The sequence below is a fragment of the Gouania willdenowi genome, chromosome 15, assembly GCF_900634775.1.
Source record: "Gouania willdenowi chromosome 15, fGouWil2.1, whole genome shotgun sequence".
NCBI classification, from domain to species: domain Eukaryota; kingdom Metazoa; phylum Chordata; class Actinopteri; order Blenniiformes; family Gobiesocidae; genus Gouania; species Gouania willdenowi.
Window position 1 is genome coordinate 14,996,091 of NC_041058.1, and position 263,112 is coordinate 15,259,202.

The 263,112-nt window shown below is 38.1% G+C and overlaps 10 protein-coding genes and 2 pseudogenes across 21 annotated transcripts; 5 read left to right on the plus strand and 7 right to left on the minus strand.

Annotated features, from left to right (window-relative positions):
- Positions 1–3,715, plus strand: part of LOC114476934 (arachidonate 5-lipoxygenase-like) — a 13,237-nt pseudogene extending 9,522 nt beyond the window's left edge.
- A 3,462-nt stretch (positions 3,716–7,177) lies between these two features.
- On the plus strand, positions 7,178–7,696 carry LOC114476460 (arachidonate 5-lipoxygenase-like; annotated as a pseudogene).
- A 9,218-nt stretch (positions 7,697–16,914) lies between these two features.
- LOC114477157 (arachidonate 5-lipoxygenase-like) lies at positions 16,915–38,449 on the plus strand. Its single transcript, XM_028469284.1, has 14 exons — positions 16,915–17,093; positions 19,011–19,209; positions 19,345–19,426; positions 19,498–19,620; positions 22,132–22,238; positions 22,317–22,489; positions 22,583–22,729; positions 22,822–23,025; positions 25,725–25,811; positions 25,925–26,103; positions 26,256–26,377; positions 30,116–30,216; positions 37,582–37,752; positions 37,870–38,449. The coding sequence occupies exons 1-14, from the start codon at positions 16,944–16,946 to the stop codon at positions 38,047–38,049; spliced, it is 2,025 nt and encodes a 674-aa protein (XP_028325085.1). The 5' UTR covers positions 16,915–16,943; the 3' UTR covers positions 38,050–38,449.
- Positions 33,754–36,944, plus strand: LOC114477156 (zinc finger BED domain-containing protein 1-like). The gene is made up of 3 exons (XM_028469283.1): positions 33,754–34,776; positions 35,685–36,295; positions 36,489–36,944. Exons 1-3 carry the CDS (start codon positions 33,942–33,944, stop codon positions 36,906–36,908), a joined length of 1,866 nt encoding a protein of 621 aa, XP_028325084.1. The 5' UTR covers positions 33,754–33,941; the 3' UTR covers positions 36,909–36,944.
- Positions 38,450–38,576: 127 nt separating the features above from the next.
- Positions 38,577–134,302, minus strand: LOC114476833 (E3 ubiquitin-protein ligase MARCH8-like). Of its 6 annotated transcripts, XM_028468795.1 has the most exons (9): positions 133,918–134,173; positions 122,322–122,426; positions 103,707–103,904; positions 64,256–64,306; positions 53,639–53,718; positions 47,920–48,100; positions 46,459–46,594; positions 44,558–44,572; positions 38,577–41,502 (listed from the first exon to the last, which is right to left on the minus strand). In XM_028468795.1, exons 3-9 carry the CDS (start codon positions 103,800–103,802, stop codon positions 41,198–41,200), a joined length of 864 nt encoding a protein of 287 aa, XP_028324596.1. In that variant the 5' UTR covers positions 103,803–103,904; positions 122,322–122,426; positions 133,918–134,173; the 3' UTR covers positions 38,577–41,197. The 6 variants fall into 6 exon arrangements, with proteins under 6 accessions (XP_028324596.1, XP_028324594.1, XP_028324595.1 ...); XM_028468793.1 differs by lacking the exons at positions 122,322–122,426; positions 133,918–134,173 and adding an exon at positions 134,184–134,302; XM_028468794.1 differs by lacking the exon at positions 122,322–122,426.
- LOC114476832 (uncharacterized) lies at positions 52,073–53,628 on the minus strand. Its single transcript, XM_028468792.1, has one exon. The coding sequence runs from the start codon at positions 53,259–53,261 to the stop codon at positions 52,287–52,289; it is 975 nt and encodes a 324-aa protein (XP_028324593.1). The 5' UTR covers positions 53,262–53,628; the 3' UTR covers positions 52,073–52,286.
- Positions 134,303–139,443: 5,141 nt separating the features above from the next.
- Positions 139,444–152,747, minus strand: zfand4 (zinc finger, AN1-type domain 4). 2 transcript variants are annotated; one of them, XM_028469560.1, is made up of 11 exons: positions 152,433–152,747; positions 150,800–151,918; positions 150,024–150,331; positions 148,337–148,412; positions 147,178–147,245; positions 146,899–147,085; positions 146,646–146,781; positions 144,710–145,921; positions 144,107–144,161; positions 141,458–141,575; positions 139,444–140,502 (listed from the first exon to the last, which is right to left on the minus strand). In XM_028469560.1, the coding sequence occupies exons 3-11, from the start codon at positions 150,205–150,207 to the stop codon at positions 140,367–140,369; spliced, it is 2,172 nt and encodes a 723-aa protein (XP_028325361.1). In that variant the 5' UTR covers positions 150,208–150,331; positions 150,800–151,918; positions 152,433–152,747; the 3' UTR covers positions 139,444–140,366. The 2 variants fall into 2 exon arrangements, with proteins under 2 accessions (XP_028325361.1, XP_028325360.1); XM_028469559.1 differs by lacking the exon at positions 150,800–151,918.
- Positions 152,748–154,633: 1,886 nt separating this feature from the next.
- Positions 154,634–168,575, minus strand: washc2c (WASH complex subunit 2C). Of its 6 annotated transcripts, none has more exons than XM_028469219.1 (31): positions 168,425–168,575; positions 166,235–166,378; positions 165,458–165,622; positions 165,292–165,360; positions 164,976–165,149; positions 163,672–163,765; positions 163,529–163,590; positions 163,388–163,441; positions 162,748–162,843; positions 162,583–162,667; positions 162,343–162,402; positions 162,123–162,247; positions 161,947–162,037; positions 161,808–161,861; positions 161,515–161,718; positions 161,279–161,421; positions 161,076–161,186; positions 160,832–160,927; positions 160,443–160,544; positions 160,254–160,361; positions 160,016–160,185; positions 158,797–158,911; positions 158,295–158,705; positions 158,081–158,209; positions 157,878–157,982; positions 157,698–157,757; positions 157,567–157,626; positions 156,333–156,560; positions 155,311–156,003; positions 155,048–155,219; positions 154,634–154,948 (listed from the first exon to the last, which is right to left on the minus strand). In XM_028469219.1, exons 2-31 carry the CDS (start codon positions 166,376–166,378, stop codon positions 154,803–154,805), a joined length of 4,326 nt encoding a protein of 1,441 aa, XP_028325020.1. In that variant the 5' UTR covers positions 168,425–168,575; the 3' UTR covers positions 154,634–154,802. The 6 variants fall into 6 exon arrangements, with proteins under 6 accessions (XP_028325020.1, XP_028325023.1, XP_028325021.1 ...); XM_028469222.1 differs by having other exon boundaries at positions 158,295–158,690; positions 160,832–160,924; positions 161,279–161,424; XM_028469220.1 differs by having other exon boundaries at positions 160,832–160,924; positions 161,279–161,424.
- A 1,486-nt stretch (positions 168,576–170,061) lies between these two features.
- slf2 (SMC5-SMC6 complex localization factor 2) lies at positions 170,062–186,969 on the minus strand. The gene is made up of 19 exons (XM_028469595.1): positions 186,533–186,969; positions 185,862–185,896; positions 182,761–183,359; positions 181,096–181,135; positions 178,515–179,865; positions 178,315–178,431; positions 178,052–178,219; positions 175,487–175,592; positions 175,306–175,393; positions 175,059–175,200; positions 174,889–174,973; positions 173,658–173,831; positions 172,867–172,961; positions 172,654–172,741; positions 172,446–172,559; positions 171,578–171,655; positions 171,380–171,466; positions 170,718–170,786; positions 170,062–170,630 (listed from the first exon to the last, which is right to left on the minus strand). The coding sequence occupies exons 1-19, from the start codon at positions 186,574–186,576 to the stop codon at positions 170,427–170,429; spliced, it is 3,684 nt and encodes a 1,227-aa protein (XP_028325396.1). The 5' UTR covers positions 186,577–186,969; the 3' UTR covers positions 170,062–170,426.
- A 369-nt stretch (positions 186,970–187,338) lies between these two features.
- Positions 187,339–191,958, minus strand: LOC114476637 (phosphoglycerate mutase 1-like). Its single transcript, XM_028468437.1, has 4 exons — positions 191,652–191,958; positions 190,270–190,544; positions 188,708–188,888; positions 187,339–188,460 (listed from the first exon to the last, which is right to left on the minus strand). The coding sequence occupies exons 1-4, from the start codon at positions 191,788–191,790 to the stop codon at positions 188,291–188,293; spliced, it is 765 nt and encodes a 254-aa protein (XP_028324238.1). The 5' UTR covers positions 191,791–191,958; the 3' UTR covers positions 187,339–188,290.
- A 5,086-nt stretch (positions 191,959–197,044) lies between these two features.
- Positions 197,045–200,203, minus strand: marveld1 (MARVEL domain containing 1). Its single transcript, XM_028468982.1, has one exon. The coding sequence runs from the start codon at positions 199,946–199,948 to the stop codon at positions 199,445–199,447; it is 504 nt and encodes a 167-aa protein (XP_028324783.1). The 5' UTR covers positions 199,949–200,203; the 3' UTR covers positions 197,045–199,444.
- Positions 200,204–201,834: 1,631 nt separating this feature from the next.
- Positions 201,835–206,299, plus strand: avpi1 (arginine vasopressin induced 1). The gene is made up of 3 exons (XM_028469008.1): positions 201,835–202,006; positions 203,977–204,323; positions 204,401–206,299. Exons 2-3 carry the CDS (start codon positions 204,001–204,003, stop codon positions 204,648–204,650), a joined length of 573 nt encoding a protein of 190 aa, XP_028324809.1. The 5' UTR covers positions 201,835–202,006; positions 203,977–204,000; the 3' UTR covers positions 204,651–206,299.
- Positions 206,300–263,112: the final 56,813 nt, after the last annotated feature.

Here is a 263,112-nt window from a genome sequence, read left to right on the forward strand (position 1 = left end):
AGTTGTTTCAGTTTCATTCAGAAGAATAAAAAATGCAGTCATTTAATTTTGCTTTCCAGTTATGTTCTGCAAGACGAGCAATAGTGCTGCAGAACAAACTACCCGACAGTGTTTCTAGAAAAAATTTAATGGGGTGGCAAGAGGGGGGCATGAATTTTTTTAGAGGTGGCAACATATGGCAGACGTACATAAAGCATACTGAATTGTAGTGCTGGGCATCGCCAGGTACCTCGCGATGCTATATATTGCAATATCTTTTGCCCGCGATAAGGATAGTATTGCAATAATTCAATTCAACTTTATTTGTATTGCGCAATTTACAACAAAGTCATCTCAATGTGCTTATCAAAATATAAAATTCATAATAAGAAAGAGAAAACCCAACAAGATTCACATGAACAAGCATAGCGACAGTGGAAAGAAACGACTCCCTTTAACAGGAAGAAATCTCCAGCAGAACCAGGTTCAGAGGTGGAAGCCATCTGCTTTGACTGGTTGGGGTTAGTGGACAGGAGGACCCACAGAACAGGATAGAGAGCTAGAACATCAGAGTGTCTCAGACTAGTTGAGCCATGAACCACAGATCAGGAACTGCCATCATCAGCTTCACGACACCTGAAACAGAGCAGAGAGAGAAGGACGAGGAGAAGACACTGACTGCAGAAAAACATGATACACTTTTATCAAGTCAACCTGCCTTGACCTTGGGCCTCACCCCAGTGACCTAGTCAACACTTATTATAAAGGTGGCGAATCTCTTCCCGTTTATTGGTAAGCTAACAGCGACTCCAATGTCTGTAAATGCGACCGTTTACAGATAATAATTATATTGCAGGAAAATTAATCCACGATACATCACGACAACTGTTTTCGACTGCACTGAATCCATTTCACAAGAATTACAAAACGTTGTCAATCAATTTCACATGAATTACAGCCAAGTGTATACTGCACAGTGGCTCTTCTAAACACACACTGACCACAACTAGTCACATGTCCTTGTGTTATGTTTAAGTCTTTAAGAGAAGACTGATACAAAATATTGCTTCACGAAAATATTGGTAATGTTTGTGCAAATTAACTTTAAATCATTAAAACAAAATGAATGCAGAAAATACTCATTTCAGTGCTAGTATTATCAACTTCTCTGTAAACATGGACACATCAGTGATGCTTAACAAGCAGAATGATTATATCCTCTTCATTTCTGTAAGATTCACAAAGTAGCTTCACCATGTTTTCTTTGACAGATGTTGATTTATAGATGCACAGAAGTGAATGGACATGAACCTCCTAGCCAGGGGCGGATCTACCGGGGTGGCATAGGGTGGCAGATGCCACCCCACAACAAAGCCTTGCCCCCTGCTGCCACCCTAATTTGTACACATGGGCACAGACTATGCGGCAGCGGTCCGCCGACCGGTAATGCCCCGCTGTTGCTTCATGACTGCGGAGCCAACGTTCTAAAACACCAACGAAGAATACGCGGAAGTATCGCGAGAGCTGCACGGAAGTGCGTTGTTTACATTGACGCAAGAGAGGAAAGAGGCAAAAACATAGCCGCCAACACTTACACATTTGCCGTGAGCAGCGGGCACACATTTGTATCAGTAACAGTCGTTCCAAAACGGAGTAACGGCCCCGGACTCTCCCTCCCCTCCCTCCCTATGTATTTGACTGTTGGAATCAAACCCACGTTAGCGGTGAGTGCGGTGCCTTAGACCACTAGACTTCCTTTATTTTAGCCCTTTTTTAGTCCCGAGAGCTTTGGCTACGTTAAAGTACCTTCAGACACTTTCTAATTAACAACATGCCAGTGATACTTTTTCCCCATCTACTTACAGTTTGTTACAGTGAAAACAACTGATTTAAAGCCACATTTTTGTAATATTAAAAACATATTGTGTGACTGGCATGTTATTATTTTAACATTGACATGTTAATGATGCCACACTGTAACATAACTAAGTATAAAAACTTATTTTAAGGGGCATATGATGAATTTGTGTAAAACAAAAACAGCCACACCGTTTATTTGTTTTGATTTTAAAACTGAATAACCAAAGAACGAAGGGTACACGGATTATGATGCTACATATATGTTTTGATACAATTACTTTCTTATTTATATTAATATCTCTATAATCAGACATTTGTTATTCAGTAGTCCTGTTTCTTCACACGAAAAGACATTGTTGTGTGGCGTTTGTATAAATCATCCCATTTACGAGCATGGACCGGCTAAACCCCTTCTTCAATTCCATTCTTATCATCTTAAAATCAGCATCACTACTATAGCGCTGCGCTTTCATTATTATTTCATTTCCTGATATATAGTTAATCATTTTTACCCAGAGCTACCAACTTTAATAAAACCTTGGCGTGAGATTCAGTGGGATTGACCACATTATTGTCATTTAGGACTACACATAAAAATGTTCTGGTCAACTGATTTGGTGAATACTAATCTGATCTCCTGTAGTGCTGCAGTAATCATTTAGCTACTCACGTAAAGTACTGATCTAGTAGCATTTTAGACATTTACAAAGCATCCAATGCCTTTACACGCTTTAACAACATAGTAAGGTGACCAGATTTCTGAAAAAAATTATGGGACATTTCCCGCTTGGAGATTAAAATGAAATAAATAAAGTCTCCCTTGGGAAATTTTGATATTTTAAAAGCTATTTGCTCCAATCTAGAACAGTGTAGGCCTACCTGTACTTCTAGGGGTACTTAAACACCTTGCAGGAAGACCTTGAAAATATTTATGAATCCCAGACAGTGCTCACCAAATATGTATGCAAATAAATTCACTAATTGACATTATTATGCACACCCTAAATGAGTTCTTTCCTTACTTTCACCAGTAAATATTAAGTTTCATGAGCCTAAATATGATTCATAATTTGCCATAAAAAGTTATGAAATGCTAGAAGGCTGCTCAACTACAGTATAAGAGATCTAAATGAAACTTTACTATTCTTTAAAGTTTCACAAGCACTTAATTTAATTATGTTTCAGGGGATGTATTCCTAAAGATTCTAAGTGCAAAGAGTGTGCTCCTAGTGGCCAGATTCTAAGAACATTCTGAGAATCATGATGTTTCTTAGAACTTCCCCTAAAAGTGAAGAGTAGATCTAGTAAACTACCTAACTAGTAAAGTTAAAAGGTAATTCCTAAATAATTTTAGCTCTTAAGAGAGCTCCTAAGGAGAGATCTGTTAAGAGCAGGGAAGAGGACTTTTTAAGCGGCCGCATAGTTCAATGCCCGTGTGTATAAATTAGGGTGGCAGCAGGGTGGCAAGGCTTTGTTGTCGGATGGCATTTGCCACCCTGGTAGAGCGCCCTGAGTGTTTCAGAAAACAATGTTATGAATCCCATTAAATTTGGTGTTGTGCTTCAGTGTTGAATGCGTCGTGGTTCGGTAGCACAAACCGGAAGGCCAACAGGACTGAGAGTGTCTATTTGAGCTTCTTAATATATTGTAACTTAATCATTATTGGAAAAAAAACTAGAGTGAAAAAGATGAAGAATGTGGAGGGAACTATCAAAATAAAAATAAATAAACAACACTGGTCTCTTCTTTTCAAGGATTTCCTAAGTGTCTGAACTCTCGTGAGGAGCTGATCGAGTACCTGACTGTCATCGTGTTCACAGCTTCAGCACAACACGCAGCCATCAACTTTGGACAGGTAAGGAAAAGGGTGGTCTAGTAGAAATCTTGTCAAAAAAGGTTTTTAGGCCATCATATTCTGTATGACACGGCCTTTATAACCAGGGCCGGACTAGGAAGGATTAGGCATGAGCTAGGATAGCATTAGCTGCTAATCACACCGGCTTTTTTCACTGGTGGTTTATGTTTATGAGAGAAAAAGGAACGCAGCTCCTCGCTTCAGCAGGCAGTGAAACTCACCGACTTGGATGTGTCGCTGGTGGGCGGGGCTTCGCTTTAGACGTGCGTATGATGCGAATGGGGACAACAGCTGAAACGTGCACTGCACAATACACATGGGAAAAGGACTGAAACCAAAAGAGCTACTGGTGAGCTCATAAGGACGGGACTGTTAAAATGTGATCTCATCATTGTATAATATTTTGCTCAATTCTTTTGCTGAGTTAATTAAGTTGTTTATATGAGAAGAGGAAAATAGTTTGAAAATTGCTTAAAACTTTGTTCATGTACTGTATTTAAGGGCTAAAATAAGTTTAAATTTTTTAATTTTCAGAAAATTTCTGGGAGTGTCTCGAAAAGCATGTCTGTAATACGGGAGCTACGTACCCAACAGTGAGACCTCAAACATAACATTATGAAGGAGAACTTTAGGTTATTCACATAACCCTGGTTCTCTGAGTAATTTTAGTGAGATATCTCGCCAGACAATCCTTCTTGCTTGAGCAAGAGAAGAAGAGGTGCTTATTTTGAATGACGTAGTGCCTTCCGCCTCCACTACTTGTGGGACTACCTGTGGCAGACGGACATGTTTCATCAGCAAATTAGGATTGGCGTAATGAGATCGTTGCTTCTGAGGTCTGCAGGAGAGCGTGCATCCCATAGTGAGACATCTGACTCATATTACTCAGAGAACCGGGGTTACATAAATAACGCGAAATAAACTAATGTAGGAGTTTGTTTTATTAAGATCCCCATTAGCTGTAGTAACACTCATAGCTTTAGGAGGATACGAACAATATAATACAAAACTTACTCAGCAGTGGAGTAGCATGACTGGTCCGGTATGCTTTCACTTCGATAGTGTAATGTCCCCTTCGTTGTTGAATATATACCTCCAAAGCATATTGTAGCCCCTTTTGCCTGGATCTGGAGGATATCGCACAGGTATTGCTCCAAAAAGAGTCACTAACACGTACCAGGAGACTTCTCCCAGCCATTACAGACAAGACGAACTTAGGAACATGAGGGTAAAAGTAAATAAGGGGGGTGGAGGTTTTGCAAAAGGTCAATCACGTCTTAAATTCTTCATGTTCGATTACGATGACCGGCATTTTTTCGAATTTCAATTCAAATTAAGTCAACTACAATTATGTTCTTAATTACTAAAGTTCAAATTCAATTAATCATCACTATGGAGTCTGAAATAAATAACCCAATAGAACATACAGTCCCGGCAAAAGTATTGGAATGGCAAGCTCAATTCCATTGTTTTTGTTGAAGACATTTGGGTTTCAGATCAAAACATGAATATGAGACAAAGTTCAGAATTCCAGCTTTTATTTTATGGTATTTATATCTAGATGTGTTAAACAACTCAGGACAGAGCACCTTTTGTCTGAACCCACCCGAGATTTTCTAATTTTTAAATGATAAAATGATCCTCAAGATTCACTGACAGGTAGTGGGAAAAGTAGATATGAAACCGAATTGTAACATTGTTCCACAGGTTTGCCTTTAAATTGTAAATGAGTTTTTATAGAATTTTCAAGCCAATTACAATTAAAAAGTCAATTATCTGACCTTAATTACAACTCAGATAAGATTACAACAGATTTTCCCAATTACAATTACGTCATAATTGTCATTAAAGGGGACATATCGTGCTAAATCCACTTTTTTAGCCCTTAAATGCATTTTGTTGTATATTAGAGTGCTTAGAAGTACAGAAAAAAATCAAATTAGTCTCTTCAGGTGCTCCGTAGATATCTTTATATTCTGTTTTGCTCTATTTTTCAATCGGTTTCGATTTTTCTATTCTCTATTGCGTTTTTGAGCTATTACATCACAGTATTTGCAGCAGAACTGCCAAATTAGTACATCAACTCCAGGTTCAACACTTCGAGCAATCCACCATTTTTATTTCTCGCTTTTATTTGTAGTCCAAGCTCAAGGATGCCGAAGTCACGAGAGGATAAGTCAAACTGTTCGGTTGTTGGATGTAGTAACCCACACGCTTCATTACACCGTCTCCCAGCATCAGAACCTTTTCAAAGTGCCTGGTTGAGTTTTATTTTTCACGAAAATGTACCCACATCTGTGGGTAAGGTCATTTTTGTGTGCGCGAAGTACTTCAAGGTTGACTGCTTCTGCAACCTCCGCCAGTATAAAGAAGGATTTGCCGAAATACTTCGTCTGATTGAGGGTTCAATTCCTTCTATCTTTGGAGACGACGAACAGAGCACTTCGGTAAGCTGTAAATAACGCTAAAAAGTGTGATAAGACGTCCCTGTCATTGTTTTGTTAGCATTAGCAGTTGCACCGTCTTCAGACTTCATATGTTAGCGCTGTGTGTTCGTTTTAGATCCTTGATGATATGGCCTACATGATTTACTTTAAGTCTAAAGTTTTCATTAGTCATTTCATTTTGCCGTTTTTGTCTCAGAAAAGATTGTATTAAAATACATTTCGTGATGTTAGCTTGGTGCTAGCGTTAGCTCGGTGCTTGTGTTAGCTCACTTGTTAGGGTTCTGCAGGTTCATCATCTTCATCTCGCTCCGCCGGGTCCGACTCTGGTTGGAACATGTAAGGCTGGATGGACAAGTCTTCTGTCGTTGACATTTTGTAAATAGCGTGTGAATAAAAAGTTTATGCGCCGCTACATAGTCATATCTCTTCTATAAAACTACAAAAATGGCCGAGCAGGATGGAGTTGAACCGAGTGTCACCTGAAGAGGGGGCGGGGTATGGAGTGTCTCATTTGCATTTAAAGAGACCGCACCAAAACGAGTTGCTCTCAGAAGCACATCAGAAAAGGGGTAGAAAAGGGGCCTGTGGAGCTATAATAATGAGGAATTCAGACCCAAGCATTGCAGTTCCGCTTTATATAGACCACAACTGTATGATTCATATGTAAAAAGAAATGATTTAAAACCATGATATGTCCCCTTTAATGTACAATTACACGATTACAATCATAATTGACCCAAACACTGCTTTAGTGGAATGTGTTGGTCATCTTTGCAAGACGTAATGTATTACATCTTGCAAATGACGCCAACTAGTAGCACTGGTGTCATTGTGAACCTGAAGCTGGTCCATGTGCTTTAGATGTGAGACCAGTAGTTTAATCACGGTTTGATCACCAATCAGTTACCATGTGATCAATAAGAATGTAACCTTGTTAGCTTTGCATGGAAGTTCATCTTCAAACACGTTTTGTCAGTCATCGCAGAATCCTCTTGCCTTGAGCTTGGATTAATGTACTTTTAGGCTGCACGGTACATTAATAAATTTACTACTTGCACAAATTAAATCTTTCTGTATTCGATGCAGTTTGACTGGTTCTCCTGGATCCCGAACGCTCCATCCACCATGAGAAAGCCCCCACCCAACCAGAAGGGCTTAGCAACGCTGAGTTTGATCATGGAGAGTCTCCCAGATCGAGGACGTTCCTGCTGGCATCTGGGAGCTGTGTGGGCACTGAGCCAGTACCAGGAGAATGAAGTGAGCACAGGGCAGCATCTCTTGCTTTCACCCACCACGGTTCAATAAAGAAAAACTGAATATTTCAGAAAAAATCTTGAGGGTTGAAAGTTCTGTTTCCATCCCCTTTTTCTCTGCAGCTGTTTCCTGGGCATGTATCCTGATTTGCACTTCACGAGGGACGAGTGAAAGCAGCCATGGAGAAGTTCAGGAAGGAGCTGGCAGGAATTCTGCAAGCATCAAGATAGAGACGAGAAAAAAAAGGATGCCATACTACTACCTGCGTCCAGACAAAATCCCCAACAGTGTCGCTATTTGAGGAGCAAAAATCTGCGTTTGGTGCTTTTCCATTTCACACAAAAAAAACAAATCAATGCTTTAAAGGTCCAGTATTATGCTATTTTTCACCCCAGTTCCATTTATTCTAAGAACCCCAACAACATATGTATTTGAGGCTTATTTTCTCTGAAAATCACTTAAGACCACTCCTCAAAACAGGCTGTTTTTGGGCCTTCATGCATATGCCTGACTGGGTGTAAACAACAATGCTGGTTTATCACAGCAACAGTAAATCATTAACAGTCTTTCTTCTCTCCTCCTCACATCTACTGACCATATAAATAACCCACAATAGTGATATACTCTGTTTTTTCTGTCTCTTTTATATTTTCATGGACCGTTTTTTTTTGTGTCTGCAATAAAGATTGATTGATTAAAGGTTGATTGATAGTCCATTATTTTGTCTGACCTCTGCACCGCATTGGTTCACAAACATGTCAGCCATTGTAATTTTGATCAACCTCAAATGTTTTTTGGACATTTACATGATTAAAGACAAAAAAAAATATGTTAAAAATCAACTTATTTTTTATTTGGTTCTTTTTTCTACACATTTTTTTTCAAACATTGGAAAATAACAGAAACACAGTCAATTTTACTCTTTAACAAACATACGTACTTTGTTTTACCAAATTATTGACAGTTTACTACTGCGTTCAAAGTAATTTCACAGAGAAACCCGTGGAATGATATCAGACATGGAACAGTCAAATATTTCAAGTCCAGTCAGTAGTAAACTAATGCAGCTCATAAGCAAGTTACACTATTCCCAGCCATGACAGAAATATAAGTGACAGTGTAATGACAGAGATAAATCAAAGTATTCAGGACTGGGGCTGATCGAGTGACTGGATCTCAGTTATTGTCCTTCAAAAGTATGACGAGAAGAAGAAAAAAAAAATCACTTCAAGAAAGACAGACGCTTGAAAAAAATGGCTGAGCTCAATGAAGACGTGTCCTTAAATGGCCTCAGTCTCATTCACAACATTTAAACATCCATCAGGCTTAATGACAGGAGCCAGCTCCTATGAGCAGATAATAAAAACAAAAAGGAAAATACCCCAACAGAGCCCTTCCTTCTCCATCTCAATGGATTCAAATCTGACAATGAGGTTGAATTAGGACTCTGGATTTTTCTTTTAAATGTATAAAGTTGCAACCAGCGATTTGAAAGTGGGAAGGTTAGAAAGAAAGTGCAAAATAAAGAGAGGAAGTGCTTTGGACTCATTAGTGCCTGGGGGTACAACGGCGTGTAAGCTGCAAAAAATAATAATTATATTCTGTACTCTTCTATAATGTTACATATAGAGATGTAACGATTAATCGTAAGGCAGTTAAAAATCGATTCATAGGTATCACGGTTGATATCGATTTTCTGAAAATTGAATCGCAGTACTTTTTTAACCACAAGTGTAGGCGGGCGAGCGGAGTCTGCTAATACTTTCTTTCTGGCCGCCTTCTACTCTTAAATATGTTAATAAATGATTCATTACCCCTTTAGCACCGAAATAATATCTGTAATATTACTTGAATATCTGTAAAAGTCACGTTTTTCTATTAGCTCTGTCTGCTAGCATAGCTTCTCTTCTTCACTGCAAGATATCTGCATGCCAACCGACCACTGTGTTACCAGCGCCCTCTGCTGGTCCAAACAAATATGACGTAATTTTTTTTTTAAAAGTCCAATTGTTAAGGCACAAAATACATTTTCAGTTGCACTTTTAAAAAGAAAAAGAACTATTATGCAGTTTTGCATTGTTTATTATAGAACCAGAATTTAAATTAATAGGCTTCATTTTCATTTGTATTATTCCTTTATTTATTTTATTCAAGATTTATTTTTAGTTAAATTGCATTGTTTTGAATAGTTTATCAAGGAATTCTCTTCACAATGAAAAACAAAAGAAAAATAGTACCGTATTTCTAGTTCATTTTCCCAGAAAAAAAATTTGTCTACTGTCCCATTTTGTAAAATAAATTGTGAGAGAATCGTATCGTGAACCCAGTATCGTGAATCGAATCGTATCGGGAGTTGAGTGAATCGTTACATCCCTAGTTACATATAATAGAAGACTGTTATGTCTTCCAGTAGAAATAAATACAACACAAAATAAAGTGAATAATTTCATATCCAGAGGACTACCCTGGACATCAAAAACCAGTACACAACTGCAGAATAGAACAACAAAAACTAACAAAAGTGGTAATTGCACTTTGTAATCCGTCTCATTGCACTGAGCCTCCTGGGTACCAACATTAAAGACAACTTTGTCCACATCAGGTCGACACAAAACAACTTCCTCAGCTCACAAAAAGACAATAATCCTCAGACCACATACATAAATCAGGTGTGCATTCCTGCACTAACACAAAGCACTGGTTTACTTTATTGCTGCTGCTGAGCAGTCGTCATCAGATGTTTTGGAGCGTCAATCACACACACATTGTGTGTGTGTGTGTGTGTGTGTGTTACTGTGCCTACATGCCTTACATAAGCCTGGCATTGCAAACTAACATACAAACAGGCTGCTTCAGGAAACCCACAGTTGTTCATCTCAGGATGCACATTCAGCTCCACGCCAGCAGGTGGCAACCTTGAATCACCTGAATAACTCAGATTTAACCATGGGAGAGACTGATTTTTTGTATTTAATATAAACGGTGACAAAAATCAGTAAACACATGACTTAAATGTGAGCCTAAATGTGAAGAATTTAAAAAAAAAATGTCTAAAACAGCACAAATTTAACTTCTCAAACTAAAATGTAACCATTAGCAACAATGTTAAAATACATTTACATCTGCTTAATGAAGAGATTCAGAATTTAATACCAAATCCAAAAGATCTGACCTGCAAAGTAAATAATAATAGGCTGATTTATGTGTGTTGGGATCAAACGAACCACTGTGAGATTTACTAAGGCAGATCTCATGACTAAGCAAACATATCAACATAAAGCCTGCACATAACACATCACAAGTTCAGTACCGTGTCATTCAGGTTTTAAAAGTGTATTATTATGAAGAAGAAGAAGAAGAAGAAGAAGAAGAAGTAGAAGAAGAAGAAGAAGAAGAAGAAGAAGACATCAATTTTAGATAGCGCTTTTTTGGACACTCAAAGTCACTTTACAGAATTAAGAGATTATTCTTACACTCCACACTTAGTGGTGGTAAACAACTATTGTAGCCACAGCTGCCCTGGGGCAGAAACAAGGCTGCCATAGTGCGCCATCGGCTCCTCCGACTACCACCAGCACTCACTCACACACTACATTCATACGAGACAATGTGGGTGAAGTGTCTTGTCCAAGGACACAATGACAGATACCACTGGGGTTACTGCCACCCCACGTATACATTCTCAAAGCTTCCAGAAAGTTATTATTGGGTAAAAGTCAAGTGGCTGAATTTCCCATGAGCTGCTTCAGAGCCACAAGAGACCGTTTCTGAAACGCCCCCCCCCCCCCGAAATGTGAAATTGTATGTATACAAAAAATAAATACATCTCTCTGGTCATCCGCTTCGCTGCTTTTGGCACAAGCAGAGGCCAGAGCGCACACAAGCGTTCTGTTATGTCACCTGTCCGACTTGGGCTTTGTGATAAACACAGCAAACAGCAAATTGTTTTCCTGGGGGCTGCCCCTGCACTCCATGCCTTTCATGGCACTGGTGTGATGTGACATTATGATTACCATGTAACAACATGTAACCATTAGTTAGTAAAGATGTGACCCATTCTTTACTGTAAACTGATCATAAAACTTGTGGCTGCTGCCCAAAAAATAAACAAAAAAAACTTGCAAACTAATAACCAAAGCAATTGCTATTGGTTCCTGTATCTTTTGGAAAAGTGTCAATACCTTAAAGTTTGTCAAATATTATTTTGTAATTTTTAAGTACTTTTATTATTCTTTCTTTTGGGGATCAAACAAGACGAACTCGTGAGGTGGAATTTTAGCTAACACAAATGTTTTTTTCATTTATTACCTTAATAATTCACAATAGAAAAAGCCCAAAACACACTTCCACTACCTTAAATATTCATATTTGAGGTTTATACAGACCACATGCATATGTACAACATGCAGGGTCTTTCAGATTCGACTGAATGAACAGAATAAAGCAGGCGGCCTATTAATGATGAATAATTGTTTGAGTCAACATTCCATGGAAATGCTGTAAAAGCAGAGAGGTCAAACATTAACTTACTGTTAGCACTGGGTGCATTTTATGTTTCCATGTTAACCAACGCAATGTCTGTTACAAGCCAATTCTTGTGATGACTGATCTTTAAAAAAATATCCATTCTTTTTTTTTTTTAAATTGTTATTATTTTTGTCTTAAAGCCAGAAGCATTTTTTTTGCTAGACTTCTACACTGACACATTTACCTCAGAAAGACAAAATAGTGCCGAAAGAATCTGTTTCATACATTTAGATGGACAATAAACGTTCCCTGAATTTAATCTCTTCAACAGAAATTAGTTTCAAGTTTTACACATAGGCATCTGTGCTAATGTTTATGATACTGTACTTGTAAAAATACAGACAAGCTGAGGATCATTTGTCTTTACTTCACTAAAAGTGGAACACACTACCTGTCATTATAAATAGACTAGTACAGTGCCCGTCAAAAGTATGTATTCATGTGGGAGCTTAAGTAGAGTTGTCAATTATGGCCAAATGAGTATGTGTTTGAAGGTTAGATGTACAAAGAGGTGTACATATGCTGTAGTGTTATAAAGAGGTATATTTGCGGGTGCAAAGTAAAATAGCGTGTTTTTTACTAATTTTTATATATTTTTTGGTGGATTTTTCTGTAATGTATGTTTTTGGAATCATGTGTATTTTTATATCTTTTTTAGTGTAGTTTTGTGCATTTCTGTTGTCATTTTGTGTATTTTTTGTATAAATATCTAGTCTTGTGTATTTTGAGTCATTTTCATATTTTTACTATCGTTTGGTGTGTTTTCCTGTAATGTATTTTTTTTTAGTCATTTTGTGTACCTTTTGTATAAATAGTTTAGTTTTTTGTATAAATATTGTTTAGTTTTTTTGTATAAATATTGTTTCATTTTTTGTTTCATTTTACTCATTTAGTATATTTTTATTATAAATACTTTATGTGTGGTGAGGGTGTGTTTTGAGATGTGTGTGTGTGCCTGCGTGTGTGTGTGTGCGCGTGTCTGTATGTGTGACTCGCTACCTGTCCTCCTGGTTGCCGTGTGGGACTCTCTCCATCTCCTCCGTGGGTTCTCTCACACACACCCGCACGCATCAGCTGCGCACATCAACCACGCGCATGCACATACTCCGTCACAGGTTGTTGAAACTTGAGAGAAAAAGCTTCCATGCGCGACACCACAGGCAATCCGCAGTTTTCCAGATGAAACTTGTCGGCAAAAGACTCACCAGTGGCTTCAAATGATCTGTTCAGAGAGCTCTAGTGAAATGTTTGACACGCTGATGACCAAACTCCACAGCCATTGTAGCGCCAATCAGAAAAGTTGCTAAAATCAAAAAGTAAAGCTCCATACTACATGAGTGAGTCATTTAATCATTTTAAATAACCATGGAATATTAACTTAAATAACTTTTAGCAGTACAAAAACATTTTTAATATTTGTTTTTAATATTGACTTTCTTTTTTAATCATAAACAAACTGCGACACAGTGACGTCACGAACCGATGAACCACAACTGGAATTACCGCGCTCAATACCGCACACTCAATACCGAGAGGGAGGGTGTGTGGAAGCCGTTGACAAAGTTTCAGGTCAAACAGACACTGCGTCGGGGAGATATTCGCTCCACAAACACACACACCCACAGGACCTCTCAAGGTAAATGGTTGAATGCCTTCTCCAAGTCCACAAAGCCCAAATGGACTGATTGGGAAAACTCCCATGCCCCCTCAAGGACCATACATAGGATGCAGAGCTGGTCTACAGTCTTATGCCCAGGACGAAAACCACCTGAGCGTGGGCTTAGTCTAAACTTTGCTAATGACTGTAAGAATTTACTACATTGAAATTATACTACTTTTGTCATTTGTCCTCGGAGCCAGTAAATTAAAATATCCAGAAAGAAGATAGAGAAAAACCTTACAAATTTTGTGCCACGAAGGCTCGAAATGACGACTGCTCCATATTGGTGGCATCCCTCACCACCAGTGTCCACCAATGGGTTTGAGTATCGCCGCCACGACAATCACCGGCTACCTTTACGGCCACACAGCATCGATCGGCCGCCTCAACAACAGAGGTAAATTCCACTCAGACTCACCGGCGGTGGGAGGGAGAGGCAGGCAGGGTCTTAAGACCCTCCTGTAAACGTATGGGACCCCCCTCATGCCTCACCTTACCTCGAAATGTGAATTTATATGTATACAAAAAATAAATACATGGTCATCCGCTTGGCCACATATCTGGAAGATTGGCTGCTTTTGGCACAAATGGAGGCCAGAGCGCACACACGCCTTTTGTTATGTCACCTGTCCGACCTGGGCTTGGTGATAAACACGGAAAACAAGAAGGTGTTTTTCCCCAGCACAGCAAATTGTTTTCCTGGGGGCAGCCCCTGCGCTCAATGCTTTTCACGGCACGCCTCAGGGTGCAACGGTTGAAAGCTTTCAGGGCCTCGTGCTTTTCCAACATGAAAAACCTGTGTGTGTGTGTCAGTCAGTTTCAGTGGAGCCTTAAAGTTATGCAGCCTGTAACAGTTTATTTTGTTATATTTAACTATATACTGTGCTACATTTGATGCTGCTCACATTTGCACTATTTTTCTTAATCTACAGATGTTCTCTGTGGTGCTTGTGAAAATAATTCACAGTGCTTATGATGTTACAAAAGTCGGACAAGATCTGGAACCTTTTCTATTTAGTTTTGGAGTGATGGTGATCAGCTGCTGTTTGTTTTTGTTTTGTGCTGTCATGTTAATTGGTTAGGGGACATAAAAACTGTGTTGACTGTATGACAAAACCCTTTTGTACAGTATATTAGCCTGGGATCAATAAATCTTATAATCTATTGGTATTATTTGTTGGTGTTTGTTGTGTCAGAATTCACTAGCACCTCCTATAAACAATCCGCCCCCCCGCGTGGACCCCCCACTAATTAATCTCTGGAGCCGCCACTGCTTGGACTCAATATCCTCCACCTCCCCTGACACATGGTCAAAGCTCTCTCGGAGACGGAACTTGAAGCTCCTGCTGATGGGAGACTCTGCCAGACGTTCCCATCAGACCGTCACAATATGACAATATGGGTCTGTCAGATCTGACTGGCATCCTCACCCGCTTTTGGAGCCAACTCACCACCAAGTGGTGATCGGTTAACATCTCTGCCACTCGATCTCTGGACCATCTATGATGACCACAGAAGTCCAATAACGAAGCACCACTCAGGTTCAGATTGCGGGGGCCATTGCTCTCAGTCATGCTGCTTCAGGTCTCACTGTCGTCGCCAATATGAGCGTTGAAATCCCCCAGAAGAAGCACTCTCCAGTACTCCACCAAAGGAGTGGAAAGGTGGATTCTCTGAGCTGTTGTTCGGGCCATAGGCACAAACAACATTTAGGATTCGTCCCCCCACCTGAAGGCAGAGGGAGGCTACCCTCTTGTTTACTGGAGTTAACTCCAACGTACAGGCACTGAGCCATGGGGGCAGTACGATATGCTATACAACAGGTATTTTAATGTCAGTCTGGGTTTTACAAAATTGGACACTAAAAAGTAGTGATGCATGTGGTTTGTTTGTGTGGATGATGGAACACTTTTGATAAAATGAGTTTAAACAATGTTTTTATTTATGTTTAAGGAAAATGTTTGACATATTTTTGTACAAGAAATAAATAACGTTTTGGGTGACAAATAATTGTTTGAATAATCATGATTTCAATTATGACTACATTTATTGTGATTTTAATTTTTTCAATAATCGACCAGCCCTATTGTGCACTGCACACTTGTGCAAGTGCTTCCTTACTGAGTTAAGTGGTTTCAAGTTCATTTTCACTGACATCCAGTTGTTGTTCCAGATTTATTGGGTTCTGGCCATATCCAGTGTTAGAAAGCACATTCCCCGCTGTTGGTGTAGGTTGACCATTTTCCTGTTAATATTTGTTAAAATCTTCCTAGCAAGTGCAATATTTCTGTACATAGATGGCGAAATGCCAGCATATTCTTCTGGTTCCTAGATTTTTCTCTTCTGATAGCTTCATACCATTTAGCCCTTTGTTCTGGCATGTTTTGAGTCTATGGTGAAACAGGTTTTTTCATCCCTGTGACGATTTGTGAGGCCAAACATGATACTAACATTTCACTGACACGAGTAAAACAAAACTTGTATTTCTCGGACAGCACACAGGAAAACAACACTGGAGCCTTTGGAGGTCTTATGGCGGATTCCACAACCTCTCCCAAAGGCACACGGCTGCTCTGCCTCTGGCCCTCATAGCCAGTGTATATATGTGCTTGCACATGCCCAGTCAGTTCCTCAATATGAAAACCATTTACGTAAAAAGGAAGCTCGCTATGCTGCCTTTGGATGTAACCGTGCTTTGCTAAATGCTATACGTACGTTCAGTGCATTAGTGAGTTGATACAACGTGGCCACTGCGACATTCTCTAGGTAAAAGCGGTATAACACTACAGGCAGGATGGCAGCGCTAGAGACGATAAAGAAACTTTCTTTTGAGGAAAAACGACAGCTTTTAAAAGATGAGAGACCAACACCTGAGCTACCAGACCTTCAGCAAAGGAAAGTCAGAAAATTGTAATTTCCACTGTGAATGGTACAAAAGGAAGGATTGACTTTGTGGTTGCGCCTCATTGAGGCTGTTCTGAGTTGTCATTTTCTCCGTGTTTCTGCGTTTCCAACACAAACAACTTGATGCGCTGCCGTGTCATGAGATATATCTGGGTGGGAGAGTATGGAGGCTGCTATTTATTATGAAAATTATATGAAATTGTCATTGGTGTTGACATTTCTGGTCTCAATTTGCAACGCCCCGCCTACCTAACCCTAGTTCTCACAGCACATCCCTGGATCTCAGCCATGTGTGATCACATTTACTTTTCTGTCTTCAGAAAAAGGGAGGAGTGAATATCAGAGAACTCAGTCAAGGAACAGTCTTTGAGCATATATATTTGGTTAGATCTTTTTGGGCTGCATTGTTCTTTTCCAGAAGTGTTTTGTTTTGGAGCTGTTTCAAGCTGTGATCAACATGAATTCTTACACAGTGAATGTCGCCACAGGACATCAGATGTTTTCAGGCACGGATAATTACATCTACATCACGCTAATAGGCACAGAGCAATGCAGCGACAAAGTACTGCTGGACAAGAGTCTTTACAACGACTTTGAGAGCGGGGAGGTGAGTGATGCTCTCTGCAAAGTTTGTGTTGCAACAGGAGAACACGTGACTGCAAGAGTTTGTTTATCTGCTTTTGATAGAAAACACAACTTTTGAAGTCATGATATACAGTATATTTCATATGACAAGATAAAGTCCTGATGAGGAAAATGTATACATGTTGGACGTTATCTTGCATGACTTTGTTGTTAATGTTTAGTGAACTTAGTGAACTATGCCAACAAGTGAAAGCCAGCAGCTGTGAAATTTTCTCAAAAAAAAAAAACTCTTTAAGAAACAGTATTATGGTTGCACATGTGCAAAACCTCACATACATACTGACACATATTATACAAATACTGGCACGGATAATAATGACTTTCAAATACCAGGGGTAGGTACAAGGGTTAGTAACATATAATCCAACTGTTCACACAATATGAAGACAATCAAACCTCATTATCTTTGTATTGTGACCAGACATTTTGTTTGTAAAGACCTTTGAAATGGAGAATGCTTCGACATTGCTTTAGTTCGAGCTCCAGACTGTTCCACAACTTAACACCACACACAGACATAGAAAAACTTCTCCTGGTGGATCCCACCATTGGAACCACAAAGTTCCCAAATCATCTCAATCCATTCGACTGATACTGTATTTATGAGAAAAAATATTTTGAATATAAACAGGTAATAAATAATCAGAAGCTTTGAGTATGAACTGTGCATTAAATCATTTTACAATATCATACATTTTTAATAACTTTGATTTGAGAATGAGAGGATTTGTGTGTTCAAGATACGCAGCCTTGTGTATAATTCCAACAGCAGAAGTTCAATTCTGTAGCAATTTCAATTTGCACTCCATCTATCTCAACCAGTATTTGGGAGATGGGTTTATAATTTACTTTTGTTTTATTTAAGTTTAAGGATAATTTATTACTTTCCATCCGTTATTTAAATGTACTTAGTTATGTGTTCACAGTGCTAATAAGTCTTTCAAAGCTTTTGTGGTTATAGAAAATATTTGTATCGTCAGCAAACAATACACATTTAACCAACTGAGAGACACTAAACACGTCATTATACAAGTTAAATAATGTAGGGCCCAATACTGACCCCTGGAGGACACAACAAGTAATGTCAAGACATCTGAATTGAGATATCAAGAAGAAAACTCCCATTTCTCCATTTGGACACACTGTATTCTGTCGCTCAAACAACTTTTTACCCATTTCCTAGCCACTCCTTGTACAGATTGCCATTGAAATAGGGATTAGAGGTGGTTAAATTCAATCGTTGCCTGAGGTCAAACTAACATAATTGATAATTCCAAGTGGGGCAGGTACTGGCATTTGTGTGTGGATCTGCAAGGTGAAAAATTAGTACCACAAATTTTGCCACAGTTTTTCTTTGTTGTGTTTCTTTGTTTGTTTGTGAATCATTGGGTGTGAGTAAAACATGTTTTGTGTGCTTGTTTTTTTATTTATTTATTTATTAGGAGCATATATTTCTATTGATAAAACAACTGGTTATTTAAAAAAAAATCACAATAAACTAGGCAAGACCTGTATTCGCAAGGCAAATACGTACAAGTTCTTGCGATTTTTCGGCAACAAAATTATAGGCGCGGTGCCTGTATGTATGCATACAGGCACCGCGGGCTTGGCCCCAATAAACACTCCTACAATATATTGCAATATATTTGGCAATTTTCAATTGCCAATCTGAATTTTTAATTGCCAAATACAATAAGAACTCTTACGAACAATTCGTAGGAGTTGTTCTTCTCCTTTGTCCTCTATAGAACTCCTCCTAGGCTATTAATGCAGCACTAATGACACATATGTAATCTCATAGGGGCAATGTCAAGGTTGTGCAGTCCTACGAGAACTAATAAGAACTCACGCAGTTTTCATAGTTCTTACTTCATTTCAGGTGGACTCCTATGAGGTGAAAGTGGGGCAAGACCTGGGTCAGCTTGTGTTGGTAAAGATTGAGAAGCAGAAATACTTGATGCAAGATAGCTGGTACTGCCGGTACATCACAGTCAAAACACCATCCGGAGAGCATGTGGAGTTCCCCTGTTACCGCTGGCTGGTGGATGATAAGAATGTGGTGCTGCGGGATGGAAAAGGTTCTACTCGTCTCATTTGTCTACACAAAGAAAAGCCGTACTGTAGTGTCTACTTTGTTCTGTTTACTCTGTTTTACACACAGACTAATGCTCCAAGTACTCTCCATTTCTCCCTTTAACCTTTGTCTCCTGCAGCACGTCTGCCCCAGGATGATGAGAACATTCTATTCAAGCAGCAGAGACAGAAAGAGCTGGAGATAAGGAGGATGACTTACAGGCAAGACTTTAACACAAACAATCAGTGATAGAAGTAGAGATGCTAACTGATGATTCTGCTGATGTCTGTAGGTGGAAGGAGTGGCAGCCAGGCTTTCCAATGAGCATCGACGCTAACAAAGAAACAGAGCTTCCCTGGGACATACAGTTTACTACTAAAAAAGGAATAAGCTTCGTACTGAATTACACCAAGGCGTATGTTTGCTTTGTTATTTATATTATTAAGGAAAGCAATTATTCATCAGTTTGCTACCCCCTCCCCTGTTTCTAAAGGATAGCTTGTTATCTGGCTTTGTCTAGAACTGCAAAGCTTATGCAACCCTGGTCTTAACCCTCCGATTATCCTCAAATATTGACCCCAAGGGTAAACACATCAATCTGACCCCAGGGATATTTGCTTCCAGAAAATGATTTTCAGAAAATTGTTGACCAAGTTTTTTTTGTCAAGTACTGTATTTGTTTAATACAAAAATGATGAAAACTTGACCTGTGCTCTAGCACCACCATCAGGCCAAACTTTTAAATTAGAATTTATTTATCATTAATAGTTTTCTTCTAAATCTTCTCAAATTTACTGACAATATTAATGAACCCTATTGGTTGGTGATGATATGACTTTTTCTGCAGCGCTACCATCAGGTCAAACTTTCAGTTTTGGAGTTAGTGTAATAATTCATCGAAATCTTTTCTACTTTAAATATTAGTTCTACTTTGGCAGATGTAAGTAGTATGTCACACATACACACACATCCATGCCCATGGTGTGGGAAAGTTCTAATGAGAATATTGTCCTCCCCACCACCACCCACATCATGTATCAACTCAGTAGTACCAACTCTGCACCTGGTGGTGTGGGTATGTAAGGTCACCCATGGGTGGGTCACACAGACAAGTTTTACACAGCTAAAACAGCTTGGGGTTAAACTGACCACAGGGGAAAACCAATGCGTGCTGTATGCGTTCAACACGCTGAATAAAATAGCATCATGATAATTTCATGCTTAATCAAATGTACCCATCACATTAGGAAATGTAATAAATAATAAATAAATACTAAATATTCAGTAAAAAAGTCCAATATTAATATTTGAATGATAAACATATAAATGGGGTCAAATTGACCCCAAGGATAATAGGAGGGTTAAACATTAGCAAAATGATGTTTGCATATATTAAGGGGACAGGAACCTAGAGGTGTCACTGTTTTTGTATCACCAGGGAAACATAACAGATACAAGTCCTTCAGTTTGCATTGAGACGATAAGAATGCTGATTTGAAATGCAAATGTTTGTGCTGCACTTTGAAACAGTTAAATGTAACTTAGCATGTTGCTATTTCAAAGAAGGATGAAGTGCTGCGTTCTGTGTTGAATAAAACATTCAATGATTTGCATTTTGGCAAAGATGATGATCATTTAAAATATTGGGTAACACTTTAAGTTTTATACATAAAGGCCGACATTACGCTGTTATTATTATGATATGAAACCTGTCATTAGCATGAGTAAGTTGTCATGAAGGCTGTCCTTAAAGCTGCTATCCTCTACGTTTGTGCATGCGCCTTGTAAAACATAAAGTCGCATAGCTACAAGAACTATACATTCATGGTTATAGTGCCATAACTTTTGACCATAAGTTGGTAGGTAATGGCGCGTGCATGAGCTTTGAATGAAAGATGAATTTCAAGCCAAACACTAAGGCATTTACATTTCTCAGTTTGCTCCAGAGTAGAAGAATCCAGAAAATGCATATTAAGATTATTGCTATCTTTTTTCTGTAAAAGCATTAAGATTTTTATTTATTAAGCAGGAGTTTATTAAATGACAGCCACTGCTGTACTGAATCAAAGTCATAATGTAGAGTCATTTATGTCAGAAATATCTGGTTTAGAGCAATATATAATTGCATCATCCGCATAAAGATGAATATCTCATTTTGAGCAGCAGAGTGGAATAATAAAGGCCCAAGTGAAAAACCTTGGCGTATGCCTTTATCGATGCCTTTAAAATTCGACCGACTGTACCTGAAGGACACACACTGGCGGCAGTGATGGAGATGAGAGTTCAACCAAAGAAGATATGAATGGGAAAGGCCAATTGAATGTAATTTATCCAGGAGCAGGTAGTGATCAACAAACTCAAATGCTTTTGTTAGATCTATGAAGATGACACCAGTACACATATCAAAACTAGAAAAAATATAATTTGTAAATTTCAAAAGAGCAGTGGGAGTTGAAAAGTATTTCCTGAAACCTGACTGGCATTGAGATAGTAAATGGTTATTAGAAAGATAGCAAGATAACTGATCAAAGATCATTTTCTCAAAGTTTTTCACGATACTATAGGATAGGTATGTAGTTGTTCATGTTTTGGGTATCTCCTCCTATATGCGATGGAATGACTTTGGTACACTTCCATAACAGAGGCACTTCACAGGTTAAAAAAGGCAGATTAAAGAGCTCAGACAATGGGGAGGATAGGACAGAGCTAGCACAGGGCTGAGCATTTACAGATAACTCCTCTGACTAACCCCACAGATCCTACCACCTAATCCAAAAATACCAACATAGCTCCAAATGTGTCATAAATTAGCAAATGACACTTAATGACTGCCTTCATGACACCTTCATGCTAATGACAGAGAAGGCCAGACTTATGTATACTTGAAGTAAAGTGTTACCAAATATTGTTTGTATTTTGTTTGCAGAATAGGAAACCTGCGTTTAAACACGTTCATGAACATGTTCCAGTCCTCCTGGAATGACTTAGCTGATTTTGAGTCCATCTTCCGCACAATCAAAAACTCAAACAATGGTCAGCTTCACAATCTTTTAATATTTCTGTTTAAATTCAGTGCCTTTATTTAAATGATACGTTATCAATGTCATTCAGAGTATGTGATGCAACACTGGGAAGAAGACTCCATGTTTGGGTACCAGTTTTTGAATGGCTGCAATCCTGTTCTGATCGAGAAGTGCTTTAAACTTCCTGACAAACTTCCTGTTACACATGAGATGGTTTCCTCGAGCCTTGACAGGAATTTGACGTTGGAGCAGGAGTTAGAGGTAGACTTTGTCATGTTGTTTCTGTTCATTTATTGTTATGGCTTCACTTTGACAAGGATCAACATTAAAACGTGTTTATTCTTCTGGTTCCAGGCTGGTAACATCTTCATATGTGATTATGAATTGTTAGAAGGCATCAGTGCAAACTCCACAGACCCCAATACACAGCAGTATCTCATTGCTCCCATCTGTCTGCTGTACAAAAACACTCAGAACAAGATTGTGCCCATCGCCATACAGGTGAAGTGTTGTTATACTGTATAAAAGGAGTTTCAGGGATTTTTTCAGACCATGTGAAAACATTGTTTTTGCTTCTTTTATTTATTTTATAGCTCAGCCAGACTCGTGGTAAAGACGCTCCCATCTTTCTGCCCTCTGATGCTCACTATGACTGGCTGCTGGCAAAGATCTGGGTGCGTTCATCTGATTTTCAAATCCACCAGACTGTCACACACATGCTCAGGACGCATTTGATTTCTGAGATGTTTGCCATCGCCATGTTCAGGCAACTTCCTGCTGTTCATCCTGTCTTTAAGGTACAATTCAACATTACATTACATTATTACCCTTTTTTGTTTACAAACTGTGACATAGCGATTACTCAAGGAAGAGTTCCACTTATGTTACTCTAACTGGTTTTATGAGGTTATATAGGCTGCTAAAGGTAGTTTCTTCATGTGTAGATTTGTAGTAAAATGGCTGATAGTGAAATCCAAATGCGGCACTGACCAGCATTTTTAAAGTCCTTTGTTTACTGGTTAGTGCAAATTCAAAATCCTTCTACTTTGATGTTCCTGGTCTTCTTAGCAATAACATTACAACATCCAAGGAACTGGATGACATCAAACTAAGCACTAAAACTACAGATTAAAATGCTATCTCTGCATAGACTCTCTATGGGAACAGAGATACAAAAGTAATCATGACGTGGTATGTGAACGCATGGTATGGGAATGCTGATTGGCTGAAATCTACAAAATGACGACGCTCACATAAAAGGGAACATTATGTGTTTGAAGGCTAAAAGTTGATATAGATCAGTATTTCTTAAATGGGGGTATGCAATGGCACAACAGGGGGCAGTAGCCCCGGGGGCGGGGCAAATGACCGGGCCCTTTAAACCCAAATAATAAAGCTCATAATAACATCATTTTACAACATACACATGGCCCCAACCGCGCGGCTTACAAACTTTGACAACCCAGATGGTCACTAACAAATTCAAAGCATCTCAGCACCACGGATAGCGAGCGCTTTATTTTGACACCCACTTTAACCATTTCAACTCAGAGCCTGTATCAGTAGCTATAATGTTTAGTAAAATTGGCACAGCGGTCCACATGTTCACAAACACTATTTCAGTATGAAGTACTATAGGCCTAATCACCACTATTTGAAGGGCATACGATGAACATTGCGCTCTGTGAACTTGTCCACGATGCTCTGTATGTCTGTTTCCTTTGCTCTCTCATTCTCTATGGACATCATGGCAAGTCCACTCAGTCTCTCCTGTCCCACTGTGCTCCTCAACTGGTTTTTAAGTTTTAACTTGGAGAATGAGCGGGACACTTGACTGACGTGCGCGCGCATACTCTGTGCAGAAACCATGTTGTTTACATATGTGACACTTGAAAAATTGAAACATGGCAACGAATGAACCACTGTTAAGGGTCGTAAATAGTTCGTAGTATGTAGAAAGCTCGTCACCCGAGGATGCAGCTGCTTATTTAAGGAAATTCACTTTTAGTACAGGTGAACGATTGTGGGACCCATGCAGCATTCCTGAAAACAAGTGGTCATCTGATGTGGCTCCTGGCCCAATGTTCAATAACCAGATATTTATACATATCTGATAGAAAAACCTAAACCTAAAAGCATTAATTCTGTTTAACTGTTATGAACGGGCAGATAGGCGAGCTGCTGTACTCCTGTTACCGAGGGTTTCCGTGTATTTCCGCGTATTCTGATCAGTTTCAACGGATGAGTTTCCATCTCTACATTAAGTCTCATCCTCACTGTCCAACGTCTGCATATCAGTCCATTTACAGCTTTTTATGGTCACATCTTACTGGATCCAGACTGAGATAACGCTCGGTCCGCTCCCGTGCACCATCACCTTAGCAGTCCTCTGGTTGTTTTGCACCAAGCCTGTGCACCAAGCACATCATTTAGTATGCATACGTCACACAAAATGGGTCTATATAACCCCTTTATAAATCTGCACGATGGGTGACTGTTCATACTCTGGCCGCCTCTGGGCACAAGTCATGGAGGGCCCGCCTTCTCCAGCCCCCATGAACGTTGGTAGAGGCCCGTCTCCCTTAAGTCCTACCTCCTATCCGGGGGCGTGCAGGCCCCGGATAGGATTTATAATGTGGATTTATAATGTTCACTTTTTAGTTGGAAATGATGAAACTGATCTTTTGATTAGAACATGAACTGAAAATAGGCAGGAGATGACCAGAATCAATAAAAATTATAGAAACAAATCTATTCAGGAGGAACTAAATACTGTTTCATTCCACTTATTTAGAATGGGATTATTTAATATGTGTGTTATCACCAAATTTATTCCATTATTATGCTCTATAGTTGTTTTTTCATAGTATTCTGAGCAAAATGTTGTCTAACAAAGGGGGTACTTGGGCCAAAAAAGTTTGAGAATCACTGATGTACATCACTGAAAAAGATTTCTGACACAAAATATCAACAAAGTTCAGCTTTAGACCCATCGTCTTAAGTGCATTCATGTGATGAGTTGCATATTGCTTCAAGAGGCAGCAAAAGTAATATTGATGCTATAAAACACACTGTAAAAATATTTATTTAATCGAAGAGAAAAAGGCCATTACAGAGACAGTAAATGTAAAGGTTGTTTTTAGAGATATTAACCACACACACTGACCAAATATAACAGCTGATCAGCTAACTTAACATGTAGCTAACAACCTACAAGGAGTGAGGCAACATAAATGGCGTCGCTAATGTTGTTGAAGTGAAGAGTTGTGGTATTGTCAGTGGGGCCCTGTGACCACTTTGAGTCCCCATTTAATCCTAACTTCCTACCTAATCTGGGTAATGACAACGATGGCCATGTCTGACAATTGTCAAGATGACTATTGTTGTAATTAGCTCTATATAAATAAAGTTTATTCATTTATTATTGCGTGCCACATTTTCGTCCCCAAATAAAAAAATTGTATTTTAATTCAATGATTGTTCCTCCAATTCCCAGCTACTCATCCCACATGTTCGTTTCACCATCGCCATCAACACCAAAGCTAGAGAGGAACTCATCTGTGAGGGTGGACTCTTTGATAAGGTGAGATCACATCCATCCAAACAGAAAACTCTGCCCAGGAAAAAGAAAACTAAAGAAAGCTTGTGCAACATGCATTTACTTTTATGGAAGTTTTCATTTTTTTTCTCATCCAGGCCAATGCAATAGGTGGGGGAGGTCATGTGCAGATAATTCAGAAAGTCATGAAGACCCTGACCTTCAGGTCGTTGTGCTTCCCTGACATGATCAGGATGCGCGGCATGGACAACAATGAAGAAATGCCCAAATACTTCTACAGGGATGATGGATACAGGGTGTGGGAGGCCACCAAAAGGTGTGGACCAAGTTATTTGGTACTTTAACAAACATGTAAATCTGTCTGAGAGAGATTTGAAAGCATGTTCTCCTTTATGTTTGCAAGAATATTTAAAGTCATAGGATTTCTTCATTTTCCCCTCCATTGTTCTTCTGTTTTCTTTCTGGCAGCTTCGTGTCTGATGTGATGTGTATATACTACAGCAATGATGAGAGGGTGCAGGGAGATGGAGAGATTCAGGCTTTTGTCAAGGATGTGAGCGACTTTGGTATGCAGGACTCTGATTCCTGCGGTAGGTGCACAAAACAGATCTTTTGGAAATTCCTTATGTTGATGGCTCTACCTGAACTAGTAGCTTGGTTTTTTTTTTCTTCTTAATTAAAGTAAAACACACAAAAAAAGTTGTTTCAGTTTCATTCAGAAGAATAAAAATGCAGTCATTTAATTTTGCTTTCCAGTTATGTTCTGCAAGACGAGCAATAGTGCTGCAGAACAAACTACCCGACAGTGTTTCTAGAAAAAATTTAATGGGGTGGCAAGAGGGGGGCATGAATTTTTTTAGAGGTGGCAACATATGGCAGACGTACATAAAGCATACTGAATTGTAGTGCTGGGCATCGCCAGGTACCTCGCGATGCTATATATTGCAATATCTTTTGCCCGCGATAAGGATAGTATTGCAATAATTCAATTCAACTTTATTTGTATTGCGCAATTTACAACAAAGTCATCTCAATGTGCTTATCAAAATATAAAATTCATAATAAGAAAGAGAAAACCCAACAAGATTCACATGAACAAGCATCAGCGACAGTGGAAAGAAACGACTCCCTTTAACAGGAAGAAATCTCCAGCAGAACCAGGTTCAGAGGTGGAAGCCATCTGCTTTGACTGGTTGGGGTTAGTGGACAGGAGGACCCACAGAACAGGATAGAGAGATAGAACATCAGAGTGTCTCAGACTAGTTGAGCCATGAACCACAGATCAGGAACTGCCATCATCAGCTTCACGACACCTGAAACAGAGCAGAGAGAGAAGGACGAGGAGAAGACACTGACTGCAGAAAAACATGATACACTTTTATCAAGTCAACCTGCCTTGACCTTGGGCCTCACTCCCAGTGACCTAGTCAACACTTATTATAAAGGTGGCGAATCTCTTCCCGTTTATTGGTAAGCTAACAGCGACTCCAATGTCTGTAAATGCGACCGTTTACAGATAATAATCAATATATCGCAGGAAAATTAATCCACGATACATCACGACAACTGTCTTTTCGACTGCACTGAATCCATTTCACAAGAATTACAAAACGTTGTCAATCAATTTCACATGAATTACAGCCAAGTGTGTACTGCACAGTGGCTCTTCTAAACACACACTGACCACAACTAGTCACATGTCCTTGTGTTATGTTTAAGTCTTTAAGGGAAGACTGATACAAAATATTGCTTCACTAAAATATTGGTAATGTTTGTGCAAATTAACTTTAAATCATTAAAACAAAATGAATGCAGAAAATACTCATTTCAGTGCTAGTATTATCAACTTCTCTGTAAACATGGACACATCAGTGATGCTTAACAAGCAGAATGATTATATCCTCTTCATTTCTGTAAGATTCACAAAGTAGCTTCACCATGTTTTCTTTGACAGATGTTGATTTATAGATGCACAGAAGTGAATGGACATGAACCTCCTAGCCAGGGGCGGATCTACCGGGGTGGCATAGGGTGGCAGATGCCACCCCACAACAAAGCCTTGCCCCCCTGCTGCCACCCTAATTTGTACACACGGGCACAGATCTATGCGGCAGCGGTCCGCCGACCGGTAATGCCCCGCTGCTGCTTCATGACTGCGGAGCCAACGTTCTAAAACACCAACGAAGAATACGCGGAAGTATCGCGAGAGCTGCACGGAAGTGCGTTGTTTACATTGACGCAAGAGAGGAAAGAGGCAAAAACATAGCCGCCAACACTTACACATTTGCCGTGAGCAGCGGGCACACATTTGTATCAGTAACAGTCGTTCCAAAACGGAGTAACGGCCCCGGACTCTCCCTCCCCTCCCTCCCTATGTATTTGACAAATGTTGGAATCAAACCCACGTTAGCGGTGAGTGCGGTGCCTTAGACCACTAGACTTCCTTTATTTTAGCCCTTTTTTAGTCCCGAGAGCTTTGGCTACGTTTAAAGTACCTTCAGACACTTTCTAATAATAACAACATGCCAGTGATACTTTTTCCCCATCTACTTACAGTTTGTTACAGTGAAAACAACTGATTTAAAGCCACATTTTTGTAATATTAAAAACATATTGTGTGACTGGCATGTTATTATTTTAACATTGACATGTTAATGATGCCACACTGTAACATAACTAAGTATAAAAACTTATTTTAAGGGGCATATGATGAATTTGTGTAAAACAAAAACAGCCACACCGTTTATTTGTTTTGATTTTAAAACTGAATAACCAAAGAACGAAGGGTACACGGATTATGATGCTACATATATGGTTTTGATACAATTACTTTCTTATTTAATATTAAATATCTCTATAATCAGACATTTGTTATTCAGTAGTCCTGTTTCTTCACACGAAAAGACATTGTTGTGTGGCGTTTGTATAAATCATCCCATTTACGAGCATGGACCGGCTAAACCCCTTCTTCAATTCAATTCTTATCATCTTAAAATCAGCATCACTACTATAGCGCTGCGCTTTCATTATTATTTCATTTCCTGATATATAGTTAATCATTTTTACCCAGAGCTACCAACTTTTAATAAAACCTTGGCGTGAGATTCAGCGGGATTGACCACATTATTGTCATTTAGGACTACACATAAAAATGTTCTGGTCAACTGATTTGGTGAATACTAATCTGATCTCCTGTAGTGCTGCAGTAATCATTTAGCTACTCACGTAAAGTACTGATCTAGTAGTATTTTAGACATTTACAAAGCATCCAATGCCTTTACACGCTTTAACAACACATAGTAAGGTGACCAGATTTCTGAAAAAAATTATGGGACATTTCCCGCTTGGAGATTAAAATGAAATAAATAAAGTCTCCCTTGGGAAATTTTGATATTTTAAAAGCTATTTGCTCCAATCTAGAACAGTGTAGGCCTACCTGTACTTCTAGGGGTACTTAAACACCTTGCAGGAAGACCTTGAAAATATTTATGAATCCCAGACAGTGCTCACCAAATATGTATGCAAATAAATTCACTAATTGACATTATTAATGCACACCCTAAATGAGTTCTTTCCTTACTTTCACCAGTAAATATTAAGTTTCATGAGCCTAAATATGATTCATAATTTGCCATAAAAAGTTATGAAATGCTAGAAGGCTGCTCAACTACAGTATAAGAGATCTAAATGAAACTTTACTATTCTTTAAAGTTTCACAAGCACTTAATTTAATTATGTTTCAGGGGATGTATTCCTAAAGATTCTAAGTGCAAAGAGTTGCTCCTAGTGGCCAGATTCTAAGAACATTCTGAGAATCATGATGTTTTCTTAGAACTTCCCCTAAAAGTGAAGAGTAGATCTAGTAAACTACTAACTAGTAAAGTTAAAAGGTATTCCTAAATAATTTTAGCTCTTAAGAGAGCTCCTATAAGGAGAGATCTGTTAAGAGCAGGGAAGAGGACTTTTAAGCGGCCGCATAGTTCAATGCCCGTGTGTATAAATTAGGGTGGCAGCAGGGGTGGCAAGGCTTTGTTGTCGGATGGCATTTGCCACCCTATGCCACCCTGGTAGAACCGCCCCTGAGTGTTTCAGAAAACAATGTTATGAATCCCATTAAATTTGGTGTTGTGCTTCAGTGTTGAATGCGTCGTGGTTCGGTAGCACAAACCGGAAGGCCAACAGGACTGAGAGTGTCTATTTGAGCTTCTTAATATAATTGTAACTTAATCATTATTGGAAAAAAAAACTAGAGTGAAAAAGATGAAGAATGTGGAGGGAACTATCAAAATAAAAATAAATAAACAAACACTGGTCTCTTCTTTTTCAAGGATTTCCTAAGTGTCTGAACTCTCGTGAGGAGCTGATCGAGTACCTGACTGTCATCGTGTTCACAGCTTCAGCACAACACGCAGCCATCAACTTTGGACAGGTAGGAAAAGGGTGGTCTAAGTAGAAATCTTGTCAAAAAAGGTTTTTAGGCCATCATATTCTGTATGACACGGCCTTTATAACCAGGGCCGGACTAGGAAGGATTAGGCATGAGCTAGGATAGCATTAGCTGCTAATCACACCGGCTTTTTTCACTGGTGGTTTATGTTTATGAGAGGAGAAAAAGGAACGCAGCTCCTCGCTTCAGCAGGCAGTGAAACTCACCGACTTGGATGTGTCGCTGGTGGGCGGGGCTTCGCTTTAGACGTGCGTATGATGCGAATGGGGACAACAGCTGAAACGTGCACTGCACAATACACATGGGAAAAGGACTGAAACCAAAAGAGCTACTGGTGAGCTCATAAGGACGGGACTGTTAAAATGTGATCTCATCATTGTATAATATATTTGCTCAATTCTTTTGCTGAGTTAATTAAGTTGTTTATATGAGAAGAGGAAAATAGTTTGAAAATTGCTTAAAACTTTGTTCATGTACTGTATTTAAGGGCTAAAATAAGTTTAAATTTTAATTAATTAATTTAAAATACAGAACATTTCTGGGAGTGTCTCGAAAAGCATGTCTGTAATACGGGAGCTACGTACCCAACAGTGAGACCTCAAACATAACATTATGAAGGAGAACTTTAGGTTATTCACATAACCCTGGTTCTCTGAGTAATTTTAGTGAGATATCTCGCCAGACAATCCTTCTTGCTTGAGCAAGAGAGAAGAGGTGCTTATTTTGAATGACGTAGTGCCTTCCGCCTCCACTACTTGTGGGACTACCTGTGGCAGACGGACATGTTTCATCAGCAAATTAGGATTGGCGTAATGAGATCGTTGCTTCTGAGGTCTGCAGGAGAGCGTGCATCCCATAGTGAGACATCTGACTCATATTACTCAGAGAACCGGGGTTACATAAATAACGCGAAATAAAGCTAATGTAGGAGTTTGTTTTATTAAGATCCCCATTAGCTGTAGTAACACTCATAGCTTTAGGAGGATACGAACAATATAATATAACAAAACTTACTCAGCAGTGGAGTAGCATGACTGGTCCGGTATGCTTTCACTTCGATAGTTGTAATGTCCCCTTCGTTGTTGAATATATACCTCCAAAGCATATTGTAGCCCCTTTTGCCTGGATCTGGAGGATATCGCACAGGTATTGCTCCAAAAAGAGTCACTAACACGTACCAGGAGACTTCTCCCAGCCATTACAGACAAGACGAACTTAGGAACATGAGGGTAAAAGTAAATAAGGGGGGTGGAGGTTTTGCAAAAGGTCAATCACGTCTTAAATTCTTCATGTTCGATTACGATGACCGGCATTTTTTCGAATTTCAATTCAAATTAAGTCAACTACAATTATGTTCTTAATTACTAAAGTTCAAATTCAATTAATCATCACTATGGAGTCTGAAATAAATAACCCAATAGAACATACAGTCCCTGGCAAAAGTATTGGAATGGCAAGCTCAATTCCATTGTTTTTGTTGAAGACATTTGGGTTTCAGATCAAAACATGAATACGAGACAAAAGTTCAGAATTCCAGCTTTTATTTTATGGTATTTATATCTAGATGTGTTAAACAACTCAGGACAGAGCACCTTTTGTCTGAACCCACCCACGAGATTTCTAATTTTTTAAATGATAAAATGATCCTCAAGATTCACTGACAGGTAGTGGGAAAAGTAGATATGAAACCGAATTGTAACATTGTTCCACAGGTTTGCCTTTAAATTGTAAATGAGTTTTTATAGAATTTTCAAGCCAATTACAATTAAAAAGTCAATTATCTGACCTTAATTACAACTCAGATAAGATTACAACAGATTTTCCCAATTACAATTACGTCATAATTGTCATTAAAGGGGACATATCGTGCTAAATCCACTTTTTTAAGCCCTTAAATGCATTTTGTTGTATATTTAGAGTGCTTAGAAGTACAGAAAAAATCAAATTAGTCTCTTCAGGTGCTCCGTAGATATCTTTATATTCTGTTTTGCTCATATTTTTCAATCTGTTTCGATTTTTCTATTCTCTATTGCGTTTTTTGAGCTATTACATCACAGTATTTGCAGCGGAACTGCCAAATTAGTACATCAACTCCAGGTTCAACACTTCGAGCAATCCACCATTTTTATTTCTCGCTTTTATTTTGTAGTCCAAGCTCAAGGATGCCGAAGTTACGAGAGGATAAGTCAAACTGTTCGGTTGTTGGATGTAGTAACCCACACGCTTCATTACAACGTCTCCCAGCATCAGAACCTTTTCAAAGTGCCTGGTTGAGTTTTATTTTTCACGGAAATGTAACCACATCTGTGGGTAAGATCATTTTTGTGCGCGAAGCACTTCAAGGTTGACTGCTTCTGCAACCTCCGTCAGTATAAAGAAGGATTTGCCGAAAGACTTTGTCTGATTGAGGGTTCAATTCCTTCTATCTTTGGAGACGACGAACAGAGCACTTCGGTAAGCTGTAAATAACGCTAAAAACTGTGATAAGACGTCCCTGTCATTGTTTTGTTAGCATTAGCAGTTGCACCGTCTTCAGACTTCATATGTTAGCGCTGTGTGTTCGTTTTAGATCCTTGATGATATGGCCTACATGATTTACTTTAAGTCTAAAGTTTTCATTAGTCATTTCATTTTGCCGTTTTTGTCTCAGAAAAGACTGTATTAAAATACATTTCGTGATGTTAGCTTGGCGCTAGCGTTAGCTCGGTGCTTGTGTTAGCTCACTTGTTAGGGTTCTGCAGGTTCATCATCTTCATCTCGCTCCGCCGGGTCCGACTCTGGTTGGAACATGTAAGGCTGGATGGACAAGTCTTCTGTTGTTGACATTTTGTAAATAGCGTGTGAATAAAAAGTTTATGCGCCGCTACATAGCCGTATCTCTTCTATAAAACTACAAAAATGGCCGAGCAGGATGGAGTTGAACCGAGTGTCTCCTGAGGAGGGGGCGGGGTATGGAGTGTCTCATTTGCATTTAAAGAGACCGCACCAAAACGAGTTGCTCTCAGAAGCACATCAGAAAAGGGGTAGAAAAGGGGCCTGTGGAGCTATAATAATGAGGAATTCAGACCCAAGCATTGCAGTTCCGCTTTATATAGACCACAACTGTATGATTTATATGTAAAAAGAAATGATTTAAAACCATGATATGTCCCCTTTAATGTACAATTACACGATTACAATCATAATTGACCCAAACACTGCTTTAGTGGAATGTGTTGGTCATCTTTGCAAGACGTAATGTATTACATCTTGCAAATGACGCCAACTAGTAGCACTGGTGTCATTGTGAACCTGAAGCTGGTCCATGTGCTTTAGATGTGAGACCAGTAGAGTTTAATCACGGTTTGATCACCAATCAGTTACCATGTGATCAATAAGAATGTAACCTTGTTAGCTTTGCATGGAAGTTCATCTTCAAACACGTTTTGTCCGTCATCGCAGAGAATCCTCTTGCCTTGAGCTTGGATTAATGTACTTTTAGGCTGCACGGTATGGCTGGGCGATTAATTGAATTTCGATTTCGATTTCGGCTGCCCTCGATTACAAAAACAAGATAATCGTTATAAAACGATCATTCTGCCGCCCGCGCGGCGCGTCTTGTGTGATAAATGCAGCGACCCTTCCAACTGTGCACTCCGCCCCGCCCCTTCCCAGTCCCCGGTGCAAGTGAGTGTTTAGAAAAATCTTGTGGAAGGAGACGGTAGAAGATGGCAGAAAGGGAGCCTTTGGTCGTGAAGAAAGGAAAGGTGAATTCTGTGGTGTGGAAACACTTCGGTTTTGAGGAGTCTGACTCGGAACAAACTAAGATATTGTGCAAGATATGTCACGCGACCGTGTCTGCACCTCAAGGAAACACAACCAATTTATTTAACCATTTAAAGTCCACACACAGAATAATATATGACCAAGCAGTGAAGGAACAAAACTCAAAAATGAAAAGCTCCTCGACTCCTGCCACCGCCACGCAGTCCTCAATTAAGGACACGCTTTATAATGCCACCGCATATCCACCCAGCTCCCGCAGGCATAAAGAAATAACTGATGCAGTCACATACATGATTGCCAAAGACATGAGCCCTATCAACACCGTTAGCGACCCGGGGTTCATTAAACTGATGAACACAATGGACAAGCGGTATGTGTTACCATCACGTCACCATTTTAGCAGAATTGCGCTGCCTGCACTTTATGACGAATGTCGTGGAAAAGTTGCAAAAGAAGTGTCAACAGCAGTATATTTTGCCACCACAACGGACCTATGGTCGAGCCGCACCATGGAGCCATATATTAGCCTCACACTTCATTACATCGACGCGGATTTCACCATAAAGACGAATTGTCTCCAAACGGCTTTTTTCCCCGAAGACCACACAGGGCAAAATATAGCCGATGGCCTGAGGCAAGCGATGGCTGCATGGGACTTGAACGAAGAGAAACTCGTCTGTATCACAACAGACAATGCCTCAAATATGAAGCTGGCAGCTGAACTCAATGGCTGGATGAGGCTGCAGTGCTTCGGGCACAGACTCCACTTGGCCATAGGTGAGTAGTAGGTTTCCTTCTCCTGATTGTGTGATGCAATTTATTAATAACTAAACAAATCATGTACAACAGTGGTTCTCAAACTTTTCACAGTCCCGTACCCCTTCAGACATGTAATCTTAAGCCATGTAGCCCCTACTTCTGCACACTTAAAAATTATAATAATGAAATGCAGTTTTTTTCCAACTTTGGGGTCAGGACCCCATGTGGGGTCGCCTGGAATTCAAATGGGGTCCCCTGAAAAGTCTAATAGTTTATAATGATAAAAAAAAAAAAAACAAAGCTGAATATCAATGTATTTTTAAAAATGTTGTAATTATTATTTTTCAAATTTTAACATCACACAACAATCTTAAACTGTATTGTATACTTTCACTTTCTCAAATATAAATCTAGTTCAAAATAAATTGCAGAATAAAAAACAAACAATAAACATTATCAAAAGCTAATTCTAGAAAGAAAGAAAAAAGTCTCTGGAGATTAAAATGGGGTCACAACCCAAAAAAGTTGGGAACCACTGATAAACAATGTAGCCCTACAGTGAAATATATAATAATAATAATAATAAATTAAATAATAATAATATTCTGTAACCATGGGTTGTCTTACATCAGCTAATGTGTAATTTGTGGCAAAGCATGGAGGCTCCTGACTGCTGGTCGATTTATATTCTAGTTTCCATTTTTTATTTTTTTTATTCACATACCCTCTATGACAATTTGCGTTCCCCACTTTGGGAATCTAGGATGTAGAATATATCATGTTAGCTATCTATCTATCCATCTATCACACACACGATAATGTATTTAATTCCTAATAATAATTCATATTTCCCAGCCTATTGATACATTGATGAAGATTATGATGATGGTAATGATGATAAATGTTTATATTTATTGTACTTTTAGAGAATGCAATGAAGGACCACAGGATTGGCCGTGCAATGGGGGTCTGCAAAAAACTGGTCAGTGCCTTCTCCTACAGTTGGAAAAAAAAAAGGGAGCTGACAGATGTACAGAAGAGGCTGAATTTGCCTGAACACTCTCTTACGACGGAGTGTCCAACGAGGTGGGGGTCTCGGCAGGCTATGATTGGCAGGGTCCTAGAGCAGCAGAAGGCCATTGCAGAGGTCCTCTACAATGACACAAGAAACAGACACCTCACCCCCTCATGGCAGGACATCGATGTACTGGAGGCCATCAACAAGTCACTAAGCCCTCTCGTTGAATTTACCGATGCACTTTCTGGGGAGCAATATGTGAGTGTGTCTTTTGTCAAGCCAACTCTCCACCTTTTCAACACATCCATATTGGCTGTGCAGGAGGACGACACAGACCTTGCAAAGTGTATCAAGAAGAAGATCGTGGGCTATCTCAATGAGAAATATGATGATGCACCAACACAAGAGCTGTTGGACATGGCTTCAGCCCTGGACCCAAGGTTCAAGCTCACATATGTGAGTGAAGACAAGCATGGGTCAATTGAAGAAAGACTGTCATCTGAGATGAAGGCTGTCATGGTAATTATAATTGTAATAATAATAACAATGCTATGGTACTAATAACAACCAGTAAATACAATGTAATTTAATGTAAACAAAAGTCGTTTAAGTTATACTTTAATATTTCTAGTTGTGAATAGACATAACCATTTAGTCAGATTAAACATTTTAATCATTTCTCTTCACAATATTCTCCTCCTCCTTTTCCCAGGAGAAGGCCCCTGAGAGAGCAGTGACTCCTGCTGATGACACTGACGCCACCGCTGCTGGTGGTGCACGAAAGAAGAAAGCCCTGGGCAGCTTCTTCAAGCCGGTCATTGAAGGCACAGCTCCAAGATCCGCTGCTTTGCAACCGGACCAGGACCAGGACAAGGCCATAGCTTTTGAGCTACAGTCCTACCTTCAGGCAGGGACACTGGACACTGAGGCGGACCCACTAGAGTGGTGGAAGGTATCCCAGAAGTTCTACCCACGGCTCTCCAACCTGGCAAGGAAATATCTTTGTATTCCAGCCACAAGTGCCTCGTCAGAGAGGGTTTTCAGTACAGGTGGTAATGTCGTCACCTGCCTGCGCTCATCCCTGAAACCAGACCAAGTTAACAGACTGGTGTTTCTGGCTAAAAACCTTTAAGAGGTGTCAGAGGTGTCAGATTGCATGGAGCCTGGATGAGGGAGTATGGGACTAGGTGTCAACTACTGTTGTTTTGTTTTTAAAAAGAGTTTAAAAATAAGTTTTGGCAGCTGATTTTGTTTGTGAGTACGATTCAGTCCGTTTATTCTTGTTAAGACTAATTTTGGCCAAAAGGGTGTGCCTTTACCTCAAATATAGTTTTAATTTGTTAACTGTTATATCGTTAATATACTGATTAATACGACAGTGTTTTTTTTTGCAGTACTAGGTAAGGTTGTTGTAGCAAGTGCATTACACCAGAGTTGGAGTTGGAATTTTTTTTATGGTAAAGTAATTTTGTTTCAGTGTATAATACTTTAAGTCTGGGATAGTGTTTATTTTTTTATTTTTTACATATTATTTAATTCATTTTATCAATATATTTTTTATCTTAATTATTTGCATTTTTCTTGTTTTTCACTTCAAGCTTATGGTGTTAAAAGAAATACCAGAGTTAAAAGATCAATAAATGCTTTTTGTCAAATCAATGAATAATCGTCTTTAATAATCGTGATTACAATATCAATCAAAATAATCGTGATTATGATTTTTGCCATAATCGAGCAGCCCTACTGCACGGTACATTAATAAATTTACTACTTGCACAAATTAAATCTTTCTGTATTCGATGCAGTATGACTGGTGCTCCTGGATCCCGAATGCTCCAGCCACCATGAGAAAGCCCCCACCCAACCAGAAGGGCTTAGCAACGCTGAGTTTGATCATGGAGAGTCTCCCAGATCGAGGACGTTCTAGCTGGCATCTGGGAGCTGTGTGGGCACTGAGCCAGTACCAGGAGAATGAAGTGAGCACAGGGCAGCATCTCTGCTTTTCACCCACCACGGTTCAATAAAGAAAAACTGAATATTTCAGAAAAATCTTGAGGGTTGAAAGTTCTGTTCCATCCCCTTTTTCTCTGCAGCTGTTCCTGGGCATGTATCCTGATGAGCACTTCACAGAGGGACGAGTGAAAGCAGCCATGGAGAAGTTCAGGAAGGAGCTGGCAGGAATATCTGAAAGCATCAAGATAAGAGACGAGAAAAAGAGGATGCCATACTACTACCTGCGTCCAGACAAAATCCCCAACAGTGTCGCTATTTGAGGAGCAAAAATCTGCATTTGGTGCTTTTCCATTTCACACAAAAAACAAATCAAATGCTTTAAAGGTCCAGTATTATGCTATTTTTCACCCATTTCCATTTATTCTAAGAACCCCAACAACATATGTATTTGAGGCTTATTTTCTTTGAAAAATCACTTTAAGACCACTCCTCAAAACAGGCTGTTTTTTGGGCCTTCATGCATATGCCTGACTGGGTGTAAACAACAATGCTGGTTTATCACAGCAGCAGTAAATCATTAACAGTCTTTCTTCTCCTCCTCACATCTACTGACCATATAAATAAACCACAATAGTGATATACTCTGTTTTTTCTGTCTCTTTTATATTTTCATGGACCGTTTTTTTTGTGTCTGCAATAAAGATTGATTGATTAAAGGTTGATTGATAGTCCATTATTTTGTCTGACCTCTGCACCGCATTGGTTCACAAACATGTCAGCCATTGTAATTTTGATCAACCTCAAATGTTTTTTGGACATTTACATGATTAAAGACAAAAAAAATATGTTAAAATCAACTTATTTTTTATTTGGTTCTTTTTTCTACACATTTTTTTTCAAACATTGGAAAATAACAGAAAACACATCAATTTTACTCTTTAAAAACATACGTACTTTGTTTTACCAAATTATTGACAGTTACTGCGTTTCAAAGTAATTTCACAGAGAAACCCGTGGAATGATATCAGACATGGGAACAGTCAAATATTCAAGTCCAGTCAGTAGTAAACTAATTCAGCTCATAAGCAAGTTACACTATTCCCAGCCATGACAGAAATATAAGTGACAGTGTAATGACAGAGATAAATCAAAGTATTCAGGACTGGGGCTGATCGAGTGACTGGATCTCAGTTATTGTCCTTCAAAAGTATGACGAGAAGAAAAAAAAAAAAAATCCCTTCAGAAAGACAGACGCTGAAAAAAATGGCTGAGTTCAATGAAGACGTGTCCTTAAATGGCCTCAGTCTCATTCACAACATTTAAACATCCATCAGGCTTAATGACAGGAGCCAGCTCCTATGAGCAGACAATAAAAACAAAAAGGAAAATACCCCAACAGAGCCCTTCCTTCTCCATCTCAATGGATTCAAATCTGACATTGAGGTTGATTTAGGACTCTGGATTTTTCTTTTGAATGTATAAAGTTGCAACCAGCGATTTGAAAGTGGGAAGGTTAGAAAGAAAGTGCAAAATAAAGAGAGGAAGTGCTTTGACTCATTAGTGCCTGGGGTACAACGGCGTGTAAGCTGCAAAAAAATAATAATTATATTCTGTAATCTTCTATAATGTTACATATTATAGAAGACTGTTATGTCTTCCAGTAGAAATAAATACAACACAAAATAAAGTGAATAATTTCATATCCAGAGGACTACCCTGGACATCAAAAACCAGTACACAACTGCAGAATAGAACAACAAAAACTAACAAAAGGGGTAATTGCACTTTGTAATCTGTCTCATTGCACTGAGCCTCCTGGGTACCAACATTAAAGACAACTTTGTCCACATCAGGTCGACACAAAACAACTTCCTCAGCTCACAAAAAGACAATAATCCTCAGACCACATACATAAATCAGGTGTGCATTCCTGCACTAACACAAAGCACTGGTTTACTTTATTGCTGCTGCTGAGCAGTCGTCATCAGATGTTTTGGAGCGTCAATCACACACATTGTGTGTGTGTGTGTGTGTTACTGTGCCTACATGCCTTACATAAGCCTGGCATTGCAAACTAACATACAAACAGGCTGCTTCAGGAAACCCACAGTTGTTCATCTCAGGATGCACATTCAGCTCCACGCCAGCAGGTGGCAACCTTGAATCACCTGAATAACTCAGATTTAACCATGGGAGAGACTGATTTTTTGTATTTAATATAAACAGTGACAAAAATCAGTAAACACATGACTTAAATGTGAGCCTAAATGTGAAGAATTTAAAAAAAAATGTCTAAAACAGCACAAATTTAACTTCTCAAACTAAAATGTAACCATTAGCAACAATGTTAAAATACATTTACATCTGCTTAATGAAGAGATTCAGAATTTAATACCAAATCCAAAAGATCTGACCTGCAAAGTAAATAATAATAGGCTGATTTATGTGTGTTGGGATCAAACGAACCACTGTGAGATTTACTAAGGCAGATCCCATGACTAAGCAAACATATCAACATAAAGCCTGCACATAACACATCACAAGTTCAGTACCGTGTCATTCAAATTGGCAGAAAACAACAGCGCGACACTGGTTTTGCTCCAAGAACTGCATGGAAATTATCTATTACTTTTCTGTGTGCAATTTAAAAAAAGGATAAAAAAAAAAAAAAAAAAGATTATTTTCATTTATTTTTTCAAATCTAGGTTTAAAAAGTTTACATTCTCAAAGCTTTCAGAAAGTTATTATTGGGTAAAAGTCAAGTGACTGAATTTCCCATGAGCTGCTTCAGAGCCACGAGAGACGTTTCCGTGACGCTCCATTTTTTTAACCCCCAGTTTTTTTTTAATCTAAAAGCATGTGTGCATTGGATGAGAAACATGTTAAAGTGTGACCTCTCTGTGAGTACAACAAACAGTTTAGAGGAAAACAGGAGGCCTGTGGTAAAGGATAAGAATGTGATGTGGAGAAATGAGAAATCAAAGTGCTTTGATGCGTGTCCAGATGAAAACATCAGATCGAACCCAGCAGCAGAGATGGCAGTAACTGGGATGCTCCGGAGATCATTACATTACTCACTGATCCACGGATCCAGGTTGACCTGAAGATGGCAGGAGGTAAAAACACACAAAACTGACAGACTCACAGGCAAAACCAAGAAAAACACACACTTAGAAAAACGTATCAGCCTTCAGAGCCATTAAAGAGTCTGTTGTCTCTCAGGTGTGTGTGTGTGTGTGTGTGTGTGTGGTATATGCTCACGATCCCCCCTGACATTTAGAAAAGTCAGAATAACCAAGCCAACCCCTGGATAGGAAAAGATTTCACAATAGCGGAGGGTAGAGTCATGGCCTCTCCGTCTTTGTGGGCGGAGTTTAGAGATCAAAAGACAACAGGTGCACCTTTGATGTAGAACAGGAAAGTTTAGTTGCTCCATCACTGTGGTACTGAGCAGCATGAACTCTAGTGTCAGACATGAAGTACCTCCACACTGTAATCCTCTGTTTCCGTGTACTGGGAGGAGTTCGTCTCCGATTGGGTGGGAGCCAGAACCTCCTTGTTCTCCGGGTTAGGCTCCATGAGAGGTGGCTTCTCCAGAGCCAGCTTTTTACACGTGTCCGGCCGGTTCTGCACATATATGACCCGGTTGTATGCCTTCAGTCTCCTCCATAGGTGGATGTAGACTTTACACTGGACGTACATGAAAACCAGTCCACCAGTGAAACCGATGGCCACCACCACCAGCTTGGTCCAGAAGGGCCATTCCAGGATCCCTGAGGAACAGAGAGCAGAGGAAAAAACAAGGAACTTACAAAAGTCAAACAACTAAACAGCATCAAGATTAAATAGGAAAAAATGCCTAGCACAATTAATAAAAACAGGACACGAGTGGGAAAACAAAAGCTAAGGATGATGGCTCGATAAGCTGCTTTAACAATAACAGACTGCTGTAAATAATGGTGGATCAACTACTTTAGACAAACAGTACAATGACAGGGAGTGTGTGCTTGTGGAAAACCTGTGGTGCACTTACTGTTGAGATGTCTGCATTTTATTGTTGTAGTTTCTAAAGAGTTTAATTTAACGAAGATAGGGACACTTTGACAAACCAGGATCAATATTAAGAGCTTTCATTTCATTGATTCTAGATCTGCCTATGGAAATTAGAAAATTCAGATTAAAAGGAATTAGTCAACATTGGATTTATAACCTAGATTTGAGTGAAGTTGTTCCAGACAACACTGCTTAGATTCTGCGATATTTTGAGTTATAACTAATTTACATAATTATTTCAAATTTAGCACTAAAAACACCCAGAAAACGTTTAGTTTTTTTCTTCAAACTCGACCTAGTTGCAGTTCATTGCGATATTGTGTGTGTTGAGCATTCGTTTGAAATACTTCCTCCTGGAAACATGTCAGGAGATCAAAGTAAATTTCCTGAAAAAAGGCTGAATAAATGAAACCTTAAAATATTACTGCAGTATTCTATGATGTGTTAGAAGGTTTTGTTGGTTCCAAGTTTCTCTTTGTTCCATCGTGTTGCCACTGGTCTATTGAGATGCTATTGGATGAACATGGTCCAATATAGCACTGAGTGGTCACCAATGTGTCATTTTCAAACAAATGTTTTTACATCCATTCCATTTTTTTTTTTTTTTTTATCACATTCAATCTCCCAGTCTTTTGTGCTGAAACTTTCAGCTTTGGGGATAAGCAGCTCAACTGGAGCATAAGATAAAAGCATCTGCTTGATGAGTCAGTCCTCCACAGACAAATTCACTACCACAGATCAATAGTGTGACACAGAATTGTCTTTTTTTTTTTTTTACCCAGAGCTCATCCCTGAGGCAGAGAAGGCTATTCAAATCACCCAACACTTATCTTTAAACCTGCATAACAAACCTTAATAACAGTCACATTGTTCACTCTGTAGGTTTGAGCCGTCGCTGTTTTAATGAAATCAAAATGTATTTCTTGTTGCGTGAGATTTCTGAAGCTTCATTTCGCCTCATTTTTCCAACAGTGCACTTCATTAAAAGAAACACAAAAAAGAGAACAGCAGGCTTTGCAAAATAGTAAGTAATTGCTCAAACCTTGATTGGTCACAGCAGCAATTACTACATTTGTGCAGAAAGCAAAACACCCTACTCCTCCATAATTCAAACACTGGTTAAAAAAAAAAAAAAAAAAATAGAGAGATGAAAGTCTTTTAAAAGCAGGACATCAGACAGAGCGTCAGTCTTCCTGTTAGCTGACTCTTCTATATAGTGCGTTACTAAATCTTCCCCATGACAATAAACTAGATTATTGGATTAAAACCTCAAAGTGACTCTAAATCAGGGGTTTTCAACTGATCTCACCCTAGGACCCATATTTTGTCAAAACAAATTTAGTTTTCCCAAAATAGCTGTTGAAAACACATATATAATCTTTTTTTTAAAACATCAATCTATATATTTTCCTGTGGAACATGCATTTCACAGCATGTCTGTCAAAAGAAAAGCTTATTTCAAAATAAGAGTATACATTAAGTATTTATTTGTTACCTTTTTGTTAAGAATTGCTGCTCGAGAAGCTTCCAAACAAGAGAAAGATTCATAACTAAACCCCTGTTTTCTCCTGACCTGCCACTCGGATGTAAATGAAAAAAGGCCTTGATTATGGGCTGGGTTGCTGGAGCACTTAAGACACGCCCAGTCTATACTATAATCTCCAACGAACAATCTCTGCTATGCTAACTAGCAACTCAAACAATCAAAAACAACCCCCTACCCCAGACTTTCGAAGCTGTGAACTTTACCTCCTTTTTGTTTTGTTTTTTTCCCTCAGCCTGCTCCGTAGCCCCCAAATGCTTTTTTAAATTATGTTTATATTGGTCTTCATGCACTACCTCACTTTAATCTGTTTGATATCAGTTCTCATATCTTATCCATCATTGCATTACGGCTACTTTATTCTTTCAGTATTCATCTTGTTTATATACAGTAGCTCTAGTATATATTTAGTGTTGTTCTATTATCTGCCATGTACCACTATCACTATTATTTACTATCTGCCTACTTGCACATAGCTATAGATGTCTATATATATTTATATTTATTTCCTATTTACTGCACTGTAGTTCTGTTTACATCTGTTCACCACTGTCTGTTTAGTCCGATCGCTGTCCACTTATACCTTCATTTTTGTATTTAACTTTGTACTTAAATCTTGACACTACATTCTTTTGTTGACACTTTATATTAGGTTAATTTAGGTGCCTTTGAATTGCCCCACGGGGACAAATAAAGTTTTTTTTTAAATTGAATTGAACTGAAATAGAGGGCAGTCTGACAATTTAAAACAAAACATGCCAAATTGAAATACTTTGACTAAAATGTTGGGGGTTGGACCAGGATCAATCAACAGCACTACTTCATATTAAAATACATCAGTATTCAGCAAAAAAAAAAAAGTGGCTTTGCAGTTTATTTACTCTAACAATGCAGGATAGCAATGTCAGGTGTTTTATGTATGACTTTAAAAAATAGGTTAAGGTGTTTTTTATTGAGAAAAACGTGTCAGTAGTGTTGAGTAGATTCAAAATCTTCAGTATTAAAATTGAACATAAGAAATGTGTGCCAGCAGTTTCCTACAGTCTTTGTATTTGTGCATTTATTAAACAGAAAAAATTCTTATTCCTGACCTAAAATCGAGCAGAAAGGGGAGAAGGACGGGGTGCGTTTAGGTGCAGTTGGAAAAAAAGACGGCAGACACAAAGGCTGAGGGGGGCGGAGGTTGGGTGGGGGGGGACAACAACTTGTAAATAAAAAGTGGAAAAGTTTACCTGGGATTCTTCCGGCTGCATGAGTGAAGAGAGTGTAAGTATCATGTGTTACCAAAGACACACAAACAGGTTCACAAAAAAGGTAAAGCTCAGAAACTATGGAGGAAGTCACATGTCACAGTGGCATGGCGACGGTTTGTAACCCATTCAAACTGGTTTCAACAAATCAGAACCAATCACTTTACAAGCCGACGACAGCACACTTGTGTCTGATTTGTGAGCAAACACAGGAGAGCATTGCTGTGGTTCAGAGACTTGGCAGGAGATGAGCTGGACTGGTGAGGATCGGTTGGGTGTCACCATGGCGACTGAATCTGACAGGCATCAGGTCCCCAACAGGTCTGAATCATCAGGTTGGGCTAAGCAGGGACAGCCTGCTACTCCATCTGTACACTGTCTCAGAGGCGCCAAACATGTCGGGGAGGGCGGAGCGGACGCTGCTACAACAACAACTCATGGCTGGTGCAACGTCTCCAATTTCTGGCCCTTTTAAAGGAAGGAAGTGGGCTTTAAGCAGCTAAGAGCTCCCATCTTTTTACTTCAGTGGAGACGGCAACATGATGCTGTTCAGGTCAAAATGTGGTGACTTTACCATCTTTATGAAAGACAGGAAGCATAGAAACATAGTAATAAGATAAGTGCACCATGTGCATTAACTTGATTTAAAATGACTTGAATTGAGTGAACAGCAGTGACCACAAAAAGAATCACTGGTCTTCTAGCTCTAATGTTAAACACTAGTTCAGGGGCCAAATACGAAAGTTGATTTTAGGTAGGCTGCAGATTTTAGGCAGGAAAATTAGGAATTTGAACATTACTGTACTCTAGTTTGCACTTCAATGTATAAATTAATTATAAAATATGTACGGCACTGATAGTATCAAAGCATTAAGTGACACATATCACAGATCTCCACTTTATATTTTTTTAGATTTTGTGGCTAAATTTTACGTAATTTTAAATTAGAACAATTTGAGATTAAAAATGACGGCCATCATGTGATATAAGCCTAAGGAAAATGTGAACCCTGATAATAATGTCGAGTTTCATTGAATTTATGTATTATTTTGGTGATGCCTTGCTGAAATATCAACAACTGAATTAGTTGGTCATTTACACAAAGATTCATGGTTTCTCAAATTTTTTTTTTTTACTTTCTCATGTGGGCCAAATTGGATGCTCTAAAGCAGCGATTCTCAACTGGTGGGTCGAGACCCAAAAGTGGGTCGCGGACCTGTACTGGGTGGGTCGTGGACAGCTGGTCAAAAATAAATAAATACTTAATGTCTCTGATGTTGGACTTGTCCTTTATTTTGAAAGAAACATTTCCTTTTACAGGCATGCTGTAAAATGCATGTTTCACAGGGAAATATATAGATTTCTGTTTTAAAAAAAGATTATATATATATATGTGTGTTTTCAACAACTATTTTGCTTGGTTGAATTCTAAAAAAAAAAAAAAGTGGGTCACGATTTATTGACTGTGGCAAAATGTGGGTCCCAGGGTGAGACCAGTTGAGAACCCCTGCTCTAAAGGACCCCCTGATATGGCCCCTGGGTCTTGAGTTTGACGTGTGTGCTAAGATGATGTCCACTCCACCAGTCTTTAATAAACAACTTCAGTTTAAAAGGACTGGATGTATTATGGATGTGATTTGTTTTCAGATATTACAGATCTAAACCCCTAACAAAGCCAAGTCTCCAGCACGTGCTCGACTCCACTACACATTTGCTCACTCTCAGCCTTGCCTTTGATGCCATCTCAGCTTCAGCATCTTAATTACACCCACACATGTCAGCTTTTTACATTTCAAACTAGGTACTCCGCTCACAACACTGACAGGAACCTTCAGCTGCGCAGTGGAAGGCGGTGAATGAATGAAGTCTGAGAGAGCGCTGACCTTGTCTGATTTCCTCTGCCGTCCTGTCGATGAGGACGTAGAGCGACCACACCACGCAGGTTATGGCGATGACGTGGAAGGTGACGGAACACATGATCTTCCTTCTTTCACTCGCAGTCATCTGTAATTTTTCCCACTACAGAAAGACAAACAAAAGGAGGGAGAAAAAAAAAGCAACGTTATTAAAAGGCAGCACAGATAAATCTAGCCTCCAGTGTTGTGCTCAAGACTACATTATCGAAAACCAGAATGGAACAAGATCAAGACTTTTGGGAGTCGAGACCGAGTCAAGAACGAGACAAGACCGGGGCAATAAAAATCAATTTCAAAAACCATGACAAGGTGGTAGAGGGGTTGTCCTCTGACCAAGAGGTTCGGGGTTTGATCCCAGTCTTTACCAGTCTATGTGTCAAAGTGTCCTTGGGCAAGACATGGAACCCCAAGTTGCTCCCAGTGGTTGACAAGCGCCTTGCATGGCAGCTCTGTCCCATTGGTGTGTGAATGTGAGTCTGAGTAAGCTGATATGTAAAGCACTTTGTGACCTCTGTCTGAGAAAGGTGCTATATAAATAAACATGACTTATTTAACAGACAAATAAAAAACGTAACTCATGAATCAAAGATATTTATCATTTTACCAAGTTCTTCTCCTCATTATCACATTAGTAAAGTTGAAGGATAGCAGAAATCAGTGCTGGTCTTGACAAAAAAGTTTGGACACAGACCTAGACAAGACCAAGTAAAAATGCTTTCAAGTCTGAGACAAGACCAAGACCTTTAAATTTTGGTCTTGAGACCAAGTGCTACAACACTAACACTCTCACACTCACACAAACACCTAAAGCAATTAAACTTCTTTATCCCCCGCTGACTATTTTCTGAAGCAGACTGACGGTCAAGCTGAATATTTGATGGTGACATTTAAGCGATGGTGTTTGCCATTTAGTGCTACAAAACATATCTTGGCAGTGTGAATGAGATGGAGATAAAATGAAGCACTCGGCACAATGAGGAGAGTTCACACCCGCAACATGTGATTAGTTAGAAACTAAACAACAAAGTACCACAACTGGATGTGGAGTGGGATTTTCTTTTAATAAACGCTTATCACAGAGTGTATTGATCTGCCTCCCATCTTGAATGTTCACTCACAAATGAACAACCTCCACATTCTGTTGCATGACAGGGAAGAAAATAATGACAGAGCGTTTATTTAAGGTCTTCTGTGCAGCTAATGAAGGGTGGAAAAATTCTAATTAGAGTGTCTCACTATCTCAAGGCTGCAATGATTGATAAGGACCCGAGGAGAAGCGTGCTGCTATAAATGAAATAAATCTCACCAACCTGATTGGCTCCAATGGTTAAAAAAAAAAAAAAAAAAAATGTCTTCAAAGCCGACAAATGCGACAAGCTCTTGGGTTCTGCTTTACCTCAGATGAATTAGACACGTGAGGTGTCATACCTTGCGCAGCGGCTTCAGCTTGGTCTCCATGATGAACTCGTATTTACAGAGTTCACAACAGCGAGTGTCAGAGCTTTTGATCCACTGCTGCAAACAGGCCTGGTGGACAAAGCGCAGGCTCCCTGTGCAGTGACACGGTGTGATCAAAGGACTCTCATCATCGCCTTCACAGTGACAAATCCTACAGGAAGAAAAACAATGCAGTCACAACATAATATTAGAATTTTTTTCAATGAATTTCCTGATCCTAAAACAATGTTTAGGATTCAAATATATCATATAACCTGTTAACCTAATAATTATAGAATATAACGCATGATGCAATGCCATTTTTTAAAACCATCTTTACTGACCCAATACATGTTAAATGTTATCTGAGAGGAGTGTTAGAGCTCAATATGTAACAACGACCTGAAATATAACAAGAACCGAATTATTATTAATTAAAAAGTAAAAAAATGTAATACCTGGTCAATAATGTCACAAAATGTAACAAAAGGTTTTGCCGTCGTCACTATATTGTGGGGAGAAAATATTTTTGCCTTAATAGTAAGAATTTTGTTACATCATAGTGAGTCAATGATTTATAGATTAAAGGGCTTATTGTTTCAAAGTAGAGAGTAATATCATACACAAATGCTTATGTGGAAATAATATATGTATATATATATATATATATATATATATATATATCATTAAAGCCTTTTGGAGAATCTTGACATTTTTGGTAACTTATTTTTCTTACTTTATTCATATAGGCCAATAACACAGTTTATATATATATATATAAAAACGGTGAAACATTTTTGCATTTAAGGCTCAGCATCTTGTTACATTATTGACCAGTTATTACATTTCGGGTTGTATTTTAAAAAAAAAATTATAACAATGTGGGTCGTTGTTACATATCGGGCTCTAACAAGGCACCTTGTTAGACTTTAAAGAATATTTTTGTCAAAGTTATTTTAATCAAGTTATTTATTTCTGTTGCTCATTTGAGGACAGAGACTTTGGTCTGCATCCTGCTGTCTTTAGATATGTATGTGTGATTTAATATTTCGTGGACAGTGTGGTAAGTCCCTTTCTCTGTCCATGATGACTGGGCACACTTTTATTGGAGAGGAATAAATCTTCATACTGTAGCAGAGGACAGCTCCATTAAAAGGTCACACATAACGGACACTGTCTAATCAGTGGGAGGACACCAGTGGCAGCTATTAGTCATCCCCAATTGTATGTGTGTGTCTGTTTCTACACAATTTGTATTATAAAATGCACTGACACTTTCACAAGGAAGCCAAAGTGCACCAGTACTTCAAGAGATGCTTTTTAATAATAATAATAAAAACATGTATTACATGGATGCAAAGGCAAATAAACATTGTTCTGGTAATGCAGAGCAAGTCCTTTGAACACCCAATGAGTTTCAAAATCAGGTACTGCTTTGAACTCACTGCAAGGCGAATTAGAGCTAAGCAGTAAATGAGGTGCACACAGTATCTGTTGCTGCAAAGGCATCACAGCTCAATGAATGCAAAATCCTCAAGTACGTAAATGCACAGTAGGTGAGATCCATAAAGCTGAAGAAACTCTCACGATGTGTTGAGACGGGATAGTCTTTAAGCCGTACATGTGAGGAGACACATGCACGCCCACATGTGTCCACACGTTAGAGAGCAAGAGAGCCTGATCAGTCTATTTACAGAGCTCACTGATCTGGACAAAGGGTTAAAGGAGATTAAAACAATGGTGTGAACAAAGGTTGAACTAACTCCAAAAGCTGGTTTTTTTTCTCATTGTTAGTTATGGACAGGCTGCTTTGATGGTGTTTGCTTCCCTGTTTAATAAGATGATGAATTGCAGATTCTCAGCCCACACACACTAATCATATTTCAATTACAGAGAAGAAACGCTCGGGGGACTCGGCTGTCTTTAATGAAGGATTACATTGAAAAGATGTTGAATGATGGTGATTTTTATCATAGGAAGGGATCAAAACATTTTAACTTTGGCTGAAGGCAAAATAAAGTGATCAGAAAAGAATAAGGTGAAAGACAATGAAAACGTCTCTTGACCCAACATTGTTTCTATTACTTGTGTGTATAGTTTGTGTAACAAACACCTAGGTGAATATATAAACCTAATTGGTAAAACAGAAAGAAGTTGTATAATCAAAGTTTTCTTACACATCAAAAAGTAGTGATTCGAGAACTATTCCAAACCTTTTTAAGGCATAAATGACTCAAAATGAAGTTGTATCATTAAAGCAGCCTAAACCAGTCATATAAAGATGACAAAGGATGATGATCAAAATAGAGAAGAAGCAAAATAGGGTCGTAAATGGCAGGAGGGGCAGGAAACACGCACTGCAGCACACTGCCGCGCTGAGGCGTTCCTGCTCCCTTTTCCTCTCTCTCCTCAGATGGCATTCAGCCAATTTTTGCAACACACATTTAGTGTCTCGTTTGAAGATACTGCACGACTCTCACTAATTCCTCATGTTTATGGATTTTCTTAAAAAAAATGAAAAAAATAAAAAATCTGTAATTAGTTTTTGATCCCTTTAAAAAAAAAAAAAATACTCAAATCTGAAGCATTGCCACAGTGCAGTGGCTGTTTGAACAATTGTTTAAGCACTTAACAGCTTGAAACATTGTGATCAGCAAAAATAAAATTCAATTAGTGGGAACTTCATCTGCTCCCTTAACACAGGAAAACACATTCAATGCAAAGCTACATTTACAAGAATCACCACAAACATGAGATACAAAGGGACAAAAAGATCTGAGGATGGTGAAAAGGTGGTCAAAGAAAAAGAACTAGAGCAATGGAAGCACTTGGTGTGGAAATTTAATGCAAAAAAATCTGCTGAGGATGTCATATCAAAGTTTTAAATATGTCTTTTGTGATCTTTGGGCAGCAGTTGTGTTCAATTTGTGACTTTAATAAAAGTGAAATGACAATCCCAATGGCAACAGGTTCTGATTTTCTTTTTCGTGGGAAAAAAAATCTGTGTTTCTGTAGACAGACAATAAATTATATGTTTTCAAGTGTAATGTGTCAGTCTGTTTTGATGTAGAAAAGGAGAATTATTTTCTAAAAGAGACATATACTTTAGTAACATACATCACATTGAGAGAGTGCAGAACCTAAAAAAACTTGGATAATGGCCTCAATTCTCTCTTCACAAACTAAATATCTGTAGAGTAATGTTTAATAATAAAACAAGCTACACTCTCATGAAGTGTTTAATGAAAGGCGCTGGAACTAAAATGAATCTCTGATGAGGTGGCAGTCGGCCAAAGCACCCCTTGTTATAATTCTAGGTATTTCTCATTCAAATGTTTTCTGCGTCAAATGATGATTTCTCTATGTTTGGATGAGGGCGATCCTGGCCTTGAGCCTCACGCTTCCAGCCACATGACGGATGAGCTGGCACCATGCGTTTGTGCCTGTGTGTTTGTGCATACAGTCTATGCAGGCTATTTGGAGGTGCTAATCTGGCTCTTGATCTCTGGACTTCACCTTGCCAAGTCTAAGCTTGTGTTTCTCACAGCTTGCGTCGAACGAGTAAACTTATTAATCCAGAAAGCAACACGTGTTGACCATAAAACGAGGGCACAGATGTATATGAGAGACATTTTCTTGAGTCCATTCAAGTCTGCTTCAGTGTGGCATTGAGACATACACTGTAGCTCAGAGCAGCCTTTACCGGGTCCATAAATAATTCACACAACCTTTCTGGTCCATCTCAGCCTGCCTCTAGCAATCAGACTACTTATAGTGAGTCATGTGACAAAGGGTAACGATGGGTCTGTTGACCCAGTCAGACACCAGTTGATCACATTTGTTGTTCAATCCCTCTAACCATTTTGCCATTTCCCCGGCACTCACTCTTACACATTGATCATCTCCTCTGTATTATTACATTTTCTACCCTAACCTGTGCTCCTTCATCTATTTGTTACCTCTCCTGCAAAGATAAAACTTATGAACAGAATCAATCACATTTTTGTTCAGTGTGTGCAAGACACTTTACTGGCTCACCAATTCAGTAAACATAGAACCATTGAAAAAACAAAACAAAAAAAAAAACAACACAATTTGACAGCATGGAAAACATGCAGAGCACCCACATGGGAGTGAAGGGAAATCAGACTGTGTGAAATTATATTAAAAACACAGATCAGCCATAAACACACGCTGAGGGTGAATCGGGACAACTGAGGAGGAGGGGAAGGATTAGGAGGAGGAGAAATGATAGTGGGTGGTTGTAGATTGAAGCATTTTAGTGTGAGGGACCAAGTATGAATTGTACTCTTAGCAGGACAGATACGGCTGTGAACTACAGGATGAAAGGTTCTCCACTACTCCACAGGTCTCTGGGGTTCACTGGAGTGACTGAGCTTTACTGACTCACAGGAAAGGTGGGGAATTACACTCCAGACAGTCACCCACCTGCAGCAGTCCCCAGAGAGCGAATAGGGTGACAGAGGCCCTGTTTTGTCAGACAAGGGGGTCTGACAGCCATCTAAGTCACTGTCCTCGTCCATGTAGCACAGAGGTGCCAAGAAACTGCCTGTCCCAGGTGCTGCGGCCTTTCCTGTGGTTACTTGTGGTCCCACTGTCTTTGGAGCCAGACTGGACTGGTCCACCTCAAACACGTCATCTCCCATCAGACTCTCAGGGGTACACCCTTGCTCACTGCCCTCCAGCAGGGTACTGGAGGATTTGGTGATTTGGAGGTGCGAAGCATAGCTGCCCATCTCTGAGCACTGGAGGCTCACAGACGTGGGTGATCGAGAAAAGGGAAGGAGGATGCGAAGGAAGTTAGTGTTGGGTTGGTGAGGAGTAGGAAGGGGATGAATGACCGCAGATTCAAAGGGGAGGCAGGTTGAGGGTGAGGTGCCTAACGTGTACTTGTAGTTGTTGCCAAAAGCAGGGACGAGGTGAGGCTGGTTACGTGTTGAAAAGGCCTGATTTCGACTTGCTACCATCTTGCTGTTAAGAGTTTGTGCCCTTCGATCCGAGTCGGGAAGCGGAGCGTGCTCAGGCTTTAGCTCCAGCTCTCCCTCAGAGCACGTGCGATCTATGAAGTGCAGGCCACGGCACAGGCTGTCCATACGCTGACCCACATCATTCAGAGAGGCTGAAAACCTGAGTGAGCTGTTAGGTTTGATGTTGACGGAGGGGGGCTGCAGCAGAGAGAGCCAGTCACGTTGTTTGCTGTGTTTGGAGGCTGGAAGTGCATCTACACAGAGGGTCGCCACTGAAACACCTCCTGATCTTTGAAAGGTTTTACTGTTTGAGTTCAACAGGACCACTGCAGTCTGCTTCTGCATGTCATTATCCTGACTACTGCCGACAGTTTGTGTGTTTATGAGAGAAGAGCGTGTGATAGACCACAGTGGTGAGGACGAGCAGGAGAATGTGAGGGAGAAGACAAAAAGAGAAATGGAAAAACATCATGCACTTGAATTAATTTTGTGAAAAGGAGACAAATTTTCAGGGGGATTTGATTGCACAAAAACATCCCAGAGTGGAACATCCATGTCTCATTTAAAGCAGCAGTTTACACAAAACAAAGCTCACTTCTAGTGATCTGTCAAACTCTCAATAAAGTATTTTAACTGTTGTGACAAAAAAATCTCTTCTTTGTCCCCGGGTGGATACAAAGCACTGACTTATTGGCCATACCTTGGGTTAAAGTGTTTTGTACCTGCAGATATCCTGGCTGGAGGGAGAAACTGATGTCCTTGAAAAGCTGCATGGAGCGTTGACTGAAGTCGGGCTCCCCGCCTAGGGACAGTTCAGAGAGTGTTAGTTTTTTCCATTATACTGTATATCCACCCAAATACCCCGTTAAGTGAAAATGCAGAAATAAAATCTAATCTCTTATATCAGCAGAGCTAATCTTGGGTGATGAAAGTTATCACACAGTTTGTTCCTGAACCTAAACTCTACAGAAAGCACAATAAATGCTAATCACACAGAGCAACAAACAGGAAAAACACAATAGTGGCAGTTAATCTATCTGAATCAAGAAGAAGAAAAATCATCTTAGTGTGTAATTTCATTGAGCTGGCAAAACACTGGGCAATCCACGGGACAGAAGGTGAGTTAAAAAGCCTGAGTAGAGGAGAAAAACAGAACTGGAAGATGCAGGTATGAAGACTAGATTAAGGACCTTCTGTTGTGTCCATAGCACTGTTTATTGAAAGTGATTCATGTTTGTCAGGATATTAGTTTACCAACAGCAAGAAGTCAAACACGATTCTGATCATCTAGAAATGATTTGTGCAATGTAAATCATCTTTATACATGAATGTACTAAACAGACCAACTGGCCACTTAAAGCCGACAAGTACCATTTGTTCTCAGTTGATCACTTTGTTCCCAGAGTGCATGGTTACCAAGTGGTAAAACTCAGACCCGTCAGGCTCCTATATTCCAAAAACAGTTCCCAGATAAGGACCTGCATGTCATCAGGATCCCTTCTTTTAAGAGCAAAACTGGAACTTATATTTTCTGGTGAAGTCACTCTTTGTATTCCATCTGTGCATGTCTTTATACTGTAGTTTCTATAGACTGATGTATTCATTGTGTCCTCAGAAGATTAGTGTTGAGCTGTTTAAAGACTAAACCTAAATCAAAGTTCAGTTATGTTTTAATTAATACACAAATTAAAAAAGAATGCTAAACTATTGATATACAACTCCAGAGATGACAGAGAAGATATATCAGGATCAGAGAGTGTGTGGGTGCCTAACAAAGTCATGGTAGAGCTGGTCATTTTAAACAGGAGACTAATTACCTATTGATTACATTTCCAACTAAGGGAATATTTATAGTTCATGTCCTGACATCAATCAATAGGAAATTCAATGTTTAGTTTGTCCTTCAGCCTGAACATGAACATAATAGCTTTCACAGCCTTTCCCTTCACACGCACACACACACTTTTCTGATCTATTTTTCAGTGTTAATTAAGTTTTTTTCCCCTCTTGCATTTCTTTTATAATATATTTATATGATTTTTTTAGCAGATTTGCATTTTCTGAAGGTCATATCTGAACAAAAAATGTCAAATTAGTACTACATTAGCGAAGAAAAAAGCAGGAGTCGCTTCTAAAACACCACACAAACAAAGACCATTGTCAACCATTAAACATTAAATGATGAGAAAGCAGGCTGTGGTTGAGAAAAAAAGATGACTAGCTCAGCAGATTTTTTACATGACAATAAAAATGCTCCATGATGGATAAAGTTCAGGGTGATCTGAATGTGTCCACCATTCCTAATTTAAACAATTTACAAAAGTGTTTAAACTAAAATGTGTATTGCATTTGTTAAAATACCACAACTTGATAGTTGGTTAAAATGTACAACACAAAACAAAACTTGTAGTTGCAGGATGTTTCCCCAATTTCCCAAAGAGATGCTGAAGCTCTAGCTGAACCATGGATTTGGTTTTACATCACACAATCAATGGAGTGCAACAATTACTCATGCTTAATAGCATGGCAAGTCATACACATGCATACCTGTAAAGTTTTGGGGAGTAAGGGAAATTTTCAGGCGCCCGCAACAAGCCGAGGGCTAAATTAAAACATAAATGGGTATATGCAGCATGAATGTTTATTTAATATACTTACAGTTCATATACAAGTTAACACATTGCATATTTTATTTTCATTACATATTTTCTTTTGATTTCTCATGCTCACTAATGTGGTTCTCTGGTATTCACGAATGACTTATTAGACACGTTTGTTGCAGACTACATTCTTTAACACTTTTTTAAAGCAGTGTATATTTGTGGCGCTTGTGATTGGCTGATTTTTCGTGGTGACTTCCGCTGTGGTAAGAACGACGTACGAACTTCCGCTAAAATCTCAGTTATTAATCTTACAGAACGTGTAACTGTGTCCCATCCTGCTGCTCTTTATAAAGGTAAACTGTCTGTCACATTTTACAACATATTTACACGAATTCTTTGTTTTTTTCACAGAAACGTCTTCTTACAATCATCCATCCCTCTTCTGAGTTGTTGCCGCTGTCAGTACTGCCACCTGAAATGGCCTGAGTGGCAGTTCTCGCGAGGCGAGTGGCGGCGTTCAGTTTAGAGAGGCATCTTTTCATTATGATCACATTAAAAAACTGGATATTTACAGGACGATGATATGTACACATCTGATCATTTACATGTTGAAAAGAAAGTGAATAAATACCACTAGACTTCACAAGGATATTTGTGAATTTTTGGAATAGTGAGTTACAGTTATCTGAGAGTCCCTGGTGTGTGTTTTCCACTGGTTGTGGCCAAAGGATTACACGGGGCTGGTCCAGGCCAAAAAAACGCAACAGCCAAGTTTTGGTCCCTGTCCAACCCTGTGCAGGAATAACACACAAAGCCCATCACAGGCACACACAGTATATGGGCAAGCGGAAACTGCAATAGCCATAATGTTTCCTATATCAGACAACACAGTCAAAAATAATAACAGTAAAAGGGGTTAAAAGTCTGACTGTCAGTCTTGGATCAAAATAAACTGTAAATGTGTACACACAAATGGAAGAAATACATTTATCAGAAAGATGCACGACTGAAACATATAGTGTGGGAGCATAATAAAGAGACATTAGGCCCCTGCAGTACTAGCGCTCGTACAGTTGTGGTTGTAAATTCGCTCATTTAATTGAGCCAATAAAGCAGGCATTATTTTCCTCAGTTTCTCTTGCCTTCTGTTTCTCCAAGCACATAAATACTGTGAAGACACGGCCTACAGTTATGGCTCTGTAGTTAGCCACTGATTATCATTTAAACTCTACCCTGTTTGAAACACCTAATTATGGTATTTGTGCAGTGTTTTGACTTTAACATCTTCTGCTCTTAGGCACTTAAACACTCTCCGACACTTACATCCACTGAGATGGCATTTAGTCATTCAGTCTGAACCTGCAGAAATTGAATAGAGGTCTTTACGGACTCTTATACAATTGAAGAGGGTTTAACACACGTGTTTACTTTGTGGAGGAGAACTAGAGTACCCATAGTATGAACACAAATCCTAAGGGAGAACAAGACAAATCGACAAATCCTGAGGCTTGAACTCAGGACCTTCTTCCTGTTATTGAGCCAATCCACCCTATTATAAACTGACTAATAGGTAACAAGCTTGTCTCTGTGCTGATGGAAGCCATGGCTGCTAGAACTTAGTCTCAACACAGTAATGATTAAATTTATTTTAACAGCATGGAAGACTTCTCTCCCTCCCCCTCTCTCCTGATTCTGGGTTTAATGTATAACTCAAACACTGCTGCTGGAAATCAGATATTCTATGACAGGAGGAAAAAAATTATCAGATTGACTTGATAAATTTTGCACTTTGACTTTGAAACTCTCCATTTTAGGGAACAAATGCAAATTTGTGAATATATTTAGCATTTTGTTGATAATTTGTTGCTTTGATGTGTTAGTTCAGCATAGAGTCGCATCATAGTCACTCTCAGTAAAAGCCATTAATTGAGGGTGATGCTTAACCTTGAAAGACAAACAAGCTTCTACCCACACAGACTTCACATTATCCATCATTAAAGTTTGGCTATTCCTCAGACTAACATCCTACATCTGTTAATAATACTTGATAGCCCTGAGTCACTCTTTACCTTTGAGAGAGCACACATGTTTTACTTTACTTATAGTGGGGTCAAGCCTTGGTCAGGCATAATTTAATACAATGCGGAAGAATCACAAAGAAGTACAAAAGAGGAAGTGAGCTTTAAATAGGAGCAAATTAAAGTTTTGTGTCACGTCACAAATGAAGATCATTGTTACATTTCTAATTTAGCTTAATGTACATTAACTTCACTAAACATTTTCAATCAGAAATAAACTTGTTGTGAGCAGTTGTGAGGGTCCAATGCAAGATGCTGTTTGACGCCCCCAGATTGGTACTACATTTAATCTCTACATGTAGAGATCAAATCCATTAAATGGTCCCTAAACTGCTGAATAATCAGAAGCTGTCAATTATTCCTATAGAACATGTCGACTGATGTCACACACTGCAGAACTAAACGGACCTTTTAATGCTAAGCACATATAGCCATTTGTTTTATTCTTATATCCTACATTTATATCACGCATATTAGGGATGAGGACGGGCCAATTTCATTCTCTTCAGAAGAGGCAGTTGATTCAGCTTTGTGGCCCCCTAGTGGCTCATTGGGCCCTTTACAATTACCTAGTCCGCATATAGCCAGAAACGTGTGTAAGTGTGAGGTCTGTTAGATCATTACATCATTTCAAAGTAAAAAACAAGCTTTGAAATAAGTTTTACATTATGAATACCTAACAATAATGTCTTTATTTCATAAGCTTCAAAGGCTATAAATCATACATCGAGCTACAGTTCTTAGCCGATTAACTCTAGGATAGCATCGGCATTTTTTACATTGGTTAAACATAGTTAAAAAACACTTTAAATATACACTTTAAATGTATCCCAAGCAGCCATACTTGGATACAGTATGTGACATGATTTATTTATTTATTATATGTATTTTGATAATAACTTTTCTTACTATTCATTTTTCTTTCCTCTACAAATCCTGACAGTCTTTCCTAAGGAGGTATGAGTTTATCTACCTTACTCTAAGTTTCCTTAAGTCCTGGTGCTAATACAGTGTAAGACTTGATTTATTTTACTCTGATAATGTCCAATGTTTGACAAATAAAAGAGCGAGGAATGTCATACTTTCATAAAAATAACAGCTGCCACTACTTTAATTTTTAGTAAAATAACATCAACTAAGGGGAGTAAGAATGTGTATGGAAATCAAATTCTAACATGAATTGCATCAGCTAAAACAAAGTGTGTGTTTTAGGCCCAAGCAATACACAGGAAATACCTGTAGCTTGAAATTGTGCAATTTCATTATTATTTTTTATTATTATTTCATTTCTTTTTGAATATTTGCACTGGAGCAGCCCCATAGTCTGTGAACTCTTTGTGCAGGAAACTGTTGGAAGGCAGGCTGAAATGATTGAGCAATCACTTCTCTGGCACTTCAGCCCATCTTAAATCATGTCCATCCAACTGCGTCAATGGGACTGTAACGGCTGGCTTGCACAAACTGGCAAATTTGAGGAACTGACTCAATACTTGGAATTGTTTCAAAGCAGTGATACCAAGCAGTCGGTATAAGAGACTTTCACTTTTAGTTAAGTTTTTTCATTATATTTAAATCCACAACAAATACACAAGGAATAATAAACACGTCTGAAAGAACAACCTCTCTTGTGGGTGTATGCCGTTTAAACAACTGTATTATCACTATATTCAAGATGCCTGTAAATTTAGAGATAAATGTTTAGCATTATTTAGTTTTCACGGTGACTCATTTATAATTTCATTTTTGTTTTTCCACAAAGATTTTAAAGTTTTATGCTTTGTCAGATTTTGGCATTACTGTGAGTTTTGGCAAACTAAATACATTGAGGTTTAAAATATGCTGGAAAATACACAAACATTTTTATCAGGTTATAAACATGTTGCCTCAGAGATAAATATTGTTTAGAATTGTTGCTTCATCACCATCTAATTTACTTACAGCATCACTAAAAAGCAGAACTTGGTCATGGCCTGCATCAGCCCAAACACTCTAGCTGCCAGATTGAGGAAGAATCAAGGCAACAAATGTTCCGCTGCAAAAATAATGGATTTCACTATCATAAAAGAGCAGCTTTGCTTACCGCATGTTTTAGCACCAGTGGCCAGTGAAACTAAATGGGACAGAAGAGGCTGATCACGCAGATATCCAGCTGATAGACCAAGTCATGCAAAGCAGCAATGGAGCCGTGAACAGATGTTTGGCTGCCTTTAGGTGAAGACTCACAGCTTTTAACACCACCGTTTACAGCAAAAAACCACCTTTTATTTATGCAGTCACAATGCCAACCACTGCAACTTGATACGTAGACGTGACCATGGTTTTCCTACAAATTCCCTTCCTGCCTAAACCGAGGAATTAAACATTAAAAAGGACTTCAGAAACATTATTCTGAGTCACTTTATTAAATTAAGATTATTACCCTTCCTTGGGACTCTTCATATTATCCATTTCCCAGAGCTCTTGCTTTTATTTAACAATAAGTGAGACACGTGCAATTAACTGTGGCAACAAAAACGTTCAGTTGAAAAATCCCAAGGAAATTTTTCACCTACAAACACCATGGAAACAAAACTGACAGGCTATTGATTCCAACCACCCATCCCTAGCCGATTAAAGTCCTGAGGAAAGGGGGACAGTCTGAAAAGCTTGCCACACAATCTTAAAGCCAACACATTGAATCAAGCATACAAATTCGAAAATGCTCAATTTGAATCTAAAGCTAATGTGTCCTTATTTTGAGGCCTCTATAAAGCAGATATATAGGCTACATGATTTTTGTTGGGAAAACAGAAAATCAGAAGTTGATGCAACACTTGGCATTAGGAGAAAATTATTAATCTACACAGAAAGTTCATAGGTCTGCTCTTGGAATGAAACGTTTGGCATTCTTGCTGGAAAGCCGAAGTGCTAACAACTTATTACAATTGACTAACTGATGAACTATTACCTGCATGATCAGCTCCTTAATTCGTTCTATTCAAAAATAAGGAAACAGTTTTTAAATAAACCCAAATAATGCACAGTGTCAGAGTAAATTCAGCATTTCACACAGCGTGCGTGCGTTTTCACGCAGGAAGTGAAAGCACCACAGTCAGATAGTTACCTAGAAATTAGATGCCTTACTGAGTCACCTGGTGAAAGCTGAGCTCTGTCTGGTTAAGAACTAAAAACACTAACAGCGTGTTAACCGTCTGCCCCAAAGTCGCTGCGACAGCCTAACAGAGCACAGGGACACAGGCCGGTTATCATCGTCAAACGGGAGCTGATGCTTTGACAGAGCCAAACATTTTGTCATTATCTAAGCCATACCCTCACACTAAATGTGCAATATGAAATCCCACCCTTAGGTTGATTCTGTAGTTATTTAAACACAGATACATCTTAAGTAGGTCAGCGGCTGATCGCAGCACATTCATTCTTGATTTAATCTGGCATGAGCCGATGAGATTTATGCACCATGTTGACCAAAGCAGCAGCATTTGTTTGGGTGTCCCTATTTCTTATATAGCCTGAGTCCATATAACTTAATCTACCAAAAAAACTTAATTAGCAGCTAAAAAATATGTGTGTAAATTAAATGAACACTTTGTATGTTTTACTGGCATTCAGAACTGCAATTTATTTCCCCCTATTTCACATTTCTGTAGGAAAAAAAAAAGGAAAATCTAGAATTATGGAAATCTTTTATCAGACCTCTAATATCTCAGAGAACAGGGTAAAATGATAATGTGCACAAAATAATCAGATCATCTTATTCAAGCAGCTCCCAAAAAGTAATTTAGAAAAAAGTGACATGTTCAAAGTGCTGCCGTTGAGTAGCTCAATCTCACAGTATCCGTCGGGAGTTTTCTGACTTGAATTGAAAGAAAGAATGAAATATCATAATCCTTTGAGTTACAGGCCAACTCTGTCTCAATGCGACTCCCTGCAGATGTGTCCATCCAAAGAGCATTTAATAGGAAATGAAAAGGTGCCACTCAGCTGGACCATTATTTAAACAGCAGCTGTCTAACACCCCATGGACAATTAATTAAAAATTAAAAATCCTTTCTTTTCCTGTGTCAAATATTACATAATGACGACCAGCTCACTGGATGCTTGCAGATTACATTTTAAAATCTTCATGTTTATGCAAGCATTTTATTACCGGTAGCTTTGTTTGCCTCAAATTATGCTTGCTCTGTATTCATACAAACATTTAAAGTTAGTTTATATCAAATTTTCTATTTCTTCAATTAATCTACCATAAGCAGAGAGATTCCAAGTACGATCCATCCATCCAGTTTAAAATGGTCCAAAACCGATCAGTTGCATTTTTCATCTGCTTAAACCATTTAAACGTAAGTCGAGAGCAAGAGCTAGCTGCTGCTGCTACAAATGTATCAAGCGGACATATGAATTATATCATCCAGGTTTCTTTCAGTGTTTAAGGTGTCATGAAGTCTGACATTAAGTGTTGTTCCTTAAATTATTACACCTTTGGAGCTATGTTGGCAATTTTTTGGGTCAGGGTATCATGCTATTATAATGACATGCGTAATGTCAGCCTTACGTATACCCCTTCAAATAAAGTGGGAGTGAATTGACAGTGATTAAAAGTTGAAAATCATGACTTAGGCAGACCACTAGAAGAATTCTGCAAACTCAGGGCCTGTAGAAGTTCTCACCCATCAACTTTGTCCAGATTGTGGAGGCTGTGTAATTATAGAGCTTCAGCAGAAACATGAAAGATTGTGTAATTGGATGGTCACAGCAAGAGAGCCCTCGAGAATGTTGAGGAGACAATTTGATTATCATTGGACACTTTCTAAATGTTTCCTGATAAGACAACAGCATGTGTCTCATGAAGTAAACACTACACACGCTGTTCAAAATAGTCAAATATCATAATAAAAAAAATTATGCTGTATCTCTGATAATCCTTAAATTTTGAGGAAAAAAATGTATTTGTAAAAGAGTTTATTAGTATTTTCTCTCTTAGGTGTAATACATCAGAAACTGCAACATTAAGCCAAGCTAAGACTATATGTGCACGAAACATTGATCTGTCTCTACTTTAAAAAGTACAGATGGGTAGAACAACAATAGGTTTTTGTATGATATTGTGCTTTTTAGGGCCAAGAGTTTAATATAGATGTTAATTACAACTTAAGAAGAAAATGACTGTTTGTCAAAGGCCAAATAAATGTGAGCAAACACAGCAAACAATTGGATTCATGCAAATTTTGCTTCTGCTAATAAAAATTACTTCCACACCCACATGTGACACATTATCATGAATTAAATAAAATACTTTTAAAAACAAGAAAATATATCATATTTCATCCATCCATTTCCCAACCCACTTGTTCCTTTAAGGTGTCAGTTATTTCATATCATCAAATTCATATATAAATATAGAAATGGACTGGACTGAAGCCATGTGCATAAAGTCTAAAGCATTATCTGTGTAAATTTAAAGTAAGCTATATTCAAAAAAGGAATAATATTTCTATGTATTCATGTATGCAAAACCAATGCAACCTATATCTACAATTTGATTCCTGTGAATAAATGGACAGGCCAAACAGTGTAAACTGCATGAAGTTTTATAAAGCATCCCCTAGAGCAGTGTTTCCCAACCAGGGGTATGTGTACCCCTAGAGGTACGTGAGCACATTGCAGGGGGTATGTGGAAAAATAAGAATTTATTTCCAAGAAAATGAAAAATATTCTCAGTCATTTAATAAGTCCGTCAAAAAAAAGGTAAGATTAAAGTTTAAATGCTTGTTTAAAGGGGATCTATTCAAAGAAGCTCCTTTTGTGGTAAATAATAAAGTTATAATAAAAAGTTATATATAACACAGGCAGGTTCATTATTTGTTTTGTATGTATTTATTTATATGACTTATTTTTATTTTTTCTAATTTCAACTTTATTATTTTTCTTTATTAACAATATAATCATAATATATTAGTATTAATAATACAGTATTAATAATACAGTATTAATAATACAGTATTAATAATACAAACGTTTACTATAAATATTATTTCTTATATTTATATTTTATTGCCTTGAAGGCAACATCATTTTATGTTTAATTTGAGTTAAATAAGAAGATAATGCCTGAAAATGAATTGTTCAATTTAAGATGAAATAAAATGACTTGTATTCATTTTACTTTTGGAGAATCATGAACACGTATGAGTGAGGGAGTGCTCATGGTATGACAAAAAGGCTCAAGGGGGACACAAGACAAGAAAGGTTTGGAACCACTGCCCTAGAGTGCTGGAGGAAGGGGTTTAGATGAAAGTATTAACATATATCTGTCACTGTGGTGAAATAACCCCTCACCTTGCTCACATTTTAACAGCGACTGACCCTCAGCGACATGCAAAACACTTTCACTGGCACTGCTCGGCTTTGATGAAACGATCCTGACATCTATTAGCACAAGTAAGGAGTTTATCCTGTAAGAGGCTCAGAAGGACAAGGGTTGAAAGCGGACCATCACATTCAGTGCTGGCAGTAGCTTTTCCAGTAGGAATGACGGAGAGGAAAGGACAAAGAGCCTTCCTCAGGTTCATCACAGAGGCAGATTGGAGTGTGTGTGTGTGTGTGTGTGTGTGTGTGTGTGTGTGTGTGTGTGTGTGTGTGTGTGTGTGTGTGCTCTCACCTTGGATATATTGCTAGACCTGCTTGCTGAATGACCCAGAGGCTTTTCATTCTGTGGATAAAAACAAAAGAAAAACAGCAGCAGTGAGTGAATCATAAATGCAAATGCAGGTTTTACGAAATGGACTGAAGCACAAGTTAATAAAGCTATTGAAAACACACTCTCTACAATGTATAATGTATAAACAACAACAAGAACACCAGGCCAACCTCTAACAAATAATCAAAAGCAGCAGGATATTTTCCTTTGACACTGTGATAACCACACAAGCTTCCAAAACACCAAAAAAAAAAATCTCTCCCAAACAGGAATTCAGAGCCAAAATAAATTCTGAAGGTAGGACACAATGTTTGGGAGAAGTCTCTATAATATCCACCAGACCACAACTGTAAACCATTGACGTAGAGTTAGCAACAGAGGAAAACAAACAGGAGAGGATCAGGTTGGGCTTAATCCTGATTTTCACTTCAGCAGCCCAGAAAGGCCCGTGAGCCAAAAGTGAGACTGTAAATTAAACGTATGTCAACATGACATTCAAATCAAACTGTGGCACAAATTGTGGGTGATATTTCAGAAAACACAGCCGACGGCTCATAATTTTTAAGATGTAATGAAATTGTTTTCCAATCTGTGCACTGGACTTGAATCAGTGACTCAGAGAAAATGGCTGCTGGGATGCTGTGCCACACGGGCTTTGAGGCACTGAAAAAAAGATACAAAGCTACGTCATGCTAAGTTTACACCTGGTCAGACGTGCAGTTTGTTTGTTCATTTCATCAGCTTTATGATGACAAAAAAGTATGACATGGGAATATTGCTTAGGGGTAAATCTTGCCCGTGTGAGACAGCAGAGGATGGTTTAATTGTGTGAATAAACTCAGAAACCAGTCAATACTTCTACTAATGAATCAACACTTCCAACATGAACATAGCAAGCCTGATCTTGCATGGCTGGGTTACGGTTATCTTCAGGGAAATCTCCCCTTCTGTCACAATGTCCCCACGTTAGTTTTCCCATGAAATAATGTATAGATGTTTGATCAGTCAGGAGGTTATTTTTAACAAACCTGTGTATCATGAATCCAAAATCTATTTTTTTCCTGTTTTTATATATACAATAAATGTAGCAGTAAGATGTTAAAGTTCTAAGTAAATGTATTCCTCATTCATTCATTCAGTCACTCTGCTTTTTCAGACCACATCAGACAACTCAGCACATACATCTCCTTTTCTCAGCAGCTAAAAATATGGCTTCTTGACCACCAATTACGTTCACACAATGACAAATTTGTATTTTATTTTATTTCGATTTTTGTACATTGTTATATGATGTAACTATTCTGTTTAAACTGTATTCCAGTTGTAATTTCCAATGTGGCAATTCGGAGAGTTTTAGTCCAGGCTTGGTGCTTTGTTATATCACTAATTATTTTGTCATTTGTCATACCTGTTCTCTTTTGTTATCTTGTATTCTCCTTCTGTATTTTAAGGCCTTTTACATTTTAGGTTGCCTTTCAAATCTAGCCAGGGCTCATTTACAGCATGTCTGTCTATTAATGTGCATGGTCCCTAAATGAAATGTATAAACTGCATTCCAGATCTCTGTCATTCTTTCATTTATCTTCTATACACACTTGTCCTGGACAAGTGTAATGGGGATGCTAAAGCTTGCCTTAAAGATGCAATCAGGCATCTACCTTATCTCCTATAGACCATTTATTAACAATGATCATTCATGCATTAATAAATACACAATTTCTACTATCGCCATCTTGAATTAAAGAAACAACTCATTGTTAATGTCGTCTGCACTACAAAACAAAACATTTACGTGCGCGAGTCACATCGGTGCTTGCTGTGACTAGTTGCCATGGTGATGGATGACTGCTGCTTGTAGTGAGACTCTCCATCACTCTGGTTCTTCCCCATCTTTGTACTTTTTATGTCCCACTCACCCACCCCCCATGGACATGAATAATAATTTAATAAAAGCGCATACACACCTCTCCTGCACCACGCTTAGATGACATTTATAATCTAGGAGTTTTTTATTTTTTATATCAAACTGTGTAATGACACCTTTTAGAGACTAGAGTTGGCCCAAATTCCCATGTCTTATATTATTTTTTTACCTTTAAAACTATATATTTAAGTCTAAAAAAAAACAAAAAAATTGTTGCCACATGTGGAACACAATTAGTCCAGCATCATTTTAAATGACACCAACAATTTTTTTTTTTACAGGCACAGCCAACGTATTCATTGTCTGAAAAAACAAATAGCTGACATTCAATGATGCAACAAAAGCGCTAAAGATTTGATTAACATTGACAGCTCTGAGTGTGCAGCCATTATTTCCAATTTAAAATTGTATTTATTGCATATTTTAATATTCCAGCCCAAGGGTAATGCAGCAGTGACACAACTCCAACAGTTTTTGTACAAAAAGTTGAACTGGAGTTAGAGAAAAACACACTGGAGTTACTTCCTGTCTAGGCTTTTTTAAGATCACAGTCTTAGGTTGTACTCAAATAGAGCACTTGTTTTATTCAACACATTGATACAAAAGGCTCAAGAAAAATTCTGCTTGATTATAATTAACACAGCCTAACATTTGTACGATAATAGAAAAGTCTTTTTTTTTCCCATCTCTTATCTTAATCCATCATTCCTAGTAGGAAAGTGGAGCAAAGAGCAGGTAGGCTCAGATAGTTTTGGGATATAAAGTAAACCCACAAATTAACTTGCTGTTTATACAAGACAAGCTTCAAAAATCGACCCACGTGAAAGAAAACACGTCTGCAACTGTCTGCTCTCCTCCCTTACTTCTTACTATTACCAACAGGAGCTACAAAGTGTGGGAGTCACCTTCAGAGCCAACCTGCAGACGACTAAATGCCCTCTATTCTGGGCTCATGCATTATTCTTATACAGAGGCAATGCTCAGATTTCAATCTGCAGTACCCACTTCTCAGCGCCTCCTCTGTGGAGACGTAAGCAGTCGCAACGTTTGAAATTGATAACACAATTTCGAAGTTGGACAAGGAGGAAATAAATGAACAGAAAAGGTAGAAAATAAAGGAAGTATTGAGGTCAGATGTACTTGTATGGTGTTTATCAGGACTCTGTGTTTTTGTCAGGTTTGCTCTTAGCTGAATACCAAACTTTTATGGACATAACCCTGCTTGTTTGTCCTTTTTCGTAAATGATAAAAAGCGATTTTCAAATTTATTGAACTGTTCAGTTAGATTTTATATAGAAAGAAAATATACCCCTAACGACTCAGAAAAAAACAATACCTCACATCTTTGCAGAAGACATACCTTTATTGACAACAATTTGAAATTTTGTTATTATTAGTATCTGTTAAAAACAAAAATTTACATTTATCTTGAAAGGCAAAGATAGAGATGATTTTATATTTGTGATAAAATATGTCTCTTTTGTAGCAAGAAAAACATTACATTTGTGTAAGTCTACAGATTCAAAGGACAAAGCAGCCACTAAAGGCATCAACCTGAACAGGACTGAGCTTAGATATTTCAATCTATTAGCAATAAAAAAAAATGTTCTGCTTTTCAAGCAAGCGATTAATCAAAAAAACACAGACAGTTCAAATAAAAAAGACTATTAATGCACCAACAGTACACTCCCTCAATACTTGATCACTGTGACCAAGTCTCTGTGTACTGTTTTAAGTAATTGAAATGGCAGCGACCGTGAGGGTAGTAAAATCCCTACATTATTCTATTAGTTCTTAATCCCAGATGGTTCACTATTGTTGGTAAATTTTTCAAAACCCATACATTTCTTACAAATATTTATCCTAAATACATCCTGAAAACTGTATTTCTATTATTTGCAAATTCAGATAAGTCCCCCCCCCCCCCCCCCCACCAACATTAAATAGAAACCGACTAATCCAATTTCAACATTTGGAACCAATGGAGAGAAAACATTTTACACTGATACTTTTCTTATCATCTAAGACAAAAATATTGGAGACATTAAATAAATGACATTTAGTAGAGAGAGTAGGAATAATTAAATTAGTTTGATTAATTTACAAAGTGATCTCTGTCTGTGTGTGTGTGTGTGTGTGTGCGTGCGTGCGTGCGTCACTTGTTTTTTCTTTTTTACATTAATTACATCTCCAAGTGACCTCTTGGTGCTGCCAAACGCTTCCATTTAGCAGAAGCTCTACTCGATGCTTTACTAATCATCACAGCTTCATGGACAGACACATAAGCAGTGCGAGGGTAAAGGTACATATAGGATCCTTCAAAGCACATAAATTACACATGACACGTACACCTGCAACATTTATGTTGACATTTTGTCATAATAACGCTTCACAATTTGTGGCATTTTGGGGTTGAGTCCACATAGAGACATGAAAGCTGTGGAAATTGTCATATTAACTTTTTATTGTAAATCTAAATCCAAAGACAAAAACTTTACAATAGGATGAAGATTCACAAAAGGCATAAAAACTAGACAACCTATTGTGTGACAACTGCTGAGACCCAGAGAACCTGTAGCCTGCCTAGCAACCAATATAAATGCAGCAACAAAAAAGAATAGTGTAACACAACACTGTCCAGAAAACTAAACCTATTCTGTTCTACAAGGAGATAAACCGAATTTAACATTAGCTCTCATGTTAGCCACAGCTTATTGTTTTGACGGCAACACCATCACTGACAAAGCTAAATGCTTTATTTTTTTCTTTCTTTTAATAATCGTACATCCACACAACCGTAGCCATGCATCACTAGACAATGTACAGTGCACATGCAAAATGTCAATTTATGTACGCATGAAGCATGAGGACCTGTTAGCTTTTTATCTCTTTGTATTGTATCTAAATCTACCAACAACTTTCCCTCAGTTTGTGTCTCTTTAGGTGCTTTAACAATCTTTGAATGACTCCTGGACATCTTGGAGTGTCTTCACAGGAGTTTTGGAACTTTTGGTAAAACTACCCTCAAACTCGTAGGAAATAATAGCCAAAGGCATGAATAGTCACATTTAGCATCCTGAAACTGAACCAGGAGGCCTTTGAACCTTTGGATCCCTGAGATTGTGCCTAGTGGTCCACTCAGGAATCCTTACACGCGTTGTACCTCAAGCTGCATGTCTAATAGTTTTAACAGCCACCAATGCTGAAACCAATGTATGTATACTCTTTTTTATGATCATCAAGCAAAATACAAAACCTCAAAGAACTTAATATAAATAGTAAAAACAAATCTCTTTCACAAACAATAAAACGGCAAAGCCTGAAAACACAATCCCCCACCAAATCAGTTTAGCAGTCCAAGCATGAAATGAATTTTTGAAAAACTTTATCCCAAGGGTCTAATAATCAAAAATAGACAATTTTCTTGAAGCAGACAATCCTAAGAGGCCAAGAGGCTTCTATATGCTCAGAAAAGCTCAACATTAAAGATTTTAAAATGGTTTCTACAACACAGAGAAGCACTTGCAGTCATCTGTGGGTGGACAGCTGGCAGAAAAAAGACGAAGGATGAATCTTTGTCGCTATTCCCTCCAATGACGCCCAGAAAAAAAATTAAAAAAACATGTGCATTAAAGAAAAGCTGGAACTAAAAAAAAAAAAAGGTCAAACTAAATATTTGTGTTACCTTGTAATAGCTTTTTTTTTAGATAAGCATTCAAAAGACGTCTTTCCTTGACACAAATAACTGAGATTCTTCAGTGTTGCCTGAAGTCAGAAGAGAAAGCCCTAAGAAAAGAATCATAATTGAAATGTCAGCAGTGTGGAGAAGGCCATTAAAAAAAAAAAAAAAACACAAATGGAAATGATGAGTGGCATGCAAACAATCATGTAAATAATTCCTGGGTGGCAAACATCAAATTTCCTCTGTGGTCACACTCACACGTCGACACGTCGCCTCCATATCCAGTTTTTATGTTAAAAAAGGAATGTAATAGGGAGGAGAAGTCGGTCACTAAATTGTTTTCTTTGACCGTTTGTGATGAGTAGCTGTTAAGGAGACTTTAGGGATACAGTGAACGGGCAGAGGGCGACTATTGGACAATAAAAACTGAGTCTGTAGGGAATAAACTATGTGCTTCTGTTATACAAAAAAAGGACAGCAACTTAAAAAAGGGCCAAACTGCAGGTGTGTGATTGTATTAGGGTAAACCTGCATTGTACCATAGTGCTTCTCAAAATGTGTGCGCCCCCTGGGGGGAATGGAGGTATGAGAGGTGGGGCGCGACAAATGGGAGGACATTTTACATTTTAAGCCAATCTTATTTAAAAACATTCTTCACTGACAATAAAGATCATTGACACTAAACAAAAATGCCAACACGCAAAGAAAGTAATAATGAGAAACCTAAAAATGTAGCAGAAATTAAAAGAGCATTAAATCATTAGACTGCATTAGATATGGATCGGGAAAAAAATGTAACGTAGAACTAAAGTGTCAAAATATTGATTTACGTTGGCATGTACTTCACATGGAGTGGAACAATAAACAAACTTTCAATAGATGATTAAAAAAATTATTTCCTTTTTTGGTTTTCCTAATCTTTTTGTTACAGATTGCAAACTATTTCTTTTTTTACTGCTGCACTTTACATTTTTAATTTTAATGCAGGTGATTAGTTTAGTTTTTGATGTATTATGAAATTAATTTCATACGTGCACTGAATTTCTGCTTCTTGGCACAGATTGCAAACAATGTTTCGAGGCAGGTGATTAGTTAAATGTTTAAAATTTTAGTTGAATGAATTTGAAATCGTGTTTTGTCAGGATTATTTGGGGGGCTGGGGGGGGGACACTGGTGGGGCTTGAAAGTTCATAGTCCTTCAAAGTGGGGAATACCCATAAAAGGTTGGGAACCATTGTACTGAGGTGACCTGAGGCAGGAAAGCAACACACCCAGACTTTGCGCATGCATTTATCTGTCTTTGCTCTCGTTGGCTAGATTTAGAGCTTTTCGTTTGCCTCGCAATCGTCTCCACATCGCCACAAACTTCTGTTGCAACAATTAATTCAAGCGTTAATACAGTACATCCATAATTGGAAAACGGGGGATAGTGACCATGAAAGCAGGTCAGATTACAAAGAGCTGTTCCTAAAGAGGCAGAGGGTCACTGCCTACTAAACAGAGGAGCTGCAGAGATGCAGTGAAATACTGCGACTCCACAGTAAAGTTGAATTTTATCCTTTGCAGCAGCTGACCTTCTGACATCAGTCATCATTCAAACCCTTTATGGATAAAAGATGTTACAGATTACTGTACTAGTGAGCCACAGTAAGGTTGGAATGATTTGACTACTAAACCGCTTACAAAAACCAGTTGACGCACTGTTTAATTAGTGTTACCGGAGTCGCTGGGTCTCATTTTTGGTACTCTGGGTGGAGTGCACTGTTAAATTGTGGTTGGGACAAGCCTCCAACAGACCAGTGTTAAAACTTACTGTAGCTACAAGCAATGCACATTATCACAGGCTGAAAATGTCAAATTTAAGTTGTTGTGTTTTACTTTTTAAGTTAAATTTATCTTTAGATAAATTATAATAAAAGAGAAACTCTGACCATTGCTCCCAATAAAAAGATCCCCCTGACCAAGAACTCCCTTGGTGCTCTGGACTCATCTGTGAAAACCAGCCTTAATCAGCCTTTAATCAGTCAATGTCTTTGGAGAGTCACTGACCAAAAACTGTTTTTATCACCTGAGAAATATCTGTAAAGTGAGGAATTTGTTGTCAAAAATCGGATATCAAAATGATAATCCACACGTTTATCTTGTCTAGTATTGATTATTGTAATTTTGTTTTCACTTGTTTCAAACAAGTCGACTCTAAACAGACTTTAGATTGTACAAAATGCTGCTGCCAGACTTTTAAATGGTGCACCCAGAACAGCCCACATTACCCCCCCATTCTATCAAGTTTTCACTGGCTTCCAGTCAAATTTCGCATCAAGTTTAAAATTTTAGTCATGACTTTCCGTGCGTTGTATGGTCAGGCTCCTCAGTATATCGCTGATTTGGTGTGCCCCTACACTTCAGGGTGCACCCTTCGGGTCTCCTAAAGACCCCCAAAACTAATTTTAAAACCCGGGGAGATCTGACATTCCAGGCTGTAGCCCCCAGACTCTGAAAAAACTGGCACTAGTGTCTCCGTGAGCTTGACTGTGTGGACTCTTTTAAAAAGCATTTGAAAATTTCGCTTTTCAGAAAAGCTTTTGGTTAATGGATTTTTTAAATTTTGTTATCCATTTCATGATGTTGCTCCTGTTTTTTTTTTTTTTTTTAACTCACCTATGCTTTGTACAGCACTTAGCGATTTTTATTTGTGAAAAGGGCTTTATGAATAAAGTTTACTTACTTACTTAAATGTCATTTTTTTAAGGTTGAACTTGAGGGAAGAAGTTTTGCTTTACCCCAATTTAGCAATGTAGCTGAGTTTATTTAGCCAATGATGTTTACTAGGCCTTTATTCAAGTAAGAAATGTGAAATTATTTTGTTAGATTATTTTGTTGATTTGTTTCATTTAATAAAAATAGCACAATGGGATTTTTGTGTCACATCAATCTGTTTATTATGACATAAGATCAAGAGCAGAAAGACTCCAAATGTGTGATTTCTCTTAAATGTTTAATCTGTTAAATAATGGATAGAATAATCAACCACTACAACAGTCGTTTACTGCAGCTTCTGTCTACAGTGTTTTTAGTAAATCTGCTGTCCTTTCATTATAATTCTCTCAAAAAAAACAACTGAGTAGAGAAAACAGTGGATAGAAGTCAACTTCAAGAACAACCATTCAGGGAAAGTTGTTGAAATAGATGTGAAACTTGCAAAGTTCACTGGCAGCTCTAAAAATAGGAGTCCCACAACAACATGAGGCTCAAGCCCACCTAACAGCTTCTTTATAGCTCGCAGCACTTAGCAGCTACTTAGGGAAGCTTTATCCACAGCACCCCGCAGGGAGTAGAAACACCTTTAAGGCTGGCAGGCCACATCAGACCTGCTGCATCGTTTTTGTTCACAGGAAAAATAAATTAATTAATCAAAAACTAAGAAACCATGCAACCCTGAAAAAGAAGCAAACGGATTGGAAAAGGGATGGAAAACTAAAAGAATGAGACACTCTACAGTAAATTATAAAGGTGATAAGGGGACTAGAGTCTTTTAATTCCAACAGAAGAAATGCACTGTGTAGATTTGACAGAGGTTTAAAGAGTACTGATATATCCTACTCTATATTCTACTCAAGTAGAAGTACTGTTACTTGATTGAAATTGTACTCAAGTACAAGTAAAAAGTAGTGCAATTAAATCATACTTAAAGGAAAAGTTATTAGTTACTTTCACCCCACGTTTATTTTTGGTAATAAATCTTGCCATGGTTGCCTTGCATACAGTAAACATCTCATGTATAAACGTGAAAAGTAAGAGACCAAATCTTGCACAATTGGAACTTAATTTATTTTTTTACAAAGGCATCTGTATGAAATACAAGGTTTGTCAAAATGTACAATTCTTTTTAAAATAAAATAAACCAATGAATTAAATTTGAAATAAAAAAAAAAATCACATCTCAGGCTCTAAGTATAGCTAAACAATGTAATGTGTAGATTTGATAGGGGTGTAAAGAGTACTGATATGTCCTACTCAAGTAGAAGTACTTGATTGAAATTGTACTCAAGTACAAGCCATACATAAAATACTCAAATACAAGTAAGATGTGGTTCAATTAAATAGTACTCAAAGTAAAAGTTACTAGTTACTTTCACCCCCTACGTTTATTTTTGGTAATAAATCTTGCCACGGTTCCCTTGCATACAGTAAATCATGTATCAGCTTAAACAGGAAGAGATGAAATCTTGCACAATTGGAACTTAATTTATTTTCCACAAAGGCATCTGTATAAAACAAAAGGTTTGTCTAAGTGTACAATTCCTAAAATAAATAAATAACAGGGAATAGAATACATTCTCAGGCTTTAAGTATAGCTACATTTATTAACGCTAAAACTGAGAAAATAACCTCCATTCAATGCTGTTTTGGTGCCATGCATTACGTTTCTTCTGGTTGATGAACTATGATGTGATGCATTTGATTGTTGTCTGGCCATTTAATTTTTTAATAATTTCACAATGTCCGTTGATCATTTCAAAACAAAAAATATTAATTTACTCAGTAACGGTTGGGTGGAGATATGTAACGTATTATTTTGCTTCATTTAAAACAATTACTTATTTAGAAATAAACTGAAAAAAGTACAAGTGGCCATAAAAGCAACTTAATTACAGTAACGTGAGTACTTGTAATCCGTTTCTTTCACCTCTGAGATTTGAGGATGTAATAGGTTTAGGAAGACATTAAACTGAGATTGTTTTTACCAAACTGAATCATATGGTAAATGGTAAATGGACTTGATTTTATATAGCGCTTTATCCCCACACTGAAGCAGTCTCAAAGAGCTTTACATATCAGCTCATTCACCCAATCACTCTCACATTCACACACCAGTGGGACAGAACTGCCATGCAAGGCGCTAGTCGACCACTGGGAGCAACTTAGGGTTCAGTGTCTTGCCCAAGGACACTTCGACACATAGTCAGGTACTGGGATCGAACCCCTAACCTCTCGATCAGAAGACGACCCACTACCACCTGAGCCACGGTCGCCCTATGTGGCTGCTAAACAAAATATAATATCTCTGCAGATGTTCTCAATGTTTCCAACTTCTAAAAGAACATAAGTGCCAAGTCTTCAGGTTTTTAAAGAAAAAAAGAGGTACATTGGGGAACTTTACAATTAATGGGTATGGAGTCCGTGGCTCAGTAGTTTGGAGCATGATATAAATGAAGTCAATTAAAAAAGGTATTTGAGGCTTAACAGCAATTGGCATTTCTGATATCTCCCATCAGGTTTGTAAATATCATTTGCCTCCAATGTCAAATCTGTCCATCCATCTCCCCATCAGAATTGGTTTTAAGCTTCACCACGACATGTGACTGTGCTAATCTTCCCCTCCCCTCCCTCCAGCTGCAGATTTGACACAAAGCTCTCTGATCTGTTGCATCAGTCAATGATGTGATAAACTAAGCTGTGGACAGAGAGGAAAAATTATAAATTAATGTACAAGACTGTTTTGCAGAATCAAAATTGCTGCATCATTTTTTTAGTAGCTACACACTACGAAAGACAATTTCTAATCAACCGTCACACATGTAGTTTAATCAAAAATGAGTGAAACATGTCATGGTGATGCAGAGGGTTGTGCAAGTTCATGTGTATTAGACCGCAGCAGATATAGAGGAGTGCGACATCCTGTGCTCATGTGATCTTAAGGCAAAAACACCGACGACACGTGTATAGATACCAGTGACGAAATGGCACACACAGTGTTTACATGTATGTGCAGCACCCCCCACTCCCCAGAACAAAGGCCAGTGACACAGGAGAAAGTGGGTCAGCCATTCACACTAAAGAGGCGGCAGATGTTCCTCTCAACCGCACAAACACGCATGCAAACATTCACACACAGACACAAAAATGACTGTCAGAAACACACGCATGATGACACACACACATTGTGTTGTGATGAAGCTACACAAGCATCCAACTAGATTGTGATGCAGCTGCTTCTCCTGGAAGTGATCCAACACAGACTGTCTGGTAATCCTGTCCCTGTATTTACTAACTTTTCCCCTCATTTGCACACACAGAGGGACAAAAGCAACACACGGGGTTGATTGCTCTTTCATCGCTAGGTTGCTGCAGCAAAACCGCTCCACCATCACCACGGAGACGGTAGGCCTCGGCATAACAACCGCTGAATGGAAACTACAATGGGCTCATTTCCCTTTTGTTTTATTCTCTTTCCAAATGACTGAAATATGTGAACACCTGCTCTGTGCACTATGAATTAAACGTATGTTAAGCTTCACAAAAACAATGTATCGTACATCCCTGAGGGGTGAAAATAAAACCGACTGTGGCATCCTTGGTAAAATGCAGACATAAACAGGCCAGAAAAAGAATAATCTGTACCTGAATCTTCATCTTCCAGCAGGAATTCATGTCTGGGTCCTGAAGCCACCTCGCCTCCTTGTCTCTCACACACAAATGCACACATACAATCACAGACAATGGTCGCCCATGCCCTCTCTGTATATCTTTCAGATGAGATGAAATGGTGAGAGAAACTAACAGAGCAAGAGAGGGATGAGAGCAAATATGGAAGTGGTGCCGCAGCAACAATGCCAGCCCTCACCGTGGCAACAGCAGCTACACAGCACAGAAACAAAGACAAGCACAGGAGAGCAGAGGATGAGAGACAGCGGAGGGAGAGAGAACAAGTGGCTGCCCTACATTTTCTTCACTGCACGCTGACAGACATACAAACACAGGAAGAGCTGCTGCTGCTGCTTGTCGAGGGTCGCTCTCCCTCTCAGCTGCAGGAGCACACACAGACAATCCGCTACTGTAATCCCATTGGCCGGGATACCACTTCCTCCAGCTGATCTTGATGAGAAGAGGGGGGGAGGGGCAAAACTGTTGTTGAATCATTCAAGAGGGAGGAGGTGTTCTTTAAATAGGCTGCACACTGAGTTTAACCTCAAAGTACCTCCCCCACGACCCTGCTTAAGCCTGCAGTGCACAGACGCACACACATACACGCACACACAACCTCCTCCAGCAGCATCCATCTCTCTTTATAAACAAAGAATCCCCCAACAAGCCTGCTATACTACAACATCACCATCCACCAATCACAGAGGATGTTGCTGCAGTCTCCACCAATCCCTGGCAGGCAGCGAGGGATGTGAAAGATGGCCAGGGTTTATTTATTACACCCACGGCTGCATCCAAGGACATATCTATAGTTAAGCACAATATCCTATGACTAAGAAGGCTACAGTTCATTAAGAATAAGTGATTCAGAGCATTTATATAAAAACAGTATTATGATATCAGAGGACATGAGAAAGATGGCTATGGATGTAAACATCCCTAAGTCCATCACATTGTACGACATTTAACATGATTCTTATTGTGTGTGGAGGGGCAAAGATTTATTCAGAATATAAAATATAAAACTTTTTTATGGCTTAAAAATTCCTGCAGAGATGTCGGGGAGTGTTGGTAGGAAAGTAACAGTTTTCAAACGAGTTATTTTAAAAAAAACCAAAAAACTTCACACTAGTATTACTAATTACATAATTTGTCTGTCAATACCAGGTGTGATGACTGTGGTGTAATTTGACATTGTACATCGTTACTTTAGTCTGTCATCGTCTGGACGAAAGTAACACCAAGAAATACATTGTGTATATATATTACACACACAGTCACACACACAAATATATATACACACATTTTTTGTAAAAGGAAAAAAGAAAAACAACGTTGTCCAATAAGCGATTTACTCTTAATAAAAAAAGATCACTCTAATTTTGCATTGCTATAAAACATTTTTTAAAAAGAAGCAATAAAGTATATTATTATAGCATTGTTTGTTATTAGTTTGTTTTATTTATTTCTATTATTTATTTTTACAGGTTTGTCAACAGGAAATTAAACATTTGATGAAAAATGCAGCTGAATTGTCAGGGTTGGGAAAAAAGTAACAGGCTTTTTGTTGTGTTTGTGTATTTTTTTTTGTATTTTTGTAGTCATTTTGTGAATTTACAGTGCTGTTTTTTTGTATTTTTATTGGTATTTTGTGTGTTCACTTTGGGGGCCGCACAAAATTTAACCGAGGGCCATAATCAGCCCCCTGGCCACCAGTTGCCTGTGTCTGTTTGCTAATAAAGATACATTTTGAAGCCCATATTGTGTAATGTACAGAAAATTGTTAATTCTTCAGCAAGGTTGAAGCATTGTGTGTAAACAAAAAAAGTGTCCTAATTTTAAAAAAGAACAAACATTTCACTTACTAATGAGATGAGGTGGGGCTAATTTTCTCTTTTATTCCCACTGAATGGAGTCTTTTCCATTTTATTTTGTGCAACACTTTCAATGAATAGCTCTCACACAGATTAATTATAAAAACTCAGCCTTGTTACAATCGTAACATTTAAACCTTACAGTACACACAACTTCTACGGTAACAGAAATAATGAAGCAATTTATTCTCAAGAAAGACAAATTTGTGCAGCTAAAGCAATGAACTCATTTTTGCTGCAGTAGTTACATATTCAACATGAAATTGTCATTTTCACAAGCACACACTGTTCTCAGTGGTGGGTGTAATCCACAATTTAGTGTTATCAACACATATGCCATGAAATGCCTTCCTGTCAAAGGAGGTGGTTTTTGTGACCTTCCTGATACCAGGCCTTCGCTTTGTGGAAGAATACACTTTCACTTCACTATCAGCCACTTTGTGTTGGTCGGCTTCATTGCTAGACAAGTGAAAGTTTGTAAATGTTCAAATAGATCACTCATTACTGCCACATTATTAGGGTAGGCGTGCAATGCATTGCTACCAAATGACTGATAAAAGTTTGTTAATGTATGTTTTTATCCTCACTTTTAACACTTCAAACATGCCTTTTTTTATTTTGGATGTTTTAAGTTTAGAGGGGGGCAAAGCCTTCACCAATTTAATGTGGCTTAACACGTGAGCGGATTTAAGCTGCTTTGACATTTTACCAACAGAAAAACAAAACATAAAACTAATTAGACTCAGAGTTTCTCTGAAGACAGCTCACAGCAGATTATTGTCATATTTAGAATAGAGAGACAGTTATTGTTAAATTCACAATAATAAGCTATATTTTTACATGGTACACAGAAGTACAACACATTCATGATTCAGTTCATATTCCTGCACTTTAACCTACATAAAATGCCACCCTAAAACAGCTGTGATGCATGATCCTTTTCATTATCTTTATGTACGTCTATCCAGGAGAAAACTAGTTCTATTAAGTAAAACAAGTACCAGTATTTCTAAAATGAACACAGTGAATTTAGATGCAGACAGAGGCTTTGGTAAATAATGAGGCAACCACGAGCAACAAGAAAGATGCTGTTCTCTCCGAGTGTGCAGAGGTTTTTAAACTACCTCATGAATCCAGTCAGACAGGCTCAGGCCATTTTAGATTTTATCACAGAAGATTTGACCATGGAGCATAACCACCAGGCAATGTTAAGTAGAGGTGGCATAATGTCAAACATGCAAAGCATTTCGTCACTTTGCAAAAATATGATTAACTGCAGTGACCACAGTTTGAGTCACTCAAAGACATATGAACATGAAGGAAAATGATCTCAAAATCAACAATCAAACTACTGATACTTGGGTATCACGATGTCAAAAGAAAGATTTCTAATAAAGTTCTGTAAATCACAAGCATTCTTTGTATGAGCCACTTGCTAAATATTCAGTAACATTTGATATACATAGATTTGCTTATGTAGAAAGAATGTTAGTGCTTTAACATTATTCAGGATGATATGGTTTACTAGCCATAATTCACATTTTAACTCTTAAGGATACTTTGAGGAAAAGAGTACAAGAGCTTGCACAGCAGAAAGTCTAGTGTGATATTTAGCAACTGTACACGATTTAAGTGCTTCTTTAAAAGAAAAATTAACATGTACAGTTTCACATTATTTGCTGACTTGAATTTAAACTCATATTGATGATTTACCCAATGAATATGTAACTAACTTCAAGTTCAAACAATAATCAAGACTTTAGGCAACAGAATTATTCAAGTCGACTGCATTAAACTGAAATTAATATGGTTTACAGATAATATCTGAGCCAAGAACAAACAGGAACAGGTTTCATTTGCTGCCGTTCAGACAAGGTAAAAAAAGTGAGGTCAAGAAAAAGTCAAAGGTTTAGGACAAAACTGTGAGGAGAGGAAAAGACAGAAAGAAAGAGAATACAATGGGATCTCTTGACAGTTACTTTTTCTGATGAAGCGGAAACAGCAGATATCCTACTGGGCGTGAAATTAAGCTATAATAGCTTTTACAGTTCATATTCAAATAGAGTCATGCTTACTGAAAACTATAACTGGACAGCTTGTGTGCCAGTTGCATCAATCACATTTTCCACCAATTAAAGAGCGGTAGACAAGGGCAATGAGAGGGTCATGAGGAAAGGGAAAGATGGACAGAAGTAAAAATCTACTTCCAGAGTTTCTTTGCTTGCCTGATCCAGTGATGTTTCTCACTTCCTGTGATCCATTACAGCAGGGGTGCTCACACTGTTAAGGCTCTCAAGCTACTTTCACCACTGACGGCTCTTCATGAATCCTCCTACCCCTGTAATTGGCAGGGAGGTTTGGGATTGGAAGAGATCAGAGGCTGAATCAGAGGGTCTTAACCTTGAGCTCGATTTTGGCAGCCACGATTAAATTAACCTGATCGTCAGTGATTCTTACATTTAAAATGCAGGCTATACAGCATATCTTTTATAAAGATATATATATATATATATATATATTTTTTTTTACTAAGCAACATACGTACAAGATAATGTTGAAGACAACAGTGTAAGACCCCAAAAAGTCACCAAAAATGATATTTACAAATATTTACAAATCCTTTGCTATACTTGTTTAAAGCTTTTCTTTTGCACTCTAAACTGTTCACATATTGTTTGTTAAAAAGTAGTTAAATACAAATACTGTTTACCCTAACAGGACAAAAAAAAAAAAAATCCTGATTAAAATATTGATCAAAGTAATCGTAATCATTTTGGCCATAATCGTGCAGCTCTAAAACAAACTATATAAAGTATATCAAGCAAGAATATAGCCTTTCATTTTCAGCAAAGCAGAACCAAACCAAATCATCTCACAGTTCAAATCAACCAAACACATGGTAAGTTCATGACAGACCAATGTTAAAGAGTTGAATCTTTCCACTGAATCAGAACTCACAAATGCCGAGCTTGTCTGTATTAACCCAAATCGTAAAAGAGGCTACAGTTCATACACCAGGGATGTCAAGTAAGGAAAACACATCAATGATAGAATTTAACAAAGGAAAACAAGCAGCACTCAAACCATCAGGTTAACAGACCATGGTGTATATGCGCCTTATCATGGGGTTATAAAGCGGGTGAGCAGTAGGCACAGGGTATCATAAGACTCAAATGTTTTAGAAAACCTCCACAGTCTTCCCCATAAATGCATTGTTTGATTTTAAGACGCTGCTTTGGTTTAAGCACTGGTATGACCAGGATGGGGGAGATTTTTCTGCTTAGTGGTGGTTGTTAAATAGCTTGGTGCACTAGTGCCACAGTTTGCTGAGAAGCTAAATTATTACCAAAGGTTAACATGTGAGATGTTATGTCCTCATCACATATGATGTCTCGCAGCTCACGAGCAGGATCGACATCCAATTTCCCTGCGATTGGGATACCAGTTATTAGCATTTACTTTGTAAATCTCTGTGATGCAACAGTAAGTCATAGACTTTTGCATGGATTTTGCACTTATTTTGCCAAAATGTCAAGCGGGACTAGTGCAGCAGTAGCACAGCCGCAGGCCAAAGCAATCAGTTCTTCCTATAATAAGAGGCTGACTGTGCCAAATTTATTAATTTGCAGTTCTCTATATAGATCATAATTATCCCATAACTGAAAGATTGAGTGAAAATTGCTATAAAAAACAGGATTAAAGTGAAAATTACTTTAAAGTCAATCATTTCAAGAGGCTTTTTCAGTCCGAGCTACAGGGACAGAAATGTGGAGTGTGGATGAAGGAAGAGAACTCCTTACACACATGGCATTCAGATGCATAGCACAAAAAGTTAATAGTTAAAGAGTAACTAAACCCTAAAACCACTTTTTTATGCTGAATACAAATGTTTTTGGGTATGAAGTAGTACTGTTGACTGATCCTGGTCCAACTCTCAACCTTTTACTCAAAGTATTTCAATTTGGCATATTTCGCTGTAAAATGTCAGAGTGAGATTTTTGCTATTGGCTGAGAACAAGTTCGTGTGACTTTTTGGGACCATCTTGCGTCATAAATAAGCACTGTTATCCCCACCCCTTTTATAAAAACTAGCATTTGTGGGCTTTACGATCTGTTGTGAGTAGGTTGGATTGAGAGAAGAGTGAACAGAGAGGAATATTGAGTAATGAGCAGCCAGTTAGCATATATTGTTCATTTGAGATTTTATAGCATGGGCATGTCTTAACTGCTCCAGGAGCCCCGCCCATTATCAAGGCACTTTTGGAATTTCCCTTCTAGAGGCAGGTGAGGAGAAAGCAAGGGTTCAGTTACTCTAAAGATGTGGGGCACCCGAATTGGAAAAAGTTTAAGAAAAGTGAAAATAAAATAGAACTACACCAACTCTAAACTGCAGTTCTATTTCATAATATTTCGTGAGATGTCTCACTATAGAATACACACTCCATGTAGCCCTCAGGGAGGGCAGATGTACAGTTCCTCATTCAAACACCTTTTCTTTCTCTCATGCGCATCTCACGTTCTTATCAGCTAAACTGTCCACAGATTGATTCCTTTGGGTTTTCTGGTCACTGGGCGCTGGTAAGTATAAACGCATTGCGTGGACCATGACAAGTCGAGAAGCAACCGGCACCTACCTTGCTCTGCTCTGTGGGTGCTGCTCCTTCACAGGTAAGTGAAATTCAGAGCCCCAGCTCTCGCTGTCGGCTCTCCGCCAACATTTTCGCTTCGGCGCACGTTGGTCCTTGAACGGCTCTCTCACTCACGGTGTCCGTTAGCCGCTACCAGCTCTGCACCGACAGGTCCAGAGCTCCCAGACATCACCACTTGATGCCTCCATGCTCGTGTGTGCTGTCCTTCACTGCCGCAAGACGTGAAAACCCCGAGCCTCAGCTCCGGCTGACTGCTCCTTCCAACGTTGCCGCACCTTGGCCTCCAGCAGCCTCTCACTCCTGTGCCACAAGGCCAAAGCTTACGGACCCCAGCACATCTGTTGCCATCCCAGACCACGGCTCTCGACACCTTTCGGGCTCTCGCGCACGTAGGTCTCTCTCCTGAGCCTTCACCACCATGTAAGGCCTGGTTCCAGCTCCGTACTACGGTACCCAAGCTCCCGAAATCCAACTGCCGTCCAAAAAGAGTCAACGCTGCCCCCGACATCTCAGGCTTCCGATACACGTTGTCCTGCTAGCACCTGCGTTAGCCGGCATGTGGTAGCATAAAAGCTAATCCACCTGCTCTTCCTGCCTGCGTCAAGCGGCGATAGAAACCAAGGCTCCTCTCACCGAGAAAACGAGTTGCACTGAGGCTCGCTGCACAGCGTTCGATGCACACAACCTCTGCCATAGGCCGGCGCATCTGATGTCCGTCCAGGCCCCCCTTCATCCTCCTCACGGCGCTTGTGCCGCAGCGAGCATAGAGAACAAGGCTCTTATGGCCTCTGCTGCTGCCCATGGCCCCAGCTGGGGCTCCCAGCAGCCTGCTGCCTTTGTTGCCTCTCAGGAGGAGGAGGAGGTTGCCACACCTTTCTCCTCTCTCCCAAGCTTGGACACCGTGGAGCTGTGCAGGCCCGCAGTGATGTGCCTCTCCATCCTGTGATCCACCATTGTAACGGAGGCCACTAGGTCCCGCGATGCGAGTAAGAATCCCACCTCCGAGGGTACGCCGGGATAAATCCTCTCCATTCCCCCTTAGCTGTTGCTGGAAGTGGCGCATCCATGGAAGGACCGCCCTTTCAGTGGAAAGTCTCATGTGACGGTCTCATCCACCCTCGACTGTGAGAATGTGGAGAGCCTCGGGCTGCTCAGAATGCCGACTGTGGAGCCGCTAATTGTGGCTCACCTGTTGCCACGCCAGCCTGCTCCGTCTCCCTAGACACCCATGCGACTGACTGGGACGGACTGTCTTCAGTCGGACCCATCGAGCAGGGCATATGCTGCAGCTTTCCAAGCTGAACTGTGTGAGGGTTTTGGCTTGGTCTCAGGATCCAGCGACAGTGGAGAACATTTTCACCCATAGCAGGTGTGTCTCCCCGCGCACAGCGCTGCTCCGTGCAGGCCTTGGGTGGCGTGATGAGCAACATGGTGTTTCAGGAACGAGTGGTACTGCACGCTTGTTCCTGGGGGTATGGCTCTGCTCTAACAGGGTTGCCTCCTCTACTGTTAGGCAGACTGTCGCAGACAGGGCTCCGCTGCCTTCCGGTTGGTCCTTCTGACAGTGTGCAATCTGTCATTACAAATGGTTTCTCAGGCCACTGGCAGCCTGCCTGCGGGAGAGGGCACCACCATACCATGGCCGGAGCCTCCCAGGTTGAACGAGCCGGAGCGCTTATCCACCCTCTCCGTTAAGAGAGAAATGGGTAGCGATCGCAGCTCAATCATGGGTGCTGCGGACGATATCGAGGGGTTACACGCTGCAGTTTGCGGCTGTCCCTCCCCGTTTCGCCGATGTAATACACACTATTACAGGAGGCGATCAGCTGTCTGCTGAGCAGAGGAGCAATCTCTATTGTTCCACCCGCATTGTCCCAGAGCGGTTTATACTGGGCCCCTAACATTCTCCCTATCCTGGATCTACAGGCTTTGAACAGATTTCTCAGGAAATATAAGTTGAGGATGCTTACGCACAACTCCCTTTTACTCTTGGTGCGTCAAGGGGACCTGAAGGAGGCGTATTTTCACATTTCGTTATATCCCCCTCACAGAAAGTACCTGAGATTTGCTTTCCGGTGGGTATGTCATGAATACTGTGTGGCTTCTCACTGAGCCCAAGGGCGTTTGTGCGAGCCGCGGAGGCAGCAACAGCCCCGCTGAGAAGGGGGGCCTCCGCTTGGCCACCTGTTTTGACGAACTGTTTTTGGCACGATCTGAATTGGAGGTCACAGTGCACACACCCATTCTTTTACATCACCAATCCGACCTAGGGTTTGTGACAAACGCGGAAAAGAACATGTTGTCCCCTCCACAGGAAACTGTCTTTTGGGACTGTCTCTGCGCCTCTCACCGAGCACCTGTCGGCGCAGCGGGTGGAGACGTTCAGGGCATGCCTCACGCTGTTTCGACAGGGCAAATCTGTTAAATTCAGATTATGTCTCCGGTTACTCGGACTAATGGCTTGATGACATCATACGCCTCGGCCGCCTCCACATGAGGGAATTCCAGTTGTGGGTGGCCTCTCATGGGCTCAGCCCTGTGCGTCATGGCCCACGGGGGGTTCTGGTTACACCGGAGTGCAGCACAGCTCTGCGCCACTGGCGGGCCTCGGATTTTCTGACGCACGGTGTCTCCATGGGGACGTTTACGTCCAGGAAGGTGATCTCCATGGATGCCAGCCTGCTGGGCTGGGGTGAAGTGTGTGAGGGCAGGTCGCCGAGAGGCTTCTGGGACGCAGACCTCTGACGCTGTCACATAAATTATTTGGAAATGGCAGCTGTGTTCCTCTCGCTGATCCACTTCCTCCCATCTCTTAGGGGACATCATGTCCTGGTGAGGACGGACAGTATCACGGTGGTGGCATATATCAACCACTAAACTGGCTTATACGCTCCCGTCGGCTACTGCTGCTGTCACGCAGGCTGATCCTGTGGAGAGATCATCTCCTCTCTCTGAGAGGAACGCTCATTCCCAAGGGTCCTGAACGACAGCGCAGACCTGCTGTCCAGGGGCGTGCTGGTGTACGAGGAATAGAGGTTAGACCCACTGGTGCAACAGTTGTAGGCCGTTATGGACAGGCCAAGGTGGATCTGTTCGCCGCCTAGGAAAACAGTGCGCGTTGTTTTTCTCCCTGCGCGGCACGGACGATCCCCATTGGCCCATATACTCCCCACTCTGTTCAGGGTGAGGGAGCAGGGTCATGCACTGATCCTGGTCGCCTCTCAGAGATTTATCAGCTGCTGTGCACTTCTACTTGGCAGCTCCCGAGATTAGAGGTTAGACCCACTGGTGGTGCAACAGTTGTAGGACCGTTATGGACAGGCCGAAGTGGATCTGTTCACCACGGAGGAAAACACGCAGTGCGCGTTTTTCTCCCTGCACAGCATGGATGCTCCTCGTTGGCCCTTATACTCCCCACTCTGTTCAGGGTGAGGGAGCAGGGTCATGCACTGATCCTGGTCACCTCTCAGAGATTTACCAGCTGCTGTGCACTTCTACTTGGCAGCTCCCGCTGCGCAGGGATCTGCTGTCACAGGCAAGAGGAACAATCTTCCACCCACACCCAGAGCGACTGGGACTCTGGGCTTGGCCCCTGAATTGCCTGGCCACTGATCTGTCAGCGGTGGGACCCTCACAGTGTGTGATCTCCAGCTTACAGGGCGGCCGGGCCTCTTCCACTAGCTCGCTGTATGATTGCAAATGGAGGGTTATTTGTCATCAATATGAGTGAGACATCTCTATCATATTACTCATGAAGCTGGGGTTATGTAAATAACCTACAGTGTTTCGAGGGTTGGGTTCCCCCAGGGGTGTCACATCCCTTTTCAGGGCCTGGGGGAGTGATCTTACCATCCCTGCAGGACCTGATAGACAAGCGCGTGGCCTGTTCCACTGTGAAAGTGTATTTGGCGGCGATCGCAGCCCGTCATGAGGGCTTTGGGGATAAAACGGTGAGTCAGCTCCCGCTGATCGGCTTTTTTTTATGAAGGGAGCACTTTCATAAAATTATTACCGCTGGTTCCACCGTGGGATCTGGCAATGGTTCTCATAATAACTTAATAATAATTAATTATTTTAATTAATAATGATTATTATTGGTTGGAGGTTCTATTTCATAATATGATTGAGACATCTCACTCACCGTTGTGCCAACGGTGGTAGACTCTTCATCTCCCTTTGACCTGTTGGCCTTCCTGCCTCACAGGATGAGCAGCAGTCTAATTTGTAGTGTGCAGTACATGCATTAAATATGTACATGAACACATAAGGGGCTTTACCAAGGACAATGGGGTCAATGTTTTGGCCTACGAGGGTTGGGGTCTGCAGCTGCCTGAGGGCCTGCAAGCACACTCGACTCGATGTCTTGCCATGTCCTGGGCCTTGTTCAGGGGAGTGTCTGTTCAGGACATTTGTGCAGCAGCAAGTTGGTCCTCGCCCCTCACGTTTGTCCGGGTTTACATGCTGGACTGTTTTGCTGTCCTGATGTATAACGGACTGTGCCCTGCGGGCTGTTTATTTGCTCAATAAGCATGTCTGCACTACGGGAGCTGCCATATCCCATAGTGAGACATCTCGCAAATTATTATGAAATAGAACTTTAGGTTATGTATATAACCCCGGTTCTATGAGTAATATGAGTGAGACGTCTCACCAGACAACCCTTCTTGCTCGAACGAGTGAGAAGAGGAAATTATTTTGAATGAGGAACTGTACATCCGCCCTCCCTCTTCTAGAGGGTGAGAGTGTCCCTGGCGGATGGACAGTTTTTTCCAGCCAATCAGTGCTTGGCGGATTGAAAAAAGAGCTTCTGAGGGCTAGAGGGAGTGTGCATCCCATAGTGAGACATCTCAGTCATATTACTCATAGAACCGGGGCTATATACATAACCTAAAGTTTCTAGTGCTCGAAGTTACATGCAAGGAAATGAACCAAACCAATGAAAATTAATGTTTATAATCTAAAATGAATCTTAATCTAGCAATGTGGGGAACAAAAAATATGATTTTAGGAACTTGATTTTCCCATCAACATGTTTTTCCACCTTCACGCGTGACAATTAAGGACAAAATAAATGCAGCTGAATGTGGGCCATTCCTCCAAAATTAGGAAAAGTAGTGTTCTTCCCCTAACTTGACTTACAAACAAAAGTCCTAATGCAGTCTTTTTAATCTCTAAGTATGTTTGGTTCTGCACACATGCTGTGCAGAGGAAAGACAAGAACAGAAACTCTGCTCAGTATCAGATCTCCAATCAACACCCACTGCCTGCGGCTATGCTGCACTCCATAGTTCATAAAAAATGAAAAACAGCCATTAATCCTCACATATGAATTTCATGTCTGTAATTTAATAAATTACTGGAGCTAAAATGCTGAACAAAGTATCAAACTCTGGGACACATTGTGGCAGATGGACATCGCTGAGGTGAAGTCCATCTGCCAAAACCACCCACTTGGATCTCATACTTGAAATCTGGCCACTGGTAAAAGCAGAACAAGAGTTCCGTTCCAAAAGTGGTAACTTTTCTCTCGTGTTCGTTTGGTAACACTGGGCAGGATTTCAGCTGGATCTGAGATTCTAACATCAAATCAAAGGATCAAACTTTAACTGTTATGTTGAGTCTTCCATCACATAACGTTTGTTCAGAGTCGTTTGCCTGACAAAACGGATATAGTTTGATCCCCAGATGCCATTTTCTCCTCATTACTTCATGCAATATTACATGACTATAAATTTCAGATTTTTCTGGAAATTCAATGAACTTCTGAATTCTTTCATGTTAGCTGTTTTGTTTGTTTATTCTCTTTGACATCTACCAACAGAGATGAGAGCATTAAAAACAATTTACGCTAATTATATTTGTAAATCTTCCCAGAGTCATAAACACGTAATTTACTGTTTGGGGAAAAAAATCACTGTCAGTTAATTTATAACACTTTCATAAGGTCAAAAAAGGGAAATGTTAAATGTTTCAGATCTGTAGTTAGTGCTTCTAGATTGGCAAAAGTCACCATTTCCCAAAAAAGGTTTCATATTAGAGGTCAAATCTAACATTTTAGGTGCTGACTGAAAAGCCTGAAAATCTAGTTTAAACCATAAGACTTATAAAATTTTAGAAGTCTCGCTTTCCGGAGCAGACATATGCTCTTCTGTTTTAGAGATACTGTGATGTGGTAGTTTTAGCTGCAGGCAGGGGTCCAGAATGTCTTTTATTTACATCTCTTATGTGTATTATCCCAGCACCATTTCTAAGTTCTAACTAAGTTACTTCTGATTCACTTGTTTACCATCATGTCCAACCCACTTACTCAAACACAAATAGATTAGATGATATTAGTCTGGATTGGACCTCGAATGCATCTCTGGGAACACGTTAATATAGAAGACCGTAACTCCACTAATATTTGCTCTGAGAAATTCCACCAGTTTCTGAAAGCTAAGGAGTTGCTATTTACAGACAAGAAGGTGCCATTACGGTAATTTTACTCACACTTGATGGAATCATTGAAGACTTTGCTTTGACATAATCGTCACACTCAAGGAAAAGCGAGAGAGAGAGGGAGATTAAAAGAGACCAAATAACATTGGATTTAATTGAAAAGATTATTTGCTGAGGTGTATATTTAATATTTACTGTTCCCTTGAGTTTTTTTAAATTATAGTGTTATTGTCTATGAGGCAATGTTTCTAATCGTTTCAATGATTGAGAGATTTTAAGAAGGTTTATATGAGCAATTTCAAAGACTGTTAAAATGCATAATAAAGGTGATTGACTTGAGTCACCACTGACTTCAGATATATTTTAAGTCTTTGTTATAAAGACAGATCTTTTTTAAACCTTATTGACAATAACAACCATTTATTTTATTGTATTTCGCCATTACAAGGTAGATTTAAGAAAACGTAGAGTACTTTGAGAATGCCGAGGTCAACCTAAGTGTTGTCAAAATATGGTGACTCTACATTAAATTAATCATCTCACATGCATCTCTGCAGGAATGACCTCGGCATATTACAATCTTTAATACATCATTCCCTTTACTTATCACTATCCTTCGTTTTGGGATGTGTCCAATAACTGTGACATCATCAGTCATAACCTGCTGTTTAACAGATGGTGCCTCGTTACTGACCTCTGACAGGTGGAGGCGTCTGCACACATACTGATGGAGGAGACTTGAATGAATGCATTTAGAATCAAGCATCTTTCTGCAGGGATTTGTCTTTCTTTCTTTCTTTTTAAAGACGTGATAAGGATTTGTACGTGGTAAGCAGCTTCCCTGCAGAATCAAGACCCTCTGCAGGCTCCTCCTGGCATACCAACATGCCTGGAGTCTGAAAGCTACTGCCCCTGCATCTGAGAGTGGAAAGAAGCAGCTTTAATATACAATGCCTGTGCTGTCCACATGCATCTTTTTATACAAAACACACCACACAGGGTGAAAGCATAAATGATTCCACTAAGTGCAGTAATCAGACACCATCAGCTGATGATGGGGACTATTTTCCCAGACAGACACTCTTCACTTATCCTCAATTCCTCACTGAACCAGGGAGCGTTCACTCTTCTTCTACTCACACAAAAAAAATATGCAAACTTGGACTTATATTCACTGCTGCTCTCCCACCTCTGTGTACTAATGACAGATGGGGGATGAAGCAATGAATCAGTCCTCCACCCACCTACTCCAATCACCATTTTAAGGTTCAGTCCTATTTAGTTTCCAGATAAATATAGTCCCCAGCAGCAGCAGCAGCAGCGATTTGCATTTAAAGGCATTTGATCTTACATAACTCATGCCTGAAATCTCCTAAAAGGCACATTTTTACATTTTGTACATCTGAAATTTCTCAAATTTAAAAATATGCAGCTTACATCGGCGAGCTCAAAGCTGTCTGACTTTAGGTGCTGCAAAAATCACTACAAAAAGTGAAATCTTAATCAGACAAAACATCTTAAATAAAGGCAATACACTTGCCAAATTTTTGCCTGATCAATATTTCTTCTTTCCAGTTAGTTTTTGTATAAAAATATTTTACTTCAAGAAATTTGTACTTGTTTTTGAAAAAAATCTTTGTAAGTAAAATGCTCCTCTTCTGTTGGCAGATACTTTTTTTGCTTTTTTTATTTTTAGGTAAAATAAGCGATAGATTACTTAAAATAATCAAAATTACATAACATATACAGTTTAAAAAAAGCATAAATAAAAACAATAACTCACCCGATTTGACTTTTTTTTTTTCTCCTGTGAAATATTGTTCCTGGAAATCATGTTTCCTTAGATACATTTTTATCCTATGGAAATTGAATTTTTGTTTTAATTTAGCTGTTGATCAGTTCTCCTCTACCAAAATTTTTCTGTAATTTTTGACCATGTGCCAAGGTATTTGCAAACAAACTTACTCTTTTTATATTGTTTTCAGAGGTGCTACATATATATTTAATAGCAAACGCCTTTGGCACATGCTTCTAGTTTACCATGGTGTGTTTCTTCCGCCAGCTTAGATCTGGATAAACGAGAACAAATGATGAAAATGACCTGTTCTTTTCATTTCATTTTTTGACATTTAAGCTAAATGTACGAGGCTTTCTATGTATTGATTAAATAATATGCAGCAATAGTTCTTGAGAAATGCCAACTATCCATTAATGGCTTATAAAATAGCTATTTTCCACTTTGTGCACACTAAATCTATAAAATGTGCAGATCTGAGCAGAAACTAGTTAATGTAAGGTTTTGCACAACAATCAAACAGTAAAAGCAAATAAACCAAAACTGCCAACTGTGTGGCTGAAAACAACCACTATGCTTGACAAAGAAATAGGACAACACTGGTGATTTTTGGTGACTGATAGAAAAGAATCTGTGGGTGTTACTTCTTTGAAGCGTTCGCGCTACTCAAACTGAATACAAAAGCCAAAGCAGGGCGAGGACCCACAGGGAAATGGATTGCTCTACTGAGCAAGCAACTCTTTCACTATTTGAAAAACCGAATTCAGGAAAGAAAAAAAAACCTGTTTATGTGCAAGAGGAGAATTTAAAATACTTTCTTAGTAAAATACAATCATAGCTTCTCACCTCAAGACATTTGAAATCCTACTTAGTAGCTGATTGATGTCTCATTGCATTGCTGCCTCTTCTAAATCCTGAATAGATGTTTTTCATCTCTGAAATTTGCTAAACTAACACGTTGATCTCAGCAGAAATAAAAAGTTAGTCACTGATTTCTTGTTGGCTCTAATATTAAAACAAAGTGGGTGTGTTTTAGAGCCTAGAGCTAACTCGCCACAGTGTTGTCACCAAAAGGGATTTTAAAGATGTTGACTCATGCATGTACATAATCCGCCTGTATGATTAGCAAAATCTGTGAAAAAGAGACCTTCATAAAATGTCAATGGATGTCAACATGAAAGTATCACCATTTTGAAAAACTAAGCTGCCTTTTGACAAAATGTGCTCTCATTAATCCCAATGAACAGATGCAGTACCTGACCTGACCAACATTGGCAGGGTTGAGCAAGGCTGTAACAGTGGTCGGGGAAACGTCAATTTCAAGCATGTTTACCATAGATTTAAGAGATAGACTATTTATATTTATTCAAGAATATGAATTAATGTATAATGAAACTATGTATTGTGTGCTGATCCTAATATGTAATGTATGGCATAATTTTATACCTAAAAATTTTACATACAGGTAGAGTTCTTTTTTAAACCATCATTATTATACACATTATTTCTATGTTGTGTGTATTTCAGTTGATGTTATGTTTTAAGTATGCTTTGGTTATTGTGTTTAATTTTGGTTCTAAGTAAAAAAACAAATTAAAACAAAATTGAAAAAAAGTGTTGGCAGAGAACATAGGGGAGGATGAGGAGTCTCAAAATATGTTCCTAAAGCCAGCAGATGGAAATTGAAATGAGAGTGGGCTGGAAGGGATGGAGATTTACATTCACGCTTATCACTTCAAAATATGTCTTTCTTACCAGAGGTAAAGAACGTCACCTTGGACTAATATTTATGGTTTGATTTGCCGTGCACTTTCCTCACACAGAGACAGCCTTGTTCCCTCAGAGTGCCTTCACTTAAAATGGCTCAGCTCTTAATAAGCTTTCCTCTCTTTAATAAAGGCTGCAGGGGCTGGCAAGAACAACAGTTTTATGAGTCTGATCTTATTGTAACAGTAAAGCAACCTTCGAACACATGCCATCTGAACACAAGATTGTAGTTATGAAATGATTGTTCAGTTTCACCCTTTTTCATGCACTTATTGTTTGTTTTATCATTAGACTCAAGTAAGGACAGCTGCAGCTTTATAAGTAGTACAAAGGGGGCAGCACCCATACAACAGAGAACAAGAACACATGAGGGTTGGGATGGATAAATGGAAATAAAGCAGTGTCTTCTAACCTGTCGATTGAGGATTAGTATGTTTACGAAAATGCAGTGAATTTAAAAACCTTCATCAGATCAGCTGCTACATCAGCAGGGGTGTGATGTAGGAGGATTGACATTTCCATTTGATTAGTTAAGATAAGAATATGACCATCAAATGGAACAGAATTCATCACAAACTAGATTCAACATTTTCTATAGCCTATACCTGCTTGCACTGATTAAGGTCCCTGTGCTGCAGGCAGATAAACAATCAGAATCATGCACTAATTCAGTCGCATAGAAAATGTCTTGTTAACCTTACAATAAATGTTTATGGACAGTGTAAGGAAACTGATAATGCAGTAGACTGCAATGGCTTCTGTTTTTGCCAGTATCTGTGAGCGGATTCAGGGTTTATTTGGGCCATTGGGAATATGCAGCAAGCAGCATAGACTGTATGCACCAATTTATTCTGCATTACAAATGATGTTTGTTCTTGGCATAACTCAGACCTGTTGTGAAAACGCAACCTGTTTTTTTCAGTTGTAATGCATCACCTCCAGCTCCAGAAAAGCTGCTCAGAGAACATGCAAAAACAAAGTTGAAACAGAGATTTCAATCCACCCAGTTTTATATCTTGGTTTTCATCCAGCACTCAAGTTTAGCCCCCAGTCCTAAAACAAGGATCCTGGTTTCAATAGTGTGTGTGTGTGTGTGTGTGTGTGTGTGTGCGCGTGCGCAATAAAGAAAAAATGGCACTTTAAACACTTATTAAATCCCATTGGTGCAAACTAATGATGTAAATATACCATAGGTTCAAACAAGAGTGCAGTAATGCCATTGGAATAGGGTTTCTATGGTACTGGATTTATATAGCGCTTTTTTTTAGTAGACTCAAAGCGTGTACAGAGACCATTACTCATTTACACCAGTCACTCACATCAGTCATACCAGTGGTGGTAAGCTACAATGCAATCAAAGAAGCGTGGCTGCCATTTTGCGCCTACAGCCTCTCTGACCACCACCAACATTCATGCACAATTTATACCCATTCATACAAGGCAATGTGGGTAAAGTGCCTTGCATAAGGACACAACGACAATGACTTGGCTAAAGCGGGATTCCAACCTCCATTCCTTCGGTTATTGGACGACCCACTCGACCACTGAGCCAATATACTCCATCCCTTGCCAGTCTTCCAATCTCATCATGTTTTAATGGCTTTACATTTGCACCGCTTAGGTTTTACACAATGAGCACCAATATAATCCACTAGTAAACCAAAGAGGTCATATCTCCAAATGAGACCTGTAAAAAAAGGTTTCTGTGCTACCGGTGTACAAAACAATTGCAACCTGACTGGTATCACTCCTAAAAGCATGGGTTTTTCTTGTGCAGCCACCAACTCTTTATGTGCTCCAACAGTTATGAATTCAGACATAAATCCAACTATTAAGGCTGACAGTGAGTAACCCTGGAACCTGTGCAACATAGCTTCAACTGAATTTAACAGAGAAAACACTTCTTGCATTCAAACCATTCTCTCAAAATGCTTAAGATGTCCAACATGGGGCTTCAATTTAGGGCGTGGCAGGTAAGGTTCCTCAGAGGAAGCACAGCCTGAATAATCATTGAGGTAACACGGCTGGAAGTCAACATGTCCCTGGTGTGCACACGGTCTCTGAAGGCTGTCTGTGATGCTGCTTACAATCCTAACAAAACTCAATCTTCAATCTGTTTCAATGGCAGAATTTGAACATAAACAAATGTATTCAATATTAATCTCAATTTGTTCATTGTCTTTTTTTTCTTTTCTTTTTTTTTTTTTAATCTGAAAACCCTGGGTGGCACATGACAGCTCAAAGTTTTGGAATCTACTGCAAGTTTATGTTAGACATATATTCTAAATCTAAACTTACACTATATTCAGATTTATGTTTAATTTGTTACTAATTGAAGTCTTTCAAAATGCTTCGTTTCGCTTAGCTTGTAATATATTGTGTCCAAATTATAGACATGTATAGATACTATATGTAACCAGAAATGGAAAAACTCATGTAAAAATATATTATTTTGATATTGAAAATCAAACATTTTAATATGAATTAATCTATTACTTTACGTATTGCAGAATTATGGCTAATACCTGTTATCTTGTAATATTAGGACAGTGTCTTATTATTACACAATCCTAGGAAGATGATGTTATAGACTGAACTGAATGTTCTCCCAACGCAAAGCTGCAAACTTTCAGCTCTCTAATTGGTGTATATGAACCTTATAGATGCTGTCAGTATTTCCCACAGAGCAACAACAGAACACTGCTCTCGGGGAGCAGAGCAGATTAACTGGACTTTTGACTCAAAGCTTTTAGATTTCTTGTGATTGGCCGATCCATTATTTTTCCATCTTCATTAACTATCAGCTTATGTCTCAGGAGGTGCTGAAACCAATTCCAGCTTGTTCAGGGTGGAAGATCAGACACATCCTGGACAAACCGCCAGTCCATTAATTTGCAAACATGCACATTTAAAGGTGAGTTCCCCAATACTGTTAAGAAACACTTTGTTATAATGGGTGAAATGGTCCTTCCAACCTGAGAATACATGTATGTATTCAGAAAAGGGACCAAAATGAGTCAGACTTCTGTAGCAGCTACAATTGTGTAAAAACTGACCAATCCCTGCCATTTGGTCCGAATGGAAAGAACCAATCACATGCCTTCAAATGTCTCATTCTGCCAACACCCCTCTCTGTCACTGTTATGGCCCTGGCACCTTAACTACTCTTTTCCCTATTTCTCTTCCCCTGCCTGTTGGTGCCTGTGGGGTGTGGCCCATTATCTTTTGGACCAAAAACGTCTTCCTGGTTCCAGCCCCAAACCCACCTGGTTCCTCAGCTTTCTCCCATAAATCAACACAGCCAACAAGAACCCCTGGCTTTTCCTCTACCAGCTGCGAGATTGATTGTTTATATTGGAGAGAAAGAGAGCACAGTCTACCGAAGTCAAATTCCTTGTGTGTTAAACATACATGGCAAATAAATCTGGTTCTGATTCTGATACCAGCTCCATCAGTCAATAAATCCTTTGGAACTCAGTTTCGTCATCTGTTTTGTTGCTCTTGGGTCCACCTGAGGATACTGCAACAGTCCCTCCCTTTGCCTGCAAGCATAATTACGTGATATTGTTCCAAGAAATCTGGAGCACAAATGACGCATCTGAAAAGTAATGCAGTGGTTTCTGTCTTTTTGCTCAATATGTCATTGTTTTTTGTTTTTTTTACTTCAGGGGAATTGTTATTTTTTTTATTAGATGTGCGTTCCAACTTCCCTGTCCCGTATGCTGGTGGAGCTTAGAGGAGGTCCTGCTAGCTCAACAACTGCTAGATTTCCAACATTGCGGACTGCACCTTTAAAAGAACATGAAAGCTTTTTGTTGGAAACTTTCAACATGGGTCTACCAGAGAGTGGGATCACTGAGGATTGCACTGATTGGAGGATGGTGAACATCTTCCAAACAGTTGGAAGATTCACTCAAGTTGAATAACTATGTCCATACCTACAGCGGCCGTTGAACCTTCTGCACAGCGTAACCAGGAAGAGTTCATAGTGGAGTCACAGCAGTAAGCCTATAGGAAGAGATTAACCAGGCTAATATTCCACTCGATAGCATAATGAGAGGATGATGTAGGAGGTGTGTGTGGAGGTGAGCCAAAAGACAGGAAAAGTCATTTTGGGAAAAATTGTTAGAGAAAAAAAATAAATACAGCCTCAATTTCTTCTACAAAAGACTTCAGATTGAGAATCACTTTGTGCCAGACTGAGCCAACCTGCTGCAGCTTCTTTATTAGGAGATCAAACTGGGGTGAGGAGGAAGAGCTTAGAGACTTTCCATTATTGATCTCACTGCTGGGGCTGAGTGTTCAGGACGTATCACCCAAGTCAAATCAGCATGTAATAGACAAGTATACTCCCTATGGCTGCACAAAGAGAGGAGCTACAGAAAGCTTCTAAAGCACAAACTGAGCAAAGAGCAAGGCAGCGGCATCTCAAAGCTTTTATGTGTGATATCACTTTTCCTCACCTGTAGTCACGGTTTTCTCCCATCTGCCTGAGGATGACTCAAAGATTTCATCTGTCAAGCTGTGCACCCATCTAATGTTACCTTAGATAAACCGTATGATACGTACATATGTTCATCCATATAAGATTATAACAAGGGGCTTTCCCCCTCATGATAAAACAAAGACTCACAGCCAGACACCAGAGATAGTCGAGTCTGTTACCACAGTGCATCACTGCAGCATTATGTCGCAACTATAAGTATTAAGAGCAGCTGAGCAAAATTTAATTATTCCCCACTGGGTTTCAATTTCTATTTCTACTGTTGCGGGTCAACAATAATCCATATATAGCTCTTAATGTAGCCTGGATTGTGTTGAACAATTACTGAGGCTTCCACGAGGCAGTCAGGCTCCAGAAAAGCAACTAGTCATGACAGCTCTTCTACAGCTAAATTATGTTTTTAGTACTCCAACCTCAAGTGGCTCAATTCAGCCATGGTCTCTTGCATACTCAAGCGTATTTTCCCAATGATAGACTGACTGACAAGACCAGCTGCTGGCAAGTGTACGTGACTACCTGCGTCGCAGACTCAAGATGTTGAAAAATCAGTGAGCGACAGAGAGACAAAGGAGGCCAAAACATACACCACAGCAGATTTTTCACTGCCTTAAATCGCAATTAAAACTTTTTCTACTGATACCATGACAGGCATTGCGTTCAGACAACAATTTTAGGTAACACTTTACTTGAAATTTTATACATTACGCTCTCATCATCTGCCATTAGCATGAATAGGATATCATGAAGTGTTGCTCACTAAATTATGACACCTTTGGAGCTATGCTGGCATTTTTTGGGCTAGGTGGAGGCGAAGGGATCTAGTAGGGTAGGGTAACAAAGGGTAAAGGTAATGAACGACACTTAATGACATCCTTCTTGACACCTTATTTGTGTTAATGACAGGTGTCATGTCATAATAATGACAGCATAATGTTAGCCTTATGTATAAACCTTCAAGTAAAGTGTTACTTATTTTTATTTCTTTCTATTTGCTTATATTGCATCGTCTTCTCAATGCAAGAATATTGAGGATTCAAAAGATCAACATGATATTAAGTTAATAGCAGTTTGCAAATGACTATGTTAGTGGGAGGAGCGTTTGTTGCTTCTGTGTTCAAACTTTGAGTTTAGACCTTAACAATTAAGCACAACCTAAATCCAAACCATTATTTCAGTATTAGAGTTTGATTATCACCATGACGTTGATGAAGCTAACCTTTCAAATAATCATGAATCCAACTTAGCAACTTTGGTATCCATTTTTGTCCTTAAATTAGTTTTTACTGAATGTTGTCACATAAAATGCTGACGAGAGAAATCCATCACAGTCATAAACTTCATTCGTTTGCTGACACACACCATTCATACCCGTTTGGTGGCTGCAGGCGGCAAAGAGGGAACCCCATTTTGCTCAACCGTTATCTTCTCTCTGCAGATTCTATTTTACACATAAGCTTAAGTTACTGTTTTCATTCATCCCTTTGAAAGTCATTACTTGCAGTTTATTGCAATAAATGTTCACATATCCCACATGTCCCTGCTATGTTATAAAGCAAGTAACCCTTGATGGCATTTTCAGATAGTAACTGTATACTGTAACTATAGCATCCTAATTGACCGCTCAATCAGGAAATGTACAATTTGTCTCCTTTTAACAACAATGTGCAGTGTCTTAGCACTAAAATATTGGTTGCATTTATACATATACTTTATATGCTGTTTTGAAAAAACCAACAGAGCTGTATGTCTGGCTGCTGAACCAAAATGAGTTTTATAACTCCAAGTATAAGGCCATCAATTGAGCATTCCTACGATGAGGTAAACTGCTGCCTATCTTAGCAAAATGGACTATTATTTTGATTATATGGATCCACCATTATATGGATAGTGGATCCACGTCTTCAATTCCTCATAATTGTAAAAGAGATATTTGTAGATGAATAGAATCAGCTGACAAATGACAAAGCAAACCAGTTTGCAACTACAAGGTGAGTCAGGAAATCTATGAGACTGCATTTAATTGGGAAAAAAAACACACGTGCGCGCACACACACCGTAGGGATCTACCATAATCTACACAACACATAATGTATTTGCATTTAATGCCTCAAGTTTGTTTGTTTTTTAGGATTTTGGGGTATGTTATCAAGGTGTTACTTTATGTAACGTACATGCCAATATGGACACAAGCAACCTTTTCTAATAAAACAAAATGAATGCTTAAATCTGCCTTGGAGCAGAGAAACATGTCTTCGACGACTATTTCTCCCACATTTGTTTTTACTCTTAAAAACTGAACGAATGAGCCAGTACCAAAGACATGCTGTATAATACAAGTCGGTTGAGTTGAAAGTCTGTAGTGAGTCTGCAAGACAGCAGACTCATAACAGTGCATGTTTAGCCTTGAAGCTGTGTGTCAAAAGTCTTTTTTTTTTTTTTTTTAACGTGGGTCAGTGTTTTATGTGAATCCTACAAAGGATGGTGTTGCGCCATCTGAGCCCAGGAGCTTTACCACTGTGGCTTTTATCAAAGCACCAAACATCAGATGAAAAACAGTCTTCACTGCATGTCCTTGACTTTTTCTCACACTTATTGAAGGACAATGCCTCCAGCACTTTCCATTCTTTATATGAAAAAAAAAAAAGATACAGCATCAAAGGAGCAGATATTGAGTTTGGCTGCTCACAGTGGAAATGCTAAATATAAATATAAAACTAGTGCTGGTGAGGGTGTGGGCCTGTTACTGTGAAATAGTGGGATGCAGGTCTGATGATCCTTTGCAGGGTTCCTCAATATACCAGATGTAATAACACGCCAATCACATGCTGATCATGTACACGCACTACATTTGAAGTCTAAGAAACAAGCAATTGAGATAAGGTGATGAACAAACAGAGTTTTGGGCTGCAGGCCTGATAAGACTTTTAAACCTCGGGTTTCTTGCAGCCATCCTGTGGAGCTTTATTTTCAGGTTATGCATAATGCATTTACTGGATGCTTTATCACAACTCGCAGACAATACCCCACCGTGTTATTTGAAAATGCGGAACTGTCAGCACATATTTGCTCCTACTCATGAAATGATGCTCTCTTTTTCCAAGTATTTATTCAGCCTCAATATATCCACCCAAACACATTCCCTCAAGCACAAGCTAAGTGCTCTAGATTTCAAAGCTGACAAACGAACTTGAGTGAAGGTAGTGGAAAGAGGCCAAAGAGAGGCCAGCAACAGTTAAAGATGTGCTGCTCTCTAAAGAAGCAGCTGACTAACTCTGAATTCTAAGTGGAAAAGAAAAAAACCTGCTTTATTTCCTTCAGGCACTAAAACACTTGTGTTGTCTAAGAAGTCCAAATGGGTCGAGGTGCTGTGCCTACACTCGCACACACAAACTGATCAGCATTTTAACTAAACGCTCGCCGTTTTTCTTCTTTTTTCCCCTCAAATCATGACCTAATTTTTTGCCCTGTTGATGCAATAAGAACAAAATTAGTTTTTGGTCTGGACATTACACTTGCAAAGAACACCTCCCACTAGGGCTGCATGATTACAGCCAAAATGATAATCACAATTATTTTGATCAATATTGTAATCACAATTACTTATCATATTAGGGAAAATTCTGTGTTTTTATTGCATTGATTATAAACAAACAATATGTGTACAGTTTACAGTGTAATGTTAACCTTCAAAATGGAATTATAATTTTTTTTTTAAACTTTGAAAAATAAATCCCAAAATTTACTGCAATGGACTGGTTCCCTGTCCAGTGTGTACCCCAACCTAAAACACAATGAGAGCTGGAGATAGGCACCAGCAAAGCCCTGTGACCCTGAAAAAAAGGAACAAGTGGGTCAGAAAATTAATGGATAGATGAATGGAACCCAATTATTTAAAATGCACCAAAGGCCAACTAAAGAAATACACTATTACAGAGTGCAGAGCCTGTATTTTAAATGTAAATATTGCCAACAATTTGGTTAATTTAATTGTGGCAACCAAAACCATGATCACGATTAAAATTTGATTAATTGTGCAGCCCTAGTTCCTACCTTCACCGCTTACAGAGTCCTGTGGAAATGGAAAGGAGAAAATAATACATTTTCTACCCTCAACCCCTTCACGAAAACATACGTTTATTAAGTTACAGGCAGCTAATATGAACCTCAAATGTAAACAAGCCATTTTCATTTATGGAATATATAAATGACGAGGGCATCTGTCATTTAGTGAATTACAAACAGGAAATCACAAAGCTTTTTTTTTTAGTGCCAACAATCAAAAAGTGTGTTTTGTAACTTTTGTTATATGCACTTGGCAGCTTGGACCTAGAATTTGCAGCACTGACATGAAACTAAGTGGATGAATATGTCCACGGAAACATTTGTAAATAAAATGTTCATGACAGCTTAAATTTTTGTGTGATTGTAATCAAAGATTGTCAGTGTTTAGTAGCAGCTCCTACTTTAGTCGTTCATAGGTTTAGATTACTTTGCTCGCATAAAAACAAAGGAAATTTGTGTACGCAGAATTTTTGCTTCAGAATATTTTGAACAAACTACTTACATTAACACTTCACTTGCATTCACTGCTTAATTGCATGGTTTAGGTACTTGTGTGTAGGTGGCTGCTAAGATTAAGAACTGAAATGAGTAGCAGCAAAAAGGGACCCTCATCCCACACCATATTTACTGTAAGCAAGCAGGACTAATTTTAGGCTGGAGTTGTATTAAACATTGCTAAATTAATATGATGAGTAACCCTCAGTGGACGACACCAACAGCCACTTATATTCAATCATGTTAATCACTGCTCCTGATGTCCAACACTGCTAGAGATGCTGGGATGACTGCACTCAAAACTCACCAACACAGTCAGACTAGGGTCTGCTGAAAGCCATAGACAGAAATAAGCCTGTGAAATTAATGCATTTATAAAGGAAATATTGTTAAATCTAATTATTTACCAGATTAACCTTTTTTGCAACTGATTTTGCTGATTTTTCTTTTCTTTTCATGCATCAATGGTGAATTGTGATAAATAATTTCAACAAACAAAAGTTTTTAAGGCTGGAATTTGCACCAAATAATGATTAGCATTTAAAATATCTGATAATAATATAGAAGAGATACACACAGGGCCAGTTTACGTCTCGTGTATGACACAAAAGCTTAAAATGTGATGCCATATGCAAGGTAAAGAAGCCTCTCACGAGCACCTGTGCTGCTGCACTCAGCCACACTCTATTGTGATGTAACATCACGGAGGTGAAACAGCAGGTCATCCACATATTGTCTTAGCACTTCTCTTTGTTCCTCTGGAACATAAAAAGCCCACTGCACTCTGAAAGCACTTGACTGTGCTGAAGTGCAGCCTGACAATGATGAAAATGCACAATAACAAATAGAAATCAGGAAAGAGCTAACTACTGCATAAATTCAATCATTTTCATTTTGTTGATGCATCAAACTTCAGAACATTAGATGTAGTGAAATAAAAAACACAAAAAAAAAATTTGTAAGTCAATGAGCTTCCTGTCTGTTGAGGTCAAGGACACTTTAAGCTAACTGACTTATGGGAAGAGGAAGGATAAACACAAAAAGATTACATATTTTGGTGTATTTTAGGCATTTCAGATCATGGGGCAAATATAGAAAGGAGACCCAGCTTTCAACCAGACACATTAAGTGAAATTAAATGCAACACAAGCTGCACAGAAATAATGTGTTTTGGAGCTTGTAATACGGGATCTATGTTGCTGTGATGAGGATGCCACCTTTGTCTATAAAGTATGACCTTTCTGATTGCTTTCTGGGCCTTTGAGCCCATCCCCACTGACACAGAGGCCATAGAGCATTAAACACACTTCAGGGGTCACATAGCACAAACACTTATTTCATTCATTCAAACACATTCATTTCTACAGTTAATTTCGAATCTTCAATAACTAAAAAAAAACAAGACTAACTCTCAAAATAACACACCACACAGTGCTAAGAAGAAAATTAAATTGCAATAATCATCACTACAGAATCACAATCAATCAAAATATATTCCATATATGGAAATATAAATGTATGCTTTCCCTACATTGTGCAAACAGATGAATTACTTATTTATTCATTAAAATGAATAAAAACTGAAAATTCCTAGCTGGAAAAAAAGCATTAACTAATAGTATCCCATTCCATCTGATGTCATTCTGTTTTTTTTAATCATAGCACGAAAAAACCTTGAGACTAAAGACACAAACTGTGGCCCTCCTTCCTGTTAATTATCTCTGGAAGATAAACAAATGTCTGCAGATAGAAGATAGAAGCTCTCTATATCCCACCCTGTTTAACTATTCACTTACCTGCTTGTCTTTATCCTTTGCCTTTCCGCTGCCGGACACCCGCGATGAGGTGACATCCCGGGGGATGACAGAGATTTGGTGCAGTGGCATATTCATCCCAGCAGAGGCGACCGGGGACACTCACACACACACTTCCCACGCTGCTGCCAGAGTAAAGGGCATGATGGTCTGAAGCTGTGTCACCCTGCCCTGAAGCACCTGCGGGATAAAGAAAATCAGATAAAATAATCAACACAAACAAAGGTTTAACAATCAAGAAAACTCAGGATGACTTCTTTGTTGTGTCCAGCCCATTATTAGATCACTCTACAGTAAAGTCAATTCAGCTTGATATTAGCCAAGCTCAAACTATGACAAGAAAAGTGGATCTTGCCAGTTATAACTACAGTGAGTCACTTTTTGTTATTTTAGGGTTAAACTAAAGTGCTTACATTAAAAAAAGATCTTTCTACTAGTTCTACTGTCAATTTGAGGCCAGATTTGGGGGGAAAAGGTCATTACTTTCATACACTGGCTCCCAACCAATTTTGGATCGTGACCCCATTTTGATCAAGAATTTCTGGCGACCCTAAAGACATTTTTTTTTTCTAGAATTAGGTCATGATCAAGTTTGTTATGCTGTCTTTCAAATAGAGTTGTGCCAGCTCATATTTTTATACTGGATTTTTTTATTATCATTATTAACTAGATTTACTATATATTTGACAATGTGAAAGTATAGAATACCGTTGTTTAAGATTGTGTTTTAATTTGTAAAATTAAAATAATTTAAAACATTCAAAAATTTAAAAAAAAATGTTATCAGTAATTCTATTTATTAATTTATATGAAGTATTAGACATTTTAGGGGACCCCATTTAAACTCCAGGTGACCCCACATGTGATCCCAACCCCAAGGTTAAAAAAAAACTGCTTTAATCTCTGCTATAAGAGTGTGAATATGAATCCAGGTCCTGATTCATTATACACATACACACACTAGTCTCTCTGCGTGTTAACCTTGTAATGAACTGACAACTTTCCCAGAATGTAAAATCCTCCACTTAAAGCTTTTTTGTTGGATTTCTTATATTTTAATGAGGTTTAAAAAAAAAAAAATCCAGTTCTATTGGCAATTTTTTTGAAGAATGGCTCCAGCACAGTCATAAACAACCACCACATACTGTAGGTGATTCCCAGAATGTATAATGCATCAACAACAATGGAAGTGTATTTTATATACCACAGCCTTAAATACAGAAATGTACATGATGATTTGACTGTAGTTTCTGTCATTTCTGACCAGATGTAGACTGACAGAGGAAGGAAAACAACAGCAGCAGCCATGTGAGGCTGTCTGGGAGAGTTACACAAAGGCTTTGACAAACAGGCCATTTCACCTAATACAGACATCTGTACTATCACTCACCACTATTCACCTGTTTCTCAGCACTAGGCTAGACAGGTGTGTGGTGCACACAGGCTCAGCGACCACACACTTTTATTCTTTTTTTTTTTTAAACCAGAAAATATAAAAAAAAAAAAAAATCAAAAAAAAAAAAAATCACTTATCCATTATCAGAGACATACTTCAGGAAATTCACGCAATGTAGAAATTGACCTGTTGAGCTTCTGTTTTTTGTCCTTCCTAAACAATGATGTGGATGAACCTCTGAGTTTTTATCAGAACAAGGTCAAATCTTCAACAACAGAAGTCTGCCTTCAAAGAAATTATTAAATCCTGGATGGGACAGCTGATTCACACAACAGGTTTTATTTTTATTTTTTCCTTTTGCCTCTTTGATGTGAAGCACCAAAGAATACAAAGTACAGTCTCCGGGGAGAAAATAAAGCATTTATATTTGATGATTCAGTGCACAATTTACCACGCATTAGTTGGAAAAAACACAGCCTTTAGCATATGTGCAGGTCAGGATGGCAGTGTTCATGAAAAGCTGCGGCAAGGATGACTCATCAGTTTTTCATTCAAAGCTACAAAAGCCCCATTCTACACATTTACAATGTATTATTTCACTGTTGTATACAATGACCAAAAAATATCAAAAAAGGTTTTTAAATTTGTCTCTGTATAGGGGGACTTATTTCAAGGGTAATGCACTTCAATCTTTTTGTGAAGTTATTTAATCTTTTTATCCTTTATCAGCTATAAATCTGCACTATCAATCCAAGGCCTCCAACTACAGAATATGGGTTGCTTTAATAAAGCAAAGAGCAATCAAAACGTAAAGTCTGTGTAAAGCAGAAATAAATTTATGTTTTGAGTTTGCTACACCACAGAAACATGTCATTGACCACTGAGCCAAATTTGAAAGATGAAAAAAATCGCTAAGTATATAAAAATTAGTCTCAAAATCATGGAAAAACAAGTACTTCTCTCTGTTCTGAGATGCTGGAGGCGTGTCAGAGGTGCAGGAACCACGCCTACTCACGGGAAGGGCGCCACCTCCTTACTGTGTCTATGGGAAGAGCAATTTGAAAGTGCTCAGATCGGTGGAAAGGTCTGCCCCACCCGAATCGAAATATGTATATCATTTGTGGGTAGAGTCAAATCTGTGCCCGCTAGAGGCAAAAAACTAAATCAGAGTATAAACGTGCTAATTTCATGGAAAATGTGGCACCAGCGGACGCGTTTTAATTACCCTGAGTCGGAATATGTGGTTTGTTTTCGGCGAGGGGCCGAATTGCTCTCGCAGGAGGCCGCAGAAGTTTGGTGTGCTTCAGCAGCAGGGTTGGGTTTATGCCAATGATGGCTCCGTTATGTAACACGGCCCTGATTTCTGACTCACCCATGAAATCCTGAACACAGAAATTGGAAACAGTTTTTGAAGCCTAGCTCCACAATTAAATTATAAATGGTTGAGTGGCTTTGTACATGTTTTAAGGAATACATGTATGACCTATTTAATGTGTTTAAAGGAAAACATAATTTTTCTTTACACAGTCTTTAAGGAGTATCAGGAAATGTGTGAATGTCAGTGACAAAGTGAAAACTTTAGGTTATTTACATAACCCCGGTTCTGAGTAATATGAGTAAGATGTCTCACTATGGGATGTGGTAGCTCCCGTATTGCAGACATGCTTATCGAAGACCAGCCCACAGGGCAAAGGTCTGTACACATTAGGACAGTAAAACCATCCGTGCCACGCACAGAGCGGAAACGTCCAGCAGCGGACAAACGTGAGGCGAGGTCCAACCCGCCGCCGCACAAATGTCCTGAACAGACACTCCCCTGAAGAAAGCCCAGGATGTGGCGAGAACCCGAGTCGAGTGTGCGCGCAGACACTCAGGCGGCCGCAAACCCTAACTTGTATGAGCGAATGCTTAGTAACATGCTTCCACTTACTGGGATTAGCCCAGCTGATCGCTCCTCCTGAGGCTCCTTGTTAAGTCCATGTAAGTGCGTACCGAATGAACCGGACACAGCACATGAGGTCACTGCTCACCTTGTGAGGCAGAAAAGCCCAACAGGTCAATGGGAGAAGATGAGCCCACCACCTTTGGCACAAAGACCAGGTTGGGCTTTAAAATCATCCTCACATCGCCCGGGAAGAGGTGAGCCCATGAAGGGTGCATCGAGAGTGCATAGATGTCACTGACCCCTTAGCTGATGCCAGAGCCAGTAACAAAACAGCCTTTTGAGAGGTAAACTTCAGGACCTTCTCCCCCAGTGGTTCGAAAGGAGGACATTTAAGTCCCTCTAGGACCACAGCCAAATTCCATAGTGGTCCCAGTGGTCTAGACACGGAGAGGACCCCGCGCACTCCCTTCATAAAGCGGCAGATCAGTGGGTGCGCCAGTTTTTTCCCAGCCAAATATACTTTGACAGTGGAAAAGGCTTTGCGCTCGTCAATCTGATCCTAAAGGAATGACAAAATCACTCTTATTAGGCACTGGAGACACCATCCCCCAAATACCCTCCACTTGCAATCATAGAGATCTATTGAAGGGGGTTCAAGCACTCTATAGTGGAAATCACACGCGCACACACAGCAACAGGCGCTCTGGGTGCGGGTGGAAAATCGAACCCCTGCGCAGCCCAGGCCGGAGTGATGAACGTATCATCTTCCTCATCCTCTACTGACACAAGGAGGTCAGAGGGGATAGCAGCCAGGTCGGGCTGGGAGCCCCAGCTGGAACCGTGTGCCACCATCAGGATGCCCACCTCTTCTCTCACTGCGGCGGGAGTGCCATGAGGGGGAAGGAAGGGGTCCTGCTCAGACAGGCTAGCTTGACGCATTAGCCTGCTGCGGAAGCTCTTGGTAGTGAACGGTGCACAGTGTCGACATTAGCCAGGGACGTTGACAGCCAGCCGGGCATATTCCAGCCATCATTGCCACAGGTGTGCCTCAGAGCTCATAGCTTGATGCTACCATGTGGCAGCTAGCAGATGTGCTAGTCGTGATGCGGGCCAACGTGCACCGGACCGTCGAAGGACGTTGAGGGCACTGTTGGATCCGAGCAGCCAGCTGGTCTGCTATTGCCTGGGAGCTTGAACACCGTGGTGTGGCATCGAGTGTGGAGACAGGCCGTTCACTGGTGTGTGAATGCCCGCAAGGAGAACCAACGTGCACCGGAGCAGCGTTGGGCTCAAGCCGACAGCTGTGAGCTGACGTCTGGAAGCTCAGGACCATGGTGTGGTGCCGCCGCTGGGCTGTGTGAGCGCCTGCGAGGTGGGTCAACACGCGCTGGATTGTCAGGGACGTTGGGGGCAGCGTTGGAGCCAAGCCATTGGCTGGTGTGCCAACGCGCGGAAGTTGCGTCGAGCGCTAATCAAGCGCTGGCTTCTTTTGACCTGGTGAGGTCCACAAAAAAGCAAGTCCTATCAGCATCAGTTGACGGAGGCTAAAAAAAGATCCGTCTGTGAACAGTAGTTTGAATGTGTGCCCGTCCGCATCCTTCTCTTATAGGAGGCGGGAGTGTCCCTCACGGACGGACACGTTTCACCAGCCAATCAGGATTGGCAGATTTTAAGAAATGCTTCTGTGGGCTGCAGATGGGAGTGCATCCCATTGTGAGCCGTCTCACGAAAAATTATGAAATGGAACTACAGCATCATTAAAACTGAAAATGCAATTTAAAGCTGATAGAGATAGATCATTTGCTCAAAAAAGATTTAAAAAGTTTAAATTGTCATTCAAAAGTCGGTTTCGATCTCCACTGTGAACAGTCTGTCAATGAGATTTTTGGAAAAGGTTTGCACACTGCATTGTAAGATATGGAGTCCTATAAACAGATGCATAGAAGTGTTCTATTCTAGTTTGTTCCTTGTCATATCGCCTCACTTTGCGAGGCATTCCATTTTCAGCCAGATTTGGATCGGTTTAAACCCTAAAATAAACATTTACCATTGTTTTGCCTTTCCCTGAAAACAGAAATGTGTTTGGAAGTCACTTTGCCAGCATTTTTGTTGCAAACACAAGCAATCACAGGAAAAATGAAATTTAAAAACTATTTCAATCTACAGGACTCCACATTCCACAATGCAATGCGCAAACATTTCCGACAATTTCAATAAACGGAGTGTTTGGAGATCAAAACAAACTTTTGAGAGGCAATTTCAACGTTTTACATCTTATATTTGATTAATCAATCTTTGATTTTTTGATCTATGAAGCCTAGATGTTTTTATCTGATAAATCTCAGAACCATTTGAGCCCTGAGTCCTGACTAAGATATTACCTTGAAGCAAGCTCAAGAAATCAACACTGTATGCGCAATTATGCATTTGTGAGTCACACAGTTATGACTATTAACATGGTGTAGCAAAGGTTGGACCTGTGTGCCACTGCTCAACTAACGAGCCGATAAAGTAGCTGATATTTGTGAAGACATTAATGACTGCCATCATTATGAAAATCAAATATATAAAAAAATTGTCATTGAACTCTAATTAAATGTAGGACTGATTTTCGAGAAGAATTTTTTCTTAAAGCCATGGTGCACCCAAATATCAGATAAACCAAGAGTAAAGAGAAGGGTCTCCACTGCTCGACTGCTGCCGCACCCAGGAGCTCATTACTTTACATCGAATGAAAAAAACTGCACTAAACTGTCTGCAAAGCCCACAGTTAATTAGGATTGTGTTTCAAACCTAAGGTCCTTGCTAGAAGCAAAGGTTGCACTAATGGGGGCGAGAGTGTGTCGGGCACACAACAAGGATTACGCTTCGACAACACATATAAGAGAACACTGAGTTCAGCACAACAGCATGAATATTCTTAGGATTATCAAAGATAAACCCAATCTGTCAATCAAGCCATCAGAAAGTTATTTGGATCCAAGATCAGCCCATTTTCAGTTATGGACACCAATGTTTGTGCACACACACTTGTACATGGCAAGTGTGTGCCTATGTGCCGGTGTGTGTGTGTGTGCCAGTTAACTAGTTCACAGCCACACAATTGTATGCTGCAAATCCAGATGCACTCAAAGCAATTTCAGACCTCCCATGGTCCCATTTCAACTTTGGCCTGTTGCCATGGTAGCGGTTATAGAGGTCAATTTAAGCTGGAAGGGGATGATAGCTCAGTATAAATGGGATGCAGTGAGTGACAGCTCGTCTAAGGTTGAGAAATGAGAGGTCGGTTTTTAACCAAAAACCAGGTAAACAAATAAATAAAATCTTAAATTAGTATATAAATACAAAAGTAAACATCAGCATAGCTGTCTCTCTGCTTAAAGCTGCAGTATGTAAGTTTCTTTATTGGTTTTTTTTCATCATTTGGTCAAAAATTCATAATCATCTTTGAGCATTTTGTGATCCAAAGTGTTCTGAGTAGACAGTGAATCTCTTATCCTTCTCTTGGTTCTGTAAAAGACATTTAGAAATCCAGGAGTGTGACGCTGGACTTCAGCCAATCAGAGATCTGTCTCCAAACACGTGTGCTCCATAAGCAGTTTTGGGCGTTTCTATTGGTTGCTTGACTGAAGTCAGGCGCATTCACATACCATTGATTGCAAAAGTGTAGTAAGCGTGTTCACAAAGACACCGGTGAGGAGATTACATTTCAGTTTCAAAATGTCTTTTGAAATTAAATTTAAGACCAACTTCACAGTAGAGTATTTTTTTCCAGTGTCTAGTAGGGGTGGGCAATATATCGATATTCAAGATATAGCGAGTTTTCCATTTTGGTGATTCAGAAAAATACAATATTGATATACATATATTTATTGCCTATTTTGTATTAAAGTACTAATTTTGGGAGTCGCTGCATTCACTACTGAAGAAAACAAACTAAAATACTACAAAACTAGCCAGAAATCTATTGAACAAAAAATAAAAGCCATTGAGAAAAATCTTTGTTTACATTTCCACATGATGTTGAAAGTTGCTACAAAGATGATGTGCATCTGCATAAAGTCCTGCAGCAACCACGTCACTGTTTTGTAGTTTGTTCCACTGTCATGATTGCGCGATGTTTTTTTAAACTAATGTTACCATTTATCTTGAAATGTGAGAATATTTACAATTATAAAATCATACTCGTGTTAAAATTTAAGACTTTTGAAAATTTTATTGAAGATATTTTCATGACAACTAAGGCCTTATTTTTAGATTCATGAATTTAATGCCTTTTCAGACTGTTTAAGGATCCACAGGAACCCTGGATGATTCTACATACTGCAGCTTTAAGGCTATAAAATATGTTGTAACTTTATAGGTTATTCTGAAACATTTAGTGATCAAGTCTCAGAAAAGAGCCGATCATTCACACTTCTTTGTTTTGTTGTATTGGGAAGATGAGCTTGTGCAACAAAATCTTTCAGTGCACAACAGTTTAGATACAAAAGAGTTAAAGTTAGTGTATTGAGTATAAATCACAATGTGTGGAATCAATTTAATTAAATTTAATTAAAATTAATGGTGATGACAAAAATACAAGCATGAGAGAGAAATAATGATAGAGCAAGGATGGATGTGTTGTAATAAAAAGGAAAAGACAGGTCGAAGAAGAGATGGGGAGAATAAGATGATATGAGGCAGATGTTGATTGAAGCCTATTTCATAGATGCACTATGTTCTCATGCACTACCTCTGTAACACAAAGAGGATTCATCAAAAGCACAATGATAAGTGCATTAATCAACAGTGCTTTAAATGAAATTGTGGACATTTTAAGTGGGTTTCTTCATCTTGTTGTGTTGTGTGCTTCTGTTCAGTATTGAGTTTTATTTCTAATAGCCTGTTGTCTCTTCACATGAATAATTATGAGGGGAGACCTGACATCTCTACACTAAAAATCATTCCAGGGAAATTCCAAACTAACAAAAAGAGACATGAAATTTGGGTCCAAGATGCATTTCATTGTCCAGCACTCATCCAGGCCTCACCACAAGTGATCCATACACAAAGACAAGGCCATCAAAACATTAGCTCACACTAGCCCAATGAGATCAATTTATGCCAAAGACAGACATGTTGTCCTGCAGCTCTCCTGCTCTCTGCTCCTGTGCCAGGTAAATCACAGCGGTGTCTCGCAGCGTTCTGCTCAGCTGAGCGCCGTAGTTAGTCAGTTTGCCAGAAGGCCCCTGTGTGGCCCTGCTGTCGGATCAGACCACAGATACAGACGAGAGCCTGACCTCAGTTCTGACGTTCAACCAGGCAGAAAACTCTGCAGTGCATCAATCAATCCCAACTATACAGGACGATAACCTAATGCCTGTACCTAAGGTGGTGCCTTACCGCAGGGTTAATGCTTACGCAAAATAAGCAAACCAAAGCTTGACAGAGTAGATACCTTTATTCATTATTAGAGAAATAATTTGACATAATCTGTACTACACACTACAAACTCAATGAGTATATACTGTCTACTAAATACTATAAGAATGGTTAGGATGGTGATCATTCCTACTGAGTTTCCCAAGATGCATTTCAAACCTACAACAACAAAAACCTGAAACATATTGAGGCTAAATATCTCAGTTGATTCTCCACCTTTCAAAGCGCTGAAAGCATTTTAAGTGAGTAAGTGATTAAGTAGAAAATCATCATTTGGTCATTTGATCCATAAAACTCACAGAAACACATTTCATGCCGACATCTGAGACTTTCGGACACCCGGCATTGTGCTACTGACGAAACTTCTGGTTAACTTCAAAACAAAAGCCCTAACTTTTTTAACTAAAGTGTTAAAAACTAATAGAAGACAAAAAGAGATGCTTTTGTTTTGAAAAGGGGATTTTTGATTTTTAGTTTAAAGCCGCACCCAAGACGATTTTACATTCCACTCGCAAAGCATCATGGGAAGGTTGAGTATGACTAGTGTGCCCACCGTGCATACTTAAATGTCCTGATATAGTATACATCCAGGTACTTCTGGCGTACTCAATCTTTCCATACTACTTAATGTGAACACACTACATTCTAATTTGATATCAGACTTAGTATGAGTAGTACATTAGTATGTGATTTTGAACACAGTCTGTTCTGTGTTTTTTTTTTGAGGAACTTTGTGCTGACAAAACAGCTTCAGAGAGACGCTACTGTAATAATCCATATAACCCAGATATGACAGCACAAGTCATTGCACTAATGCAGTCCATTGTGAGGCGCTACTAATTACAATTTTCACATACATTTCACTGAAGCAGATACATTCAGCGTTGACACGGCAGGTACAAAAGAAAAACGATTTAAAATTGTCTTGCTTTTATTGCTGCTCCTTCTGGGGATGTGACACATTGTCATTGAATCGCTTTATGAGAGGAAAATGCTCCATAAAAAGTAAACAGCTACAAATAAGGCTGAATGTTGAACTGGTGCCACTGCTGAGAAATACCAGTCAGTGTAGAGAAGACAGACTTTTTTCCAATCATGGCGCAGATGCTATAGCTGTGTTAGCCGTGCCAGGAACCAGTTCCACACACAATGGCAGTAAAATGCAAAGCCGACCTGTGGATAAAACTGGCTTTTCTGCTTCTTCTCTTTCTGATACAAAAAGAGAAAAAAATCCTTTCATTTTATTTTTATGGGTTTTGATAAAACAGTGAAACTTTCACATGTTGGCTATCTTTTTATTTCTGTTGTGCACTTTTCTTAACTACACATATCCACATAAGAATGAAAACAGGTAATTAAAAAACCTTTTCTATAACAAACTGGGAATAAATTACCATGGCATTATTTTAACTTACCATAATTTCAAATGGAGCTACATGATTTTATTGGCACAAGTGTGGTCTGAATACTAGTGGGTTTCCTCTCCGTTTACCAGGACTTCTCACACTGCATGCAGAAATAATCAAAATAATACCTACACAGCACCCCTATCTTTTATTTGCTGCCCGAATTTTATTATATGTGATGTGATTATTCGCAAGAACAGAGATGGGATCTGAACACACTTGCTGTCTAGAAAATTGAAGTAGCTTTTGCTTTGAATTGAAACAGACTCAAATCTCGGCGATTGACGAAAAGGTTTTATTTTATTAGAAAGAAGTGAGAGACAAAACAATGATAAACGATGAAAGGATTTCAAACATGCAATGATGATGCATTTCCACAATGTGCAACTGGTGCAACTATTTACTTGTGCTATCCTGTAGGCCTGGGTAATTGGAAATATAGGAAATTACAATATTGTCTATGATGATGTTTTTATGTTATAGCTTATTTTGTGTTAATTAATATAATCGTTTTAAGAGTCGATGCTTTTGCAGAGTGCTTTCTAACCCAGACCTTCTCCTAAACAAGCAAAAGTCACTCACACATGCTGTCCATTATAGGAGAAAAAGTCAAAAGCGGCACATACGACAATAAAATGTTGCTGTATGGAATTTTACATCAGCAAATTTAACCCATAACTGTCTTTCTGTTAAGACTTTGAGTTAAAAAAAAATACTGAGGTTTATATCGTATATCACCATTTTGAGAAAAAATATTGAGATATAAGTTTTGGTCCATATCAACCAGCACTATTGTCCTGTGCTTTTTCTTAGTGGTATTTCATGAGTAATCCCAGTGACCTCCCTTTTATCTAATTTTGGGAAACAAGAACTGTGCAGCCCTTTAAGTATAACAACTATGCAAATAAACACAGGACAATTAATGAAGTTGAAGGACTGGTGTTGGACTGGTATTATACAGCAATAATAAGAAAAGAAAAGAAGTTCCAGAGAAGGCATGGAGGCATGACGACAACGCAACTTTAATTTAGACTTTAACTAACTCTGCCATGCACAAAACTAAACCTCAGCCCAATATTTAATATTTTTATAAGAATACATCAAATTAACATTTAGGCTTTAATCGCTTTTTGATTTAAGTCACAAAATAGAAGGAATTTAAACCCACCCATCCTTCCACTTTATCAGTAAATTTAAAGCATGAACGTAACATCTTTTTGAGGAGTGAGTAAAAACTATAGATTATCACACAGACCATGCGCGTCAGTCTTCTTTAATCAACAGATATTCAGCGAGTTCTCTTTATCTGTTAAACTCAACTGTTAAAACGGGCTCTCTGCACTTCAGTGCTGGTCTCGTGCAAATACTTTGCTTCAGGACATTTAAACATGAGGCGTGTCACATGTTTACAGTGAACTTAGACAAACTGGTTTAAAAAGGTAAAAGAAAGAACAATGCCTCTGCAGCAGTACATTAGAATACAAATATGTTCTATTATAGATATTAGTTAAATTCTCAGCTGATATGTCTACAATTCAAATGACAAAATCAGCTTAGCTGTGGTTATTCTTAGTGTTTTCCTTTCTATAAATAACCTGTGTTTTTGTCTATCTATATATTGTTAGGAAAATTTTGATTGGTAAACGTGTAACAATATCTTTAAAATGTGTTAGGTAAGGTATTTTATGAAGTGGTCCAAAAATTCTAAATGTCCTTTTCCACAGCGCAGCAAGGTTTCTACACAATATGTAAACAAATAGCAATAAACACTGTGCTTTCTTCAAAAAGGCTTAACATTCTTATCTTATAATTACAACAAAGAGGTCTGATTGAGCTTGTAAATGTAATTGCTTGGGGGGGTTATCACAAAACTAATCAAAGCAGAGACTTTTTTTTACAAAGCATTGGGAGGTAATTAATGCAGCAGAGCCCTCTAGATGCATGGCAACTGTATTGGAGGAAAAATATCCACATTTTCACATCTGAGGTTTAACAAAATCCTTTTTGGACAGAAGGATTAGGCTGGTAAATATTGTAGTTCAGGTACAAAGAATTGATTTACATAGTTTTTTTTCCTCTGAAATCAATACAGCTGACAAAGGTCTTGATAAGGAAGATATCAGCAGAGGCTCAGTTATGTCAAACTGGATGTGTTCTGCACTGCATTGTAAATAGTAGGCTCCCAGCTATAGACAATGTACTCACATAGCTGCTATTAACATGCAGCTTGTCTCTACATTTACACCAACATTCTTCAGACTGGCCTTTAGGGTAAAAAGGGGACCTCAATATAAGTAAATAATTATCTGTTTAACCACCAGATAAGAATCTTAAAAGCATTTTACCCACTGACCACACTCACAACATAACCAGCAGACAGGCCTGTTACTGGAAAGAATGTTCTTCCCATCACACAACACAGAAAGCTCCCAGTCCTTCAGGCAAGTGTTCAGAATAACACAGCTCTGTGTGGAGAGACTCCATGAGCAAACATTTCTAGTGTGCGAGTGTGTGCATGCGAGTGTTTGGACATTTAAAAAAGCACTGCGATACAGCTTAAGCGATGCTGATGTTAGATTTAGCATTAGCAGTAAAAAGCAGAATGGCCAACGTATTAATGTGTGGTAAAAAGTCAAAGAACCAGCCTCTGCATTAAAACAAACCCTGCCCATTAATCTCTAGCGCAGAGGTCACCAACATGATGCCCACGGGCCCCAAGTAGCCCGCATGGACCATGTGAGGTGCCCTCAGGAGCTCTAGTCACCAATGAGCTCCAGCTAAGATCTGATTTACATTCCAGGATTCAAACTCACAAAGAGAAATACATGACAGATGTAGTTATTACTTAGTAGAGTTACAGTATATACTGCTGCACCTGATAAAGTTTTAGTATTAAATTAATCATCTTTAAATGTTTTATTTCACTAAAACATTGTGACTAATGTTTTTAAGTGCTGCAGTATTAGTGTACGGTCAGTGCTATGTTACTGTATATATAATATGATATATATAAAACATTTTAAAAACGCAAAATGGATTTTCAGAATTTGACATAATTGTTACATGTTACACGATCAGTTAAAATTTGTAAAAAAGGAAGATGATTTTCTATGAAATGTAATGAAAATAAAACAACTGCATAAATTAGGAGAAACAAAGTGTTGCATGTTGAAACTCAAAGCAACGCCGCATATTTTTTTGACCACTAGGGGTGCTAGATCTGTAACTTCCTTGTCAAGCACCCCTAGTGGCCACAAGCGCCGCAGCACTGTCGCAAAAATCAACAAACAGTCGGGCGGGCCAGCCTCCCTTGTCTTTTGATTGTGTATGCAGACAGTAGTTGACCTGTTGGCTAAAGAGAGATCATCGACTCACTATTAAAAAAAAGTAAAGTGAGTTTTATGTAAGTAGGAATCTGTTACTTGCACGAAATGCCTGAAGGTGCGTTCACACCAAACGCGACTGAAGTGACTGAACCGACTAGAGTACATTCAAATCAATGTAAGTGACGCAACCTCAAGTTACATCCGCTCAAGCGACGTGACTTGTGTGATTTGAGCGACGAGGTCAAGCGCAACCTTGTCGCTCAAATTTGAAAAAAATCTAACTTTTTAAGCAACTTCAAGCAACAACTCTCCCGTCCTTCACTGTCTGTAGAGCCGCGGCAGCAGCCCCTTCAGTATATCAGAGCCTGTTTTCACGTGACTGTCATAAAGTGATTAGTTCTACAGGCATTGTCCAGGTCACATGACCTGGCCAACGACGATCCGTCTTCTCCAAACTTACATGGGCAGTTTTTCAAGAGGGCAGCCCTGCTCGGAGCATTTATACTGTCAAAGCGCTGTATATTGGCCTGAGGAATCATCTAAAATAACTCATTTGTGTCAACTCTTTAGGTCACTCAGTCTGCGGTGTGGCTTTAAACATTTCCAAACTTTTTAAGTTACTGCTAGTCTTACTTATAATCGTATCCTCTAATTAAAGTGAGACAGTGAACATTTAGTATTTAAAAAGTGCTTTTCTAACTGTAGCCCTTCAGACTATACAGTACCTACAAAGTAACTCAGTTTGAGAAAGGTTGGTGACCCCTGCTCGAGAGGAAACCCTCTAAAAGGAGGGATGTTGTACTCATTTGCCTTTGAATTCTAAACATGCCAATGCTAAAGCTAGTGGCTACACACACAAAGATAATGGGGCTGTTTTGTCACGAATTTCCCCCAGAGATGGCAAACGCCACCTCTTTCTTATAAGATTATGCTGTGGTCTAAGGTATGTCAAGAGTGATTTTTTTCCCATTAATTATCTTCGAGGCGGCTAGGGGCAAACATGCATAAATATTAAAGCTGAACAGTATTTACGACCAAAACTCCTCGTGTGTGGGGAAAGCCGACGACTCCCGACCATAGACTGTAAAAAGAATGAACGTGACGTCCTCCATAGTGCCCACTCAACGTTCTTGAGGCCAAAATACAACGCTTGGGACGCTTCCATCTTGCAAATTTGACATCATTTGGAGTCAGAGGGTGCGTCCGAATAGTCCCTCCTATCTCCTTTCCTATCCACTTTAACATAAGCCTATGGATGACATCACGCAGTTAAGGGAAGAAGTTAGAAAAAGGTGATAAAGTTTTTTTTGATGATCAGACACTTCCACTGAGTGATGTAATAATCCTACGGCTGCGCCTCCTTTCTTCAGAAAATTTGAATGCTCTTATCATGGCCACCGCTTAAACACTTCCGGGGTTTAAAGAACAGTGGACAAAGGAGATAGGAGGGACTACTTGGACGCAGCCAGAGTCTGCGCAGTAGGGTCCTGCGGGAGAAGACCTGGTAACAAGTCCCGCCCATTTAGCGTACTGCCCAATCATCGGCTGTCAATCATCGTAATATGTCAAATCCCGTATTTCAACCTCAATATGTTCTTCACAAAAAAAATTGCACTTCAACACAATGTATGGCGATAACTAATGATCACAGCAGAGTTTAGGTTTGGAAAAAAATTATTTGACGAGAATTATAATCTTAGTTCGACCCAAATCCCATCCGTTAACATTGAGGAGGCGGGGCCAATGACCTATACTGCAGCATGTCAGCAGGGGGAGCTCTAAAAAAAAAAAAAAAAGCTGTACTTTTGGAGCAGCTTCTCCTATCCATTCTTTTTACAGTCTATGCTCCCGAGTCATGACCTTGTGGTTTGTGAAGTAGAACAAAATGCAGCCAATGAAGAATCAATCTGATTGAGAAACATGTAATACTGTGTTCCAGGCAACTCGGAAACCTGCTTTTCCAAGTTTAAATTTCTGATCTGCGAGTTCAGTGGCAGCATGTCGAAATATTGCAAACATGGCTGATCCCTATTATATTAGACTTTCTTGTGTGACTTTACCAAGTAGGAGCTCTGACTTCAGAAAGCGTTCCAAGTCACTATTTCAAGTAAAAGGTCGGAAATTCCAGAGTTCCAAATTGCTTGGAATGCAGCATTAGATCACAGAGATTTCTGACTTGGAGAAAGATATCGATGGTGAGACAAAATTAATATGCATGTGATGTGATTATCAGAGTGCACACACAGGATGCTCAAAACTGCTCCCCACCTGATTTAATATCTTCATATGAGGCGTCTGTAAAAGAAGATAATCTCTTCAGATTTTGAAAATCCTTATGCGTGCACCCCAATTAATCCATAAAAGAAGCAAATGCATCAATAACACATTTTTTGGACCAATAAGTCAAAATTGGTCAGTTTTACACAGCATGCTTGCAGTCCTCACACAGCACAGCTAATGCACTGTTTGTAAGCTTCACTGATTGCTCGTGGCCTTGTGCGATTAAAGTTGATGGTCCAACACCACAGTTCCTGACGACCTTTGCTGTGTGGCCTCCCCCTCAAACACTTCCACCAACTGTTCTTCTCTATCTGATAAAAGGAACACAATGCCCTCAAAAGTATTTCTAAATATTTTCCATCCGTTTAAGAGCCACACTGGACTCACTTGTTTTTGCATTGTGCTTTCCTACTCCTACTATATAACCTATCCTGGTTACAATTCCTGTGTATTTTTACAATTGCCTTACCTGCCCATTTGTTGCTTCTAAAAACAAAGGAATCCGTTTTATGTATTAAAATTGGAGGAGATTGTGAAATTGTTCAAATAAATAATAATAACAGCTAAAACTGACAGCAAAGCATGACCCAGATTTGAATCAAGATGTTGCCAAGACTGTGACGCTGGTGAGATTCCTTAATCCAAAACAACAGAAACAACTCAAAATAATGTGCATGACAAAAATCATTGGTATTTTCTAACTATCACTGTTAGGATTGGATTATTGTGATTGTATTTTTACCAGTTAAGAGCTCATCATTATTTATGATACTTACAGAAATACTGTTTGATTGAATGCAGAGCTGTGTTAATCCCCGTCACATTCTGTCTCTGGTTTGAGTTTTAATGTCTTCGTACTAGCAGCGTTCGAACATCACGTGGGTGTAAGAAAGGATGTACGGATGGATGGATGGGTGGCTGGTTGGATGAATAGCTAATATGTGACTTCAATGGGATCGCTGTCTATTGTGCACATAACCATTGTCACCCTTTTATAAACACAAACAACTAAAGGGTATTGGTTAGGAAATACAGTTGAACAGCAACAAAGATCTGGAAACTTCTGTCACCGGAAATTTAATTTAATTAAGTTTCACTTAAGAGCCCCAGAAAAGCTTATATGAGAAAAGAACTGACAGATTATGACTAAAGAAGATAAAGCATTGTGATGTTTTTCAATTATATTAATTCAGCTGACGAAATTAAAATTTTAATTAAGAATTTAAAATTCTAAGATGATAAATAATATTATGTTTTTTTTCCATTATTGGAATAGGCAAGGCACATGTATTTGTATAGTGCATTCCATACACAAAGCAATTACATTTGCTTTACATGATTAAAAAGTTCAACAGAAGTTTAAAAATCAACAATATTAAAAACATTAAACAGAGCTTGAAATCAACATTTAAAAGAAACATTAAATCAACGATAAAAGGATTTCAAATCTCCCTTTCAGTCACTAGCAGTAGAGAAAAGAAAAGCTTGGATCCATTCACAGATTTATAAATCAGCAACAGTCTGTAGGTAGGCTGAATAGTATGATGGTTAGATCCTTCTTTTAACTTATGCATTGGTTGTACTAGTACTAGTACAACAAGTTCTCAATGTGTTTATACTCATTATTGACTAATCCATTGGTTTATCCCCCTAAAGACAGTTACAAACATCAGTGCAGCAGAATGATTCCAATTGTGCTAAGGATTGGAAACGAAAGAGCAGCTCATCACCAACAGTTGGTCCCATCAGTTTAAAAAGCTGCCACCCACCAAAAACTTTTCAAGATTTATTGTGCAATAAGGATAATTTTTTATTTCATATATTTTATAAACCAGCATCACCAAAAACTACTTTAGTGGTAAATTGTCCCCAAATCTAATTCTTTACAGCTTTAGTCCACTGAATTATTTAAGTCTCTCTTGATATCAGCACAGACCAAGTGTTGAATTACAATGATCACACATGTGCAGAGTTTCCCACCAAGCTAGGATTTGGACTGAAATTGATTTTTTTTGTTGTTGCGGTAACTGGAGACACGATTGTAACAGTATAAGTAAAAAAGCACAAAAGTCCCAGCATATTAGAGGTAAAAACCACATATATACATTTATAATGAAATCAATTGCATTACAGTTTTTCTATCCCTCGAGTTTATATTCAATTTGTTACGTTACAAAAGGAATGTCACGGATCATGTGCAGTCGAGTCCAATCTCTTTAGAAGTGTTTGTTGTTCATTTACTCACACACAGATACAGCTGCTGCTCAAACAAATTACAGCTTCATATTTAGTTAGTCCTAATAGAGATAAATAAACTTTTACAGGATGTAGATTTGTAATACTCCTGTATTCTTTAATATATATATATATATATATATATATATATACACACACACACACACACACACACACACACACACACACACACACATATTTGTTTTTTTTTGGCAGCCTTAAAGACAAACTGTGAAACTTAACTTGTTTAAATAATTATGGGTTTAAATTTGATAGTTATGGCCAAAAATTTACACCAAACCGAACATGATATTAATCAAAAAAAAAGCCAAAAAGTGATTCAATAACCTTGCTCTGCTATCAGGCTCTCCAGTAAAGCTCTGACATACCAAGACTGCAATCAAAATGAGATTACAGAGTGAAGTGAATGAATGGAAGACACTTTGTCATGTCACTGTCACCCATCATCCTGTAGTAAAAATAAAAATGCAGTGCCCGTCAATCATAATCGGTGACATGATCAGATAAAATGCCAAGCTGAGGTTACCGCAAAAGATGTATATTCCTCTCAGATGCATTTAAATGTTTACTTATGGAAAAATGACTTGTCATTGCTCAACAGGAGGCAGTGCAATAAGTCAATACCTGAAGTATGTCACAGAAGAAACTACATCCACCTGAACGTCTCTTGGCAACACCCACAAGACTTCGGTTCAGTGTTGATTTTGTTGACTGAAGATTTGTCAGTTTCTGTCGAGTGACAATAATGAGAAAATGACTAATTAGAAAAAAAATACATGTGAACAAATACTATATCAAAAATATATTGTTGTTTTCGTTAACTAATAAAAACGAAACTAGAATTCCATCATTTGGGATGAAATCCAATTAGAACTCATTTCATGTCATGTGATTACATCAAATCTGCCTGTGTATTTATAAACATTAATAACATCCAATTGTTGATAAATGGTTGATAAATGGCAACTGAAAGCATGAAGTCACTGTATATAAATATTATTATTCATCAATTTTATATAGCACTTTTCCGGGTACTCAAAGTCGCTTTACAATGAAGGGAGCAGTGTTGGGACTCGGTGCCTTGCTCAAGGGCACCTCGGCAGTGCTTGAAAAGTGCCCTGGCACCTCTCCAGCTACCAGAACAACTTCTGTTCTTTTGGTCTGTACTGGGTCTTGAACCGGCGACCCTCCGGTTCCCAACCGATGTCCCTACGGACTAAGCCACTGCCGCCCTTAATATATAATTAATTAATGCAAGTAATGATGAAAATGTGAAAACTGAGTAAAAAAATGGGGGTGGGAGATTATAGGTGCTACTTCATCCCACTCCATTTCAAGCAGTGTATTTAAGTGTAAGTTATCTACCATATTTGTTTGTACAAATCACATCATTAGCCGTGTAGGCTACACATGGAAAAACTATGTACACATACTACTAAAACTTTTTTTGTTTGCATTAAATTGCTTGAAGTAAATGAATAAATAATTGTATTTTAATCCAAAGACTATGACTAAAACTAAATCAAAATTTGTTGTCAAAATGTAACTGCTTGGGTTTACCCAGAGATGAACTTATACAGGGATTTTTGTGTTTGAAGCATTTTTTAAACTAACGACATAAAAGCTTCATACAAACACTGTCCGTTAGGCCTATGGCTAAATATGCATGGGTTGGACAACCCCAATTTGAGAGGTAAACATAACCATTAGTAATTGTCTGTTGAGCATCATTCGTTTGCCAACTGACAGACAACCAAAGCCTGCCTGTAAAGCCATTTGTTCAGAGAATATACATAAAATAAAGATAGGTCCCTGTGGCCGATGGGCTTCCAAAAATTGGCTGTTGACAACTTAAATTCAAAAATGTTTGGCCTTAACCGAGTGTTGCTCACTGCACACACTTGGAGATTTGTGTCACTGCCACTAAAGTGTGACTTGACATTAGGCGTGTTTTTACATTATCGACTGTCTCACACCAGCACAGACCTTTAGAATTAGTAAAAAAATATGCTTTGTGTTTTCTACACATCAAAAGGATTTGTTGCAGTCGTGCAGGTTTAGAAATACATACATTAGTTAATGTCATGCGTTGCATGACAAACGTGAGTCACTGTAAACAGTAAAGCCACATTCTGTACTGATCTGTAGACTTTACAGAAGAGTACAAAGGCTTTATTGTAAGGAAAGCAGTCATTTCCACAAGGTCACATCGATCCAGAAATGTAGCGCCAACATTGCTCATCATTAAGTAAGCATCAAGTCCTAATGATAAGGACAAACAGAAGACAAGACATGACCTGGAAAAAAAAAAGTTATACGGTAACTATGAAGAATGCAGATGGTAATAAGAGGCTTCATCATTTAGTGCGTATGATGAAAAAGTAAAGATGAATAAGCAAAGAGGATTTGAAAACATCTGGAACCTAAAAGTAGAACAAGAAAGTGTATTGCAATCACACTTCCCTTATAGAGAGTAGTGTAGGTGATTCAGAGAGGAAACTTCTAGATATGGATGAGTAACTCGGGTAATTGGCTGTTTTCCTTGCAGCATCAAAGGGTGCTGTGAATAAATGTTGACCCATGGGCAACAGAAACTGTCCTGGTAGAACAGGAAATAAGCATTGTTTAGCAGATCCTCTTTTTGAGTTTGTACCTTGTGCTCTATAATGGGGAATGCTACGAAGCTAGATTACCTCTAGCTCGCGTCACACCAACTTCCGGGATTTAATCAGTGTGTGCTGTCCTACGAAGCTCGCTGATGTCTTACGGAACTAAATCACCATGGTAACTTAGCCTGAACGACTAACCTGGTCAGGACTAGGTTTTGTTCTGGCTAGGATCTGAGCGAGTGCTAAAGCCCCGCCTCCTATCCAATCGGTTCTCTTAGAAAACTGACCTGCCCATTGTTAGAAGACCCTGGTTGGTGTAGATCTGACAGCTGTGTTTAGGAGAGAAAGATTATTGATGGATAAATGCAATCCTTTCATTTACTGATGACATCCTTTAGGAAAGATATAGATTTATATCTGATGAACTGATCTGCAGTCAGTTGATGAAGCCTGTGTCTCCGTATGCGCAGATGGATTAAGTAATTCGTTCATTCATATGCTATAGTGAAGCTGACAGCATCAGCAGGAACACACTACAGTGAAACAATGTGGTCTCATGTCTCATCCCAGTGTGTGATAAATACAGTAGATGTCTATCTGAATAGAAAAACGTGTGTGCTGTAATAAAGTTTAACTGATCAGAGCGCTGTCTGTTTATCATTGAATGGATTAATATCATAAATAATCTGACTTCACATTCCTGCCTTTTCTGCAACAGTGTTTTTTGTCTAAATTATGGATTATAATTATTCATAATTTTAAACTTAAGCTGAACACCTAACTTCATCGGGACCAGGTTATGAAGTGGGCCAGATCTAAGCGAGTATAAAAGTGCCCCCTCCTAAACAATCCCTTCTGGTGCGTGCTGCACTAACAGTGTTGCTCTTCACTGTCATCATGGTTTTGAATCCATTATATTTGTTTGAAATCATAAACTGTTCTTCCATTGTAAAAAAGGTTGCTCTGCCAGGTTTCTCCATTGCAGTCATTGTAGGTCAGACACTTCAATGTCCACCCCTTTTAAGGGAGCGTGCACAAATGGAGATAAATCCAGGATAAAACTATCTAGCTTCGTAGCATACCCAAGACTGTCATTATCAAAGCAGGGTAATATATCTAATTTAGACCCAACTACCTGAGAGTTAATTTAAAAGGATGATGTTCATAATTTGAGAACGACTTAAATTACTGAAGGAACCATAGTTGCATAAACCCTCCTTTCGCATTATTGCAAAATTCTTCATAATTAAAGGCTTTAGCTTGACTGTTTGCATGAAATGTAATCAATTACAAAGTGCTGTTTACATACGCTGACATGTCAAATACGAGCAGCTGTGTGACAAAATGATGAATATGGCCAACCAAGTGAGAGATTTGTGCTCATTTAGTATTGCAGCATGTCAGGAGGACCTCCTTTATTTCAATTAAAACCTTGTTCAGAGTATGGTTTGGTCTGACCGGAGTGAACACAATATTACTTAAAAAAAAAGGAAAAAAAAAAAAAGGAGCTATTTTGATGAGGAGGATCTTTAGACAGTGATTCTGAATCTAAAATCCTTACCACCTTAAGCTGTTTATGGTAGCTACAGTTTTTCTGGATTTGCTGCTGCACTGTTTTATTGAGCTGTAGCATGTAAATACTACTTTTTAGGGGCAATTGGTAAACAACGTTTTCACGTCAAAGAGAAGTAAAATATTAAACTGCTGCAATCAACTCTATAAAAAACAACCCACATTTACCAAGAGTAATGGCTTTACCACCATAGACCAGCAAATCCACCATCCCATCAGGACAGTTATCTCAATTACACCTGAAATCATAACAGACACACTCCTGGCCCTGATGTTTTTAGTCTACAAAATTTTCATTTCTGAAAGGTTGATGAAGAGTAATGACTAACTCATCCAATTTACAAAGCCACAAAGTTAGCTTCCTCCAACAGTACAACAGGCTAGAGCTGTAGAGCTTTTCCCGGGCCGGATTGGGTTCAGTCTTAACTTCTATTATTTTGCACAGGCTCAGGTTGGGTTTTGTGCACTGAGCTATAAATGAGCAGAAAGGTGATGAGTTTTGATCTGTGCGATAAAGATCCACAAATGGATGCTGAGGAGATAAATCAAAGGCTTGCCAGCGGAAAATGAGTAAATGAAGTTTGAAAAACATAACTCATTCTTGAGCTGTTTGCACTCATAAATTTGAACAGTGTAAGGTTGTAATGGGCTCAGGCTTGAAAAAAAATGGCTTCATTCGGGTTGGGACAATACTCTGTTGGGCTGTGTAACATAAGCCAATTACTTAAAGCATAACTTTAAGTTTAGTTTTCTGCTGAAAACAAATATATTTGAGTGTGAAGTACTGTTGCTGATTGATCCTTTTCCAACTCTTGACATTCTAGTCAAAGTATTTCACTTTGGCACAATTGTAAACATATAAGAGTGACTGCCCTCTACCTGGCTTTCACTACTGGCTAAGAATGGTAGTTTGTGACATTTTGGTAGTTTCTTACATCACCGTTGGCCCCGCCCCTCCAATGAAAATTAGCACCAGTGGACTCTGCAATCTGTGGCGAGTAGGTTGGATTGACATAATTGTGAATAGAGAGGTATAGTGGAGTATTAAGTAGGTAGTTAGCATAGCATAGATCGTTCTTTGGAGACTTAGTATAGTATAGACTGGTATAGTATAGCGTGTTTTATCCGCTCCAAAAGCCACACCCATAATCAAGGCATTTTGAATATCCAGCCAAGACATATGTCAGCTATTATTGATCTTTAAAAAATCCTATAATTAAATTTCCTATAGGTTTTGGTCATTTATACATGATAAAATTTGGCACATGGTCAAATCTTGTATGTAACATTAATGAAGACACCAAGCTTGTTAAAGAATCTTTCAGGTTTTTAGGGTTTGTGTGAGTGTAGCTATAGTGTAGTATCTACAGTGTTGGTAGAACCATTCTCTTGCATGTTTCCTGTATTCATCTTGTTCTAATTCACAGTTTATCATGAATCAAAAATTGTGCAGAGGCCTGATAAACCTTTCCTTGGATTAATCCAAAACAAAGATTATTCCAGTACTACAAGCATGTGGCTGTGACACAGTAACTTATTGGTTTAATACTGTCAGCTCTGGGCATTTTTTTTTGGATGATTTCCACCAGCAGACAAAACCAAAAGAGCGTGAAAGCCCTAATGACATCATCAACCAAAACTGCTACTTGCAGCAGTACCATCCCGCAGCATGTTCTGCTGAGTCAGCAACTCTGTGTCTGATGTATTGCAGCTGTCGAGCTTTGCCCCCTCTTTTATCGCAGACATTATTAATCCACTACATCTGCGCAGCACGCTCGTGCACAACACCTGTGTAAGTACGAGATGGCAAAGTAATAAAAACTAAAAGAATTACCAATAAAAGCAATATGTTGTTGATTTCCACTCCATCTGTGAGCTTAACAACAACCTAACTCGCTCTAGTAGTGTAGCTATGACATCATCAGCAGGAGAAAGTCATTAGATTGGATCAATACTCTTATTCCCTTCAGATGAGGCCTGGTCAAATGGAGACACACTGCACGTTACCTTTATTATGTTACATCCCTACAGCAGACACTGATACAACACTGACACGGGACTTATTCTTATAATCATAGCCTAGGATCAGATAACAGGCAAATTGCCACTGCTCTACAAACACTATCCAACCATTAAAAAACTGCGTTACAGTTAAAACTGTCATATGCTACCAATACATTTCATATATCTTTAATTAGTTAAACCTAAGATCAATTACAAACAGTTAAACCAACAAAACTGGAGATTAGGAAAAGGGATGTAACAGAAAGATAACAAGATGACTTTACATCAGCCACAGAGGGACAGAAAACCCACACACACTTGCAGTACATAAAAGAAAAGACGACGCGTATTGTCTGAACACTGTTTTGCTGCCTCGATCCATTTCCTGTATCTTCTTTGCAGAATGCAATCAATAATATGCTTCAGAATAACCAGCAGAGTGAGGAGGGTAGCAGTCAACAGGGATTCAGTGGAAGTCAGAAGGTGCCATTTAAAAAAAAAAAAAAACGCAGAACAAACTAGATGGAGAAGTAAAACCCAAGAAACCTGTTACCTAATCTGTGGCTCACATGCAGCAGAAAGCACATTCTACCATTAATCCATATATAACAATGCGATGCTGTTAAGAAAGAGAAATGCTGTAGTGGATAAAACAGTCATCTTGAGTCAAAGTCATCACTAATGGTAATTCTGAAGTCAGAAATGGACCAAAAAGTGAAGAAACCACTTTGATTCTAGGCTGTCTGTGAAAAAAACAAAAATAATTTTCATAAAATAAATGAGTTGGTTGAAGAATACATGAGTCATTGATCTTTTAATACCATAAGAATCAGGGTCAGAAAGTGGTTCCTAACCATGTGGACACACAGCTTTGTTCCTAATTATATCAGCATGAACACATTTTTATGTGATTTTCTATTGTTGATGGACACTGAATGAATAAACACACAAAGCAAAATTATAATTTTTAGCAGCCTGGAGATGGAAGAATGTGTTCATCTGTAACTGTACGCTTAAAACGCCTTAATAAAACAAAAACTTTACTGCAGTGAGGAAACAACGAGTCTTTTTTGCAATTAAATATTATGGAAGTCCCTGTAGCGCTCCTTGGCAGTAGCTGTCAATCTCATTCATTGTCATATACATTTTGCAACAGAGCCAATTGTGTCAAACAATGGCCATGGTTAATTGGCATGGAGCTGCGATTCAAGGCTTTAAATACTTTTTGATTGCATTCTGTCCATCCTCCAATTACTTCCCTCCAAACCTCCAAAGACAGTAGGAGTTTAATTTGCAAACGAACAACTTCACAGCCCATTAAGGCTGCAGGGCTTTATTTTTTTTTACTTTGCAAACCCTTAGATGTCCTTTTTCTCTTTTTTTGTGTTGTAACTACAATTTGAATTTTTCCCATTTCGCTCTCGATTGTTCTTGTTGTTGGGTTTGCTGAGGACCTCAGACTGCTGACAGCACCGCCAGCATCAGCTCTAAAATAGATGAGAGTACTCATAGCAGCCGACTGTTTGTTTCTACCAGCAAAAACCCTTTATTTTCAGATAGCAGACAGTGATCAAGAGGACGCAAGCCTCAGGAGAAACACAACGGAGACAAAGGAGCTCTCAGTCTTCTGAGTGGACCTCATGGAGAAAATGACACTGTGCCACTACACACAACAAAATAAGCTCCTTACTGAGAGCAAGTGAACATGTGCGGAGCCTCCAATTTTCCATTTCAAGAATTCCCAAATTCTGATTCAGGGTTAATCCATTTCAGCATCCCGTTACACTTTTCCATTTCCTATTTACATGACATTAGTGTAGGGCAAAAAAATCGATTTAATCGATTTATTGAATTTGTAGATAAAAACAATTTTTATTTTTGCAAATTCAAGTTTTTTTTTTTTTTTATTTAATTTTTAACTTAATTTTTTTTTTTTTTTCCTCAACACAGTTTCTTTTGGACTTTTTCATGTTCCATCCTTGTGGATTACCGTAGCGCAATGTGAGCCAGCCCCCTCTTTGTTTACCCTTTGAGTAGGCTATGTGTGTGCCACAGGCATGTTTAATTTTTTATTTGCACTATGCTGAGATGCTATGGGAAGTGTTTATAATTGTTTTAATTGTAATGTTATAAAATATGTAGTTATCTGATTTCTTAATCAGAAAATTTTAGCTAGTGTGAAGTTGCTGTTGTACTTTTTCTTAAACCTGGGTTAAAGCTTGAAATAGGTAAATGACAGAGCCTCATTTACTTTTTATTTTATGATTGTTCTTTACATTTTAACTCTTGAGGAAAATCACGGCAATAAAGTTGCACTTTTCACAATATATCTGATGTCTGCAGACATTTTTAAGTGCATTGAAAAAAAATAAATAAAAAAATCGAATCTCAAATTTTTCTTTTAAAAAAAAAAATCTGAGATTTTTTTTGGGCAAAATCGTCCAGCACTACTTTAATGGCTATTCAATTTCTCAAGATTATTGCAAACATACTAAATACTAGTGATGCATCGAAAATTTTTGGCAGACAATGGCCTAAAAGTGCATTTTTGGTTTTCAGCTGAAACACCTTTATCACCAAAACAACCAGGCAAAACAGGATGTTGTGATGACACGAGCAAACACAGTGACTAGCGCACAGTGTATGTATGAGCCAACGTGTCCGTGGAGCAGCCATATTTCAATACATCTGAGCACTAAAGCATCTTCTAAGCAGAGATTGAGACGGAGCACAGAGTAAAAACAATGAAAAATTCACGCAAGTGTGACTTATGTTTCTGTGTTACGTCAAATGGAATGTCAGTGCCAAATCAATATTTTCACATTTTGAATTCATTTGTTGAAGAATTATTGACAATTCATGCAACTTCAGTGCGGCGAGAACACAGGATTGTTACGAAGAAATCATGCAAGATTACGTTAGCCACAATGCTAAACCCTCAGCTACCTGTTTAACAGAACAAATCCAATGGAAATCTGTGATATGGTCTCACATCCTTATTTTTTAAACCTGTAATTACTGCTAAGCGGCGTATCATCCTTACATTTTGCATGAAAATATGATTGTAGACGCTTCTGCCATGACATGTCACCAGTCAAAATGACCACCAGTTCAACCAATACACCCACAGATAAACCTGTCTTTGTATTTGAATGCAGTCAGAATAACGTGACTCGTTCGTACATTACATTTCAGGCGAAGCTCTGAATTCACAGGATAACATGATCACTACTCAATCCCTTACACATAGCGAGAGTTTTTTAACATGACGACGGAAAACATATTTGTCACACTTTCTAGACATTCAATTACCCATTTTCCTGTGAAAAATAGTGTGTAAAACTGTGATGTTGCTCCATAAATTGCATGTGATGCATTTCTGAGTGATGTTAGGACCTGATTTTAAATAAAGAGAGAAAATGAATGCGTCAGATCACTTTTTCCGTGTCAGATTGATTTTTCCAAAAAAGCGTTTTTCGCCATCAAGCCGTTTCTGTAAAGACTGTGTCCGATTATTTGGCAAACAGGAAAACATATTTGTGAAGCTCTTTAATAAAAAAAAAACTCAATGATTTGCTACCAGGTAAATTTCCTTTCCTTGTTCATTTTCTTTTGTGCATAAATGAACATTTCTAGGATGTAAACGTACACACTGCCAGGCATTTAAAAACAAAGACAAATCACTTTGTAGCCTTACCGTTTGTAGTGGGAATACAAATGAAATCAGCATTAGTTGTCATCACATTTAGACATGCACGTACCAGATGCTGACATGACGAGCTATAGTTATAGAACACACACACACACACTGCTGCTGCTGCTGCTTTTGTACTCCAAACAAAAGCAGCACACGGCAGCATCACAGACAATGCAGTAAGAAGTCATGTTGGACGCTAAAGCAGGGATGGTTATTATACCTTCTACCAAAGCTTTCCCAGCAACAAGGCAAATTACAGACTCATGGAAGAACACAGAGCTAGAACGAACACGAGAGTCCAATGTGCATCTTCACTGAGCTTTAAGTGAGAATTACACAGCAGATGAGACACAGAATAACAGGAAGGATGATGGAGGAAATGAGGCAGAGCTTTAACTCTGAGAGGATGGCTTCAAAATGTACAAAACCAAGGCAAAATTAACAGAATGAGTGAAGCTGAAAAACACAGCACAGTCTGTACTGGATATGTCCTCGTCTTTTATGACAAATACCAATCCATAACTGTCAGAAATTGATACCTTGGTTTGGGACTGGATGCATTATATCATGACCTGTATAGGGTATAATTTACATAAGGGATAGTTTTCCTGATCTGATCCATTTAAGATTAAAAAAAAAAAATGCTGCTTGAATTAAAAATTAGTATGAAACGCTTGTGCTTATATAAGAACAATGGACAGTGGTTCTCAAATGTTTTTACCTCAAATACCCCATTTCTCTTATTTCTGAATCAAAGTATCCCCCCCTTTGTCCGACTACAACATTTTGCTTAGAAAACTATTTAAAAACAACTCAAGAGCATAATGACTCATTTTGTAAATAAGAGCACAGAAACATTATTTTTTCTGGATCGTGTCCCCATTTTGATGTTAAGAATTTCTGGTGACTGCAAAGACTTTTTCTATAATTCATTTTTGATCATGTTTGAGCTCAGATTACAGCATTTTAGTTTAACTAGATTTATATTTCACAAAGCGAGAGCTTTGATTTTTGTATATATATATATATATATATGCATTATATTTGTACATTTGAATTATTATTAATTATCTTATTTAATGTTAATTAAATAACATTTAATGTTTTTCTACTGTAATGTATTTAATCCTGATTTAATAAACAGTATTTCACTTAATTATGTAGGTTTTTCTTTCTCTTTCTGTCTCTTTGTTTAGTGTTCATTATTTTTATTTGTAATATTTCTTGAGCCTCTGTAATGCAAGTAATTTCCCGTTGTGATAAATAAAGTACTTCTGATTCTGAAGGATAAAAAACAGACTGTTTTAATTTAAAAAATAAAAATAAAAAAATTAAAGGAAAAGTAAAGGAATAATTAAAGCAATAGCATATAATAAAATGATTAAAACAATAATTAAAACATTCCAAAAATCGAAAGATACGAAAAATCAGGCGACCCCATTTAAACTCCAGGCGACCCCACATGAGGTCCCGACACCAAGGTTGAAAAAACACTGATTTAATGGCGCATTTGTTAATCTCTCTCTCTCTCTAGAACCACCCTAGGGGTACACGTACCCCCATTTGAGAAACTGGTGTACATGATGGCACATGAGTATAAGGTGCTGAGTCAGCATCAGGACTGTCCTACTACATGGACATTTGAACAAAAATAATCAATATATGAATTCAGGAGAAGGACAAGCAGCATGAGTGCGGGTTTTAGACACAGTGGATCGTCTACACCAGCGATTCTCAACTGGTGGGTCGGGACCCAAAAGTGGGTCACAGCCCTGAACTGGGTGGGTCGTGGACAGCTGGTCAAAAATGAACAAATACTTAATGTCTCTCATGTTGGACTTGTCTTTTATTTTGAAAGAACCATTTCTTTTGACAAGCATGCTGTAAAATGCATGTTGCACAGCTATTTTTGAAAAACTAAATTTAATTGGTTGAATTCTAAAAAAAAAAATAATAATAATAATAAAAAAAGTAGATCGTGATTTAATGACCGTGGAAAAATGTGGGTCCTCGGGTGAGACCAGATGAGAACCCCAGTTCTACACTACACTATACTGTCTGTCTGTGCTGTTTGGAGTAAAAATCACCAGCACGTCCCTGCTGTATGACTCTGAAGTGTCTGAGTGTATTAAAGCAGAACAATAACATGTTTGGTCATTAATAATATTAACATTACACACCTACATCTGCTTCTGATTGGGACACAAACACGCGCTGAACGCCTACAAGAAGACCTACAATACCGAGCACGTTGTAATCAAATGCACCTGTGCCCTGCTGCAGCACAGGTGCATTAAAATAAAAATTAAATAAATAAATAATAAATACATTCCCTTACCTTTGCCCCAACAGGACAACAAGACCAAGCGACACGAATAGTATGAATGGAAAGACTTTAAAATAAGAAAACCGCTTTTCGCAGCTGTCACATAACGGCTGACGTCCGTCCGTCCGTCCGTGTCCGTCCGTCTGTCACCACCACCACCGAGCGTTGGTTTTACCTAGAGATATGGCCGCTGAGTGTGGACCGACACTTGTCTACACGAGGACCAAAACGTAGCTTTTGTTTCTACAATGACACACAAAGAGGAGAGACTCACTCACCGCTTTGTCTGGCAGCTCCGCGGCGATCAGCTGTGCGCAGCGGTGCGTCACCGACTTCCGCTTTGAAGATGGAGAGGAGGGTGGAGACGCTCTGCTGATGATCCATGGAGAGGAACTTTACACTGGGATAGACAGACATCTGATGTTTAAACCATTACGAGGCAATACTTTACACAAGTGGGACATGTATTTTTGATGCTCAAAGCCATAAACGTATATTTAAAAAAAAAAAATAAAAAATAAAAATAAATAAATAAATAAATAAATAAATAAATATATATATATATATATATATATATATATATATATATATATATATATATATATATATATATAAAGGTAAATAAAAAGGTAAATGTTGCTTATGAAATTTAAGTTTGTTGTATGCATTAGTCATATGCTATTGGTTGACAAACTGGGGTACGAGGACACCCAGGGGTCCGACGCCGATACCAATATTAGAAGTAGTAGTAATGAAGTAGTCATCTACTGGTAACCAATATATCAATTGATGTATGCAAGAATATGATATACACAGGATAAATAGTATACAGTATATCAGTGTTTCTCAAATGGGGGTATGTGTACCCATAGGGGTACGTGATGGCTCTACAGGGGGTACTTGAGAGAGAGTGGGAAATTATTAGGGTTTTATTATGTGTATCTTTTAGTTTAAAATGATAATCATAATAATGATGATGGAAATGACCTTTATTAGAACATAAACTGAAAGTACAGGGGTCAGTATTGGTCCCACGCCATTATAAAAACTATAGAAACAAATAGTTTCAGTGGGCACTGAATAGTGTTTAATTCCACTTATTTACATTTTTTTTTTTAATATTGTGTGTTATTAGTCGTTCATTCCATCATTTTGCTCTTTAGTTGTTTTTTCATATTCTAAACAAAATGTTGTATTCGGACAAAGAGGATACTTGAGCCAAAACAAAACAAATTCTTATAATACTCGAAATATGATACAAGACAAAGATGCAAAATACTACTAAATTTAATTAAATATGGAGCTTTAATTACTAACACTGTCAACATAAAAACTGTAAAGCCACTGACAAATATGAAAATGCAAACTTACAATGTAAACATTTTTTTTTTTAACAAAAAAGATGCTCAAACACTAACAGTAAATAGGGTTAAATAACTTTAAACAATGATCTCGTGCACTTCACCGATGGAGGACCAAACATGTCAAAATTCAAATTAAATCAATAAATAAACTTGAAAAAGAAAAAATAAATAAATAAATTGAAAATTAAATACAAATAAAAACAAAAGTTGAAATATAAATACATCATTAACTAAATAAATGCAAAAAATATATATGTATAAAAAATATTCTCCAAAAATAAATATGGATTGATAAATAAAAGTGGAAATAAAAAAGAAAATACAAATAACATTTATTTTTATTTTATTTTTTTTTAACTTTTAATCCTTTTAATCATCTATTTCATAATTATTCATTTATTTTAAATTTGACAGGTTTGGTCCTCCATATTCACCCAGTGTTGTCATTTTGTAATCATTACTGCAAATTCAAAAGTGGGTAGGTTATAATACAGAAAGCACAGAACAGAGCCACAGAATTGAATCGACATTTGCCAATAGCCCAACAGATGAATTTCCACTTTAGTGAAAAGCACCAGCCTGTCACTCTATTAATACACTGTGGTACAGTCATTATGAAGATGGTGAAAGGCCTGAAGTGTGTTTTGTGTCTCTTCTAATTCCAGTGAATCACAGCACACTCAGAGAGCCCCCATGTTGGGAAAGACTCACTTTGTCAAAGACGGGAATGGATCCTCTGTTGACTCAAAGCCACGGCTTCATCGCTGTCAGACCTGTCATTGTGTTTGGGCTTATTATGGATGCACAGACCGCCGAGGCGTCCACTCCTTAGGCTGGGACAACAGAGTCCCTGTGTTCTTCTGACTGGACAAAATGGGAAGTTGTGATGTCAGAGAGACACAGGCTGTGTTGCTGCATGGGATGAAAGGATTATGGATGTGGCATTTGTGTTTAAACATGCACAGAGAGGCATATATCAACCTGAACAACACTCAACAACACTTTGACACATATCACTATTAAGAAATGTAACTTTTACAGGTGTGGGAACATATACTACAGTCAAGGTTTAATAGTGATAAACAGGAACATCTTCTAAAAACGTCACAGGTGTGGCTGTGTGTGATTGTGAAAACCTAGAGTGTATGAATACACACGAGGAATTTGTCTTGGTGACCTGTAATGTAATGTAATATGTAATGTTTGTAAATGTATTTCTATTTTGTGCTACCTGCTGAGGTACAAGACATGGAAATGAGCCTTTTTGCTATAATCTGGCATATTTACACTGTATTACAGATGTTCATGAATATGCACTGTCCCTATGAAATAAATAAATAAATATTGAAGTGTCCTTGGGCAAGACACTGAACCCTAAGTTGCTCCCAGTGGTCGACTAGCGCCTTGCATGGCCGCTCTGTCCCACTGGTGTGTGAACGTGAGAGTGATTGGGTGAATGAGCTGATATGTAAAGCGCTTTGAGACTGCTTCAGTGTGGTGATAAAGCGCTATATAAATCAAGTCCATTTACCATTTAACACATAAAATACAGAACAATACACTCACTTTTTCAGTTCAGTATGTTGAAGCACAGTAGTTAATTTCATATACAGTATAAGGCGCACCTGATTATAAGGTGCACTGTCGATTTTTGAGAAAATGAAAGGATTTTAAGTGCGCCTTATAGTCCAAAAAATACGGTAGCTACAGTTAGGGTGGAACATTAACGCCAGTTGTCGATCCATCACACTACACATCAGATAGAACAAGGTTGCCATGCATGTCTCCACTGGGAATAATTTGGGTTTCTTCTTCTTTCTTGATCACAGACACTGGCAGCTGTTACTGAGTAACAACCAACTTTTGTTTAATTACAAGTCAACTTGATCAACATTTCCACTTCTCGATAGACGCAAAATACTTTGTGTGTGAGTGCAGTCAGGATAAGTGAGAGTTATTCCATGCTTTCTTGTATGCCCCTGTCTTTTCTTTAGATAACAATGTCATTTTATTCGAAAACGAACAGGCATTCAGAGTATGTTAGTTCAAAAAGCGTTCAACTTTTTAGACACATTCAACAACTTCTATTAAGCTCTAGCTTTTCAGTGCTACAATAAGGATGAAGGCAGTATGACATGCCTTGTCTGAAATCTGACTGCACATGTGACGGATTCAGTCGTCTCCATGTAGGTCTATAATTATTTGTGTCAGGAGAGAATAGGCTTTGTCTCAGCTGTATGTAAAGCACATCCCAATCATAGAGGATCGAAGGCAGATGACATGAATAAAGAAAGGGAAGCTAAAAACAAAGAGACGGGCCTCAGGTTAGGATTTTTAACAGTCAGTGTTTCCAACAAGCACAGACGGGGAAACACGTTCTCAGACTCCCTTATCAGCTCAGCTGGTTCTTTCCACTGTGAAATCATTATGGAGGTAACCAGCTTTTGGCTGCCTGTGGGCTACACCAATGAAACAACCAGGCTTCTCATGATTGGGCATAGGACATGTGTGCACCGGTGGCTGGGAAAAAAACAATAAGACAGGATGTTTGAGAGAGCAGAGGCAACGGAATCACATTGACCAGTACTTCTGACGAAGCAACCAGTCAAATCAGTCGATTGAAGCACAGCAACAGGAACAGAAACCACAGTTTGCAGAGCATCAGCTCCTATGTCACCAGCAGTGTTTCTATTACGCGTGGAAATGTGCAAAATCTAAATAGCGCAATGAAAACTGGTAATGGAAACGCTTGAACTTTAAAAAAAAAAAAACCACTCAAATATCGCTAAAAAGTTTTTACGCTTTCGTGCGGAGGAATTTCAGACGTTTCAATATTGAAAAGTGTCGCAAATACGACGTATCTGGTCACGTGACAATTTCTCTTCAAGAAAACATGGTGCAGTATGTGTAAACAGAAGAGGAGACCAAGACATATCTTAGCATTTTACTTAAACATTATTAATGCCACATTAGACGTGAAACAACAAGAATATAGTGTTAGAAGGAGGTTTGGAGCGTTCATCCTCCTGCTGCGAAGACAGGAGTAACAAGGCACCTGCCCAAAACAACATTCAATGGAAACATGTTAAAAGCTCAATTATGGGGTGGTGTGTAGCTCAGTGGGTTGAGCCCCCGCCCCACGTACGGAGGCTGTAGTTCCTCACCTGCAGCCGGTCCAGGTTCGATTCCCGGCCTGGGACCCTTTGCTGCGTGTCATTCCCTGCTCTCTCTGATCCCTTTCCTGTAAAGCAACTGTCATATAAAGGCCACTAGAGCCCAAAAAAATAAAAAATAAAAAAGCTCAATTATACTTTATCAACCTTTAGAAATTTTACTTTCATTTTGCGAAAATCTGTAATGGAAACCCAGCTACTGAAGAGGTTGGTACAACGCTGGTGATGGACTCCACCCAGCCACAGAGAACATCAAAGGAGGAGATCAACACTTCCTAGGGAGAAAAACATCTGCAGATAGGAGAAAATGGGAAACAGTTATGGGATGCAAGCTCAGGCTTGATCACCCTGTAGCTGGCCACCTTTGATGAGAGTGTCTAGTGTTGAAAAATCCGAAACACCCCCCGATTCAAAGGAACACCGATGATGATGCATCAAAAATGTACGTTCATCCCATATCTGAGACACAGCTCCCACACCACTCTCAAATGGTAAACCTTATGTGACCATCTTTTGGCACAAAAGACAATTTAACATCACATCCTGTGTTTAATGCTTCATTGGCAAATAGGATCCAAACCCCTCATGCATCGTTACTTTGCAACATTAAACAATATTTTGATTAAAATTACAAACTTAGAAGGAACCTGAAAACGCAGTTTGTTGTTGATTATTTAGATAAGATGGGTTTGTAATGGAAATCGTTCTCAACTCAGTGCAGTGTGATGGTAGAAATGTCAAATATTCAATGAAGCAGATAATGTGAAACAGGAAGAAATGAGTTTGGAGCAGGAACCACCTCAGATATTCTGGTTATGTCCACAGCCTAAAAACATATAAAAGTCAACGTCTGTGTCACAAATGTCTAACCCGCTCTATGTCCTTTGTAAGCCGATATGAGCAGTGAGAATTAAAAATGGATGTTTGAAAAGGGGGAACGTGACTCGACAGAAAAACACCTTTTTATTACCATTACACATCCACAACTGTTGGACAAAATGTATGGAAAGAAACTTTATTGGATCAAACCTGCTTTAGATACTTCAACAGCATTTAAAGTGTTATGCAACAAAGCAAATTTAAAAAGACTTACAAAAAAATTTTTTAAATGGCAACCACCTCACTGTCAATACATCATAAATACCATAAACACCACCGCCCTCTCCAGGTTTAATACAATTTACGCCGATTGCAAACACATCTCTGTTCCTCTCACATACATACACACACTATTGACTTAAATAAGTATTTAATAATAATAATTAAAATTTGATGACTACATGGGTATACTGTAGTTCAAAGAAATATTTCATAAGAAATGTGAATATGCATGATGTGCCCATGTAAGAAAAACTTAGTCAATGTGCAGAATATAAAAAATCTAAATAGAATAAACACAGACAAACACAGAATGTATGTAGCCCTCTCCTGCGTGACATAGGAAGGTTTATGTATAAATATCTTAGAGCTAAAGTGCATCTGTCCAAGACTTGTCAAATGAATCCATCCACAGTCAGACTTAGAAAAAAAGGCCATCAAAAACAAATATAGTTGTGTGAACGTGCAGTAGATATACTGAGCAAAACCTACCTATATACATGCACAACATTTTTGCTATATTTTAGGCAACAAGAAAAAAAAACAAACTTCAAACAACAGATAGGATAAATAATTTCACATTGTCAAAAGGTGATAACTAATAATTCTGAGCCACATCAGTCCACTCCTTATTCACACTTGGCATTGCAGGATATTTTAAATGATTTGAAGCAAACTTGGCATTTTTTTTTTCTTTTAAAAAAAAAAAAAAGCACGGAGTGGTGTTAAAAGTTCCTTTTTTCTTTAAAAATGTCCTTTGATAATATGACTTTCCTGATTCCATCAGTATGATTTGCAGTTATTTAGCTGGCCTTCCTTGTAGGGTTTAGATCTTGGGCAGCTTTGGAGCGCTGATAAGAGGGTTGGCGTCTTGTAAAAACCGCCGTCCTGCGCTCTTGTAGTCATACGTGCAGCTGTGGGTCTCTGCGTATCGGTGGGTGGCGCAGAAGTTTTGGCCACACCTGAGAGGTTGGAAACCAGACGCGTTAAATAAATGAACATAACACATTACATTAGACACTAAAATAAACAATCTTTGATTAAAAGGGTAAAAAACAAACATACAATCAAAACTTGTGAGTAATTAACTTTGTATGCCTGAGGTTTTACATATTTATAAACTACGGGTGTACAAAAAAATCAATTGGAGATATACTGTATCACGACGTGATATTTTACTGTGCAATTACCGTATCGATCCGAAAAATGTCCAAATTTTTTAAATGTTTTTTCATGAAAAAACTATTTAATTGCGCTAACATAAATGCCTGTTCACTAAGTGTCAGTGAACCACATCAGACCTTGTTAAACTACCTCACACGTTAATGCATTTTAGCTCAGAAATTAATTTTCAAAAAACATATTGGGTACTTTTATAGATGTTTTTTTGTTTTTGTTTTAAGAATTAAAGAACTTAACATCATCAGAATCTGTTTTTTTTTGAAAAATGTAATTTCACAGTTTGATAAACACACACCACTTGTTTTTGATGTTGGTGCTTGAAATACAGTTAGTTACCATTTACTTGTTCTCGCAAGTAAAAAATAAATAAATAAATTGTATTTTATACTATATTGGTTAGTGTTGGGATATATTGTATAGTGTCATGCAAATCGTGAATGGTATGGTCAGAATCATGCCAATGCACACCCCTATTATTAACAGCTATTCCTCTAAAAGCAACTAGAGCTACCAGTATGCAACACTCAAGGCTGTCCCTGTCGGTCCCTGACAAGGCCACAGAGTGGTAAGTGATCCATACCAATATATGATGTGACAGATAGAATGTGACAAGCCAAGAAAATACACTTTTACTAAAAGTTTGTCTTCAAGGACAGGGCGGCCAAAATGTAGAGAAAAAAGAACCGAGTGCTCAGCTGTGTGAGTGTGGGTGGGAAATGCTCAGGGTCTTCATACCTGCACTCATAGCTGGTGGCCAGCCCCGTCTTCCTGCCACAAAGGAAGCAGTGCTTTGAGCTTTTCTTCTTAGTGCCTGTGGGAGCCTTGACTGGAGGTAGGTGGAATGTTGGAGCGCCTGCAAGAGAGAACTCTATTCCATTAACCGATAGCTGGATGATAGAAGAGTTACAGGAGGAAAAAAAAGCTCTAATGATTGATGGCATATTAAAACGTGACGTCACAATGACAAAAAAAGGCTCAAAAAGGCATTTTATAATTTGGATAATTCATATTCATCTCAGAAGTGTTGCTTTCCTAAATCCATGGTTCCATCTCGAGGGTACAAACAAATGACATAAATTCACATTCTCTTCACAACTATTTCAGTTAATCAGATGCATATTTGTCACTTTTTATCTGACATTCAAATAATAAAAGAGAAATGTACACAAAACGCTGTAGCAGAGACAATCAAAGGAACAAACATATTATAGTGACATCGATCTCAGCATGGTTCACTGGTTGCTGTCAGTTTCGACATTTCTATTAAAACAGTCTTTTGTTTATATCTTAGATCTGACTTTGGAAAACAAACAATAGATTCCAGGATATGAAGAAATAACGATTAAACTGTTGCCTAAACTGGAAGTTAGGACGTCTACAAACAAAGACAATGACAGATTCTGTTCAGGTTGTTATTTCAGGAGATGGTGAATGGGGATCGACGCAGTTTTACACTTGTTTATCCATTAAATCTCCTTAATGTTAATGTTATTATCGTATTGTCTAATATACAGTAAGGCTGCATGATTTTATCTCAACACAAAATTTCATTTTTGATTTAAAAAAAAAAAAAAAGAGACACTGGATTAAATTATTTCTAGTGTTTTCTTTTCATTTAAAAAGTTAAAACAAATTACCATATTGGGAATAAAGTACAACTGCAAAGCTTTAACAAAAAATGTTAAAATATAGAAGATAGAATATCGATTTTCCGATATTGACTTTTTAAAAAAATGGCGCTCAATAAATAATCCAATTTTGATTTTATACTGATTAATCGTGCAGCCTTAGTCCGATATTTTGCTGAGCTTGAAAAATGCCAGGGACAAATTTTACACCATCATATCATCACTTAAACGGTAGCCCAGAGAGAAGCTGAATATATATATATATAACTCTTACAGAGGGTACTGATTATTGATGAGTAAAATAAATCAAATTGTGCAATAACTCCACCTCCTGCAACCTTTACTGACCATCAACTTTCCTTGCACCAGTGGCTAACCTTAAGTTTTAAATCCCGGTAAGATCCTGGTAAAATAACTAAACTAACAAAAAGACTATTCTGGAAGAAAATAGAAATTTCATTTGTGTGGGGAAACATTTATTTAACTGCCAACATATGCCGTCTTAATATGCATGCTTGATAGGTTGCAAGAAATTAGCATGTGTTGACCGACATAATCACGTGTTATCAAATTCAAGTTATTTTTTGTAGCCTTTGAAATCCATTAACTCATCAAATTATTCAAAATTATTTTAACTGTATAGAATCTTATACACTGTATTGTCTTCATTGAGAAGGTATTTTTTTTACGGCTCCGGAAGGATTTTAATCCAGGTGAGATTAGGCAAAATGGCTCCTTTGTAGACCCCTGGTATAGAGAGATCGCAGTGGCTATCCGTACGGTTGACGTATGACTATACAGACATTCTATCTGTACCGGCGCCCCTCATTGGCCAGTTTAGGTCACGTGACTAAGACCAAACCTAACCCTAACCCTAAAAATGGTTGTGATAGAAACTATTCCTAACCCTAACCCTAAGATGCTACGTACGTGTACTTCGGTGAACGTATCAATAAAAGTGTCTATACGTACGGCAACTGTACGAATAGACACTTTTTAGAGAGAAAGAGAGATGATCTTTTTGAGTTGCATGACAAGAGAGCCAATCACAGATAATAGCCAGCCATCGCATCCCTGCACTTAAGTGTGAACTGAGGGGAAAAAGTCCTGCTATTAAAAGCATAAATGCTTCTCTTGATATGAAATGCAAGTCAATTCAGTGCAAGTTCTGTTTGACAGTATTAGAGTGATCTCAGAGAACAGAGTTCACGAAACTTGAACAAAGTCTATTGATTTTAGGTTGTGTGAGTTAATATGGACTGTGTGAGTTAGTATGGACTGGAAGACTACAAACATTTAAAGATGATAAACCAGCAAATAACAAACATGAAGATTAAATACTTTCTGAAAAACGCCTTTGGAAGAAAATACAAATACAGAACGGATTGGAAAGGCCTTTGAAAAACTCAATTCACAATACTCAGATTAGTTTGTTTGATGCCAATTCACAAAAGGCCAACAATAAATTCTTAGCACACAAAAATGTCTGAGCTTCTAATAAATACCTAGCAATGGTGGCAAAAAAAAAAAAATGACGGCGCAGCTGTTTGGGGCTTGGACTGAAGTGTTTGTGCTGCTTTTGCTACTCTAGGAAGTGTTACATTAACACAAAGAAGGCGTGGCACTCGTAATGTACGGTATGCAGGTTTCCCAATGAGCACATGCACATTATGCAACACACTGGAGCCATTTCTCAGCATTAAAACCCACATCCTACAACATGCATTCCTATCCTACTATAGCATGTCTAACTTACCTATTGTCCCAAATAAAGGCACAACTCCCCCAGTTGATGAAACAGTATTGGAAGTCTGGAAAGACAAAGAAGACATTTGCCTGGATTGTTAAAATTAATGCATTATTACATAAAACAGGGCAGATTGCAAAGTTATTACTGTCACTTATTTAGGTGAGAAAACTAGAGATTGATACACACTTTGATTTGCGGACGAATCAATGCTCATGCACTTTGGAAAAGTTTTCTAGGCAAAATCAATCAATTTGGTGTATCATTTATTCATTAAATGACTAAGTTTTACATTGTTTGTGAGTTGAACAAAGAAAAAAATCAGTAGTTCTTAATGATATACTGTTTTATTTCAATGATATACTGTTTTATTTCAAACAAATGCAATAATACAAAAAACAATATTACATTAACCAAAGACTTGATGCAGATGGCTTCCCTCCAGAAAAACTAAACAATAATTACTACATACACATATTTTTTGTACGTCCCACCCCTTTTCCTACATTACAGTAACATATAATCTAATTCTAATGGTTTTCGTTCAAATTTTTAAAAACACACGCACGGAAAGCATTCTTTAATAAAACAACTGACTAAAAACTTCCTTACCATAAAGGAAGCTGGTGCCCAGTTCAACGGTGACATTTGTCCAATGAGGTCCTCCTGTAGACGCCTGTTAGAGGGGATGGAGGGCAGCCTGGAGCTGATGCTGCTCTGAACTGAAGCTGTAGCAGGAGGAAAGGCCAGTCCAACACTCTCACCAAGGCAGTCCCTTCTGCTTTGTACGGTGCTGGTAGTGAAGGAGGCCAGCAGCTCAGAGTTGTTTAAAGACCCGAGTGGGTCCTTGCTGGCTTGGTTTGCCAACTTAGTGATCCCTCGTGCTTCATTTTTGGAGAGCAGCTCTTGCCTCTTGCCAGGTGACTCAACTCTAATGCACCGTAGATGTGATGGATGATTAGACACAGTGGTGGTGGTGGGGGATTTGGGACATTTGTTTCCGGACTTCGCTGAAGACTGTGCTTGAAAGTTAGGCCTTAAAAAGGAGCGTGTGGCGTCGTAGGGCTGAGATAACAGCATGGTGGACGTGGGTGGAGAGGTGGATGCAGGCATAGGAGAGGATGGGCCGACATGGAACGATGAGCCAAGCTGAGCTCGGTCTGGTCTGCTGGTGAGAGAACCATCTGCCCCCAGAGTCCAGGGACTGAGTGGGGAGGGGGGGTGAGGAAGCTGGTGCTGGGACCCTACATCATAAAGCTGACAGCCTGCCTCTGGCTGGGGGGACACGTCTAAACTCAGAGGGTCTGACAATTCTCCAAATGCAGCTCCAGGTTGAGTCGGTGATACTAAACCAACAGCTTCTTCTAACAAACCCAGTCTGACTGCCTCCCCAGCAGGCTCCACTGGGTCAAAGGTGGCTTCAGGTGGACCCCTGGTACAGAGTGGGGGCAGCTGGGGGTACACACAGTCCCTCATTAACCTGGTGCTGCTAATATCCAACCCAGGCACTTTGGGAGGGGGGCAGATTTTTGCAAACGGTGGGCATATCTCCCACGGTTCCTCTTCCTGAAGCATATAACAGGAGGATGAGGGGAAGGAGGGGGTGGCGCGTCTGGGTAGAGACAAGTGGGAAGAGGACACAGCAGAGGGGGGGTCAACTGGTTCGTGGTCTAGAATCGGGGGGAGCATGGTGTTTGGATGCCGAGCGGGGTTCATCTGTAGCAGTGAACGGAACAGGCGATGGTGGCGTGTACTGGAACCTCCAACAGAGCTGCTGCAGGGGTGTGGGATGACGGGGACTCGACACTTTACCTTTGCAGATTTCTAAAAACAAAAAGAGGCAGATAAACTTTACAACTTAGGTCTATTCTCCTCCTCCTCTACAGTATCAGTGACATCACACCATAGTGCTTATCTCATCAATAGAATGAACATTATTCCAAATTATTATTATTGTCAAAATGAACTTAATAATCAGTCCCTGCTATTGTAAATTTAATCTCAATCCTCTTAAACCCAGTGAGAGCATTATGCTTTGCAGTACGTCTACAACTGTTGACCCATCAGACGAAGTCTTTTTAAATAAGCAATATAACTGGTATGTTTAATTGTTATCCTGTGTATTTTGTTTACCTACTTTTATTTTATTTTGTAAATTGTGTTACCTTTATCTATACGTGTACTGTATACGTACATATATCTATAACTATTGCTCTGTAAGACTTAATGTTTAACACTATTGGTGCTATTATTCCTGCCTTATTCCTGTTGTGTGTGTGTTTTTTTTTTAAGCATGTAATAACTGTACCATATATGAAAATATTTATTGATTGAGTGCCAAAAATGTGTAATAAGGAGTTTTGGGGAAAACAACAATATTCCCTCACAGGAGACAATGAATATATCCTGAAATAAACTTTAAAAATATTTAAAGTCTTAACTTCACAAAAGTATTGAGTGTTGGATTTATGTGCTATAGGAATTGAAGACATATATGGATTTTATGAATGCTTAGTAAACTGCAACTCTTTTTCCAGAAGATTTTTACCTTCTTGTTGAGGTTCATGTCCTCCATTTTTGCTTTGAGCTGCTTCATTTTGTTCATGGTGATGGCGTTCTCACGGCTCTGCTGTACGGCTGCAGAGCTCTCACCATCCTGCTCTGCACTGTAGCCTGAGCCACTGCTGTACAACACAACAGAGATAAATGCCTTCAGCGTCAAAGATTCAGCACTTTATATTTGCTAATGATTAGGAAAAAGCCCCGTTTGATACGATACTTCAAAGTAACTATATTCAAACCTCAAGGATTCAGACAGAGGTGTCAGAGTGCCATCACCCCGGTCAACGACTCTGAAGAAGTTCAGCTGGTCGCCCTCACGGTAGACCACAAACGTAACCTGCTTGTTAGCAACACTTCTCTCCCAACCGTCATCCTTGGTGTCTTCCATCAGATCAGCCACGTCTTTAGTTGGATCCTCCAGAGTCACTGACAAAAAGAAGCAGGGAGTTCAGAGGCTGAACAATGCACCAAGCTGTATGAAGCTTGGTGTGTATCTATCTACACTGCTGTAGCCTTACCTCTCCTGGTGTTGATTGGGCCTCCCCTCATGGCTAGGACCAGTTTCAAAGTGCTGCCCTCTGCAATGCTGCAAACAGAAACCAGATGATCCTCAGCACTGTGAGACGTGCATCAAACAACACTCACGTCTGTTCATGTTTTTGGGTAATTTGTTGAGTGTATTATTCAACATTACAAACTCATTGTCTCAGACTGGGAAGTGGGCAATGGGTAAAACTTAGAAACACACCTTCTATATCGGACATATAGGTGTGTGTGTGTGTGTGTGGTTTTTTTTTGGATTATTTGGGAAATTATTTTTGAATTTATTGTTATTATTTTTGAATAAGCCCACTTCTGTAACCACTAACACTGTTAATGGTTTGAAGAAATGGGGAATGTGAATGTGACTGTGTGTTTGTTCATAAACAATTCTAAGTATGCAAGTCTGATACTGTATCAGTTGCAATGAAATGATTTTGCAAAAACAAAATAAAATAATAATAATAATAATAATAATAATAATAATAATAATAGTTTCAACATTTCCTAAAAGATGGTTAGTTTCATTACTAAATATGTCAAGAGAAAAAAAAATCCTTTTCTGGCCACAAAACTGGTACTGGCAATAACGCTTTTATACATTTACGACACACATCTCAAAAATGTAACCTTGATTTCTTGTGTGATCAAAAAAAGTCAATTTTTAAAAATAAACTCTGCACACCAGGGGAAAAAACTAATTTAATTTCAAGATAAAAGCAAATTCAAAAGATAGGATCATTTATAGATAAACGTAAGCACCAAGCTGGGAATTTCAGTAGAACACTTGCTGCGAGTGAGCAGATGTTTTATCGCCTCTTGTCGCCCTCAGCCTTAAAATTTCAAAAAGACGCTCTGTAGTGTTATACGGCGAGCAAGATGTCACCACAGGCCATTATTGTGGCGAGCGTTCACAACAACGCCACCATCTGCAGCCAGACGAGCACTGGACATGCCAAGTTTACATCCTCTGAATTCATAGGAGGTGGAGGGCCAGTTTGTACAATGACCACTTTATCTGCTCTTTCACCACAAATGCTCATCTCTACATGCAGAGGCTGTATTTTCTTCTTTTAGACACGATCTGTAACTGCACAATATGCTCTAAAAGATAAGGAATGATAAGACTTGACTTACCCGTAGTCGTGTAGACAATGTTCATCATCCAGCTCTATATTGTTCCAAATGAGATGCTGCTGGGCCACAGGGATACCTTTACACACAATTATAGATACAGTAAGTAAACAAATTTCACACAAGCCTTGCTAATATTTTCATACTATATTATTTATTTGACAGTGAAGGTGAATGCAATATAGACACCATAGAAAAATGACTGCAGCCAGATCCCTAAGGACAAAGCCATGGTAGTGCAACTGTGACCACATAACAGAGAGAGCCTGTAAGTCCTTTAGGGCAGTGTTTATCAAATGGGGGTACGGCACTACAGGGGGTACTTCAGAGTTCAGAGAGTGGAAAATGAACAAATAAAGTGATAAAAAATTATAGAACTAAATCTATTCAAGTGCCATTAAATCAGCATTTTTCAACCTTGGGGTCAGGACCACACGTGGGGTCGCTGGAGTTTAAATGGGGTTGCCTGATATTTTGGAAAAATTAATATAGATTTTTTAAATTTTTCAATTATTATTCTTTTTTTAAAGCACAATCTCGTATTTCTATACTTTCTCTTTGTGAAATATAGATCTAGTTAAACTAAAATGAAGTAAAAATTAAATAAATATCTGAGCTCAAACATGATCAAAACTAATTCTAGAAAAAAAAAAGTCTTTGATATGAAAATGGAGTCACAATCCCAAAACATACTGTTTCTTTCCACTTTTTTGATAATGAGATTAATCTTTAAAATGTGTGTTATCACTCATTTATTCTATAATGATGTTCTATAGTTGTTTTTTTCATAGAATTCTGAGCAAAATGTTGTAGTTAGACAAAGGGGGTACTTGAATTCAGAAATAAGGGGGTACTTGGGTCAACAAAGTTTGAGAACCACTGCTTTAGGATCACCAGCAAAGGCAGTTACTGTATAGTATCTCCTGAACCTAATTAACCAAATTTTGGTGTAAAACATGATGGCGTTGCCCCTTTCTACCATGTTTTAACCAATGACAGTGTTGTAATGGTGCAGAAAAAATGTTTCAAATCCCAAGAAAGTAATTCTTATACTATAAATTAAACCAGAAATCATATATTTTCTTACATTCCAACATGCAGTAATGGGCCAATGAAAATAGTAAAAACAATTTGGATTTCAAGAGACCATCACCCAAGAACCAATGCTTGTAATGTGACTAATCATCAGTGAGTTAAACAGTCTTGTTTACTGAAGGCCCAAAAATGTTTGAGCCCGAAACCGCAGCAAACTTTTCTGTCCACCAGATAAGATGTATAGAATATCTTTTTGTATATTCTGAGAGAGTAAGTAAAGACATATTAGTATATCAAATTTCAGTTTCCCATGTGGTGTAATTTGTGAGATATTGAAAGCTAAAAATGGAAGAAAAATAAAGATACACTAAATTGTCCATATCTCAAAAAGTGTTCATCTGATCAAACGAAAAATTTACACAGTGTGCCAATTGAATTTTTAGGGAACAAAAATTTCGGAATTTCAGTGTCCTGAAAATTTGTTGAGATGACATGGAATGACCCTATAGAGCACATGTCCAAAAATGTGTTCACCATCGCCTTCATCAATTTCTTCTCACAATTGATATTTATATCAAGTAAAGTCTTCTTGTCTTTAAAAATTATGGTTGACGCAAACAAATCGTGATGCATTACCTACACATGAGGTTCTTACCTTCAAGCCTCTGAATCTTTGCTTTAACAGATATGACGGCCTCAAAGGGAAGCACACGGAGCTCAAAACAAGTCCCTGTCAGGGTCTCAATGAAGAGCTCCATTGTATCATAAAATGGGAGCTTGTACTGAAAAGTTCCCACGCTGTCATCATTGAAAAAGGGAGGCTCCTTCCTGTCAGTCATCTTGGAACGTTGGGTAGAACAGACTTTAAGAAGACTGGGAACTTCTGTGGGTGGCTGGAGATGAGGGAGAGATGGACTGCTGACAGGCCTCACTGTTGTCACACATCATGCAGGGTGGCCACAGCTGGGAACCCAAACAAAAACAAGTTTGATAAGATCACATCTTCCAAAGTTTGATTAGAATAAGATCTTCTTTGTGATGATCTACAATGCTGATAAACAGTGTCAAGTTTGTTTCAGAAACAGAGCTTGCAATGACTTGGGCAAGACAAACCACCTTCTCATGAAAAATTCAGTGCAGCATTAAAGGCACTGGCCAAAATTCAAGAAGATCAGGTGCGTTATATAAGCCAATCACTGAGATGAGGTGTTGTTTGTCAGACAGATGTCTTGCATAACTTGGCTCCAATATAAAGCCATTATAACAGGATGTATTCATGGGAGACCAAGGCAAGAAGATACCCTTTGACCTCCTGCATAAACCTTCTTTGTTTGCTTTTAATTTCTATTTAACTACATTTGTGACATCCATTCTATATATTCCATATCTCCTCCACACATTACAGTAAAACTGTAACTGTTTATCACTCACTTGGTTGTAACGTTGATGTTTCAATAGAATAACAAAGCTTCTTCATTGCCGTCTCTTAATTTATAGATCAAGACGAAAGCAGAAATAATGGCAGCTCTCACAGATTCAGTCTGAGTACCACACATCGGTACACCCCGCCCTCCCTGCATCCTCCACACTGACCATTGCATTGGATGATTGACCAAAGAATACATCACATTTTATAGTCTACAACCGGGGTGTCAAACACATTTTAGTTCAGGGGCCAAATACAGACCAGTTCAATCACAAGTGAGCCGCAGGTTTTAGGTGGAAAAACAAACTATTTCAACATTAATGTGCCCAAATTTGCACTTCCATTTATAAATGAGACATAAATTATGGAACACATCAACAATATCTTAGCAGTAAGTGATAAGTGAAAGATACATAAATGTTTTTTTTTTTACCTAACTTAATTTAATTTGGGGAGATCATGTGGAATAATAAGAGAAGTTTTTTCAACAACAAATTACAACTGAATAATTTGGGGTGTCCCGATCCGATATTGATATCGGATATCGGTCGGATATCAGCCAGAAAACGGATTTTATCGAACTGCATCTAAAATCTCCGATATAATATATATTTTTGGATTTATTTTTTCAATATCTTTTATTTTATTTTTTAATTTATTTTATTCAATAACAGAATATTCTTATCCTGAAAGGTTATTTATATGTAATCCATTGGTTTATAATAAATGGGTCTGTTTTTTTCAATTTATTTATTTTTTTTATTAATCAAGCCTTTTCTAACATACCACTCTACAAAATAAGTAATAAAAGTATGTATGATTTGTGCTGTTATCGCATCGGATCAATATAGGTATCGGCCAATACTCAAGGCTGCAATATCGGCATTGTATCGGAAGTGAAAAAGTAGTATCAGGACATCCATAGTTGTCATTTTCACTTTTCCCTGAGGGCCGAATGGGATGCTCTGAACGGCCAGATTTGGCCCCCGGGCCTTGAGTTTGACACATGCTATCTACACTTTGACAACTTTATTTATTTATCTCAACATTATTTACTATAACTTGCTTCTGTCGACTTTCCTTCCATTATTGCCCCAGGTCCACAGGTGCTCCTTCTCTCACTGCTGATCAAACCAAACATAATTGTCAGACATCATCTGTCAAACTCAGAGCACCTCTCTATATTGCAGTGTATGACAATAATGCAATAAACGGACCTGGGATCTACGACTCAGCCGTGAATGTTACAAAAAATCAAAGGCTTAAATTATGTACATTAGTAAAACCATGAAACAAAGCAACCAGCCAGGCCTTGGAAGATCATAGATGTGCCCACACACATTTAAAGATCGATTAAAATCGCTTGCAAAACGGTTCAGGATTCACAAAGCCAATAACCACATCGGCACAGGATCAGTCTTTAATTCATTTTATCTTATTTCAATGGATAAATCATTAGAAACGAGAGAGCGACATTTGTCTAAATAAAGCTAGCTGTATCAACGAAGATGAATGGAGTTCAGCATCATTTCATACAGTTTGACCAGCTCCTATTAAAAACTTCTGAAGCTTATAGTTTCTACCACACGTCTGACCTTTGTAAACTAGGGGTATTTATTGGTATAAAAGTCGTCTTACCCTTATTTTTGGCAGGAAATTCCCGTATAGCCGACGCTGCTAAGGCTAGCGCTGGTTGCCATGATAGCCAACAACTCAAACAATAGCTAGCTGTCCTAGTGGCTAGCTAGCAGGCTGCTATGCTACATTCATGGACACAGCTTGGTACGTCCTGTGCGACAAACAAAGGTAATGACTGAAGCTCAGCAGCCTCCCATTGTGGTTAACTAAATAAACAATTCACACAGTAGTCTGACGTCCTATGTGGTCCGCTGTTTGGCGACATCACGGAACCCAGAGAACGGCGAACAAAACACCTCAATGACCTGCTTTTGATTGACAGACACAGAAACCAGTTACCGAGCGGCAGTGGGGGCGGGACTAAAGCGCTCTGCTGAAAGCTATCACATAGCGCAGAGCATCATTTTATATATTATATATATATATATATATTTTTTTTTTAAATAAATAATGCTGCTTGATGCGTGTGGAAAAACTGCATACATCCGTAGTAATGAGACGTTCGAAACACATCTAGCTCAGTCAGTGTTTATGCATCAAATCACTTGAATTTTTGTCTTTTTTTTTGTTTTTTACAATAATGATTTGCAAAAATGTTTCACAAAGTTGGGAGCATGAAACTATATAAAATGTATTGGCATTGCGAAATCCTACACTGTGTTTTCACTGGAAGTCTATAGAAAATAAGGGTAGTTCATCAGCCCATTTTCCCTATTCGATCCAATTTTTGGTCATTAATGATTAGGGCTGGGCGATATGGACCAAAATTCATATCTCAATATTTTTTCTCAAAATGGAAATATTCGATATAAATCTCAATATTTTTAACTCAAAAAAGTCTCACCAGAACAATTCTGGGTTAAATTTGCTGATGTAATTTTCCACACAGACACATTTATGAACAAACTGCTGCACAATATGTGCGACTTTTCCTTTGTTCTCCTATGATAGACAGTATGTGTGAGTTCTGTAGTGTGGCTTGTTCAGGGGGAGGTCTGGGTTAGAACACACTCACAAATCCAAGTACTGTGCTTTTAATGCTTTGCTAAGTAACGAAAGCAGCGACTCCTAAAAATAATAATAAAATAAAAATAATCAATATTGTAATTTTCTATATTGCCAAAAGAGAAATCTCAATATGTTGCCCAGCCCTATTAATTATCAATTGATCTTCAAATTAACAGCTGCTAAAATATTTGCTATCTATTTTGAATAACATCTGGCAGCACCTTCAATAATGTAAAATACTCAAATTTAGAGGACTGGCTTGGTTTGTATTGCTGTGTTGGATTAGAAAATGTGAATAATCTAAGAATAAATTCATATTTGTCAATAATAAAGCACAATCATTTTTTTTCCAGAAGGTTTAGATGCAGATGCTTCAAGGTAAATAAAATAAAAGGAAAAAGACATCTCAAAGATTTATACACTATTCATTCTCCAATGCATTAAATAGCTTATTTTTATGTGTTGTGCACAAAATCTACTGACCTCAACTCTGTGATTTAACATGGTATGTTACTTTACGGTTTAAAACCAATTTACACTGTGTTATTACCATGATAATATATATGTTCATATATGTGAAGTGGATTAACAATACTAACACTAAGTATCTGCCAAAAGCAAATCATATAACTTAATTGTTTTGCGTGCTTCGGACTGGTAAATGATCTTCTATCCTCTTCACCAGTTTACATATGGCTGTAAATGTAAATGCTCATAGCTCAGGAAACTATAACTAAATAGCTTCTATTAGATCATGCTATTATTCAACTTAAAAATGTTGTTAAATTGTTTCGATCTGCTGGTGACAAACAATTCTATGCTAACAAACACATGGTCCATGGAAATAAAATCAATCACACAATTCAGGTAGCATAAAATACATTTCTTTTTAGTTATTAAAAATGAATTTCTTTTACAGCACAGCCAAGATTAAGAAGTGAAGGACTGCGCTTAATAAAAAGGTCAAAATGACTAATAGTAAGTAAACAAATGAATTTTTCCTAAACATGATATGGCACAAACACAAAGATGCTGAATCTCAATTGGCAGAGCCAAAAGATACAAAATTAACTAAAACTAAACTTGGTTAATTTCTGCAGGCGTTGAGGAAAAGCATATTCTTATAAAGTGCTATCACGTGTGTTAAAGACTAAGACGCTATAACAGCTAGAGCTGACAAGATGATTCCAGAAATGTGGCTGGTAGGGGGCTTTATCTACCAAAAATAAGCCACGGGAATATCTTTTTTTTTTTTTTCAATATTCAAATGAATAAATACTCTATCAACAGTGTATCCCATATTCTTTAGTCATCCTGATGACAAATATCGATTATTTGTTGTAAAAATCTAGGGAGTATTGATTAGTTTCCACCCAGCACATTGAGCGGATCATCAAAAATGTTGCTGGGCTCTGCGGTTTTGGCGGCTTCCTGGGCGGGCGGTGATTTCTTTGATTTACGAGGAGCTGCTGCCACTGCTTTCACTGTGCTTGATGAGAAAATGTCATCTTCAATGAAAAGAGAGGTGAACAGAACAATGTGTTGAGCATTTCAATGAAACGTGGTGAAAAGAAAAGTATCAGCATTTGAGTGATGTAAAGGCTTACCCATGTCATCGTCAAATATTGATTTGGTTTCTCCTTTTGTCTTGGACTTCTGTTTTGGTTTCAAAGTGTCTGACAGATCAGCAAAAATGTCAATGTTTTCACTGAACAAGCTGGCGTTAGCTGTCTTCTCTTTGTGCTTTTTATGAACTTTAGGCACAGTGGGTACATCATCCTGAGAAAAGATACAAAATCAGCCAATGAGAGAAACCTCAACTTAATCATATAAAACACACAGTTGCAGTGAAGTAACCTTGAAATCCTACCTGAAAGATGTCATGCTTTGAAAAACTACTACTGTTCTGGATTTCTTTAGCACTTGTTGGAGCGGGAGTGGAACTATTGCTCAGTCCAAATATATCATCATCATCTTTTTCTTCCATAAAGTCAGAAACCTTTGCCGTCTTAGTGCTTGGCCTTGGCTTGACTTTTTGAAAGAGGTCATCAGTGTCATCATCAAATATGGATGAAAGTGTGCTTTTACCGTTTTCTTTCTTCAATCCCACCACGCTACTGGCCTGAGGAGGAGATTTCCTGCTAGTTTGTTGTGGGCTGGGTGTGGTAGTAGCAGAGGTTGCTCCAAATAGACCATCAGATGCAAAAAGGTCTTCCTCATCAGAAGATGGTAGCACCTTACTGCTATTGACCTTAGAGTCCTTCTTTCCAGCATTTGTTGACACTGGCAGTGTTGAATCAGATTGTCGAGGGGGGATTTCTGAGTTTGAAGGCTGAGAGTTTGAGGACGTCGACAGGGCAGTAGGTGCAGCTGAGTTTGGTAGAGGTGGACTGATGATTGAACTGATGGAATTGTCTTGTGGAACTAATCCAGAGAAACCGGAATTTGGCACTGGAGTATCTCCACCGATGGTCTCTTCTTTATCCTCCATCGATGTCTGGGCTGCCTGTTGCCTTGCCGATCTTGACTGGGGTCTCCGATGTACCGAACCTTTAGCCCGACGCTAAGCAATGAAATGTTCACAATGGTGTCACAAACACAAGTAATGGAGAAGCGAAAATTACTAGTGATGCATCGAAATTCCGGCCACCGAAAATTCTTGACCGAAAATGGCCCAAAAGTGCATTTTTGGCCAAAACACGTACATTTTTGTGAAGTTAGTACACATACCCATTATTTCAATGAGAATAATATTTGCATAACAATTTATTTTGGTGTTTCGGTTTTCAGCCTTGGTTTTTTCATTTTTGGTTTTCAGTTTCGGCCAAGAACTTTCATTTCGGTGCATCCTAAAAAGATACAAAGCATTATACATCACGATCTAGAGCTGACCTTTTGTGCACTCTGTAGTGTTGAGACCTGGACTGGAACATCAAAGCTCACGCCAGTCTCGCTGTCTGGCTGGTCGGCTGCAGGACTGGTCAAGGGGCTTGGACTCAGGCTGGAGCTGGATACTCCCGAGGATGAGCTTGGACCCATGGTGGGGAGTACGCCGACCGCCCCTGGAAGACTGGCTGCTGCTCCAGGAAGCAAAGCCGCAGTGTTGATCTTCAGACTGGCCTGAACAGACATCAAATTAAATCCAGCAAGTTAATTTTGTTTTCTTTTTTGAAATAATATGTTAAGTTTTCATTTATTCAGACAAACTTTTTTCAGGAAATTTAATTTGATCTCCTCACATGTTTCGACTATCAACTGTCAGTCTTCCTCAGAGGCATCTACTGATTGCTTTGATGTATCCTTACAAGTTTGCTTTAATAATAATGATTGGATTTTTTCAAGGAGACTCAAAGCTCGTCACAGAAATCATTATTCATTCACACCAATCATACCAGTGGTGGTAAGCTACAACGTAGCCACAGCTGCCCTGGGGCAGACTGACAGAAGCGTGGCTGCCATTTCTCGCCTACAGCCCTTGTGACCACCACCAACATTCATGCACAATTCATACCCATTCATACGAGGTAATGTGGGTAAAGTGCCTTGCCTAAGGACCCAATGACAATGACTTGGATAGAGCGAGATTGAAACCCCCAACCCTTTGGTTATTCAACACTCTACCACTAAGCCACGGTCGCTTTGATGGTTTTCTTAAAAAACTCATAAGGATACATCAAAGCAATCAGTAGATGCCTCTGAGGAAGACAGTTGGCAGTTGAAACATGTCAGGAGATCAAAGTCTAAATTTCAAAGTAAATTTCCTGAAAAAAGTTTTGTCTGAATAAATCAAAACCTTAAGAAATCAAACAAACTCTTAAACACAGTAAACAGGACACAGAATACCATGGAGACAATCTTTATAGGAATATATACAACAATCTCTGAGTGGTTTCACACAGTGGATCAAAATGAAGAGAGAAAGCAGGAGTGTGACTGGAAATGAAGAGAGAAAAGCAGCTATTGAAACGGTAAAAAAACCTCAGAAACGTCAAGACAATCAAAAGAAAGTGTGTTTTTATCTCAAAGATAAAGATGTCAGTAGGAATGGGACGCGCAAGTCAAAAGAAAAGCAGGTGAAATGTTACAGATGACAATAGATAAGTGATGCACTTTAAATGTATATTACTTGGAGTTTTCCAATCCTTGATGAGGAATCTTTAGGTTTTACGGGATCTGATGTTGGTTTCTGTGTGGTTAAAGTGCAGTAGTATCAGAGTTTAGATATTCAGCAATGGTTCAAACATGAAGAATACTCACCTGATTCTCTGATATTGGGTCTGGGGAGGCTAGTGGCGCCCTGTTAGCAGGTTTACTGGGCTTTAGAGAATATAAAATAAAGTGGAATTAGGATTGATTGATTAACTCTACAGCTGACTGTTCTTGCATGTAGTGCTACAGTAACTTCAGCTTAATAATGGAAAAAAATAGCTTAATTACCACCAAAGGAGGAACTTTTTGTTTGACAGAACCGAAGAGGTCATCCTCATCTTCATCTGAAAACAGACTTTGCGCTGCTGGCTTCACTAGGTTGGCCTTGGAGCTCTGCAACATTAAGAATAAAAAAAGACAAGTACACATACTTGTATCTACAGAGGGTAATGGTGATGTTTCAGCAGAAAAAAAACTTAAATATTACTGACAGCGGCTTTCCCAGAGGTGGCAAAAAGATCAACATCTGGGTCATTGTCCTTCTGCTGAGTCTGACTAAACAGCAGTTCTTCGTCCTGGAACACACCAGTGCTCTTTGCCTGAGGCTGGTCCTCTGTGGGCTTTAAACACAGACACCAACATGCATGTTAAACTGCAGCGATCACCATCCGGGATTGCACTTTGTTCACACTGTCCGAGGCAAACCTTTAGTGTCTTTTGTGCAGCAGGTTTACTGGGTACGAATATCTGAGTGTTGGAGTCAGACTCGGCCTCTACATCGTCATCGTCAAAAAGACTCACTGAAGTGGTTTTAAGTTTTTTATCCTTCTTTAAACTTTTAGGCGAGCTGTCCTTTGGAAGGAAGAGGCCATCATCTTCTGCCTCTTCAGGTGGGTTCTTCGTCAGTTTGCTGCCAAGAACATCGATACCTCCAAAAAGATGGACGGCACCAGCGGGTTTCTTCTTACTCTCACTGCTATCTGCTGACTGGGATACTGGGGCGCCTTCAGGGGTTCTTACTGGAGGGGTTTCTGGCTCGGATAACTTCTCCTTTGATGTTGGATGAGAAGTTGCTTTGACTTGAGAGGTCACATCTGGTGTCTGAGCGAAACATTGCTATAATTACTTTATACATGCTACAATTAAACCAAGCAACTACACAATGACAATTCAGGATTATCTCTATGGCAATGCAAAAACCACTCACTTTAGCTGGGGCCACAGGGCTTGTATTAATAGCAGAGGTGATGCCAAATAGAGATCCTTTTTCTCCATCATTCTCATCTTCAAACAACAGAGCGACTCTCTGAGGCTTCTTGTGACTAAAAGAACCAGAAAATCATTCTCACAACAAGACCTGAAGAGGCTTCTGGGATGAAAATTAAAATATAAGCAAGCTTAGTCAGCCCACTAAGGCTTCTTTGAGACCACTATGGTCCACGGACTGGGTCTGGTGGGGATAAATTGAAAATGTTACACAACGCGATTGGCCTCAGTTGGCTTTCAGAAGGCGTTTTACAAAGCTTACAAAATGAGAGGAAAACTCAGTGCAGTTATGAGAGCTGCTTGTTTGGAGTGGTGGGTAACACCTAACTTGAAGTTTTATACATAAAGGCTGACATTACGCTGTAATTATTATGACATGACACTTGTCATTAGCATGAATAAGGTGTCATGAAGGCTGTCATTAAGTGTCGTTCGTTACCCTAACCCTTTGTTACCCAAACCCCTACCTAAAACCACTAGAACCGTCCACCGAACCCAAAAAAATGCCAACATAGCTCCAAAGCTGTCATAATTTAGCCAAAAGTGTCATAATTTAGCAAACGACACTTAATGACAGCCTTAATGACGCATTATGCATGCTAATGACAGATAATGACAGTGTAATCAATGTCAGCCTTATGTATAACACTTCAAATCAAGTGTAAGAAATCCCTGCTCTTCGATTGGCCAGGACTGACTTGTTTACAACGATCCACCAATTGCCTGTGGTTACCTGATTACCAACAATTTCCTGTGTTGTTTGGGGTTTGTGGTTTAACTTTGCTAAGTTTCTTTCTGCAGCATAGATATAGGTCAGCTTATGTGCCAAAGCACGAGTAGTAAAATGTGAACTGGCACTGACAATTATTTATTCTTAATAATGAAATTGACACTATCACTGAGCTGCATTCTCTGTCAATATTACAAACATTTTAGCCAGAAAACTGTAACAAATTTGTTCATACACATTGTACATCTTTGTATTGATCTGTTAAACCAATGTGTTATTTCTGTGTTCCTACAAGTGTCCGTTATCACACATTTTATGCTCGTTTTTTTAACCTTTTAATCACGCTGCAGTGCCGACTGTCTGAGGAAACCAACATGGTTTGGGTGATGACTGAGAATCTTTACAGGTAGCTATAGCATAGGACGAATACCTGGAAGCATTTGAAGGAGCAAACAGGTCGTCGTCCTTGTCGTCAAAAAGGTTGCTTTTCGGAGTCACTTTGGTGCTGAGTAGATTTGTAGGGGCACTGACACTGGATTTCATCCCACCTGCACTGGTCTCTGTTTTAGTTGAACTACTTTTAGAACTTATCCACTGATCCTGGAATAGAGGAACATGTATCAAAACCATTTATTCATTTTCCAATGAGCAGTTGGTAGCTGTCATACCTCATCATCACTAAAGAGGGAGCTGGAGGTGGCCTTGCTGGGTTGCTGCATGGAGGCCTTGGATTGACTCGGTGTTGGTTTAGTCTTGGCTGCATATGCAAACAAATCCTGCAAGAAAAAAAAGTCAAGATAAAGAGTAGAACTCCAAGGAAACAATCCAGGCTGAATTAATCAATGACGTGTTTTCACCTCTTCCTCCTCATCATCAAACAGAGATAAAGGAGCCTTGTTGGTTTTGCTCTGGTTTGTAGATTCCGGATTAGACTGGCTCTTTGTAATTGTTGGGAATACCTGCGGGAGGAAAATGCAAATCAGGTTCAACAGTTTAAAGCAGGAGACTGGTGTTACTTTTTTGCATTTGTACATGATTTGATCGTTTTAAAAACAAATGCAGCTTATTTTCCAAGTGTAACTATTTGAATGAGAAGGGCAGACTCACATCTAATGCATACTTGGTCAAAACAAACATCAAATCAAAATTGACAATCTTGTAGGTATGTTGTTAGCATCTGATAAAACGCTACTTTACATGAGCAAACTACGTCACTTCCTGAGGGCTGTTGATCTAGAAATCTTACCTGTGCATCTTCATCATCAGAGAAGAGGCCTCTGGTCTCAGTTTTCTGATTCTGCTTGGAAGAACTGGGACCAAAATCAGGTGCAGAGCTATTCTGCTAAAAAAAGAAAAAAGAAAATGTAAAGACAGATAGCTTCAGCTTTAAAAACAATGACCAAAAAGCCAGAAAAACAGCAGATTTTTTTTATTTCTGGCTTCTCAGTTGATCATTTATTCTTTGAATTGGACGTGGCAGGACCACAGACCTCCTCAGATCTCCCAGTTTTCTCACTAGTAGATTGCTGGCGTTTCTTCAGTCCCTCGCTGAGTAAGCTTTCTGTCCCAGGACCAAACAGGGAAATGGCTCCCGCCGGCATCTAAACACAACCAAACAAGTTCCTAAAAACCTTAGCACGGCAAAAGAGAACATTCCCACTCAAATCTAGAGTATTGCATATAGAAAGCAAACCTTTTTCTCAGGTGGTTTAATCTGCTCTTTAACAGTCTCAGTCTTGCTCTGATTGAGCGCGTGTGCACGGTCACCAAATATGTCGCCATCTTCGTCGTCATCAAACAGATCGATGGCTTTCGGAGGTTTGGGTTTTTCTTGTCCTGCTGAAAATAAACCAATAAATACCAGATTTCACCAAAGCTCTTAAGTGCTAAATTAGCACTGAAACGTTTACGGTTTAGTCTCACACACACCTGTGTTGGTCCTTTTTAGGTTTTTACCACTGAAAAAGTCATCATCTTCATCGTCTTCATCAAACAGCCCTCCTCCTCCTCCTCCTCCATTTCCAGCTCCTAAAAGCACCTGTTTAGGTGCATTATTGGTCGTAAGAGCTGGAGTCTCATTTCCTTTGCTTTCTTCTGTGTCGGATTCATTCCCTGAACTAAAAAGACTGTTTCCTGTAAGGAAAGAAAATGAATTTTCTCTGCTTTAGGAGGATGATCCTGATGGGAAAAGGTAGGAGTTTTATATAAATATTTGTTTCTACCTGGAAATATCGACACAGCTCCAGCAGGAATCTTCTTTCCAGGTTTGTTTGTTTCTTAAACAGCAAAGTAAAGACACATGCCCCTCTTTGAGTCCACAAAACATGCCATGATCTTAATTTTGTTGTAACTTTTCCTCACCTGTTGCTTGACTTGTGTGTTTCCTGCTTTCTTCAGGAGCTTTCTTCTCTTCAGACTCAGGTGGCTTTGGTGCTTCAGAGAAAAGATCACCCTAAAAATCATAGATTATTTGGTCAAACATTTTTTTTTTGGTTTCTACTGGGGTTTTTGATTGTGTGAAGATTTAGATCATTTACTTCATCGTCGTCACTAAACAGGCCTTTTCCTCCACTGAACAGACCGCTTTTCCCTCCGAAGGGAGAAAACTCCTCTTCGTCCATCCTCGGGGGCTTGAACATGTCATCACTATCATCCTCCATCCCTGTTATAATGTACATCAATATTTTTAAGCAATTGTTTTAAACAGTAGGAGTGTTCTGATAGTACCAACATATAGTTCAACATTGAGTCTCCTACCCTGCGGATTTGCGGACTTGTGTTCTTTTCTGCCTTTGCTTTTCTTCTTAGATGTAAATGCTTTCAAAATGTGACAGTGAACAAAGAAAAGAACATGTAACGTGCACATGCAGTGATGGTACGTCCACTTGACATGCTTTCTGTGTACGGTAAATTAAAAACTGAAATGGATGCAATAAAAATAGATACAACGGGAGTGGAAAATGAAGTTTTGAAACAGCGCAAACTGCAGACACTCACATGCACGATCTCCTTCTGGTTTGTTGATTGATTCGCCTTTGATTCGGGCAGCAAGCTCATCTGCAAATGACGATGGCCCTGTAATCTGTTTGAAACACAAAAACAGAAAATGTCTTGGTTTCAAAGATTATTCCACTCTTTTTTTTTTTATTAGATCAGCCTTACTTTAGCATTATCATCATCATCATCGTCATCGTCTTTGTCCGACTCTCCAAATATGTCAGAATCCTCATCGTCCTCATAACTCATCATGGATGACTTCTATGGAAGCGTAAAAAGACAATACAGAATACAATCTGATATCACTGCAATCTATTTTCTAGGGGTGTCTGATCCGATATCGATATCATTCCGATATTAGCCTGAAAACGAATATCGGATTAAAATTTCCGGATTTTCTTTTTTTCTTCTTCCCCCAATTAATTTATTTCATTTTATGTATAGAATACTGTAGATATTATGTTGAACTTTAAAATGTATGTAACCAATTGGTTAATAATAAATGGGTCAGCTTTTCTCATACCTACTGTTCCGACTATTGTTCTGTTTGAGTAACATCACTTGATCAAGCCTTTTCTAACATTCCACACTGCAAAATATGTAATTAATATTTTTTTTATTAAAAGAAGAACAAAAAAAAAAAATAATATGTATAATTCATGCTGATATCGGTTCAATATCGGTATCGGCTGATATGCAAGGCTGCAATATCGATATCATATCGGAAATGAAAAAAAAAAAAAAAAAGTTGTATCGGGACGTCCCTACTATTTTCCACAGGTGTGGTGACATTTTTGGAGGTTACCTTTTTAATCTGCATGGGTTCTTCTTCCTCCGGATCATAATCCTCATCTGATTGCTGGAATATATTAAAATAAATGAATAAAAAGTTACTTAAATATTAACAATGCTACAAAAAAAAAAAGAAGATACAAATTAGTCTTACATCCGTTTCCTTTTCATCTTCACTCTCTATCACACTGTCCCTATCACTGTCAACTGACATTTCTAAAAACAAAACACAAAGGTTAGCACATGAACCTTACACAAGTGGAGTGTTATTGGATGACTGATAATATACAGTATTACCATCACTGGACAGGTCCCCAAGCCCAACATCCTCATGCTCCATGAAAGCCTGAGAACCAATCAGATATGGTAGCGGCCTGTCCACATAGAGATCCTAACAAAGAATAAAAAAAACAAAATTGGATGAATTAAAACATTTTTTTTTCATTTCAATTCGATTTGGCACAGTTTAAAATACAACAAAGCATAATAATATCATCTGTGGACAGACATGAACAGAAATCAATACACTTTAGAGCAGGGATGGGCAACTATCACAGCAGGGGCCACAAAAATGTGATTGTATCTGATCCGAGGGCCACATTAACAACATTAGAATAATGACTGATTTGAGCATTAATACGGGGGGAAAAAGTGTTTGGTCTTTTTTTGTGTTTTGTTGTAATTTTGTGTATTTTTCTGTCATTTCCTACATTTTTGTTGTCGATTTGTGCAATTTTGGGGTCACTTTCTGTATTTTTCTGTCATTTTGTGCAATTTTGTGAATAGTTTGAGTGTCTTTGGAGCTATTCTGTAATGTGTTGTTGTATTTTGTGATGTTATAGTCATTGTTGTTTCTGTAAGTGGTTTTTGTGTCTGTCTTTGTTGCCATTTTGTGTTTTAGGAGTCATTTTGTGTATTTTTTGGAAATGTTTGTGTTTTGTGGACTTTGCTTGTGCATTTTGTTGTCGATTTGTGTATTTTGGGAATTCTTTTGTGTATTATGTTGGGCTTTATGTTTCATCCATCTTCTTGAAATACAATTTAGGGGAATTTGTTTTGGGGGCCGCACAAAATTAGACTGAGGGCCACATGTGGCCCCCGGGCCGCCTATTGCCAATGTCTGCTTTAGAGGCATGTCAGAAAACTCATAAAACCATCCAGGGGGCTTGAAGGAGAGGCCTCCTGATATAACAGTTATATTTTAACTAAAGCGAAAAAAAACCCAAAATAATAATAATAATAAAAATAATAGTAGAATAAAATAAAGACAAAATAAAGGAATGTCAAGACTACAACACTTTGAAACGGCGCAGAAAACATGAAAACATGAAAAAAAAAAAAAACATTTACATCAAAAGTCAAGCAATAAAACGTCAAAAAACAGAACAAAAATAAAACAAAAAAATTGTTTGGTTATTAATTAGGTAGAAGGTTTCTGATAGAATTTAGATAGCGAAGTTTAAGAGCAGTTCGGGTAGGATAATTATGTAGTTGATTATTGGCTGTAAAATAATTGTTAAAATCGAGCAATTTGAACACACTTAATGAGTGTATAATAACCACATGCATATTTATTACCGTGTAATAACAGTATTACAAACCTTGGGCTCTAAGATGGGCTCCACCCTGTCCATGATATCCTCTTCCTCAGAGTCAGAATTTCCAGCTTTCATATCTAGATGCTCAAACGCTGACTCCAGCACTCCGAGACCATAATTCACTGCTTCCTGCATCTTAGGAATCAACTCGGCCTCCTTCTGCTCTCGAGTCTTCTCCTTCAGGAAATACAAAAAAATAAATAATAATAAGAATAATAAAACATCACCATGTTAAAGGAAGAAAGATCAAGCAATAATAAAAAAAAGGAATATTAAGAAATCACCACCAAAGTGACAATTTTAATCCATTTCAACAAACCTGTTCAGGCTGCTTTTCTGAAGCCTCAGCCTTAGGAACAGTCTCTTCAATTTCTTCATCATATACTCTCTGTAATGAGTCACAGAATAAACAGACATTTAGAGGCACAAGCAATCTTAAATGGAATGGCAGTGTGTGTCAGTCTGTCTGATTTAAGGTACATTACATTTTCTATAAACTGTGTGTTGGAGAGCATCAAAAAGTCATTAAAGACAGAGTGCAGGCAGCTGTCTGTGGCCTTGGTGTCCCGGATCAAACTGTCCAACTGCTTTTCAATCTCATGTGTCTTTGACAGCATTCTCTGAGAGAAATCTTGGAGGAAAAGGAAGAGCTGTGGAAGACAAATCATTTTCAAGATAAAGTTAATCTCATAATGTTTGACATAGCACAAGGATTAATGTAGTTTACACTCTGGATTAGGGGTGATATCGGTCTGATATCAGCCTGAAAACGAATATCAGATATTAGATTCAAATTTCTGATTTTTTTTTGCAATTTTTTTTTTATTTATTTAATTCAATTGTAGAATTCTGTAAATATTATGTTGAAGGATAAAATTTACATAACCAATTGGTTAATAATAAATGGGTCAGTTTTTCTCATACCTACTGTAGCTGACTATTATTCTTTTTTTGAGTAACATCACTTGATCAAGCCTTTTCTATCATTCCACACTACAAAACAAGTCATAATTATTTTTTATTATTAAAGAAAAAAAAGTACACGTATGTATGATTCATGCTGATATTGTATCGGATCAATATCGGTATCGGCCGATAGGCAAAGCTGCAATAACGGTATCATGTCGGAAAAAAAAAAGTTATATCGGGGCATATCTACTCTGAACACACATTACACTTTTTAAAAGTGATCTTTAGCATTGTGTAGTTAAAAAACAGAACCCGGTTTGGTTTCAGATCTGATGGGAAATATCGTGACCTACCCCTGAGTCAGCAGCCAAAGACCAGTTTGTGCCATTTTGCCGCATCTCTTCTATAGTCCATGGCCTCTCCCATATCCGACCGTCTTTGTCTAAGTGTTCACCTCTGCAGTGACCATTTGCCATTCCCTCTGGCAACCCACTCATCTGAAATCAGACCGCTAGTCGATTAATATTTCATACAGAAATGCAGCTCAATTATTAAAGAAAAGAAGCCACAGAAAACAAGAAGAAGAAGAAAAAAACACGTTTATACAACATATAAAACACATTATTTCATCAGGTGTATGTATAATCCAGGACTGATTAAACGTCAGATGACTTCACACAGTGAAGAGAAAGGACAAACAGTGGCATCTGATCAAAGGTTGAAAACACAATCAGAAACAGGTTTATTATCACAAAATGCACATCAAAATCAATCAGGATTTTGTACTTTTGTTAGATAAAAGCTGTAAAAATAGGTCAGGGCATCATTGGATCATCCCTAATTGATCTGTGAACCAATATAAATGGTCAGGGTATGAAAGTATAAATCGTTGTCAAACAGGATTTAACTGCTTGAAAAATGGACAAACGGCACCTTTTTTGTCTTTTCGTTTTTAAACCATAAAACGCAAAAAAATGGGAGACCTTCTGTTTTTTGTTTGGGTTACAGAAAAACAAAAACACAGATTTCAAAATAAAGGTTGAAATTCGTTTCTGTTCTTTTCCTTTTCTTGTTTTACCTAGGCTGCGTCCAAATAGTTCCTCCTATCTCCTTTCCTATCCACTGTTCCTTCACCCTACGGAGGTGTTTAAGTGGTGGCCATGATAAAGAGCGTCCAAGTTCTCCTTAAGCTCAGGAAAAGAGGCCCAATGCTTCCTTCATAACCTCCTTTAGCCTAGGAAACATCTTTACCAAAGGAGACGAGATAATGCTGACCCACAATTCCTTGCAGGGACAACATTTAAAGGGACACGCACACCCGAGCGCTTACGGAGACTAACGATGACCGACAAGTAACGGAGATCATGTAAATTACCAATGAAATAATATGTCGAACAACTTCAAATAAATAATCTAAAATCCATATTTTATTGTATGTTAGACGTATTATCAGATTATAACTGACATAAAACAGACACTCTGTGGTTCAAGAAAAAGGGATCAGAGACATTTTTAGCCACATTTTGTTTTATTCAACATAATTCATATTTCTAAGTGGAAAGTGAGTGTGAGCAACCATTTTTTTGTTCCTCATAGCCTCTTTTCCTTTGATTTACATTCAAACCGTGTGATTTTTTTTTAGTTTATATCAGCGGAAATTGTTATAAATGTGTTTTTCGTCCATTTTCGGAAATTTGTAGTTTTTTTTTCACCATGACAGACGTCACTGACCTTTGCGACCGTTTATTACGTCACCTAGTTGAAATATGTCTGAAAAAAGTAGCAGTTCTCGGATGTAATGTTGAAATTCTGAAGTAGAAACTGATTCTCCTTGAACGTGAAAACCTGAAATGTGTTTGTTTGTTTTATGATGACAAATCCCAGTTTATGGTCCTCAATTGATGATATCCTGTTGTCATAAATACATTTATCATGTTTTTACTCAGCTTTTACTGACTAATAATGAAATTTCAATTTGATCATTATTATTTTAATTATATATATATATACTACTACTACTACTACTACTACTACTACTACTAATAATAATAATAATAATAATAATAATAATAAATAAAGGACTAAACTAGAATTTAGCAATATTTTTAAAACACCTTTCAGAAAGTAGACTATAAAGTGTCTTTAAATTAATAATAAAGCGAACAAAGGGTGATCAAATAATGTTTTATGTTGTTTAATTTGTGAAGACCTTAACCAGACCACCTGAGATCCTCTGACACTAGTGTCATCTGACACATCACTAAATAAAATCCCATGTTTTTCCAGCTTCGCCTCTAAACGTGTAGTTTCTCTTTAACAAGTATAAACCAATGTGAACTTTTGCGAATGCAGAGCAATCTGTCCAGCGTTATGAGCGAAGGTAAAAGCGTTAACCTCGCATTGTTGTTCTCAATTGTATTTGACACATAAAGCGGGGTTTGTTTGGCTAGCACTGCTAGCATAAGTTAGCCACTCGACTCAAACGGTGGCTACAGAGGTTTCCAGCAACAAACAGTGAATTATCAACGCGCTCTGTTGCTCACCTTTAACACTCTCTGTCAAATGTTGGCCTCCGACGGTCAACTATAGCCCGAAACGAGGACAAAAATTCGATCGATGGTGCAAAATTTGGCCTTTCCTCATTGGTCTTCTGACAGGTCAGCCATGTTCTGTCTGCAGACAGTCACCTGACTGCTGTTGCCTAGCAACCCGGGGGAAAGGAGGGCGGAAAAGGAAAAGGAAACAAAGTCGTCTGAACGCTTTAGTGTCGGTTCATTAACTTGAAACCTAAAGTTTAACTACTTATGTCTTTGTTACTAACGACAAAACGTTATACACACTAAGACTAAGCCCTTACGTCTTGGGATACGAAAACAGTGGAAGTGCAAATCAATGATATTGTCCATTAACTCGCTAAAAGAAGAAGAAAACCAGATTATCTTCTAGATTATACGGATTGTTTACGTGGTGTCAACAGTTCATAGGGTTCCAAATTTATTTTAGTTCAGAGGCCAAATACAGTTTGAGCTTAAATGGGCCAGAGATTTTTTTTGTGGGAAAAAGAACAAAAACATCATTAATGTGCCCTGGTTTGCACTTTTTCTTATAAATGATATATAAATCAAAATATAAAAGGATCTTGACTTACATGTCCCTGATTTTGGGAATTTAGGGAAATTTCGTGGAATAATTTGAGGAAAATTTGCCAGATTTTGAAAAAAAAAAAAGGATGACGTGATATAAGAACTGAAAAACTGAGCGCAGAAAATACAATGTTAACACCAAGTTAATGGAGGGGATATATATATATATATATATATATATATATATATATATAGCTGAATTAGTTGGTCATTTACAAAACGTTTCATGTTTTTTCCACTCATTTTTATTTTCTCGAGCGGGCCGAATTTGATGCTCTAAAGAGATGGATTTGGCCCATGGACCTTAAGTTTGACATGTGCTTAAGACTCACATTGAACCAATGATGTTTCTAGAGTGGGTGAAAACTTAAAAAAAACAAACAAAAAAAAAAAAAAATTCCCATTATATTCAATGCAAAGAAAAAAAAAAAACTTCATTTTTTTTTTCTCCAAAAATCAAGCATAATTGTACAATACTGTAGTAGTTTTGCATCTCTTCCTCACAACAAAAAGATCTTGATTGTTTCCTTCAGTTTTGATGTTCCCCATAGCAGCGTGGGCTTCCTCCCAGTCCCAAACTGTTTATAACTTTTATTAAAGTCTCTATATCACCCCTAGCTTTATGTGTAATCCTTTGCTCAAAGCTTACATTGCCAGGAGACAGTGAACATGAATAAATGAGTATAAAATAAATGAAAAACTGATATTACACAAACATTTTTGGAAGTTATTACCAAGTGGACGTGTAAAAATATGGCAAAGTAAATCACTTTGATATCACTCAACTATATATTTGGAGACTGTTTCCCCAACAGTAGCTAGATCTTCTGTCAATAAAGATTCAAATAAATGAAGATAAATACAAAAATAAATGGAAACTGCACATTTTAACATGTAAAAGTTTATTCGTCTTCTTTTAGCAACAACACAAAAGTGAAGTCATTGCACAGTAATGTAAAACATTGGTATAAAACATTAACAAATGCAAAAGTATAAAACAAATTTATGCATGTGTGAACATTAAATTAAGTTACATTAAAAAAGACATTTGCACTTGAATGAACATGAACACTTTTGTAAAAAAAAATTTAAACTGAAATGAAGTTATTTCTTACTGGAAAAACAACTGGTTGTAGTTTAACCACAACTGGATTATGTTAATGATGTAAAATTAAAACACTCCCATCAAAAGAAGCCACTAAACACACGTTTATGCTAATGGTAAACCTTAAAACAGTAAAACTGCAAACTTCACATCAAGAATCTTTAGCAAAACGTTTATTGTCCAACACAAAACATTTACAACATCCTGAGCAAACCTTTTGTGGTCATTACATTTAAAAAATCACTTTAAGTACCAACTATATAACCTGAACAGGAATGAGAAAGGCAGATTTTTGCTTCAGTCGTCCATTTTTACTGGACCATCACTTTCTTCCAGGTTTGAATCCAGCTCCATGTCTCCACCTCCTTTAACTGCTTCCTGTGTTGCCTTCTCCTCCGTCTCCTCAGTGGCTTTTATCACAGTAGCTTCGTCCTCCTCTTCCTTCACCTGCTTGTTGTTTCTTAAGGTTTCTTGTGGCTGCCAATAGTCATAGAGCTTATTCTATATGATTCAAAACAGAAAAGACAAAAGAATTAAAGTACAACTGTGTGAAAAGTTTCTGTGATGTGAGAGGAAGTGATTAAGTACATGTAGGGGGTGTGTCCTCTGAACAAGCTTCTGCCACTTGGTGTAGATTCTGGAAACCAGATCTTTAACCTAAAACGTCAAAGGAGAAGATGAAGTAATTACTGGAATCAGTTTGTTGTCCAACATAAACATTTCCTTCATTTAAAGCAGGGGTGTCAAACATACTTTAGTTCAAGGGCCAAATGTGGACCAATTCTATCACAAGTGGGCCGCAGGTTTTAAGCGGGAAAACAAACTATTTCAACATTGTGTTAAAGTTTGCATTTCCAGCTATTAATACGAAAGTACGGAAGGCGTCAACAATATCTAATCAATAAGTGACAGATACTTAAATGTCATTGGATTTATTTATTTTTTGACCAATTTTTATTTAATTTGGGGATATTTTGTGAAATAATTTGAGAAAAATTGCAGGATTTTGAAAAAATATAGAGTTCTTTCAACAATTTACATCCGAGTTATTTGGTCATTTACACAATGATTCATGCCATTTTCACTTTCTCCAGCGGGCCGAATCGGACACTCTGAAGGGCCGGAATTGGCCCCCGGGCCTTGAGTTTGACACGTGAACTCAAATATATATTTTTGTGCATCGTCAGTGATATCGAACAAAAAGCCCAATTACAGCAAACGCTAAAGCTCGACTTTAAACTTGCACTCACTTTGCTCCGGTAAAGGTACTTCATGCTCTCTCTGATGTCACACTTGATGTGAACCTCCAACAGTGACAACAGAATCAAAACCTGCTTCTAAAGCGATACAAATAAAACAGGATTAGTGCTCACAGATTAAAGGTGGACTTGTGACTAAATTTGAACCGTTTGACAGTAGAACCAAAAGCAATGATAGAAAATAAACACCTTTTGATTAGCTGTGTAGAACTGGAGACTAGTGGCTTCATTCAACAGTGTCAGCAGACTGTAGCACAGATAGTACGCCTGAAACACACACAATAGAAATGAACACACATAGAAACACATATAGAAAGTAACAAATGAGGTTTAATGAGAAATGTGTTCCCTCCCTAACACAACACACGCCAAAATATTTTCAGCAGAGGTGAAAGTAACAAGTACTCAGATTACTGTGATCGAGTTGCTTTTATGGGTACGTGTACTTTTTTGAGTATCGTTCTAAATCAGTAAGTGTACTTAAGTATGTTTTAAAAGAAATAAAGTAATTTGTTACCTTTCTCCACCTAAACGTTATTGAGTAAATTATTATTTTTCTTTATAAAATGAACAACAGCCATTGTGAAACTACAAAAAATGAAATGACTAGACAACAATCAAATGCATCACATCATAGCCGACCAATCAGATTAAACGTAATGAACGGCGCAAAAAAAAAAAAACACCATTGAATGCTGGTTCTTTTCTCAGTTTTAGAGTTCATAAATGTATGTATACTTAGAGCCTAAGAATTGTTTTATTTTTATTTATTTATTTTTTTTAAATTGCACATTTTGACAAAATTTTACACAGATGCCTTTGTGGAAAATAAATTAAGTTCCAATTGTGCAAGACTTGGTTTCTTGTTTTTTAAGTTTATACATGAGATGTTTATTGTATGCAAGGGAACCATGGCAGGATTTCATTGCCAAAAATAAATGTGTTTTTTCATTTTTGCAATTCCACTCTAGTAACAGTACTTTTACTGCAGTAGTATATATCAGTACTCTTTACACCTCTGATTTTCAGTTGCACTATTCTGAAAATGAAACCTTACTTGTTGGTCAAGCGTGTCTTCGTCCTCGTTCCGATCGCTGCCTACGGTGTTCATCAGGTCACGAAGAAGGCTAGAGGGTTGCATGCGCTTCAGATACCGTCTCACCTCTGACAGCTAAGTAGCGGACGACAGATCACATGCATTCATTACAGCATTGACTTGAAAGTTATAGCATAATAGAATTGGGCTGACGAGAAAAACTAATTACTTGAAAGTTGCTTTGTGTGGGTTTGTAGGTGCATGTTCCATCCAACAGCTTGGAGATCATGCACAGGCTCAGATGTTGACGCAGCTGCCTGTGAAAATAAATACCAAATACATCTTAGGTAAACAACAATACAGTAAATGAGTCATGAGGCATGAGAAATGAGATGAAAAAACATCCTGCAGAGAAAAATCAATGACAATGTCTTTCACTCACTTTCCACGCTTGTAAACAGGAAGGGCTTGAACCATGAGGCACATGTTGCGATGATCATCTGTGAAACTAGTCAAAGCTGAACAGATCCTGGGCAACTAGAGACACAAAAAGGTATAAAAATTACTTTACAAAAAGCAGGGTTGGGGACATTTATATTTGTAATCGCATAATTGGTAATTAATTACAATTACGATGTAATAATAATAATTGTAATTTGAAAAAGTCTGTTGCTGTTATAATCATAGTTGAAGTGTAATTGAGTTCAAATAATTTACATTAAAATTCAATCAAATACTTAGGTAAGAAATAAATACATTTATTTAAAAAAGCTTTTTAACAATTAATTATTAAAATATGTTCCATAACTTTTCCCACTACCTGTCATTTCTCATCAGGATCATTTTACTATTTAAAAAAATATATAAATCTGGGGTTATACTGACACAAAAAAGGCTCAGACGCCCACACCAAAAATATTAAAATCAATATTTTCATTGATTAGGAAGCCTAACAAGGTAACCAAGAGATTAAAAACAAATTGGATGATAGATAATATTTTTCAGTGTATTTTACAGCTGATTCAAGACATTGGCCGGTTGTCATATGAGACGCTAACAGAAAGCTAACACAAGAGGAAGGTTAAGGTTTATGGATTTATTTATCAAAGGCTCAGTAATTCTGATTAATTGTAATTCATCATAATCACTTGAATAGTAGAGATTAATTAATTACAGCAGCAAAGCCACAAACTAATAGAGGTGAATTGCGTATCGCATGATTTCTGAACTGACCACGGCATCCCACTCCTTAAAGTTGTTGAGAACTCGATATAGAAGAGCCTCGAGGTGAACACTTGGTTGGATGAAGCGCGTGTCGAGGCTGATGTGACCCAGCATGGTCAGAAGCAGCAGCAGCTCATTGTCGCTATAGGCGAGTGGGCACAGACTCATGGAGTAGGACAGGTACTGAAAACAAGAACCAACAAAAGGTCACACGTTAATTTATTTAACAAACTTGCACTGCCGGCATTGCTTAAAACAGTGGTTCTCAACCTTGGGGTCAGGGGTCGCGAAACACTGAGAGAGAATCTCCAGATACCTTCAAGAAGCTAAGAATCTATTTTGAACAATTTGAGCCCATTTTTTACTATATTTCTGCAACTACACCAAACTTGCCATATTTCAACCTATTTTCATCACTTTATCTTGCCATATTTTGGCTCCATTTAATGCATTTTTGCTGCATTACTTCCACTTCTTCAAACTTCAATGTCATATCTGTACATTTCCACTTTCAAGACATTTTTGGCACTTAAAAAAACCTTTTCATTACTTTTCACACCTAATGTCACATGTTGACCCCTTAATGTCACTTTTAACTTCCTTTCACTATCGCTCATGCTTCTTTTTTGCCAATTTAATCACATTCACGATTTGTCATGTCCATTATTTGCCAGTTTGAACAAAATTTTCCAACGTTTTAAATTACATTATCCCAACTGTGCTCCCCCATTTTTGCCCCCTTTAAGCCAATAATGACACTTTTAACCCTTTTTTAAACCACTTTTTCTGTCTGTTTTTGGCCACTCTAATTTGCAACTTTGAACCTATTTCTGTGGATTTTAAAATCCCATTTCACCACCTTTTCCACCATTTTTGGTCACTTTTAATCCATTTTATTTCTGATTAAAACAAAGATTTACATATTTAAGATGACTATGTAATATGGCACAAATACTAATAAACTATCTGGATAACAGTGGATATTATTCGAATAAATAAATGACTGTGGTTATCACAGAACCATAGAACAATGGACCATAATTACGCTGACTTTTTGGATGGGCCCCAAAAAGATCTCCCTTTTATTAACCTGTCTCCACATGGCTGTTCTTCAATGTTTATGTCTGTGTTCAACAACTTTCAGGTACAGGTGGTTGTTCCCTGGTCTCTGGCACCTTAATTTTGGGGGTCACGAGCTGAAAAGGTTGAGAACCACACGCTTAAATGACAAGTGAGTCACCTTAAAGATGTTGCTGAAGTTGTGTTCAAGGATCTCATTTTGGTGTCCTTCGGAGAAACTCTCACTGTTAATGCACAAGTCTTCCCTGAAAAAACACACAAATGTATTCCTTTCACAAAAGAATGCTGGGAGGAAAAAAAATGACAGAATTTTATCAATGGTAAACATACAGCAGGTCTCCTTCTGTGAACAGTGGTTGAAGATCCTCAAAGGGGTAGAGTGTGACAAAAGCAGCTCCCATGTTCATCAGAATCAGCGTTACATCAGCCAAACTAGGCACCCATACATTAAACTGCTGGTTCCCATGATTTACTAGAGAAATATACAGAAATAATACATGATGTTAATACTTTTCACCTCAGGGGAAAAAAATAAATCCGTACCAACACTGTGCAAGCAGAAAATAAACATACTAACCTATCTGACCAGCAGCTGTGCAGGTGATGTCACACATAGCCTGCAGTAGACCATCAGATACTAACCTCTCACTATGCACTGACAACATCTGATCAAAAAACATGATTAACAAACAAAATGATTAGATTTACACATGGACAAAACTGCATTTTTACCATTTCTCTGTGTGTGTTTAGCGTACTTTAAAAAGTAACAGCATCACTTGCGGGGGACACGGCGAGTGACAGTCGTATGCTTCCTGGAACAAGCCGAGGGTCACGTGTAATCTCAGCTGGGCTGGACTCGACCTGATGGAACACACAAGATAATTAGTCATTTGACATGTGTTGAAATAAACAATATACATTTTTAGTTTGAGTAACTAGTCACGGTGTTCCGGCCCTCGCCGTATTAGGAGTGCTCAGTTTGTGCTCCTGTTTTCTGCTTGGTTTATGTTTTTGTGCTAGAGTGGGAGGTCCTCATCATGGAGCAGCTTTGGTGACGCTTGTCAGGGGTGGGCTGCTAGCAGGAGGAGTGGTGGGCAGCCCGGACTGGCTGATGCTGACGTCATTGCATTCAAAAGGCGGTGCTGCTGTCAGTCCGAGGTTCACCAACCTTGGCAGCAACAGCATTATTTTGTCTGTATAGAAAGCTCTTTCTCCGAATCCAATTGTGCATTTATGAATCCCATTTGTGAAGTATTGATTATTATTTTTATTAAGCTTGTCACCTGTATATATAGTACACTTTAGTTCTCTTCTTATACATAGTCTTATTTACTGCGTTTTCTGTTCCTTAGTATATCCTTGTTTATTGCAGTTTTGTACCTGCTGGGCAGGCCTCTTTTTGTTAAGAAATACATTTGTATTTTTATTGGAACCTGTTGTCAGTGGTTTCTGAAGACCGCGTTTTATTTATTTTACGTTTTTATGTTGCATCCTGGAACTCCTTGACTGGGGAGTAACACAAGGTTAACCAAGTGTTTTGAACACACATTCATTGAGATTTTAGCTCAGGAACAAATGCATATTTTGGTCTGTCTGTTGATGAGCTCAGATGCTGTTTACAGGATTCCCAAACTTTTTTTTTAACAATGATTTTTTTTTTTTTAAACTTTCCTAAAATATTTTAGCACATTTTTACCATTTTAAATGCCGTTAAGCAGCACTTTCCCTTCGAAATAAGGCTTAACATCTTGTATGTATGTATTTTAAACATTAAAATAAAATAACTTATATTTCCAAAACAGGTAAATTATTCATTGACTTTTCCAGGAATTTCATGACCGTGGGGACCCTGTGTTAATTATAAGTCCTGATCTGACTCAATATAAGAATTGCCACAGCCTTTTTGTCTATACTCTACAATCATTTTGTCTGTATTTCTGAATGAGGCTCATGAATACAGACCAAAAACACCACCAGTGACAGTAAAGCCATTAATACTGTTCTTTATAGTGACTGTGCAGACGATCAGGCATTATTTATCACTGTGGTGCATTTAAAGCTCAACACATTACGACTGACAACTGGCACTTATACTCTTCATCAGACACACTCTGAAGATGCTCGGAGCCAGCTGGAGAACAAATACCCACAGAGTGGCTCTCATTAAGGACCATGAGTTAAGTTGAAGTGACACAGCACTGCAGGGTACTCAACTGTTCCAGTAGAGGAGACGGACAGTAGCTTAGCTGCTGACTTTGAATGTCACCACAAGATATAATCCAAAATACATTGAGCTCTGTTAATATTAAGCTTTACACGATAAGGATTTTTTGGCCAATCAGTGAGTAAAAAACAAGGGATGGGTACCGAATTTGGTACTTTGTTTTTTTTTTTACTACCTAGTACCGATTCACGTAAAATGAAACGGTACCATGTTTTGGTATCTATATATACATCCTTGTGACTGTGTGGGAGTGGAGAAGTAGGCGATTTCTCTCTTCAGAGGTGTATAGCGGAGGTGGGGCGTATTACCTAATAATAATCATATGAAATTATGGAAAGGGTACTGAAATGAAAAATGATTTGAGGCAAATGCGAATGGAGTACACAGGACCACCACTGACAAAGCAAACGTTGGTGGGGTGTGGAACGTCTTCGGAGTAAATGAGGCTGATAAAACAATGCAATGAGAGCATCTACAGAAAGTTTCATCACAACAATGGTGTCATTGATAGGATCGGTTAATTAGGAGATTACAGCAGATCACAATAATTGCATAAAATAATGCTGTGCAATTAATTGAAATTCAATTCTGATTATTACTCAACAGTTACAAAAACAACATAATCGAGAAAAAACAGTATCATTAGCTCCTCCACCCTTTAGTTTACAAAACGGAACATACTTGAGTAATATTTTAATTAATATTCTGCATTTTCATTTATTTGGAGTCAAATAATTTGTTTTTTAATAATTTTTTGTTTTGTGCAAAAGTGAACTCAGTTGATTTTAGTGTTTGAAGGATTTTATTTATGTTTAAAAAATACATTTAACATTGTTTTGTACGAAAAATAAATGACTTTTTGGTTAACAAATAATCATTTGAATAATCGTGATTTCAATCATGACTAAAATAATCGTGAATAATCAAGCACCTCTAGCATAACAAGCTAAATATCGATCCGATATAGGCAATCAGATCGGTGTAAAGCCCAGTTTATATGCCCAACAGTACAATCCTTTTCATTATGTTATACACAGGCAATATAATGTACTTACATAAATAAACGTTGAAGAGAAAGAAAAAGAGGAATTCTCACCAAAGCAGCGTTTTCTGCGCTCTCCCCTGCGGGTGAACTGTGCAATGCCTGAGCTGAAGTGAATCCTGGTTAAAGATGTGGCCAAACTTCTCAATGCTAAACACGGCCTCCCCCGGGGTCGGCTCTCGGAATGCACCGGACACCAATGAGAAGCGCTGCAGAAACTTGCTGTAAAACATACAACCAAACAGACATGTTAGGAAAGTTTGCGACTGTGCGGTGCACGGTGTTCTATGAACGCGATCATGTGATGGCGTGCTCACGTCTGAAACTCAGTGCATGTGTTTATCTCTTGGCTCTCTTCAGTCTGCTCATATTCTGCTATTCTTAACACACCCTCACTGCATGCTGTTCGAAGCAGAGTCTCAATCTCTTTTGACCTTAAGAAGAAAAGAATAGTCGTCATCAGATACAAATAAATATCAAAGCTATAAAAAAATAAAAATAAAAAAAAATGTTTTACCTTTTATTTACGTTTATTTCCTTCAACATTTGGTCAAGATTGTTTTTGTAGCTGCCTGTCTCGACAATAGACGGCAACAGCTGCAAAACATTTTTTGACTTAGGACCGTCATTTCCAGGTGTACTTGGCTCTGAAAAGGTGACCTTTTTTGGGGTTTCAGGAAGTTTGGTGGCACGTGTTAGCATGTCTTGCAAGGAAATGAGCTGCTCCTCTTCACTGCAGTGAGAGCTCCGTGAATCATCAAAATCTAGTGCCAATCTCAAATCCAGATTGAGATCCAACTCTATGGGATCTGATACTTTTACATGCTTTCTACTCTTATCTGCAGTCTGCTTCACCAGGGGAGAGACAGACATTTGTTCAGATGCCACAGCATCCTTGCCTAAAAGTGGAGAGTTCATAAGCTTACTACTTTCTTTCTTGGAATGCCCATTTGTAGACTTACTCGATGTACTTTTCATCTTTTTTTTGGGCCTTATGTAATCTTCCACATTTATTCTGTTTAAAATTACAGTTGGCATTGAGGTGAGCAAGGGACATGACGCTTGAGACAGGTAAGCTGCTGTTTTGTTCATTGGAGATACACACACTGCCCTTCTCGAGCTGGATGTGGTGTGGGATGGACCATCTCTTTCTGACATGGCAGATTTTGGCTTCTCATCCGTTATCTTGGGCTTTAAAGTCTTATGAGGAGGGTTGACCACGTAAGTCATGGGATCAGGAGTAAAAAGCTCCTTCAAATCGTCCGGCAATAGCGATGATCTTTGTGGTCGGACAGGTTTGTGGTGCTGTGATGCCTGGTGTCCTGAAGAGGGTGGTTTTCGTTTGGATGCTTGTTCTACAATGGAACTGGCTGACTCTGATCGTACCCTTTTAACTGGTTGTGTAACCGCGTTGGGGGGCTTCTGAAGAACTTTGGGGGACAACAAAGTATTTGATTTAGTTCTCAGAACACCTGACTTGCTTCCTTTGGTCCCATCTTCTTTAGCTGACTTTAGTGATGTCTTCGATGCTGTAGTTATGGGCGATACCTTTGTGCAGTGTTGGAATGGTGAAGAGATGTTAATCTGCTCTTTGGATTTTGAGAAGCCTGAGCACTTTAAAGAAGGTGAAGGTTCCAGAGTGTCTGTTTGTGGCGGGTAATCCTTTGTTTGGGGTACATGTGAAGGCTTTATGGCAACAGGTTTCTTCGATGATGGCTGAGAGACTGGTAAAGTGCGTGGTGGGATTTGAGTGGTGGGCATAGTGGTCTGCGTTTTGGCATAGTTCCCCAACTGAGGACTTGGGTTCAGATTACTTGTGCGACACGACTCAGACGGCTTCTGAAATGATCTGTAGTTCAAGTCTCCCACTAAAAAAAAAAAAAAGAAGAAAATATGAGATATGGTAAATATATAAGAATATTTTTTTCTTAAAATAAAAACATTAGGCTCTGCCATAATGAATACAAAAAGCATTACAATATGACAGTACAACAAAGCCAGGATGTTTGTTTTCTTTTATATTTGTGTTCACCAACTCAAGAACGACATTATATGTTATATGTGCAGTATATTCACTTAACATGTTTTAGTCACTATAAATGGACAATTGAATTTTAGAAGAAATTAAATCACATATCTGTGCAAAAGATATGTATGATATACTGTATGTTATGAATAGAACTTTTTCAGACATAAAAAATGTGCAAATTCGCCTATCTTCTAAAGCCCCCTGATGTACAGTGTATTGTGCAGTGATGCAGTTTAGCTCAGCTAACTCAGGGCACAAAGTGCAACTATTTTTAAAATTCCGACAAAAATTATTGCTCATTTTAGTTACTATAAAAGGGACATTTTTATCTGAAAGGCGGACTGTGCTATACATATTGTTAATACTATAATTATAAAATGTATAACTGTATAAGTTTACTTGAAGTGAGGCCTAATTCAGTGATTGCTGTTGTGTTTTTAGCTTGATTTTTAATGTATTCTCAAGTTAGATTTGTTGCAATGGGGCTGTATGTAAATATTGACAATACAGATTTTTTTTCAAAGTAAATAAAACATTTCACAAACATGAATTCATATAATTTACAAATGTTCCTAATGAGATTGGTGCCATAATGGCTAACAATTGAAAACCCGAATAGATTTTTCTATTCCTCCATTGTGTCGAGTGATTTTCTTCTTTTCAATACTTTTAATACTAAAATTCTATCAGCCATCAAACGTGTTGCAAACACTGATCTTTTTATGCAAAGGCTGACAAACATCAATAAAAGAGGTGTTATGATCATTAAACGTATAAGCCCAGGCTTAAATTGTAGATGAAGTCCGTAAAGTTATAAAACAAAAATTAAAAAAACAAGTGGAAAATTAAGAACGTAATTAGCTGTAAAACTTTTACAGGCAGCTGTAAAACTTTTACTTAATGGCAGACTTTCCCCTAAAACGTAAAGCAAATTCACTTTTTGACTCCAATGGCCGAGTGTTTGCATGACTTACAGATTAATCTAATAAACTGTTAAAGAAATACACACAAATATAAAAAAAATAAAACACCAAGAAGCTTTAGATGGAAAAAAAAAAACATGTATTACCCGGATTTTGAGGTCGAGTCATCGGTTGCTGTTGTTGGCTCTACAAATAAAAAGAAGAAGTTCATATTAGGCAACTGCTGTGTCATGATTACAACAGAATATGAAAATGAACATAAACAAACAAATACATTGCAGAGGCAATGATACAATCAAATATATACCATGTTGCAGGTATCTGCATTAGAACTTTGTAATGTGAAGTTTTAAATCATTCATGTATTATTTTGCTGTTCCAACTTCATCAGTGCATATTCAGCACATTATAAATTACAGATATGCATTGTTGAAAATGAGAATAAATGACACATTTCCTTCAAAGTGTTTGCCCTCCACGGAAACATAGCCATAGCAGATACCTGACTAACATGTTCAAACTACAGTAAATCAAACATGAACTTATTTTGTAGCTAAAACATGTCACACCCAAGCAAAGAGAACCCGGCTAGGAATGTTTCCTTAGGGCTGCTCATGATAGAAAAAATAATAATCACATTTATTTTAGACATAATTGAAATCATGATTATTCAAATGCTTATTTGTCAAAGTTGTTTATTTTTTGTACAAAAATATACTCTTTAAACATAAATAAAATTCTTCAAACACTAAAATCGAGTATGTTCACTTTTGCACAAAACAAAACACTTATTGCACGTGATGTGTCTTTGCTCTAGATCTTCATCATCAAACCCAAAGTGTTCCCATATAAATAGAAGAGAATTTGACTTGCCACTTGTTTACCAAGCATTTTTACTGCGTTTCTCTTGCCATGTTTATAGACCACTAGCAACAACTATCCTCGTGTTGGCCTGCAGGCTAGCTTTGGCTTTTAGAGGGGCGGGCGGAGGGGAGGAGCTTGCATGTGCGTGGATTAAACAACTCAAAGTTAGTATTAATAACATGTGTGTGCCAAGCTTTATTATTTGTAGATATCCGAAATAGTGGGTTTGTTTTATTTAGCAAATAAAACATGTAAAAATAAAATAATTATTTTATTTTTTTAATAATATTTTTTGTAATCGTTGGGTGTAATAATCCAAATCGTAATCGAATTTCGATTAATTGAGCAACCCTATGACATTTCCTGACATTAAAAATGTGCAAATTCTCCTATCTTCTAACCCCTCTAATGTACAGTGTATTGTGCAGTAACGGTCGAGCTCAGCTAACTCAGGGCACAAGGTAAGTGCAACTGTTTTTAAAACTCCGACAAATATTGTTGCTTATTTTAGCTACTATAAAAGGGACATTTTTATCTAAAAGGACGACTGTGCTATACATATTGTTGCAAAATGTATATTTTTTTCACTCATTTGACTTCAAATGCATTCAAAGTAATGACTCCCATTTCTTTTGAAACAATAAAATCCTTATGCATCTGTTTACTGGAAGTGGGGCCTAATTCAGTGATATATTGCTGTTGTGTTTTTAGATTTGTTTTTAATTTAGTCTCAAGTTAGATTTGTTGCAATGGAGTTCTATGTAAATATGGAGAATAAAACTTTTCACAAAATAAATAATTCATATAATACACAAATTGGTGACATAATGGCTGACAATTAAAATCCCTTTTACATTTTTCTAAGTAAAATATCAAATGAGAGAGAGAGAGAGAGAGAAAGAGAGAGAAAAAAAAACCCATAATAATAATAATAATAACAATAATACCTGACTTGATGGTGGTTCGCGGGTCATTTCAGAGAAAGGATGGTTGGGTTCAGTTCTGTTAACTATTACTTGAGAGAAGGACGATGAATAATTATTAAAATTCTCCCTGGTGTGGGGGAGGCTGTTGGCTGGGTGATGACCTAAACGAGGAAATGAAAGTTGTGTCCGGTTACCAGAGCCTTCAGCTGTAACTGGGCGAAGTATGTAAGGAGGTTGTGGTGCAGTTTGTGACGGAGCGACTCTATCCTGTGGCCTTGGCTGGTAACCATTTATCGAACCCAAAATATGATGTGGTTCTTTTGATGTAAACTCTGAAGGTTGAGACGAGTGCCATGAAGTACCAACTGTGTGCTTTGGGTTATGTTGAGGTATAGTCATTGACGAATTCATATCAGATGTGACAGGTCCTCGGTAAGAAGAAGATGTCTGATATGCATTTGGTCTGTCCTGGTACCAAAGCTCAGGTCTTTGATAGGCTGATGTTCTCTTCGAGTGTGTGTGAGAAAGTCGGTTTGGGACCTGAGACGGCTTCATTGGAGTTTCCTTATAGAAAGCTGCGTACTGAGGTGGGTGCCACTGCTTCTTTGTTAGGTCCTTCACTAAAAACACAAAGGGAACATGGAACGTTTAAATACAAAGAACGTGCATGAGCAGATTAGCAATGCAAATTTGAAGATGCAAATTTGGATGCTATTAGCTGAACTGGAGTGCTGTACTACAGAGGAAAAACTTAAAAGCTTTCACGTTGAGGGCCTGAATAAAACCAGGACTAATCTACGATACATGGGCCATGATACAATATGGCTATATATCACAATATTTTACCCAGTTAATATCAAAATTAAACGTAGAGATGAAAAATCAAGTTGCTGTATATGTTCATCAGAAGATATTGATCATTCAGAGGACAAGTTGAGTCAAAACCATTTGCTTCAAAACATCCTATTTATTATTTATTATTAGTGTTTTTGCACATTTTCACCGAAAAAAAGAAAATGCAGTGTTACACACTGACATCATAAAATAAAGTGCAACAACTTTCTTTTCACTGAAACTACTGTAGTCTCAAAGTAACCATGACAACATAATGACGGCTTTGTAACAACTGTAAGTGAAAACATTAAGGATAAATCACCCTGAGTTACTGATAATACACAAAAATAAAAATAAAAAAAAATTAATCCTATTGTGTCAGTTTAAACACTGATCTGAAGGATTATATAAAAATAAAATGCCTGTGCATACATAAATATTGCAGGCATTACACGCTGTCATCATAAAATCAAGTGCATCAAATCACCATTGCAACACATTGAAAGCATTGCAACCACCACTGAAATATTACACAAATACACAAAAATATTGATTAAATATCAAAAAATAAATAGTTAAAAAATAAATAAATAAATAAAAAATAAATAAATAAAAAAATCTATTTAAAATCGGCACCCAAAAAATTGCGATATATTGTGAAATATATTTTTTTCACACCCCTATTCACCAGTGTTGGTTAATTTGTTTGATTTTCGGTTTGCAGGATTATACAAAAGCACACTGACTTTGACAACTTTTTTTTTTTTTAACCAAAGACATATCTTATGCCATGTTAGATTCCACTACATTTTGGAGTGGATTGGGATCAATATACAAATTATGTCAGATTGGTTCATCAATTAGCCCATAAGCCTTTAAAGTGTGAATGATCTGATCCAAATAACTGCAAACATCAGGCAAATAAGACGCTTGGTGGAGGCTTGCTCTCTATAAGTGCTCTTGGTTCCTCAGTAGTTTAACACATGATAGGAAGTGTTACTTTAATAAAGGGATAAAAATAACAACCACTTTGGCCATAATTCTTAAAATCTATCGTTATTATTTATCTATAAAGGGCCCCTGTTACCATTATGCATTTTTATACAACAGTTAGTTCTGACCAAATAATTTAATTGGGCAAGAGACATTCAAAAAGTGCTGATACAGACTAACAACAGCCCTGGGACTTTTAACAGACTGTATCACTCCACTGTGCAGGCGTACTAATAGTGTTGTCAAAAAACTTGATAATGAATAAAGTAGCAATACCAAAAAGTTAATATCGGATACGATTCTCACTTGCAATTGTATTGTTTTTTTTTTTTAAGTTTTAATTGTTTAGAGATGCTGCTAAATTTTGTTATACTCTCTCAAAAAAGTGTAATAGTTTATTCTTTACAAGTGTTAAATGTTGCACTACATTTCACTTAATTTAAAAAAATACTTTGTATACTGTTCATAGTTTGTATTCTCAACTTTATTAAAGGAAATTATGCTTCTAAAAGTTTTGTCTTTTTTTTTTTGCTCCATGGCATAAAAAAATGGTATGGAGTTTTTTTCTGAGTATTAGTATCGAGCTTGAAATTCTATTATCGTGATAACCCTACTTACTAATATAACCCTTATATGTTGCCTGGCAACAGCCTTGTCTCCCTTCCTGTTGTGTGGACCTATTTGTTTTTGGCGGAACCAAATAAATCATTAAAATAATCAAATCATAATATCTTGTGGCTTAATACTGCTGACTAATAAAATGCGCTTGTAGAACAACGAGTGGTTCTCACACATCTAAACAGTTTGTTAATTTAATAGGAAAACAGTTAGAACCGTTGTCGAGAAATTGTATGTCTGTTGAAATGAAAACGAGTGCACGGTAACATGCATTTGTGTGGATAAACATGTTTTACAGAAACAGAAGTCTCTGCAAAAGTGAAGCAAAAAATAAAGTGACATGTTTATGCATGGACAGACAGGGGGGGGTTGTATTTCCCAGTAAAACATGACGTCAGTGTCCTTGAAAAGGTGACATGCACTTAGACTTTATCTACAACTGTGAAAGGGAGTTTAACTTGTTGCAATTCAGGGTACAGGGAGGAAACCACAGTTTATATATATGATATAACTTCTGCAGCAAAACATACCCCATCATGTCACTTCCACATACTCCATTTCATCATAAAATGGAAAAAAGGAACCATTTTCTGCAGCAAGTTAGCTAAAACTTTACATTTAAGTACCACCAAAAAAAAAAAAAAAAAAAAAAAAAGTTAAATTAAACGTTGACCTACCTTTTAACCTCGGAGAGAAGTACTCTGCAAACGCTCTGAAAAAGATGCAAGTATTGATTAAAAAAAAAAAAAGTAAATAAAATGTTAACGTCAAGGTTGTCAATAGCAACGGATTTAAAAATAAACAGAAATGAGGCGCTCAACTGTGGTTACATTTCTGAGACTAAGCACCTGTGCAGTGATGGTCAGGACATGCTAACGTGTAAGCTTGCTAATAAACATCCATTTGACGTTTCTCACAAATGATAAACTTGCCAGTCAACTGCACACACGGAACCTCTACTTAGTAAAGTTCGGTGTTTGGCACAGAAAAGTTCCCGTTCTAAATGAAGACAGTGCACCTGTTGTGATGCGGGGTGTTTATATTGAATCGGGACGTGTGTTGGAAAATAATAAATAGTTAGCCCACATAATTAAATATATTTTTTAAAGTCACCAGAACAGTGAAACCACGTATTTAAAAACAACACACACTAATGCTTTCACATACCTAATAGCTATAAAAGTTAATGACGTCAAATATACACAGATTTAAAATAATATATATTTTATATATTGAAGAATTACACAACAGACAAAGCATGTATTTCTAACAGGAAGGGACGGTGAGCTAGCTAGCTAGCCAACAAGCTAATCGTAGTAGTAGTAGGTTACGGTCTGTGAATCCTTACCCACTGTTCCTGTGATTCTCCGTAGCTTTCCTCATCATGATCATTTAAGAAAATGTAAATTTGGTTTCCGGCTAAATCCAGTGGACAACCTCAATGGGTCGTACCTTCTCCCGCCTGTACCCCAAAACACACGGCATCGCTGAGTAGTGCACCACGGGATTAGTAGTTCTCAGTGCGGAGGAGGGGACCAAAATACAGGAAGTGGAGTAGAACAAACGGAGCTGTCTGAAATCCACTGAAATAAATCGATGGCTGCGTCCGAATATCCTCTCTTATCTACTTTCCTATCCACTCTTCTTTTTCTTCTACTTCTTCTGTGTAGATTTACGGTGGTTGGCAACCACGCCCAATCCACTGTTCTTTAACCCCCGGAAATGTTTAAAGTGGTGGCCATGTTAAAAGAGCGTTCGAGTTTTCTTTAAACTGAGGAAAGGAGACGCGGCCGTCGGATTATTACAGTGCAGTCACCTAGTCAGAACAAACGTGATCACCTTTTCCTAAATCCTCTCCTACCTTTCCTTAACCCTGTGACGTCATCCACGGGGTTATGGAAAAGTGGATAAAAAAGATGTACACTTTCTAAAATGTTTGATTGTATGTCAACCCCCTGGCACTCTTTTTTATGTATTTTCTGTCCTTGTATACTGTTTGTTTGCATAATAAAAATAAAGAAATAAAATAAAATAAAGGAGATAGGAGGGTCTATTTGGACAGAGTCCAACAGTAATTGGAAATAATATGTGTGTTTTGTTAATCAATTGTTTTTCTATTTACCTGCTGCAAAAAAATTAAAACAGGAGACAATGGTTGATCCATCCACATTTATTAAATCAGCTCGCATTCAAGGTACATTTTACCAACACTGACAGAAGCACAAATGCCAGTAATATTAGACACAACAGTACTTTTTTTTTATTTTTTAAAGAACCACAAGTAATATGTTAAACTACACAGCCCAACTGTTAGGATCGGAGCATGAGGCACACCAACACTATGAGAGGCAAACAATGACCAGATAATAATTTAATTTAGATCTTAAATCCACCTGACTGTTGCTTGGTTGTGATAATTAAAACAATTGTATCCCAATCTAGTAAATATTCTTGACGTTAACACCATTTTGGTTGCACAGCTTTACAAAAATAAAGAAGACACGAGACAACATTGAAAGTGGCAACATACACGAACATGTTTTTCCTGCAGAGCTGTGTCACTGGTCAATATTTCTCTCATTTCATATAGAAATTAATTGTGTGGGTACATTTTACAATGTGCACAGAATCTGTGTAAAGTAAGCAGACATAGACAGAAAGACAGGTGTGGCACCGAAACTTACTGTACTCCATCTGGATATATATCTTATTACCTTTTATTATTTCTAACTTACTCAAAGAGGAGGTTAGGCATCTGGGGACCAAAGGTTTGCTTTTATTTTAACAATTGGTAAAATTGAATATTGTTGATAAATACATGGATTTATTGCCAGTGCTGCTCATATTAGTGCCTCAACTTTAATTTTCACATCTCATGCAACATATTTTACAATCTCTAGAGGGCTACGGCACCGTGACAAACTTCCCTGCACTGACTAAGCAGAGTGAAGTTGTCCCTGACAACATTCTGCAGTGTAGGATGAGGCAGCACAACCCAGGATAAGTTAGGAATTAGGAAAAACACTTTAATCAGAGGCCCATTGTTAAGTGCCCAATGCTATGGTGACCTTTGGCATTGGGCACAGACAGAGCTTTTGTTTTGCCATTACTTCTTGGCTTTTCCTTGAGCCGCAACAGCTTCCATGGCTTTGCGAACAGTCTCCTCATCACCAAGGAATTGCATGGGCTTCACCGGCTTCAGGTTCTTGTCCAGTTCATAAAGGATTGGGATTCCTGTTGGCAGGTTCAGCTCCATAATAGCTTCATCGGACATTCCTAAAAGATGGCAGACAAAAGGACATACATCGATTTCACTACGTACAAATTCCAATTTGAATATTATCATGCATACCTTTAAAAATAAAATTTACATTATGAGAATAATGTTTTTCAAATTGGCTAATTTCTTCCAATTTTATTAATTGTTCTAAGGTCCACTTTTGTCCATGTACTGCTACTTTTCAGGCTAAATCAAACTAAAAATAAGCTAGTACATTGATTTACATTCTCCAGTACTACCCACCCTCCAAGTGCTTGACAATCCCCCTCAGGCTGTTTCCATGGGCAGCAATGAGCACTCTTTTCCCCTGTTTAATCTGAGGGGCGATCTCCTCATTCCAGAACGGCAGTGCCCGAGCGATGGTGTCCTTCAAGCTCTCGCACGAAGGAAGTTGGTCCTCTGTCAGGTTTCCATAGCGCCGATCCTGTAGCCAATGCATTATTTATATTGTTTTAAATGTAATAGAAAAGACAGAAATAGTACGGAAATGCTGTCAGTTTTTTCTTGCACGTTCACAAGAGGGTTTTGTGTTGATTGAAAATTAATACAGTCAGAATCAAACAAGAAGACATAGTCATCAACATCCCCCGCCAGATGATTGTCATTAAAACTCACAACCTTTACCTAAATGTCCTGAATCTAAGAACTTAGACATATACATAAGAAAATATTATCACATCAGAATATAAAATTACTAACTATCTTAAACGGTTTCTAAGAATAGCTGTCCCCTTTGAAGATACCTTGAACGGAGTCAAAAAACCGCACAAGGGCAATAACTCCGGACAAAATATTTGCGCACTTCTCATTTTCGAACTCCATAAAGGTATTGATACCCTGAAGGCACACACCAAATTTGGTTATCTCATCTTAAACTGTTTGAGAAAAGCTGTTCCCTTTAAAGATACCTCAAACAGTCCAAAAAACGTAACAAGGGAAATAACTCCGGAAAAATTAATTGCGCACTTCTTATTTTCGAACTCCATCAAGGTATTGATACCCTGAAGCCACACACCAAATTTGTTATCCTACCTTAAACAGTTTCTAAGAAAAGCTGTCCCATTTAAGTCGGACGGACAGACGGACTGAGTTCTAACCTACATCCCCCTTCCACACTTTACTGGCAGGGGATAATAATAGTTACTAATTATAATAATAATTTAAAAACATTTCAAATATAATTTTAATCAATGGTTTTTTTTTTTGGTTTTTTTTTTTAAAATACCAATTATTAGGCATTTTACGAGACCCTGCATGGAATCACAACCCCAAGGTTGAAAAACACTGCATTACATAGAATACAGAACTGATATTTAAAAAGAAAAAAAAGGAAGAATTAAATGCTGATTTATGGGAATAATTAGTATCTGGGGACACATAATCTAAAAACAATGGAGGCAAACATTAAGTAATTATGATCAAAAAGGCAGAAAATACACATTAAATATTTCCCCTTAACCTCTGAATACCTTTTTCTTCCAAAGACTGATATATTTGTACTTTAACTAAACTTTGAACCTGAACCATGAGCATCTGTCATATATTAACTAACCCTGACCACCTATTGTGCAATGGTATTAAGACTTGCATTAGCTATTGTGACATCTGCACATATACGTGCTTGACATTTGAAACTTCACGCTGATTGTACACGCTGATTGTGGTCAGCATGATCTGAAGTTCACTATTTCTCAAGTCACACCTCTGGTTTGCAGTTACTCAATGAAGTCGCAAAAACAATACTTCCCTTCCAAATCAGCCAAGCTTTTCAGCTTCTTGTTTGTATTGTAGATACCATATCTCACCTTGCTGATGACGGCGTAGTAGTCGTGCTCTGGGCCCATTGGAGGAGGAGGGGTGTCAAATGAACGCCTCCAGATCTTCACCTGAGCCTCTCCGTGCTTTGCTGCTGTCTCGGCCTTGTTCAGCCCAGTCAGGCCACCGTAGTGACGCTCATTCAGTCGCCAGGTCCGATGCACGGGCACCCACATCTGATCGATGGCGTCCAATGCCAACCATAGGGTCCTGATGGCTCGCTTCAGCACGGAGGTGTAGCAGATGTCAAACTCAAAGCCATTGTCTGCGAGGGTCACATGACAGACATGAGTTTTTGAACTGATGAGATGAGATTATCTACTTTCTAATGCTTCACTACTTATCTAATGAACACTTGTGTGTACACTAAAAATAGTGGGGTAACCACTCATTTTTCCAATATGCAACTACATCTTTGGACAATTTCCACATGCCTCACTCAGCAGCTATTTTTCACCCTATAAGGTAATTTCTGTGACATGAATTCTTTTAATCAGATATGCTAAGTTTGGCAATTGTTGGTTGATAAATACCACTCCATTCAAATGGTCCTCACACTTCAGGATATATAAGCATATTGAGTATAAATCCTGTGTGAATGGAATGGGAAAATAATTAAATAAAACATGTACAGTAGCTGGCGATATGCACCTATCCAAGTTGGTTGTAACATGCCAATAACAGAAGAAGAAGAAGAAGAAGAAGAAGAAGAACCAAAGAAGAAGAACCAAAGAAGAAGAACCAAAGAAGTAGAAGAAGAAGATCATTTTAACCAATTATAGAATAGATTTGAATAGAATACACTTTCATTGATCCCCAGAGGGTAAATTAACATTTTCAGCAACACAATATGAGCAGAGAGTAAGAAGAAAAATAAATATTAATATAGGACAACAGTACAAATGAAGGACATGCATAAATTAGCAGAAATAAAACAACAAATGTGCAAATGACAATTGAGGAATTGGGTTGGGGATGGTGTCAGTGTGCTATTGTTCTGCACACATTAATATTTTGAATGAGTTTATCACACAAATGATACTGTCATGTATATGCAATGAGCAATATTTCAGCAGATAAATGACCTGCTATTATCCCCTGCAGTCTGGATGGCTGCACTTTGTCTTGTGTACCTAACAAAAAGCCTCTGTGAGTCTGATAAATTCTGTAGAAAGATATCTTGGACATACACTAGAACAGACCCAGTGAAACGTCTGTGTGGTGCATCGCCTCTGCACACTGAACCATCCTGTCAGAGGCTCAGGGGAGGCGGATGCGACCTGATGCACGTACAGACTATTACGCAACACTTGCTGGTGATGTTTGGACAGAACATGAAGTACAGACAGAACAGCACCAGGTTTCTCCTCACCTTTCAGGGCCTGTCCTCCTCTCTTGGCCTCCTTCTCCCCAGTTTCACTCAAGTCCGCGTCGAACCATCCGCAGAACCGATTCTCCTGGTTCCAGTTACTCTCTCCGTGACGGATCAGCACTAGTTTGTAAACAGCCATGGTCAATATGGGGTAAAAAACACGTCTATTTATCTAAAAAATTAAAGTTAAGAGGTTGAATGAATCCTGACTCTTAGGATGTGAACACGGACACCAACAGTAACTCCAGGGAGGAGGGACGGTCCAATGAATTCTGCTCTACCGTTTTATCCCACATGGATTGGTTCCTCCCAACACTTCCGGGTTTTCATATCCAATGAAGTTTCTCCATATGACGTCAGTCGGAATCTCTTAGCCAATGAGGAAGTGAGCTTGAGCTGTTGGGGACTCTCGCTGACCTTCACTCAATGTATTTATCCATCCATCGAAATGATAAGTCACGAATACATTATTTATTAATATATTAATGAGAAGCCATGGTCAGTGATAGGTTTGCAAAAATAAAGAAGTTTATCAAATCAAATCAAACTTTATATTGTATTATATTAAAAAAACTACAACTCTACAACCAAGTTGGGACAATTATGAAGATGACATTTTTTGTTCTACTGATGTTCTCATATTGAAATATGCCATTATGAATATTTATTTAATCAAAATCATATGATATATATATATATATATATATATATATATATATATATATATATATATATATATATATATATATATATATATATACACACAACTCCCGCCATGCTTCCCTTTCTTTTACTTGTTGACACTCATCATCCAGCTCGACCTTATTTTCTATTTGAATGCTTAAATCTGACATTATTTTCTGATTATGGTATTGTAATGAATACATTGACTGCAATCTATAAACGGTTTATAACATAGTTTAAAAAATTACCATTACCAAGCATTTTGAGAATATCCGTTTAATTCAGATTTCAGTGTGTGGACATTATGAAAAATCTATCTTAATAAATAAAATAATACATCATTAAAATACAGTACATTATTTCTAATCTTTAGTTTAAGTATAGATAAATGTAAACCTCCCTGATTGATCACCTCAAGATCAAATAGTAATATATTAAAACATCACATACAAACACTTTGTTGCCATTTCTACCTGATTGTGTGAAACAGAACTGTAAAAGTAAATAAATATGCAATTCATCAAAAATAATCCCTTTTTTAAATCAGAAATTCAAGCTTACAGAAAAAAAAGACCTAGAACAGGAACAAAGGAATAATTAATTGGTGGTGAGCTTTGTCTCTATAATCACACACTGAGGAAGCACTGGTTTTACTCGTATTGAAATGGACATTACAATTGTGGATAGGAAGAATGCCAATGTAGATATATATGAAACGTTAATTTTGACTAGGAAGAATTAAACTGTGGATATCTGTTTTACATATCCAGACTAGATATTAAATGTTAAGAGGGATTTCCATAGTAAAGTAGATTAGTGAAAATAGAGATGAGAGAAAATGAGTCGGGTTATTATGACTAATAGCACCCTCTGCTGGACTGTAGTTACATCAATTGGATCCAGAGAAAAATAGGAATTTAACTGTTCTTATTTATTTCTCCTTATAAACAGTGAACTAAGTTTCTCACCATGTTCAGCATGTGGTGAGAGGTATACAACAGTTTCTGAGGGAAAGAGGTCCAGACAGCTCTCTTCACAGATGTTCAGCTAGAATAAATTAATCAATCCAAAGAAGCAAATATAGGCATGTGTTTCCATGAATCAATCACTGTATTGTCATCCATACCTTAATAATAATGTATTTATGATATGACCCTTAGAGGGTTTTTACCAAAATACAAGAAAAGCAAAAAGGTCCTGAAAGATAGATAGATAGATAGATAGATAGATAGATAGATAGATAGATAGATAGATAGATAGATAGATAGATAGATAGATAGATAGATAGATAGAGCGATACTTTGTTGATCCCAAAGGAAATTGTGCAGCAGTCTGTTGCTCACGTTCACACAAACAGAGCAGGATCGACAGATTTAAGAAGTTAAAAACACATAAAAAAGGAATAAATACATAACAGTCCAAGAGAAGTTAAGGCAAGACAATGTTCAAGACATTTCCCTCTCTCCTCCTCTGCTCCTCCCTGAAGTGGCTCTGTCCTTGGAGCATGCCAGAGAGAAGAGTCTGAAGACCAAGTTAAGGGGTTGGCTCTGATTGGACAGGATTGACTTAAACATGAGGAACACTCATTGCGTAATTTAGGAAGCCTTCGTGCATCCATATGCATTCCCTGAAGAGACGACTTTCCTCTCGCAGGTCTGTCAGGAACAAATGAAAAGCCGATTGGCCTTCTTCTTATTCCACCCATGCAGAAGTCTCAACTGGCCGACCAGTCGACTGATCTCCTGAACCAAAAAAACACGCAAAGCTACAGTTTCAGGCTCAAGAGCAGCAGGGAAATGAATAAAATACACTACATTTCCTCTTTGTTTGCACCTTGTCAGACATAATGTCAGTCATACTCAGATCAATGCAGAGTTTGAGGCCTGTAGACTGAGCCTCAGCCAAACGCTCCTTGGTGACAGCCTTCATGACCTGTTCAGTGAACTGAGGCTGGTCTCTGCTCACACCTGTATGAAAAACACATTTAGTCTTACTGATACATCTTAAAAAGACATATTCTGTTGACGATGGAGCTTCCGCCTCTCTTTCTTCTCTTGTCTTTTGCTCTTTTTAGAAGCCATCTGCCTCTCCTATAGTGTCGCTGCTTCTTCAGGACATTCCTCTGTTTAATAAAAGTTAACAGGCTGTCAACCACTCAAACAATATATATTCCAATTTTGCAAAAATGTCTCAAATCCTGTAGATAGAACTCCTTTGAGATGTTTCCCCCAAAATGAACTATGATGCTGCTAATAATAATCTTTGAATAATAAAGGCTGTTTAGTTGTTACTTGCAGTGGCTACAGTTTGATGCAAATTTTGTTTGATGTCCATCACTCTGCTTCTACACATCGAGATAAGAACAATATTATGATAAATCAAGGATATTTCTAAAGTTGAAAATGTGTCTGTACATGCAGCATTTTGTCATTTCATTAATCTCTGATAGTATATAACTAGATTGTATTTATAATTCATTCCGAAGTATAGGGATGTTCGATGTGACGACAAGTCCGGGTCATGTCTGCGGAAATTAAACTTATAATAATAATAATAATAATAATAATAATAATAATAATAATAATAATAATAATAATAATAAATGTTCCTCCTTCCCGGCTGGTTCACGCAATAACACACTTTAAACATCTTGGCAAAGAACAAGCCAAATTTGTGAAGCTGTGTTATTTTCAAAGCTCTATAAATAGCTATTATAGTTTCTCACCACCGCCTGCCATTTTCCTCACACAACACCCAAAAACACTGCTCCCATTCACAAGTGCCTTCTGGGCTGCTGCAACAGATGTGGAATCAACAATCCCTGTCACCATGTTGGGAAACTGCATTAGAGGAAAACATGGCCATAGGCTGAGAACATTGAGCTGATTCATGCTGTGCTCATACAGGAAATGCCAATCTGACATTCAAGCTCCGACTTCTTCACTTGACTTCCATCTGGTTCTATAACCCATCTATTCCTCTCCTTCTCTGCTCCTGTGGAATGTGCATCTCAGCATGAAGATGTGGTTAACAGGGCACTGCTGTGTGTGTGTGTGTGTGTGTGTGTGTGTGTGTGTGTGTGTGTGTGTGTGTGTGTGTGAGTGTGTGAGTGTGTGTGTGTGTTTTCATGTTTCAAGTGAGTACATGCAGCTTCCTGAGCAAGCCCACAGACTGTCTATCTACCAGCAGGACAAAGAACAGGAGGGAGGCAGACACCGACAGGATGAAACGCTTCCACTGGGAATTACTTAGCAGTAAAATGGGTGGGTACTTAGGAAGTCCTTTATAGCTGTTGGGTGGGACTTTCCTTCCAGTATACACACCTTGGTCAGGAAACTTTGAGTAACACCAAACCGTGTGTACAACTGTGTCCTTTTGAGTATTGTTGAAATTGCGTAAAATTGAAATGTACACTCTTCTAGCCATAAGAAACACAGAGTTAAGCCTACTTTAAAGGTTCTTTTTCCTATTGCAACTGTTTTACACTTCTTCTTTCTGCCCTTGTTCAGTCTGTTGGGTTTTTTCTTACATGTGGCTCCAGTCTACACTAAACATGTGAATCTCCATCACTGACAACGATTCTATACGAAACTCAATACACTACCAGCGATGCGATACGATTTGATATGATTCTCCCCTGAGCAGCGGCGCCGTATCGATACTAGTGGGCAGGGATGGGCGATATTGACTCTAAAAAGTATCTCGATAATTTCTGGTATTACCACGATAACGACTCAAAGAGCTCGTGAGCATATGGATCACTATTAGTGTTATTGTATGCAATTTATTTCTTTCCTCACTTGAAATTAAATTATTTTCTAAAAAAAAAAAATAGTATGCAATAGATTAAAGAAAGAAATAAATAAACATCCTAATTAGAGGAAATTACAAATGAACACTGTTCATATTAATGTGATTTTACTCTATCATGTAATTGAAATTAAATTACATTCAGCTTTACCCTTTTACTGTCATCAGAGATATCTTACTGTTGCTGTCTGACGTTTAGGGAAAAATTTTACCGTGCAATAGCAACAACCTAAAATAAGAACTAAGATACAATAAATGCGGCATTTGACGTGCAAAACCTTAGCTTTGTGTAACAAAGGGTGACCACTGCTCTAATCATCTGCATATACTTTGTGCCACAAATGACTTAAAGGAGCATTTATCATTGACACCATTTTTAATTTTTGCATACCTTAAACTCATTATTAATGCCAATGTAAATGCATTAGAACACAGAATGTCGACATTCATTTGAAACATCCTCTGCTCGCCTCCTTTAACAGTGTTACAGTGAGAGCAACCCTTGTACTGTATTGATGTGCAACATAAAGCCTCAGTTTTTCCTTTAGTTAATGACATAGTGTGATTATCTCTGCTGTGCAAACAGTTCAGGTCTGGGGAGCTAAAGCACTTCTTTTATGTGGTTAAATGGCACAACATAAAAATGATCCCTGCTGATTGGCCGGGGCTTTTTTTTTATCTCCCAACAGGAAGTTCCTGGGGCCTTCTGTTCCACGACTCCTTAAATCTGTTTCATTTTTTTTTTCTGTTTTTTTTCAAAAGCAACTATGACTTCACTTTGCACATGCACATATTTTTCCAATTTTCCTTTGAAAGAATACCGATATATACATCCCCCCCCCACCCCATGTCGCTCATCTGAAGATTGTTCTGTACAAAGATAAAACAAAACTTCTCACTTATTCACTCATTTGTCTTTATTTTGTCTTTGGATTTGCAAAATAAACCTTTTAGGAACTTTTTAGGTCCACAAAGTACACTTTAACACCAGTCACATTAATACCTTTAGATTGTTATTTCACTTTTAATATTTATTCAGATGGCAATGGTTTAAAAATAAAAAAACAAACAAAACAAAGCCAAAGCCATGCTAGTAGAATTCCCCACAGTCTGAGTTCATGGACGCAGTCGGACATCCTAAAGAAGTTGTAGAAACACCTGTTTTTATCTTCTGTGTTCTGTAAAATTGGAGTTGAAGACAATAGCATCTCTGCATTTTTCAACAGTGGAGTAATGATGGATAAAAATAAGACATCGCATTGAAATGTGATGAAAAGCCAACACACTGACACATTGTCACAGTTGGACCCTGATATAGCCTGTGGGAATGCATTCATTTCAAATGAGAAATGTTGTTTGAACATCGACTGTCACTTTTCTGTCCAAGCAGTCTGGTATTTGTTATTGTACTGTATATAATCCAACCAAAGTGCACTTTTAATCTGTCTATATCACACTTTTGTTTATGCCCCATAACTGTGGTTTATTGACCTGTTTACATGGAGACGGAGAGGGAAGCGTTTTTAAAACAGCACCGAACAGCCTTTGCCATGTAAACGGACAGCCACGACACGACAAAACTTTTGCATTCTCACTTGTAAATGTAGTCGTTTAAACCGGGCTTAAATGTTCAAATGTTTACAACCACTTTTAAAAACAAAAACAAAAAAAAAGCAGATAATCAGAGTATGATTTCCTGCTGGGTGACAGGTAACCTGCATAAAGACCAAAAAAAAAATAGTTAAGATCATCCAATATCCAATTTAATACGTTCTTAATCCAGTTTAGTTTGTTTTTACTGTCAATAATGCATTACTAGATATATCTTAGCAAATATACTGTGTCATGCCTTCAGTATACCTAAAATGTGTTTTTTTTTGCTTCACTCTGGGCACTGTTTTCCTTCCAAAGTCCGAAAATATTAATTAATGTTTTAAGTGCAGCCTTTAAAATACATAGGAGTGAATGAGTGTGTAAATGTCATATGTTCCTGCAAAAAAATAGTGTTAACTTCTGTTTGGGGTGTAACCACCACAACCATGAGGATGATACTAAATCTATATAAAAGAATGATTTCATTTATTTTTCATTTAAGGAGAATCAAAGGTGTCTGTGGATGCTCGAAACATACTTATAGTATTTCTCATCATGAGGTTTTGTATTTTCAGTATTAGCCTTCTTATTACTTATTACTGCCTTTATCTTTGTGAAGCATGTGAACATTTCCCTACCATTTATTCTCATGTATCACCTGGATAATATATTATACTGCCTAATTTTTTAGACATGTCATTTGACAGGAGGCCTCTGGGAATTTTTCTCCCGCTGTAAAAGTAACTCGGACATTAGCCCATTTGTTTACCTTATACTGACATTTTTCCTGACATTGCATATAATTTAAGTTGTAATTTATATGCAACATCATTAGGATTTCTATTGGTGTTATGATTGTTTTTGATCCACTGGATGGAAAAACTTTTATTGTTAGCAATGGGCCTAATAGAATGTATTGATGCTATTTTTCATCATTATTCCCAATACTATTGGTTTAGAATAACATGCTCTGATTTCTGTTAAATGTAGGATTTATAGCTAAGGCATACTGTACTACACCAGTGGTTCCAAACCTTTTTTGGATCGTGACCCCATTTCAAGATTACAATTTTTTTTTTTTCCCTTCTTGAATGACTTTTTGATCATGTTTGTTATACTGTTACAGTACATACACAGAATACAGGATTAGTGACAAAATGCGCCTGCTCAGATATTTTTACACTTCATTTTTTCCTGTGCTTGATTCATATTTGAGAAAGTGAAATTATAGAATGCAGTTGTTTAAGATTGTGCGTTGTAATTTCATTTTGATAAGATTAATATTAAAAAAACAAACAAAAAAAAAAACAAAACAATTTAATCAGTAACTTTTATTTTTAATCAATTATTGGACATTTTAGGTGACCCCACATGGGATCTCGACCCCAAGGTTGAAAAACGCTGTACTAAACCATCATAACACATACTCAGACTCATTAGTTTTACATAGGGAATGAGGTTACCAATACACGGTTGGAGACAAATGGATGTCATACACTCTAGTAATAATAATAAAAATAATAACAATAATAATAATCATGAGGCTTATCCTGAGAAGTAGTTCTTCCTTTTGTACCTGAATGGATTAAAGCAAAGAGAGGGATTGTTATTGGGATACAGTGGAGTCCAGTCTGCCATCATTGTGGGCTGACTGTTTGCAGGAAGTCACAGTGTAGATAACTGTTCCTCATCCACATGGACCTTCTTTAGATGACACTTTGTTCCCCCCGACACTTTCTGCACGCCCCATAAATAACTGAGAGCAGATAAGCCAGGCAGCACAGGCAGGAGAACACAGCGGCCGTCAGGTAGACCTTGTACAGACAGTAAAGTTTGTACTGATCCAGGTTGCAGTACGAGTTTCGATCCGTTTTGTTGATCATGATCCCGATGGCGGGCAGGTAGAGCGAGGCCGCCGCCACGTCGTGCGCCAGGTTGGTTCCCAACCAGCGGTGGCCCCCCAGCACCGGGACCAGGTCCTGCTTGTCCAGGAGGGTGACGAAGAACAGGGCGAGGGTGAGGAGCCAGAACAGGACCGCCACGAACAGTACGAAGTGAATGGAGCCCTCGTATTTGTTAGCCGCGATGGTAATCCACAGTCCGGCCCCGAAGAGGATCTGCAGAATCCGGATGATTCCCAGTAAACTCTGGAGGAACTTGTGGATGTTTCTCCTCACCTGAGGCTGAGTCTGAGGAGGTTGGGGTGGCATCTCTCACCCTCTGTATCTCTATCTCTCCCCCAGTCCGATCACACTCAGCAGCTTTTCCACAGGGCGGATGCTTTGTTTCCCAGCTGTAAACAGCTGGAAGTAAAGATGGCTTTAAAAAGTAGAAACGGCTCCAAAAAAAGGTTCAAAGTGCGCAGGGATTGGTTTAAAAAAAAAAAAAAAAACAAGAACTGTCTGTTCTTTCCACAAGCCCTGAGTTTGAAATGACAAGACTTCTCGTATGTTTCGTCTTTTCCGTTTCCTCCGTTGTTGAATGCAGCGTCTGTGTTTGGGGGCTGGTTGATGGAGAGGAGGTGGTCTGTAATTCAAAGCCTTCTGTAAGGGGGGGGGGGGGATCCATCCATGTCCACTGTTTGGAGCTGTAGACTAACAACTCAGTGCAGGGATTACAAACAAATATCATGTAAAACAGAATAAACACAATTATAACATGGCTATTTAAAAACTTTCCCTTTTCATCCTTTGTTTATAAAGCAATTTTCAGTGTACAATTAAAAAAAAACAAAAAAAAAAAAAAAAAACTATTTTTCAAATCCCTAAATCGCAGAAGGGCTCTACATTTTTGTAATAGCTCATCAGAGTGGACCATACAAAAAAAGAAGAAGAAATGAACAGTTATGGGAGAAAACAACAGATAAAGTGTATTTTATTGTTATAGACCTAAACCTATTTTCAGCATTGGTCAGTGTCTCTTTTTGCCATTTTATTTAAAATGGAATACACACAAAAGCACTAAGAGAACATGCAAACCCACAGAAGAGTTCTAGGACCCCCCTCCCTGATTTATAAATAGTCAAAAACAGTATTAGTCTCGTGTACCCCATTTGCATCTTGGTCAAATAATGTGTACCTCCTCTTCATCTCAGAAGTCCCCTCTCCATAATTTAATATGCTTTTTAATTTGTGGAACAACAGGCTATTTTAAACCCGTAACTGTGTCTTGAACATTGGTTCCCTAAGGCAGAATTCAAAACAATAAACATCATTTGAAGTGGATTTTTTAAAAAAAAAATGAAATACCATGCAACTTATTTGTGATTACTTAGTAAGCAAATAGCTAATTATTGTCTCCTATTGTCAGAAGTGTGATACAATGGCTTCTACAGCATAACATAATCCTGTTTTATAAATATTACATATAATAATATTGTATTCTATCAAGCAATAGTTTTTGTCAGTTTGTGGTGAATTTGTTAAAAAGAGTAGCCTAAAAAAAGAACCATGGACTATTTTCCTATTATTTTTAAATTCATTGTGAAACCTTTCCAAGTACCCCCTGCAATGTGTTCCTGTACTCCTAGGGGTACACGTACCCCTGTTTGGGAACCGCTGTGTCAGAGCAATTTGATGTTAATATCTGAGACACTCAGTCATGCTTATTAAAATATTTAACATTAAACTTGTTAGAACAATTACCCTGCAAATATCTGTATTTTATATATTTTTAACAAATGGCCGATTAAACTTTTTCAGAAAAATAGGATAAAAACAGTGTTTCTACTATGTTTATCTTTAACACTTGTAACATGTATGAATACAATCTGGACACTAGAGGTGTAGTTTCAACATTTCTGTAGTTTTTTTGTCTATATTGTGTAAAATGTAATATTTGTGCTCATTCTGGTGATTCCTGTGTAACAAAGCCCGCTAGGAGCCGTGCGTCACCGTGTCTCACTCAAACGTGCCAGCTCAGCCAATGACGTCAATGGATTTGGACGCGCACGCACCACGTAACACAAGGCGGAGCTAAAAAAACAAAAAACAAAAAACAAACTTGTTCCCGCCTTTTGAGTTCCCTGATTGGTGGACATAAATCAACGTAGCTCCAAATCCGTGCTCCCATTGGCTGCTTTAGTCGACATTGAGGTGTGATTGACAGGTGGATCAAGGACACCGTTTGTTTGCAAGTGGCCTCAGTCTGGAAACATTTGATCTTCTGGTTGGACTTTCTAATGCAAAATGTGCTCAGGACGAAGGCAGAGACAATAGAGGAGAAGCGCAGCGGTTTTTTTTGGGTTTTTTTTTTTCTTTATTCTATAGGTGAGCGCAACCGATCACATCACGTGACTATCATGAGACGTGTGTTTACATCTTCCAATACAAAGAGAATAATCCAACACAGTAGATCGCTCTGTTTAACCACATTCTGACGGATTTTACTTAGAATTAAATGTCCTTTGTGAATATCTGTCATCTTACATCAGTATATTTCTGCACCAGTCAAAAAATAATTTGTTTTACAACTGCAAGAAAATGGCAATATCCTGGATTTGAAGTGATTTTTATGGTATATTATTTATTATATTATTACATACATTTTAAAGAGATCTGATCCTACCAAATAGGAAACATCTATTTTAATTAATTTAGTTTACTTTAAACTTTTTATGCACAGAAGCGTTCTAAAGCTAGGGTAGCAGTGACATGAATGTTTGCCAGTAGGTTTTAAAAGAAAATATTTTAAGGACACGTGATTGCAACTGTGTAACATTATGTGGCCAATACTGCTGAGCATCATAGCATTCGGCTCGTCAAATCTCTGATCATGAAAATCCTTCAAGAATCACAGTTCTTGTAATAAAGCTAAATATTAGAGTTAGAGTTTAACTTCTCTGAAACGGGTCTAAAGTAGCCATTTGTTAATTTTTGAAATATATATTTTTGTTGGAGTAAAAGTTTTGCCAGACTCTCTCCTGTAAGGGATCGCTGGCCCTCAGAAAAAAAAAATACAAAATCAAATCATGTGACAAACTACGTCGGCTACTTTGCTTTTTTTGTTCATGGATTTCCAAATGTGTCATGTATTTGATGCCTCACTTGAATGAAATATAAACTAGGAAATGTGACATTAAAAAGGAAAAAAAAAAAAAAAGAAAAAAAAAGATGCACCACACTTTTGGAAATCTAATTGTGAGCAAAAGATGGAGTTGACCCATGGTGCATGTCAGCAGTAGTCTGGCAGGTTGCATTTATAAGAAGAGTTCCTCAAGCTGCTTGAAAGTGGTTTTCTCTAGTCTAGAGGGTTGCTGGTTGAATATCTAGGGCTGACCTGGGTCACTCAGGTGTTGCTTTCATCCTAATGTCTTGGTTGGAGGTATGTGCTTGGAGAAAGATAAAGATGCCATCTGTATGTTAATGGGCTTTAAGGGGAAATCTGTCACCTGTTTGTGGAAGAAGGATTACAGAATGAGAGCAGGCGACTCATTGGCTCCTTCAGCTGTTGATATCCCTGCAGGAGGTGGTTGGATTTATTTTGTGTTTGTTTTGAACATGTAAACAGAATATCATAAGAAACAAAATAAACGTGAAGAAAAAACAAAAAGATTTTCAACACAATTTTACAATTCACGTTACATTTTTGAAAAGGAGTGGGAATAAGTAGATACTTATTTAATCCCACCCCCCATCCATAAATCCCTTTTTTTGTTAATTAATAGGGATGTCCCAATATAACTTTTTCATTTCCGATATGATACCGATATTGCAGCCTTGCGTATCGGCCGATACCGATATTGATTGTACAGTATATCAGCATGAATCATACATACTTTTATGACTTTTTTTTCTTTAATAAGAAAATTATAATGACTTATTTTGTTGTGTGGAATGTTAGAAAAGGGTTGATCAAGTGATGTTACTCAAACAGAACAATAGTCAGCAACAGTTGGTATGACCCATTTACTATTCACCCATTGGTTAGATACATTTTAACCTTCAACATAATATCTACAGTATTCTACAATTGAATAAAATAAATAAAAAATTAATTGGGGAATTTTTTTTTTTTTTTTTTTTTTTAAATTCTGGAGAACCCGGAAATTTGAGTCCGATATCTGATATTCATTTTTCAGGCTAATATCAGACCGATATTCGATATCGGATCGGGACACCTCTATTAATTAACTAGCTTCTCATTATATCAATACATACCATGTTATTTATTTAATTTTTTTTAAAATGTTCACTTGATATTTTAGATAATTCTATCTTATCTTGTCTTGTCTCCTCAGAAAAGAGCCCGTGTTCCTCCTTGGATGGATACTGGACCAGCCTCCCCTCCGTCCTCTGTGTTGGCGGGCCCTTCCTCCCTCTGGAGACTGACCGATAGGAGGAGTAGAAAAACTGGATCGGGAAATATATTCAGCGATGTGAACCTGTGGCAGCTCCAGAAACTGTTCCGTGCAGCAGGGGACCAGGACGCAGAGCAGAGGGCCCAACTCGTTTGGGGTCATGGGGACGAGGCTGAGCTGGCTCAGGCTTTGGTTGGACTGAGGACTCGAAGTCAGCGGAGAGGTCTGAGGAGTGCTGGAAGGGACACGCTGGGTGCACACTGGTTGCGAGCCTTCAATCACCTCAGGTAGAATTCTTTTGAAATAACAATTCAGAAATACATTTCGCTACTTTTTTCCTGATAAGCAACCTTTTTTTATTCAGGATTGACGAGATCTCAACAGGCAGCCAGAGGATGGATCCTGAAGAAGAGAGCGACTCCGAGGCAGGAGCACATGGCAGTCCAGATTCCCACAGACACACCTTAGTAGGGGCAACAAAAAATGCTCCAGGATCATTAACTGAGGACCAGGAGCTCACAGAGACTAATGGAAAACCTGTTAGAACAACATCTGGACAGAGAAGAGGTGGAGAGAGCAACTCAGAGAGATACCTTCACAGAATACTACACTGACCATGGCTGAACCACTGAAAGAGTAACATGGACTTATTTAAGATAGAATGAGACTGTGTCAGCTTCTCACAGTGCCTATCTGGGCTTTAAGGGCCTGTACTACAAAGCTGTGTGCTGTCTGGCAGGGACGAGCCTACTGCAGCAGCTGCTGCTCAGACCAGTAACTACAGAGTTATACGTGTATTCATGTTAGAGTTTCTAAAACACCAGAAAAATCTCCAATAACACCAGATAAAGTCCATACGCTTGTCACTAGTCTATATTGAGAAAAAAGTCATGAGGAGCTTTCACAAAAGACACCGGTAAGGGAGGTTGAGTTTTGGTTTTTGTTTCAAAACGGAGCGCAGAGAAAATTCTACATACCGCAGCTTTAAACAAGGTGATTTCAGCCTGGCTACATGCACGATCACAGGAAAGAGATTGCAGCGTCTGACCAATCACAAACACGGAGAAATCGTGCAGAGCAGCTTACGTCACAATTGAGGAATCATTTGTAAAAAATATGAAGACTTCAAATCAATAACTCAGACCAAAAACAAATCTGTTGCTGCAGAAAAAGCAGGAAGGAAAGAATGCAAGCAGGAAGCTACCGACACAGTAAATGCGTAAAATCTGCGGATTACACAATATTAATTAATCGGAGAACAAACGGAGCCTTTGATCTGTTTTACTTTACTGCGTTTATACAGCTCAGCCTACATCATAGGGAGGACAATATTTGTATTGTATACAGCCTGTGTTATCTTACTGGACTGAGGCTCTCTGCGTCACCACAAAATACATGAATGAATTAATGAATTTATCGGTCAGAGAGCACCCAACACATGCAGGCTTTATCAGCTGACTAATGGATGTCATCGGGTAAATCAAAGGATTGCATCAATACCTAAATAGTGTCCCGAGAATGTCCCACCTATTTATGGGCAGGTAGTATCCCAAGAGATCTGATTGGTCTGTAGGCGGGGCTTTTGTATTAGCTAATTCACTTCTTCACCTGTTTCTGACCAGGTTAGCCTTTCAGCATAAGTTACCATGCTGATTTACCCCGGTAAGAAGTTAGCCAGCGTCGTAGTACAGCGCACAATGAATATATTCCGGAAGTTCGTGCGATACGAGGAAATCCAGCTTCGTAGTACAGGCCCTAAATGGTTGCCTGCAGTCTGTATTAACTGGTTTCTTACTGGATGCATACACAACCCAAACCGAGGCCTCCCATTGGCCCCAGAAAAATGCCTTACTTTATCAATCTTTCTGATGAAACCTTTTCTCTCAGGATATGCACACAATCACAAAGTCTGATGTGATTCAAAAAACAAAACAAAAATGTACCTTTCTGTCTCAAATGGCAGAAGGGTGTCATTTTGTGTGCCATTAGGTTCTTTAGTTAGTAATGATAAAAAAGTTACTTGTGTGTTTGATTTAGTTTGTATGTTTAGCTTACTGTCCAACAATGTGCTTGTTGATTTAACAACACAGTGATTCAGATTGTGAATCATTTAGTGTTGAATAGATTTTGCAAAAAAAAAAAAAAAAAAAGGTTAATGATGTTTAAATAACTTGCTACAAGGGGAAGATGTCCATTCATCTATTTTCAGACCCGATTGTTCCTGTTTTTCAGGGTCGCGGGGCATGGAGAAGATGTGATCTATTAAAAAGGCACTGATTGCACTAAGAAACTTTCAACCCCGACAGGAAAATAATGGTTTCCTTTATTGTACCAAAGTAAAATAGGAAGAAAGTTAGATTACCGATATTTAAAAAAAAGAAACTGCAGGTATAGGTTGTACTTCTGTGACTGCTATGCTTTTCAGTTGAAACGTAATTTAACCTTATTTGACATGAAGTTACTGTAATAGAAACTAACTGATGGAACTGTAGAAATGCTTACTAGCTTTATTAACACACTGTACCTCTAACACTCATTTGTTATTAATTGTGCAAGATCCACCTCATGTTTTATCTGTTGATATTTTTTAGTCCCATGTCCCACTACATCTTTTTATGACATTAAACAACATTAGAAATTACTTATTAAATAACTTAAACGCATGGTGTAAAATGCTTCTTTTCATTGTTAACTTCCTCTTCTAAGACATGATTTTTTTAAAAATGTAATTAAATGTTAAAATTGTAGTTTTTTTTTTTTTTGGTTTGATTATTATATTTGAGATTTTTCGAACTCTTTAGACTCTGTGATTGTTTTTTAAAAAAATAAATCCATTTCTCACGTTGCACTTCAACTTAATTTTCGCTAGATGGCGATAATGGTTTGGTTTTCGTTGCAACGATGTAGTCACGAAAAAAAAAAAAAAAAAAAAAAAAAAACACTTTTCCATTTGAAACTACAATATAATAATACTGTACCTAATAATTTGTCTGTTCTAATCTACATCAAATTCTCAGTGATAAAAACCCTTTTGTTATACATTTACTGGAATAACCCACACCAACTAAAATAATACATTTTCTCAAATGAAACCCAGGACATTTCCTGCTCAGAGATAATTATAATATAATTTAAAACATTTAGAAAAATTATCAAAATGAAATGAAGAAACTAGACAATTATGGTTTCATTTTTTATGACATGTATTCCTATTTAACAATAATAAGTGCAAAATAGTGTATACTAATTTAAGTGTATGCATGCATTGTATGACGCAACTAGATATGAAAAAACTCTGCATTTGCTGTGATAAATTTTACATTTTTCATCTTGTCAAACACTGGAACTTACAGTTTTACTTCTTTGAAGTCTGCATTGCAGTGCTCTGTCTCCACTTTGTGTCCTTTTTTTTTTTTTTTTTTTTTAAAAAAAAAAGTGGATCAAAACGTACAAGGACAACATCACACAGTCACAACTGTTATATGACAGTAAATAATTAAACCAGAACACCAGGCCAGGAGAGTACAGTAGCACCTTAGCACATCTATCAAACTGAATTAGGCTCCACCTGAAAGCACTCCTGTCTCTATACTGTTTCCCGTCAGCAGCATTTCCCTCTGCTCTGTTCTCTGACTTCTCAAAATTAAAAGTGTAAAGAAGTCATTGAACACTTCCTTTATGCATAAAAATTCATTCACTACAGGCATTTTAAAGAAAAATTGCTTTGTTTACAGGGGTCACCAACCTTTCTGAAACTGTGAGCTACTTCATAGGTACTATATAGTCCAAAGGGCTACCAGTTAGAAAAGCACTTTCACGGTTTCAAGTTAAGAAAATAAAGAAGGCTAGCAGTAACTTAAAAAGCTGGGAAATGTTGCAAATTAAAGTGTTTCAACATGAAACACTTTAATTTGTCCTAATTTATGCAGTTGTTTTGTATTCATTAAATTTCATTAAAAAATCCACCTTGTGTTTTAAAAAAACGCGATATTTTATTTATTTCGTATTATATATAACGTACCACTGACCATACACCAGATCTGCGACACAGCATTTATCACAATGTTTCAGTGAACGTCAACATTTCCTAAAACTTTATCAAATGCATTTCTCCTTGTGAGATTGAATCCTGGAAAGTAAATCAGATTTTAGATGAAGCTCATTGGTGAATAGAGCTCCTGAGGGCCCCTCAAATGGTCCGCACAACAACATTTATAGAAAGAGAGCTTTTTTAGAGTTAATTTGCAGTCACACAGTAAGCAAACAATATCAGGCTTCCTCTGAAAGCAGTGAGTTCACTTCTGTAGTCCGTACCATACTAGGTGATGAGAGTGCTTATACCTACCCAAAAATAACTTCAACAAACATCTATTAACTGGATACAACTGTACATCAGTGTCATCATTTGACAAGACAATGTACTATTTATTAAAACAATGTGGAAAGTGTCTATTTGTACAGTTGCCGTACGGACAACCCCCGGTGCTATTGGTACGGTTACCGAAATACACGTACATAGCGTCTTAGGGTTAGGGTTAGGTTATAACCCAATATCGCAACAATTTTTAGTGTTAGTTAGGGTTAAGGGTTAGTCTTAGTCACGTGACCTAAACTGGCAAAGTAGGCGTGCTGAGTACGGATAGAATGTCAGTATATTGATACGACAACCGTACAAATAGCCACTGCCAACAATATTTAGCATAAAATGAAAAATGTACAACACATATTATTTAAATATAATAATAATTCATCCATCCATCCATTTTCATACCCACTTATTCCCGTTTAACAGGGTCGCGGAGGTCTGCCGTGCCAATCTCCGGCTCTCATAGGGCGCTGGGCGGGGGTACACCCTGGACAGGGCGCCAGTCCATCACAAGGCAACACAGACACAGACAACCATTCACTCTCTCATTCACTCCTATGGGCAATTTAGAGACTCCAATCAACCTTACAGTCATGTTTTTGGATGGTGGGAGGAAGCCGGAGTACCCGGAGGAAACCCACGCTGCACGGGGAGAACATGCAAACTCCACACAGAAAGGACCCAAGTCCACCCCAGGGCTTGAACCCAGGACCTTCTTGCTGTGAGCCGGACGTGCTAACCACTAAGTCACCGTGCGCCATTTAATAATAATTCATTTGAGGTAAAAAAGTGCCTTTCAGGCCATCTAAGGACACTTTACAATAAAAACAGAAGAATAAAAAGATGGCTTTTCAGTCTGGATTTGAAGAGGGCTAAGGTGTCAATGTTTCTGATGTCCGGGGGGTGGGGGCTCCAGAGTTTGGGAGCAGAACGACTGAAAGCTCTGCTCCCCATGGTACTGAGGCGGGCAATGGGTACAGTAAGGTGGATAGAGGATGAAAACCTGAGGGAGAGAGTGGGAGTGGCAATATGAAAGAGGTCAGACAGGTAGGGTGGCACCAGGATGTGGATGGCCTTGAGGATTTTGAAGCTGATTCTGAACTTGATGGGGAGCCAGTGGAGCTGCTGAAGGACAGGGGGGATGTAGAGTTCTGGACCAGTTGGTGTTTATAGACAGTATATTATACTTATACGGAATGGCAAGTAATTAGTTACCTACCTGAACAAAAACCATTATGCATTGATACTTAAGCTACTATCAATACCATAGGAGGTATTGATAGTAACTGGTGTTTATTTATTTGTTTGTTTGTCTGTTAGCAGGATTATGTCAAAAGTAATAAATGGATTTTGACAACATTTTTAGCAAATATAGACCTTGGCTTACACCATGGATGATTCCATTACATTTTGGAGGGGATCTTGATAAATATACTAATTCTGGATCAGTTTGACTCAGTTTCACAGAGTTTTATCTGGATTCGTATTAAGCTTGTGATCGTAATTTTTCATAAAAATGTTGTTGCCCATACATTTGGACCTACTGTATCTTTATTAATGGGAATATACATTTCTTCCAAGCCTGTGAATCATTATGGAATCATGATCACGATCACTGATACAGATAACTTACGCCATGGAAGATTCCATTACATTTTGGAGTAGGAGTGTGATGATATCTCAATACGGCAATATATCGCAATATTTTTTTTCGCACGATCGATTATCGATATGCTCGTGCAAAGTATCGATTTTTAAAAAAAATATTTCTAAAATGTGCAGGTAGGACTTCACAGAAATTGTGTCACTGTTTGTTGAAGGAACCAATATATTGTTTACTGGAATATTTCACTATAATGGTGTCACTGGTATTTTTTGTTTACAGAAAGCACTATTGGAGATACTTATTCGTTTACATTAGTATGTTGACACTTATTTACAGAAATGTTGCACTAAAATAGTGTCACTGTTCATAGGACACTTTTTCAATTTATTGTCTTTAAGAAATATAAAATAAAAATGTTTCTTTCACTTAATCTTTTTTTTTCACGTTATGTCATAGATTATAGTAGATAATTTCTGACCAATGTATCGATAATCGAGGTATCGCCATATCGGGAGATATGATTGCTGATCAATATACTGATTCTGGATCAGTTTGAAAAATAAAAAAAATTCTATCTTTCATCATTGGTCACATTTTTAAAAATCATGTCTCGGTTAATAATTGACTCAGTTTTGTTGGGTTGGTAGTCCAATTATGTGATTATCCGATCCTGTTTGCTCATTTCATTGCAATTTTTCAAATACATAATGTTGTCGCCCATACATTTGGACCTACTGTATTGTTATTAATCGGAAAAGAAATTTGTTCCCAGTCTTTAAAGTGGTACCATGCTACAGGATCACTGATACAGATACTTAGTTGTTTGGCACGTGGCGGAGGTTTGCGCTAACTGAGTGTTCTTGTTATTATTACTAATAATAAAGCTGAAATTATAAAGGGGTTTGCTATTTTTTAAGTGCAATAGAGAGCATTGTTACTTTTGCAATTACTAATTGGTTTGGTAGATCATGGTGCATATATATAGAGAGAGTGGTGCAGGAATCTATTGGTTGATCTTCAAACGTTCACTAAACTCTGCAGGACAAAGCTCAGAGAAAGAGCCTCTGGATCCCATTCACCTAACAGTTCCTTTCTTTCTTCTCACAAAATATTGCAAAATAAAAAAGAGCAAAGCATCAAGGTTTCACAACAGAACACATCCTGAGGCTTTTTCCTGCTATTTCAACTCTTCCCTCTTTGAGCTGCAGGACAATTTGTGCAGTTCAATCGCTCTCAAATATACTGGGTGCCTCTTTGTCATGTGTTCTATCTTAATCTGAAGGGTTTGAGTTACAGATGTGTATGGCATCTTTTTCAACGCGTCTTTGAAGGACAACGATTGTTGTGTGACAAGCAGAAAGCTTCCCTCGGATTTTAGGATGACATGTGTGACTTTTAGCAGTTTGCTTTCCAAATACTTGTGCGAGGAGGAATCAAAGATAAGAGTTCCAAAAGAACGAGGCAGAAAGAGTGACAGCTGTATGAGGACGGCAAAGGGAGGGGTTTGGATTTTCAAAAGATAAGAAAACAAACTTTGTGTGTGTGTGTGTTTGTGCAACCATGTGTGTAATTGACAAATACAACTACAAATAGAGACTTTGCATGCTAAGAAAGGAGAAATGTGCCCACAGCTCCGTATTTACCGCATGGAATAGTGTGAGTAAAGTTGTGTGCGATGTATGTGCACACAGATGCACACACGCATAGAGAACCACACGGCCTTCACTTTTAATCCCTCTTCTGTTCCGTCGCATGTCTTTGCTCCTATTCTCAAAGCATTAAGCTATAGCCGACACACACTTGAGTTCTTTTTGACACAAAAAATGGCACAGCCTTTATGTTTTAAACCTGATGTGGTGATGAGAGTGCTGAACAGACAGCCTCCTACCTTGCTCTGTGAAAAGACATGAAGAGTAATGTAATGTTACATCACTTTACAACAAAATGCATGGTTTAGCACACAAGGGTTCCAAGATTGTTTTTGTGAAATATGAATTAATTGTTGGTTTGTTTTGGTTACTGTCGCACAAATTGTCTGGAATGTTAAAGCTTAAACTTAATTGTGTCACCTATTTTAGTCAGTAAATTAAATCAGATATAAAGTCAAGAGGAGACAAAGTACAGTCTCATCCTATAATACTTTATACCTGCTTATACATGAGCCACATGAGGTTACTGAGCCCTATCTTAGCTGACTCAGGCACTTCATCAAGGCAAACATACGGAGAGTGATAACTACTGTAGGAGGGTTACAGCAGGAAGTGACAAGATATGTGATTTTTAGTTGGGAATAATGATGAATAATGGAGGAAAGTACTATAAAGCAGTTATTCTCAAATGGTGGGTCGGGACCCAAAAGTGGGTTGCGGAACTGTACTGAATGGGTCGCGGACAGCTGGTAAAAGAAAAATATTTTGTGTCTCTCAAATTGTCTTTTACTTTGAATGAAACTTTTCTTTTGACAGACATGCTGTGAAATGCATGTTGCACAGGAAAATATATAGATTTACATTTTAAAAAAGATTATCTATGTGTGTTTTTAACAGCTATTTTTGAAAAACTAAATTTGGTTGGTTGAATTAAAAAAAAAAAAAAGTGGGTCGCGATTTAATGACCGCGGAAAAATGTGGGTGCCAGGGTGAGACCAGTTGAGAACCCCTGCTATAAACAAAAGCACCCAATGAGAACAAACCTCTGCCAAGCTCCAAATATCCTCTTTACCAGATATTCAGTGATCCTGATTATGGCAACATGATCATTCACACTTTAAAGACTTGGAACACATTTCTATCTCCATTAATAACAATACAGTTGGTCCAAATGTAACGTTTAGTTTTTTAAAAAATGCGATGAAATGCCCAATCCGGATACAATCTGTACGATACTCTGCGAGATAAATGAAGAACCAACCCCACAGTGAAATTTCAAAAAGATCCAGCAATTATGAACCAAGATATGAATTTTTAAAATGGGGCCAATGATGAGAGATAGTGATTTTTTGATTTTTCAAACTGATCCAGAATCAGTATATTGATCCAGATCCACTCCAATATATAATGGAATCTTCCATTAAATAAGGTGTATCTTTGGTTTGAATTTTGTCAAAATCCATTCAGTAGATTTGACATTCTGCTAACAGACAAAAGGCAAATACATTTTACAGTTTTTACTGCCTTGGCAGATGTAATAACTGCAAAGTAAGTAAGTATTCATGCATTTTTAAGGGGCCACCACTGTATTGTATGGTTATACTGTATATTTGATGCCACCAAACAACAATTTTAAAAAGTCACTGGAAAGTTTTGGGTGCAGATGTTGGTTTGCATGTTTTGAAAAATGTGTGCAACAACAGTGACATTAAATTTTTTTTTTTTTTATTAAATTAAGAATATTTTTTGTTAAATCGCCTTTAATGCAATGTGCAACAACAGAATCAGGGTCCCGATATGGAGTTGCCATCAACTTGGATTTAGTTGGAGATTTGGTTGCTGGTTTATGTTGATGTGTAATAGCTGCATGTGCACAGAAGCAACGGCAGGGTATAGTGGGGCTAATTTTATATTAATATGTACCACTGAGTTGGAAATAAGAGGGAAAGCACATCTGAATAATTTAGTCCAAAACAGACCTCAGAGCCAGGGCCACAGTACACACAGAGCGAGTTAATGAAGAAAGTGGCATGCGCACTCACTCACATATCAAACATCCACTTATGCACTCTCAGGGTTTTTGCACGCATGCAGTGACATGCATGAATGCTCCGACTTAAAATCACACTGCTAACTCTTTTATGCGATGCAAAAGAGTCCAGTGTTCCTAAAGCATTGTTTGCTTCTGCAGGGTGGGGTGATATCTTTAAATACGTGACAGAACAGAGCATCTGACAGGACAACATTTTGTTCAGCAACCTTTTGGAATTTTGCTGATTTCGTCACGCCTCAACACAACCTCAGGGACAGACAATTGCATGCATGCAAAGGCTTCCTTTTCAAACCTCGTATGAAGTAGTCAGATATTTAATGAGCATATAGCATAAATATATGATTATTTTACACAACCGCAGAATACAAGTTGATTTTGGGGGTTTTTCATAGTGAAAAGGGTTGCGTTTAAACCCAATGATGCAAAATATGAAAGTGAGTACTACTCAGATATAGACATGAGCTTGTTTCAATATTTCTGTGGAGTATGTATACAAGCTAAAATAATCTGGATCTCATTATTTTAAAGCTTGGTAGGGGAAAAACATGAAACCTAAAGAGAGAGCGAATTTATTTTGACCAGTTACCATAATTACATTTTTTTTATATTTTAAAAAGGACCTGTGGGCCACAGAAAATAGATAGTGAAAGATGCATATTCATGCTTGAATAATAATAATAATAATAATAATAATAATAGTAACAATAATAATAATAATAATAATAATAATAATAGCTGCTGCACAAAAACTGTCAGGGCCAGCCAATTATAGGCAAAATAAGGCAGCAGCTGTTAGTGTTTTAAGACAGATTTTAAATGGCTGTAAAAAAAAAAACTCTGTTATTAAGAAAAATATCAGAAACTACACATATTGCAACAAGAAAGCATGGTGATGATGTTAATTTGTTTTAAACAATGACTTTATTTGCTCCGTAAGTGAAAAACGGATGATTAAAGATGCCATATTTGCAATGACTCCAATTGTTAGCATTAGAGAGAAATTCTAAATGCTGAAAAAAATGAAGAAAACGAAGAAAGAATTGAGATATTTTCCAAACGTCATCTACCATGACACCAAAATGTTGTCATTTTTTAAATGAGCATCAACAATATATTGAGCAACAATTAGAAAGTACATGTTTACAATACTGTTTGTGTTTACAGTCAAACATTTGGCTCAATTTTTGATTAAAAAAAAAAAAAAAAAAAATCGAAAAAAAATCCGTGCGGTTTTGTTTGTGTAGGAAAATTGAGCAAAAATTGATGAGAAGATAAGAAACAGTTTTCGTAAAACAAAACATAAAACAGAGTAACAGACTTCATAATCTGCAATAGGATGAAAATGTACTAACATTTTTTCTTTATTGTGGCTTCACTTTGGCAAAAGTTACAATTCTTAAACTGTGGCACATATGGTTGATTTGTTGGGAATTATCAACATTTTGAACTTTAAAGGCTTCTGTAGCACCATCTTAAAGCTGATTGGCCTGTTTCTGCAACTGAGGCAATTTGGCCTGGGAACTGACCTTTATGTAAAATTTGGTGATTGTTTGCATATTGGAAGTAGGAGAAGAACATGCAGCATAACAATAGGTTCCCGGCAGCTTGGACTGCCTGGGTCATAATAAAAATGTAAGTAAGATACTGAATTAAACATGATACAAAACAATAAAAAGCATAATTAAACTTCTCTGTCTATAATAAGGACTTCGCCTTAGAAAGCAGAGAATGTTGGATAAAAATGTTGAGTTTCAGTTGAAATCCAAAACATATTCCAGATAAAAAGCAAGAACTACATACAGTACACTGGCATGCAGACCGCCATAAAAAAAGTAGGGGTACTAGAACAGCTCTCAGACACAGAATCATTCATTTCTGTTTATTTTTCAACATTATTTTATGCATACAGACTTTTTTTGTCATCCATCAATAAAAATTTGTAGCACAACTCTTTAAAATACACCAAAAGGTGAAATTCAAATTTAAAAATGAGCAAAACATCAGAAATTCAGAAATAAAAAAATAATGTATAACATGAGCTAAGGGGGTAGTTGTGATAAGAACTAAAGGCTAAGGGGTACATGGGGCAATAAAGTTTGGGTAACACTGACTTAGATCATGAAGAACAGCTTTTAAAAACAGTTCTTGAATCACCAGTTCAGATATAGGACTGGAGCAGGAGAAAATTTCTTAGGTTCTTAGGTAGACTTTTTCTAGTGGTGCATCATGATTAGTTAAGAAAACCATACAAACCACTTTGTTGAAGATTAAAAAAAAAGGAAAAAACAACAACCCAATAATCTATAATTATAACAATAATGATTGATGATGTGACAAAGTTTAACAAATAAGAAAAGAGTCAAATATTGTTCTTTGCGTGTCTTACAAGACTTGCTCACTTGATGGATTAAAGCCCAATAACAGAACTCTGTTAAGGCGTGTCTACCAACACCTTTGAAGTGGATCCAGAGAGAACGTGACGGAGAGAGCCAAACCAATGAGAACCTTAATGGAATGGGTTCCGTGCAGACGCTGTGTGAACACAGATAAAACTCTTCACCTTCCCTCATCGATGTCTCCATCCCCATCACTTTCCATTCACATTACTCTCTTCATCTGAAGATGATTCAAACGCAAATATGTCTGAACACATTTCCCTGTTGGCATTGTCCGAAATAATTTGTTTGAGGTGTGATTTAGAAGACAAGTGGAAGAGAGTACCAGAAACAGTGGTAAACCAGCTGTTAGAAGCATGTTATCTGAAACATGTAAGTGGTTTTGATATATTTCATGTGTAGTGCGGTGGAAAAGTGGTCAGTTTTAGCTATAACCTTTTCATCCAGGTCGGCTGTCAGTGGTTGTTATAGATTACTTATTTCTCCCCAAAAATAGAAAAAAGGAAGATCTGAAAAATGGACTTTAAAGACCTTGGAGTCCTAGTTTAGAACTCTTCATGGTGTGACCTGGTTTACCAGATGTTCATCTCAGTTATAAATTGGGATACATGGAGAGGCCCCTAATGGTTTCTGCAATAATTATGATTTCACTATTCAGTCGTTCTCAGTGAGCTGCTCTCATATAAAGACACTACGTGATAGGAGGAGGAATTAATGAGGGAGGGCTGGATTCTGGACATTGATTCCCTACGTTTACTGGAGAGGTTTCTGAAAACGTCTTTTTTCCCCTTGTGTTCAAGTCAACTCTGGCAATAAATGGCCAGCAAGAATTTCTTTGTGGCTCGAAGCATCAATCAGATTTTTCAATTTCAGAAATCCCATCAAGTTTCATTCAGCCCATCAGTGAACCTTTGTCCTGTTAGACACAAAGAAGTGCAGTGAATGGTCCTTTCTCTGGTCTATAAGAGCAGCTGATGAGCAGAACACAATGACCGAAATGACATGTTGCATTGATTGGATAATAGCCGGTTTACTATGGACTTGTTGATTTTCACACTTTTTGACTCAAAAAATGAAAATAAGTGTGAAGTCATTGTGCACACACAGGAACATAATTTCTGATTGCACAACAACTTTACAGACAGAAATCAGAATGGTTGAATTATAAGTTTTGTGATCTGGTTTCAAGCATTAACAGACTGGAGCAGAGATAAGCAACTTCTATCACAAAAGGCCAATAATAAGCATAATACAACAAACAACAAAAGGGAGTTGTTTCTTCCCACTGTCGCTAATGCTTGTTCATGTGGCTTTTGTTGGGTTTTTTCCTTCTTATTAAGAATTTCATATTTTGAAAGCGCTCTGAGATGACTTTGGTTGTAATTTGCGCTATATAAATAAAGTTGATTTGAATTGAATAAGGCCTTTATGTATGTTTGTCTTTGTTTTGTATAGATTTGGTGTAATTTTGTAAATTTTTTCTTTCATTGTATTGTGTTTTAGTTGTTGTTTTATGTGTTTCGGAGTAATTTTGTGTTTTCGTTTATTTCGTCTTTATTTTTAATTTATATATTTCTCTCACATTTGGTGTATTTTTGTTATTCTTTTGTGTATTCAAGTTATATTCTGTTTTGTTCGGTTATTTCTATGTTCTTGAAATCATTTTGTGTGTTTTCCTTTTACATAAGACCAGGTTCCACAGTTGCCCATGTCTGGTCTAGAGCAACATAATAAACCAGACATGGGCAACAGGAGTCCCAGTGGCCACATGCGGCCCTCGACCTAATTTTGTGTGGCCCCCAGCCGCTCTAAGTAAGCACACAACATGACAGAGAAATACAGAAAACAACAGCAGTAATACATGACAGAGAAATACAAATGCCAAAGCAAAAGCCTTATTTAGACCACATGTTGGTTTCAGGTTTCTCTTCAGAACATATATGTGTTCGCTTTCCTGTAGTCCCTTAGAGTAGCGTTTTGGCTTTGCTGCTCTCAGACCTTACCATGGAGGGTCTAATTCGGACACTGATCCTCACTTTGTATTCATAAAATGTTATGTTTATATCAAGAAGGTGTCTGTGGAGAACTCTTCACATCATCACATCAACAGTTAGATAAAGGGAAACCCACCACAAAGGGATAAAATATCATTTAAGTCAGGGTAATTTTCAATTTAAAAAAAAAAGTATGTAAGCAATTTATCAAACTGATTCCAAGTACAATTAACATCAAGCAAAAAGGTTGACATGTTCTTTCAGTCACACACAGTCTTTTTACTTTATTTAACTAAAGTAGTGTAGCATTAGCAACACTTGCTATATAACAAGGCAGCAGATCAGTCTAGTCTAGTCTTTTGAACCCCTCATTTCACACAGTTTGGACAATCATATTCTTTACAAGATAAAACATGTACTGCTTTGGTTACATTAGACCTGGGTAATATGGACCAATCTATATTTTTCCTCAAAATGGTGATATATAAAATCTATTTATTTTTTTCAGCACAGTTTTACAAGAAAAAATAATGGGCGACAGTCAGTGGATAATATTTCCACAAAGAGCCTTTTATTAATCACTAGCAGCACAATACCAACATTTTGAGGCACTTTTGACTTTTTCATTCATTAAGGCTGAAATGTGTGATTAAATTCTGTGGTGTTGCTAGATCACATTCAAGACGCTGTCCGTTGTGTAAACAGCCCCGTGAGCTGTAGTTGCTGCGGAGTGATTCACAGAGAGGTAGTTACAGAAGAGAAATACATGCAGTGTTCCCTCAAACCTCTCCCAGTGCTTCTAACACTCAGAAATGATGGAGTTTTACTGCGGACAGACGGACAGGCGGACCCAACACAACCGATCACCTTGTGTTGGATTTATGTTTTTAGTCTTCAAATTTGTTTTATTTAGGTATTCATTTATTTTGAATTTGATAGGTAAATTATGGTAGTCTAACATAAAAAAAATCTAAATAAACCACTTAATTTTTGTATCTTAGGGCTAGCTTCAGCGCCCCCTGGCCCCTGCCTGGCATCGCCCATGCTGTGGACCTACTTCAAACCTTAAAGGATTCCTGTTGGGAACTTTGATTACAAGCTGTGCCAGAACATCATGTACTACAGTAGATGTTTGTGGTGCATTCACACCGGAAGCTTTTCGGGCGTCAAAATCGCTCCTAACGCCTCTAATTGGATGCTTGTGCTCATTAAATCAGACGCTCGTCACCGAGGGTCAAAGACGCTGTCGGGAAGAGAGCGCGTTGAGCGCATTTTGGGGAGGGGCTTCTCTGTTGCCGGTGAAAAGTTTAAATAAGATACCCGAGACACCGACCTCCCCACTAATCCTCCTCCAAGCAAGGTCCTTTCTATTCCTGTCTCGATAGTAATAGTCTGCTGGGTTATAGAGCTCGGAGCGAGCACAGCATAGTTGTGTTGGCTTCCTGTTGTCATCTGGGTCCTACAGTCCTATCACAAAATGCATCACCACCAGTCCCGGTGCCAGGTCCGTACAGAAGGGGGGCGTCTGAAAACAGAGGGGGGGGCATGACATCTATGCATAGTATGAGAAAACGTATGCAGCCACATTGAAACGTGATAACAAGTTACAATAACACACTGCCAAAGGAAATATAACTGCTTAACTAACACAACTTTCATTCTAACCCGACCATTGAGAAACATAAAAACTTGATTAACCGCACTAGCCAATCAGAAGCAAGAAACAAGCCAGGTAACCCAGAGCAACATAAAAACAGACTCCACAGATCAGGCGGCGCTAATCTAACAAGTGATGTCCAACAGCGTATGATCAATAACCACATTGGTAACAAACACAAACAGTAGCATCATCAACAATACAGATGATGAAATTTCTAGCTCTTACCTTCAGTAGAGTTGCAGTCTATGCAACATGCTGCGTCTGTGCTCGGTAAATACGTTCTTCAACGCGGAGAATGAGTTTACGCACATAGTACTTGACGCCCCGAATGTTAGTGCGTGTTTGAACGCAGTCAGTACCGCTGGCATGGCACTGAATACCATGTATTCCTTTGCAACAAGTTGACTCAAAGTCACTTTCACCTTGTCCTGGCCTGTGCACATGTTTTTCAGAAACTTCCGTGCAACTGTGAAATGTCCCTCAACCATTTCTGTGTTTGTTAAATCCAGTAGTGGTTTCACTTTGTTGGCCTCCAGGAAATTTGTTCAGCGTTCAAAGCTGTCATGTATTTCCCATTACTACAGGCTATTCCTTCTTGCGGGATAATGACCTGACAACATAACGTAAACAGGTGCGTGATGGGTTCAAGGACCACTGGAAAATTGGAATTACCAAAATTGTTCATTAGAGTTAGTGGAGTTTCTTCCGAGTTTTAGGTTGTTTTGACACATCATAGACTGAAAACAATATATAAAAAAATTGAAACACTACATTTTGACTGAGGGGGCGGGACTGTCCGCGTGAGGGGGCAATGCCTAAAACTAACCCTTCTAACCAAAAGTTCAACTCTAGCGTCGGCCGCGTTGGAGGCACAGGACTCGCATCAAGAGCTTGAATACTTCAAACGCGCAGTGCTCCGCCACACAAAAAGCTTCAAAATGCGCCGGGGGGCACTACGGGATCCCTCGATGCTCCTAGAAGCGCGTCCACCATATATTGTGTATGTAAACCTGACACGTTTGATGCGTTTGTTGTGAACGTGCCATAAGTCTTACATTCTTCACTGCCAAATTTTCTCCTCAGAATCAATAGAATATCCTTTCTGTCAGAAGTTGCAGCTTCAGACAGGTCAAAATACCCCTAACACACATCCTTCTGTTGTACGTAGTACCGTAACAGTAAGAATACAACCTCTGAGTCTCTGCGTTAAGGATACACAAAGAAATTCAATGTATTCTATATCGTAGCAGTAGTAGTGTATTGTTCTTATTTTTGTGTCTTGTAATTAATACCAGGCATCATCATTCAATGTGTCAAAACACAGAGTCAGATTTCTTACTGTTATCTTTATTTAGATTCTGTACACAGCAGCAGTACAGGCAGTTCTACTCCTCACTCAGTATGCAATACAATGAGACAGTGAATACGAATGAGTCTGTTGCATTCTCATCCAGTTTCTGGAGGTTTGTGTTCAGTGTTGGGCCCCTGGAGCGCTCTGCCAGTCAGTCTTTTCATGCCTCTTCTTTTCACTGTTCAATTATTCAGTTTGGTCCCTCACGGATGGGGCCAACAACAGGCCATTGGGTGGGAGGTGTAGTGATAAGGCTGTGGCTATTTTAGATGTTCAGGGGTAAGGAATAAATAAAATAAGAATAAAATGTAAAAAGTTCAAGTGAACGGTCAGAGAAGTATGACAGCTCAGGGCCAAATCCATGCTCCATGCTAATCCCTAAAGGTAATGTTTAACCCTCCTCTTATCCTCAAATATTACTAACAGATTTTACTCTTGGGGTCAATCTAACCCCAGGGATATTTGCCTCCAGAAAATTATTTTCAGAAAATTATTGACCAAGTTTTTGTGCCACTTATTGTGCATTTGTTGAATAAATAACCCCTTGATAATAACGCCTTGACCTGTTCTCTAGCCTCATCATCAGGCCAAACTTTTAAATTGGAATTCATTTATTTTGAATAGTTTTCATCCAAATCTTCTCAAATTTACTTACAACATTAATGACCATAGGAGAATGCATGCACCACAACCAGTGTAGCTGACGCTGTCAATCTGTTTAAGTTGCCATGACAACATGAGAGGTTGATTTTATTTACAGTTGTTACATTATTTAATTTTGCACTCAATTATAAGATGTGTGCATTGGTACTGTTGTTTTAATGTCAAGGTATTATTTCATTTATTTGTTATTAAAGTTTATTGGGAGTGACGTCATTGGAAAAGGATTCAGAGATTTATGCGGGTTTCAGCATGGAAAATATACACCCACTTTCTTATTTTGCTCCCTTTTTCTGTTGGTCATCAGGTGAACACAGTAAATATTGTTTATTCAATGCTTATGAGTGGTTTAGAATGTATGTGTGACATTTTATATGCTGTTTTGTTTCAAACAGTGAATCGTCTTGTTAACGTCTTACTCCAGCCATCAATTCTTCTGTGAAAATTAAACCTTTGAGTGGACATCAGTTTGTCTCGTGAACTTTTTGAATGACTGACAGTTGTAATCAGGGATGTACGGTCACACATGGGTTACACACAGACAGACAAGTTTTACATAGCTAAAACAGCTTGGGGTCAAATTAACCCCCGAAGGAACACCAATGCATGCAATACAGTATGTGTTCAGCACGTTGAAAAATATCATAATGATGATATTATGTCACCAGCAAATTTGGAAAAGTCATGAAATATAAAAGAAAAAAAAAAATACTACTATTTTTTAAATGATGAATATTGAATGAGGTCAAATTGACCCCACGGATAATAGGAGGTTTAAACAGGCTTGGTGTCTCTGGTTGCTATAATCAGTTAGTGACTACACATGGCTCTGAGATGACAGGTGATATTAATATTAGCAACACTAATACCTTTCTCTGGGCTTTATATTTCCTCCTCTGGGCACATAAACCACACAAACTAGATGCAGCGTTGAATTGGATTGAATTGTGAATTTGCCAGAGCGGACATTCAAATGACTTAACACTCTTGACTCATACTCACAGTGCTGTTGATGTTACTCAAGCTATTTGCTCAAGCGTAGAACCCAGCTGGTTCTTTCTTCATAGAAACGCACACAATGTGTCAACTTCACTCGGCGAGAAGTTTTTCCACATGAGATTTCATTTCAGGCTGCAGAGAAACCATGCTGCACAGAGGCTGAGAGCACTGCAGACGCCAGCAGGAGGTAAATGAAGATTAATTGAATCTATGGGGTTTCAAGGAAGTTTGCCAAAGCACTGCAACATACGCTCATTTGCTCAGTGCCTTTAACGTGCACTATAAGATGGACAAGTGCCAAAAGTCATTGACTCTCATAGAAAAACATGTTACTAAATTTGTACACATTAGCTCAATGAGGGACAGTATAAATGTACAATGTTCCTTGAAAACCCTTCACTGGGAATGTTGGAGTTCTGAACTTTACGTGTGCACAGATTGTTTTCCTTTAGAAAATGAAAAACATATATATATTGGTCACATCAGACAAAGTGCTAATATTATTAAATAATTACTTTATTAAATCTCCAGTAAACTTAAACCCTAGTATACGAATGCTCGTACTGGAAGCATCATTATACCTCAGTTTATGGATTTTCAATTTGCCTTTGATCTCCAAAAATGACTTTAAATTATATATTCACAGAATGTAACATAAAATATCCGACATGAAGGTTTTAGTCATGAAAGAATTATGATATTCCATATCTGCATTTCAAACATCCCAGAGTTAAAATGCTGAATTCCTGAATATTTCATGAAGTGGATTCTAAGCTGTTCACTCTTTAAAACAAGATTAAAAAATCTTCCATGCTGTCCTCTGCATGTTTTTCCACTGAGTGATTTTATTTTGGTAATGTTGTTTGTTTTCAGCCCTTTGTGGTTCTCTTTTAGTTACATCATTGTCAGTAAGTCCTGGTTTATTTACTTGCTTTTAGTTTCATGTTTGATTAACTTGTGTCTCCAGCTGTGTTTGAAATCGCATCCTCATGTACTACTCATACTAGGTCTGACGTCAAAATGAATACGTAGTGTGTTCACATTAGATAGTATGCAAAGATTGAGTACTCGAGATATACCCAGTTGTACACTATATTGGAACATATCCTAAGTATTCACGGTGGGCACACTACATAAACTCAACCGCCACATGACAAATTGAGAGCGTAATATAAAATCATCCTGGGACCGGCTTCAAGCTAAAAGGCAAACGTCCCCTTTTCAAAACAAAAGCACCTCTTCTTGTCTTCCATTAGTTTTGTAACCCATTTGTAAATAGGGCTCTTGTTTTGAAGTTAACCGGAAGTTTAGTCAGTAGCACAGTGGCAGGTCTCCAAAAATTTCCGAATTGTCGGCATGAAATGTGTTTCCGTGAGTTTAATGAATCAAATGACCACATGTTGATATTCTACTTTGTCACTTTCTCATTTAAAATGTTTTCAGAACTTTGAAAGGTGGCGAATCATACAGTGTGATTCTGCTTTTTGACATTGTAGGTTCAAAATGCATCTGGGGAAACTTGGAAGTATACTTCAGTGGGAACGCTCATCATCCTAATAATCCTAACCATATTTATAGTATATAGTAGACAGTATACTCATTGACTTTGTAGTGCATATGAAGGAGTATGCCATTTCAAACACAGCCTTTGTGTTCCCAGGTATTCCTGCTCGTGCCTCCACCCCAGTGACGTCAGAGTGTTTGGGTGTTGTTGAGTGTTTAGCTCCCTCCTGTTTGACACTCAGGTGTGGCCCATTCCGAATCAAGATTCCCTCACTATTGAGTGCTGAGTGTTTGAGACTACGTCCGAATAGTCCCTTCTATCTCCTTTCCTATCCACTTTTCCATAATGGATGACGTCACAGGGTTAAGGAGAGGAGTTGGGAAAAGGTGATCACATTTGTTTTGACAATCAGACGCACTTCAACTAGGTGACGTAATAATCCGACGGCCGCGAAGGTTAGTGACGTGGTAAAAAAAAACTACACATTTCCGAATATGGACTAAAAGCTCATTTATAACACTTTCTGCTGACATAGTCTAAAAAATCAAACGGTTTGAATGTAAATCAAAGGAAACTAAAAGAACATTACATTTAGAATGGTTGCTCACAATCACCTTCCACTCACAAATGTGAATTATGTTGAATAAAACATAATGTAGCTAAAAATGTCTCTAAACTTTTTTTCTTCAACCACAGAGTGTCTGTTTTATGTCAGTTATAATCTGATATGTCTAACATACAATGAGATATGGGTTTTAGATTATTTATTTAAAGATGTTCAATGCATATTATTGCATTGGTAACTTATTTCCATTACTTGTCGTTCATCTTGATTTTCCTTAAGCGCTCGGGTGTGCGTGTTCCTTTAAATGTTGTCACCACGAGGAATTGTGGGTCAGCATTATCTCGTCTCCTTTGGTAAAGGATGCGTCAGTGTTTCCTAGACTAAAGGAGGTTAGAGCCTCTTTTCCTGAGCTTAAAGAGAACTCGAACGCTCTTTATCATGGCCACCACTTAAACACTTCCGGAAGTGAAGGAACAGTGGATAGGAAAGGCGATAGGAGGGACTATTTGGAAGCAACCTATAAGTCATTATGTCTCCTTTCCTGTGAATTGTGGCATCCTTCCTTTTTTTTAGGTTTTGTTCTTCCAGTATTTGAGTCATTATGTTGTACTAAACACTTTTATATATTTTGGAGTATAAAAGGACTGGTTTCTGCCACCCTTGTCTGCCTTTGGATCTTTTAACATCATACAAGACCTGACATTTATGTAATCAAATGAAGGTTGAAGCTAAAGCGTATGTTCACCCCATTTACTATGATTCATGAGCTTAAGAGATGAACAGGTCACATAAAACAAGAGAACAAAGCAGTCAAAACACTATCACACAACAATAAAGATAAAAACCATCTCATTGGACAAACAAAAAACCTTCAACAATTATCGGTAACACTTTACTTGAAGTTTTATACATAAGGCTGACATTATCTGTCATCAATAGCAAGAACAACGTGTCATAAAGGCTGTCATTAAGTGTTGTTTGCTAAATTATGACACCTTTGGAGCTATGTTGGCCTTTTTTTTAGGGTTAGGTGGAGGGACCTAGTGGGATTAGGTAGGGTTAGGGGTTAGGGGTTAGGGTAACAAATGACACTTAACGACAGCCTTCATGACACCTTATTCATGCTAATAACAGGTGTCATGCCATATCAATTTTAGCATAATATCAGACTTTATGTCTAAAACGTCAAGTAAAATGTTACCCAATAATCTATCTCATATTTCCCATATTTTGCCACTGGAGCCATGCCCATTACTATGCCAGTAAAATTTTAAATCCTCTGAAATATGGTGCCATGATAGGAACAATCAGCTTTGCAATGCCAAATAACAAAACAGCATTATTTAATAATGGGGCCAGTAAGTTAGTGAGAAAATATAGATCCAATTAATTCTGATGAATTAAGACTAAGGTCTATTGCACTCCCTGAAGCCAACAGACAACTCGTGGCAAACTGACAGAGGATTTATGAAGATCTATAAATGATTCAAACTCCACTGAGAAACAAATTAATTTACTCTGCAACAAATCCAGCTTTAATGTAAATTATTGAGCAGCAGAGGTCTCTGATGAGCTCCTCGCTGTAGTACAAGAATCTGCAGAAAGCTTCTACATCAGTTTCTGTCAAAAATATGCAACGGCACAACGATGACGTGTCGTGCATTGCTGGAATCAAACAGACACGCAACTACATTATGAGTACTGACAGGTGAGGGGAATCTCCTGTTAGTAGGTGGAAAATATTGACATTTTTCCATCAGGATGTTATGAATGGAGCAGCAAAAAGAAAGATTGGGATAAGCTTACAAACAGTGGGTTGTGAATGGAGCTACATGGCTACAGATGTGGATTGCTGAGAAAAAAAAAAACAATGACACAACGGATGAAAGTAGTGCGATGAGAAGCTGAAAGTACAAATTGCAGCAAGTGGGAAACTTCTATTATGGTTGGTTTAACTACAGACATCAATATAGAGAGGTTACATTTCACAAGTTTACAGCAGATTATTACATTATAGGTTCTTTTACTGCCTCATTTAAAACAGTCACATTATATTACTTTACACTGGGACATCGACAGGATTCTTTCTATCTTTTTTTTCCGATTCATTATTCTTTTTAACTGCAGCTCAGTGTTATCTCATTACATACTCACATTATTTCAGTCATTTGCTTTCTCAGGGCTGTCATTTCCCACAGTGACGCTCATAAAAGCTAAGCTTTAAATAAATAGTATAGATTTGCTTCTGCCAGCTTATTTTTCACATGATCGGACATTAAAATAACCATTCCACCATATCAACAGCTGGGCATGACATACTTTTTACAAGCCTATAATTTGGAAGCTATAAAGTGATATTTCATTATGTTAAATTTTAAGAATGTTTGGTGCTAATGCGTCTGAAATTTCAGAGCTTTGCTCCTTTTCTTTTTTTTCTTCACTTGTTTGCACATGCTGTCAAAGGTCAACACTACAAGAAGTGCAATCATTATGAGACAACAATGCATGTTTTGTTATTGCAATGAAATAAATTAATTTATTTAACTGTGACCATCACCAGCCCTCCCTAAGGAAGGGTTAGAAACATTTTATTATAGGGAGGACATAAAAAGGGAGAGCAGTGTTACACCTAGGTGAGGGGGTGGTGGGGCAGGGGGAAGTGAGCAGGGAGGAGAGACTCAAGGCAGGAAATAGAAAGGGTGGGGAAGAAAAAGTGAGAGTGAGATGTGAAGTTACACTACACTGTCCTTATCTGACAAAAAAAAAAAAAAAATGTTTGATTACTGTTTACCTAAAAATTAAATCTTGTTCTAGCAACTCAGAAAAAAAAGGCTAAATAGCTTTTTTGAATTTCTAAGTTGATGGAATCCAAATATTTTAACAAACATTAAGCTGTCATTAAATGTCGTTTGTTAAATTATGACACTTTTGGAGCTATGTTGGCATTTTGTGGATTAGATGGAGGGATCTAGTGGGATTAGGTAGGTTTAAGGGTTAGGGTATTGAACAACACTTACTGACAGCCTTCATGACATCTTATTAATGCTAATGACAGGTGTCATGTCATATTAATTACAGCGTAATGTCAGCCTTTATGTATAAAAAATTAAATGTTTCATTGAGGTGGCCAGGGTGAGACCATTCCTCACATAGTGGTCATAAAAAGTAGATACCTGAAATGTCTTCGATGTTTTTATTACCCACGGAGGGTTCGTTGGGTGCTACAGTGAAATAACTCCATATGAAAATGGTGGTTAGGTGGAACTAATGTTCTGCACCACGTTATGACAAATTTTCCTGCAGCTGTGGAGTGGACAGTGAGTGGCCAATAGGGGCCAGAACATAACTGCGTCACTGGTGACAATACAGCCACCGATTTGTTTTTTTTCCCGACCTTGTCCTCGTATAAACGTAGACGGGGTTTCTCAGGCTTGCAGCACCCAATGGTCATTTCATCTTATGCCTTTTTCTTTTCACACAGAGCTGCTGTGCTGCTGGACTCATCCTTACATCATCATACAGAACAAACCAAAGCCTTTTATAAGTGACACCCCCCCCCTGTGTCCCCTTTAACTCTGTGCCTTCAGATCCAATGCGACATGCACAGTGCTGCTACGCAAGATCTGAACTGGCTTCTCATTTCACACCAATCTCCACAGACTCGTCAAAGGGCAAACGCTGCTGTCTCCTCCAGCGCTGGCGTGACAAACACACACAAATACACAAACAAGCACCCCCTCCTCACAACACACACAGCCTGCCAAATAGACAATGTTTATGGCATGAAGATTATTGGATTTCCACTGTGGATTTATCTTCTGACTGTCTCCTGAACTGTTGCTCCTTTCTGCTTTTATATTTTAATACAAGGATTTTTTTTTTATAGATACTGATGGCTGAACATTTGATCTTTGACTACTGATGATAACTTTAATCCATCCATCCATCATCTTCAAACCCGCTAATTCCCGTTTTTATCAGGGTCGCGGGGGTCTGCCGGTGCCAATTTCCGGCTCTCATTGGGTGCTGGGCGGGGGTACACCCTGGACAGGGCGCCAGTCCATCGTAGGGCGATAACTTTAATGATACATTTAATTTTTTTTTAAATATGAGTATATGGTGTTGATTAGGTGTTTAGAATACAATCACACTCTTTTGACCATTTGACCATTGTTGTGGTCATGCATCTTTTTCCAGTAAATTTGTCTGATTTTTTTTTTTTTTTACAAATCTAGGTCTCGTAAAAATCTGCATGTATGAAATCACCCACTCTCCAAATGAAACCTGTGAAATATTTAGAAATATAGATAGTTTTGTAACTCTAGTACCATTCCCTCTTACAACCCTCATCTATTCCAATAAAAGTGAACCCCTGTGTGCATTTTGAGTTTATTAACTAATAAACCTGTACTACTGACTATAGTTTATTTGATCATTAGAGTATTTTTACAGTTAATAATTTAAGACTCACTCACAAAACTAAAGGCACATGTAGAGCAACATGACGAGAACTCATAGTTCAACATCCATTTTTTTTCAGGTAGAATGGGAGCTGGTGTGATATGGTCCATGTATATCCAATACATTGTACTTTATTCAAACGTAATCATCACCCATTCTTTCATCAGCATTGTTATTTTGAATTTGAATTTGAAATACTTTAATAATTATTAAATTTGGGTTTTTTACATTCTGTTATTTTAGAGACGTGCTTCTCACACACATAGGCCCGAATCACACACAGGACCTGTGGACACGCATTAATGGAGAGATGTCAGAGTGAGGATGCTTTTCCTATGGGAGCGCACCAGAGCAGTGTTGGGGTTCGGTAGTTTGCTCAAGGGCACCTCAGCAGTGCTCAAGAAGTGCTCTGGCACCTCTCCAGCTACCAGAACAACTTCTGTATTTTTGGTCCGCACCAGAACCGGTGACCCTCTGGTTCCTAAACACATGGGGAGCCAATGCAGCTTTTAAAATGGGTGTAATGTGTTGTATATATAATATGGTACTTTGTTCATTCATTTGAAAATTTTGAGATGGGGAAAGTTTCTTTTTAATAGCTTTAGCTTAAGAAAAGCCCTGTAAGTTTAGCAGACAGAAACCAGACTAATGGCTTAATTAAGTATATAACTAAATGTGATTTCATCAGAAGACTAAAAGTTATGCTTGAATCATTATTTCTTGTAGAAAATGTCCACGGGGCTCAACAAAGGAATAAATTAACAACAAATGGCAATAAAGCTCTAGTTACTGACCTCACAGCAGCGAGTGATACATGCTTTGATCATGTCTCTAAAACAAAATAAAACCCTCCAATGACATAAGATAAATTCCCTACATTTGCCACTAGTCACTATTGAGGAAAAAAAGTCACCAAGAGTTCCACAGTTGTGTGCATTCACGAGGATACCAGTAAGGGACGATAGGTTTCAAAACGAGGAGGGGAGGGGGGAGAGTGGTTGTACAAGTCTCATAATTCTTCATACTGCAGCTTTAAGTCTAAAAATATGATTGTTTCTTAGGTTGTGCTTTATCTGCATTGCAAGTTTTGGGTGTATTTGCATGGTTTGCCTATGTTGAAATGAAATCCAATGGCATTTCATTATTTATTTGTCATGTCACCAGATCCAAAACATAGAATTGCAGATTATTATTATTTTTTTTACCTTAATTTAACTAGATACTGTAAGTAATTCTCATTTACAATGACGTCATTGAAGCAACAATGAGGTTAGAGACTTGCTCAGTGTCACACAGTGATGGCCCAGAATATAATGGAGTCAAACCAGCCACCCTCCAGTAACAAGTCTGCTTCCTTAACCATTGGCAACCACTGTCACATTGAGATTGTTGTGTTGACTTTTCTTCGTCAAAAGTCAAATAATACAGCATGAAGTGGATGGAAAACTATTCCTAAACATATAATCTCTGTGTGGTAGCTTCTCTACCCGAGCGTCTTTGGTACTATTGAGAAAACTGGTAAAAGAGTCGAGGAAATAATTTATTTCCCTGAAAGTAGGTCACTAAGCACCCGCTGAAGGTGAAACTGAAATGCATTAAATCATTGGAAGCTTGAAGGTGGGATGTTGTGAGCTTAAAGAAAATGTGTGACCATGTGTGTGTCTCAATATGTGTGTGCGAGGTGAGATTGTGTTACATCCACTGGGTTTTTAATAAGTTAGCACTCCAGGAGTCCATGGTTTAATTAAGGATTGGAGACAGATTTAGGCCTCAGCTCGACAGCAAGTGCTGGTCCTCTCCTTGAAAACACACACATACGCATGCCCTTGGATTTTTTTTTTTTTTGCGCACCTCAACGAAACCTCTAAAATAAGATCGTGTTTGAAAAAAAAAAAATAAAGAGGTCATGTGCAAAGAGAGGAGACAGATCTCATGGGTTAAAATAGAAGGAGAAAAAGAGCAGACAAATGTGAGAATAAATTACAGTGAAGAAGACAGTATGGTGAAGGGAAGCAGTAAAATAACTTAATCTATTTTATTATTAAACATTTCTTAAGTGATCTCATTAAATTTCAGAGGTTAATGAAAACATAATAAGACGAGGAGAGGCGAGATCAAGCCTGTCAGACCTAATAAACCCTGCACCACATTCATTAACCTCAACTACACAGGGTACACACTCTAAAAACAACAAAATAGCCCACTTTTTTTTTTTTGCCCGAAGACAACAGCCAACTCATTAGTTTTGATGTATTTTTTGTACAGGAAAAAAAGAAAGAAATATACAAAAAAGACAAAAGAACACAGTAGATTAAAGCAGTATTGCAAATTAAAAACCTTAATTCTATTGCACTGATTTTACTTTACCTTGGAGGTAGGTTTAAAATTTTTTTTCCTACATAGTTTTCTTGCTGTGCAGAATATAATAATATAATATAATTCCTAACCTTCTCAACTTGTAGGATTTCTCTGTATTTCACAAGCTACTGTATATATCCTATAATACAGTGTATCAACCCACAAATATGTACAGAATTATATGCAAATATGTGTCAAATGATTGGGTTTCAGATTCACTTTGCAATACATTTTCTTTAAAATAATATTTTAACCAAAATCATTCTTTTTTCATAATTCAATTAAAATATATAATTTATACATATATATATATGTATATATATGTATACATACATATATATATATATATATATATATATATATATATATATATATATATATATATATATATATATATATATATAATATATAATCAAATCTAATTTGGAGAAAATTGATTGTCATCACTCTGCAGAATAAATGTCAAAAAAACCTAAAAGGTCTCTGTATACACTATATTGTAAGATTTTTATTTATATACCTTTTATTTTAGGAGGAGAATCCCATTTAGGATCCATTACATTTGAAGACCTCTTACAAGATTGCAATAAATAAAAACAAACATGATTATTCAAAACACAAACATAATTTTTATATAAGTACGTAAGAACCAAAAATCAATTATTCTAAAAAGAATTTGGTTTCATAAGTTGGTTTTGTTCAATGAGCTCTGTAGTTTCCACTTATTCTGCAACAGATTCCAAAAAGTGGGGGCAGAGTAAATTTATACAACAAATGAATGTTATAACATGCATTTCATCATCTTTTTACAATTTTGTACCACGTACCATGTAATATCTAATATTCCTGGCCTTTTTGTGTTGTAAAATACGTTTTATATTAGTTCATCTAAATATAAGCCACTGTGTTTCTTGTGTTTTGTGTATCAACAATCTGATCACAAATGACTTTTCCTATTGAAAAAAACAATATTCGTTAGAAATTGGAAAATACACGTAAATCCACACAGTGTACAGTTTGTGTTTCAGATGACAGCGTAATGTTGATGAAGTAGAGAAATTATGAGGTGAGTGTGGCTCAGTGTTCTTGAGCTGGACACACACATAGCTTAACCCCAATCACAGTTATTCAGACTGAATGGAGACGTAGAGGAATAGGAGGTGGAAGTTCTTGTTGAAATTTTTATTCGCTTCCTTCTTCTGCTTTTAAGCTGTGACCCAGAGCTCTCTTTAGTTTGAAATAAGATTAATACTGAAAAGTTGTTAAATTACTAGCACAAAGCTGGAAATTCATTTTGCCGATTAGTTTCCACTGACAGAGTTCATCCCTCATCCTTATTCTCCATGTCATCTATAACGTCGCTTGAAGTGCCATTCTCTAAAAAAGATGACACTTCTTCTTAGTATCCACAGCAGAAGTAGAAATGGCAAACATTTTATTTCAGAGGCCTGAAACTAAAATATTCATGACTAGAGATATAGATATCTTTGAGCAAAACAAAAAAAAAGAAGAAGCAAAAAGCGAGAGGGAATAAGAAAGAGGAGAGTGGTTATCATTTTTTGACACATCAAAATCCCATCCCTGGTTTCTCCGCCTTCTTCCACAGCAGTCGCGTTGTCCTTGCACCTGGTGGCTCTTTGAACCTGACGGCTGATCTCATTCCTCCTCCTTTCAGCATGAGCCATTATCTCCTCTTCCTCTTCCATGCACCATCCTCTTCCTCCACCTCTCTTTTCATTGTTTCCCTAGCGGCTGCTACTCCAGAGCCGCTGGCGATATTTCATTGGCAGTGAGTAAAAAAGAAATGGAATCATCACAGCTGGCAAAGTGACAGCCAAAACAACTTGGAATTCTTCGTCGAGCTCCTGCTTAGTGTTAGTAACACAACGGGCTAGACTCTAAGTGCTTTTCAAGTGTTGTTTTTGAGACAAAATAACCTCCAAAGAAAGACTTTTAAACACCTAAACTGGTGAAACAGGCAAGAAAAAGATTGAAAAAAGTTGACCACCTTTTAGATTATTTGACTTCTAATGTGGATAAATTGTAGCATGGTGGAGTAGTGGTTAGCAAGAACATCCTATAGGTTCAAGCCCTGGGATTGACACGTGTTTTTTTCTGTGAGCAGTTTGCATGTTCTCCACCTGCTTGAGTGAGTTTTCTTAGGTCAGGTTATAGGGAGTCTCCAGATAGCCTGTCTGTCTGTCTGTCTGTCTGTCTGTATGTCTATATCCCAGCTGTGATGGACTGACACCCTGTTCAGGGTGCCCCACCCAGTGTCCTTTGAGTAATGGACCCTCAGACTTGAACAGGAACAAGTGCTTCAGACTAAGGGTGTAAAGTCACAGGGTTAGGGAAAGGTGTTAGGAGACTTCCTAAAGGAGTTAGGGAAAGAATGGTTGCTCACACTCACCTTCCACTCAGAAATCAACATTAATCCACAATACTGTAAGTATAATGATGTATGAAATTGTTACATTTATGCGAGATATAGGCCAACATAACATTGTACATATACAAATGTACAACCGCACAAAGCCTTCCTAGGTGAATGAAATATGTTGAATGAAATGTAAAATAATTCTAATCTCTTTTTCTTGAATGATGGCCGGCTGTTTTCAGTCATCATGAGAACATTAGGATGAGCTGCATCAATATCTAGTCTCCTTTAGTAAAAGATGCATCAGTGGTCTAGGCTAAATGAGGTCATAAAGGAAGCATTGAGCCTCCTTTCCTTAGCTTTTAGAGTTTCAAACCTCCTTATTATGGCTGCCATTTAAACACTTCTGGGGGTTAAGGAAAAGTGGATAGGAAAGGAGATAGGAGGAAATTTTCGGATGCACCCTCAGTCTCAACATCAAGTTAAAACAAAAAGTAGCAGGTTTAACCACTGCTCATTTAACCTGAACAGATCCTGGTTGCACTTTATTGAAAACTGACGTGTTGGTTGGACTTGTGAATACATTTGCCATTAAATAGTGTTTACTTGTTTGTTTATGTCCATAATTCATTTATGAATAATTCCCTTACAAGAAACATCAGGAATCTATAAAACCTGACCTATATTGTCCAGTAATCAGGTATTTTTTTTCACAGTCACACTGGTAGAAATATTAATTTGGCTAAAAAGTTACTGAATCGTTCCGGATCCAATCGTTCTAAATGAATGAATATCGTCCTTGAATCAAATTCACAACAGCGAATCATTGCTAAAACGAATTGTTATACCCGTAGTTCATACGATAAATGACTATGATGAATGATTTTGTGAATAAAATGACAGTATTATCGTATACACTGTTGCTCTTCAACCATTTGAATGACTCATGATGTGTTAACACCTAAGTCTGGCTTATTTTGGTTTGGTGCCAGTGGTGGATGTCACTCAAATAAACCTTTTTTATTAGAAAAAAAAAAATACCTTCTTGACAAGTCACTGTAGGAAGAGCACCAGCGTAAATAATGAATGTTGGCTGAAATCCATTTAGCTGCTTCAGTCTTCCAGTCCCTGTTTGGCACATGCTGTCACTCTCTCATGGCTTTCTGTTCGTCCTGGATTGAACTGGAGACACTCTGCTGCTGTTTTTAGTAACACCTCCGCTTCCAGGTCTGACAGTTTAAAATCATAGCCGTGAAACTAGTGATTAGATAGGAAAATGGAAAAAATCAAAACAAAAAACCAATATAGTTCCAGAAGGTATAACAGGTCAAAAATAGCTTTGCTTTGCCTCTGTCTTATTCAAATCTTTTTTTTTCTGATAATGTGTGTGGTTATAAAAACTGGACAGCAAAAGAGAAGCTCAGAAAAGTTAATGCAAGTGAGAAACGGTGTTGAACTATTATATTGATTAAAAAGAGGCATTTCTGAATTAGACTATTTTTATTGCTTGGTACTAAAAGGACTGTAACTGCCTCACGTTTGATATATGAGTACACTGACAAGCCAGAATTCAACCTTGGCATTTAATTATTCTTTACAAACCGATCTTTGAACACCATGGGCATTAATCAGTTTGTGACGTAAATGCAAGACATAGACTTTCCAATATCTCACGTAGCATTCTGTTGTCCTAAATGTTTCTAAAGGATCATTATCACGTATTTGTTTAGAAATATAAACTTAAATTAAAACATGCAGTTAAACTAAAGTATTATATAAAAACTAAGTCTCAATGACTTTTTTTTTAACCATAAGATTGATGATTACTGGGCTCTGTTTTTTTTTTTTTTTTCCTGTAGCCCTTGCTGACAATTCAACTAAGCATGCACAGGATTTAGTCTTTAAACACCTCAAATCATCATGCCTGGTGCCCTTTGTGCCATTAAGAACTACATAAATGGTACTTATGCAGTCGGGAAGTGGAAAAGGGAGCAATGAGATCACGGCTATAATTACGGTACTTACATGTACTGTACATACATGTAATCAACCGTTTATATTTCCTTATGTTTTTCACCAAAAGACCAGATCCTGAAAAACATCAAATGTTTTTCAGAACAGAATTGTGTACAAATACTGGTTTGGCAGTGGGATTAGACATTTCAATAAATATTTGAACCAGCTTGATCAAAAATATGGAAGCCATTGAGCATTTGTGTGAATGCCCAATAACAAACTAACTTCACCACGGTTTGGTTTCTGTATCCACATGTTCTTTTTAGTTAAACACTCTTTGGTGTTAATCAGAATCAGAAAGGATTTTATTAGCCAGGTACAGTTTAGAACAGTACAGGGAATTTAATTTGGTAGTTGCAGTGGAAAGAACACACAACACACCGCAGCAGCCGTTTTCGGCATACACATACTGGACATACACAGGAGACACAAGCAGGCTTCGATAATTTCCCCCACCCATTCTTCAAGAAGATCCCAAAGATGATCAGGCAGTTTCAAGTTGTCTGTGTCATGTTTAGCGACATCTGCTTTTGCTTTGAAGGAACAATTGGCCATACCGGCATATGAAAGTCCTTCAAGTCATCCCTTGTTTTTTTTTTTACAATATAATTATTTTAGCTGCTGCACCATTCCAGCGCTTGAAATCGTTAAATATTCCGTATATATCTACTGCCTGTCAAAATCATAATTCGATGGTTGTTACCTTGGACCCCATGCCTCAAGTGGCTGAGATGTCCGATTTGTCTCTTTATTTATTTTTTCTTATTGCCTCTTTTGTGTTTATGAATATGTTTATGAGGATAGTGTGACATTTATGGATGGGTACATGTTTTTCTGGGCTGGTTGTGCATCTAAAGAGAGGTAGTCCTAACAGAAGGTGGATGACTTTGATTTACAAGACTCATTTTTTTTGATGAGGCATCTGGAGAGCTGCAGGGTTTGTTTTCAGTCATTAAATATCCACCTCTCTCCTTCCTTAGAACATCCCACACACAGTACGGTCTCCCATTACAGTTAAAAACGTGTTTACAATTAATCAATGACATAATGAGAAACGTTTCCAAGGCCAATCTAATATCCCAGTGTGAATGACCCACTGCTTTTATTTCATTATGGTGTGTGATTTCACTGCTGATAGTAAAGTTATTTTAAACACGTGTATTCATTCTGAAAAAAAAAAAGAAAAAAAGAAAAAAAAAAGATTTCTCTTGGGACTTTACATGCATTAATTAATCCTTCCTTTCATGTATTTGTTAAGCCAGAAAACAAGGCCTCCCTAGAGGGTGGTACCATATGCATTGGTCTATGTCATACATCAATACAATCAGTGCAAGATAAGGAATTGTAGAGCCCTAATTTAAGAATAGATTTCTTCTAAGATTAAAAAAAGATTTAAGTTAGAAAAGTGAAAAGCTTTTATTCTGGCAGTTTTCAAGGCTGCACTATTGAGGCAGGCAGGAATTATGAGTAAGTACGCTTGTGTAATTTCTGTCATAGGAAACAGGTTAAGGCTTTATAATCATACTCATTTGTGGTTTTAGTTGGCAAACATCAAAAAAAGCATTAACTCTGATGACCTCATTTCTGAAAATCTGCCTGCGTCTTTAAAAAAAAGAGCGAATCCAGGCTTTACATTTTTTCCCATCATAAAGTCTCAGAGATTACTGTATGTATTCTCTTGTGTGTACAAATGATGACAAAAAGCATGCGTTGGTCATAAGACAAAAACAACTATTGTATTGCCATTTTGTGTATATACTAAAAGTGGGATAAAAATTAAGTTTATTCACAGATAAGTATTTCAGTCTCAGTAATTTGAATAAGGAACTGAATAAGATTGTTATTTTCATCAAAAGGAAAACTCTTTCAGCAGGTTGTTAAAGCTCCACAGGGCATTGGTAATCTGTCAGATTCAAAGTTTCCAATGCTTACAAAATAACTTTGCTCCTCCAAGTAGGACTTGAACCATCGCATTACTTTTCCATTTAGTTCAACCCATGTTTGCAATCTGTGCAACAAAATTGTATGATCTACAGTGTCAAATGCAGCACTTACATCCAACCTTATGTCATTGATCACTTTGATAAGAGCAGTTTCTGTGCAGTGAGAACAAAAACCTGGCAGAAATGTATCAAATATTTTGTTGAATGTTAAAAATTTACTTAGTTGATTGAAGACCACCTTCTCAATGATCTTGACCATGAATGGAAGGCTGCTGATTGGTCTATAGTGAGCCAGAATAGAGGCATCCAGTGTTCTCTTTTTTAACAGAGTAGTCAAGCATCTCCAAAACTGCAGCTATTGTGTAGTGTTACCAGAGTGCAAACATCACAAAACCATCAACAGACGCAATGCACCCCTAGCCGGGTCAGTAGAGACTTTAATACATTGACCTACAGCTGTTGCTCAAAATGTTCTCTTTTTTAACAGAGGTTTCACAACAGCAACTTTCAGGGATTTTTGTACGGTGCCTGATTGGAAAGATTATTTGACACAAATCAGTGACAATTGACTTTACAGTTTTAAACAAGTCTGAGGGTATTGTGTCAAGGCAACACGTTGATGGATTCAGCTGCTGAACAGTTTCTTCTATTGTTTTTGGGTTCACTGTAATAAACTCTAACATTATAATTTACTCATTCCTCAGTGGTTGAAGCTGTTCACTCTTTTTGTTATTTTGCTGGTTTGTTCTGATGTTTCACCTTATTGATTGTATTTTTTCATTGAAATATACAGCAAATTCATTGCATTTTTCAGGTGACAGTAATTCAGGGGCTATCTGATCTGGGGGGTTGTGAGCTTTTTAATTATGCAAGATTTTGTCAGCCAGGTCTGATACTGTGTCATTAGGTAAACAGATCACTTTTACGTTGTTGCTGAACATATTCTGGGCATCTTTAACAGAAACCTCCCCCACTATCAAAGCAACAACCTCACAGATTGTTGCTTTGGCCTACCAAGTTGCCTGATGGGACCAAGATTATCATGTTACTGACGGAACAGATCTTTTCTAGGCCGGTGCTGATGGAATGTATTGTTATGTGCCAGATGGATTGAGGGAGCTTTTTGCAGAAGTGCCAATGTAATGAGCCTCTAATCTGCCTTCCAGCTTGGATTTACCCCTGCTTTCTTCATAACCTCCTGGGGTTAACTGATGAGACGTGGACTTCTGAAAATAAAGGTGTCAATACTGGATCATGAAATGAGAATGCATCATGTGTTTCAGATAAAGAAATGTGAGAATCAGCGTGATTAGACGCCCGAGTCGAACTTCTTACCCTCAAGGCATGAATGTTATTTCCTTTTTCTGAGTAAAGCCTTTTGTCTTGCATGCAACGTTGTATCTTTGTTGGCTGAGTATGTAAGGGCCCCTCATGGACCACCAGTGTGTGATTTAAGTGAAGGTTTTCACAAGTGCATGTGAGCTCCTGTTTTGACAGGTGCTTGAATCGGGTATTAGAGCAGGGATGAGAGTTGCATTAATCAGAGGATTCATCCTCTGCTGCCTTTCTCATCACTCAAACTAAATATACTGCACGGAGCTCGGCACGCCATGGAGGGTAGGAGGGAGAGACTGAGAGGGTGCAAATGTGGTTTCCAGAGCTGTAGAGGCTTATTACTGGAAAGCTGGAGATGCTTTCAATGGTCTTTCAGTGTGTCTGATTCTGCCTGTGTTGATTTGAACAGGATCAGCTCTTTGGAGAGTGTGTGAGTGTGTGAGGTTTGCTTGATGTTTGAATTCTTAGATCTGCTTTCTGCTTAGTTATAATGTACTAATCCATACAGAAGATGACTTTCTCCATGTCATTATTTCTTTAATGTTTTCACTTTTTCTTTACACTCAAGTTACTTACTTTTTATACACCAATTCATGGAACGTGTAAGTCCATGTGTATAAAACATGCACATGAGGTGCTGAGTTAATCTCTTGGTCTAATTAAGATGACATTTTTCCTCTCCAAATTGAATTATTCAGCGTCTCTTATCATCTGTAGTCTCGGTCTTTTGTTCCTTGTCTGCCAGCTGGCTCTGGTTTTACTCCAGGCCAAAAACCTGCCTCTAGAAGCACCTAATCCCCAAAAATGAAGAAATCATAACTTGTGGCTGTGTTTGACAAACTTTATGAAAAGTCCAAAAGTCATTTTGACTAATGTGACTTTTCCTACAAGTCATATCACATGAAAGGATGAAATTAATACTGTTGTTCTGATTTGACCATTTGAAGCAATTGGCATAGATTGACTCTAACCTTTGTAAGATGAAAACTATATAGTCCTAAGCGTACCATAGTGCTGTGTTCAAGACCACACTATCCGAGACCAAGACAATACCAAGACTTTCGGGAGCCGAGACCGAGTCAAGACCAAGACCAAGACAAACCGAGACCGAGACCAATTAAAAAAAATATATAAATAAATAAAATTATGACAAGGTTCGACAGTTAAATAACATTCTCTCTTTAATTTTAGTTTATTTTAAATACATTTGACGGACAAAAAAGGTGCCTGCAAAAAAAGTACTAAGATATTAAAACTACTACTGCTACTGATAAATTCGCAATTATTCTACATATTTGAAAACAAGATTTTTATGTCAGCTGAATGTACAGCAAGTGTTTAAAAGTATTTCTGCCAAGAAATAATGATTCTTGATTCTGATTCTTTGAGTTGTGCAGGTCAACAGGTCACAGATTTCAAAAGATCATTTTTTAGTTTGAAAAAGCCTTTACACAGGCCATTTTTATTAATTCACTTTGTTGATATAGTTTAATTTGGTTGCTGTAATGTAACTAGGATATTCAATTAACAAAGGTTTCCAGCTGTAACTGTAAAAGAGAAACTTTCTGAAATAAAACTAGAAACAAGTTGTCAGCAGTCTAAAAAACATAGAGCTACAGGTAGATGTGAAACTAAATAAAACAAACTCAAACCCTGGAACAGTCATGTGACAAATCAATCAACAGTTCTTGTGGAGGATGAGGGGGATGCGACACCCGCACTTTCATAAAAAAAAAAAAAATGTACCCCCCTCACTTTTTAAAAAAATTGAATGTTGAAAACTATTTATATTGGTCGAGTTTGATTGACTGAATGATGATCAAGCCAATCACAGCCAGCCATTTGATGAAGCCGCTGTTCCGAGAAGGTAAACAAAAGGTTAACGGCGATGATTAAAGTGTAAATAAAGTGACAAAAAAAACGAGTATCAGGTGACTAAAATGGGCCAAAAGCAGTCAAAAGTGGCAAAAAAAATTCACAAAAAAGAGGAAACAGGTGGTATGTAATGGATAAAGGTAGCAAAAATTGAATAAAAGTGTCAAAAAGAACTTCCAAAAATGGACACAAATTAGGAAAAAGGGATATTCATTAACAAAAGGGGCAAAAATGGGTAATAATAATGAAAATGAAGACATAAAGAGCCACATGCTGAGTACATAGACTGTAAAAAGAATGGACGGGACAAGCTCCCCGGTGGAGTGAAGCTTTTATTTTTAGAGCTCCCCCTGCTGACTGGTTGCAGTATAGGTGGTTTCACAATGCAGAATGTACTGGCTATAACTCTTTTATAGATTAAATTATAAACAAACCCCATGGATGGAGAACGGATGATTAGATGAGGTGGTGTTGGAGTTTAGTATGTTTGGAGATATGCAGCTACTGAGAGGCTCTCAATCCAATCAGCTAGCTTCACTAACGGTGTAAGTCACCACACTCTAGACAATTTGTTTCTCGTCATTTTCTCACATCATTAGCACAGGACGGGTGTTGTTTTTGAGCCAGGAAATGCTTGTCGCTACTTTATCAACACCTGCTTTCCCCTCAGGGATCATGGTGGATGTTACGGGTTACAGTAGATTTTACACTCTTTCGACGTGTTCTGGGAAGTACTGACTTTTGCACTTTTGAAGTTGAAACAAACCATGTATCAGCAGTTTGTTTAAGGAGAGCAGAGCTGGGTTTCAGGCTAGCTAAGTGCATTTTATGCCCCAAATTCACCAGAATAGAGAGGGTATTTGATCACTGTTAGATAAGGCTGTTAAATGGCACCGTTGGCATCCACAACAAGGCATTAACTTGAAATAGGAAAGTCTCAGTGCTTTACATCTGCACCCAGTAGAATCAATATAGGCATCTTTCTGTTAAAATATGATAGAAGTAGAAACTATTAAAGATGTGTCACAGAGAAAGCATTGCATCTTTGCTTTGTCTCATATCATTTTTCATATGAGAAGGTGTGATAAATGAAGGAATCCTGATTCATTTGACGAACAATAACCTTCTTAGCTTTTCTTACATCCAACTTGCATCACACGCATGTTGCTGCTAAGCTAATATACAGTATACATAATATAGCAGTTAATGGATTTTGACAACATTTTAGCCAAAGATAGACTTTACACCATGGAAGATTCAGGTGTCAGAGTTTTGAATTGGCTAATCCAGTAGCTATCTTAAATTAGCAGCCACTGAAATGTAGGGAATTGGTGTTATTGCATATAAATTGTCCTGGGAGAGTAAAATCCTCAGTTAGAAAGTTTGTAAAATTCCTTTTTTTTTTTTTTTGCAACTGAAAAAAAAACCCGACTTTCTTAAAATGTCTTGCCCATCAAAACTTCCTGCACTGCACAATGCTGTGACTGACTTTTTTGTCAAACCCATTTTAGGAGCTTCAAACAAAGTTGTTGATTACGCTCATAATTTCTGCAGCTGTGTGCTTGGGTTCACAGTTTTTTGTGCCTGAGCCTCAGAGTCTGGCACGGAGTTAAGCCTGAGATTGTGCATATGTTGGAGCTGTCCCCTTAATCCTAACTACAAATAAAAGGAGGCTTACTTACCCTGGTGGTGCACACACACACACACACACACACACTGGAGCACGCTAGTGAGCACAGCTGCACACACTTCACATGCACGTGTGATACATGCTCTTTCTTCCCGTTCATTTCTCTCTTTTTCACCGTCTTTATCAGAGTTATGCCTCATGTCTCTATTTTTCCACCTCTCCACAACTGCCAGCCTCCCTCATAACTAGTGTTTCATCCTTTCAAATTCAGCTTTTTTATTTTGTTATCCTTCTCAAACTCCCTTGCAGTCTTACACAATCCATGCTTCTTAGTCTCTACGTTTTGTTTTTTTGGGCCAAACATTATTTATATATATTCATTTTAATTTTTTGACTCCTACAATTGAACCCTATGGGCCTATGAGTGGCAGCGTCACAGTTAGATTTCTTCTTACCTGTCATGAGTTGGCCAGGGGTGGGAACCTCTGGGTACCTCGCGATATGGTCCAATATGCGATACAAAGCTCACGATAACGACTATCTCACAATATGACGATACTGCGATTATCGATATCTAATCTATGACGTAACGAAAAAAAAGATTAAGTGAAAAAAAAAACCTGTTTCTTTTATTTTATATCTCTGAAAGACAATGAATTGAAAAAAGTGTCATATGAACAGTGAGACTATTTTAGTGCAACATTTCTGTAAATAAGTGTCATCATACCAATGTAAACGAATAAGTATCTCCAATATGGTCTTTCTTACTGAGGTTTTCCACTGGATACGTCTCCGCTGCGTTAGGCACCAATCCGTTTTTTTCCCGCTGTCCGCCGTCCGCTAATCCCCACCGGTTGCATTTAGAGTGCGACACGGTGCACTACGGTTGAACGACTGTGACGTCACGAGGCAGAGCAGTTCACACGATATTTATATAATCGCGCGAGAACGCAGTTAAAGGTATGTTATAAACGCAACAATAAACAGATAAGCAGGTGTTCCTAACGAAGGAGAACAAGAAGGTTGGACTCTGGTTTTGTCATAGCTACATTTTTTTAGCAACAGCCAACAGAGAAGAGATAAAACTGCACCAGTAAAACATGAACTAAATCAAAGTTGCTGCTGTTTACAGTGCAGTTACAGTATGAGAGAAAACAATATAGTGAATGTGAATTTGTTTTCACACATTATGACGTTTTGGTGATGTATTTACTTGAAATATAATCTGAAGTGATTTATTTTGAAAAGTAACCCGATATTTCATTGCGGAATACGTGCTTAATTTCCTGTTTAGCTTCATTTGCTCTGTGCTGATTGATGCTCCGGTGACGCGGCGGTGACGTAACGCAGCGGAGCCGCATCCAGTGGAAATTAGGGGTTACCAGTGACACCATTATAGTGCAATATTCCAGTAAACAATATATTGGTTCCTTCAACAGTGACAAAATTTATGTGAAGACGTACCTGCACAATTTAGTAAAAAAGCAGTTCAGGTTTTGAAAAAAAAGAAAAAAAATTTCAAATAAAAAAAAAAAAAAGAAAATCAAAAATTATAAAAAAAAAAAAAGAAAAAATTGATACTTAGCGCGAGCATATCAATAATTGGTCGTGCCAAAAAAGTATTGTGATACATCGCTGTATTGAGATATTGTCACACTCCTAGAGTTGGGGATTGTTTTTGTGTTTTTTTGTGACGTTAATCAAGATTTTGATGATAAGTACTGGTTTTAAGTCACTTGTCACTTCTGCAAATGACATGTTTTCTTTAAAGTATTATTATTTTTAATTCTCTTTTCATTGTCTGAGGGTTCTTTGTCTGTTTCCTGCACATCTCAGGTGTGTGTGATTGTGTAATTAGGTCAGCCCACTCTCTGCACAGGTGTTAACTGCTCACTAATGATACACAGCATATAGACCACTTATTGGCCCACATCACAACTTTAGCTGGAGGCAAAAACAGGAAACGCCGCTAGCTAAAGACTGCGGAGGCTAGTAATGTTACAGCTTTAGAATGTCGTCTTGTTGTGTGTTTGGGTGCCAGAATAGGAGGAATAACGTTAGTGGATGTAAATTCACTCGTGCTCAGAAAAAAACAAAAATCATTGTGGTTTTGCCTCCAGGCTAAACCTCACTTAGGGTCTATATAGCTGTCATTTTCAATTTAAAATTGTTGAAAAAACTTCTCTATTGTTTAAAAATTCTCAAATTTTCCTAAAATGTTTCCACAGAAATTCCCTTAGAGGGATCCAAAAACCATTGAAATATTATTTTCTACCATATTTGTTTTATTAACGTTTAAAACTGGGAGTACTTTACCCTGTGCGCCGTCATGTTGAAATGACATCATTGATGATGTGAATTTTTAGTTCATTGAGTTCTTTAGGAGGTGAAGCATTCAGGATTATTTAGCAGCTTTTTCAATCAAAATGACAACTTGTGCTACTTTGGGTTGCTCTAAAATTCAGTAAAAGTTAAAAAAAAGTTGATGTAAACCTCTTGTTTACCAAAATTTGATCAACTAAATCTGTGACCCCAAAAAAATCTGCGACAGATCCGACTCTGCTGTTTCGTAGACGGCATGAAGAGAAGAAGAGCTCTGTGCATGTAAATACAAGCAACCAGGATCCACTGCTGCTCATTAATGCCGACCCAAGTTGAATCTGTCTGCTGCAAAGAACCAGTGTTCTTGTGAAAAATGGTTGAAGGTTGAAGTCCTGATTTCCTGGTACAACAATGAAAAGTCAGCTTCATCCAAAACAGTTCAATCTTTTGCTATAATGTAATCAATTTAGAATGACTGAATTAAATCTTGACATCATACTCCTCCTTTTTATTTCTGGTGCACTTGAAATGACGACTCAGCAATAACTTTGTAAAAGAAATCTTCTACCTTGGGAATCAAGTTAGAAAAAGTGATGAGGTGTGCAATGAGTAATACCAGAAAGGCTTCAACGAACTGCACTTGATCTTTTTTTTTATTTTTAAAAAGTATTACACATTTAATATTTATTTTATTGGCTGAATACAATAGAGCGCGGGCACATTCACTTTTGTGTAATGTGCTAATGATGCAAAGAGAAGGAAATCTGTGTTTCTATGAGTGTCACATTTCTTAACGCTGTCTGCGGTGCCTTCCAATGTCTTAAACTGTGCAAAGAGGAAGAGAAAAATGCCTCCGTGAGTGAATAAAAACTGTTTAAGCTTGTGGAAAACGTGTGCCTAATTGTTTAAAATGGCATACTGATGCTTTGTTTGAACAGGATGATTTTTTTTCCCCTCATTTGGATGCTGCCAACAGCTGAAATATAGTGCTTTGTGCTCACCTCTGTGCCTACAATTTTTTTTCCCATACCAAATCACACCATATCCTCTATAAAAATGTATTCATTTATTTACAGTTCCGAAGTTTAAAAATGTCTGACTTATCTGGGTTTATAGTCCTTATTTAGATTGTGATGGCCTAAATGCCTCATTTCAGCTGTGCACAGCAGTGAATGTTGTGTTTGTTTCATTATGTTAAATCGCTTGGACAAACATCTATAATGTTATTTCATTGTGTTATGCTTGTCCTTTATTATTTTAAAATATATTTTGATTATATACTACAGTGATTCTCAACTTTTTTGGCTGAAACACCCTTTTTATTTTATTTCTGAATCTAAATACCCCCTCTGTCTGACTACATTTAGCTCGTAATACAGTTAAAAAAAAGCAATTACAGTATAGAGCATAATGATGGAAGAAAGAGTGATAACACACGTTTTAAGGAATTTACTCATTTAGTAAATACTGTAACTGCAATACAACAGTATTTAGTACCTCTAAATAGAATTATTCCTACAGTTATCATTTCTGGTCATTTCCTGCCACACCTCTTGTATTTTCAGTTCATGTTTTAATCAAGATAATTTCTATCATCATTATTAAGATTATCATTTAAAAAAAAAAAAAAAAAACCTTATAAAACCCCATATTTTAAATGATTTTATTTAATTTTTCACTCTCTCTCAAGTAGACCCGGTAGTGCAATGGCGTACCCCCATTTGAGAAACTCTGGTATAGTATGTAGTGATGTTCAGTTCCTGTTTTCCATAGAAGGTGTTTACCAGTGAATGCATCCACGGATGCTGCAATACTCTGTCTGCTGCTGCCCTGTGCTAAATAAATAAATGAATAAATAGATAAATGTTCTCACTGATAACAAGGTAAACAGTGAGACATGGCAACAAGCTAATAAAGCCTTTGCACCAGTGTGAGTCTGTGGGGAACTAATACACTCCCAATGTTGTCGATGCTTTGAAAAGGTATAAAGCTGAACAAACTGCAGAAATATCTGCCTTATACACAATCTTTCCTGATTGTGTATTTATTTATTTAAAAAAAAAACCTAACCTAGGGCATATTTGCTCTATAAAGATTAAACAAACCATTATTCCTCCCTTTTGAATGTGCAGCTAGGATCTCTTACCTTTTAATAGTTTAACATGTTGAAAATGTTCTCACGCTGCACCATTCTGTGTATAAAAGATTGATAGGACAATACACCTAAAAACTAAACTGTTGTTCATTGTTGCAAAGTACAAACGTTTAACTTAAATATGCAGTAATGTTGCTTATTCTGCCCCAAGCTCCTATTCTTTATTCATCTCCCTCCCAAAGACGCTGCACTCCTTCTGAACTTTGCAGACTAAAACTTTCCTCTACCTTCTATTGTATCCCACACTGTGCCCACCTGCCAACACACCTGCTCCCATTTCCCCATCAGTTCTGTCACTGGTCCAGCTACGCACCAGTGCCAGTTTAGTTTTCTGTGTCAACACACCAATTCACAAACTAATGTTCCCTGCTCGCCTGTAATCTGCCTAAAGAATGGATTTATACGAAAGTTCAAATCCGTGTCGATCTATGTATGTGACACAGCTTCCATTTGTCATTCTGCATGAATGATTTTATTATCTGTTAAAGGAGCAAATGGATAGGATGTTTTTATGATTATTACTTGAAAGCATGATTAAACAAAGTACTTGGGGACAAACTATTTAACTAAAAATGATAAAGGCTTTTATTACTACTTCTTGTGAACTTGTTTTCTGATCATTTTTTACAGATATTATTAAATATCATGGCAATATGACAGATTTTATGTGTTTTTTGAGGTCTTATTTGGTAGCCTATATTGTGTTTTAGGGCGAGTTATTCTCTTGCGTAGATTTAAGTACACAACATTGAGTTCTTGATTGTCATAGCGAATTCCAGTGGAAGTGAAAGTTTTCTCCTCTATGTCTTTCCTAATTTCACTTCTGCTTACTTTGTCCTTGTGTGCGGTCACGCTACTGCCCCTAGTGATTATGTGCAAAACAAACATGCATGCTTCTGAAAGAAAATGCATATTCATTGTAATTACATCAGCAACTAGGGTGCTGCGAGGCGCTCACATTCAGCGCTGGAGTAAACACGGTACACTCTGTATGCACTAAGCAGCCGTCTCACAATGAATGTGACTTTTTTTTTTTTTTTTTTTTTTAGAGATTCCCCTCAAAGTGCTAGTGCATAACAAAGCAGAGATCAGAGGAAAGGGAGTGCAGATGGGATTGCAGCGGTGTGTTTCTTTGTATCACATAATTTATATCTACAGACAGAAGCTGTTGGTCCAACTCTGGCTCTACATCTCTAACTATCCAAAGACCTCAAAGTGTTGCTGTTAAATAATGATTTAGGTTTCTTCTCCACAGACTTGCATCTGTTTTGCATCAATAGCTTTGGTTTGAGGAGCGATGTACACTTTTAAATTCAAATATCGGAACAATCTAAACATGTATTTCTGAATCTAATGTCTGCAAAGATTTACAAGTTTAATTTAGGTGTAAATGTGTTTTATAAGCTCTAGTTGTACAAAGCTGAATTTATTATTATTTTATTCATGATATGTCTTGCTTTGTTTTAATAGAATATAACTTCTGTGAATAAAAGGGAATGATGTCAAGAGCTCTACATATTAGTGGAATAAAGGATTAGCTACTAATTAAAAGTACACCATGGAATTACTGATTAGAATTAAACTTAAGAGCTGAATTAAGGGGTTTTTTGTGCTTCACTGATGAGGAACACAGCTCAGTAAATATTTCCTTTTCCAGGATTTGGAAACATGTTGAGCACCAAAAAAACAGTGAGGTATGACAAATAATATTCATTTCAAGATAATTTGGTAGAAAAAAGTACACTTTCAATCATAAATGTTTTCGATCTGATGCACAGTACCAGATTTGAGCTTGAAGGTAATTTGCATCTGCAGTCTCGTATATTTTACATTTAGTTTTTTTTTTTTTTTTTTTTTTAAATGTACCTTTATTCAACCAGATAATATCATTCTAACCACTTCTCCCTTGCAATAACGTCCTGGCCAAGTGGTAGAAGATAAAAATACAAACACATAAGATGATTGAATATATTAAAGGGCAAGGACAATGTAAATGATTAAAAGTACAAATACCTATTTTCATAAAAGACAAACAAATACAACATGGGTTACAGAAAAATTATGTCATGGGCAAAGATGTCAAGAACTAATGCACTGGAAATAAAGAATTTCTTTTGCCATTGCACAGAACAGGTCATAAAATGAGAAAACATGTAGTGAGGAGTAAATCCGATCATCTCATGTAACACAGCATGCAGCCTGATGCAAAGCCTGGGTGTTTTTCTAACTGACTAGCTCCCACCCGTGCTGTCAGATTAATCTTGGTCTCTTTAAGCTGTGTCGCATCATTAATGATTGGTGATACGATGTGAAGATGCTCCAAGAAAAAAATGAGTGTTAGCGTTGCCTATTATTCCCTCTGTTAGAGCGAAAGTACCTCACGGCTCTGTCTGGATTAGCCTGAGGACAGGAAGGCACAAGGTCAGTAATGCCACTGGATCCTTTTTGCACTCTGCGCATTCAATACCAGTGCTGAGGTCATTAGTTTGTGTCCTAAAGGCCTGTGGACATGATTGTTGGTTTATCAAGCTTTCTATTTTCTAATGTGTCTAACAGTGTTTTTACATTTAAACATGTATTTCTTGCTAGCATGTTTCTGATATCTGAGCTTGGTGTAAGTGCCTATTTATTTGTGGTATTGATCTGATCCGGTACTTCTCGCTCACACTGTGGACTGTGAACCTTCCTCTGGGGCTTTAGCTGCTCCTTCCTGACCTTCATTGAGTGTCTTCGTCTCTCTTCATTCCTCTCTCTCTTGAGCTGACCCCATGTTGGTGGAGCAGAGGGAGCAGTCCACTAATAGAAACTCTATTGACTGAGCTAGTCACTCATTGCTGCTATAATAGCTGCGGAGGCCCTTTGGACGCTGGTCGATTGCTGTTCAGTGAGAGTCCTTTGTCAGCACAGTAGTAAAAGTAAAGGTCTGATAGACCACCTAAAGATGCAGTTTACAGTGTGTATGTAACCCTGCATGGAGGCTTTGTGTAGACGTGTGTTCAATTGTGCTCAATGAAGTGAAAAGGAGAAAATGAAAAGCAGTTGTGACACTGCAACTGTACATCTCAGTGTGTGTGTGTGTTCAAAGAGCTTGGGCTACTGCTATTTTGATTAGTGCTCCAAGCAAACAATTTTGGTAAAAACATTTAACATCTACAACTAGATCTGACCCTTCATCTATTGTATCTTATATACCTACTAGTCCATAACACAGGGCTAACACACCAACAAACACATTTTCATTTCAGATCAACCTGTTTTTGAACAGTAGTTCAATCGGACCATGCTGACTATGCACAGAAAAGGGCTGAGAGCCTGAGACCAATGACCTTGCTGCTTTTAGGAAGCATTGCATACATTGCACGTGAATATTATTGAGCCGTAATGACTTAAAGAAACTGGACCTGAGTGTATCACATTGTCTGGCATTTTATTGCTCGTGTACTGTACAGTTTTAGGTAACACTACTTGAAGTTTCATACATAAGGCTGACATTACATCATTATTTTGACATGACACCTGTCAATACCGTGAATAAGGCTGTCATTAAGTTTTATTCGTCAGACTTACCCTAACCCTTTGTTACCCTAACACCAAACCTTAATCATATCCTAACTAACCTTAACCCTACCTAACCCCACTAGATCCCGCCACCTAACTCAAAATGCCAACATGGCTCCAAAGGTGTCATAATTTAGTGAATGACACCTCTTGACAGTCTGTGGTGGGCTAGTGGTTAAAGAAGCACACTTATAATCGGAGGGTCACCGGTTCCTTAACCCCCAACTGCTCACTGGGCACCACACCGTGGCTGCCCACTGCTCCTCAGGAATGGGTCAAAGGCAGAGAACAAATTTCATGTGTAAACATAAATGACAATTTATATTATGACAGCATAATGTCAGCCTTATGTATAAAACTTCAAGTAAAGTGTTACCAAGTATTGTTTCTTTTCATTTAAGAACATAACTAATAACTACCCTACCTAAACAAAACTTATACTTTGGTCTTGTGACACACCTATCCTGAATCATTTACATTTTCATGGAAATCATTAATTCAAATAGTGTAAATATGCTGCCAGTGTGTATTTTCTCCCTCTGCATTGTTGTATGTAACAATCTGACAGGCAGCCTTTTGTTGCTCCTCAGCCACAGTCAGAGATAAACATTTTATTACTAAACGCCAACAAAGAAATGACCAATTTACAGGAAGTGATTCGTCACCTGTCTAACGAGCTAAAAAAGAATTATATTCTACCGTTAATCTAACCACTAGGAACAAACCCCTCAATCATTTTTTTGGGGGGGAAATACTTCATTAATCCCAGGGGGAAATTTGGGTTTTTACACATTTTAAGGACATGCTTCTCACACACATGCACAAACAGGATCTGTGGACATGCATTAATGGAGTGATCGGTTCAGTGCCTTGCTTAAGAGCACCTCTGCTGTGCTCGAGAGGCTACCAAAGCAACTTTGGTCCGCACCGGGACTTGAGCCAGCGACCCTCCGGTTCCCAATCTATGTCCCTTCCTGATCTGTGGTTCACGGCTAAAACTAGTTCAGTCAGGACCACTTTAGTCAAAATAAATGATTTATTTACAATAAATGTGCATTAGGATTTGTATAGCGCCTTTGAGCGCTTTACATGGATATGCATGCAATCATATATTTGGCGGTATGGGTCTGTTCCGGGACCTCCTTGCCCTTTCCAAGAGCTTACGTGGAAAGCCGAAGGAATTGAGAGCACTCCTCCCTGACCTTCCCTGAGCTCTAGCTAAAGGCTAAAGCAAGGAGAGCGGTTATCAGAAACCCCTGGAACAGATCAGAGCATATGTTAATGACAAAAATGACACTTAGTTAGTTGGATACATACTGACCTGGAGGAGTTTGGGCGGAGGTGGGTTACGAGATGCTTGCTGAGGTCGCAAGAGGCAGCTGTTGTGGTTTAAGTAGTGCTTCCTGTATGCTTTGACCAATAGGGAGCCAATCTGGGCCATCGGTTGACTGGAGGTGTGCCTAGCTTGACGTCCGCGGCCTGCCTGAACTAACGCTATGTTCAATTCTGGGACACTCTGATGTTCTCTCTCTATCCTGTTCTGTTCTCCTCTTTCTGTCCACTAACCCAAACCAGTCCAAGCAGATGGCTGCCACCTCTGAACCTGGTTCTGCTGGAGATTTCTTCCTGTTAAAAGGGAGTCGTTTCTTCCCACTATTGCTGATGCTTGTTATGTGGATCTTGTTGGGTTTTTTCCTTTTTATTACAAATTTAATATTTTGATAGCGCTTTGAGATGACTTTGTTGTAATTTGCACTATATAAATAACGTTTAATCGAATTGTGCTGTAAAGCAAACATGCTCCTTGTTAGAAGAGTCCCTGGGGTAGCACCAAGGGAAGTAGCACCACTGTTTGACTGACAGCGCTGGCATTCAGTCTTTGTAGGCAACAGTGTGGAAACAGAGAATCAAGGACACCGTCTGGGGAGTTAAAACAAATCCTGTCACACGTGTAGAGCTAGTGATCATACGGACATGTTGAGGTGGTTGTATGTAGTGCAGTCCGGGGGTGGGGGGGACTCCCCACTTGGCAGTAAGTGCAAACCTAAGGTCATCTTATTCAATAACATCACAAACATGTAGAAGTTAAAGAAATAGAACTACAAGTCCTTCAGTGGCATCAGACACACGTGTCTTCATATGAACTTACACGACCCTTTCAAGTGCTTTTTGTCAACCCCTAAGTTTCTTTGTTGGGAGGGTTTATCAGTGAAATAGCCTGCAGGAAGACATGCTGCTAATTCTGTCCCACGCTGACGCTCACGGCAGGCGACAAGGGAGAGCAGCTAATATGATTATGACTAATTTCTGCCAGACTGCTGGCAATCAGGGAGAAAAATGTGTCCGAAAGCACTCATACACACACACACACAGTCTAGGTGTACTAATACAAGCACACGCATACATGCAATACTGAGCAGAAACTTTGTGAATGTTACAATTCAAAGCTGTGTGGCTCGAGCTTCTTCGTTGAAAAAGGAAAACACACCGAGGAATATATAATGTGTGACACAAGCTATGGATCTGAATCCAAGTAAAAACAGGGATGCTGCAGCAGTCAGACGGATGGGTGTGTGAATAAATACTGAGAGGAATAATCTGGATGTAAAGGCTTGGCGCTATCTGCAGTGTGCAGGGTGTAAAGCGTGTAATTTATCCTCTAATAGAAAAAAAAGAAGGGAGCCAAAACTCAAAATGGAAAATCACATTTTTGCTTTTCCGTCTAATGCTTATTCTCTGCTGCTATTTGTGCCACAGGGCTCATCGCTCCAATCCCCGACAGCTGCTCTGCTGTCCAACCGTCCGCAGGTCTCGCTCTGACACCTGTCACATATGCAGGGTTTTTCCCAATCATTTGTGAGCTGAATGTTAATAAGCCCAGGATAAAAAAATTCAAACCAAGGAGCTTCTCATTTAATTTTCAGACAAATGCATGTTACTGCTTGGTGCCAAACTGTTTTCTCTTCAAAATATGTTATTTTATGAACCGAGAAGAGATCTAATCAAATTTTCGCATTACTATGTTTTTTTGTTTGTGTGTCCACATGCTTCTCACATGGGGTGGGTCATTTGACTGAATTTTCGGGAACGTGGTACGTGCTATTCGGCGTAACTGCCTCGCTTTGTGCTTTTTCAAAAATATTTTTGCAATTGATTAGCAAGGATAAACACATCACACATTGATGCGAACACACTGCACAAACATAATCATTTCAATATTAAAAACTTTACTCTTTCTTGGTTGCCTGGTACCAAATGGTGGTTGAAGACTGCTGATCTAGATCAGTGTTTAAAAACTTTATGTTGGTTATGTACATAGAGTCAGAAACTGCAGCAGTTTGTACCTTATTGAATGATTAAGGTCTTATCCCAAGATGCAGGACTTCATTCTGTCAGTCTGTTCTTTTTGTGAAAGAAACAAATGTCTACCAACGAATCTAAAATTACAGATCAACAGCAAACTTTCAACAAAGAACTCAATGGCTGAAATCAGCCATCTTGGGTCAATGGTCAAAAATGGCGTTTTGCCCTGGAAACGCATTTGCGTAAGAGAGGCTTTACCCGATTCACTTCAAACTTGGCCAGAACGCTTAGAACCCACTGAAGGTTAAAATTCTTCAAAGGACTTTGTGTATCTGTTTGGTCTTGGCGCCGCCGCAAAGTCGCATGGCTAATTTTTTTAAGCACGCCACAATTTCAAAATCCCCGTAACTCTGACACACAATGTTCAATCAGCCTCAAATTTCACACAAATAACATTTGCACAAGCTTATTCATGACTGCCTTGAAACATTTTCCATCATGCACCAATTTGCACTGAATTTGCTTAGGCCAAATCCCCAACATAGAGATACGCGACCTTGCACAGATTGCAAACATGGGTTGGACTAAATGGAAAAGTAATGCAATGGTTTAAGTCATACTTGGAGGAGTGAAGTTATTTTGTAAGCATGGGAAACTTTGAATCTGACAGATTACCAATATCCTGTGGGGTTCCTCAGGGTTCTGTTCTTGGACCCCTTCTGTTTAGCCTTTATATGCTTCCTTTAGGACAAATTTTACAGAACTGCAAGGTTGATTACCAGAACTAAGCAGATGACACACAACTATATCTATCACTGAACCCAAATGACTATAGTCCCATTGAGGTGTTGTGTGACTGCTTAGAAAAAGTAAACTGCTGGATGAGTGAACACTTCCCACAATTAAACCATGACAAGATGGAGGTGATTGTCTTTGGTAACAAGGAAAAGAGGACTGCTATCAGCAATTATCTTGAATCTCGATCTTTAAAAGCTAAAGACCAAGTCAAAAGCCTTGGTGTTCTGATTGACTCAGATCTTACATTCAGCAGTCAGATCAAATCTATCACAAAAACAGCTTCTACCACCTAAAGAATATCTCCAGAGTGAAAGGTTTAATGACTCAGAAAGATCAGGAGAAACTGGTCCATGTTTTTATCTCCAGCAGACTGGACTATTGTAATGGTCTTCTAACAGGAATCCCCCAAAAGAGCATCAAACAGCTACAGCTGGTTCAGAACGCTGCAGCTCGGGTCTTAACCAGAACAAAGAGGTCAGAGCACATTACTCCAGTTTTAAAGTCTTTACACTGGCTCCCAGTCAGCCTCAGAATAGACTTTAAAGTTCTGCTGCTGGTGTATAAATCTGTGAATGGGTTTGGTCCAGAATACATCAGTGAGATGTTAGTCAGGTATGAACCCAGCAGGTCTCTCAGATCTATGGACACAGGTCAGATAGTGGAGCCCAGAGCTCACAGTAAACATGGTGATGCTGCGTTTAGTTGTTATGCTGCAAAGAAGTGGAACAAACTGCAGCAGAGCTGAAGTCAGCATCCAATGTGAACATTTTTAAATCAAAGTTAAAGGCACTTTTTTTCTCTACTGCGTATGATTGAGAGAGAGATTTTTGGTCATGTTGTTGATGTAATGTGTTTGATGATTTTAATTGATTTTACTGATGATTTTAAATGTTCTTATTGATTTTACGCTGTTGAATGTTATATCATGTAAAGCACATTGAGTTGTCTTGTGTATGAAATGCACTATACAAACAAATTTGCCTTGCCTTACCGACCCCGGTCTCTTCTACAACGCCCCTTGTGGCTTTAATTTTCTTATTACTTCTATTACATTTATCAATTTCAATAGTACTACAACACATTTGGGTTCTCCAATGTAATTGTAATGTCAACATCAAACAATAAATAAATAAAGGTAGGCAATTCTCCACTAAGCATCTCATTTTTTTTATTTGAAAAGGAATATGTGAAAAGAATTGATGAGATTTGTTGAAATTATGGGGTAAAATTAATTGATCGCTGGACAAAATGTCAACATCGAATTAATTATAGTATTATTTGTCTCACCACATATCCCTGCTACTCTATGGTCAGTTTCTCTGTTTTTTTGGCAAGCCAAAGAGATTATTTGTGTATCACCGTTGCTGTATTATTTAACATCTTGTGTCATCAAAAAACTTTGTGACAAGATTTTGCCTTCAAAGCGTCTCAAATGCCTCAAATCCTAAGGAGCACAGTTTCTTTTTGTGAGCTTTGCATGTTTTTCTTGAGGCTGCCTATACACCCGTTTTTACCAACACTTGAAAAATAATCCATTGGGTTCATTAGAGGTACTAAATGAGCCCTCACACTGGATCAATGTACACTGATTACCTTATAGCACTAGTGCCACCAAAGTAACAAACACTTTTTCCAGTGGTTTGCCTTTTGTCGTCACAGCAAGAAAGAATGGATTTATATCCCACGTTAGACCTGAGGACATTCCCACCCCACTGATCTGTAAAAACCCCTTAACCAGTCCGTCTTTTCTTTTTTTATGGAATTTTTTTTCTCTCCTTTATAAAACACTTCCACAATGCTGATACATGAAAATCCCATTGCCTCAATCGCTTTTTGTTCACACCCATTAATTTGATTCATGTTCAAGATTTAGGGCTAATTTTCTGCTTAGCTGAAACCCTTGATTAAAAGTATGAAGTTTGATGTTTTAGACTTGACACACTTTCTGCTGGAAGTGCACGTCCCAGGCAGGTGTGCACTTGTTCTTCTGTGTACTTGAATCTGTCTTGTACAGGAAAATCTGTCTTTGTCCTGATTATTTATCTATTTTAAGGAGTAACATGTAAAGATGCTCTGAATGGTGTGTTCTGAAATGTCAAGGCACTTCTGAATGGAAAAACCAATCCAGCTGCAGGAGGATTGTACAATTTTTACAAAATGTCTTTTCTACAGGCCTCTTTTTTTTTTTTTTAGTGTTTTGATGATTAAAGTAGATTAATTTAAGGATATTGCAGCTATAGTTTCCTGTCGGGATGACATTTGGAGCCAACAGTGTCAATACTTTCATATGGTCTTGTGTGATCTGACAACAGCCAATCACCCAAACATATATAGCATAATATTACCACAGGTGAAAATCACGTACATCCTCACAGTTTAATAACTCCCTAATGTTAAGTAGGTGTAAGAAAAAATTGATTTGGTGATATATCGCATTATTTCACCCCGTAATTATTGTATCAATCCAAAAAATGTCCAAATCAATTTTTTAAAGGAAAAAAGAAAACTATTTAACTGCGCTGATATATGCATACATTTTTTTTTAAAGAATCCAAGAACTTATCAGAATCAGAATCTGTGGTGGAAGCAACAGTTAAACTTATTTGAAAAATGTAATTTGACAATTTGATTAAAAAAAAAAAATACCACTTGTTTTTTATATTGGTCCTTGAATTATAGTTTTAAAAAAAACTTGCTCGTTCTTGTAAAGGTGAAAGTTGTAAATATTGATATCGTAGTGTAGGCTGTATCCTATTAAATATCAGGATATATATATCCTATAGTCAGATTCATGGAAATGCACACCCCTAATATTAAGGGTTGTTTTAAAAAAGAACGAAGCACTTGTCTTGCTGAAATATCTCTATCTTAGCATCTGACAGGCTGTCTGTCTTTCTGACTGTGTGTAGATGTGTGTGCAGATTTAGATCCTCAGTTCACAGGATGTGCTGGAAATGGAGGAGGATGGAAAGATGACAGCAATCACTTGGGGGAGCAATCAAATGTAGCTGTGAGCTGACAGACTTATTTGATGTCTGTCCCCCCTCCCGAGTCAAAGCCCAGATACATATAGTATTGGACCAAATGTTGCAACACTAGCTCAGTTACTTGAACACTCCACGGTCCAAGGTATCACGTTAATTTAAATCCCAGTGAGATGATGCAAAGAATAAAATATTTTCAGATTGCTTTTGGAGATTGTACGTGTCCGCACTTTTGCACCAGCTGTTAGCTTGACTGTTTGAGAAGAGGTGTCATTTCATTTTAAATGGAGATATAGTACTTCAAACGAAACAGATTGACAGTTGATAAAAGTCTCTCTGATGGTGACATAGATTTCAGATGGAGCTCACACTTTGTAATAAATCTTTCTGAGCAAACACACACATTGCAAATGCAATTTCTTAAAGTGCTCACATCAATCTGCCACAACAAACACACACATTTACATATTAATACAAAACAAAAACAACAAGCAGCTGCATCTGTTATATTTTAATATGTGCAAAATGCTGCTTAAGCATTTGTGAAATGAGAAGGTGGATTTGTCAAGTCAGATTTTCAATTAGCACCTTCCTGGACAGCTGAGGAACAGCAAACAGCTTTTTATGATGGAGGATTAGAAATCTGCCAGAAAAGCAGCACGAGGCTGGTGTACTGTGCTGATAACTCGACTGGAGCTGGTGTCACGTTGTTTTCAACCTTAAAGAGGGTTAAAAAACATAGCAGTGAGCTGTCAGAATTACCCTGATATCCTCTCTTTATGTATGTCTTGGTTATAGTTCCAAAACATATATTTTCCACATTACCAGTCATTAATTTGTGTCTGTATTTGCAGACGTAAAAGTTGTGGGTTGTGTTTCAAACACTTAGAATTAACACTTGTGATTGTTACATACTGATAATGGTAGAGCCCTGGAATAAGCCTGTCTCAAGAGGGATCAAGAAGCTGTGACGTAAATAAATGAATCTATTGGTTTGTGCATGCCAACACGACTCCGTCATATTTTTCATCCTGCATAAAATGCTATTTAGAGCCATTCACATATACTATTTGCTTTCTATGCATGTTTGACCTTCTCTCCTGACCCAGTGACCTTTTGAAAGAACATAACAGGTATCGGTCTAAGGTCAGTCTGCACCACAGCAGCAATAAATCAACTTGATTGCATTGAGCTTTTCCACAGATGTGTTAAAAAGATAAATCTGATGGTCTCATTGTTCCTAAAGACTGACCACATGTGTGAGTGCTTTGGTTTTTGTCCAGATGAAGTCAGTGCTGCATGTGTACATGTGTAAGCTGCTTGTCTTATTCACTTGCTTGTCATCCACTGTGCCAAATGCCAGCAGAGGCTGTGGGGTAGATAATAATGTGTTGGCAACAATGATTTTTGACATCAAAGGTTGGAAGACAAATACACTGCTGCACGAGGTGACAGTCAAAATCTGGCTAAAGCCTGATAGTGTTGGGTGGTGTGGGATCACATCAGAAATGGCTAAATTAGTGTACTCAGATATAGCAATATAGATGTAGACTACTTAGATAGGTACTCATTTTAGATAGAACTAATTAGGATTAAAAGAGAGGTTATCTATGGATAAAACTGGCTTTTCCGTACACCCACACTATGGGATGTTTGCCATAAATCAGACTTAATCGATTATCCAATTAAGTTGAAATCAGATCAAAAAAGGCCAAGAATGTCCTTAATTTTTTTCTCTGCGACTCCCATTTTCAGTGCTTAATTTTGTGGATAAGTGATACAATTTTTCCAATTTACTCAAAATGTTTAAATATAACTACTTTTCGGATTGCAAACATTTTGCTGCGTGCAATTGCGGTGACACATACTTCCTTTAAAATGCCTGCAGAAAACCCATCTTCATTATGACATTTAGCTACTGCTCTAATGATACAGTTGTGCGGGGTCATGCAGAGAAAAGTACAACATCTCATCTAATGGTTCAGAGTGACTCACTGACACTTCTTGAGATCATTACAAATTCAATTAGTGCAACATATTCTGTGTAAGCTCTCCAGCAAGGCAGGGTTGTTCTAGTTGGGAAAAAAAAGAGCCTGCGAGCTTCACCCACAGCAAAGATATTACCTTGTACAGAGCACATCCCTGCAGAGTGGAGGTTCATCGTGATATGGTCATGAATATGGATGAACCAAAGGTAGCATATCCTGCTGTGGGCTAAGTGGAGTGGTGGCCTAGTATTCTCACACCCACTGATTTATGGTACTCTGAGGTTGGGTGATGCAGTGGAAATGACATGAAACCAGCTTGTGCATGTTTTATTTAGCTTAGCCTCTGTTGACTACAATGGGCTATTAGCAGCGCACAGCAGCACTTCTTTGCACTGATTTCCTCCTGCTGCTGTCTCTTGCCACTTTTTTTTTTTTTTTACCAACACTTTGTTTTGTTATATGTACTTCACTGTTACACTGCATAACACGTTGGGGCCCCATTCGATGAAATTCAAAGTGCGACTGTAACTGTTTTGTTCCACGTCTGGTAATTTAGTTGCTCACACAACAACTTCAGGGGCCAAACACAACACTTTGATCCCAAGAATTCAGATTTTTTTTTAAAGGACAAACAAAACAATTATTATTATTATTATTATTATTATTATTATTGTTCATATATTGAACATAATCATGATTATGCCATATATGAATAATATATTACATTTATTATTTTTTTCCACCTTGTCTGCACATGTAGGTCAACACAACACTGTTTTATTATCGCAATGAAACAAATTCACTCATTTTATTGCATAATTGTGACCATCACCAGCCCTTCCTAGGGAAGAGTAAGAAAAATGTGAAAAAAAAACAAGGCAGTGTTACGCACCTTGATGAGGGGGAAAGGAACAGGGAAGAGAGAGTTGGGGTATTTAAGCAACTTCCAATGTCAAAGCAAAAAGTTACAGGTTACTCAAGGAGCTCCACCTCAAAATTCCTGTTTGCTATTTATTTTTTGGAGTTTGGGAGATTAAATTTACTGCAATCATGTAAAGATACATAGAATAACTGATAGCCTTTGCGTATATTGGGGAGTTTCATTAGATTTGTGGAGGTACTGAACCATCTACTGTATAACTAAAGAATATTTAGATTTTCATCCCAAATTATATTGCTGGTACGTGGGCCAGGTCTGGCCTGGGGGCCTTGAGTTTGACATATATTGTTGCTGGAGAGGTCAATGTCACTACAGTACAGAGCTTAACTTTAAAGGTTTTTTTGTGTGACTAGTACTTTGTTTGCTATTACAATCATTTCATTCGCCTGCCTTTCATTCATGCAATGGTTTTGTAGTTCAAGCATGAGTTTTGTTCTGTACCCTAATAACTGCGCACTAGTCCACTTTACTGCACTTAGCTTCCATACACTCACTCTTCTGGTTCTTTGAACAAAAACAAACAGTATATTAAATAATTACATTTGTGGGAGGGAAGTGTTTTATCTGCACAATATGGCAGTGGTTGAATCTGTGAAAACCACATTGCATTTTAATTATACAAAAGTTCAAAGCTCATTTATATTTAGTGAGTTTGTCCAACAAAGTGTTTTAATAAATTGCACATTTGTCCAGCAATAGGCAAGTTTGTGAATTAAAGGCCAGCCTTTTTGGAAAAGTCTCTTAATCATGAATTTTTCACTTTAAAAGAGCAATGCTTAATAGGATGAATCATCCAATTCAAACTGCACTGTTCAATAGAATGCTACTTTTAGAATATAATGTTTGCATGTTTTAGAATAAAAAAAACTTCATTTTATTTTTAATACTGGTGCGTCTGTCTCAATAGCAGTCATCGGACGATTACCAAAACATTTATCATCCTTTCTCTGACAGCGTGGAACTGAAAAGAAGATAAATGACCTTTTTATTCCATAAAACTTTTTTGCACATCACTTTAGGGAATTAATAACTATTTAAACAAATCAGAATTCATTTAAAAAGATGAAATGGGTAAAAGAAGAGCAGCGAGGCTTTATCTGCAAGACAGTGAGAAGATATTTAATGTTTATTACAGCACCCAAAGGATCGAAAAGGTCACAAAACATGACATGCAAAATGTGGTCCGATGCTGTCAAAGAAGAAATAAATAGTTAATGAATAAATGGTGCAAAAAAAACAAACATCAACAAAAAAAATTCCAAGTGAACTAAATAGTAATTAAATCCCATCATTTTAGTCTCATCAATGATCCAAATCCCTTTCCATTACATTCAATCCCATTGTGTCTTTGTGCGAGGTTCATCGTCCACCTTGCCTTGGTTGTTGCCCAAGGGCAGCTGTGCCCTACATACAGTATATGAAGTAATGGCACATCAAAATCATACAGGATGGAAATATGCCTCACCTGCACCAGTATAACTGTGGTGAGTTAATTAATACATTGATTTTAACATAAGGTCATTGATGCCAAACAAACAGAATGACGTCGAACAAATCGGGTGCTTTCCAGAGAAAACAGAGCAGGTTTTCATCTTCATTTTTCAGCCTGTGTATTTACAAATGTCTCCTCACACACATCACACATTTTCTCCTCTTGGATACAGCTCTCTGTTTTGTCATAAAATATCTGCCTAAAGATCAAATAAGTACAGTAGTTCTCTACATAGACTTTGAGGTAAAAAAAATCTAGGGGTTTACTGTGGATGCAGCAGATGGTGGTAACAGAGCCTGTGGGATAAGACATTTGAAATGTGCTCTTGATTGATGGCAGCAATAGAAAAATAAAAAATATAAATCACTGTTCAGTCCTGCATTAATAATGTAACAGAGGTTTTACTCAGAGCAGAGGTTCTCAACCTTTTTAGCCCGCGACCCCCAAAATAAAGGTTCCAGAGACTGGGGACCCCTACTGTACCTGAAAGTGGTTGAACACAGACATGAACAGTCATGTGGAGACAGGGCCATCTATAAGGGGGAATAAAGGGGAGAGTTTAGTGGGGTCCATCCATAAAGTCAGCAAAATGATGGTCCATTGTTCTATGAATCTGTGATTACCACATTTATTTATCTGAATAATATCCACTGCTATAGTCATCTTAAGATGTTAATCCTTGTTTTAATCAAAAATAAAATGGGATAAATTTGACCCAAAATGGTGGAAAAGGCGGTG

What these genes read in the sequence shown, in the direction of transcription:
- LOC114477157 (XM_028469284.1), top strand. Translation starts at nt 16,944, where the DNA reads ATGAATTCTTACACAGTGAATGTCGCCACAGGACATCAGATGTTTTCA. An exon ending in ATAAGGAGGATGACTTACAG is followed by an intron (nt 19,427 to 19,497) that starts GCAAGACTTTAA and finishes TGATGTCTGTAG; the next exon opens with GTGGAAGGAGTGGCAGCCAG. An exon ending in GTACTGAATTACACCAAGGC is followed by an intron (nt 19,621 to 22,131) that starts GTATGTTTGCTT and finishes TTTTGTTTGCAG; the next exon opens with AATAGGAAACCTGCGTTTAA.
- LOC114477156 (XM_028469283.1), top strand. Translation starts at nt 33,942, where the DNA reads ATGGCAGAAAGGGAGCCTTTGGTCGTGAAGAAAGGAAAGGTGAATTCT. An exon ending in CAGACTCCACTTGGCCATAG is followed by an intron (nt 34,777 to 35,684) that starts GTGAGTAGTAGG and finishes TTGTACTTTTAG; the next exon opens with AGAATGCAATGAAGGACCAC. An exon ending in CTGAGATGAAGGCTGTCATG is followed by an intron (nt 36,296 to 36,488) that starts GTAATTATAATT and finishes TCCTTTTCCCAG; the next exon opens with GAGAAGGCCCCTGAGAGAGC.
- LOC114476832 (XM_028468792.1), bottom strand. Translation starts at nt 53,261, where the DNA reads ATGCAGAAGCAGACTGCAGTGGTCCTGTTGAACTCAAACAGTAAAACC.
- LOC114476833 (XM_028468793.1), bottom strand. Translation starts at nt 103,802, where the DNA reads ATGAATATGCCACTGCACCAAATCTCTGTCATCCCCCGGGATGTCACC. An exon ending in CAAAGGATAAAGACAAGCAG is followed by an intron (nt 64,307 to 103,706) that starts GTAAGTGAATAG and finishes TTTTATCCACAG; the next exon opens with AATGAAAAGCCTCTGGGTCA. An exon ending in AGCTGAAGCCGCTGCGCAAG is followed by an intron (nt 46,595 to 47,919) that starts GTATGACACCTC and finishes GTCTTTCTGTAG; the next exon opens with TGGGAAAAATTACAGATGAC.
- zfand4 (XM_028469559.1), bottom strand. Translation starts at nt 150,207, where the DNA reads ATGACTGACAGGAAGGAGCCTCCCTTTTTCAATGATGACAGCGTGGGA. An exon ending in AAAGATTCAGAGGCTTGAAG is followed by an intron (nt 148,413 to 150,023) that starts GTAAGAACCTCA and finishes TTGTGTGTAAAG; the next exon opens with GTATCCCTGTGGCCCAGCAG. An exon ending in CATTGTCTACACGACTACGG is followed by an intron (nt 147,246 to 148,336) that starts GTAAGTCAAGTC and finishes TTCTGTTTGCAG; the next exon opens with CATTGCAGAGGGCAGCACTT.
- washc2c (XM_028469218.1), bottom strand. Translation starts at nt 166,378, where the DNA reads ATGAGTGGGTTGCCAGAGGGAATGGCAAATGGTCACTGCAGAGGTGAA. An exon ending in CAAGTCCGCAAATCCGCAGG is followed by an intron (nt 162,248 to 162,342) that starts GTAGGAGACTCA and finishes ACATTATAACAG; the next exon opens with GGATGGAGGATGATAGTGAT. An exon ending in AGCTGTGTCGATATTTCCAG is followed by an intron (nt 161,719 to 161,807) that starts GTAGAAACAAAT and finishes CTTTCCTTACAG; the next exon opens with GAAACAGTCTTTTTAGTTCA.
- slf2 (XM_028469595.1), bottom strand. Translation starts at nt 186,576, where the DNA reads ATGATCATGATGAGGAAAGCTACGGAGAATCACAGGAACAGTGG. An exon ending in GAGAATCACAGGAACAGTGG is followed by an intron (nt 185,897 to 186,532) that starts GTAAGGATTCAC and finishes CATCTTTTTCAG; the next exon opens with AGCGTTTGCAGAGTACTTCT. An exon ending in GACTCGACCTCAAAATCCGG is followed by an intron (nt 179,866 to 181,095) that starts GTAATACATGTT and finishes TTTTTTTTTTAG; the next exon opens with TGGGAGACTTGAACTACAGA.
- LOC114476637 (XM_028468437.1), bottom strand. Translation starts at nt 191,790, where the DNA reads ATGGCTGTTTACAAACTAGTGCTGATCCGTCACGGAGAGAGTAACTGG. An exon ending in ACTACGCCGTCATCAGCAAG is followed by an intron (nt 188,889 to 190,269) that starts GTGAGATATGGT and finishes CATTGGCTACAG; the next exon opens with GATCGGCGCTATGGAAACCT. An exon ending in GATTGTCAAGCACTTGGAGG is followed by an intron (nt 188,461 to 188,707) that starts GTGGGTAGTACT and finishes GCCATCTTTTAG; the next exon opens with GAATGTCCGATGAAGCTATT.
- marveld1 (XM_028468982.1), bottom strand. Translation starts at nt 199,948, where the DNA reads ATGCCACCCCAACCTCCTCAGACTCAGCCTCAGGTGAGGAGAAACATC.
- avpi1 (XM_028469008.1), top strand. Translation starts at nt 204,001, where the DNA reads ATGGATACTGGACCAGCCTCCCCTCCGTCCTCTGTGTTGGCGGGCCCT. An exon ending in CGAGCCTTCAATCACCTCAG is followed by an intron (nt 204,324 to 204,400) that starts GTAGAATTCTTT and finishes TTTTTTATTCAG; the next exon opens with GATTGACGAGATCTCAACAG.